Source organism: Patella vulgata, chromosome 5 (assembly GCF_932274485.2).
Source record: "Patella vulgata chromosome 5, xgPatVulg1.2, whole genome shotgun sequence".
NCBI classification, from domain to species: Eukaryota; Metazoa; Mollusca; class Gastropoda; family Patellidae; genus Patella; species Patella vulgata.
In genome coordinates this window covers 50,692,622-50,965,994 of record NC_065883.2, presented here as the reverse complement: position 1 = coordinate 50,965,994, position 273,373 = coordinate 50,692,622, and the positions used below count along the sequence as shown (strand labels likewise).

At 36.1% G+C, this 273,373-nt stretch overlaps 3 protein-coding genes and 1 long non-coding RNA gene across 9 annotated transcripts; 2 read left to right on the top strand and 2 right to left on the bottom strand.

Moving 5' to 3' along the window:
* Positions 1–7,855: 7,855 nt before the first annotated feature.
* Positions 7,856–43,231, bottom strand: LOC126821188 (malate dehydrogenase, cytoplasmic). 2 transcript variants are annotated; one of them, XM_050549596.1, is made up of 8 exons: positions 43,075–43,231; positions 37,085–37,183; positions 32,841–32,937; positions 26,173–26,348; positions 13,373–13,495; positions 12,781–12,957; positions 8,600–8,710; positions 7,856–8,226 (listed from the first exon to the last, which is right to left on the bottom strand). In XM_050549596.1, the coding sequence occupies exons 1-8, from the start codon at positions 43,075–43,077 to the stop codon at positions 8,011–8,013; spliced, it is 1,002 nt and encodes a 333-aa protein (XP_050405553.1). In that variant the 5' UTR covers positions 43,078–43,231; the 3' UTR covers positions 7,856–8,010. The 2 variants fall into 2 exon arrangements, with proteins under 2 accessions (XP_050405553.1, XP_050405554.1); XM_050549597.2 differs by lacking the exon at positions 43,075–43,231 and adding an exon at positions 42,827–42,937.
* Positions 43,232–54,892: 11,661 nt separating this feature from the next.
* Positions 54,893–216,791, top strand: LOC126821159 (WD repeat-containing and planar cell polarity effector protein fritz homolog). 4 transcript variants are annotated; one of them, XM_050549525.2, is made up of 28 exons: positions 54,893–55,047; positions 57,605–57,675; positions 58,294–58,329; positions 67,391–67,441; positions 67,566–67,636; positions 67,945–68,004; positions 68,716–68,836; positions 71,165–71,298; positions 71,958–72,026; positions 75,640–75,740; positions 82,698–82,760; positions 86,873–86,972; positions 107,915–107,951; positions 108,165–108,235; positions 108,537–108,587; positions 109,926–109,997; positions 119,488–119,579; positions 139,507–139,608; positions 142,292–142,397; positions 142,538–142,652; positions 152,115–152,238; positions 164,117–164,180; positions 164,929–165,019; positions 175,404–175,504; positions 192,992–193,104; positions 214,153–214,244; positions 216,042–216,064; positions 216,654–216,791. In XM_050549525.2, exons 2-28 carry the CDS (start codon positions 57,615–57,617, stop codon positions 216,705–216,707), a joined length of 2,175 nt encoding a protein of 724 aa, XP_050405482.1. In that variant the 5' UTR covers positions 54,893–55,047; positions 57,605–57,614; the 3' UTR covers positions 216,708–216,791. The 4 variants fall into 4 exon arrangements, with proteins under 4 accessions (XP_050405482.1, XP_050405480.1, XP_050405483.1 ...); XM_050549523.2 differs by having other exon boundaries at positions 71,949–72,026; XM_050549524.2 differs by lacking the exon at positions 54,893–55,047 and adding an exon at positions 56,548–56,718 and having other exon boundaries at positions 71,949–72,026.
* A 201-nt stretch (positions 216,792–216,992) lies between these two features.
* Positions 216,993–234,258, bottom strand: LOC126821196 (uncharacterized). Its single transcript, XM_050549603.2, has 7 exons — positions 233,990–234,258; positions 233,297–233,368; positions 230,053–230,104; positions 222,401–222,531; positions 221,758–221,860; positions 217,879–217,968; positions 216,993–217,220 (listed from the first exon to the last, which is right to left on the bottom strand). Exons 1-7 carry the CDS (start codon positions 234,058–234,060, stop codon positions 217,113–217,115), a joined length of 627 nt encoding a protein of 208 aa, XP_050405560.1. The 5' UTR covers positions 234,061–234,258; the 3' UTR covers positions 216,993–217,112.
* Positions 234,121–259,232, top strand: LOC126821205 (uncharacterized). Of its 2 annotated transcripts, none has more exons than XR_007680341.2 (4): positions 234,121–234,243; positions 254,357–254,701; positions 258,353–258,437; positions 258,794–259,232. It is a non-coding gene; the product is annotated as an uncharacterized LOC126821205 (long non-coding RNA). The 2 variants fall into 2 exon arrangements; XR_007680340.2 differs by lacking the exon at positions 234,121–234,243 and adding an exon at positions 234,258–234,424.
* Positions 259,233–273,373: the final 14,141 nt, after the last annotated feature.

Sequence of the window (273,373 nt, the reverse complement as noted above, 5' to 3'; positions counted from 1 at the left end):
CAAACAGACACTGGTGTGAGAGTGAGTGGCCAGACGATTCGGAATCGACTGCATAGGGGTCACCTTCGCGCCCGACGTCCTCGCGTGATCCCTTGTTTGAGAGATCATCACATTCAGGCAAGACGTCGTTGGTGTAGGGATCGTCAACACTGGGATAATCGACGCTGGAGCAATGTGATGTTTTCAGATGAGTCAAGGTTCACTGTTGATTTTTTGGACAGACGTAGGAGGGTGTGGCGTCGTCGAAACGAGCGCTTCCAAGACGTTAACGTCATCAGACATGATCGATTTGGGGGTGGTTCTGTTATGGTGTGGGGAGGCATCACTGTTGCTGGAAGAACGGCTTTACATGTTGTTGCAGGGCGTGTTACAGGCCAGTACTACCGGGACAACATCTTGGCAGTCCATGTTGTGCCGTTCGCACGACGTCATGGCCGCCGTTTCATCTTCCAGGATGACAACGCAAGATGTCACAGGGCCAGGATCGTTACCTCCAACAACAGAACATCACCACATTACCTTGGCCAGCACTGAGTCCCGACCTCTCCCCCATCGAGCATGTCTGGGACATGCTTGGACAGAGGTTACGTCAACGTCAACAACGTCCTGCCAATGTCCAAGAACTTGCTGCTGCGTTGCAACAGGAATGGGACAATCTGGACCAAAATGACCTTAGACGTCTCATTAGGAGTATGCCACGTCGGATCAATGCTTGTTTGGCAAACAGAGGAGGATTTACCCGTTACTGACTTGGTTGTGATGCTGTGGTAACTTTGCTGTTTGACCCCGGGTATCATTTTACCCTTATAATGGTCAGTCTGTGCCTTACTTAGTCTAACGATCATTTGGAATAAATCGATGAATGTGAACTTCATTTCATTTTGTCATTTGTTTCTTCGTCAGTTTCATTAGGTGACTTTAATAACACTTAAAAATCAAATATCCCCTACTTTTTTTGAATAGTATATATATGACGTCAATGAAGCAGACGACAAATTTAAGACGTAATTCGCATACCAAAGTTGTTTTTGTGACGTTAAAGAGCATCGTAGTCTCAGTTTATGGTAAACTTTACCAGTCACAATGTGCTTAGACTTGTACTTGACTTGTGCTTTCGTAAATATGGTCTTGAGAATTTTCTAGGGACAGTATTTTTATACGTAAGAAAAAGTGAAGCATGACTCTGTGCTTACTTTAAGAATTTTCTAGGAACCGGGCCCAGTTCTTGAGCGCCAAATCACCCATAAGCATGCTCAAAGTGCTTATATTATAAGAGCAATAACCTATATATATGTCTATTCAATTTTAGTCTACATAAGATTTTTTTTAACAAATGAGTTCTTATTTGGATTTTGCTGTCGCAAATAATTTGAAATCTTTCAAACATACTATTATGCATTGTTCTTGTTGTGACTGTTTTTCTAGAATTATCTCCCTTATGGGCTTGCTAATAAATACAAAATTAACAATATTTTTGGTCTTATTTTGTGCATTGCTTTTAGGGGATGTCAATTGCTATACTCATTTCACCTACCATTAGCATTGTTTTGACTACCAATCTTAGACACGAGCAATAACCAGTGGTTTATCGAACATTCTTAAATCTATTTATGTTGGTTTGCCATGCCCAAACTTATTTTGCAAAATGATGAGAAATTAAATTTTAGTATAGAGGCCTAATGTAATTATGGCCTGATGGAAATGATAGTTTGGGGACTCGCAGGTTCATTTGACCCCTCTCCTAGCCCATGGGCTAGCCACAAAAATTTGTTTTACTCAGCTAAGAAGAGTTTAGTCAAATTTAGTGTAGCATGAAGAAATTACTCAGTTAAGTTTTCTCCAATATTTAGATTCAAGCTAGTAAAAAGCCGTTGAAATATGAATGAAATTTAAGCTGAGTGAAAAAAAAAAGTAAAATAAATACATAGTAATGTTTTATAGCTCTGAGCCATATGTCCCCAGGCCCTCCCCAACAATTATTGAAATTTTCAATAATGTACAAACCAAATTTTATTTTTTGAGTAATTGCTTTGAAAATTGGCAGAAATAATTGCCCAAACATTAGAATTTCATAACCATTTAAATTGTGACTGTGACTAATCATGTGCCGCAATCCAACGAGTTTCATTAGTCAATTAATTACTTGACCACGTAGCAACTTTGTGTTGTGGCGAGAAAAAATATAATTCTTATTCAGATAATGTTATAAATATTATACACACTTTCGGCAACAGTTAAGGAGGAAGAACAAAGGAAAACCGAAATAGGGAAGACCATACTGAGCTATGTGTCAAATATGCCAAAAACACTAAAAATAACACCGAAAAGTACGAAAGCGAAACCTTCTCAAGCAGAGAAGGACTCGGCTCAAAATAAAAATACAATGCCCCCTCCCACCACACCAACTTCAAAAGACAGAAGTAGAAGCCGGTCAAAATCAACCTCAAAAAGAACAATAGAAAATGTTGTTTCTGAAGAGGAAGACAAATCACTGAGGCATGGAGAGAGAGAAAGAGAAATGGAGTTTAACGTCCACTCACAAAAACTAGGTCATTTCGGGACTAACATTTAGTTTAATTTTATTTCAATAATCTGTTTGCGCGTAGGGGTCTTTAGCCGTGGGAGGAAACCAGAGGACCCGGAGAAAACCCACGAGGTTGGACAGGCGACCCTAATCCTCGTCAGGTACAACCTGGGATTCGAAACCACACCAGTTGACTCAATGACAGGCCTTATGATACAGCACGCACATGCTAACCATGAGGCATGGAGTAAATCCCATGATTACTGAACAAGATATAATTAACAAATAACAACGCAGAAGGGAACAAACTATACGAGTACATAGAAGGGAACAAACTATATGAGTAGATAGAAGGTAGCAATCTTCTACTACTCAACGACAATGACAGTGAGCCAACTTTTGTTGGAAAACAAAGTAAAAAAAGGGACTCATGTCACGTCGGATTAAGCATGGTGGGGGCCCTGGAGCCTGGAACATGTGGGGGGCCCCTGATCACCGACTGCCGAGCTGTGGCCGGTGAAGCCGGCCACCGCGAGTGCCAAAGGCGGGAAGCCCCACAAGGGGGATTCGGGGACAACCCACCCCCCACCTGAAAATTTTCAGAAATTGGAGGCCGGAAATGTGATTTCCTGGCATTTCAGGCACTTATGTGGAGCCATTTAGAAGTAACTGAGATTTTTGTGGGGGGCCCTGGGGCCTGTGCCCCATGGTTAATCCGGCCCTGGACTCATGTAGACCTGACAATGGTGTCAACAAGACTGTTCCCCCAATGCAATTGGGGAATAGGGAACGAGACATTAGGCAGCGACCATGTAGCAATCCATACCACTATAGCTTGCAACACCAACACAGACAGCGTTAAATGTCAGGCTAGGTGGAAAATGGAAAAGGCAAACTGGGAACTATATAAAAACTTGTGCAACTGCTGGGATTTTGAGTTGTTAAGGCATGATAACATAGACACTTTTTCAAACAATCTCACTAAGGCAATAATCGGCTCAGCAGAGCAAGCTATCCCCCGAACAAAAGAAACAACCAGAAACTCTCCCAAACCTTGGTGGTCAGACCAGATACAAGCGCTAGTCAACATCCACAAATCGGCTCTACGAAAATACAAACGTAGGCCGAACGAAGAAACTAGATCTGAATACCTCGAGGCCAAACTTTCTGCGGAGAGAGAAATCAACCAGGCTAAGGAAGAAAACTGGCAAAACTTCTGTAGTTCACTCAATGATCGAACGAGCATGAAAACGGTATGGAACAAGATATCAGGCATCACTGGAAAAAAAGTAAGACAAAATATACCTTTACTAAATTATAAAAACCGAAACGGCCTTAAATAACACGCACAAGTGTCAAGGCAAACTTGTTAGGACAGACTTATGCCGACGTCTGTAGCAACAGCCAGCACAATGAAGCTTTTAGGGAAAATAAAAACAATTTCTTAAAAAATCAACGTAAAATAATGCACAAAGACGCAGATAACGAGACAGACCTCAATAGTCCCATTAATATAGATGAGCTAAAAAAGCATTGCAGGCTAAATCTGACAGTACAGAAGGGCTAGACTGTGTGAAATACACAATGCTAAAAAATCTACCCGAGAAAGCATTGGCGTTAGTCCTAGATATCTTTAATCTCTCATGGTCTAAAGGAAAAACACCACAAGAATGGAAGACTGCCTCAGTCATTCCCCTGCATAAGCACAATCAAGACAAAAATGAAATAACGTCGTATCGTCCAGTCAGTCTCACATCAACTCTATGCAAAACATTAGAAACAATAATTACAAACAGACTTAAAGATGGGTTCCCAGAAAAGTATTTATCGGGTGGTTATTTCCAATAAAAGTATGGCAATTTTGGTATATATGGAAAGTTGAGATATCCAATCTTACTAGAAAAATACTGGATTCCCCGAAAAAGACTCATGGAGCGTATACAGGACAAAAATTTAAGAGTTCCCCTAATCAACAGCCCGACGATTAAGAATTTCTGCAAGCGTAATGTCATAGGTCACACCCGAACATAGAGCGCTTGATGTACAAGTTGATAAACTTTATGAAGAGTTAGACGTACAACACTTTCCGAGATAAAAATGACAGAAAAACACGCGGGTAGTGGATAATCCGAGAATTTAATTAGGATTCGATATTTGTAATAAATAGTAAGCGATTAAAGACAACATCGTTTTATGTATGCAATGAATTCTCCTCTGATTTCCAAGACGTGACGTAAACATGACCTGGTTTGATCGAATTTTAATAGCAGGGCATTCCTTTGCAATTACGATGTTTGAGAAGGATTTGAAGCATAATTATGACAAATTAATTAGTTTGAATATGTTTTTAGTCCATATATACCATTAAATCACCCAGTTTGTACGCAGGAACCCATCTTTAAGTATCACTGTGAAAGCAATACTGTCTTCACAAATTGGCAAAGTGGCTACCGCTCTGACAGGTCTACTGCAGACCATATCATCAGATTGCAACATGACATCTCCAAAGCATTTACAGCCAAACAATACCTTTGTGCAATTTTCGGTGACTTAACAAAGGACTTTGACCTTGTATGGGTGGACGGTCTTTTACACAAACTCCACAACACAAAAATCAAAGACCGAATGTACAAGTGGATAGAAGACTTTCTCAATGATAGCCATATCAGAGTACGCGTAGGGAACTGTCTGAGCGAAAAATTCAAAATGGAAAACGGAACACCGCAAGGATCCGTTATCAGCCCAATACTTTTCAACATAATAATAAATGATCTTCCTAGTTATGGGGGGGAAGGACACAGAATCGGCGCTGTTTGCAGATGACAGCTCGTTCTGGAAAGCATCAAAGGATATAGGCAAAATCAAAAAATCACTGCAATACACTTTAGAACAAATTTTTAAGTGGGCAAATGACTGGGGGTTTAAAATATCAGAGGGAAAGACAGTAGCAATGCTGTTCCATCCAACCGATAGCAATAGGAAAATTGATTTAAATCTAAATGGCACGAAAATTGAATTTAAAACAGAGGCCAAATTTCTTGGCATGACATTCGACTCTAAATTATCTTGGAAGCCTCATATCGATGGCATAGTAAGTCGCACATCGAAAACACTCAACATGTAATAGTTATATACCTTGTTTTCAAGGTGTATGGGTTGATACACCGTCTCTTTTTTGAGTGGGGAGCTCCACTCAAAAAAGAGACGGTGTATCAACCCATACACCTTGAAAACAAGGTATATAACTGACTTATACTAAATACTTTTTCGAGAAATAGAGATTTTTTCTATTTTTCCCAATTTCAAAAGCATTTTTCATTTCACAAATTTATCAAAGTTTCCCATTTAGAGCCCCCCAATTATCTCATCCCAAACGTTTATTTCTAATCAGGCAAATGATGTCAGTACACCGCACGTGCATTTCACGGTTTAAATCAGGTCAGGGAAAATGTTCATAACAGGGATATTGATTGGTTGAGAAAAGCAAACGTCATCCAATCATTTTGTACAATAGCCATTTCTTGTTGTTTTGCCAACATCCTGGCTGCGTCGATTGTAGTGGATGGCAGAAATGAATGCGGGAATTCGTTGAAGAATCCTACTTTATATGTCACAGATATATTTCTAAGACCGAGAATATCAGTTCTGCAAGAGATTTCAATGATAGCGAAGATTTAGAAGCCCGATCCTTCACAGAACAAGAAATTAAAGCCATGCAGATGAGTCGAATTCTGCCAAACAAGAGGAAAAATACCAATTGCATAGGAATATGGTGACACTTCGAGATCAGTACAAAAGATTGAATTTTAACTTTTTTGATAAGCAAGGTACATTTGCTCATTTCCGCACAGATCAATTCATTAACTTCGCGAGGGACATCCACTGACAGACAAAAACAAGAACAGCCATTAAATGAAGACGAGTTGGAATTGTACAGTTCTCAAGTTTGTAGTGTAGAAAATGCCAATGGATTAATTTATACTAGTAATATATTTGGATTACGTGCTGCGGATGAGAATAAACCTCGACAAAATGTGAAAGTTTTTAGTGTTGAAAATGCGAAGAGATTAATTTATAATAGTAAAATATTTGGATTATGTGCTGCGGATGAGCATAAGCCGCGACAAAATGTGAAAGTGCGACTAGATATCAAAATGTGAGACAAATTGTAAGAATATGACTGAGAGTGATGCAATGGGCCCCAATAGTAGCTCTCTTATGTTAATATACAGATCACTCATCCGCTCGTTAATCGACTACGGATGTCTGGCTTATGCAAATGCAAGTGATATACAACTCAATAAACTAAACGCAATACAAAGTAAAGCAATACGACTAGTAAAGAGAGCAGCTATAGGAACCAAAACAGTTGCCCTATTACACGAGATGGGAGAGCTTCCACTTGATCTCAGGCACGAGGAACTGTCACTCAAGTATTGGGGTAAACTACAAATGCTAAAAGAAAGATGTCCGACAAAGAGTGCCTCAAACAATTTAAACGAATAGGCTTCAGGAAACACTCACCCCATGACATTCGGGCAAAAGAGAGAGAGAGAGAAATGGGGTTTAACGTCCACTTGACGCTTTAAGTTTCCTCTAAATTGAAAGAATAATTGTGACATCTAGATGGCCCACAACCTGGACGTTACATGCTTTCATACAAATACTATTTGCCTAAAGGGGAGTGATCATTTGACTGAAAGATTCGTTCTGTCCATTTTGTTGGACAGTTTCGGTCTGATTTTCATTGTAAGGGATTTAGAAAGGAAATAAAATTTCATGCCATTGCCGAGTAATTTGATAAGCCAGAAATCGCACAAAAAGCGTCTCTGACGATCTAGATCCCAAGGAGCTTCCGGGGCCTAGACGGCCCTAAAGTCCTAGTATGGTAGCCCCCCCCCACCACCAATCAAATGAAATGAAATGGGGTTTAACGTCCTACTGTTCTGCTCCTAACCTGGGCTAATGAGGGAAATTTTGCCCGGGCAGCGGCACTATCGCCTACTCTTATATCGAATTCCAACTGCCAAGGGATCTTTTACGTGCACGCCAATGTGTACACGGGACCTCGGTTTTTCGTCCCATCCGAACGACTAGACAGCTGTCCTTGTCAGACCCTCCATTCTGCATCACTGACAAGGGGAAACCACGCCGGAAGATCTGGATGAACTTTCTCAGCCAATGCAGGGATCAAACACCCGACCTCCAGGCTAGCGAGCCAGCGTCTTACCCACTTAGCCATGTGATCCACCAACCACCAATCAAGAATTGCTTCCGCCAGACCTGACACTCTCTTCAAGAGTGCTATATAAGTAAATAACAAGAACAGGATATTTTTAGGAATCATTATCAATATTATTTCATGATATTGTTCTAAAACCACTCCAATTTGTACCTAGAAATTTGTATAATATTAAACTGGAGACACCAGTAATGTATTGACTGTTGTAACAATCAATGCTACTAATTTATAATCGGGGGAATAGTCATCCATCACAAATAGATACAGCCATATCGCGCTCTTCAATCAGCTCATTTTGTGTCAAATCCATTTTTTCTCTAGCAAAGTCAGTGATGTTCAAACCAGATACAATCTTGTAGCTTCTATCAGTACCAATAGTCAATGGAAAACTGTACATAATACCTTCAGCAATACCATAGGGATTGCCAGTTGAAAGCACACCCATAGATACACATCGATCCTATAAAATATAAAACAGATTTAGATTAAATTGAATTGTACTGAGCGACTCTCAATACTCGACAAAAAGTGACAATGAACTTATAATCAACACATGCTTGATATAACTTACAATTTTTGCTATGACAAATAATATATGGAAATATGACACCTGTGAATTGTCAGACACATGTATGTCAGGTACAATTCCTCTGGTGCCGGACATTTTGTCGGTCACAGATACAGATGTCTTTTTCTCTGTGGTTTTATAAATATCAGTTAAAAGACATGTCAGGTGGAATATCAATAGAGCAGAAAATTTGCACAACTATATATTTACAGGCATGCATCAGAACTTTATGAAGGTGTTATTTAGTTATATTATTTCTACTCACACCAGTCCCAAACCACCAATCACGCATATGATCACAGATGGCTTTAGCTGCTGACATTGCACTAGACAATTTACGAGCTTTAATAACAGCACCACCGCGTGACTGCACAGTCTGCAAATAAAAATAACTTTGGAAATAAATATTTTAATGTTATTATTTTAAATATTTTTATCACAAGATATATTCATACTATTTTAGACAAGCCAACAGTGAGGCTGATGTCTGATGTCCCCCGCCGATATCCCAAAATAAATGGATGACACATATTAATTAATCGCACAATAATTTTTTTTCAAAAGTATCAAGCAATCAAACTATACACAAGTTTCATCACTCTCTATCAGATAGAATCAAGATTATCTTGTCCCAAAGCATCGACCAATGAAATTGATTAGCTCTGCTTAGCTTTAGCTCGAAATCTTAATCATTGATCCCAGGCAGGACATTCACCTAATGAACATCTACATCAAGTTTAAACATTCTACCTTAATTAAAAGCAGAGTTATGTTCCAAAGTCTTGACCAATCAAATTGCTTATCGCTCCTCAGCCTAAGCAGAAATTCGCACCATCGAACTTAGTCAAGGTAATGATATAATGAATCTATATTCAGAGTTTCATCGCTCTCACTTCATTATAACCAAAGTTATCGTGCCCCAAAGCATCAAATAATCAGATTGCTTATCTCTGCTTACCATAAGCAGACAATGTTCATAATCGAACTCCATCAAGACATTCACCTAATGAACACCTACACCAAGTTTGAATATTCTACCTTAATTAGAAGGAGAGTTATCGTGTTCCAAAGTCTCGACCATTCAAATTGCTTATCCCTCTGCTTACCCTCAGCAAAAAATGTTCATTATCAAACTTAGTCAAGGTAATGATATAATGAATCTATATTCGGAGTTTCATCACTCTCAGTTAATCAAAACCAAAATTATCGTGCGCCAAAGCATCAACCAATCAGATTGCTTATCTCTGCTTACCGTAAGCAGATAATGTTCATCATCGAACTACATCAAGGCATTCACCTAATGAACGCCTACACCAAGTTTGAACATTCTACCTCAATTAGAAGGAGAGTTATCATGTTTCAAAGTCTCGACCAATCAAATTGCTTATCGCTCTGCTTACCCTCAACAGGAAATGTTCATTATCAAACTTAGTCATGGTATTGATGTAATAAAGCTATAAACCAAGTGTCCTCACTCTCACTTACTTAGAACTAAAGTTATCGTCTCCCAAAGCAACAACTAATTAAATTGCTTACCCTAAGTAGAAAAGTCTCATCTTAGAACTCTTATCAAATGAAATGAAATGAGGTTTAACGTCCTACTGTTCTGCTCCTAACCTGGGCTAATGAAGACGGGCATACGCCATACAGTGTGCTATGAGGGAAATTTTGCCCGGGCAGCGGCACTACGGAATACTCTTATATCGAATTCCAACTGCCAAGGGATCTTTCACGTGCACGTCAATGTGTACACGGGACCTTAGTTTTTTCGTCCCATCCGAATGACTAGACAGCTGTCCTTGACAGGCCCTCCGTCCTGCATCACTGACAACGGGAAACCACCCCGGAAAATCTGAATGAACTTTCTCGGCCAATGCAGGGATTGAACACCCGACCTCCAGGCTAGCAAGCCAGCGTCTTACCCACTTAGCCACGCGATCCCCCCCCGAACTCTATCAAGGCATTCACCTAATAGACACCTACGCCAAGTGTGAACATTCTAACTCAATTCCAAAGTCTCGACCAATCAAATTGCTTATCGCTGCGCTTACCCAGAGCAGAACATTATCAAACTTAGTCAAGGTTTTGATGTAATGAAACTATACACTAAGTTTCATTATTCTCACTTAATTAGAACTAAAGTTATCGTGTCCCAAAGCATCAACCAATCAAGTTGGTTATCTCTGCTTACCCTAAGCAGAAAATGCTCATCTTCGAACTCCATCAAGGAATGGACCTAATAAACACCTACACCAAGTTTGAACATTCTAGCTCAATTAGAAGGGGAGTTATAACTAAAGTTATCGTGTCCCAAAGCATCAAACAATCAAATTGTTCATCTTCGAACACCATCAAGGCATTGATCTAATAAACACCTACACCAAGTTGGAATGTTCTAGCTCAATTAAAATGAGAGTTATTGTGTTCTAAAGTCTCGGCCAATCAATTTGCTTATCGCTCTGCTTACCCTGAGCAGACCAGCAGCTGCCAGGCAGGATACGCCCACATTTTCGAGACATGGATAGAGAACAAGCTAAAAAGAAAGTGATTTTTCCTACAATCAAAGGCCATAATTCAGGAAATTACAATTCGATATGCGCAAATATTGAAAGGAACCGAGATCTTTGTGTTATAAACTTACATTTCAAGTTTCAACAAAATCGGATTAAAATTGTGACCTCTATAGGGTCCACAGCCTTAATATACCATATTTTGACGCTATTTGAGAACGAAGGGCGGCCATTTTGTCTGTCAGTTTTTGGCCAATTTTCATGAAATTCGAACTCAGGTGTCCTTAGGGTGTAACGGTGATATAATAATACATTTTTTTTTAAATCGGATATAAATTATGACCTCTGTAGGGTCCATAAGCTAAAAACGTGATTTTTCGTACAATCAGGGGCCATAATTCAGGAAGTTACTGTCCGATATGCGCAAATATCGAGTTTCAACAAAATTGGATAAAAATTGTGACCTCTATAGGGTCCACACCCTTGATATACCATATTTTTACGCTATTTGAGGACGAGGGGCGGCCATTTTGTCTGTCAATTTTGGGCCGATTTTCACGAAATTCGAATTCAGCCGTCCTTAGGGTGTAATGGTGATTTAATAATACGTTTTTTTAAATCGGATAAAAATTATGACCTCTATAGGGTCCACAAGCCAAAAAACACGTTTTTGCGTACAATCAAGGGCCATAATTCATGAAGTTACGGTCCGATATGCGCGAATATCGAAAGGAACCAAGATCTTTGGGTTATAAACTTACATTTCAAGTTTCAACAAAATCGGATAAAAATTGTGACCTCTACAGTGTTCACAAGCCAAAAACGTGATTTTTGTACAATCAGGGGCCATAATCCATGAAGTTACGGTCCGATAGATGCCAATATCGAAAGGAACCGAGATCCTAGGGTGATAAACCTATATTTCAAGTTTCATTGAAATCGGATAAAAATTGTGACCTGTAGACTGTTCACAAACAATTGTGGACGGACGGACAGGGGCGACGACAATATACGTCCACATGAAAATGTGGGCGTATAAAAATGCTCATTATCAAACTTAGTCAAGGTATTGATGTAATGAAACTGTACACCAAGTTTCATTATTCTCACTTAATTAGAGCTAAAGATATCTGACCTAAAGTGTTTAAACGGTCTACATAATACATCAGAAACTGACACTATCATCATCATACTACCATATATTATATATTTACTGATAATAAATCTTGCTTATATAGGGATGATGATTTTCCGCGATCGTGGAAAAGCCGCAAAATGCGGAATTCACATTGTCAAATGGATTCGCGGAAAATCCTGGTATCGTCCGAAAATGAAATGACGGAGTGTGTCTATTTTTATCACCCAACAAAATATCCCCTTAATATTTTGAAATAGTGTGACTGAAATCATGCTTTGCATAATACTGTAAAATTCAACAGATAGATTTTACTTCAATCACAGTTTTCCAAAATTGTAGTCAATGGATATTCACACACTGCTAATCAAAACTGGACATTGCTAATCAATTTGCCTGAATTTAGCCTATCTAACTTGATTAGCAGTTCTGCTAATCAAGTTCGAAAAGTTATTGAGACCCCTGGTGAAGGATCATACTGAATCAAAGAAACATCGATCGACCATAATGGATTCAGTGATAGGCCTACCCCCATGTGTTTCTGCTGTGAAATGGAAAAAAATGGAATTGACTAAAATCTGAAATGGAATTTGCCCATATCTGAAGTGGAAAATCATCATCCCTACTTATAAAGGTCACCCATTCTAAAGGTTTGATACTACTTTGTTATGATTATGCCAGTTATTTTAGCATGTTTACCTGGTAAAGTCAACTCCTATTAGACTATCACTTTATAATTATGTACTTTGATTGCCCTATAAGATCACTGGTACTATATTTTATTCAATACAATTTAAATACCTTAATAAAGTCATTTTGAACCCAATTATCGTCTTTAATGGCTTCCAAAGCACTGGATTTCTTTCCGTTAACTGTAACTGTAGCATGAGCAAGATCAGGAAATTGTGTAGAAGAGTGATTTCCCCAGATGATGGCTCTCTCCACACTTTCACTAGATATTCCTAATTTTGCTGCAACCTGTAACAATCCGTTTATTTTTTTTATAAATGAAGCTATGTTTTCCTTACTTTACAGACCAGGACACTTATATGTCACATATAGTAAGGAGAATGCACCTAATCTAACATATAATTACTTATTTTGCAGAAAATAACTCTGAAGGAGGAAGCCTATTAAAATCCAGAGTTGCACAATAATTTTTCAAAGGGTTACTGCCCTTGTCACCAAAACTTTGTAAACTTTCTGCAGGAATGTTTTGTAATTTTTTTCTAAACTGGCTATGATTGTTTGGATAAACAGAAGGAGAAACCCCTTGAAATTCATCTTTACGCATAGTTTGTTGTTCCTGAATATTTGAGAGCCATCCTTCAAAACGGCGGTGGTGGGGTGGATGTATATTTGTTGCCTGTTAATGCAAATTTTTTTTTTTTACCTGTGCTTGAGCTCTGTTTTGATCCAGTCGTGTAAGACATGAGAAGTTCTCTACTGGGATAGTTGGTGCACACCTAGAAGCAATCAGTGCATTGGTATTAGCTGGGTTTCCTACAACTACTACCTACAAAAAGAAAGATTTATAACATAATATTGTCATCACCCACATCATAATGTGTTATCTCCATTTGATTCTCTATTAAAGCTGTGGATCGCCATTGCATTTTTCTCACAATATCTATCCACGCTAAAATGTACTCAAACTGATTATTTAACATTTAGACATTTAACGGTGGAAATCTTCCAGCAAGGATTCAATCGGATGAAATAAAGTCCAATCACAAGATATCTAGCGAAGATTAATTTATAGGTGACGCTAGCTTGTTTTGACCATATCCCATTTATATCACCTGCAGAATGATGACAAATTTTCAATTATTATATCTTTGTAAATACAAAACAAAACTAGAACTGCGATGTAGTAATGCCGGGTTTCACCGGTGCCATGTTACCCTTGAACTCATGTCACTTCCGATGCCAAGTTACCCTGGAACTCATGTCACTTTCGGTACCAATGAAACCGTTAAACAGATTTCCACATAAGCATTGCACACGTGTTATAAAATGGACGCAGAATATTCTGAATACTCTGACACTCTGTGAAATCCGACATCATTTTCATGTCCCGATTTATTTCCTTATTATTTCAGCCAAAAAATCTTTGAGTAATCCATACTCTGAATATTCCGAATTACGACATCAATCAGCCGTTTCGTCATATGATTTCCATTGAATCAACACTGTATAATCCAGCCTTCAATCGGTGGGTGTGAAGCTACAAAAGATTAACAAGCAATCACCAATCAATTATCGGTGAAATTAAAACTCGCTCGCGTAGGTCTTTATTGATTACTTTGATAATTTTATAATCTCTTGTAAGACAGTTGTGACAAATACCCACAAATTTTCCCACAAATTCACAGTTGTAAAAATATTCCTAGCACCAGTTGGAAACATTCGGTGTGCATGCCGATTGAACCTGAATACCTAAGTTTGTTCACCCTACGGATCTCTCCGAATCATGTGACGACAACCTGGACATCGAACGACAGATTATCAATGAACATGTGACAGCAAAGACAAGTGTGCAATCAACTGAAGATGATGAAGAAGATAAATTAACGACAATTTTAAAGCGAATAACTTTCTGGGGATTCGAAGCTACATTATAATAATACTTCCGGTTTTCGAAGTTACAATAGTACTTCCGGTTTTGAGAAAACTGAGTATTCCGACACTCTGCGTAATCCGACATATTGTAACGATCCTGTACGATGTCGGATTTGACAAAGTCCACTGTACATGTATCAATTCCATTTATACATTTGTTACATATGTCAAAAAAGTGATCCTGACAAAATTTGTTACTTACTTACAACTAAGTTAGCTGACTTTCTAATGGAAAATCCGGTTTCCTCCCACTGCTAAAGACCCCTTCGCGCAAGCGAATTATTGAAATAAAATTAAACCATATGTTAGTCCCGAAATGACCTAGTTTGTGTCGAGTGGATGTTAAACCCCATTTCTCTCTCTCTCTAATGGAAAATTAAAATGCAAAAAGAATCTTAAAATGTGATCCTGACAAAATTGGTTATTTCTCGACAAGGGAATATGCTAGAAGCACTTTTTGGACATCTATATTATCGTATTGATCCAATCTATATGTCTATTGGATTCAAATATGTTTAACCAATAATAAATATAACTCACTTCAAAAAAAAAATGTTATGAAGGCTAAAAATACAAATGAAATGAAATGTTTAATGGCACGTCAGCTCCAACCGGGCTATATTGCGCCAAACATATGGTGAATTTAACGAGACAAATCAAAACAATATCACAAAGATTTATTCATATATGTAAATAAAAACAAATATCACAGAAAATATAATTAAAGATAGGCTGCCAGGTAACGAAACATACGCCCACAGCGGCTAAATCGTCCGAGCAGTAGACAAGGGTTGTCGCATATTTATTCCTTTGTAGGTAATCGGGGGCCTTTACAAGACAGGCGTTCACGAGGTTAAACAGAGTGATACAAGGACCATAACTCTAGAAATAATAAACAGAAATTGCTGAAATTCGATAGGCTTCTTCGTTTCCCTAATTTAAATATTGCATATAAATTTCACAAAGATCGGATGTTAACTTTTGGCATTAGAGCTTCACAAGGTTCAATAAAGTGAAACAAGGGCCATAACTCTAGACATAATACACAGAAATTGCTGAAATTCCTTAGAATTCTTCGTTTCACTAATTTAAATAATGGATATAAATTTCAGAAAGATAGGATGATAACTTTTTGGGTTAGAGTGTTCACAAGGTTAAACAAAGTGAAACAAGGGCCATAACTCTAGAAGTAATAAACGGAAATTGCTTAAATTCGATAGGCTTCATCGTTTCCGTAATTTAAATATTGCATATAAATTTCACAAAGATCGGACGTTAACTTTTGGCATTAGAGCGTTCACAAAGTTCAACAAAGTGAAAAAAGGGCCATAACTATATAAGTAATAATTGGAAACTGATGAAATTCAATAGGCTTCTTCGTTTCGCTAATTTAAATTAAATATTGCATATAAATTTCACAAAGATCGGATGTTAACTTTTGGCATTAGAGCGTTCACGAGGTTCAATGAAGTGAAACAAGGGCCATAAATCTAGACGTAATAAACAGAAATTGCTGAAATTCAATAGCATTCTTCGTTTCACTAATCTAAATAATGCATATAAATTTCAGAAAGATACGATGATAACTTTTGGGGTTAGAGCGTTCGCGAGGTTAAACAAAGTGAAACAAGGGCCATAACTCTAGAAGTAATAAACGGAAATTGCTGAAATTCGATAACCTTCTTCGTTTCCCTAATTTAAATATTGCATATAAATTTCACAAAGATCGAATGTTAACTTTTGGCATTAGAGCGTTCACAAGTTTCGACAAACTGAAACAAGGGCCATAACTCTAGACGTTATAAACGAAAATTATTGAAATCAAATAGGATTCTTCATCTCACTAATGTAAACAACATATATCAATTTTAAAACAATTGGAGGATAACTTTTGGCGTTAGAGCGTTCACAAGAAATTGTGGACGACAGATGGACGGACGGACGGACGGGGGCGACGGCAATATATGACCCCATTTCGATGTGGGCGTATAAAAATAAATATATCAATTCCTTTACATATATAAATATTTACCAGCGGCTGCCAGGCAGGATACGCCCACATTTTCGAGAGATGGATAGAGAACAAGCTAAAAAGAAAGTGATTTTCCCTACAATCAAGGGCCATAATTCAGGAAATTACAATTCGATATGCGTGAATATCGAAAGGAACCGAGATCTTTGGGTAAAAAACTTACATTTCAACAAAATGGGATAACCAGCGGCTGCCAGGCAGGATACGCCCACATTTTCGAGAGATGGATAGAGAACAAGCTAACAAGAAAGTGATTTTTCCTACAATCAAGGGCCATAATTCAGGAAATTACAATTCGATATGCGCATATATCGAAAGGAACTGAACGAACAGCAGCCATTTTGTCTGTCAATTTTTTGCCGATTTTCACGAAATTCGAACTCAGTCGTCCTCAGGGTGTAACGGTGATATAATAATACGTTTTTTTAAATCGGATAAAAATTATGACCTCTATAGGATCCACAAGCTAAAAACGCAATTTTTCGTACAATCAGGGGCCATAATTCAGGAAGTTACTGTCCGATATGTGCAAATATCGAAAGGAACCAAGATCTTTGGGTTATAAACTTATATTTCAAGTTTCAACAAAATCGGATAAAAATTGTGACCTCTATAGGGTCCACAACCTTGATATAACATATTCTTATGCTATTCCAGAACGAACGGCGGCCATTTTGTCTGTCAATTTTGGGCCGATTTTCACAAAATTCAAACTAAGTCGTCCTTAGGGTGTAACAGTGATATAATAATACGGTTTTTAAATCGGATAAAAATTATGACCTCTATAGGGTCCACAAGCTAAAAACGCGATTTTTCGTACAATCAGGGGCCATAATTCAGGAAATTACAGTCCGATATGCGCGAATAACGAAAGGAACCGAGATCTTTGGGTTATAGACTTACATTTCAAGTTTCAACAAAATCGGATAAAAATTGTGACCTCTATAGGGTCCACAACCTTGATATACCATTTTCTTACGCCATTTGAGAACGAACGACGGCCATTTTGTCTGTCAATTTTGGGCCGATTTTCATGGAATTCGAATTCAGTCGTCCCTAGGGTGTAACGATGATATAAAAATACGTTTTTTTAAATCGGGTAAAAATTATGACTTCTATAGGGTCCACAAGCTAAAAACGCGATTTTTCGTACAATCAGGGGCCATAATTCAGGAAATTACAGTCCGATATGCGCGAATAACGAAAGGAACCGAGATCTTTGGGTTATAGACTTACATTTCAAGTTTCAACAAAATCGGATAAAAATTGTGACCTCTATAGGGTCCACAACCTTGATATACCATTTTCTTACGCCATTTGAGAACGAACGACGGCCATTTTGTCTGTCAATTTTGGGCCGATTTTCATGGAATTCGAATTCAGTCGTCCCTAGGGTGTAACGATGATATAATAATACGTTTTTTTAAATCGGGTAAAAATTATGACTTCTATAGGGTCCACAAGCTAAAAACGTGATTTTTCGTACAATCAGGGGTCATAATTCAGGAAGTTACGGTCCGATATGCACGAATATCGAAAGGAACCAAGATCTTTGGGTTATAAACTTACATTTCAAGTTTCAACAAAATCGGATATAAATTGTGACCCCTATAGGGTCCACAACCTTGATATAGAATATTCTTACGCTATTTGGGAACGAATTTTGGGCCGATTTTCATGAAATTCAAACTCAGTCATTTTTAGGGTGTAACGGTGATATAATAGAACGGTTTTTTAAATCGGATAAAAATTATGACTTCTATAGGGTCCACAAGCTAAAAATGTGATTTTTCGTACAATCAGGGGCCATAATTCAGGAAGTTACGGTCCGATATGCACGAATATCGAAAGGAACCAAGATCTTTGGGTTATAAACTTACATTTCAAGTTTCAACAAAATCGGATAAAAATTGTGACCCCTATAGGGTCCACAACCTTGATATACCATATTCTTACGCTATTTGGGAACGAACGGCGGCCATTTTGTCTGTCAATTTTAGGCCGATTTTCACAAAATTCAAACTCAGTCATCCTTAGAGTGTAACGGTGATACAATAGAACGTTTTTTTAAAAACGCGATTTTTCGTACAATCAGGGGCCATAATTCAGGAAGTTACGTTCCGATATGCACGAATATGGAAAGGAACCGAGATCTTTGGGTTATAAGCATACATTTCAAGTTTAATCCAAATCGGATGAAAATTGTGACCTCTACAGTGTTCACAAGCTGAAAACGTGATTTTTCGTACAATCAGGGGCCATTTTCAATGAAGTTACGGTCCGATACATGCCAATACCGAGAGAAACCTAGATCTTAGGGGGATAAACCTATATTTCAAGTTTCATTGAAATCGGATAAAAATTGTGACCTGCAGACTGTTCACAAACAATTGTGGACAGACGGACGGGGCGACGACAATATACGTCCTCATGAAAATGTGGGCATATAAAAATCTAAAGTACCGTAGCTATGTGCATTGTCTCCAGCTATGTCAAAATGTATCACATGTTAAAATCCGATGGTTATTGTCAATATTATGGCAATATTTAAAAAAACAACAACTTCGGTGATTTCGGCCATTTCGCATTGTCACAGAACGTTCAAAATAGCCTTAATCTCTAAGTCACACCCACTTTCCCACCAGTAAAACCGAAGAAATTGGATCAATCCGACAAGTAGTTTCTGAGATATGATCAAAATGGAAAAAAAAAGTAAGAAGAATAACTAGAACTGTTATGCAGTAATGATGGGTTTCACTGGTGCCATGTTACCATTGAACTTATGTCACTTCCAGTGCCACGTTACCCTTGAACTCATTTCACTTCCGCTACCAATGAAACCATTAAACAGATTTCCACATTAGCATTGCACATGTGTTATAAAATGGACGCGGAATCAACCAAATCCAGCAATATCAATTCCATTTATACATTTGTTGCCATGTGTTAAGATATGCCAAATAAGTGATCTTGACAAAATTTGTTACTAACTTAGCTGACTATCTAATGTAACATTAAAATGCGAAAAAATTCTTAAAAAGTGATCCTGACAAAATTGGTTAGATGTCGACAAGGGAAGACGCTAGAAGCAATTTGTGGACATCTATACAATCATATTGATCCAATCTATATGTTACTTGGAATCAAATAACATAATTTTAAACGAATAATAAATATAACGCATTTGTTATGGTTTCACCTGCTAATTAGTGTTTAATTGTTATCTATATATTACTATCTCTCATCTCGTTAATTATTAGTTTGATCTGCTAAATTCAAATAATTTCTAATTGTTATCAATACATTATGGTTTCTTTCCCCTAGTTTTCGATTTCTTGCCTGTGCGGTTAACCCTTTTCATCATATATGCAAAGGTCAAGGGTAATTGAATGGCTAGGTCACCAGATAGTAGGTCAAAAGTCTAAAAAAATTAAAAGTAAGGCTGACCTTAAAAATATCTTTGTTTCGCCTAACGCGACCGACTAACTAAAACCACCCCCGACTTAAATTATTTTATTGCACTTTTCCGCGATCTTTTTATTTTATTTTGTGTGTCAACCTGAAATATATCACGAGAGTTATTTCCCTTTACTATGGCTATGGTTTGATTCATTATTGAAACTGGTTGATCAAGACGAAAGCGTCATAGGTGTCGCTTCTCAACAAAATGGTTGCAGACGAAAGCACAGCCATTCCCACGAAATGATTCTGCCTCTATGTCTGTGGGGCGTCGTTTTAAACATGACGATGATATTTTCAATATCTGTTTTCGAGAAAAATGAAGGCACAACCCGCACGATCGTTAAAAACGTGTTGAGGGAGTTTCAAACGTGAGTTTGTGGCAATTCGTGTGCGAGTCGTGCATCACGAAAAATCCCGACGTCATTGATATGTTTGCCAATAAAAAAAGACGAATGTTTGCACCCGGAAAATTATCAAGCTATCAAATTAGCTCTTAAAAAAAAAATCTGAAAAAAAACCCGACCTACCGACCATTCTCCTCGATTGTGGGTCGGGTTTGGTGAAACAAAGATATTTTTAAGGTCAGCCTAAACGAAATCGAAATTCAAAAATCGACTCCCTAAGAATTGTTGCCATTTGGAGTAAGTTCAAAACAAACCAGCGGCTGCCAGGCAGAATACGCCCACATTTTCGAGAGATGGATAGAGAACAAGCTAAAAAGAAAGTGATTTTTCCTACAATCAAGGGCCATAATTCAGGAAATTACAATTCGATATGTGCAAATATGGAAAGGAACCGAAATCTTTGGGTTATAAACTTACATTTCAAGTTTCAACAAAATCGGATAAAAATTGTGACCTCTATAGGGTCCACAACCTTGATATACCATATTTTTAAGCTATTTGAGAACGAGGGGCAGCCATTTTGTCTGTCAATTTTGGGCCGATTTTCACGAAATTCGAACTCAGTCGTCCTTATGATGTTACGGTGATATAATTATACGGTTTTTTTAAATCGGATAAAAATTATGACCTCTATAGGGTCCACAAGCTAAAAACACGATTTTTCGAACAATCAGGTGCCATAATTCAGGAAGTTACGGTCTGATATGCGCAAATATCGAAAGGAACCGAGATCTTTGGGTTTTAACTTACATTTTAAGTTTCAACAAAATCGGATAAAAATTGTGACCTCTATAGGGTCCACAACCGTGATATACCATATCTTTACGGCGGCCATTTTGTCTGTCAATTTTGGGCCGATTTTCACGAAATTCAAACTCAGTCGTCCTTATGGTGTAACAGTGATATAATAATACAGTTTTTTTTAAATCGGATAAAAATTTTGACCTCTATAGGGTCCACAAGCTAAAAACGCGATTTTTCGTACAATCAGGGGCCATAATTCAGGAAGTTACGGTCCGATATGCGCGAATATCGAAAGGAACCAAGATCTTCGGGTTATAAACTTACATTTCAAGTTTCAACAAAATCGGATAAAAATTGTGACCTCTATAGGGTCCACAACCTTGATATACCATATTTTTACGCTATTTGAGAACGAACGGCGGCCATTTTGTCTGTCAATTTTAGGCCGATTTTCATGAAATTCGAATTCAGTTGTCCTTATGGTGTAACGGTCATATAATAATACGGTTTTTTAAATCGGATAAAAATTATGACCTCTATAGGGTCCACAAGCTAAAAACGTGATTTTTCGTACAATCGGGGCCATAATTCAGGAAGTTACGGTCCGATATGCGCGAATATCGAAAGGAACCAAGATCTTTGGGTTATAAACTTACATTTCAAGATTCAACAAAATCGGATAAAAATTGTGACCTCTATAGAGTCCACAAGCCAAAAACGTGATTTTTCGTACAAACAGGGGCCATAATCCATGAAGTTTCGATCCGATACATGCCAATATCGAAAGCAGCCGAGATCTTTTGGAGATACACCTATATTTCAAGAGTCGTTAAAATCGGATAAGAATTGTGACCTGTAGAGTGTCCACAATCAAATTGTGGACGGACGGACAGACAGACAGACGGACGGACGTCCAGACGTCCGGACGGACAGGGGCGACGGCATAATACGTCCACATGAAAATGTGGGCGTATAAAAACAGTTTTCAAAAACTGGAAGTGGAATCAAAATGTCGGCTGAATATCGATTTGAAGGTTCTTTTGTAAAATCTAATATGGCGGCCAAACGGTTGAAAATGTTATTGAACAAAGTCTGTGAAAATGAAAGATAATATCTGGGGCTAATACCACCATGAATGTCATTTTAAGCCTATTTTGAAAGTGCTTGGGGAAAATCGGAAGGACTTGGTAATTTCTGGAAGCCATCACAAAAATTTTGAAGGCCTCAATGTGTTCCTTATTTCTACTAAGTTTCAACTTAATACCTCAAATACTAACTAAGATATGCCATCTTGAATGTTGAAAAAATGCTGAAGAAAACATTCGAAAATCTTTGACGCTAAAACTAATCAGCGAACTTCCGAATTTTGAAAACTGTCAGTATGAGCCACTATGAGATTTCGTCGAAAGAATCAAAAGATAAAAACCTGATGAAGATCTATTGAGAAATAACCAAGATATGGCGACCTGAAATTTTTTTGTCCCATCCGTAAAACACATCCTGTTTGTCAAAAATGACCTATTTAATAAATAGTTCCACGGGGGCCAACAATAGGGAACTTTCGCAAACACCAAAAGCGACATATGTTCGTTTACGTTTTCGTATCCTCTAACAGGCGGTTTCAAAATCCGACGTACGATAATAGCTAGATGGCATTAATTTCCACTCCATAACTTCTCGGTCAAGGCAAAGTTTTCAATTGATTTTTTGGCAGAAGTACAACAAGTCAAGCAGAATATTGCTTTTGAGCACATTCTATGAACTCTACACAATCAACAATATACACAAAGCCTCGAAAAATGGTGGAAAATTCAATATATTAATTTCCACTCCATAACTTCTCGGTCAAGGCAAAGTTTTCAATTGATTTTTTGGCAGAAGTACAACAAGTCAAGCAGAATATTGCTTTTGAGCACATTCTATGAACTCTACACAATCAACAATATACACAAAGCCTCGAAAAATGGTGGAAAATTCAATATATGAGACAAGAAACATATTCGTTTGCATACCTACGTAAATCCAGTAGACGTGGTACAAGGGTTAATCAGCGAACTGGATGTATGAGATGTGTTGTTGACGTTTGGGAAAGTAGGACGAGGGGAAATGTGTAGGGAGTGAAGTGCTGTAAAGGGATAGTTAGATGTATTATGAATGGTTAGAGTGGCTGTGGTGTTACGGTGAAATACTATGCCGCCACCGTAACACCACAGCTTTATGATTTGTTAGACAGGAGTGATGTAATGGGTGTCAACAACTGGGTATGCTGGTACCGTCGCAACGTAGCCGTGAAATATATATTGTGGGGGGGAAGGGCGGATACGGAAAAATATACAATGTTGACAGTATGTGCCAGGCATGAGGCTGCGCAGACCGAGCGGCAGCTCGATAGGGAGTGTGTGTGAGAGTCACCCTCATAAAAAATTTTTTTTTTAAATTTCACTTTTCTGTAAGCAGTGAAAACACTATTTTGGCATTGTTTGCAGGGTTAAACCTAAAAATCACATTAATACACCTATTGCACGATATTGTGAAACTAGCTGACGAAGACAGCTCGGGCGGCGATTGTTCGACTCGGGGCTGCTCTGTCAGTATCTAACAAACGCATTTAGTTCGCGTACAACTTTTAAAAACCGAATGTCAGTATGGTATTTCTCACATAATTGGTTATCGCAAAAACAGAGTAAACTGAAAGCGAGTAATCTCGACTCAAACCTATAGTCTATAGCCTACTTACTACACTCGTCCGTTCGTTCGTTTCTGGGATTTTACGTCCACTTCCACCTAAGGTGATATCGTAGACAAGTTACTACACTCGTCACTAGGCTTCCTATATTATTGTTTGTGGACGGTTTACTACTCAGTGATAAGCCTGCGCCGCAAAAAGAGGTCTCGCCTTTTATTATTAGTATAATGACTTCCTCATGTGCGGCAGGTTAGTTTGCTTCTAAAAACACTGTTTTCCGTTCCAAAAAATACAAAAGTAATTTTCTACCAGATGACCATGGTTCTTTTCACCGAGACTAGATAATTTCTCTCGGTGTAAGGATATAGCTATGGATAAGTTCATACAAGGTCAATAAATCCGCGGTCACTTCGGGTCACACTGTTGAGAAAATAAACCGATGGGTTTGTTTAGTAGCAAATCGAGCGTGAATCAACTGAGTTTGTACTGAAAAATTTTTGAGTGATATGTATGAACTGTCTTCACACATTCGGTTTATAATTAGCGATACACAGGTACAGTGGCAAGTGTTGTACTTCACAGACTGTTTACCTCCGAACTACCTCCGCACGAAATCCCCGATTTGGGTACTTGTTAAAAGAAAAAGAAATAGTACCTGTGCGCATGCCAGTAAAAAAAAAACTAAGAGTTCGCGCATAAAAATGCCCGAACGTACCAGGCGCCAGGCCATCCAGCTCCATACGCGTAACATTTTTCACTGGCCGAACACTCAATACGGATTAAAGTCATGAGTACACGCGAATCGATGACGTTTTCGTATTCGTACACCGATGCAAAAGGTCCCTATTATCTACGTTGGCAGAATATTTGCACGCACATGCACAGTTTTGGCTGCAACTTCTGACTAAAATCCACAGGAAAAAAAAGGGATAGGTTGCCAGGCAACGAAATATACGCCCACAGCAGCTAATTCTTCCGAGCAGTCAGCAAGAGTTGTCGCATATTTTTTCTATTGTCAGTAATGAAATATTTATAACACACTAAAATCTGATTAGGAGTAACTACTCATTAAGTAATTATCAGAAAATCATTAGAATTTGTTTGGCTTTTAGTTCTGCCCCATGCTAACGTTTAGTGTATAAAACATTTAATATCATGAATTTAGCTGTTCAAGTTATCAAAATTCATTGAAAATAAATATATGTCTTCGTCTCACGACCTTTAACACTGTATAAATTTCAAGTGAATCGGATTCATAACTTTGGTATCTAGAGCATCCACAAGATTTTTCAAAGTGATCAAGGGCCATAACTCTGGTAGTAATTAACAGAAATCACTGAAAATCAATAGGATTCTTCATCTCATGACCATTAACACTGTGTATAAATTTAAAGTCAATCAGATATTAAATCGGAAATCGTGAAAATCAATAAGATTCTTCGTCTAATGACCTTAAACACTGTGTATAAATTTAAAGTCAATCAGATATTAACTGTAGCCTCTAGAGCTACCAAAACACATAATTAAACCATTATTTCATTGATTTAGTGCTATTCCTTTCAGAGATTCAACTTTCACAATATTGTAGTCTGCAAGGAATTAACCCCTCAAATGATGATCAGATATTAACATAATTTAAGTCTCACAGTTGGACAAGTTTGAAAAGAATAACGGACATAATTCTGCTTGATTCATTATTTTCGACAATATAGAGTACAAGTCAAAATGATTTTTAAGACTTAAAGATACATTATGGGAGATTAGATAACGAGTTGGCAGTTCTCACTATAACTAGATAACGTAAAGGCAACTTGCTGAAAATTTCATTCAAATTGATCCACTATGAACCGAAAACTAAGCGAATGAAATTTCTGCCTAGCCTCGGGCATCATTACTAAAGTCAGTACGATAAACAGCATAGTCTCGATTATCTATTTAATCATTTAATCGAGAAGGAAAGTTATGCAGTAAATCGGCTCATAATCCACTTAAGATCGTAGGCTAGCGATGCCATCTAGAGTTGATTATGGTCTAGATAATTTAATTAATGTCTAATTAATAATTTAGATAACATTTCAGGCCTAAAGAAAGACCTGCAATAGACAGATTTAGCTCTTGCATAATGTATGTTTAATAATCTGAATGAATTTTTAATCAAAAAATTGATGATTAAGATCTACTTGTCAAATATGAGAAACATCTTTGTAATTGTAATGCACTTTATACTGATTCTATCAACTTACTTTAACTGTCTTCTTGGCGTAAGTATTAAGGGCTATTCCCTGTGATTTGAAAATTTTAACATTGGCTGCAAGTAAATCTTTTCTTTCCATTCCTTCTCGTCGAGGCATTGCTCCAACTAATATAGCAACATCAATGTCTTTAAATGCCAAAGCTTCATCTGCAGTTGGTATCACATCTGAAAAACGTATTTTAACAAATATCATTACTCTAGATGTAATAAACGGAAATTGCTGAAATTCAATAGACTTCTTCGTTTCACTAATCTAAATAATGCATATACATTTCACAAAGATTGGGTGATAACTTTTGGTGTTGGAGCGTTCACAAGGGACAATAAAGTGAAACAAGGGCCATAACTCTAGACGTAATTAACAGAAATTGCTGAAATTCAATAGGCTTCTTCGTTTCAGTAATCTAAATAATGCAAATAAATTTCAGAAAGATCGGATGATAACTTTTCAAGTTAGAGCGTTCACAAGGATCAATAAAGTGAAACAAGGGCCATAACTCTAGACGTAATAAACGGAAATTGCTGAAATTCAATAGGCTTCTTTGTTTCAGTAATCTAAATAATGCATATAAATTTCAGAAAGATCGGATGATAACTTTTGGCGTTAGAGCGTTCGCAAGGTTCAATAACGTGAAACAAGGGCCATAACTCTAGACATAATAAACAGAAATTATTGAAATTAAATAGGCTTCTTCATCTCACTAATGTTAACAACATATATCAATTTTAAAACAATTGGATGATAACTTTTGTGGACGATGGATGGACCGACGGACCGACAGACGGACGAGGCGACGGCAATATACGTCCACATTTCAATGTGGGCGTATAAAAACAAAAATTATTTGACAATCTTTCAATTATAAAATAATACACTTGATTATGACCACACAGTGATGTTCTTAAGGCACTGATCAGTCGATCGGTTTTAAGGGCGCCCACACGCCAATGGGTTCGTTTGCCCTGATCGAAACATTCTTATATCACATACGTGGAGGCTATGGCGCCCCACCACTCTGAACTCCACCCCCACTTTTAAAATCATATATACGGCCCTGGTTCCGATCATGTTTGACTTTTACAATACATTTTGCATGACCACATCTTTTTATTCCTGTACTCCTTTATTCGGGGAAATTAGAACCACAATACTCTTCTGACGAAAATGTATCTCGAACCGTTTGGACTGCACACGATGGTAGAGGGTATTAAAATCGCTGTCGTGAGAAAAGAGAGCGACCATAGATTATGAAACAAATTATTAATTGGATCTTAAATTAGAATGAATTACAAAACAAATTATTACGTAGTCAATTGTTTTATTTATTTAGGGGGATTAAGGAATCAGTCAGGCGTTAATGAATACACACGCCGGCTGTATATACATGTAGGTAATTAAGGAATAATTACGACTTTGAGTGGAGATAGCTGAATCAATTGCAATCAGATTGATGTGAACTTGCCGTAAAGTGGATATAGTAACCATTGACTACACGTATCGAAAAGTTTTCATGTCCATCTTATGTGCACTTTAAGTATTAATTATTAAACCCTGGATGTATGCCATTTGTTGGTTAATACACTACTCAAACAAAAATAGATTACGTACAGGGGAACTCCACCTAACCACTGATGTTAACTTATGAATATTAATTAAATTGTTATTGCTGAGCTGACTATGTAATGCAGGTACAAGTATATGCTTTAGCCATATACAGCGATAGTTAGATGACCCTTCTCAATCTGTTATTCCATTTAGATGGTTACCAACAAAATTTATTTGTACTGTTAATTCTAACGTATGCAGAAAGAAAGGCGCCGTACGATGATAATGGATCGTCATTTACAAATCGCGTTTCAATCAGCGCCGAGACATTGTGCCCCTCCCCCACTGACTATGTAATGCAGGTACAAGTATATGCTTTAGCCACAATAAGACACATGTCCAGAAGCCAGAGCTTAGGTATGCAGAGTAATGTTTAAAAAGAAATTGTTAGTATAAATTAATAAACAAATAAGACTTTTACTTGATCGTAAAGTAGAAGAAAACCGGTAACTTTTCTGAATGTTGGTACCTAGTGGCGTCTGTGGGATCATACTCCTCGCAGTGTTCCGTTTGATTAGAGCTAATCCCCCTTAACACTGCTGTAATGGGAGCAAAATTCTGTTCCAAATTATGACTGGTCAATAGTCTGATTAACAACCAATAGCTAACTGCATAACAATATCATTACACTTTAAACAGAGCTCCAAATTGGACCAAATATGTTTACATAACGTTACGTCATGACCCACAATTTTATTATGCCTAATTAACCAGTGCACAGCAGAATATTGCAGAAAAACTAACTGGATGACAAACGAGGCTATCAACACGGATACAATGTAAACAATACTGTTTGGAGACGAACAATACTTTCACCGTTTTTAATAACTTACATGTAAATCACTGTCCAAAGTTTTAGGGAAGACCCCAGATTAAACAAAGGGCTATCATGTTGCTGTACTTGGGATAGATTTGATTAAGTATCAGAAACCAATCCAGCAATGGCCAGCGAGGGATTTCTCGGACCATTGCTTCAGGAATATGGGGTAGGATTAGAATCAGATTGCGAGTCTACCTTTTTAAAAAAACTATAAGCCACCTACTCGCCCCTGTCTGTCCTCATTCCATTTGAGACCCCTTCCATTTGAATCCAGTGCAACATGATATTGGGTATTGAAAATAGTCTATGCAATGAAAATGTTTACTTTTTGATATTTTGGCATCTGGTAGTCACGGCTTTTGTTTTTCCCTATGCATGCTAGCTTAAAATTTCCTGTCAAAATTGTGTCCATATGATTATTATCAAATCAGTAAAACTGAAACATAGTACATAGGTCATTTCATGGACCGAATTCTAAGAAAGTTGTCTGTATGTTATAGCACATACAAACTTATGTAAAACTGCAAAGTTATATGACTCTAGCATTAATATTGACTGAGATATGGCTTTTAAAATCCGGGTACCCATTAGCAAGTTTTGAAACTACTATTCTATGACTCGATTTTGGTGTACTGGTTTTATATCTTTTAGTTAGACAATGTTCTTCAAATTTGGGGATTTGGAAGAACTTCTTATGTAGATTAATATGGAAGCCTATCGCTGCCAATATTAAATACTCTGCTACAATGTCTTTTCCATTCATTATATGTAAAAAGTACAATGTACAAAGTCCTGATACCGGTAATGATAAAGTCAAAATACTTCTAAGGCAAGAGTTAAATGTAAAACGTCAAATGTTAAGTGTTAAATGACAAATTTCTGGGAAAATGCTTTTTTGAGGTGTCTACATTTTACATTTCTCTCATTACATTTTGTCCTTCACGCATTCTACATAGCATGTTTCGCACAGCATCAACTTTCATATGCAAATGTAGGATATCACGTGACATATTAACATATACGGATACCTGGCACACTATAAGCCAGAACAAAGATATTCACAACCCTATAACAGGAAATCAGCCTATAGCACACAATAACAATTTACTTACCATGACACTTTGGATGGTACTTTACCATGATTATGGAGGAGGGGGGGGGGGGGGGGTGCTGCTGCTGTGCAATGTCCAAAGGTATCATGTTATATATTAGTGAAAAGCACTTTCATTTCTGTTTGTAAATATGTATAGTTTTCTGGTACAATCGTATTTTCATAATTCAAATCCAATAAATATCACACTATTAAAGGGGTATTCAAGTAAAAATACTGGTCTAAACTTGAAATTCCAGATACCATGTTACGTATCACTGATTGTTCTTTTCAAATATGCAAATAATTTTCTGGCACATTCATATTAACTTTACAAAATAAGATTAAAGTGGGGTGAAGTGAAGTGAAGGAAGGTTGGGGGGGGGGGGGGCGGGACTAAACTAAACAACCAGCGGCTGCCAGGCAGGATACGCCCACATTTTGCAGGAGATGGATAGAGAACAAGCTAAAAACAAACGCGATTTTTTGTACAATCAGGGGCAATAATCCAGAAAGTTATGGTCTGAAATGCGCAAATATCAAAAGGGACTGAGATGTTTGGGATATAAAGATATGTTTTAAGTTTCATCAAAATCGGATAAAAATTGTGACCTCTAGAGGGTCCACAACCTTCGTAGCATACTTTTACACAATTTGCATACAAAGTGCGGCCATTTTGTCGGGCAGTTTCATTTCGATTTTCCTGAAATTCGAATTCAACCTTCATTATGGTGGAATGATGATATATTTAAACGGTTTTTAAAATCGGAAAACAAAAATTGTGACCTCTAGAGAATCCACATGCTAAAAATGCAATTTTCCAAACAATCAGGAGCCATAATCCTGGAAGTTACATTCGGATATACGCGATTATCAAAAGGAACCAAGATCATAGTGAGTAATGGTGATATATTCACAATTTATTTTTTAAATCGGATAAAAATTGTGACCTCTACATGGATCGCAAGCTAAAAACATGATTTGTCGTACAATCAGAGGCCATAAATTCAGGACGTCACAATTCAATATGCACAAAAATAGAAAGGAACCAAGATATTTGGGTTATAAACATGCATTTCAAATTTCATCAAAGTCTGATAAAAATTGTGACCTCCAGAGGATCCACAATCCAGATACACAATATTTTGACACTATTTGCGAACAAGGGGCGGCCATTTTGTCCGTCAGTTTCGGTCCGATTTTTACGAAATTCGAACTCAACCATCCTTAGGGTGTAACGATGATGTATTCAAATGGTTTTGTAAATCGGATAAAAGTTGTGACCTCTATGGGGTCCACAAGCTAAAAACGCGATTTTTTTTGTACAATCAGGGGCCATAATTCAGGAAGTTATTGTAATGTCCGATATGTGCGAATATCGAAAGAAACCGAGATCTGTGGGTTATAAACATACATTTAAAGTTTAAACCAAATCCGATAAAAATTGTGACTTCTACAGTGTTCATAAGCTGAAAACGTGATTTTTCGTACAATCAGGGGCCATAATCCATGAAGTTACAGTCCGATACATGCCAATATCAAAAGGAACCAAGATCTTAGGATGATAAACCTATATTTCAAGTTTCATTGAAATCTGATAAAAATTGTGACCTGTAGAGTGTTCACAAACAATTGTGGACGGACGGACAGGGGCGATGACAATATACGTCCACATGAAAATGTGGGTCTATAAAAATAAAGATACGGGGCATAATCAAAAATTCTCTATGTCCATACTAAAAAATGTATAGTCATTCCTCTCTTTAAATATATTATTTATTTGTTGGGCACAATGCTTATATATTATTTTTTTTTTAATGGATCAAAGTTAATTAGGCTGTACTCAACTCTGTTTATAGAGAGACCGGAAAGAGTGGGGGGTGTTTAAAATATCAAAATACGGGTATTAATACGACATTCCAGCTATTGTGTTATAAATTACTGAAAAGTTTGTTTCTTTGGCTGTTTGAATCTATCAATTATTTCCTAGCACATTCATGATTACGCATGGTCGTCTAGATAGTTTCTTATGGTGTGCCAGCTTGATTTACTGTTACCGTGCGGTGAATATCCTTCTAGTGAGCTGGTTAATAGTGTGCCAGGTGTCCGTATATGTTAATAAGCAGGGCTCGAAATTCGTTTTTTTGATTGAAGGCCAAAGTGCAACCTTGATCAAAGGCCAAAAATTGGAAATCCAAGGCCAAGTCATGAATTAGATATTATCAGCTTATTTAGAAGGTTTTAATATGTAATATCTAAATCTGTTTATAGTAGATCTGTTGTTACAGGCCTGACTATCACATCACGTTCAATATTTTTATTACTTTTACAAAATTATGCATCCCTACATTTAAGGGGGGGGGGGGGATAAAATTCTTATCGTATATCGTTTTTAGTACGATTTTTTATTCTAAAAAATATATAAAAAATTGGCATGTAGCCATATTGAGAGTTAAAAGTATTACTATATCATCGGTAGAGCTGGGTAAAATATTGATAGTATCGATTAGATGTGCCAAAAAGCACTATCAAGTATCGTACTCTTGTCTATTTTTCGTGCGTGCATAGGAGTTGACACGACCCACATGTATTTGGAGAGAGAGAGAGAAATGGGGTTTAACGTCCACTCGACACAAACTAGGTCATTTCGGGACTAACATATGGTTTAACTTTATTTCAACAATTCGCTTGCGCGTAGGGGTCTTTAGCAGTGGGAGGAAACTGGAGGACCCGGAGAAAACCCACGAGGTTGGACAGGTGACCCTACTCCTTGTCACGTACAACTGGGGATTCGAAACCACGCCAGTCGACTCAATGACAGACTTTATGATACAGCGCGCGCACGCTAACCATTCAGCCATCCAACCCCCCAACATGTATTTGGTATGTCATATCTTGTTGTGTTGAACTCAGTTTCTGTATTTTAGCAAAGTGACCTCCAGTTACCCCAGATATAAGCCAAAATGTGATAGAGACCATGTATTTTTCAAAATTAATCGAGTCTGGCTGAAGAGCCCCCCACCCTCGCAGAGTTGCTTACCCACGGCCCTGAGGGTGCTGTTGTGGGCCCTGATCATAAAGATATGTCCTTTTCACACATTTTCTACAGTACTTGAAAATTCAACATATAAAAACACCTACCTGATAAAAGGGGTAGTGCACAATCCTGTAATTCCATAACTACACCATTTAAAACTTCCATCATTGGTTGAATATCCAATAAAACCAAAGAAATGGGCTGCAAACAGCAATAATACAATATTATTCTGTGCATGTACAGCAACTTACCTAATTATATTTTACCAGGCCTGGAAATAACGGTTTTAGATGTACCTGACAAAATGTCAGGCAGTAATGAAATAGTACCTGACATTTTCAATTTAGTGCCGGACGTGTATTAATAATATCAATAAAAAAAAAGACCAATCAGTGGCAGTGCCGGACAAAATGACAGGCATCAGAGGTTTAGTGCCTGACAAAGCCTGAATCTGTGTCTGACATTGTCTGTGACAGGTGTCTTATTTCCAGGCTTGATTTTACGGTATACCACCATAAAGTAGTTCTATGCTACAAGCAACGGTTAGTGACAAAGTCTTTGGTATGTAAATCTTGTGAGGCATCCTTGTATCCATTCCCCAGGTCCATTCTCAGGGAAGACACAATTATTTGTTATTGATAATTGTGCTATTTTTATCAACCAATCAAAAAATATGAAAATAGAAAGGAAAGCAAGTAACTTGCATCTTGTTGCAACAAAGATCGTCGAATTGCTATTGTACACTTTGTCAAAATATTTTAAGATATCTTTTTGTGAATAGGATTCTTCGTCTCATGACCTCAAACACTGTGTATAAATTTTAAAAAATTAGATATGAACTTCAGCCTCTAGAGCATCCACAAGATTTTTTGAAGTGATCAAGGGCCATACCTCTGGCAGTAATTATCGAAAATCAATGAAAATGAATAGACTTCTTCGTCTCATGACCTTAAACACTGTGTATAAACTTAAAGTCAATCGGATATTAACTTTGACCTCCAGAGCGTCCACAAGATTTTTTGAAATGATCAAAGGCCATAACTCTGGCATTAATTATTAAAAATCGCTGAAAATGAATAGACTTCTTCGTCTCATGACCTTAAACACTGTGTATAAATTTAAAGTCAATCGGACATTAACTTTAGCCTCTAGAGCGTCCACAAGATTTTTCAAAGTGATCAAGGGTCATAACTCTGACAGTAATTATCAAAAATCGGTGAAAATGAATAGGCTTCTTCGCCTCATGACCTTAAACACTGTATAAATTTGAAGTCAATCGGATATTAACTTTGGCCTCTAGAGTGTCCACAAGATGTTTTGAAGTGATCAAGGACCATAACTCTCGCAGTAATTATCGAAAATCGCTGAAAATGAATAGACTTCTTCGTCTCATGACCTTAAACACTGTGTATAAATTTAAAGTCAATCGGATATTAACACTTTGGCCTCTAGAGCGTTCAGAAGATTTTTCAAAGTGATCAAGGGCCATAACTCTGGCAGTAATTATCTGAAATCTCTGAAAATCAATAGGCTTCTTCGTCTCATGACCTTAAACACTGTGTATAAATTTAAAGTCAATCGGATATTAACTTTGGCCTCTAGAGCGTTCACAAGATTCTTTGAAGTGATCAAGGACCATAACTCTGGCAGTAATTATTAGAAATCGCTGAAAATCAATAGGCTTCTTCATCTCATGGCCTTAAACACTGTATATAAATTTAAAGTCAACCGGATATTAACTTAAGCCTCTAGAAGCGGACGGACGGGGGCGACGACAATATACGACCACATTTCAATGTGGGTGTATTAAAAGGGCAATTGATATGAAGTACTGCTTTTTGAATCCAACCAACTATCATATTAGATAACCAGCGGCTGCCAGGCAGGATAGGCCCTCATTTTCAAGAGATGGATAGAGAACAAGCTAACAAGAAAGTGATTTTTCCTACAATCAAGGGCCATAATTCAGGAAATTACAATTCGATATGCGCAAATATCGAAAGGAACTGAGATCTTTGTGTTATAAACTTACATTTCAAGTTTCAACAAAATCGGATAAAAATTGTGACCTCTATAGGGTCCACAACCTTGATATACCATATTTTTACGCTATTTGAGAACGAAGGGCAGCCATTTTGTCTGTCATTTTTGGTCCGATTTTCACGAAATTCGAACTCAGTCGTCCTTGGGGTGTAACGGTGATATAATAATTCGATTTTTTTAATCGGATAAAAATTATGACCTCTATAGGGTCCACAAGCTAAAAACGCAATTTTTCGTACAATCAGGGGCCATAATTCAGAAAGTTACGGTCCGATATGCGTGAATATCGAAAAGAACCAAGATCTTTGGGTTATAAACTTACATTTCAAGTTTCAACAAAATCGGATAAAAATTGTGACTTCTATAGGGTCCACAACCTTGATATACCATATTTTTACGCTATTTGAGAATGAGAACGGCCATTTTGTCTGTCAATTTTAGACTGATTTTCACGAAATTCGAACTCAGTCGTCCTTATGGTGTAACGGTGATATAATAATACGTTTTTTTTAAATCGGATAAAAATTATGACCTCTATAGGGTCCACAAACTAAAAATGCGATTTTTCGTACAATCAGGGGCCATAATTCAGGAACTTACATTTCAAGATTCAACAAAATTGGATAAAAATTGTGACCTCTATAGGGTCCACAAGCCAAAAACGTGATTTTTCGTACAAACAGGGGCCATAATCCATGAAGTTTCGATCCGATACATGCCAATATTGAAAGCAGCCAAGATCTTTTGGAGATACACCTATATTTCAAGTTTCGTTAAAATCGGATAAGAATTGTGACCTGTAGAGTGTCCACAAACAAATTGTGGACGGACGGACGTCCGGACGGACAGGGGCGACGGCATAATACGTCCATATGAAAATGTGGGCGTATAAAAACAGCATAGAAATTACGTAAATCCTCAACAAAATCCTCAACAACGTACGTGTTGGGAGAAAAATGTAATATAATTTTGTTATAGTGGTATTACGGCCTTGTGGGAATTGTAGAAATAAAATCTAGAGATTAGTTAACTTGCTTACTGAACAATTAAGAAAATTACATATTCCAGTGCTATTGTGTAGCAATATTGATAATTCCATGTGTTGCAAAAATGTTGTGTATATATGGTAACTCTTATACACGACGATATTCTAGGGGGTGCTAGTGTCACTAGCTGTGAAGTTAGTTACTTGTTAGTTATTTAGTTATTCATTATTGGGATTTATGTCACAATTCTGCAGTCCGTAATACCATAAGAGATGGTCTAAAACCAATAAATGTGAGATATATGCCATCGATAATTATATATTTATCTTCATTTCGAAGTTATTGTATTACAACTCAAAATTTGAATTTCATGAAACTGCCCAACAAATATATGGCTGTTCCTTGTACGCAAACGGTGTAAAAGTATGCAATACCAAGGTTGTGGACCCTCTACATGTCAAAGTAGAAGTACCAATTTTGAACTGATTTTAATGAAACTTAAAATGTATGTTTATAATCGAAATATCTCGGTTCCTTTCAATATTTACGCATATCAGACCGTAAATTGAATTATTTTTTTAGCCTGTTCTCTGTTCATCTCTTGCAAAATGTGGCTTTATCTTGCTTGGCCACCACTTGTTTGATTAATTTGTAGCATCAACCTCTGTGGCCAAGAAATCATCCAGGGCAGATAAATTTAATAGTGACTACCACATGAATGAAATGAAATGAAATGTGGTTTAACGTCCTACTGTTCTGCTCCTATACTGGGCTAATGAAGACGGGCATACGCCATACAGTGTGCTATGAGGGAAATTTTGCCCGGGCAGCGGCACTATCGCCTACTCTTATATCGAATTCCAACTGCCAAGGGATCTTTTACGTGCATTCTAATGTATACACGGGACCTCGGTTTTTCGTCTCATCCGAGGGACTAGACAGCTGTCCCTGTCAGGCCCTCCGTCCTGACCACATGAATGAATCCAGGCCTTAGAGGGGTAGGAGCGGAATACTGGGGATGGTGGAGAGAATAGGAAATGAATGAGTTGTTGTAAATTTTGGAAATATAATATTTCAGTCCTTCATGTTTATAAAATTGTGCGGGTGCCATAAAAAGCTCTTGATACCTTGAATATATGCAATTTAAAAGTAAACAAAAACTTAAAGTAGTTTATTAATCTCAATATTTAGGAGAGCGATTTAGCTAATTTGCAGGAGTCTTTAATGACTCCTTCGAAGGAAAGCTGACGTGCGTCGAGAGGAGCAGGAGCGAAAGCTCCTCTTAAACGTGAAGGACTGATATTTCTATAAATTCTAACCTGTTTTGGTCCAAAAACATCTCCTTTGGCTATAGAGTAAAGTAAGGAATATGCTATTTGACCAGCAGCACCAGTTACCAAAACTTTGATGGGTTCTGCCTGCAAAGCAAAAAGATGACATGTTGAATTGAAAAAACTCCAAAATGTCATGTGGGTGATGCACATTTACACAATGTATGTCACATGAAAAAACGTTTGTACACTGCCAATTTTGATCTTCAGATTCTTTATTATTATAGTATTATCCTTATATAATTAAAGCATACCGTTTACAATAATATGCTTTAAAATTAGAGTGTGAGACCTCAAAAATATGGATCACATTTTTGTTCCTATCAAAAAACTACTTAACTATGAACACCAGCGGCTGCCAGGCAGGATACGCCCACATTTTCGAGAGATGGATAGAGAACAAGCTAAAAAGAAAGTGATTTTTCGTACAATCAGGGGCCATAATTCAGGAAGTTACGGTCCGATATGTGTGAATATCGTAAGGAGCTGAGATCTTTGGGTTATAAACTTACATTTCAAGTTTCAACAAAATCGGATAAAAATTGTGACCTCTATAGAGTCCACAACCTTGATATACCATATTTTGCGCTCTTTGAGAACGAAGGGCGGTCATTTTGTCTATCAGTTTTGGGCCGATTTTCACGAAATTCAAACTCAGTCGTCCTTAGGGTCTAACGTTAATATAATAATACGTTTTTTTAAATTGGATAAAAATTACGACCTCTATGGGGTCCACAAGCTAAAATCGTGATTTTTCGTACAATCAGGGGCCATAATTCAGGAAGTTACAGTCCGATATGCGCAAATATCAAAAGGAACTGAGATCTTTGGGTTATAAACTATGAACACCAGCGGCTGCCAGGCAGGATACGCCCACATTTTCGAGAGATGGATAGAGAACAAGCTAAAAAGAAAGTGATTTTTCGTACAATCAGGGGCCATAATTCAGGAAGTTACGGTCCGATATGTGTGAATATCGAAAGGAGCCGAGATCTTTGGGTTATAAACTTACATTTCAAGTTTCAACAAAATCGGATAAAAATTGTGACCTCTATAGAGTCCACAACCTTGATATACCATATTTTGCGCTCTTTGAGAACGATGGGCGGCCATTTTGTCTATCAGTTTTGGGCCGATTTTCACGAAATTCGAAATCAGTCGTCCTTAGGGTCTAACGTTAATATAATAATACGTTTTTTTAAATTGGATAAAAATTATGACCTCTATGGGGTCCACAAGCTAAAATCATGATTTTTCGTACAATCAGGGGCCATAATTCAGGAAGTTACACTCCGATATGCGCAAATATCAAAAGGAACTGAGATCTTTGGGTTATAAACTTACATTTCAGGTTTAAACAAAATCAGATAAAAATTGTGACCTCTATTGGGTCCACAACCTTGATATACCATATTTTTACGCTATTTGAGAACGAACAGCGGCCATTTTGTCTGTCAGTTTTGGGTCGATTTTCACGAAATTCGAACTCAGCCATCCTTAGGGTGTAACGGTGATATAATAATACGTTTTTTTAAATCGGATAAAAATTATGACCTCTATAGGGTCTACAAGCTAAAAACGCAATTTTCGTACAATCAGGGGCCATAATTCAGAAAGTTACAGTCCGATATGCGCGAATATTGAAAGGAACCGTGATCTTTGGATTATCAACTTACATTTCAAGTTTCAACAAAATTTGATAAAAATTGTGACCTCTATAGTGTCCACAAGCCAAAAAACGTGATTTTTCGTACAAACAGGGGCCATAATCCATGAAGTTTCGATCCGATACATGCCAATATATAAAGGAACCGAGATCTTTTGGAGATAAACCTATCTTTCAAGTTTCGTCAAAATCGGATAAGAATTGTGACCTGTAGAGTGTCCACAAACAAATTGTGGACGGACGGACGGACGTCTGGGGGCGACGACAATATACATCCACATGAAAATGTGGGCGTATAAAAATATGCATATGTGAGAGGAAACCGGTGACCGTGTCTATTAATTTAGGTGGTAATGACATCACCGCGACATCATCACCTTTGGATATATACCGTAGAATACTTAGAATTTGTTCAATAGTGACAATATTCGAAGAATCGGTGAAATTTTGACAAGAAAGAGTTTGTTTTTTTAAAGGAGTTCGGTTTGGAACCGGAATCATTTAAAAGACAAAGAAGATAAGTCATTAAAAGACAGATATAAAGAAAAATTTGTGTGCTTTCCTGACATATTATGCCCAAATGATTTTTTTAAAGGACCGCGTGCACTTGCAGACAGCGTGTTATCATATTAAAATCACCAGGATGAAGAAATAATTATAGTATAATAATAAGACTTTTGAGTAGGCCACGAGACCGTTAAATTAACATTTTTAAATCAACCTCTAAAATACTGTTTTATTTGGATGTTTGGCTGTTTATTTTATAAACTGATTTTATTTTGATGCATTTTTGAATCTTTGTTAACTTCTTTTAAAACTCTTTTAATTTTATGTTATGGTTATATATTGATATGCTTTTAACCTGTAATATTGTATGAATACACTATAGCGGAGGCATCTATAATAACCTGTTTTCCTTATTTTAACTTCGTCGTCTTGGAAACAAACTGCAAAGCCCAACAAGATGATTAATCTGAGTAGCAATCTAAAATATATTTGTCAAATGTAAAGGGAGATAACTGCGTAAATATTTCAATTTTCTGTAAATTATCGAATATTCGTTACAATTATTATACTGATGTGCTGCTAATTGACGATATTAGGTTTGTATTCTATAATATTGGGTAGTATTTAGTAGTATTTGATAAGTATTTGGTAGTATTGGGTTATTATTTGCTTGATTTGGGTGATATAGGTAGGCAAATAGAACAGCATCAGTAATCACATTTGAAGTACATTTCCCACGATACATCTCACTATTTTTGAACAAAATCAAATAATATGCTCATTTGGCAACATTATGTTGTAGAGTATTGGGTAGTATGTGGTGATATTGGAGTGGTATTATGTAGTATTGGGTAGTAATATATAATATTGGGTAAATCGTCCCGCCGTGTAGTAAGCAAGAATTTCAAAATAGCCTTACAACTACAGACCGCACCTGTTACCCGAGTTTAATGAAACTTACAGATTATGATAACATTGATAATTTCTCTGAGTAGCCAAACTTTCGACCAGTTCCGCTTTGCGGTTTCCGAGATATGGGGGTTACCACACATTTCCTGTGGCACAGCTACAGACTACAATTACCAACCTATTTCAATGAAACTTGCAGATTAAAATTACGTTAATAATATCTCAAAGTAGCCAAAGTTTCGGCTAATTTCATTGAAATCTGTTGGTAATTGCGGTCTGTAGCCGTGCCACATGAAATGTGTGGTAACCTGATATCCCGGAAACTGCTAACCGGAAATGGCCTAAACTTTGCCTACTATGAGATATTATTAATGTAATTATAATCTGCAAGTTTCATTGAAATCGGTTGGTAATTGCGGTCTGTAGCCGTGCCACATGAAATGTGTGGTAACCTGATATCCCGGAAACCGCTACCCGGAAATGGCCTAAACTTTGCCTACTATGAGATATTATTTATGTAATTATAATCTGCAAGTTTCATTGAAATCGGTTGATAATTGCGGCCTGCAGTCGTGCAACATGAAATTTGTGGTGCAATTCGATGTATTTGAAACTGTTGACCGGAAGTGGTCGAAATTTTGGCTACCGGTACTCTAAGATATTATTAATGTTATTCACTTATTGTGATCTGTAAGTTTCATTGAAATCGGTTGATAATTGCGGTACGGAGACTTGCCACATGTGGCAAATAGTCTTCGAATTGTCTCACCACATGTGGCAAATAGCCCCAACCTTTCTGAAACCCTGAACTCCGGTTGGGAATTGCATTTGCATCACCCCACCCAATGGTCAGTAAAAAGAAATGAAATGGGGTTTAACATCCTACTGTCAAGTACTGTTCTGCTAGTAAACTGGGCTAATGAAGAGGGGCATACGCCATACAGTGTGCTATGAGGGAAATTTTACCCGGGCAGCAGCGCTACGGCATACTCTTACATGTACATGTATATCAAATTCCAACTGCCAAAGGATCTTTTACGTGCACGCAAATATGTACATGGGACCTCAGTTTTTCGTCCCATCCAAACGACTAAACAGCTGTCCTTGTCAGGCCCTCCGTCCTGCATCACTGACAAGGGGAAACCACCAGGGCTGCCGACAATCAGTATCGCAGCGCAATTTGCGATACATATTTTGTCCGTTGCTAATCAAAAATTAAAATCTAACGTTTTTGATTCGCAGTAACTGCGAATCATTAACATGCCTGTCATTTTGGATATTGACACAAAGATTTATCCACATTTCTCAACGCTTTCAACGTATATAAAATACCAAATAAATTTTATAAACAAAACGGAATTCTCCGTGTGACATTTTCTTCTCGAACTACCCAGACTTAATTCATTATACTATATAACAATGCTATATAATACAGGGACATCACTCTATGAATCGGGACTATTAAACCGGAAATAGGGAATCAAGTAGTACCACTCACGTTGCGAGACATGTCAATTTCGAGTAATTATATCAATATTCAATTTGAAAAAAATTAAATTCAGTGTATCCCCCACGTATTGTAAATAAAATATAAAAAATAAATATGTGTAAACGTATTGTAAAATGAGAAATCAAAGTAAGAATTCCCGTAAACTATTATTGTTTATATCGCGTGCGTCTAGTTAATCGAGATTATTCGTAAAATACCGCGTGCTTACGATTGAACAAAAATAATAACACACGATAAAAAGCAGACGAAATTGTTTTCTAACGAAGAAATAAGAAGTCACTGCCCAGACATAAGGCCTAACCAAAAGTCTACATTCATTCGGAAATGTTCACAGCTACCTGTAGAAGTGCTAAAATTCTAACAAAATCTTAAGAATGAAATCTAATCATTTGTTATCAATTAAAATTAAAATAATCTTGTTATTTAGGTGTTTTATGTTGAAACTGAAAAACTGCTAATCAATTTTTAAATTTGCTAATCAAATTTGGCAAAATTGGACTTTTTGATTAGCAGTGCTGCTAATCATCTGTGAAAAATTACCGACAGCCCTGGAAACCACGCCGGAAAATCTGGATGAACTTCCTCGGCCAATGCAGGGATCAAACACCCGACCTCCAGGCTAGCGAGCCAGCGTCTACTCTTACTCACTTAGCCACGTGATCCCTGGTCAGTAAAAGTCCCGGATAAAGAACAGTATATTATCAAATATCGATATATATTGTGATGAGTTATTATACTGTTGAATTTTGGTAACCGCAAATCGTGCCACCCAAAGGCAAATGCATTGTGACTGTAAATTTACAGATGAAAATATTGATAAAAATTCATTTGACTTTATGCCATTCAATTGTCATTGAAGGCATGAAATGACCACAACTAAATAATACACACGTTTCACATGTTGTGAAAACAATAAAAAGGGTCTGCAGTTGGCTGTAACCTGTTGACAAAGTGTTGTACATATAATATATTGAATGATAATGATGATATCGTATTACTATTAATATTAAATAAGCCATAAGGACAACCAAGGTCAGATGAGAATACTTAATAAAATTATTTCCGTCTTGGTCTAGGCCCTATAGGCTTATTAAAGTTTGGAAAATAATATGAAATATCTCTAGAATGTAACAATAACCATGTTATTATCCTATTGACAACAGAAAACATCACATAACATGATCACAGGGTGCAAGCGTGTCTGAGCTTCGAACTAGGGCCTATATTATTACTCAATGACAATACTGCAACCAACAACGGTCATTGAAACTTTAAACAGTCAAAGTTCAGTCACGTCGTACAAGTTTAACAGCTTGGAAATGCTTTAGATTTGATTTATAGAATTTAATGTATTTATTACAAAATTTATAAACTAACATTGCTTACCATCTTTGTCGAAACTTTAGAATCCTACTATTTTCTAAAATCACAGTTCCAAGTGAATTACCGACTCCGGAAAAAAAGGTCAAGGTCGAGAAAGAATCTGAGCAGATACTGGGAATTTGATTGGTAGATGTTTTGGTAGACGGAATTGATTTCAAATTGATCCGCAGTAAATATTCACTTACATGTACCCGCTGGACTTTTGCACTGCGATATCACCCTAGGTGGAAGTGGATATTTTATAAACCCCGGGAACGAACCAACGAACCGCACAGAACAGTTTTCAATGGGTTATGATTTTGGCTGAGCACTGTCGTCGTTTTAGATAACTACGTTCGATTGTTTACTGTACTATTACTGACGGATGCATTTGTCCTACCATGGTCATGGACCTTGTGACTTGTCCTACATGATGGACCTTAATGACTTGTCCTACATGATGGACCTTAAAGGTCCATGGTCCTACTGATCCATAGTTTTTTTATATGATTATCTAAATTTGATTTTGAATTCATTGTGGTGCATTTTTATAGGGGATGCTCGATACACAGCCCATAACGTCCCGAATTGACAGAATTGCAATCGAGTGACGCGGAATTACCGAATTATCGAGCGGAATCTCTCACCCGTATTCCAGCGCCCGGATTCGAAATGAAGTTAGCACACATATTCCTACCGCCAATAAAACCCTAGACATAATTATCACGAAAATAATTGTTACCTTTATATTAGAAAATAACATTTTAAGACATATTAATGCAAAGTATATGTAATAGACAAAAAAAAAAACCCTAAACTATTACCGTAAACATACTAAAATATCGCACACTGGGCTAACTGAGCACGCAGAAAAGGGGTACGTCCAAGCTGCATCAAAACGCACCGAAACCAGCTTTGGTGGCAAAATGTTTTTTATTTCACAGAGTTAAGGAATGAATAAACTACTAGAATACAAAAATCCAGAAGCCACCTATGCTGGCTTTTCGAGATATATTACCTTGATATACTAAAAATATGGGTAGGCTCACGCAATTAACTTCTAAACTAGCTTTGGTGGTTCCAAGATCTTTATTTCACCAAATCGAAAGATGCATATAAATAAGGTATGAACATGTCAAATTTCATTAACATTCTATTTTGGCGTATCGAGTTATACCACCGAAAAGTTCCTAGCACACTGATTGGAGGCGGGGTTCGTGGGTACAATAAACAAGGTGTACACCCACGCTGCATCAAAAAACACTTAAACCAGCTTTGGTGGCAAAATGTTTTGTATTTCACAGAGTCAAGGGATGAATAAACTACTAGAATACAAAAATCCTGAAGCCTTCTATGCTGGCTTTTCGAGATGTTTTACCGTAAATGCATTAAATATGTGGTGGAATCGGGTTAGGGTAGGCTCACTGATCACGCAATAACTTCTACACTAGGTTTGGTAGCTCCGAGATCTTTATTTCATCAAATTGACAGATACATAAGGTATAAAAATGTCAAATTTCATTAACTTTCTATGTTGGCTTATCCAGTTAAACCACCGCAAAGTTCCTAGCACACGGATTCGAGGCGAGGTTCGTGGGTTCAATAAACAAGGGGTGCGCCCACGCTGCATCAAAAGCACCCAAAGAAGCTTTGGTGGCAAAATGTTTTGTATTTCACAGAGTCAAGGGATGAATAAACTACTAGAATACAAAAATCAAGAAGCCTTCTATGCTGGCTTTTCGAGATATATTACCGTATTACGTACTAAATATGTGGGGGAATCGGGTTAGGGTAGGCTCACTGCGCACGCAATTACTTCAAAACTAGCTCTGGTGGCTCCAAGATCTTTATTTCACCAAATCGACAGATGCATAAGGTATAAACATGTCAAATTTCATTAACTTTCTATGTTGGCGTATTGAGTTATACCACCGAAAAGTTCCTAGCACACTGATTCGAGGCGGGGTTCGTGGGTACAATAAACAAGGGGTACGCCCACGCTGCATCAAAAAGCACCCAAACCAGCTTTGGTGGCAAAATATTTTGTATTTCACAGAGTTAAGGGATGAATAAACTACTAGAATACAAAAATCCAGAAGCCTCCTATGCTGGATTTTCGAGATATATTAGCTTAAACATACTAAAAATATGGGGGAATCGTGTTAGGGTAGGCTGACTGCGCACGCAATAACTTTTAAACTATCTTTGGTGGCTCCAAGAACTTTATTTCACCAAATCGACAGATGCATAAGGTATGAACATGCAAAAGTTCATTAACTTTCTATGTTGGCGTATCGAGTTATACCACCGTAAAGTTCCTAGCACCCGGATTCGAGCCGGCGTTGGCGGGTTCAATAAACAAGGGGTACGCCCAAGCTGCATCAAAAAGAACCCAAACCAGCCTATCTAACCCGATTCCCCCATAGTTTTAGTATGTTTACGGTAATATATCTTGAAAAGCTAACAGAGAAGGCTTTTCGAATTTTGCAGTCTAGTAGTTTATTAATCCCTTGATTCTGTGAAAAGTGCGTTTTGATGCAGCGTGGACGTACCCCTTTTCTGCGTGCTCAGTTAGCCTAGTGTGCGATATTTTAGTATGTTTACGGTAATATTTTTTTTTTTTTGGGGGGGGGGGTTGTCTATTACATATATACTTTGCATTAATATGTCTTAAATGTTATTTTCTAATAAAAAGGTAACAATTATTTTCGTGATAATTATATCTAGGTTTTTATTGGCGCTAGGAATATGTGTGCTAACTTCTTGGGCTGAAGTCAGCGGACGTTACGCTGAGCGGACGTTTTATGACCTTGACCCTCATCGTCAAAAGCTGTGGTTAACAAAGCACAATGTTTAGTCGTTGAGAGAGAGAGAGAGAGAGAGAGAGAGAGAGAGAAATGGGGTTTAACGTCCACTCGACACAAACTAGGTCATTTCGGGACTAACATATGGTTTAATTTTAGGTCAATAATTCGCTTGCGCGTAGGGGTCTTTAGCAGTGTGAGGAAACCGGAGGACGCCAGTCGACTCAATGACAGACTTGATGATACAGCGCGCTTAGTCGTTGAAGTGAGCGTACAGAATGAATAACAAATTTCCGCGCTACTATTTAAACCATTGAAGACACACAATAATTGGAATGAAATAAAACAATCTTTATCCCCCATTTCTGTGGCACCATAGATAATTTCTGAAAGTCTCTGAAAGTCACCGCAAAACAGGTGGAATTAATTACCGGTTAAATCGCAAAACACCGGAATATACTGATCTCCTTTTTCTATCGATTTTCATTTACCAAACATAAATGTTTCTTTTTTTTCCTGAGCCAACCAATACACTTCATTGCACCATAGAATATTCCTGAAAGTCCTGGAAATAGTTTGAAATTCGTCCCGAAAAAGCACTACTCCCCCTCCACCCGCACGCTTTTTTGTCAATTGTTATTTACCAATAAACGCCCTCTGCTATTTCATTGAGCCACATAATAATTGACATTGAATGAACTAATGTTTATCCCTCTTTCAGGTGGCACCCTAGATTATTCCTTAAACACATCGAGCACTACCCCCACGTACCCCGTGTTTATTTTTTCAATTCTGTTTTACCAAAGGTCCGCTCTTATTTTATTTTCTTTGGGCCACTCAATACTTGGCATGGAATGAAAGAATGTCTTTGTTTATCAATTCTGTTTCACAAAACGTCCTTTGCTATCTTATTTTTCCTGAGCCACCCAAAAATAGACTTTGATTGAAAGAGAGTTTATCCCTCTTAAAAGTAGCACCATAAAATATTCCTGAAAGGCCTCGACTTTGTCTCAAATCCTTCCCCGAAAAGCACTTAACCCCTCACTTTTTTTTTATCAATTCTGTTATACCAAACTTCCGCCGCTATTTTATTTTTTTGAACCACTCAATACATGGCATGGAATGAAATAGTGTTTATCCCTCTTTCATGTGGCACCATAGATTATTCCTGAAAGCCCTCGACTGAGTCTTAAATCCGTCCCAGGAAAGCCGCCCCACCCCCTTCTTTCATGGCAATAACCTTATCATACGTGCGCTGCTTCATGTTCTTGTCTTGAGCCACTCAATACTTGGCATGTAATGGAACACAGTTTATCGCTCTTTCGTGTTGCAACATAGATTATTCTTTAAAATCCTTGATATAGTCTGAAATACGTCCGAAATGCCCCCCCTCACCCTTTCTTTGCAAACTGTGTTTTACCAAACGACTACTGCTATTTCGTTTTCTTGAGCCACGCAATACTTGGCATAAAATGAAAGAGTGGTTATCCCTCTATCATGTGGCACCATAGATTATTCTTGAAAGTCCTCAGCATGATCTGAAATCCGCCCCAGGAAAGCTGTAACCCCCCCCCCCTCCGTCTTGTTTGTCAATTGTGTTGCAGCAAACGTCCGCTGCTATTTTATTTTCTTGAGCCACCCAATACATGACATGGATTGAAAGAGTGTTTACTCCACTTTCACGTGGGACCAACCATTATTCCTGAAAGCCCTCGACCTGGTTTGAAATAAGTGACCGAAAAGCACTACCCCCTCTTTTATGCCAATTCTGTTTTACCAAACATCCACTGCTTTCTCATGTTCTTGAGCCACTCAATACTTGGCATTGAATGAAAGCGTGTTGACCCCTCTTTCATGTTGCAACATAGATTGTTCCTTAAAGTCCTCTGCATAGCATGAAAAGTGTCCCCGTAAAGCACTTACCCCACTTCCGTCTTTTTTGTCAATTCTATTGTACCAAACGTCCGCTGCTATTTTTTTTCCTGGACCACCTAATACATGATATGGATTTATAGAGTGCTTAATCCCCTTTCGTGTGACACCATAGATTATTCCTGAAAGTCCTTGGCATAGTCTGAAATCCGTCCCCGAAAAGCACACCCCACCCCGGCTTTTTATGTTTTACCAAACGTAAACGTGCTCTTCTATTTATTTCGTTGAGGCACCCAATACATTACATGGGAGGAAAGGGTATTTATCCCTCTTTCATGTGGCATCATAGAATATTCCTGAGAGTCATCGACATAGTCTGAAATTCGTCCCCGAAAAGCACCACCCACCCCCCAACACACACACACACAATTCTGCCTTTGTTTATCAATTTTGTCTCACAAAACGTCCTTTGCTATCTTATTTTTCCTTAGCCACCCGAAAATTGACTTTGAATGAAAGAGAGATTATCCCTCTTAAAACTGACACCATAGAATATTCCTGAAAGGCCTCGACTTATTCTGAAATCCTTCTCCGAAAAGCACTTACACCCCTCACTTTTTTTTAATCAATTCTGTTATACCAAACTTCCGCTGCTATTTTATTTTCTTGAGCCACTCAATACATGACATGAAATGAAAGAGTGTTTATCCCTCTTTCACGTGGCACCACAGATTATTCCTGAAAGCCCTCGACTGAGTCTTAAATCCGTCCCAGGAAAGCTGCCCCCCCCCCTTCTTTTATGTCAATAAGCTTACCAAACGTCAGCTGTTTCATTTCTTGAGCCACTCAATACTTGGCATCGAATGGAATACTGTTTATTCCTCTTTCATGTTGCAACATAGATTATTCTTTAAAATCACCGACATAGTCTGAAATACGTCCGAAACGCTCTCTCCAACACCCCCTCCCCTGTCTTGTTTCTCATTTCTGTTGTACCAAACTCCTGCTGCTATTTTGATTTTCTTGAGCCACCAAATACATAACGCGGATTGAAAGAATACTTATTTTGCCTTGGTATAGTCTGAAATCCGTCCCAGGAAAGCAGTACCTCCGTCCCCAGTCTTGTTTGTCAATTCTGTTGTACCAAACGTCCGCCGCTATTTTATTTTCTTGAGCCACTCAATACATGGCATGGAATGAAAGAGTGTTTATCCCTCTTTCATGTGGCACCATAGATTATTCCTGAAAGCTCTCGACTGAGTCTTAAATCCGTCCCAGGAAAGCTGCCCCCCCCCCTTTCTTTTATGTCAATAATCTTACCAAACGCCCGCTGCTTCATGTTCTTGAGCCACCTAATACTTGGCATGGAATGAAAGACTGTTGATACCTCTTTCGTGTGGTCCTGTCGATTATTCCTGAAAGGCCTCGACTTTGTCTGAAATCCTTCCCCGAAAAGCAATTACACCCCTCTCTTTTTTTTTTATCAATTCTGTTATACCAAACTTCCGCTGCTATTTTATTTTCTTGGGCCACTCAATACATGGCATGTAATGAAAGAGTGTTGATCCCTCTTTAATGTGGCACCGCAGATTATTCCTGAAAGCCCTCGACTTAGTCTGAAATCCGTCCCAGGAAAGTTGTATCCCCGCCCCCTTATGTCAACAATCTTACCAAACGTCCGCTGCTGTTTTATTTTCTTGAGCCACTCAATACTTTGCCTGGAATGGAAGACTGTTTATCCCACTTTCATGTTGCAACGTAGATTATTCTTTAAAGTCATCGACATAGACTGGAATACGTCCCCGAAGAGCCCCCCGTCCATCACTCTTTTTTTGTAAGTTGGGCTTTACCAAACTTCCGCTGCTATTTCAGTTTCTTGAGCCACGCAATACTTGTAATGGAATGAAAGGGTGTTTATCCCCCTTTCATGTGGCACCCTATATTATTCTTGAAAGTCCTCGGCATAATCTGAAATCCGTCCCAGGAAAGCTACCCCCACTCCTTTCTTTTTTGGCAATTAATTCTGTTTTACCCAACGTCCGCTTCCATTTTATTTTATTGAGCCACCCAGTACATAGCATGGCTTGAAAGTGTACCATATTTCTGCAATATTTTAGAAATGAAACTAACTTGAGACAGGTCTGTAGCTCTTAAAAAACATTAGGATCCAGTGTGGTGTTTTTAATCAAAAGTGTAACAGTAGCTTGTTTTAAAACTTTGGAAATAGTAGAAGATGATATGCAGGAATTTATTGTATTGGTAAAACATGAATAACTTCGTCTAAACAGTCATTAAGATTTAAGAACAGTAGTCGGAACATGATCTAATGAACCAGATTTAGGAGCAGACGATTTAATTAGCTTTAAAACAAAAGATTCACTAACCAAGTTAAAATTTTCTTAATAAACATAATTTTCTAACTTACCAAACTTACTAAAGTTTTATTTAAAACATCAAGTTCAGTCCTTATTTTTTTGTATTTCTATTTGAAAATAATCCGAGAATAAATAGTCCGCTCAGCATTGTGGTCCAATAATGAATTTGTCGTTTTGTCTGTCTGTTCTCACCATTTTCTATTTTATCAGAGTAAAATTTAATTTATTATTTTTTTTTTTTTTTAAAGATTTATAAATTTTTTTATGGACATACATTTGTTTTCCGCCACACATGTTAGGCCTTTTTAAACACTCTTTCATTCCATGCCATGTATTGGGTGGCTCAAGAAAATAAAATAGCAGCGGCCGTTTGGTAAAACAAAATTGACCAAAAAGACGTGTTGGGGCTAGTTCTTTACGGGGACGGTTTTCATACTATGCAGAGGACTTTCAGGAACAATCTATGTTGCAACATGAAAGAGGGATCAACACTCTTTCATTCAATGCAAAGTATTGAGTGGCTGAAGAACATGAAACAGCAGTGGATGTTTGGTAAAACCGAATTGGCATAAAAGTCGAGGGCTTTCGGGAATAATGGATGGTCCCACGTGAAAGTGGACATACATTTGTTTTCCGCCACACATGTTAGGCCTTTTTAAACACTCTTTCATTCCATGCCATGTATTGGGTGGCTCAAGAAAATAAAATAGCAGCGGCCATTTGGTGAAACAAAATTGACCAAAAAGACGTGTTGGGGCTAGTTCTTTACGGGGACGGTTTTCATACTATGCAGAGGACTTTCAGGAACAATCTATGTTGCAACATGAAAGAGGGATCAACACTCTTTCATTCAATGCAAAGTATTGAGTGGCTGAAGAACATGAAACAGCAGTGGATGTTTGGTAAAACCGAATTGGCATAAAAGTCGAGGGCTTTCGGGAATAATGGATGGTCCCACGTGAAAGTGGATTAAACACTCTTTCAATCCATGACATATATTGGGTGGCTCAAGAAAATAAAATAGCAGAGGACGTTTGGTGCAACACAATTGACAAACAAGACGGGGTGGGGGGGCTTTCCTGGGGCGGATTTCAGATTATGCTGAAGACTTTCAAGAATATTCTGTGGTGCCACATGATAGAGGGATAACCACTCTTTCATTCTATGCCAAGTATTGCGTGGCTCAAGAAAACGAAACAGCGTGATCGTTTGGTAAAGCACAGTTTGCAAAGAAATAGTGTAGGGGGTTGGGATGGGAGCTTTACGGACGTATTTCAGATTATGTCGAGGGTTTTAAAGAATATTCTATGTTGCAAAACGAAAGAGGGATAAACAGTGTTCCATTACATGCCAAGTATTGAGTGGCCCAAGAACATGACACAGCGGACGTTTGGTAAGATTATTGGCATAAAAGGGGGGGGGGGGCAGCTTTTTTGGGTCGAGGGCTTTCAGGAATAATCTATGGTGCCACATGAAAGAGGGATTAAACACTCTTTCGTTCCATACCATGTATTGAGTGGCTCAAGAAAATAAAATAGCAACGGAAGTCTGGTATAACAGAATTGATAAAAAAAAGTGAGGGGTGTAAGTGCTTTTCGGGGATGGCTGAAGGGGGGGGGGAATCGCGACCCGAGCTGTGAATTTATGAGACCAAGTTTTCCTAGACCAGTTTTTTGCGTAGATTTCGAATCTGGATGGTGATCGGGCGTTTGAGGGGGCGTTTTCGAGATATTGGGGGTCAAATGTCTACAATGGTGGGGGGGGGGGGTGCTGTGATGTCATTATGTTGACATAATATATTAATAAAACATACATTTCTAGGACTGCCCATCTATAAATAAGTGTTTATGATGCCCCTGGACAACTGTTTTGATTTGTGGGGAGGTGGGGTGGGGGCATCAGGTGTGCGCGTGTGGACGGTGGGGTGGGGATAAAATTGGAGGGGAAATGAGTTCACGTTGATTTAACTGATGATTTTCTAAGAGCTTTGTGAAACATCTCTAAATATGTTTATAAGATTCCTATTGTATGGGGGTAGACGGCGGGGTGAGTGCCAGTGGGGGGGGGGGGCGGTGCGGGTAATGGCGGATGGCAACAAGGTGGTAATAAAGAAAGGCCTGTTATCATTATCGATCAAAATTTGTATATTTGGATCATTGTTTGCGAAGAGAATGATTGGGATGCCTATTTCGCCAGAGCAAGAACGCAAAATACAATTTGTTTCAGCACCTCCATTAATTTGCAATGCGAAGAGGAGTAGGTAAGATATTTTGGTGTCCTCGTGGTTGGTTGTCAGTTTTAGGATATTCTCGACACTTTCAATACTAATCTTGATATTTTTTGATCCAATCAAGATTAGTATTGAAAGTGTCGAGAATATCTCGGCCTACGGTACATCCTTTCAGTGGTAATGACTATCTGTCTTTCTTTTTCAAGATAATCCCAAATTTCTAACAATTTTTAAAGAGCTGGGACAGACAAATGATGCTTCTGATGACGTTATTGCTGGTTTAGAAAAATTTGTTTGTACACGTACCTTGTACGGCGAAAACCGATTTACAGATCTTCTGGAGAAATTTTAATTGTGATGAAAAATAACAAAACTTTCTTTCTTTATTACCATCTTGCCCGAGTAGTCTTTTGCTGCAATAAACGCAATAATTATGTTGCAGCAATATGGAGACAGGTTGCAAAATTAATGATCGAACAAGATGACTTTGCGATACAAGGCTGGAATGAAGATTTACAATGTGAATGGGTATCTGAAGCATATCCAAAGGATATACGCAGGCTGTTGATCAGCCATCAAGAAGATATCTATCCCGCACATATTATAAGAATAAACTAATATCTAAACATGTGTTTTTATGTACATTTCAAGATCACTCGAAAAGTACCATTATAATTTAATATTTTGAATGACGATATTGGCACTGAACGAAAACTCGAGAAAACAATTTTCAGGTCAATTTTGAACCAAGTGGTTTCTGTCCCCCAAAATTAACTTACCCTCCCCCATACAATGGTAATCGTATACACATATTTAGAGATGTGCAGTGGAATTAAAAAGTAATGTTTTTACCAAGCTCTAAGAAAATCATCAACGTGAACCCCCACCCCCTTTCCATAAACGCACACCTGCTACCCCCACTCCACCTCCCTACAAATCAAAACAGCTGTCCAGGGGCATCATAAAGACTTATTTAAAGATGGGCAGTCCTAGAAATTTATGTTTTATTAATATATTATGTCAACATAATGCCCCCCCCCCCCCCACACACACATGCTATCCCTACCCCACCTCCCCACAAATCAAAACAGTTGTCCAGGGACATCATAAACACTTATTTATAGATGGGCAGTCTTAGAAATTTATGTTTTATTAATATATTACGTCAACATAATGACATCCCCCCCCCCCCCATTGTAGACATTAGACCCCCTATATCTCGAAAACGCCCCCTCAAACGCCTGATCACCACCCAGATTCGGAATCTACGCAAAAAACTGGTCTAGAAAAACTTGGTCTCATAAATTCACAGCTCGGGTGGCGACCCCCCCCCCCCCCCTTCAGCCACCGGACTAGGAAGGATTTCAGACAAAAGTCGAGGCTTTTCAGGAATATTCTATGGTGGCACTTTTAAGAGTGATAAACTCTCTTGCTTTTAAAGCCTATTTTCGGGTGGCTCAGGAAAAATAAGATAGCAAAGGACGTTTTGTGAGACAGAATTGATAAATAAAATAAAGACAGAAGTGTATGTATGTACAGTATGTGTGTTTGTTTGGGGGGGTCGGGGACGGATTTCAGGATGCCATATGAAAGAGAGGTAAATACCCTTTCTTCCCATCTAATGTATAGGTTGGCTAAACGAAATAAATAGAAGCGCACGTTTGGTAAAACAGAATTGATAAAAGGACGGGGTGGGGTGTGCTTTTCGGGGACGGATTTCAGACTAAATCGAGGGCTTTCAGGAATAAACTATGGTGCCACTCTTTCATTCTATGCCAAGTATTGAGTGGCTCAAGAAAATAAAATAGGAGCGGACGTTTGGGAAAACAGAATTAAAAAAATAAACACGGGGTGGGGGTAGTGCGTTTTGGGGACGGATTTTAAACTAAGTCGAGGTGTTTAAGGAATAATCTAGGGTGCCACCTGAAAGAGGTATAAACATTAGTTCATTCAATGTCAATTATTATGTGGCTCAATGAAATAGCAGAGGGCGTTTGGTAAATCACAATTGACAAAAAGCGTGCGGGTGGAGGGGGGGGGGGGGGTAGTGCTCTTTCGGGACGGATTTCAAACTAGCTATTTCCAGGACTTTCAGGAATATTCTATGGTGCCATGAAATGTATTGGTTGGCTCAGGAAAAAAAGAAACATTTATGTTTGGTAAATGAAAATCGATAGAAAAGGGAGATCAGTTTATATCCGGTGTTTTGCGGTTTAACCGGTAATTAATTCCACCTGTTTTGCGGTGTATCCAGTGACTTTCAGAAATTATCTATGGTGCCACAAAAATGGGGGATAAAGATTGTTTCATTTCATTCCAATTATTGTGTGTCTTCAATGGTTTAAATAGTAGCGCGGGCTTTTGTTATTCATTCCGTACGCTCACTTCAACGGCTAAACATTGTGTTTTGTTAACCGCGGCTTTCGACGATAAGGGTAAAGGTCATAAAACGTCCGCCGTCTTCAACCCACACTCGGCAAACCTCGACAGATTCCGGTACCCTACTGTACATATTAGATGCGTAGAATCTGTCGAGGTTTGCCGAATGCTTCAGCCCAACCAACTAGCTTCCGGTTCTTACATTACGAAATGTAAACAACGAGAAACAACAAAATCTCTCTAATAAATTTAATCTAGGCTATTCAGTATTATCAATTTGATTGTCCAAATTAATCATAGAGATTCTTGTCCAGTACGGCAGTAGGCCCTACCAGTGGTAATACTTTAACTCTTTCGATTTTACGTTTCTCAATTTTAGCAAAATTAAGTTGTTTAGTTCATAGTATAGTTGCATGCCCCCCCCCCCACCAACCCAAATCGAATCATTCATTAGGCTAGTAGGCTACTACTAGGCCTATTGGGCTTGTGAAAATAGGTCTATTTTTTATAGCATAAGTATTTAATTGGCAGATTGTATATGGCCATGTTATTACTAACAAATTTCAATCAATGTCATATATATAATATATGTATGTAGCCTAGCGGTAGAGCCTCAAATGTTATAAGCTTATAAATTATTATTAATTAGACATTAAACATACATTATGCAAGAGCTAAATCTGTCTATTGCAGGTCTTTTTTAGGCCTGAAATGTTATCTAAATTATTAATTAGACATTAATTAACCTATCCAGACCATAATCATAATAAACTCTAGATTGCATCGGTAGCCTGCGATCTTTAGTGGATTGTGGAGTCAATTTATTGCATAACTTTCCTTCACAATTTAACGATTAAATGGATAATCAAGACTATGCTGTTTATCGTACTGACTTTAGTAATGATGATCAAGGCTTGGTGGAAATCCAATCGCTTTGTTCTCGGTTCATAGTGGATCAATTTGAACGAAATTTTCAGCAAATTGCCTTTACATTACCTAGTTTTAAACTATTATAATGAGAACTGCCAACTCTTTATCCAATCTCCCATAATGTATCTTTAATTAACTTATCCAGACCATAATCAACTCTCGATGGCATCGGATACTCTACTTTTAACTAGATTAGAATAGTTCGCAATTTAAAAATTTAATTTAAAATTTGGAAAGCGAGGCTAAGTCTCGATTATACCAGTGGCCTGGTTACCACAATGTAGGCCCTACACATCTTGTCAAACCTACAAACAGTGATAACTTGGCTCAGAACGAAGTAATTTGAATGAAATTTTCAATATTTTCATTTTACATTATCTATTTTTGAGCTATTATGGCAAGAATGGTCAGGTCTTTATCTAAATCTTACATAATGTATCTTTAAAGGAGCTAAATATTTGGGGCCTAGAAATTGACACAAATGGGTCACAACACATATAGTAATGTAATATGAATGTATATTACCTGATTTACATTCAGTCGTGTCCGTTTTACTCTAATTTCAAATCAGTTATGTTCGGCAATCGAATGGCAATCTTTAACATCTGGTTATTCCAGTCTATATCAATAGTATTTATTGCGCATGCTTTCCAGATAAGAATATGTCAATGTTTGACATGTACCAATGGTAAAATGTTTATTTTGGCTTAAATATTGGATATCAGAAGCCCCCAATGTTGATTTAAATTAACAAATAATTCATGTTTTCAATGTCAAAGACTTTGGATGATATTGAATTAAAGACTTAGCTACTTAAATAAAACCAACTCAATAATGAACAATACAGATCTATATTTCATCTCGTTTTTTTTTATACTTTCGATGGCCTCTACTACATGAAGATCTGACCAGTTGTAGTGGGAGGTCGCATCAGGGGTCATACGTGTGACTTTTGATCTATGATGAGTATGACGTCAAACATTTGATTAACCAATCAGCGTTGATGTTTCTAGTAGTAGGATACACACAATTACCTGCATCACACGCCAAGAACTTGCTACAACAGACCGTTTCATTGGTTAGTCCCTCACATCAAATCAAAGAGAATGTGGGTTATATATCAACTCTTCCAGATCCTAGTAGTAAAGACAAGTAAAATGAAAATTTGAACTATAAAAAATGAAACGAAATAGGCTGTGTTTTAATCAGATTGTATTATGAATAGGCCTATAGGCCCAATTATGTGAATATATCAGCAATAGAATTTATGACGTAACAATTAAACTTGGCAGTTTTAAATGTAGTAGATCTTGTAATTCCACAGTATTCAACCCGCACATTTTCTTCTCAAAAGAATGCATCGTGATGCACCTGGTAAACATCTACTGAAAATATATATCAACTTTCAGATTAGATTAAAGCTGAACCTTTATAAATCTGTTTGAAATGTGGCGCTATAGATGATCTTCTCCAATTCAATTTATACTAAACAATTTATTTTGTTTCTACTAGAAACTTTAAACTGTAAATTCTAAATCTATTTCAAGCAAAATGGTCAAACCTCTTTGACTTGGGTAAAAGAAAATTGTTGATTTCACTGGATTTTGTATATTGATATGTTTTATTCGATGATAATCGTTTTTTGGTAAAAAAATTTACATCCATGATAATGCAAATGTTGAGATATGTTCCACTGTAAACCTAGGGGCTGGGTGGTCTAAGGCGTGCACTTTAGATCATAAGTTCTGTCATTGAGTCAAGTAGCGTGGTTTTGATTCCCCAGCTTGTACATGACAAAAAGTAGGTTTTGCCTGTCCAATCTCATAGGTTTGCTCTGGATTCTCTTTTCTTCTCCTACTGCTAAAGACCCATTATGACCGTTATCAAGAGATTAAGTAAAGACACTTATTGAAGTTTGTTATTTAAATCACTCGTCTTATAGATATTTTGATGTTTATTCTCAGATATAATGAAATGGTATCGTGTCTGTGTGAGCTGTATATATGGTCACTTAGAAACCTGTATGCCATTCCAGGTAAAAGAGATATGTACTTGAAACTTATATATTATGTAAATTGCAGAATCCAATTAGAATAATTATTCCTTTCAGCAAGACAATAAATGTAATTCATTTCGCATTATGTATTTAAAATAACATTTGATTTGCATATACATAAAACATTTGAAGCACTGACCTACTTGGGGTAAAGTATTTTTTAGGAACATCTGTTGAACTCCTTTAAAACTACTTTCATGTGTTTGACTCATAATGAAATTTTTAATGTCGGATAGGCTGATTTGTCTCATAATTTGCGTAATATCTAATGTGGACATTTTTAATGTAACTAAGTAATCAGATCACTTGAAACAGAATATGTTATTTTTAATGACCACCGAAGATCTCCAAAGCACTATGGTAAAACAGTGAAAACTTGAGAAGTACTTAATCTGGCAGATATCATTTTAAGTACTTTTTGTTTCATATTGGACCTTATTCAGTGAGAATTTTTTTCAGACTTTTATTAAAATAGTTGGACTTTTAGCAACTTTAGGTTAAAATAACTTTATTCCTTTTCTTCCCTCTCCCAGAATGTTAAGAACCATTTGAAACTGCTGTATATACGATATAGTTACATGTTTTTGTTTATTTCAGATAGTGTAATAGGTTGTCACAGCTACCATGATAAAGGTGAAATTTACTGTTTTATTTTCACAGTAAATAGTTTTAACTATAACACATTCAATAATAATAACACAAACTAATCACGTTAAAAAATGTCATTATGTTTGACAGGGTGACTTTCAACTGTGAACAAAGGCCATTATGTAAACAATATAACATGAACAGCTGTCTAGTCGTTCGGATGGGACGAAAAACCGAGGTCCCATATACACATGCGCGTGCACGTAAAAGATCCCTTGACAGTTGGAATTCGATATAAGAGTAGGCGGTACTGCCGCTGTGCGGGCCAAATTTCCCTCATAGCACACTGTATGCCGTATGCCCGTCTTCATTAGCCCAGTTCGGAGCAGAACAGTAGGACGTTAAACCCCATTTCATTTCATTTCGCTATTGTTTTTGTGACTTATCTATCATTCAATTATAAAATACCTACAATATTTATATCACATGAGAGTTCTTTTGGTTATCTACTACATGATAAAGATAACATGTGATGTTTGATATGTAATACAGCATGGAAGGTGTATATCGTCGGTGAGCTATCAAAATTGCGTATATCGTCAAAATTTTGTATATCCTTTTTATACACCCACATTGAAATGTGGTCGTATATTGTCATCGCACCTGTCCGTCCGGCCGGCTAAAGTTAATATCAGATTGACTTAAAATTTATATACAGTGTTTAAAGCCATGAGACGAAGACGCCTATTGATTTTCAGCGATTTCCAATAATTACTGCCAGAGTTATGGCCCTTGATCACTTAAAAAAATCTTCTGGATGCTGTAGAAGCTAAAGTTAATATCCGCTTGACTTTAAATTTATACACAGTGTTTAAGGTTATGAGACAAAGAAGGCTATTGATTTTCAGCGATTTCCGATAATTACTGCCAGAGTTATGGCCCTTGATCACTTCAAAAAATCTTATGGACGCTCTAGAGCCTAAAGTTAATATCCGATTGACTTTGAATTTATACACAGTGTTTAAGGTAATCAGCCGAAGAAGCCTATTGATTTTCAGCGATTTCCGATAATTACTGCCAGAATTATGGCCCTTGATCACTTCAAAAAATCTTGTCGATGCTCTAGAGGCCAAAGTTAATATCTGATTGATTTTAAATTTTTACATAGTGTTTAAGGTCATGAGACGAAGAAGCCTATTGATTTTCAGCGATTTCAGATAATGACTGCCAGAATTATGGCCCTTGATCATTTTGAAATATCTTGTGGACGCTCTAGAGGCTAAAGTTAATATCCAATTGACTTTAAATTTATACACAGTGTTTAAGGTCATCAGACGAAGAGGTCTATTCATTTTCAGCGATTTTCGATAATTACTACCAGAGTTATGGCCCTTGATCACCTCAAAAAATCTTGTGGATGCTCTAGAGGCCAAAGTTGATATCCGATTGACTTTAAATTTATACACAATGTTTGAGGTCATGAGACGAAGAATCCTATTGATTTTCAACGATTTCCAATTACTGCCAAAGTAATGGCCCTTGATCACTTTGAAAAATCTTGTGACGCTCTAGAGGCTAAAGTTATCATCCGATTGACTTCAGATTGACTTCAGATTGACTTCAGATTGATACAGAGTTTAAGATCTTGAGACGAACAAGTATATGGATTTTTAATGAATTTTTATGACTTGAACAGCTAAATCCTAATGGTTTTCTGATAATTACTTCATGAGTTGTTACTCTTAATCAGATTTTAGTGTATTATAAATGCTTCATTACCGAAAAAAGTAAAAATATGCGACAACACTTGTTGACTGCCCGGATGATATAGCTGGCAACCCATCTTTTTCCCATTTTCTAAATCCCCGGCGTCTGGCACGAATTTCTATCTGGGTCTCGTAACTCTAAACCAATAAGAAATACTCTTTTGGAACACGTGAAAAAAAATTATATTTTGATTGGTGATTATTTGGTATCGCAAAATTCCGTACCTCTGATGAATTTGATCGTCACCTCGTGTGGTTTTGCTTAGCTAAACAATTGGACTTGTAGGTGAGTAATTTGTTATTTTTATAACTTAATTAACGTTTATGATACTTATCAGACATGAAACTCGCTATAAGAAGCTATGAATCGGCCTGTAAATTATGATGATATTTAGAGATAGGCTTCCTATGTATGCATCGTGGGTGTTATTTATTAATAAAGTTGGTAAATGTATTTTCTACATATTCACTGCAACATTGTATTAGCTTTGTTTAAAATATAATGAATACGAAGTGCTAATAACTGTAATAATTTGAAATTAGTGATATAACATAGGAATATCTCTGACGTCTAAGCCTATTGATAATCAAGTTAAAGAGCCATATGAATATTTGATAATTTGTAATTTGTATTTGTGATATTTGATAATGCCTTGAACTGTTTATCGTAAGATTTTTGAAGATATTCTCAAATTATGTTTCAGAAATTCAACAAAATGGGTGATTTTTCAAGAGGAAAATTGTTGCTAAAAATGGCTCTAAACTCTAAAAGTAATAGGTCTTGAAATCCAGGTGAAGTGGAATCAACTTCGGCGTTTCAGAAAATTCCTAAGGAGCCTGTTCTTACATGGAATAGGAGAAGATCTCTAATATTTTAATCTGGAATTTCAGTTGCGAAAACTGACATAGGCCTATTACCATCAATGGTTGGCATCTCAGAAATTCAACAAAATGGGTGATTTTTCAAGAAGAAAATTGTTGCTAAAAATGGCTCTAAACTCTAAAAGTAATAGGTCTTCAAATCCAGGTGAAGTGGAATCAACTTCGGCGTTTCAGAAAATTCCTAAGGAGCCTGTTCTTACGTGGAATTGGAGAAGATCTCTAATATTTTCAACTGGAATTTCAGTTGCGAAAACTGACATAGGCCTATTACCATCAATGGTTGGCATTACCATCTGCATCTCGAACAATACTGTCTATACCTACACCCCACACCCCACTCCGTACTTGGCCTGCATCTACTTCCAAGTTAACGTCATCAGCTATCTACTTACCTGTAACCATGTCCTACTCACCTGCAACAGTGTCCTACTCACCTGTATCGACGACTAACTTACCGGCAACTATATACTATTGCCCCACATCAACGACATGGTTCCATTTACGGTTACCTGCATCAAAATCAACACTTTACATACCCCCCTCAAATACCTACTTACCTGCATCAGAGTTCTTCTCACCTGCATCAACAACCGGCTTATCGGTAATGACGTCCTACTCACACGCATCAACGTCATGGCCCTACTTACCTGCATCAAAATCAATTTCGTTCATAAATTCACCAAATACCTACCCACCTGTATCAACGACCAGCTTACGCCTAACAATGTGCAACCCACCCGTAGCAACATCCTGGAAAAACTTAACCAGTAATAACGTCGTCCTACATACCTGCTTACCTTCTTCCACATCCTACTTAACTGAGCGTACATCATCCACTTATTTACCTGAATCAAAGTCACATTTACCTGCATTAAACTCATATTTACCTGAAGCAACGTCTTACCTATCTGCATCAAATTGTTGTATTCATGCAGGACAAACATCAACGTCAGTTACAGATCAAAGCTGTAACAGTATACCAAGCCTCCTTAGATCAACTGATACGGAGGCCTATTTTCATACACCACGCTCTGATCAAGGAGCATCGAATTTACCTGCATCTATTCTAGATATTAGTCTACCCATTCCTTGTGACAATCCATTCATACCAGGGCAGCTGATACTACAAACTACCCCTTTAAAATCTAAAGTCAATTTGCGATGCTTCGAGTTGGGCAATTTCACTGACTCTGAGAGTGAGTTCAATGATGATGATGATAGAGATCCAGAATGGACACCAAGAAAGAAGACTTCTATGTTTGAACTTGGTGTACAGCAGGGATCTTAATCGGCTGGAGGATCACGTGGCTAAATCGGTAATATGCTGGCTCGTTAGCCTGGAGGTCGAGTGTTCGATCCCTGCATTGGCCGAGAAAGTTCATTCAGATTTTCCGGCGTGGTTTCCCCTTGTCAGTGATGCAGGAAGGAGGGCCTGACAAGGACAGCTGTCTAGTCGTTCGTATGGGATGAAAAACCGAGATCCCTTTTACACATTGGCGTGCACATAAAAGATCCCTTGGCAGTTGGAATTCAATATAAGAGTAGGCCGTAGCGCCGCTGCCCGGGCAAAATTTCCCTCATAGCACACTGTATGGCGTATGCCTGTCTTCATTAGCCCAGATTAGGAGCAGAACAGTAGGACGTTAAACCCCATTTCATTTCATTTCATTTCTTAATCAGCTGTTTTTCGTCGGCTTTAGCCGATTGATCTTTAATCTAACCGATTGGTAAAACAATGAACCGACCACTAAGGTATCACAAATTAATCTACTTTCGGACGATTTATAAAGAATTAATTATCAGGCCGATTGGTAAAACAATGAACCGGCCACTATGGTATCATAAATCAATCTACTTTAGGTCGATTACAAAGAGTTAATTATTACTCGTCGATTAAGAAACCCGTCAAAATGGCCGCCCCTCGTTCGCAAATAGTGTCAAAATATTGTGTATCAGGGTTGTGGATCCTCTGGAGGTTACAATTTTCATCTGATTTTGATGAAATTTGAAATGCATGTTTATAACCCAAATATCTTGGCTCCTTTCTATTTTCGTGCATATCAAATCGTAACTTCCTGAATTATGGCCCCTGATTGTATGCAAAATCGCGTTTTTAGCTTTTGGTCCCTCTAGAGGTCACAATTATTATCCGATTTAAAAAAAGACGTTCGAATATATCACCTTTACACCGTAATTTTGTCTGAGGTTGAGTTTCATGAAAATCGGACCGAAATTGCCAGACAAAATGGCTGTCCCTCGTACACAAATAGTGTAAACATCTGGTATATCAAAGTTGTGGACCCTCTAGAGGTCACAATTATGATCCGATTTTGATGAAAGTTGAAATGCAAGTTTATAACCCAAAGATCCTGGTTCCTTTCAATATTTGCGCATATCGAATTGTAACTTCCTGAATTATGGCCACTTGTTGTACGAAAAATCATGTTTTTAGCTTGTGGTCCCTCTAGAGGTCACAATTATTATTCGATTAAAAAAATGTTCGAATATATCACCGTTACACCATAATGTTTGTTGACGTTGAATTTCGTGAAAATCGGGCCAAAACTGCTGGACAAAATGGCCGCCCCCTGTACACAAATAGTGTAAACATCTGGTAAATCAAGGTTGAGGTCACAATTTTGATCTGATTTTGATGAAAGTTGAAATACATGTTTATAACCCAAAAGATCTTGGTTCCATTCGATATTTGCTTGTATCGGATAGTATCTTCCTGAATTATGGCCCTTGAATGTACAAAAAATCGCGTTTTTAGCTTGTGGTCCCTCTAGAGGTCACAATTATTATTTGATTTAAAAAAAGGGTTCGAATATATCACCGTTACACCGTAACTTCCTGGATTATGGCTCCTAATTGTTCGAAAAATCGCATTTTTAGCATACAGATTCTCTAGAGGTCACTTTTTTTTTTTTTTTTTTTTCCGATTTTAAAAACCGTTTAAATATATCACCATTCCACCATATTGAAGGTTGAATTCGAATTTCGGGAAAATGGAAATGAAACTGCTGGACAAAATGGTCGCAAATTGTGTAAAAGTATGCTACGAAGGTCACAATTTTTATCTGATTTTGATGAAACTTGAAACATATCTTTATATCCCAAAGATCTCAGTCCCTTTTGATATTGTTGCCCCGGATTGTACAAAAAATCCTGGGTTTTTTGTTTAGCTTGTTCTCTATCCATCTCTTGCAAAACGTGGGCATATCCTGCCTGGCAGCCGCTGGTTATACACTCACATTGATATGTGGTCATATGTTGTCGACGCCCCCATCCGTCGGTCCGTGTGGACGCTCTAGAGGCTAAAGTTATTATCCAATTGACTTTAGATTTATACACAGTCTTTACGGTCATGAAGCCTATTAATTTTCTGCGATTTATGATAATTACTTATGGCCCTTGATGACTTTGAAAAATCGTGTGGACGCTTTAGAGGTTAAAGTTAATATCTGATTGACTTTAAATTCATACACAGTGTTTAAGGTCATGAGACGAAGAATCCTATTGATTTTCAGCGATTTCTGATTATTACTGCCAGAGTTATGGCCCTTGATCACTTCAAAAGATCTTGTGCACGCTCTAGAGGCTAAAGTAAATATCCGATTGACTTTAAATTGATATGCAGTGTTTGAGGTCGTGAGACAAAGAAGCCTATCGATTTTCAATGATTTCCGATAACTACTGCCAAAGTTATGGCCCTTGATCACTTTGAAAAATCTTGTGATGCTCTAGAGGCCAAAGTTATCATCCGATATTAAAATCCATGATATTAAATGTTTCGTATACTAAACGTTAGCATGGGCCAGAACTTTATAACAACCAAACAAATTCTAATGGTTTTCTGATAATTACTTCATGAGTTGTTACTCTTAATCAGATTTTAGTGTATTATAAATGTTTCATTACCAAGAAAAAAATAAAAATATCGGACAGCTCTTGTTGACTGTTCGGACAATTTAGCTGCTGTGGGCGTATGTTGCATTGCCTGGCAACCTATCTTTTAAATTTACATGTTTTTCCTATATCGCGATATTAATCGTATTGTAGACTATGAATCGTGATGCGCATCGTATCGTGGCCTGACGTATTGTTGCAGCCCTACTTGGTATTAATGATAAGACTTGTTTAAGAATGGTTGAAAGGCAAATATCGTGCGGGTATCCCAAAGACAGCTGCAGCAACTAAAAGATGCGTTTCGGTATCCAATACAGAGAAGGTCAACTATGCACGACACTTCTTTAACAAACTTCCCAAATTACCTTCACATTACTGTAGGTTGTCTTTGAAGAAAAATTATCTGGAGCCAGTCATTACTAGTGCGTCTGAAATATATAAAATGTATGTGAAAGTTTTGTAAACACAATGACAAGCTTTTAGTTCGCAAGGAAGGCTATCATATCCGTATTCAATGATCTTAATTTGGGCATTTATCGGCTTAAGAAAGACAGATGTGACATTTATCTCTGAAGCAGACTATAACTTACACATCTGAAGATCACGTTAAGGTTGTGACATTAGATCTCCAGTCCTTGTTATGTCCTTTGCTTACTGCTAGTTCCATGTACTACAAGACGAAATTGGGATGTCATAATTACACAATTTTTGATCTTGCGAGCAAAGATGTGGTCAATTACTTTTGGAATGAAGGTATTGGGGATCTTAATGCAAACACTTTTGCCTCTTGGTTAATTGATTATCTATCGACCATGATGTCAAAGAACTTATTTTGTATAGCGATGATTGTACATACCAAAATAGAAATGTAATTTTGTCAAATATGTTACTAAAAGCTGCCACTGCAAAAATTTCTTGAAAAGGGTCAGATGGAATGTGATTCGGTTCACAGCACGATTGAGAGAAAATTATGCGGTAAACCTATTTATATTTGTGTGTAAATAGTGACCATTGAGTACATAGTACGCGCCTAGAGCATGCATTTGTGGATGGATGGGCGCTTTACAAATATACATTATTATTATTATTATTATTCCACAGAATTACGTGGACTTAATACGTACAGCAAGAGTAACCCCACTTTATAAAGTGAGATATCTTACACACGACTGTTAGGTTATTATTCCACAATTCGTCCCGGTGCACGTAGTGGTGATCCTGTAGTTACGGATATTCATGTTTTGCAGTATAAGGATGGTAATCTTCTGTACAAAACAAACTTTACTGATGAGTTTAATGATCTCCCTAGATGTAATAAAAGTGTCCTCTGTCAAAGGACGACCCTCTAGAGCTCCATTGCTTATACTACGCCCCACTTAAGATCAAGTCAAAAAAGTACACCCATTTACAAGAACTTAAAAAGGTATTACCCTCTGATTACCATCCTTTTTATGACAATTTACTTCATGAGCCGGAATAAGATGAATGTGTTAATTATGTTGATTAATTGAAGTACTCGTTTCATTAACTTTTATGAATGAATTTACTAAAATAATGTTGTTGTTTTTTCATGTTTTGTAAGGTTTAGCTAATCATAGGCCTACATTACGAAGTTTGTTTTAGTCTAGATAAATTAATAATGAACATTTTTGTTTGATATCTTTATTTTAACATTAGCTTCAAAATTTCATATATCTCCTAAAAAGACCACATTTTCCTATTACTACAATGTCAAATTTTCATACATGCGCTTACGTAAAATTATATCACGATTTTCTGTTGTGCTTATTATCAGTAAGTGTTAAACATGTAAAATAACGTTTCCCCGTTCCAAATTTCAAGATGATCGACAATATCTCACAAAGTTATTCAGTTTTTTGTTCATCCTGTAGAATTTGTATGTCTTCGTATACACCACTATACGCAATTTTGATAGCTCACCGACGATATGTGTGTTAACAATATATCCTGATCTTATGACATCATATCAAAGAAAAAATTATCGTAATATGACATTATTTGCCTTTTTTTTGGCTTGTGACTAAAGGGTTAAAATTTCGTATGAAGATGATAATAAATCAATTGACTACATATTAAAGCATGGGAGCCACAGTGGCTCAGTGTGTAAGGTGCTGACTCACTAACCTGGAATTCACAGTTTTGGTCCTGGTGATGGCTGAGAAGTTCCTCAGGATTTTCCGACATGGTTTCCACATGTCATTGATGCAGAACGGGGGGCCTGGCAAGCAACAGCATTTAGTCATATAGATGGCACAAAAAACCAGTCCCTTGGTCACCCTGGTGAGCACGTAAAAGAACCCTTGACAGTTGAAATTCAGTTCTGTTCGGGCAAAATTTCCCTCATAGCACAAGGTCGTCTTCAATAGTCCAGTTGGAGCAGAAAATTGATTCGTCTTAAGTACTGTGAGGAAACAAATTAAAGCATTTCAATAATAACTAGTACCCCATATGAAAATAAATATATAGTTCTATAAATTCTAGAGATGAGTTAAAACATAAAAACTTCATTTCTTGATTTGTTTTTATAGTTACTTCTAAAGAACAACCATATTATGAAGAAAAACAACAATATATTGAAGGTAAATGATATTATTTGCAAATTTTATGAAAAATGTTTGATTCCAATTTTGTATCTTTTAGACATACAGCTAGTTGACTTTGATACAATTTGAGATTTAGAAATATGTTCTTATAATTTTGTAGCCCGTGACATGGTATGGTCTCCAAGAAATAAAAGACCAGAAAAATTGCGTGATAACTTAAAAGAAGTTGAAGTAAGAATTGATATATTTAAATAACCTTCAAGGTTGTGCTTAATTTATTTAATGTATGATTTTATGGTTTTGATATTCAGTTTCAGTACAATTTATTTACAGATTCAATTAACAAAACAGTTGTTATTTGTGCCTGAATTTTTCATTTTGATTTCTTGAAAGACAACTCAAAAATTGTTCTGTTGAGGTTTTACTACAAATCTTTAATATGAAATTCTCCTATAAAATTATACACTCAGAATGAATTTAGTTTATTTTAAATGCATAACTGTGAAATTGGTTAGATTTAAAATATTTTACTTTTTCAGGATCTACTGAGTCAGTTTCATTGTGTTGATGTTAGATGGAAAAGTAATCAAATTCTTCAGGTAGAAATGTAACTGTTTCTATCCTGAGTCCATAGCCTAAATTAATAATGAATGATTGGAAAATGATATTCTTTGCTAAAGTATGATATCCTACGAGCTATGATTGTGAAATCCTATCAAATCATTCAGCAATAGCGTGTATCATATGGCTAAATAGTTGTCAGCAAAACTTGAGGTTGACATTTAAATGCTTCTGTCTTATCTCAACAATATAAAATATTCTAGTTGATGGGAGCTCCTGTACATACAAAACTGAATGGGATAATTTGAATGACCCCTAAAACAATCACTGCAAATTTTTTAAATAAGGATTTTTGTAGAGTGTTCTCAAGAAAAGTTCGACAGATGATGGATCAGATTTTGCTAGATTTCTATAACTTGAATTGTCATAAAACATTTTCTTCAATGTATTAACATCGAGGTATATTGTAAATACACAGACAATCATGATATATATAATGATCTTGAAATGCTCCGTTTTTTGTGAATTCTCTCCTTTGTGAGTTTATTTTGAGTGAAGCCTGTATAATTACCGGTTCGAGACTGTACAAGGAAGTTTATGCCTACGCCCATCTCACAGAACCATTCACTTGATTTTATAGTACCAGTATTGTCTTAGTTTATCATTGCCATGTCCAACTATTATGTGGAGGTTTGTTTATGTGTGGTGCAGTTCTCTATTATACTTATATTATATTATCAATTATTTAGGTTGTATTGAGTAATGGTTGTATAATATCATTTGTTGTATCAGCACACTCTGGAGATGTAGAAAAAATACTCTTAGATAAATCTGTGGTGGGAAAATTTTATTCCGATCTTATCTCTTCTGGTATGTTGGTTTTTATACGCCCACATTGAAATGTGGTCGTATATTGTCGTCGCCCCCGTCCGGTGGTCCGGCGTCCACAATTGCTTGTGGACGCTCTACAGGCTAAAGTTAATATCCGATTGACTTTAAATTTATATACAGTGTTTAAGGTCATGAGATGAAGAAGCCTATTGATTTTCAGCGATTTCCGATAATTACTGCCAGAGTTATGGCCCTTGACCACTTCAAAAAATCTTGTGGACGCTCTAGAGGCTAAAGTTAATATCCGATTGACTTTAAATTTATACACAGTGTTTAAGGCCATGAGACGAAGAAGCCTATTGATTTTCAGCGATTTCCGATAATTACTGCCAGAGTTATGGCCCTTGATCACTTCAAAAAATCTTGTGGATGCTCTAGAGGCTAAAGTTAATATCCGATTGACTTTAAATTTATACACAGTGTTTAAGGTCATGAGGCAAAGAAGCCTAATGATTTTCATCGATTTCCGATAATTACTGCCAAAGTTATAGCCCTTGATTACTTCAATAAAGCTTGTGGATGCTCTAGAGGCTAAAGTTAATATCCGATTGACTTTAAACACATTGACTTTAAATTTATACACATTGTTTAAGGTCATGAGATGAAGAAGCCTATTGATTTTCAGCGATTTCAGATAATTACTGCCAGAGTTATGGCCCTTGATCACTTCAAAAAGTCTTGTGGACGCTCTAAAGGCCAAAGTTAATATCCGATTGATTTTAAATTTATACACAGTGTTTAAGGTCATGAGACGAAGAAGCCTGTTGATTTTCAGCGATTTCAGATAATTACTACCAGAGTTATGGCAATTGATCACTTTGAAAAATCTTGTGGACGCTCTAGAGGCTAAAGTTAATATCCGATTGACTTTAAATTTATACACAGTGTTTAAGGTCATGAGACGAAGAAGTCTATTCATTTTCAGCGATTTCCGATAATTACTGCCAGAGTTATGGCCCTTGATCACTTCAAAAAGTCTTGTGGACGCACTAGAGGCCAAAGTTAATATCCGATTGACTTTAAATTTATATACAGTGCTTAAGGTCATGAGATCAAGAACCCTCTTGATTTTCTGCAATTTATGATAATTACTCCCAGAGTTATGGCCCTTGATCACTTTGGAAAATCTTGTGGACACTCTAGAAGCTAAAGTTAATATCCGATTGACTTTAAGTTTATACACTTGTTTAAGGTCATGAGACGAAGAAATCTATTCATTTTCAGTGATTTTCGATAATTACTGCGAGAGTTATGGCCCTTGATCACTTCAAAAAATCTTGTGGATGCTCTAGCGGAGAGAGAGAGAGAAATGGGGTTTAACGTCCACTCGACACAAACTAGGTCATTTCGGGACCAACATATGGTTTAATTTTATTTCAATAATTCGCTTGCGCGTAGGGGTCTTTAGCAGTGGGAGGAAACCGAAGGACCCGGAGAAAACCCACGAGGTTGGACAGGTGACCCTACTCCTTGTCACGTACAACCTGGGATTCGAAACCACGCCAGTCGACTCAATGACAGACTTTATGATACAGCGTGCGCACGCTAACCATTCAGCCATCCAACCCCCCATGCTCTAGCGGCAAAAGTTAATATCTGATTGACTTTAAATTTATACACAGTGTTTGAGGTCACGAGTCAAAAAATCCTATTGATTTTCAAAGATTTCCGATAATTACTGCCAAAGTTATGGCCCTTGAAAAATCTTGTGACGCTCTAGGGGCGAAAGTTATCATCCGATTGACTTCAGATTGATACACAGAGCTTAAGATCTTGATACGAACAAGTAAATTTTTATGACTTGAACAGCTTAATCCATGATATTAAAAGTTTTGTATAGTAAGCGTTAGCATGGGCCAGAACTTTATAAAAACCAAACAAATTCTAATGGCTTTCTGATAATTACTTCATGAGTTGTTACTCTTAATCAGATTTTAGTGTATTATAAATGTTTCATTTCCGAAAAAAGTAAAAATATGCGACAACACTTGTTGACTGCCCGGACGATTTAGCTGCTGTGGGCGTATGTTTCATTGCCTGGCAACCTATCTTTTTTCATATTCTGAATTTACAGATAATGAATATATACAATGACAATATTGGTGGGAAACAGAATTGACTAACTGTTTGGAATTGACTCAGTTTGAAGTGTTTAAAAATGTTTATCTGATTTTTGAAGCTTTTCTTCCAACAATAGGAACATTAAAACGAGGCATACCCACCTTTCTAATTATTGTAAAATAGAAAGCCCAAATAAATTTCAATTTAATTTGATTATTTCTTGAAATTTATTGGTATTTTTTCCAGCTCATTTTACAGATCAGTTTCTGATAGCTTCCTTTCCTGATTCCAATAAGTTAGATTATGTATATTTTACTAAAAGACCATCACTTGTTGAAGCTGCTAAGAGACTTGATAAGTTAGCAGCATGGGAACCCAAGGTAATCAATATACAAATCATAACCAATATAAAATAATAATAACTTTATTTTTATAAAGCCTTCTACACGTGTGTTTCAGAAGCGCTGTACACAGTTATTATATTAAAAATTAAACAAAGGTGATGCATAATATTTAATATAAAAGGTGAAGTGTAAAAACAAAAATTTAAAGAATAAAACAAGAAGATTAAATAGAAAATACATAAAAACAACTTCATGTGGTTGTTTAAAAAAATTTTTAAAACAACCACATGAAGTTGGTTTTATGTATTTAAAATATTTAACTTTCAAAACAACCACATGAAGTTGTTTTTATGTAGTTAAAACATTTAAAGATACATTATGTAAGATTTAGATAAAGAGCTAGCAATTCTTGCTATAATAGTTCGAAAATTGATAATGTAAAATGAATAATTTGAAAATTTTCAAGGTAGGACTGTTTATAGATACCATCTATTTTAAGGCTTTATTTTAATAAATTTTAAAAATATAACGTAAAAATATGAAATTGCAACTTTAAGAAAATTGTCGTAAGTTAAAAACACAATGTAATAAGTACAAGTTATGAAATCTTATAAGAATGTTTATATATTGATGTTAATGTTTTATTAAACAGTTGTTCAAACAATATAGACTGATTATTTTTGAAGATTATTCAGGTTGATATTCCTGGTCCTAAAGGTAGAAGATTGGACAGAAAGTTCTCGGCTAATATTCATCACGATCATGTTCGTATTTCTTAAATTTAATTATCTTTCATTTCTATATGCAGCGTTATGTATACATGTATAGCCTTTTATATGCAGCATTATGTATGTATATGTATGACCTTTTTATACGCCTACATGGAAGTATATTGCCGTTGCCCTTGCCCGTCCGCGGTTCTGTTGTCCGCAATTTCTTGTGAACCCTCTAACCATAAAAGTTATCATCTGATTGTTTTAAAATTGATATATGTTGCTTACATTAGTGAGATGAAGAAGCTTATTTAATTTCAGTAATTTCTGTTAATTTCTTCTAGAGTTATGTCCCTTGTTTCACTTTGTTACACCCTGTGAACGCTCTAACATCAAAAGTTATCTGCCGATCTGTATGAAATTTATATGCGTAATTTAAATCAGTAAAAAGAAGAATCCTATTGAATTTCAGCAATTTCCCTTTTTTTATGTCTAGAGTTATGGCCCTTGTTTCACTTCTAACGCCAAAAGTTATCATCTGGTCTTTGTGGAATTTATATACATTATTTGAATTGATGCAACGAAAAAGACTATTGAATTTCAGCAATTTCCGTTTATTACATCTAGAGTTGTGGCCCTTGTTTCACTTTGTTGAACCTTGTGAACGCTCTAACGCCAAAAGTTATCTTCCGATCTGTATGAAATATTTATGCATCATTTAGATTAGTGAAACGACAAAGTCTATTGAGTTATGGCCCTTGTTTCACTTTGTTTAACCTTGTCACAGCCCGACCGACAAATGTTATCATTTGATCTGTATGAAATATATATGCATCATTTAGATTAGTGAAACGAAGAAGTCTATTCATTTTCAGCAATTTCCGTCAATTATGTCTAGATTTATGGCTCTTGTTTTACTTTGTGAACCTTGTGAACATTCGAATGACAAAAGTTATAATCCGATCTGTGTGAAATTTATATGAATTATTTAAATTAGTAAAACGAAAAAGCCTGTCAAAGTTCAACAATTTTTATACACCCACATTGAAATGTGGACTTATATTGCCGTCGCCCTCGTCCGCCTGTCTGTCGGTCCATCCATCCGTCCGTCCATCGTCCACAATTTCTTGTGAACGCTCTAACGCCAAAAGTTATCATCCAATTTTTTTGAAATTGATGTATGTTGTTTACATTAGTGAGATGAAGAAGCCTATTTAATTTCAATAATTTCCGTATATTACGTCTAGAGTTATGGCCCTTGTTTCACTTTGTTGCACCTTGTGAACGCTCTAATGACAAAAGTTATCAACCGATCTGTATAAAATTTATATGCATCATTTAAATTAGTAAAACAAAGAGGCCTATTGAATTTCAGCAATTTCCATTAATTATGTCTAGAGTTATGGCCCTTGTTTCACTTTATTGAACCTTGTGAACGCTCTAACTCCAAAAGTTATCATCCGATCTTTCTGAAATTTATATGCATTATTTAAATTAGTGAAACAAAGAAGCCTATTGAATTTCAGCAATTTCTATTTACTACATCTAGAGTTATGGCCCTTGTTTCACTTTATTGAACCTTGTGAACGACGCTCTTACGTCAAAAGTTATCCGATCTTTATGATATTTATATGCATTATTTAGATTATTGAAACGAAGAATCCTATTGAATTTCCAGCAATTTCCGTTTATCGTCTAGAGTTATGGCCCTTGTTTCACTTTATTGGTCCTTGTGAACGCTCTAACGTCAAAAGTTATCATTCGATCTTTCTGAAAATTATATGCATTATTTAAATTAGTGAGACGAAGAAGCCTTTTGAATTTCAGTATTTTCCGTTTATTACGTCTAGAGTTATGGCCCTTGTTTCACTTCATTGATCCCGATCTTTGTGAAATTTATATGCATGATTTAAATTAGTGAAACGAAAAAGCCTATAGTATTTCAGCAAATTAAAATAATTAATTCTAGAGTTATTGCCTTTGTTTCACTTTGTTAAATCTTGTGAACACTCTAATGATAACAGTTATCATCCGATATGTATGAAATTTATATGCATCATTTAAATTTGTGTAACAGGTCTATTGAATTTCAGCAATTTCCGTCAATAATTTCTAGAGTTATGGCGATTGTGAATGTTTGAATGACAAAAGTGATCATGTGACCTGTATGGAATTTATATGTAAAACGAAAAAGCCTGTCAAATTTCAACAATTTCTGTAGATTACTTCCAGAGTTGAGACCCTTGTTTCAGTTTGTAGAACCTTGTAAACCCTCAAACAACATAATTTATAATCTGATCTGTATGGAACTGTCTTGTAAATGCCCCCAATTACCTAGAAAGGAATAAATATGCGACAACCCTTGTCGACCTCTTGGACGATTTAGCTGCTATGGGCGTATGTTTTGTTGCCTGGCAACCTATCTTTGTAAATTACTTCCAGAGTTAAGGCCCTTGTAGAACCTTGTGAACCCTCAAACAACGAAAATTATAATCTGATCTGTATGAAATTATCTTGTAAATGCCCTCATTTACCTATGTACAAAAGGATAAATATATGACAACCCTTGTCGACCACTCGGACGATTTAGTTTCTGTAGGCGTATGTTTCATTGCCTGACAACCTATCTTTCCGGATGTAATTGGGCATAGGTTTGAGCAAATATTTATAAATGGTGAGGTTAAAATGAAAATGATTGAAAAGTTAGAGATCGAAATAACAACTATATTATCATGCTCATCCATTTAACACAGAAAGTTGACTTAAACTAGGGGGGTTGGATGGCTGAAGGGTTAGCGTGCAAGCGCTGTATCATAAAGTCTGTCATTGAGTCGATTGGCGTGGTTTCGAATCCCTGGTTGTACGTGACAAGGAGTAGGGTTGCCTGTCCAACCTCGTGGGTTTTCTCCGAGGTCCTCCGGTTTCCTCCCATTGCTAAAGACCCCTACGCGCAAGCGAGTTATTGAAATAAAATTAAACCATATGTTAGTCCCGAAATGACCTAGTTTGTGTCGAGTGGACGTTAAACCCCATTTCTCTCTCTCTCTCTCTCTGACTTAAACTATTTGAATGTCTGGAGCCAGATACCAATCTAGTTTAACCAAACACATCAAATTGATAGGGCAGCTGAAATCTGGTTAATTGAATGCTCGTACAGTGCTTTAAAATACAGAATTAACATTAATCTTTGATGTTGACATACCATTATTTCAAATAATGGTATGAGCAACGTGCCCACCTTAGATTATTTATACTAGATGAAATGTTGGACATCATATATTACTTAATGTCTTGCTCTCGACCATTAAACGTTTATCCCTAGCCCAGTGGGTGCAGAAAAGTAGGACATTTAAAAGCATTTCATTTCATTTCCTTTAGGAGGGTTGGATGGCTGAATGGTTAGCACTTGCGCACTGTATCATAAGGACTGTCATTGTGTCAACTGGCGTGGTTTCGATTCCCCGGTTGTATGTGACAAAGAGTAGGGTCACCTGTCCAACCTCGTGGGTTTCCTCCCACTGCTAAAGACCCCTACGCGCAAGCAAATTATTGAAATATAATTGAACAATATGTTAGTTCCAAAATGATCTAGTTTGTGTCGAGTGGATGTTAAACCTCATTTCTCTCCTTTGTAATACTAATGTGTTTTTAAAATTTTATTAAGATATTGGTATGGTGGATGACAGCTAGTGATGAGGCATGGCCGTGGAGTCCAGTGTCAACTGACAAAGATAGAGCTAATTTAGTAGTGTTACATGTTAACGGGTAAATCTTTTAATTTACTTTATAGTTCTCAATAAAAATCATGATTTGATTGACTGTATGATTTATGGTAAATATATAAAACACTGTACTGCATTTTTATAAGTCCACATTCATTATGTGGACTAGATCGCTGTCACACCTGTCTGTGTGTGTATGTGTGTTGCTACAGGCAGCAATTCTGAACTGATCTTCTTGAAACTTTACATACTTATTCCTTAAACCTTAAGGATGATCCCCATTGTTTTTGGTACATGCCCAAACCCCAGGGGCATAGTCACCCTATTCTTTGTATTTCTTTGTTATCTACAGGCACTTGAAATTTTGCATACTTAATCCTTTTTCTGCATGTGGATTTGACTTCTTAACCCGAAAATAGACTGTACAAATGAAGTGCGAAAAAATATCTCAATATACGTTAGAATTAACAGTACAAATAAATTTTGTTGGTAAATGGAATAACAGATTAAGAAGGGTCATCTAACTATCTTTGTGTATTCATAAAAGTGTAGTGTCATTTATATCTGTCATTAATCTATCCGACTAAAGTTGCAGACATGGGGTCATAAATGAATTAAGAATGCTGATTAGGTAATTATATTTTTTACGACGGCCAGATCAAAGACATCACTCTAGGTGGAATGTGTGAGTAATACCCCCACGAACGAACTAATTGTACACACGTTAATTGTATAAAATAATTAAGTTTTACTCATCGGTTGTTTATAATTATTATTTACCCATTAATCAATTAGCTTTGCTCACCGATGTTTTTGTAATAAAGTAGCCTCGTATTATTTGTTGGTTTAATTGACTTGATATGAAATCTGAATATAAATTATTCCATGGATAAACATTTGTGATAAGATAAGTTTATAATGTCTAACATCGTTTAACTTTTTTTATACGCCCACATTTTCATGTGGACGTATCTTGTCATCGCCCCCGTCCGTCCGTCCACAATTTGTTTGTGGACACTGTACAGGTCACAATTCTTACCTGATTTTGACGAAACTTGAAATATAGGTTTATCTCCAAAAGATCTCGGCTGCTTTCGATATTGGCATATTTCGGATCAAGTTCCTGAATTATGGCCGCTGATTGTACGAAAAATCGCGTTATATCATCGTTACACCCTAAGGACAGCTGAGTTTGAATTTCGTGAAAATCGGCCCAAAACTGACAGACAAAATGGCCGCCCTTTGTTCTCAAATAGCGTGAAAATATGGTGTATCAAGGTTGTGGACCCTATATAATTTTAATCCTATTTTGATGAAACTTGAAATGTAAGTTTATAACCCAAAGATCTCGGCTCCTTTCGATATTTGCGCATATCGGACTGTGTAACTTCCTGAATTATGGCCCCTGTTTTTTGGCTTGTGGACCATATAGAGGTCATAATTTTTATCCGATTTTGTTGAAACATGAAATGTAAGTTTATAACCCAAAGATCTTGGTTCTTTTCGATATTTGCGCATATCGAATTATAATTTCCTGAATTAGCTTGTTCTCTATCCATCTCTCGAAAATGTGGCGTATCCTGCCTGGCAGCCGCTGCTTTTATAATAAATGTATTTTACAATTACACTGACAGTTTAATCACTCACCAAACGGCATCAGGAACTCCATGTATGATCAAGTGTGGCTAAGTGGGTAAGACGCTGGCTCGCTAGCCTGGAGGTCGGGTGTTCGATCCCTGCATTGGCCGAGAAAGTTCATCCAGATATTCCGGCGTGGTTTCGCCTTATCAGTGATGCAGGACGGAGGGCCTAACAAGGACAGCTGTCTAGTCGTTTGGATGTTACAAAAAACCAAGGTCCCGTGTACATATTGGCGTGCACGTAAAAGATCCCTTGGCAGTTGGAATTCGATATAAGAGTAGGCGATAGTGCCGCTGCCTGGGCAAAATTCCCTCATCGCACACTGTATGGCATATGCCCGTCTTCATTAGCCCAGTTTAGGAGCAGAACAATAGGACGTTAAACTCCATTTCATTTCATTTGATATTCATGTCCGTGAATCCCGTGCAATTTTCGCACCAAAGTTTAACCTCATTTACTACGCCCGTAGTGCATGGAACCGTACATGGTAATAAGATTTCCAGCGTTGATTGGCTGAGAAATGAGGGCAATCTATTGTTATGCATAGTCATCGGAAAATTCCATATTCGCTGTGAATTTCAAAAGTTGTTCTTTGTGTATAGAAATGGTTATTATTATTATATACTATTCAAAAAAAGTAGGGGATATTTGATTTTGGGGGCATAATACTAAAATATGCAAATGACTACGAAAAAAGTCACTATAGAACCTAACAGAAGAAACATTTCCAGTTACATGTGACGCCCAAACGCACCAATAGCTACCGCATGGAATGCAGGTGATGCTTGGGATCATCATGGGGGTCCAACCCAAGATTTGCACGACTCTGACTTTGAATGTTACAGTCATTGTGGCATTGAATTCCAGGGTGGAAACATCAGTTTAATTGTTTTAGTGACCAGAAAACAAATTTTGATATGCGTCGGCTTACCCAAAATGAAAGGTTACGTGCCCTTGGCATGCTACAGATCGACACAACACAGGCGGTTGTGGCGCGGACGATGAATGTTTCTCAGTCTGTCATAAGCAGGCTATGGTCCAGATACCGTGATACACAATCTGTACAGGACAGACCACGCTCAGGTCGACCAAGGGCGACAACTCAAGCCCAGGATCGATTTATCCGTACCTTGGCCTTGAGAAATCGTGTCATCACAGCAAATCAGATCAGCGCTCGTCTTCAAACAGACACTGGTGTGAGAGTGAGTGGCCAGACGATTCGGAATCGACTGCATAGGGGTCACCTTCGCGCCCGACGTCCTCGCGTGATCCCTTGTTTGAGAGACCATCACATTCAGGCAAGACGTCGTTGGTGTAGGGATCGTCAACACTGGGATAATCGACGCTGTAGCAATGTGATGTTTTCAGATGAGTCAAGGTTCACTGTTGATTTTTTGGACAGACGTAGGAGGGTGTGGCGTCGTCGAAACGAGCGCTTCCAAGACGTTAACGTCATCAGACATGATCGATTTGGGGGTGGTTCTGTTATGGTGTGGGGAGGCATCACTGTTGCTGGAAGAACGGCTTTACATGTTGTTGCAGGGCGTGTTACAGGCCAGTACTACCGGGACAAGATCTTGGCAGTCCATGTTGTGCCGTTCGCACGACGTCATGGCCGCCGTTTCATCTTCCAGGATGACAACGCAAGATGTCACAGGGCCAGGATCGTTACAGGTTACCTCCAACAACAGAACATCACCACATTACCTTGGCCAGCACTGAGTCCCGACCTCTCCCCCATCGAGCATGTCTGGGACATGCTTGGACAGAGGTTACGTCAACGTCAACAACGTCCTGCCAATGTCCAAGAACTTGCTGCTGCGTTGCAACAGGAATGGGACAATCTGGACCAAAATGACCATAGACGTCTCATTAGGAGTATGCCACGTCGGATCAATGCTTGTTTGGCAAACAGAGGAGGATTTACCCGTTACTGACTTGGTTGTGATGCTGTGGTAACTTTGCTGTTTGATCCCGGGTATCATTTTACCCTTATAATGGTCAGTCTGTGCCTTACTTAGTCTAACGATCATTTGGAATAAATCGATGAATGTGAACTTCATTTCATTTTGTCATTTGTTTCTTCGTCAGTTTCATTAGGTGACTTTAATAACACTTAAAAATCAAATATCCCCTACTTTTTTTGAATAGTATATGTAGCTAATAATGAATATATCAACAAATGACTGGCACCATTTGTATTTCTGTACTTATAGAGAATAGTTTGTGATATCAAGTATTACGGGGTTATCCAAATTACCGGTAAATGCGTTAATTGCTTGGGTCGTCTTCATTTGACATGTGGCCTATTTAAGCAAAGGCAGCTTAAATGGATCTACGGCATTGTAAATTCACTCTAAAATATTCCAATCACAAATGTCTAATCTATATATTAACAATGTAAGACAATAATTCGGTGATTATGATTAGGCCAGTCGCGTGGTAATTGGACCGTCATTAGACGCTGTTCTCCAGCTATTATCTGTTCCATAGTAACTTCTTGTAGAGCTTGGTGTTTCTTCAGGGCATCTAGAAACTTCCATATGTTGACATGGCAACAACTAACTGTGCCACCCTTCTATATTGTTGTTCATTCTTGGAAGCTGGACCATAGTTCAATTATATACATATTCCTACGGTTACGACTATCAGGTCTCCAAATGTCGGTATCATTCTGAAGTCAAGATTGGATTCATTGTCTGTTTGGTAACGTTGATGAGGTCCCTACGTTTGCAATTTACGGTATATCTCAGTTTCAGGAAAAGCTCTCTGGATAGACTTTTTTTTTAGTAATCTCAAAGTCATTAAAGTCAGACGAAAATCTGACTTCAATACTAGCAACTGGGAATACACCCGGAAATTGGTATCCCCAGTCTTGTTTTTAAGTAGAGCACCAACACGTGGAACTATGTGGTTGTCGATAGGATTTGGTATCCCCAGTCTTATTTTTAAGTAGAGCACCAACACGTGGAACTATGTGGTTGTCGATAGGAGCATGTATGGTGTAAATCTGGTAAAATATTTCAGGTGCAACTTCAGCGGTTTCATCAGCCAACCGATGATCGGTTGAGGTCTGGACCCTCAGGTTGGTCACTGTTGAAATTGAATATAGTAAAATTTCACCTGGATTGTTTGTACCACTGCCAGACAGAAGGAAAGATTCCCCATTAAAATTTTCTTTGTATTGGTCCGGTATTTTCAAGGCCTGTTGAGTTGGTGGTAGAGGTACCAGCTTTCCTGGTAGTAGTCTTGAAACATCTTATAGTACGTTGAGGTGTCTAATAGGTGGAAGCCGGGAAATGGTTCCTTCTGGTAGTTTTGAGACTGCAGCAGTGACAATTGGTTCTGCAATCTCTTGAGTTACAGTGGATTGACTCTTTATGATATTTTTCACCCCAAGAATCATTTGACGTACTGGGTCACCAGCATGAGTTTGTTCACTTTTTTCTGACTGGCTGACCTCTTCTCTCTGGATCTTTACTGTGGTTTTGCATTTACCATGTCTGCGTTTCTCGCATTCCCAGACAACAGCACCATTAGCAAGGACTCATGCAAATTTACTGTTCATTTTATTATAAACATTGTGCTCAATTTTCAATTATGCTTATTTATGTGATTAACTTTGAAATAAAATTAACAGCTATGTTATAATGTTTTGATAATGATTAATGTATAGATACATTATAGTGTGCATTCATCAATTAATAAACTATATTAAAAACAAATAAAATCACTGACAATAAGATTAACAGTTATGTTTTTATAACGATTACATATAATGGTGATGAAAAACGTCGAGGGTTTCTTAATACCTAAAGAGTTCCTGTGACTGTTCAGGTGTAACTGTTAAACTAGGTGTGGCACTGATTGGTGCACTTATAAAAAACATCGACTGGACTGCACTGACATACTTGTGGAGACTTCAAAGGACATAGCTGTAGGACCTCCGAAACCAGTTTCAGACAATTCTGATGATAAAGTTTTGATAATTTGTTTGTTTTCATCAGGGCTATGTGACCCCCCCCCCCCCCAATGACAACAGTGCTCTGGTACTAATGCAATCAGTCGAATGTTCTCCATAATGAGGTACAGATACTTCTTTGAAAGTAATAAAATGGGTGTGGGAACTTGATTTTCAGGTTATTGCAAATGCTTTAAGTCTGGACTAATACTGTATTTTTCAGTCATGGCCGAGGCATCTAATTTGCATATTCTATATTATGCAATACCACTGTGATGTTCTCCTAGTGTTTTTCGGCACCCTTGACCCTGAAATTATGAGCGTAGATACTGGTTTCATGGAGCTAATTCAAAGAGTTTCAGATTTAGGGGGAAATATAAGTTTTTCACTAATGGCGGCAGTTAATTTGCATATTGTGCATTATGTAATAAAGTGATTATATTCCAAATGTGTTTATTTGCGTCCCAGGCCACGAAAACATGGGTTTAGACACAATTTCCACCAAATTTGAACATTTAATAGCCAAGTTATAGCATTAAGTCAATTTTTGAAAACTGAAATTATGCTAATTAGCATATTACGCAATTTGACCCATTTCCACCAAAAATATTTTGGAACATTTTTGGGATGTTGTTTAGGGGACTATACTGAAATGCATCCCAGTGAAATTAATTCTGTTGCAATTTGTTTTGGGTCTAACCCCAGATTGACTGGACTATAACAGCCAATTTAATTTTAATCAGATTGGTGTGAACTTGCCGTAAAGTGGATATAGTAACCATTGGCTATACATACATGAAATTTAGATTTTTTGTCTTATGTGGTCTTTAATTTTTTGTCTTTAAATACTCTACAGGTTGCAATTATGAACAGATTTTGTTCAAATCAGCATATCAATCATTTCAATAACAGGGTTGTACCTATTTATGTTGTTCCATCTACACCCAATTTTTGTATTTATCGTTTACAGACTACAATTCTGAATGGATCATCTTGGAGTTGGAACTTGGCATATTTATTCCTTATACTGTAAAGATAGCAACTATTTATTTTGATGCATGCCCCACCCCCCTGGGGCGGTGTCACACCTACCTTTTTGTTAATAATTAGTCTGTAAATTTTGGCAAAACAAACTCAACACCTAGCCTTCTTTGCCTCTTGTCATATTACAGTCGTTGCAGCCATTTGATATTTCATTCTCTTCATTTTGAAATGTACCATATCAATCAAAGCAGGAATGTGGACGTATATTGCAGCAGTATCGTGCTCTTGTTGTAGAATCATCTTGTACAGTTATATTTCACATTTATTTTATGTCAATTTTCATTATATAATTATAATTTGTAACAAAAAATTGGCCAATCATACACAAAATGCAAGGCATGTTGTCTTTTTCAGACCTTCCGTCGACGTGCTACACTTTACTAGAACAGAGAGTGATCCGTTACATGCTAAATTTAGGTAAGATTTATTTTAGATCTCATTTTTTGTAGATAAAGTTTTATTTGAATTATTAGTCTAGTTATTAAAGATGCATTATGTAAGATTTAGATAAAGAACTTGCCATTCTTGCTATAATAGTTCAAAAATTGATAAAGTAAAATGAATATATTGAAAATTTCAGTCAGATTACCTTATTCAGAGCTAGTTTATATGAGTGTTTTGACAGTAGTCTTGATTGTCTGGTACCATTGCTACGATCATAAAATCTTGATTATCCATTTTAACGTTGAATTATTGGTTTAATCCATTCAATATCACAGCCGTCTGGTGGTCAAGAGAGTTGATTATGGGCTTATCATGTGAATAAATGCCTAATTAATTTAGGAGATAAACACTTCCTGTTTTGCATTTAGAGGGGTGTTATTGTCCAATAGACATGTCCTGAAATCATTAGGACCCAAGACGCGTTAGCGTCGCGGGTTCTAATGTAAAATCTCAGGAAATGTCTATTGGACAGTAACACCCCTCTAAATGCGAAACAGGAAGTGTTAATCGACATTGTAACATGCTATTTTAGCATTTTAAAAGAAATTACTAAAACAGGGGGGTGTTATTGTCCAATCGACAGTGTCTAATTGACCAATCAAAACGCAAGATTCACCCTTAAGCATGTTACAAAATATATATAACATTTGATGCCCAAAATAAAGACCAGTAATAGGCAGATATACCTCTTACATAATTTAACAAACCAAGGAGTTTGAAGGTAAATTTTGTTATCTTTTCAAACCTCATAGTTAACTTTGGCAACTTCAGCTGTTTTAAAATTTTATTAATGGACAATATCAACTGGTTATATTTTAAAATACATTTAGGTTTGAGAAAACCGGATTTAAAATTGCACTTGTAATTTTTTACTTACAACAACAGTTCAACTTTCACTCCTACGATACAAACCATAAATTGTCTACAGATCAATAGAAATGGTGCTACCGAATATTATAGTATGCTGTATCTGACAAAATCACATATTGTTTCATAAGAATGTAACATATTTTGGAAGATATGGCTTGTCATAAAATTAAAGTTAAATTGAGCTCTTTCAGTCACAAATTTATAACAATCTGGTTAAAATACAGATACTATTTCGTTTCGTTTTTATAGTTCAAAATTTCGTTTTACTTGTCTTTACTACACTTGGATCTGGAAGCGTTGTTATTTAACTCGTGTTCTGCTTGAAATGAGGGGTCAGCCAATCAAATGGTCTGTCGAATCGAGCGTTTGACCTTTTTTGCGCGGAACTGTGGGTAAATCCACTAGTAACATCCATGCTGATTGATTAATCAAATGTCTGACGCCATAGGGTCATAAGTCGGTCTTTTGACCCCTGATGTGACCTATGGCTATAACTTGTCAGATCTTCATGTAGTGTACATGTAGGTCATCGAAAGTATAAAAAAACGAAACGAAATATAGATCTGTATTTTAATCAGATTGAAATTTATAATGGCATTGTGTTTGTATTCGTCCACATCGGTCTGTCAATGTTTAAGGTCATGAGATGAAGAAGCATATTGAATTTCAACGATTTCCGATAATTACTGCCAGAGTTATGGCCCTTGATCATTTTGAAATATCTTGTGGACGCTCTAGAGGCTAAAGTTAATATCCGATTGACTTTAAAGTTATACGCAGTGTTTAAGTTTATGAGATAAAGAAGTCTATTGATTTTCAACATTTTTGGATGCTTATTGCCACAGTCATAGCCCTTGATCACTTTGAAAAATCTGGTGGATGCTCTACAGATCAAAGTTATGATCCGATTGATTTTAAATTTATACACAGTGTTGACGGTCATGAGACGAAGACACCTATATACTTTCAAAGATTTCCAATAATTATTGCTAGAGTTATGGCCTTAGATTACTTCGAAAAATGTCGATACACAGTTGTTAAGGTCTTGCGCCGAACAAGTATATTGATTTTCAATGATTTTTGATAACTTAAACAGCTAATTCCATGATAGTAAATGTTTTGTATACTAAACGTTAGCATTGTGCAGAACAGGAAGCCAAACAAATTCTAATGATTTTATGATAATTACTTAATGAGTTATTACTCTTAATTAGATTTTAGTGTATTATAAATGTTTCATTACTGACAAAAGAAAAAATATGCGACAATTCTTGTTGACTGTCCAGACGACTTAGCTGCTGTGGGTGAAAGATTTCGTTGCCTGGCAACCTATCTTTTGTTGGATTTAATTTTATACACCCACATTTTTATGTGGACGTATATTGTCGTCACAACCAGCCATCCGACGGTCCTAAACTTGTTTGGGGACAGTCTACAGGTCACAATTTTTATCCAATTTTGATGAAACTTGAAATATAGGTTTATCTCCCAAAGATCTCAGTTCCTTTCGATATTTGCGCATATCGGACCCTTACTTCCTGGAATATGGCCCCTGATTGTACGAAAATTCTCGTTTTTTGCTTGTGGTCCCTCCGTTACACCATAATGACGATTGAGTTCGAATTTCGTGAAAATCACATTTTTAGCTTGTGGACCCTCTAGAGGTCACAATTTTTATCTTATTTTAAAAACTATTTACATATATCACCATTACACTGTAGGGAAGGCTGAGTTCGAATTTCGGGAAAATCAAAACAAAACTGCCGGACAACTTGGCTGCTCCGTGTACGTAAATAGTGTAATACGTAGGTTGTGGACCCTCTAGAGGTCACAATTTTTGTCTGATTTTGATGAAACTGAAAATATATGTTTATATCCCAAAGATCATAGTTCCTTTCGATATTCGCGAATTTCAGACCATAACTTAATGGGTTATGGCCCCTGATTGTACGAATAATCACATTATTTTTATACGCCCACATTTTCATGTGGATGTATATTGTCGTTGCCCCTATCCGTCCGGACATCCGTCCGTCCACAATTTGTTTGTGGACTCTCTACAGGTCACAATTCTTGTCCGATTTTGACAAAACTTGAAATATAGGTTTATCCCCAAAAGATCTCGGCTGCTTTCGATATTGGCATGTATCGGATCGAAACTTCATGGATTATGGCCCCTGTTTGTATGCAAAATCATGTTTTTAGCTTGTGGACCCTATAGAGGTCACAATTTTTATCCGATTTTGTTGAAACTTGACATGTAAGTTTATAACCCAAAGATCTCAGTTCCTTTCGATATTCGTGCATATCGGACCGTAACTTCCTGAATTATGGCCCCTGATTGTACAAAAAATCGCGTTTTTAGCTTGTGGACCCTATAGAGGTCATAATTTTTATCTGATTTAAAAAACCGTATTATTATATCACCATTACACCCTAAGGAAGGTTGAGTTTGAATTTCGTGAAAATCAGACCAAAATTGCCGGACAAAATGGCCGCCATTTGTACGCGACTAGTGTAAAAATATGGTAAATCAAGGTTGTGGACCCTGTATGGGTCACAATTTTAATTCAATTTTGATGAAACTTGAAATGCATGTTTATAAACTAAAGATCTTGGTTCCTTTCGATATTGTCGCATATCGGATCGTAACTTCCTGAATTATGGCCCCTGATTATACGAAAAATCGCCTCTTTTAGCTTGTGGTCCCTCTGAAGGTCACACTTATTATCTGATTTTAAAAATCGTTTGAATATATCACTGTAACACCGTAATAAAGGTTGAGTTCAAATTTCCTGAAAATCAAACCAAAACTGCTGGACAAAGTGGCCGCCGCTTGTACGCGAAAGATGTAAAAATATGGTATATCAAGGTTGTGGACCCTGTAGAGGTTACAATTTTAATCCGATTTTGATGAAACTTGAAATGCATGTTGATCTTGGTTCCTTTCGATATTTGCGCATATCGAATTGTAACTTCATGAATTATGGCCCTTGATTGTAGGAAAAATCATTTTCTTTTTAGCTTGTTCTCTATCCATCTCTCACAAATGTGGGCGTATCCTGCCTGGCAGCCGCTGGTTTAGTTTGTTATCTATCTATCTCTTGCAAAATGTGGGTGAATCTTGCATGGCATCCGCTGGTTTGAAATTATAATGCATTTGGTTGTTTGACCAAGAAGAACATGATGTTGAAAGGGTTTATTTTTCTTTACAGTCATCTTCAATCAGAGCGACTGTTTACAGTAGAACAGTCAACAGGTTCTAGAGGTGAAATTATTCTACATAGTTGTATATATGATATAATTAAAGGAAAGGTGAGTTTATTATGCGATCCGAATCAACTTAATGAATTAAATACAAAAAAACCCCAGGAATTTGTGTAAATTATTTTGTTGCAGTCAAAACTTTGACTACTGTTAGTATTTTCTCAAACTTTATTAAACATTGCCTGTTAGCACACAAAAGGACAAATATTAAAAAGCTTAGACAGTTACATAGGAGACAGACGCATGCGTGAGCAGGTAGCAGGTCGAGCTGCTTCAGAGCTCCATGAAATTTATTCAACTTTCTGCTTTTTGAATCTTTTTAGCAATTTTTTTTTAGTACCGTATAATTTATGGTTATAAAGTTCATTATCCAGTGTGCTAACAATTCGTAAGAAATTTTAAAAAAACTTTTAACCCAAATGAGTGTCTCAAAACGTCTATGTATTGTTTGTGCGGGTGTCTACACCAGGGACGCGGTCGGCGCCATTTTATAAAATCATCAACAACACAGACCAGTGATATGTAAAGTTTCATTCCAGTGATGATTAGTGGCGATTTGAGATGAACATATGGTTATATGGTTCATAAGATGTCCAATCTGTTTAACAAACAAAACTTGTTATATTAGAGGACTTTTCCACAAGGTGATACTGACCCTTGAGTGTGTTGGCGTAGTAGGCATTCTATTTATACTGAAGAAAACAGGTTATGACTACAGGTTAAGCTGTGAAACGCGAAGACAATATGTATGTAGACTATTTAATTCCTTCTTTATTTCTTTTTTGACACACTGTCATTATTGTGTTAAACAAATAGTATAGACAATCCTTCTAGCCAAAGCTAATTAGGTAGAGAATTAGCCTTCATCAATTACAGCATTTATTCCCAATTTTCAATAAGAATTATTAAAATAAAATGGAATCAAATGATATCTGCAAATCTGAAAAAACAATTTCGCCCTGACAGTAAAGAAACAATACAGTGCCCTACCTGCGAGACAGACCTTGATGAGGGTGATTTAGCTTTACAGTGCGAAATGTGTTCTCAATATTTTTGTCTTTTATGCTCAAAAATAAGTAGGCAACCTACGATGTACTGAATCAAGACAATTTTGTTAATCTCATTTGGACATGTAGGGTTTGTAAGATAAACTTCCCTAAATTTAGTTCTATCATAAACTTTCCTAAATTTAGTTCTATCAATCAAAGTTTAAAACAAATTGATACAGATAACAAAGAGAGGCTAAGAATAGTAGAACAGAACACAAAATGGATCAACTTAAATTGGATGTTCCTAAACAGGTGAAGGCATGAGTACATGACATGAAAAATGAAGTCAAACATGAACTATCAAATGAGCACTCAAATGATCTTTCATCCATTGTAAGAGAGCAAATTGCAGAAAATAACGAAAGACGGATAATCCAGACCTGAAAAAAACTGAAGATGAAGGAAGTTTATGGGAAGTTCTCGATGTCATTAATTCACCACAGGTGGATTTTACCAATATTATTCGGATTGGAATTAGGCAACCAAATAAAACCAGACCTATGAAACTAATCCTTTTAAATCCTGCAGATAGAAAAAAGATATTTGATGCCTGGAGAGACAACAGGGACAAGCTACTCTACCATAAATTGTACAGTAATGTTATCATCGCAAGAGATTACACACCCAAACAAAGGGAAGAAAATAATATCTCGAGAGGAGGTAAGAAAAAGAAGAGAAGCTGGGGAGAAGGTAAAAATTAGAAGTGATAAAATCGTAACAGATATCAATTCAAGAGCAACTGACACAAAAAAGATTACTAACATTAGATTGTCTATACCTCCACAGTCTCAAGCACCTGATGGAAGAAGAAATCAGCATCTAGGTTCACCCAACACTAGGGATTTGATATCATTTAGAATGGGTTTTTTAGCGCTGGAAAGTATGCATAGAGTTTACTGTCAAAACATCGTTCGATAATTGATAAAAATCGTTTAAGAATTACATAAATGGGTTAGTTAGTACTATGACTTAGTTTAATGGTAACGGGTTTAGTTTCTCCGAGAGTCGTTTAAAAATGGCCGACCCGTTCACTTATCTACGACGTTTACTTATTAGACGAGCTGTCTGCTTTCCCGAGATAAGTTGAAAAATCAACACACCGTTTACTTATCTTCGGCCTTTACTTATTAGACGAGCCATTTAATTTCCCGAGATACGTTGAAAAATCAACACACAATTAATTTATGTACGCCGTTGAAAAATTAGATGAACCTTTTAATTTCCCGCAAGCCGTTTATCCGATTGGTTAATTTTGATTCAATTATTTACATATGAAGTACGAATAAAAAAGGGGAATATAAAAAATGCACACCCATAGATAATCACCTTACCGTGGTCGTGGTATTATATATTATCCATTATCCTATAAACTTAGTATTCCACCATTGACAAATAAATCAAAAATCGGTAAATCACGTCCCAGGTAATTATACAATTGGAAATCGGTAAATCACGTCCCAGGTAATGTATCTTTTTTAAATCACAAATGAATTAACCAGTCTTCCATCTGTACACGTGGTCATAAGTCAAGCTTACAATGGCAGTCCGATAATCTCGCAAGACTGTACATTAGACTGGCGCCAAAAAAAGTCACTGTCAATATATCCAAGCTGTTGGCCATTTTCAGACAGTGTAATTACTTGATTGCGGGCTTCTGCACAATTTAGTTGATTATTGGGTAATACGTAGAGTCCATGATGTATTTTGGCGAGTGATTAAGCTGTCAATATGTAATTATAAAATACCTTTTTTTATAAAGAAGGTAAATGATGTTAGACATCATAAACTAACAAACAATACGAGTATACTTTATTGCAAAAACATCAGTGAACTAATCTAAAATCATAACGACAATTATAAAAACAATATGAATATACTTTACTACAAAAACATCGGTGAACTGATCTAAGATCTAAAATCGTAACGCCAATTAACAAACAATACGAATATACAGCGGTGAACTAATCCTGGTCGTGATTGGTAATCAACAAAAATCGACGAGTAAAACTTATTTATTCCATACATTATTGTTTATGTAACAATAAGTAAGTGTTAACAGTTTATTTAACGATAAGTACAGCTCAGTTAATTATAATAACAAGGGGATGAAACAGCCCGGGATAAAACAGCCCGGTAAAATAATTTTTATTGGTAAATATCTAATTATAGAACAGAACAGAATTTTATTCACAACTCAGATCAAATACATGACATATGAGTGATAGGTTATTTACATATTTACAAGATGGAGGCTGAACATTGCTGAACAGGGTCAAAAAGCTCTCTTCTCAGTCCCAAAAGTTTGTAATGAAAATTATTTTAATATTGTAACTAAACTTTGTATTTTTTATACTTTTATCTCTTGTATTCTAAATTATGGGGTTTTCATTCGAGACATGATATAGAACAAATACATTTAAGGTACCTTAGGAAAATCTTAGATACAAGAACAACCACAAATTCCCACATGATCTATTATGAACTTGGACGTTTCCCTTTAATCATTACGAGAAAGTTACGGATATTTAAATACTGGATTAGAATACGTTCTTTGACATAACTTAATTCTTGCTACTCTAATATGTTAATAAATAATGACCCGTGGGTCCTGAATGTTAAGAAGGAACTTTTTAAAATTGGCTTGGGAGATTTATTGGAAAAACCTGCTCATCTCATAAACACAAATTGTATCCATATCATCAGACAGATTATTAGACATATTTAGACAGGAGTGTATTGAGAAATTTGAATTTTCAAGTAAATGTATCATTTATAAGCATATTGTGAATACATTTGGCTTACAATATTATTTGACTAAACCAATAGACAGAAAATACAGACGTGAAATTACAAGAATCCGTTTGTTCAGTCATAATTTAAATATTGAAAGGTTACGATATAGTACTAAATATATTGAGAGAAGTAAACAATTATGTACATTGTGTAATTTTGAAGACATTGAAGTTGAGTACCATTTTGTTTTAATTTGTTCAATTTATAAAAATCTGAGATAATAATATATAAAAAAAGTATTATTATTCGAACCCCAGTGTTTTTAAATTATTTAATCTTTTATGTACTAAAAATGTATCTGAACTTGTAAACCTTTTTTTATATTTTTCTTATAAAATAAGAGATTTTTTTTTTTTTAAAACAATATTTTATTCACAGGATACCGAAACAAGCCAGGCAGGGTAAGCTTACTCTTCCGGACACCTGTTACCACTGTTTGTCGTGTATTTTGTACACGAGGAGCAGTCCATTTGCTGATTACACTATTTTGCTTGAATACACTGTTTTGCCTATAACATTTTTTAGGACTTCGAATTCGTACTTGGTTTTATTTTATACTAGCAGGATACCCGGCTTCGCTTTGGGGGTCATAACTCCGAAACCGGAAGTGGTAGACTAACGCCACCTGGCCTATGTTACTCCCCGGTCCGAGCTACCCCTATACCCCAAATTTCAGACTTGGGGCAGACCTAGTGTAGCCGCCAACCCCGAACAGACAGACAGACAGACGACAGTCACAAATATTAGTATAGATAGATATAAATGATGTAAACATATATTATATAAATATCAATATACATGTATAGGAGTATTAATGTACATATATAATAAGATTACAGGAAGAATATAATCAAGTTTTAGCTAGCATCAGGACTAAGAAGGGGTCGATACTCGACTGCTGAGTTTAAGTTCGTTACCCGAAAATCATGAAGAGATTAAATGGAATAGTAACAATTAATATACCGTCACTCTACTCTCCATATCATGATTCTTGTTTGTAATACTGTGTTTATATATTAGTATATATGGATATTTGTATTGCTTTTTTTGTTTTGTAAATATTTTTGTTCTTCCCAATGAGTCTGTGACTCAAGGGTAATAAAAACTTGAAACAGTCCGAGGTGAAATGGTTGTGGGATGAACTGACCCGCACCCAGCTGGTAACTACAGGTGGGAATTAATAAAACAACAGCATTCGACCAATCAAATAATTAATGTTAAAGGAGCTAAATCGCTAATATTTTGGACCTAGAAATTGACACAAATGGGTCGTAACGCATATAATAATGTAATGGGAATATATATAAACTGATTTACATTCAATCGTTTCCATTTTTACTCTAATTTCAAATCAGTTACGTTCGGCGAAATATGTCTAAAGTCTCGATCGAATGAAAATTTCTAGCGTCTGGCTATTCTAGTCTACATAGTATTTATTGCGCACACTCTCCCGATATGAATATGCTGTCACCGTTTGACATGACTTGTTGAATGTCTAGCCTCGTTCTTCGAGTCCCTTGTTAGAATGGGCCTGAAATGGTAAAATGTTTATTTTGTCTTAAATATTGGATATCAGAAGCCCATCTTTTCCCGATAAGATCACAATATCAATGTTGATTTAAATTGACAAATAATTTGTGTTTTCAATGTCGAAGATTTTGGATGATATTGAGTTAGAGACTTAGCTACTTTAATAAAAAGGGACATTTATGACTCAACTGTACATTCAAAGGCATGATTTTGTATGGCACCCAGACAGGTGAGAATTAATAAAACAATAGCATTCGACCAATCGAAGAATTAATCCATACTGTACTTACGGACATGTATATTCAAAAACATGGTTTCATATGGCACCCAGGCACTTGACCACAGGTGTGAATTAATAAAACAATAGCATTCGACTAATCAATTAATTGATCTATGTAATAACGTTCATTTATGACTCCATCCTATATTCCAAAAAACAGTTGGCTGATTAAAAGATGAATAGCTCATAATACCGTGTATACACAGGCCTTTTCTGTAATTAATGTGTATGGGAATATAGATTAAGAGGAGATTAGTGACTAATATACTATTCAAAAAAAGTAGGGGATATTTGATTTTGGGGGCATAATACTAAAATATGCAAATGACTACGAAAAAAGTCACTATAAAACCTAACAGAAGAAACATTTCCAGTTACATGTGACGCCCAAACGCACCAATAGCTACCGCATGGAATGCAGGTGATGCTTGGGATCATCATGGGGGTCCAACCCAAGATTTGCACGACTCTGACTTTGAATGTTACAGTCATTGTGGCATTGAATTCCAGGGTGGAAACATCAGTTTAATTGTTTTAGTGACCAGAAAACAAATTTTGATATGCGTCGGCTTACCCAAAATGAAAGGTTACGTGCCCTTGGCATGCTACAGATCGGCACAACACAGGCGGTTGTGGCGCGGACGATGAATGTTTCTCAGTCTGTCATAAGCAGGCTATGGTCCAGATACCGTGATACACAATCTGTACAGGACAGACCACGCTCAGGTCGACCAAGGGTGACAACTCAAGCCCAGGATCGATTTATCCGTACCTTGGCCTTGAGAAATCGTGTCATCACAGCAAATCAGATCAGCGCTCGTCTTCAAACAGACACTGGTGTGAGAGTGAGTGGCCAGACGATTCGGAATCGACTGCATAGGGGTCACCTTCGCGCCCGACGTCCTCGCGTGATCCCTTGTTTGAGAGAACATCACATTCAGGCAAGACGTCGTTGGTGTAGGGATCGTCAACACTGGGATAATCGACGCTGGAGCAATGTGATGTTTTCAGATGAGTCAAGGTTCACTGTTGATTTTTTGGACAGACGTAGGAGGGTGTGGCGTCGTCGAAACGAGCGCTTCCAAGACGTTAACGTCATCAGACATGATCGATTTGGGGGTGGTTCTGTTATGGTGTGGGGAGGCATCACTGTTGCTGGAAGAACGGCTTTACATGTTGTGGCAGGGCGTGTTACAGGCCAGTACTACCGGGACAACATCTTGGCAGTCCATGTTGTGCCGTTCGCACGATGTCATGGCCGCCGTTTCATCTTCCAGGATGACAACGCAAGATGTCACAGGGCCAGGATCGTTACAGGTTACCTCCAACAACAGAACATCACCACATTACCTTGGCCAGCACTGAGTCCCGACCTCTCCCCCATCGAGCATGTCTGGGACATGCTTGGACAGAGGTTACGTCAACGTCAACAACGTCCTGCCAATGTCCAAGAACTTGCTGCTGCGTTGCAACAGGAATGGGACAATCTGGACCAAAATGACCTTAGACGTCTCATTAGGAGTATGCCACGTCGGATCAATGCTTATTTGGCAAACAGAGGAGGATTTACCCGTTACTGACTTGGTTGTGATGCTGTGGTAACTTTGCTGTTTGACCCCGGGTATCATTTTACCCTTATTATGGTCAGTCTGTGCCTTACTTAGTCTAACGATCATTTGGAATAAATCGATGAATGTGAACTTCATTTCATTTTGTCATTTGTTTCTTCGTCAGTTTCATTAGGTGACTTTAATAACACTTAAAAATCAAATATCCCCTACTTTTTTTGAATAGTATATGATAATTGTCTGCGATATCACCTCGGTGGAAGCGGGCGTTAAATAAAGCTATTTCACACATAATATGATAATCGTAGTTAAAAGACGACTTTCACAACATAAAAGTTGCGTTTATTTTGAATTCTAAAATAACTCTGGCTTAGTTTGGCTTGGCTTTGAATTTTGATTGAGCGGAAGATTTTTAAAGACACAGATTTTTATTAACAATTTTAACAGACTGTGGTATAGGATTTAAATGGTTCATTTACATTATCAATACATACAATTTGCTTTTTGTTATCAAATTATATATAAATCCGTTGATTGTTTTCCAATTTTGATTTCTTTTTGTGCATGCTGCTATTTCTTTATTTATAAACCAGTGATTGTTTTCCAGTGTTGTAGTTTTAGTATTCATGCTGTTTTTTAGCGTTTCACACTGCATAGCTTGTGTGAAACACTATTGTTTTTGTTAAGATTATTAGGGTTTCACACTGCGTAGCCAGTGTGAAACACTATTGTTTTTGTTAAGATTATTATTCTTCTTATTATTATTATTTTTTTTTTTCCACTTGAGCATATCTCAGAAACTATTTGTCGGATCGACTCGATGTCTTTGGTTTTACTGGTAAAGTGGGTGTGACTTAGAGATTAAAGCTATTTCGAACTTTCTGTGACAATGCGAAATGTCCGAAATCACCGAAGTTGTCGTTTTTTGAAATATTGCCGTAATATTAATAATAATTGTCGGATTTTAACATTTGATACATTTTGACATAGCCTGAGACACGGCAAATAGCTAAGATAGTTTAGATTTTTGATTTTCGATTAATCTTTGAAGATATTAGGCGCCAAATTTTGAAAATTTAAATTTTTACGAAAAACTTTTTTATTAATGAATATTTTTATGTGGTATTTACCCATAATTAAAGGGTCATGTGATTTGAGCAAAAATATGAAAATTTTTTGTCTCGATAATTCACCTTGGCTGCTATTGGCTAATTCAGTGCTCGATTTGTATAAAACAAAGTTCATATGCTCAATGGTGCATAGTCTCAACTTTTTTATTATCGATAAAGCTTTCTGTCAGCAGCGGAAATGACGTAATTTTGACCCAAACTACAATTTTGGCGGTTAGGAACGTCTTTTCGCAAGCAAATATTATTTTTTTAAAATAAGTAAAAAGTAAGAAGATGCGCCATGTAAAGACGCAAAAAAAGTCGGAAGCAGTTTTTTTAATTTTGATTTCTTTTTTGCGGTATTTCGATTTAAAGGTGAAAAACGGTGTAAAATTGAGCTATTTACAACCCATTCAGGCGTTTCATATTTTAAAATATTTCTTTCTGACTTTCATAAACTTGTAGCATTAATTCATACGAAGAGAATCTATCTCAAAATTAGTTTGTAATATGAGCAGTTCCCGAGAAATGGTCAATTGTGCAAGTGTCACTTTTTACGCTATTTTGCCTGTAAAAGAGTCAATTATTATTGGATTTTATTAAAGGTGATACCATTTGATGCGTAATGTCAATTGTGACTATGTCAAACCAATTTAACATTTTCAATATCATCAGAAATGACGTCATTTGGGCAAAAACTATATTTATAGCTTTCGAAACAAATAATTTATTCAGATGAGTCATATATGTTATTTGTTTAAAATTTGGATATTTGATTCCAATCAACTAATAGGATGAACCCATGGGATCATATAGATATCATTTTGGCAAAAACTGTATTTTTAGCCTTCAAAACAGATATTTTATTCAAATGAGTCTGATTTGTAATGTTTTTAAAATTATGATATTTGATTCCAATCAACAAATAGATCGAACCCACACAATACCAAAAAATGGTACGGTTGCAGAGAAATAGACGATTAACTACAAGTCACTTTTCAAGGTTTTTGGTCTATAAAAGTGGCAATTATTATTCGATTTACATAAAATTTTCACCATGTGATGCCTTATGCTATGTCTGATTTCATAAAACTAATTTAACATTTTCATTATCACCGGAAGTAATGTAATTTTGTCAGGATCACTTACATGTAGCAAATGTATACAATGAATTGATATTGCTGGATTTGGTTGATTCTGCGTACATTTTATTTGATGTGTGCAATGCTTATATGGAAACCTGTTTAATGGTTTCATCGGTACCGGAAGTGACATATGTTCAAGGGTAACGTGGCACCGGTGAAACCCGTCATTACTGCGTCGCAGTTCTAGGTAGGGTTTCACACTGCGTAGCTTGTGTGAAACACTATTGTTTTTGTTCGGATTATTATTCTTATTATTATTATTATTATTATTTTTCCACTTGAGCATATCTCAGAAACTACTTGTCGGATCGATTCGATGTCTTCGGTTTTACTGGGAAAGTGGGTTTGACTTAAATTTTAAAGCTATTTCTAACGTTCTGCGACAATGCAAAATGTTCGAAATCACCAAAGTTGTCGTTTTTCGAAATTTTGCCATAATGTTATCAATAATTGTTGGATTGTAATATTTGATACATTTTGACATAGCCGGAGACAAGGCACATAGCTACAGTTCTTTACATTTTTTATTTTCAACGAATCTTCGGATATATCAGGCGCTAAATTTTGAAATTTTAAATTTTTACGAAAAACTTTTTTATTAATGAATATTTTTATGTGGTATTTTACCTAGGGTTAAAGAGTCATCTGATTTGACCGAAAATGGAAACATTTTTTGTCACCGTATTTTTCCTTGGCCCCCATTGGCTAATTCAGTTTTTCCGTCATGGATTAATTATTTATTGTTCGATTTGTATAAAACAAAGTTCATATGCTCCGTGGTCCAAAATGTCATTTTTTTTGTTACCGGTACATTTTCCTTTCGATAGCGGAAGTGACGTAAATTTAGCAAAAACTGCAAATTTGACAGTTCGGTACCACTTTTGGAAAGCAAATATTATTTTTTTCAAATCTGGTATGACTGAAAGGGTGTGCCCTGTTAATGCGCAAAAATCATCGCGCTCAGTTTTTTAATTTTTATTTCGTTTTCGGATCATTTCGATTTAAAGGCGAAAAAAGGTGAAAAAATGAGCTATTCACAACCCATTCAGGCTTTTCATATTTCAATATATTTTTTCGAAACTTTCATAAACTAGTAGCAATAATCCACACGAAGAGAATGTATGTGAAAATTAGCTTGTAATATGAGCAGTTGCCGAGAAATGGGCAATTTTGCATGAGTCACCCTTTACGCTAGTTTGCCTGTAAAAGAGTCAATTATTAATCGATTTTCATAAAAGTGACACCATTTGATGCGTAATGTCAATTTTAACAAGGTCAAACCAATTTAACATTTCCAATGTCCCCGGAAATGACGTAATTTGGGCAAAAATTGTATTTATAGCCTTCAAAACCAGTATTTTATTCAAATGAGTTGTATTTGTTATTTGTTTAAAATTTTGATATTTGATCCCAATCAACCAATAGAATGAACCCATACGATCATATAGGTATCACAAAATCCTTTCTAACTTGTTCAGTTGCGGAGAAATAGACGATTTTCAACAGGTAACTTTTCATGGTTTTTGGTCCATAAAAGTGTCAATTATTATTCATAAAATTTTCACCGTGTGATACCTAATGCCATTTACGATTTCATACAAGTAATTTAACACTTTTACTGTCACCGGAAGTAATGTCATTTTGGCAAAAACTGTATTTTTAGCATTCAAAACAGATATTTTATTCAAACGAGTCTAATTTGTAATGTTTTAAAAATTATGATATTTGATTCCAATCAACAAATAGATTGAACCCATACAATCATACAGATACCAAAAAATGGTTTCTAACTTGTACGGTTGCAGAGAAATAGACGATTTTCTACAAGTCCCTTTTCAAGGTTTTTGGTCTATAAAAGTGGCAATTATTCGATTTGCATAAAATTTTCTCCATGTGATGCCTTATGCCATTTCTGATTTCATAAAACTAATTTAACATTTTCATTATCACCGGAAGTAATGTAATTTTGTCAGTATCACTTACATGTAACAAATGTATACAATGAATTGATATTGCTGGATTATGTTGATTCTGCGTACATTTAATTTGATGTGTGCAATGCTTATATGGAAACCTGTTTAATGGTTTCATCGGTACCGGAAGTGACATATGTTCAAGGGTAACGGGGCACCGGTGAAACCCGTCATTACTGCGTCGCAGTTCTAGTGATGATTGTTTTTACCCCCAAAAAAACAATCATCCAACACGTTGACAGTTTTATTTTCCACTTGAGCATATCTCAGAAACTACTTGGCGGATCTGTACGTTAGCTTTGGTTTTTCAGGAAAGTCAGCATGACTTAGAGATTAAACCTATTTCGAACATTGTGTGACAATGCGAAATGTCCAAAATCGCCAAAGTTGTCGGTTTTTTAAATGTCGCCGTAATATTTACAATAATCGACGGATTTTAACATTTGGTACATTTTGACATAGCCGGAGACAGGGCAAATAGCTACGGTACTTCTGATTTTTGATTTTCGACGAATCTTCGCTTATATTAGGCGCAAAATTTTGAAAATATAAATTTTTACAAAAAACTTTTTTATTAATGAAGATTTTTTGATGGTATTTTACACAGGATTAAATGGTCATCTGACTTGAGCAAAAATGTGAACAATTCTTGTCTCAGTAATTCGGGTAAGTCGCCATTGACTAATTCAGTTTTCGATCCTAGATTAATTATTTATTGTTCAATATGTATAATAGAAACTTCATAAGGTCTGTTTTCCGAAATGTCATTTTTTTTGTTACCGGTAAAGTTTCCTGTCGGCAACGGGAGTGACATAATTTTACCAAAAACTACAATTTTGACAGTTCGGTACCACTTTTTGAAAGCTAATATTAATTTTTAAAAATTTGATATTACCAAAAGTATACGCCATGCAAAGGCGCACAAATCATCAGACTCAGTTTTTTAAATTTCGCTTTCGTTTTCGGGCTATTTCGATTAAAAGGCGAAAAAAGGTGTAAAATTAAGCTATTTACAACCCATTCAGCGTCTTCATTTTTTAGAATATTTCTTCTTAACTTTCTTAATCTCGTAGCAATAATCCATACGAAGAGAATGTATGTGAAAATTAATTTGTAATATGCGCAGTTGCCGAGAAATAGGCAAGTTTGCATGCGTCATTTTTCACATTATTTTGCCTGTAAAAGTGTCAATTATTATTCGATTTTCAATTTGGTTTTACCATTTGATACCTAATGCCAATTTGGACTAGGACAAGCCAAATTAACATTTATACTATCACCGGAAATGACGTCATTTGGTCAAAAACTGTATTTTTAGCCTTCAAAACAGATATTTTATTCAAATGAGTCTGATCTGTAATGTTTTTAACATTATGATATTTGATTCCAATCAACAAATAGAATTAACCCATACGATCATACAGATACCACAAAAACATTTCTAACTTGTACGGTTGCAGAGAAATAGACGATTTTCTTCAAGTCACTTTTCAAGGTTTTTGGTCTATAAAAGTGCAAATTAATATTCGATTTTTATAAAATTTTCACTGTGGGATGCCTTATGCCATTTATGATTTCATAGAACTAATTTAACAATTTCATTATCACTTGAAGTAATGTCATGTGGGCAAAAACTGTATTTTTAGCTTTCAAAACAAATATTTTTTTGAAGTGAGTTATATTTATTATTCGTTTAACAATTTTGATATTTGATTCCAATGGACATATCGATCGGATCAGTACGATCATATAGATGTCCAAAAATGGCTTCTAGTATCTTCCCTCGTCAAGAAATAACCAATTTTGTCAGGATGACTTTTATAGATTTTTTTCCCATTTTAATTTGCCATTAGAAAGTTAGCTAACTTATCGTTAAGTTAGTAATAAATTTTGTCAGGATCACTTTTTTGACATATGTAACACATGGTAACAAATGTATAGATGCAATTGATATTGCTAGATTTGGTTGATTCTGCGTCTATTTGTGCAATGCTTATGTGGAAATTTGTTTAACAGTTTCATTGATACCAGAAGTGACATAAGTCCACTGATAACGTGGCACCAGAAGTGACAAAAGTTCAAGGGTAACGTGGCACCAGCGAAATCCATCATTACTGCTTCGCAGTTCTAGTTCTTATTATTATTATTATTTTTTCCACTTGAGCATATCTCAGAAACTACTTGTCGGATCAATTTGATGTCTTCGGTTTTACAGGGAAAGTGGGTGTGACTTAGAGATTAAAGCTATTTCGAACGTTCTGCGACAATGCGAAATGTCCGAAACGCCAAAGTTGTTGTTTTTTGAAATATTGCAGTAATATTAACAATAATCGTCGGATTTTAACATTGGATACATTTTGACATAGCATGAGACAGGGCACATAGCTACGGTAGTTTAGATTTTTGATTTTCGACGAATCTTCGGAGATATTAGGCGTTAAATTTTGACAAAAAACTTTTTTTATTAATGAATAATTTTTTATGGCATTTTACCCAGGGTTAAGAGGTCGTCTGATTTGAGCAAAAATGTGAACATTTTTTGTCTCGATAATTTTTCTTGGCCGCTATTGGCTAATTCAGTTTATCGGTTCTAGGTTAATTATTTATTGCCCGATTTTTATAAAACAAAGTTCATATGCTCCATGGTGCAAATTCTCAATTTTTTTTATTACCGGTAAAGTTTTCTTTCGGCACCGGATGTGACGCAATTTTGCTAAAAACACCAATTTTGTCGAGTCGGAACGTCTTTTCACTAGTAAATGTTAATTTTTGCCCATCTGATAGATCAAGATAAATGCCCCTACAAAAGGTGTAAAATATCTCGGACTCGCTTTTTTTAATTTTGGTTTTGTATTTGCACCATTTCGATTTAAAGGTGTAAAAATGAGCTATTTACAACCCATTCAGGCTTTTCATATTTTAAAATTAGGCTATTTTGCCTGTAAAAGAGCCAATTATTATTGGATTTTCATAAAAGTGACACCATTTGATACGTAATGTCAACTTTGACTAGTTCAAACCAATTTAACATTTTCAATGTCAGCGGAAATGGCGCAATTTAGGCAAAAAAAGGATTTATAGCCTTCAAAACAGATATTTTATTCAAATGAGTCTGATTTGTAATGTTTTTAAAATTATGATATTTGATTCCAATCAACTAATAGAATGAACCCATACGATCATATAGATATCACAAAATGGTTTCTAAATTGTTCAATTGCGGAGAAATATACGATTTTCTACAAGTCACTTTTCAAGGTTTTGGGTCTATAAAAGTGGCAATTATTATTCGATTTTCATCAAATTTTAACCATGTGATGCCTTATGCCTTTTATGATTTCATAGAACTTATTTAACATTTTCATTATCCCCGGAAGCAATGTCATTTTTGCTAAAACTGTATTTTTAGCCTTCAAAACGAACATTTTTTTGAAGTAAGTTATATTTATTATTTATTATATTTATTTAACATTATGATATTTGACTCCACTGGACATATAGATTGAATCAATAAGATCATATAGATTTCCAAAAATAACTTGTCGAGAAATAACAATTTTGTCAGGATCACTTTTTTGACATATGTAACACATGGTAACAAATGTATGAATGAAATTGATATTGCTGGGTTTGATTGATTCTGCGTCCATTTTATAACACATATGCAATGTTTATGTCGAAATCTGTTTATCGGTTACATTGGTACTGGAAGTGATATGAGTTCAATGGTAACGTGGCACCGAAAATGACATATGTTCAAGGATAACGTGGCACCATTGAAACCCATCATTACAGCTTCACAGTTCTAGTGATGATTGTTTTTACCAAAAAAATCATCCAACACGTTGACCGTTTTATTTTCCACTTGAGCATATCTCAGAAACTACTTGGCGGATCTGTATGATATCTTTGGTTTTTCAGGAAAGTCAGCATGACTATTTTGAAAATTCTGTGACAATGCGAAATGTCCAAAATCGCCAAAGTTGTCGTTTTTTTAAATGTCGCTGTAATATTTACAATAATCGACGGATTTTAACATTTGGTACATTTTGACATAGCTGGAGACAGGGCAAATAGCTACGGTACTTCAGATTTTTGATTTTCAACGAATCTTCGCTTATAGGCGCGGAATTTTGAAAATTTAAATTTTTAATGTCATTTTGGCAAAAACTGTATTTTTAGCTTCCAAAACAAACATTTTTTTTGAAGTGAGTTATATTTATTATTCGTTTAACATTGTGATATTTGACTCCAATGGACATATAGATTGAATCAATACGATCATATGGACGTCCAAAAATTGCTTTTAGCATCTTCCCTTGTCGATAAATAACCAATTTTGTCAGGATCACTTTTTAAGATTTGTTCCGCATTTTAATTTCCCATTAGAAAGTGAACTAACTTAGCGGTAGGTGAGTAACAATTTTGTCAGGATCACTTTTTTGACATATGTATAAAATATGGTAACAGATCTAAAATGGAATTGATATGGCTGGATTTGGTTGATTCTGTGTCCATTTTATTTGATGTGTACAATGCTTATGTCTAAACCTGTTTAATGGTTTCATTGGTACCGAAAGTGACATAAGTTCAAGGGTAAAATGGCACTGGAAGTGACATTAGTTCAAGGGTACCGTGGCACCGGTGAAACCCTCATTACTGCTTTGCAGTTCTAGTTGTGATTGTTTTTAGTATTTAGTGTACATACATATAAATACATACAATTGGTTTTTGTTATTAGATTATCATAGCTAAATATATGTTCTGTTTTATTATATAAACCCTTTTCTTTTTCGGGAATGTTGATTTTGAATCAGTACCAAAATTTAACACCTGTACCCAATAATCAACTAAATTGCACAGAAGCCCCCAATCAAGTAATTACGCTGTCTGAAAATGGGCGACAGCTTGTCTATAGAGATTGACAGTGACTTTTTTGGGCGCCAGTCTAATGTACAGTCTCGCGAGATTATCGGACTGCCATTGTAAACTTGACTTATGACCACGTGTACAGATGGAAGACAAGTTAATTCATTTGTGATTTAAAAAAGATACATTACCTAGGACGTGATTTACCGATTTCCAATTGTAGAATTACATGGGACGTGATTTACCGATTTCTTATTTATTTGTCAATGGTGGAATACTAAGTTTATAGGATAATGGATAATATATAATACCATGACCACAGTAAGGTGATTATCTATGGGTGTGCATTTTTTATATTTCCCTTTTTTATTTGTACTTCATATGTAAATAATCGTAATCAAAATTAACCGATCGGGTAAACGGCTCGCGGGAAATTAAAAGGTTCATCTAATTTTTCAACGCCGTACATAAATTAATCGTGTGTTGATTTTTCAACGTACAGTAGAATCTGTATGAGCGTTCACTCCTATTCAGCGACATCTCCTTGTAAGCGGTCACGATAAATTCCCCCCGTAAAAATTCTATTGTTTCATCTCTTTATTCAATGGTCACTCCTCTAACGCGGCCAGCGGTCACTATTTTATTAATAAATTTAACAAAACATCGGCCATTGTTGAATGATAACATCTTGTCGTTCTTCGAAACACCACCGCTAATTCCGTGAGTAGTAGTTAATTAACTGGACCCCCACTGATCAGGTAAAAAGAAATGTTAAAATAACAAACCCGGAATTATCTGTTAGTTAATCTTTTGTTTTATTAAACGACTAACCTGATCATTGTTTTCATGCGTAACGACACATTATTTGATACTGATTGAATAGAATAAAAGTACCGAGTTTTGTCACGATCATTTAGTATCTCTTTTCCATTGCCACTTTATTGTTAAACAGATGTTTTAGTGCCTCCTATAATATTACATACAGAGTTACACCCCCTGTAAATCGGTGACAAAATCAGCGATGTTTTTTTGTCCATGTGCTTTTTTTGATAAAATAAAATTAATTCATCGATTTTCTTCACAAAAATGGATAAATATTATCGAATGCATCACAATGCTAGACAGTAGTATCGAAGGTTGGTACAAAATGACAAATTTACAGAAGTTATGTCTGAGACTTGAGTAAAGAATTTTCATTCGGCGCAAGATTCAGCGACGGTCAAATTTACCGATGCAAGTATTGATGTTTGCTCCAATGCACCCAAGCGTAATATTTAATTGATGTCAGCACAAAAGCACCTAGATTTTATTAAGAGGCCACTCCCGTTAAGCGGTCAGTCGTGAAAATTCCCTTGGGTGGCTGTTTAATACATATTCTACTGTATCTCGGGAAATTAAACGGCTCGTCTAATAAGTAAAAGCCGTAGATAAGTAAACGGTGTGTTGATTTTTCAACGTATCTCGGGAAAGCAGACTCGTCTAATAAGTAAACGTCGTAGATAAGTGAACGGGTCGGCCATTTTTAAACGACTCTCGGAGAAACTAAACCCGTTACCATTAAACTAAGCCATAGTACTAACTAACCCATTTATATAATTCTTAAACGATTTTTATCAATTATCGAACGATGTTTTGAAAGTAAACTCTATGCATACTTTCCAGCGCTAAAAACCCCGTTCTAAACGATACCAAATCCCTAGTGCAAACCACCCAGTTCCACTCCAAAACCTTCGTCTCCCTTTGTCAACATTAGAACCACTAAGAAGCGTACCAGTTTTCCTATCAGTACACCTAGAAGAACTATTTCATACAGAACCAGACATGAAATTCTAAGTGACTCCATGACCACTGACGATAAGACGATAATTTATTCTCAAGAAGACGACAGAGATGAAAATGAGATGACGCACCCATAGGGGTTTAGTTTTAACAAGCACAATTTCACTGTAAATACCAACACTGAAGAAATTACAGCAATGTTGATAGTTTGTTAAATAAAAGAAAAGAATTGGAGCTACTTATAGGGAATCATAACCCTTCCATTATTGTACTATGCGAATTCCTGCCGAAGAACAATCCAAAAGACTTAAGTGAGTGTGAGTTCGCTATAAAAAACTATGATATATGTTTTATAATAAACTAGATTAAGGTAAAGGAGTTATTATCTACATGCATACAAACCTGCATGCTGAAGTAGAAAACACTAATACAGGAAGCTATGGTGTAAATTATCGATAAAACAGGGAATGGAAATGTTAGTAGGTTGTATCTATCGTAGTCCATCTAGTAGTTTTGACAACTCATCAAATCTTAACCATGTTTTGAGAGAAATCACTTTGAGATACCCCCAAGTTTTGATAGTTGGCGATTTCAATTATATGGACATAGATTGGAAAAAAGAATCTACCAACATACAGCCAGGTTCACCATGTTACAAGTTTTTAGAAAGTGTCAAAGATTGCTATCTTATCCAACATGTGACAGACTACACTCGCTACCGTCATCATGAAACTCCATCTACATTAGATCTTGTGTTCACAAAAAATGAAGAAGATATTAATGATATATTATTTATGGAACCTTTAGGGAAAAGCAATCATGTCCGCTTAAAGATTTCGTTGAACCTTAATATATCCAAGAATTTGACCACAGAAACAATCAAGTATAGATACTACAGAGGTAATTATGAAGATATGAAACAGGAAATTACTAGGAAGTTGGATGATTTGAAAGAACCAGATACAATACATACTTGGGAATTGATCTTAGATATGTTAAATATCAGTATTAAACGCCATATTCCAGTCTATAAACCAAGGCAGAAATCCAGAAAATTATGGTACACAGCTACTGGGATGAAAGCATTTAAGAAGAAAAGAAAAGTGGCAACTACGAAGAATATAGAATAGCCAGAAACCATGCAACTAGTCTTCAAAAAACAGCCCATAAAGAATTCGAAAAGAGTGTTGCTGCAGACGTGAAAGATAACTCAAAAAGCTTCTGGAATATGTCAGATTAAAGACTAAAAAAAGAGTGGGAATTAGCAACATAAAGAATGAAGATGGAACAATACTTTACAGTAACTTGGAGAAGGCTGTAGAACTGAACGATTTCTTTTCTGGGTTTTATTTCCAAAGGAAATACTATGAATTTACCGATTGTACAAATCACATCATCACCCATCCTAGATGACATAGAAATATCACCAGATGTAGTTCATAGTAAATTAGAAAAAACTTAATACAACCAAATCCCCAGGACTAGATAATTTGCATCTGAAAGTCCTAAAGGAACTGGCCGATGTCTTGAAACTACCAATATCCAAGTTATACAGGAAATCGGTTGATGAAGGAGTTTTACCAGACCACTGGAAAGCAGCAAACATCACACCATTATACAAGAAAGGTAACAAGAAGAAAGCCTGCACCTATCAACCAATAAACCTCACAAGTATCATTGTCAAAATATTAGAATCAATATTGAGATAATATATGCCATCACGAATCACTTAGATTCCTATAACATTTTATGTAGAGAACAGTATGGGTTCAGAGCGGGTAGAACAACAACCTTATAACTCCTTGAGGTACTGGACTACATCACAGAAGCAGTCGACCTTAATAATCCTATTGACATCATCTATTTTGATTTCCAAAAGGATTTTGACAAAGTCCCACATAAGCGTCTTCTAATTAACCTAGAATCAATCGGAATTGGCAGCAAAATCCTTAGATGGATAGAATCCTTTCTTAGCCAAGGAAGCGCACTAGGAACGGTCCTGTTTCTGATTTACATTAACAATATACCGGAAGCTGTTGAATTCGTGGTTAAACTATTTGCCGACGACACAAAGTTATACGGTCATAGCGGATCCTTACAAGAATCTAACACCATTCAAAGAGATGTCAACCAACTTGTCTAGTGGGCTAATACATGGCAACTCCATTTCAACCTTGAAAAATGTAGGTCATTGCATTTTGGCCACAATAACATAAAGGGAAACATAAGATGGAAGTAAACAACCAATCTATAGAAATCAGTCAAGTTAATACCGAGAAAGATCAAGGAGTAATTTTTCAAAATAACTTTAACCGCCTTTTGGGATTGATTTGACGGACTAAAAAAACCTTGATTACCAACAACGCTTGTTAAGTCTCAGTTTGCCCTCGTTGGAGTACAGAAGGAAACGTTACGATGTCATCCAAGTCTACAGGATTCTTCAAGGAAAATATATTGTTGTTAATGAAGAAATGCTAAAAGTAACTACAGAGAAGTGAACAAGAGGGCACAACTTTAAACTAGAAAAGCATCATTCTAGATAAGACGTACGGAAAAACAATTTCTCAATCAGAGTCATAAACAATTGGAAAGCATTACCATACTACAGTACATTGTCAATGCTGTAACCTGAATCAATTTTGGAAAAATGAAGAAATAAAGTTTAACCCAAATACTTTGAGAAAAAATTTATTTATGACAAGATCCAGCTCAAAACATGTGCAAACCTATCAATGCTAGAAGTAATCAAGGTGGTCAACAAGCCATAGAGGCTTAATGGTAGACCGAAGAAAAGGTATAAAGGTATAAAAGGTATATCATAAATTTAACTCAATTCAAAAGGCTGTGCTCTTTTGTATGAAGATGTTAATCTAAAGATAAATGTATATTTTGCAGATACAACGAACATCTATTATATCCATAACCCTTAAAAGTAAGTAAACTTATGTTTTAAGTGCAATTATTTATGTACTACAATTGGTGTACTGGTAATTCTATGAACTCTAATGTCATCTAAGACAATAACTTTATTTATGTTCTAATTGAAATAAATTAATAATTTAAATGTACTGATTTTTTGTTGATGGATGTGTTTTTGATTTTCATCAGATAAAAATTCGATAAATTTTACTCATGTTTATTTTAGGCAATATTGTTTGTGAAAGTAGGAATCCTGCTGAAGATAAATTATTACTTGGTTGTGTTGATGCATCATTGGTAAATTATATTACTGTATTTTGGCTTACGTAGTTTGTGTTTTGTCCCCCACCTTTTGAAGATCAAATGGGATTTTTAAAAAGGGTTCATCCGTCTATCTGTCCTACTGTCTGGCCATCTGCCTGTCTGTTAATCTGTCCTTCAAAAAGAACTGGTACAGTTACTACATAAGAGACAAGATTATAGATGTAACTGAAGTTCTATAATATAGATGTACTGTCTCTCACAACAGGGCCCAATTAGAGCAAAACAGTAGGACGTTAAACCCCATTTCATTTCATTTCATTTATTCTCTCAACAGGTGATGCATGATGATCAGAAAAAAATAACACAAATAACTCGATGTGCCTTGGTAAATATATTTATGAATATAAAATTTGAGCTGGTTTTGAAGATCTTGAAATTGTCTTTTGGCTTGTAACCTTTAAATTCACTTATATTGTTTCACCTCTAAAGAACATGATCTTTTCCCCATTACTTTATTTGTAGTGAGAATATAAAAGGGGTTAACTGAAACATAAAAGGTTAATCCATTATACATTTAGTCCACTAAAGTCAGTGGGGGTGGATTGCCGATTGGTTTAGTGTATGCTCTTCAGATGCATACTATGCTTTAACCAATTCTTTAATTAATTAGGAATTTACTGTTAATTAATTCCAAATTTCTTTGATTATAAATATTGCTGCTATATATTATCTAGAAGCATATAAGTATTCGCCCACATTTTCATGTGGACGTATATTGCCGTCGCCCTGTCCGTCCGTACACAATTGTTTGTGAACACTCTATACAGGTCACAATTTTTATCCGATTTCAATGGAAGTTGAAATATAGGTTTATCACCCTAAGATCTCAGTTCCTTTCGATATTGGCATGTATCGGACTGTAACTTTATGGATTATAGCTCCTGATTGTACGAAAAATCACATTTTTAGCTTGTGAACACTGTTTAAACTTGAAATGTATGTTTATAACCAACAGATCTCGGTTCCTGTCAATATTCACGCATATTGGACCATAACTTCCTAAATTATGGCTCCTGATTGTACGAAAAATTGCGTTTTTAGCTTGTGGACCCCATAGAGGTACATATCGAATTGTAACTTCCTGAATTATGGCCCCTGATTGTACGAAAAATCACGTTTTTAGTTTGTGGCCCTTCTAGAGGTCACAATTATTATCCAATTTAAAAAAAAACCTTCGAATATATCACCGTTACACTGTAATTTTGTCTGAGTTTGAATTTCATGAAAATTGGACCAAATCTGTCGGACAAAATGGCCGCCCCTCGTACGCAAATAGTGTAAACATCTGGTATATCAAAGTTGTGGAACCTCTAGAGGCCACAATTTTGATCCGACTTTGATGAAACCTGAAATGCAAGTTTATAACCCATAGATCTCGGTTCCTGTCAATATTCGTACATATCAAATCGTAACTTCCTGAATTATGGCCTCTGATTGTACGAAAAATCAGCTTGTGGAGCCTCTAGAGTTCACAATTATTAATCGATTTAAAAAAACATTTGAATATATCACCGTTACAGCGTAATGTTTGTTTTTAGCTTGTTCTCTATCCATCTCTTGCAAAATGTGGGCGTATCCTGCCTGGCAGCCGCTGGTTTCTTACAGTGTGTAGTTTGGATATTTTAATCTAATGTATTGTGATGATTTATTTTATACTTTGTAGAAACCAGCATGTATGGCATGGCATCCAACTGGTACTATAGTATTTGTTGCTAGTGGACGTGGTGATATTCAGGTTAGTCAACTAAATATGCTTTTTATATGCCCACATTTTCATTGTTGTCGCCCCTGTCCGTCCACAATTGTTTGTGGACACTCTACAGGTCACAATTTTTATCCAATTTCAACAAAACTTGAAATATAAGTTTATCTCCCTAAGATCTCGGTTCCTCTCAATATTGGCATGTATCGGACCATAACATCATGGATTATGGCCCCTGATTGTACGAAAAATCACGTTAATATCTGATTGACTTTAAATTTATACACAGTGTTTAAGGTCATGAGACGAAAAAGCTTATTGTTTTTCAGCGATTCCCAATAATTACTGCCAGAGTTACACCTGAAAAACCTTGTGGACGCTCTAGAGGCTAAAGTTAATATACGATTGACTTTAGATTTATACACAGTGTTTAATGTCATGAGACAAAGAAACCTATTGATTTTCAACGATATCCGATAATTACTGCCAGTGTTATGGCCCTTTGATCAATTTGAAATCTCCTGTGGACCGCTCTAGAGGTTAAAGTTAATATCCGATTGACTTTAGATTTATACACAGTGTTTAACACTGTAACATTGGTACTGTTTAATCTGGGGTAAATGGGGTAAATTTCTACTCTGTGTCCAATTATTCATAAATATTGTTGAATTTCGGCGAATAGTACTCAATTTGTACTTCTATCGAATTTCAATCTCACTGTTTAATTTTGATTACCAAGCGTCTAATTAACTAGTGTTTAGTTTCTCGACACTTGTTAAATTATAAGCGTCCCGTCTAATTAGCACGACTGTTCAATAATTAGTTGGACCGTTCAATTTCCCAAGCCATGATTAAAATCAGTCAAGGTGTCCAATTACGCAAGGTGTTCAATTTTATTGTCAAACATCTAATTTCACGTGCGATGCTCAGATATTACGATGTGTTTAGTTGTGGGTCATCGTTCGGTTTTGCCGTCGAATGTCTATTTTGCCGCACGATGTTGAAATACTGTAATAAGTGTTAGTTTTAGTACTGACCTGTTGCGATACGGTAAAATATTATTTTTCAGGATTCATACGACGGCAGGTATCAGTACAAATGTCGCGAAGGTTTGACGAAACACGATTATCGTGCCGGTTTTTGTTGAAAATTGCCACGATATATAACGTGGTGTAGCAGTTGCTATCGTGTGACACAATGGGCCTCGGTGTAATTTTACATGCAAAATTAACAGTATTTATTTGTCATACTGCCACGATGTTATGAATGTTGAATATTTTCGTTAATAATACGGACGCGTTAGTCCACGTTGTATAGTGAAAACACTGGTGTTCACATATTCTGCACGATATATATGCGGTTATATTTCCAACCAGTCATGTAAAGCTGCATGTCTAGAACATTTTAAAGGACACGTATGCATAAGACTATACATGTATTACGCTGTGTTCAAATTGTATTGCATATTTACTGTATTAAGAGTGTATATAGTTAAGAATTACGGCAAAGATAGACTTTTAAATTGCAAACTATAAAGATATTTTGGTTATCGGTCTTATAAACAGAAATCAGACATAAATAGAACTTGCAACGGGATTCGAAAGCGCTTTCAAGTCAGACGTAAGCTTGTACTTACGCAACACAAGTCTCCGATGTAAGAGAATATTGGTTAATTATAACCGCTATCAAATCCACACAAAAATCCAAGGCACTCATTTTATTTTAGAAAAGAATAACTGTATTTCGACCGAAGAATCTATTCCACATGAACCCCAAATCAATGATGAACTGTCAACTTGTTATGTAGTAATTCATGTGCAGATTGGTTTGAATAACAGATATGTCCCGTATATAAAAGATCAAAGAATAAAATTGCACGTAGCCACTTTGTTTATCTAAAAGGGGCTCCAGCACACTTTAAGGATTTATTTTGGACCCAATATTAACCATCGCCAATTTTTTTAAATCATGGGATAAAGTCAATCAACAAACAATACGGGTCTACTTTATTACAAAAAAAATTGGTGAACTTATCATTTTTTCTAAAATCATAATGCTAATCAACAAACAATACTATTGTTCTTTATTACAAAAACATCGGTCGTAATGGCGAGCCAAGCTAGTTGATTATTAGGTAAATAAAACAATATAAACAACCAAGGAGTAAAACTGATTTATTCCAATCAATTTATATACGTGTCAAGAGTATTACCTTAACCGTGTACGAGTTTGCTTCTGAACGGGTTAACTGACACTCAATCAACTTGTAAATTCCAAATAGAAACTGCTTGCCGTTTTCATGCCATAGACACTAATATCCTAATTAAAAAAACCGTTCCGTTTCCAATAATTATCACAGACACAAATATTAATTTTGATTGTTTTATCCATCAACACACAGAGTAAACACATCTAACAACCAGAGGCATTTTTATGAGAAAACAAATCGGTTTCGATTACCTATCTCGTTTTGTACAAAGACATAGGTCTCGAGTTGGTATTCGAATCGGTTCTCGTGAACGCGATGAGTTGCCTCGCAAGATGGCTGAAGACTGAAGAATTGAGGAAAAATGTTAAAAAAATTCACTTTTCTTTATTATGTACTTGGCGACACCGTCCAAAAATAAAAACGAAAAGTTATACCAGTTGACTGTCCCCAAATGCCCCGTATTTTTATTAGGAATGTCCATAATATTCATATTTTAACATGAAATTCAAAAGAAAATGATCTAATGTTGGCCACGTCGTGTCCCTTGTTGGGGACGCCATCTTGGAAATCGAATCGTCAATCCGGCAGGCGAGCAAGTTGGAAGATTTGCATAATCGATTTGGCAAATCGTTGTGGTAAATACGACAATTAGGTGAAACCGATTAGGCTAATTTTTGCCGTAAATGTGTTTGGAAAGGAAATGCAAATCGATTAGCCCTAATCGGTTTCTTGTAAAAACGCCTCTTATCTTATGAATTCGAGCCTCTTCAATAGTTATAAAGCACATCAAAAAGTGTAGAATAAATTGCCTAACAGAAAAATCATGCTTTATAAGTTCTTAAAGGGGCGTGGGGCTATTTAAGGAATGACATTTGTGCACAATACAAAGAAATAATCACCACCGGTGTAAGGAGTATTTTTGACAGAATATGTCAACTGCAAATATGACTAAACATCAGTTTGTTCAGAAGATGCTCTGCATGCGCGAACTTTCAAGTCTGTACCGATTTAAAAAAATAGATAATCCCACATATCCACATTCCTAAAAAACAGGAGTTTTACCGTAACAAAGTAATCACAATTACTTGTTACAAATTGGTATTACATGTAATGGGTGGAGTGGGGGTCCGGCCAAATCGCGACGAATAACTTCTTAGTTAGTCATATTGTAAGTGTAACTGTATTTTCTTTATTTTGACATTCTGCTAATTGAGAAACCATTTGAGTAATAAATACAGGTTATTGAATGGACTGAAGCTACATGTAAAATCACAAATACATCGACATCTCTTTTCAAAATTTGTAATTATTACTACTGACAATTAACAATAAAAGTCATGTTGTTAAAGGGGCGTCGTCAATCGGTTTCTTTTGATGTTACGTGTCAATTCTCATTATGGAACTTTGATTGACAGTATGCATCCACCAGACTCTTTGGTGCCGAAATGAAAAAGTCAGCAAGGTATTATCGGACTAATACGTGTCCATGGTATTCAGCAATCGTTCAATCAAAAATGAACCAAGAATGTTTTACAATCAACAATGCTGATTGTTAGCCATTTTCTAACATTTCTTCCAAGTTGAAACTATATGCTTCACGATTTTTCGTCAAAGCTTAAATTATTGTCACAGGTAAATGCCAAAATTACTAACAAAGACATTAATTCCAAAGAGCTATTTCTGCCTAGAAAGTATGGCCGCACGAACTCAGTAAAATTTTATGATTGCCGTCGCAATTCAGTCTGAAGAACAGTTCCGTTCGACTTTTTAATTCCACCTTACTTGTTGTTCTGTAACCCCTAATCTAAAATGCTCTTTTGATCTCATCTAATATAGTACATGCCACAAAAACATCGAATTAACTTATTTATGATATCCCCATTCTTTATTAAAAATTAAACTTAAATATATGATACAATTCCTTTTTAAATTGGCTTTCTCTGAAATAAAGTTTGGCAAAGTTATGCGTTACATATAAGCATGGAATGTATTTAGTAGGTTTTATTTGATCTTCGATCAGCGAAAAAGGGTCGTCGTTCTATAATAATAAAAAGAAATAAAAAGTTTGAATTAGTAGTTTATTTTCACGTTTTGTCTTACACAACAGACATATTGTTAGCTTCTGACACATGTGTATTAATTCTACAAGCCTTTTGTGTTTATTGCCACAGATAATTGCACTACCCTTCAACCCAAAATCCCATACTATGTAATATATGATTGGTGCAATACCCATGCTGTTATTCTTAATTGCGAAGACATTTAAACAAAAGGATTTAATCAGGGTAGGGAGTCGACATGTACACACGTAAATCAGATGCATGAGATTTATCATTCGTGGATGTCTGGTCAGTGTGGGAAATACTGTTTTAAATGGATATATAAATACACATTTTATGATTGTGGACGAAACGGTAAGCTTTGCTTCGGAACCGTCCCGTCGCCATTAAAAATCCAACATCTGTTTCACCGTAGTGATCTTGAAAAATAATCGCCGGATAATGACAGGCATTACAGATACCTGTCGTCGTATGAATCCTGAAAAATAATATTTCACCGTATCGCACCGTACTAAAACTAACACTTATTACAGTATTTCAACATTGTGCGGAAAAATAGACATTCAGCGGCAAAACTGAACGATGACCAACAACTAAACAAATCGTAATATCTGAACATCGCACGTGAAATTAGATGTTTGACAATAAAATTGAACACTTGCGTAATTGGAGACATTGACTGATTTTAATCACGGCTCGGGAAATTGAATGGTCCAACTAATTATTGAACAGTCGTGCTAATTAGATGGGATGCTTATAATTCAACACGTGTCTAGAAACTAAACACTAGTTAATTAGACGCTTGGTAATCAAAATTAAACAGTGAGATTGAAATTCGATAGAAGTATAAATTGAGCACTATTCGCCGAAATTCAACAATATTTATGAATAATTGGACACAGAGTAGAAATTAACGCTATTTACGCCAGATTAAATGGTACCAATGTTACAGTGTAAGGTCATAGACAAAGATGCCTATTGATTTTCAACGATTTCCGATAATTACTGCCAGAGTTATGGCCCTTGATCACTTTGAAATATGTTGTGCATGCTCTAGAGACTAAAATAAATATCTAATTGACTTTTAATTTATACATGGTATTTACGGTCGTGAGACGAAAAAGCCAAGTGATTTTCAATGATTTCCGATAATTACTACCAGAGTTATGGCCCTAGATCACTTTGAAAAATCTTGTGGACGCTCTGGAGGCTAAAGTTAACATCCGATTGACTTCAGATTTATACACAATGTTTAAGGCCATGAGACGGAAAAGCCCAGTGATTTTCAATGATTTCCGATATTTACTACCAGAGTTATGGCCCTTGATCAATTTGAAATATCTTGTGGACGCTGCAGAGGCTAAAGTTAATATACGATTGACTTTAAATATATATTAACAGAACACAGTTTTTATGGGATACAATCACTAGTTTTATTCTAAAAGCACAACGTTTCGACAAGTATCCTCTTATCGTTATCAAGCACAATGACATTTAGTAAACTTGAGGTCAATACAAAATTCATAGTGAAACCATCAACATTGATTAAAATAACTGTAACAAAAAGAATCTAAGAGGTAAAGGATATTTAACAAAAACAACAAGCACAACAAGGTAATTTAGCTTTCTGAAAAAACTCTAATACATCCCCAGGGCATAATATAATTTAGCTATGGTTATTCAGCACCCATGGTTGTATTAAAATCTCCCCTTTTTGATTGTTAAGTTTTTGCTATTATAGATTCTCCCAAACCTGTCCATTATTTGTGTATTGTTATATTTGTATTTATAAATACATATCATATAAAATTTCATGCATATGGCCTCACTATCTGTGCCTCATCAGCTTTACCCTTGTTTATTCATGACACCCTTTGAAGGGCCTCATACTAGTTAATAACCCTCTACTCATGTATTAGAGTTTATTTAGTAAGCTAATTTCCTTGTTGAGCTTGTTGTTTTTGTTAAATATCCTTTACCTCTTAGATCCACGGGGGGGTTGGATGGCTGAATGGTTAGCGTCCGCGCGCTGTATCATAAAGTCTGTCATTGAGTCGACTGGCGTGGTTTTGAATCCCCGGTTGTACGTGGCAAGGAGTAGGGTCGCCTGTCCAACCTCGTGGGTTTTCTCCGAGGCCTCCGGTTTCCTCCCACTGCTAAAGACCCCTACGCGCAAGCGAATTATGTAAATAAAATTAAACCATATGTTATTCCCGAAATGACCTAGTTTGTGTCGAGTGGACGTTAAACCCCATTTCTTTCTCTCTCTCTCTCTTAGATCCACCTTGGTGGAAGTGGACGTAAAATACAACTAACTCACACACACACACACTAAATGTCATTGTGCTTGAGACCAAAGTTATCATTTGATTGACTTTAGGTTGATAAACAGAGTTTAAGGTCTTGAGACGAACAAGTATATAGATTTTCAATGAATTTTGATAACTTGAACAGCTAAATTCATGATATTAAATGATTCGTATACTAAACATTATCATGGGGAAGAACTAAAAGCCAAACATAATTTTCTGATAATTACTTAATGAGTTGTTACTCTTAATCAGATTTTAGTGTATTATAAATGTTTCATTACCGACAATAGAAAAAATATGCGACAACTCTTGTTGACTGCTCAGAAGACTAAGCTGCTGTGGGCGTATGTTTCATTGCCTGGCAGCCTACCTTTACCTAGTTTTGTTGAAATTTGAAATGTAAGTTTATAAACCAAAGATCTTGGTTCCTTTCGATATTCGCGCATATCAGACCGTAACTCCCTAAATTATGGCCCCTGATTGTACGAAAAATCACGTTTTTTAGCTTGTGGACCCTATGGAGGTCACAATTTTTATCCGATTTAAAAAAACATTTTAGTATATCACCGTTACACCCTAATGATGGTCGAGTTAAAAATCGGACCAAAACTGCCGGACAAAATGGACGCCCCTTGTACGCAAATAGTGTAAAATACGGTACATCGCTCAAAATGTTAGCCTGTCTACTTGTCGCCGACAGGTGATTTTTGCGCCTGACAGGTAGGGTTTACATTTCACTCTCTTGTAGGATACAGTTACTCACACAGTTTGGAAGTAGCCAAATTTATAATGATTAACAATGAATTTCACACCATCTACGCTGGTTTTCATCTGCTTGACACTAGTTTATAGCATTATGAAGTATTATATCTAAATAAATTAAAACGCATCTGAAATAATTCTACCGTATCCACACCCCAGTAAATACAGTGGTGGCTAGAATGGAAATGCACACGGCTCGTTGCCTGATGAATTTAATCATTTAAAAGTTTAAAACAATTTCCATAAAGGATATGAATAATTTATAAGAAAATAATTAGGTCGGAAAAATATTTTATATATAAATATAATTTGTAGCGTAAGCATAGACATGATATGTGAGAAAGGAATTCCAAGGGGGCGTTACCTGTCCTCCGCATGCGGTACATGTAAATATGGTGCCATGCACAGGTGTAATTCGTGTTTTGATAATCAATTTATTACGGATATTTTAGAATCTGAATTCTATACCTCAACGGCGAAGTATTCAAGTTAGCATGCAAGTTTGGTACCATGATACTTGGCGCAATTCACGTGGATACGGATGATAGAATTGCACGAATCTTCGAGTCGCGAGTCAAAGCAGAATGGCATTCTGTGTAGTTACTGAAGCGACGGGTATGAAGAAAAGCTATATTGTCGCCGCCCCTGTCCGTCCGTCTGGATGTCCACAATTTGTTTGTGGACTCTCTACAGGTCACAATTCTTATCCGATTTTAACGAAACTTGAAATATAGGTTTATCTCCAAAAGATCTCGGCTGCTTTCGATATTGGCATGTATCGGATCGAAACTTCGTGGATTATGGCCCCTGTTTGTACGAAAAATGACGTTTTAGCTTGTGGACCCTATAGAGGTCACAATTTTGATCCGATTTTGTTGAAACTTGAAATGTAAGTTTATAACCTAAAGATCTTGGTTACTTTCGATATTCGCGCATATCGGACCGTAACTTCCTGAATTATGGCCCCTGATTGTACGAAAAATCGCATTTTTAGCTTGTGAACCCTATAGAGGTCATAATTTTTATCTGATTTAAAAAAACGTATTATTATGTCACCGTAACACCCTAAGGACGGCTGAGTTCGAATTTCATGAAAAGCGGCCCAAAACTGACAGACAAAATGGCCGCCCTTCATTCTCAAATAGCGTAAAAATATGGTATATCAAGGTTGTGGACCCTATAGAGGTCAGAACTTTTATCCGATTTTGTTGAAACAAACTTGAAATATAAGTTTATAACCCAAAGATCTCGGTTCCTGTCAATATTTGTGCATATCGGACGGTTACTTCCTGAATTATGGCCCCTGATTGTACGAAAAATGGCGTTTTTAGCTTGTGGACTCTATAGAGGTCATAATTTTTATCCAATTGAAAAAAAACGTATTATTATATCACCGTTACACCCTAAGGACGGCTGAGTTCGAATTTCGTGAAAATCAGGCCAAAACTGCCAGACAAAAATGGCCACCCGTCGTTGGATGAAACTTTAAATATATGTTTTTATCATGAAGATCTTTTTCCGATTTTAAAAAACGGTTAGATATATCACCATTCCACCATAATGAAGGTTAAATTGGAATTTTGGGAAAATCGAAATGAAACTGCCCGACGAAATGGCCGCTCTTTGTACGCAAATTGTGTATAAGTATGTAATGCAAAGGTTATGGATCCCCTAGAGGTCACAATTTTTATCCGGTTTTGATGAAACTTAAAAGTTAAAAAATATCTTTATATTCCAAAAATCTCAGTCGCTTTTGATATTTGCGCATTTTAGACCATGGATTATGGCCCCTGATCTTACAAAAAATCCTTTTTGTTTTTAGCTTGTTCTGTATGGCTGCTCTTTTTATCCAAATTGTGTAGAAGTGTTTAATAATACGAAGGCTGTGGATCCTCTAGAAGTCACAATTTTTATCCGATTTTGATGAAACTTAAAACATATCTTTATATCCCAAAGATCTCAGTCCCTTTTGATATTTGCATATTTCACGCCATAACTTTCTGGATAATTTCCCCTGATTGTAAAAAAAATCACGTTTTTTTTTTTTTAGCTTGTTCTCTATCCATCTTTTGCAATATGTGTTCGTATCCTGCCTGGCAGCTGCTGGTTCTTTTTATCTTTACATATTGACATGAAATGTTAGTTTATCCATTTGCTATCAATATTTAATTTTATTGCAGATTTTTGACATGGCTTTGTCTCCACTAAGAATCCAACTTGTTGAAGAGGATCCAAATTCAGAAAGACTTCTAAAAATCAGTCGATTTTTCAGGTACGTTTATATTTTTTAGTAAAGAATGTACCCATTTATAACTTACTTTTGGAAATTTAATTTTTTAATTCCAAGAACAGTGACAACTAAAACTCCACTGGAGTACTGAAGGTTTTCACAACACCGAAACTTCACGGTGTGCAGCTCAAGCATTCTTGACGACAATTTGTAATCGAGTGAAAATGTTCCATATTGATGGTTTTAAACTGTCCCCGGTTATCGAAAAATGTAACTCTATAAGACTTTGATTGAAAATTACCAGAATTATAGCTGATTTTCAATTTTCGTGCACGTTAAAGATTTACATCACTTCCGGCCTGCTCACACCTTTCGCAGTACTTATAACTGTTGACAAGTTTCATTAGGGAAGATCAGTATTCAGAACACTATCGCTTCTTACAATTTCTGGGATCTATGCGAAATGGAAAAAGAAGAACAGTTTTGCAGAAGGGACGAAAAGCAGTATAAATTTACGATTGTCTATAGCATTCTGAACAACATCTGTTTATTCATTGTTAACTAGGTAAAGCGTTTTGTTTATAAATAGCTGCAGCGGAGCACTTTTTATACGCCAACATTGAAATGTGGTTGTATATTGTCGTCGCCCCCGTCCGTCGGTCGGTCCGGCTCTAGAGGCCAAAGTTTATATCAGATTGACTTTAAATTTATACATAGTGTTTAAGGTCATGAGACGAAAAAGTCTATTGATTTTCAGCAATTTTTGATAATTACTGCCAGAGGCTATAGTTATCATTCGATTGACTTCAGATTGATACGCAGAGTTTAAGGTCTTGAGACGAACAAGTATATTGAATTTCAATGAATTTTTGTGACTTTAAATTTATACATAGTGTTTAAGGTCATGAGACGAAGAAGTCTATTGATTTTCAGCAATTTTTGATAATTACTGCCAGAGGCTATAGTTATCATTCGATTGACTTCAGATTGATACGCAGAGTTTAAGGTCTTGAGACGAACAAGTATATTGAATTTCAATGAATTTTTGTGACTTGAACAGCTAAATCCATGATGCTAAAAGTTTTGTATACTAAACGTTAGCATGGGGCTGCGTTAGCTGCTGTCGGCGAATGTTTCGTTGCCTGGCAACTTATCTTTATTCACTGGTATTAAGTGATGACGTTGTTTAGACAAAAAAACTGAGACTTTAATCACTTACTAAAATGACATATTTTCACTCTAGAAGAACCAATCCCATATTTTGGTTAACAGTAAAACACTTGTAGTTCAAATATTGGCGCTGTGAAAGAAAAAGCTCGCTATATAAATATGCTGTATATGTTAGCAATGCGTACCTATTTTATCCACTCTTACGGCACGTTTCGCTTAACATACTAGTACTAATACTACCGGGATTTTGCCTGTTTCCATCAGGTAACATTTTAGTCGAATTTAAGCCCAGGGCCCGGTTGCTAGAAAATTCTTAAAGTAAGCACAAAGTCATGCTTCACTTTTTCTTACGTAAGAAACTTATAAAAATACCGTCCCTAGAAAATTCTCAAGACCATTCTTACGTAAGCACAAGTCAAGTATAAGTCTAAGCACATTGTGACTGGTAAAGTTTACCATAAACTGAAACTACGATGCTCTTTAACGTCACAAAAACAACTTTGGTATGCGAATTACGTCATAAATTTGTCGTCTGCTTCATTGACGTCATATATATATATGGTTGATTTAGATGCATTTGACATGTCCCCTATTCACATGTAAAATGTGCCACAAGATAAAAAACGCAGACACATACAAACTAACTGAATAATTGTGAGAGCGCCTGATCTTAAGTAGCTCGTGTGTTTGTAGCCTATTGTTTACTAATTGGCAAATAAATAAAATGGTTTCAGGGTAGGCCTAGAAGCGAAATTTTCTATAGCATTCTTAATTTGAAATTTCTTCTGGAGAAGGATTTTCTCTCTCTTGTAATTGTCTCTTTGGTATCAAAAGGTGTCGGAAATGCCGTCGAATAACTCTACCGTCAGCCATCTTTTTGAAGCATAAACAGACTTAAGGTTGGTAAGCAAGCTGTATACCTTGCTTGGGACTTGTGCTTAGATTGACTATGTTTAAGAACGAAGTTGTGCTTAAGTTTTTTCTTGGAACGCATAATAACGTTCTTGTGCTTAGAATGAAGTCTACTTAAAATCTAAGCACAAGAACGTTCTTAAGAATTTTCTGGGAACACAAAATAAGGTAAGTTTACTTAAATGCAAAGTCTACTTAAATCTAAGCACAAGAATGTGCTTAAGAATTTTCTAGGAATCGGGCCCTGGGCTTAAAAACGAAAAACTAGCAAAAACAATCAAAACAAGTAGAATATTCAAAGTTTAATGATCTAAAAAAAAATGAAAATTGTCAAGTTTGGTTTTAACAATTAACTTGGCGTCATTAAGTTCTCAAAAATGTTATCTTATCCACGCAAACGGAATGCATGTGCACCACATCAAACATATCAACAGAACACAACATTATATGTCGGCGGTCTACAAGTCAGATGTAATTGAGAGCTTAATCTTCTTCATCGTCCAAAGTGAGCGACTCAAATGGATCAAGTTCAATGTTCTCCTCAGAGTCAATCAAGCCTTCAGCTGACCGTAGGAGGTCTCTCAGTCGGGAGTTGAGCTGTTCTGTTGCCACTTGTTTACCCAACTCGGCTACACCACAGAGCTGAAATGAAGTGGAGATGGTAGACGAGGAAACGGACGCCACTGAATCCAACACCATCTGTAGAAGTACATCATATGAGGGTCGTCTCCTGTTGCCCGCTGGAGTGAACTCCTTCTCTCCGTTTATCAGCCAGTCCTGCCACGCTCGTCTCATGGCCGCCTTGAATGGAGCGTTTAAACCACCGGACACGTCAAGAGGTTGAAGGTAACATGTCGTCTTTGGAGGAATCAGCTTTGTGACGACATTCAAGGACTTTAGTGCCTTCACCACAGGATCTGTGTAGTGACTCTTGTGGCTGTCCAACAGAAGTGATGCTTCGTTTGCGAAGTAGGAACCATGGCCTTCAAAATTCGCCCATCCAAACAAATGTAAAGTGCAACAGTAAAGCGATTTTTATCATGTCGAGTGGTTAAACCATCAACATTTTTACAACCAACAATGTCTAAAGTTTTTTCTCCAGCCATGTCAATGTAACATGGTGTTTTGTCCATATTAAAGATCCTTGATTTCTCTAGTCCTGTTGTCAACTGCTGCACACCGCGAAGATGGTCGTAGCTGATCATTCTTTGAATAGTCAGGTCCCGTTTGTCTTGTTGGCCATGATGCGTGATTTTCCGGGAAGAAATACTGTGACGTTTGCGAAGCAATTAATCGCTGATCTTAAGCGTGTCCTCACCAATTCCCATCTCCGCCTTTAGTGCTAAGGCGCGATCTCTCATATTGATGTAGTTTACAACATGTTTTTGAGCTCTCTGTTCTTTGAACCGATGAAAAAGTGCTTCTTCGAGCTCTGGTTCCTGTGGTTTACGGCCTGGATTCCCCATACAGCGCTTGTATCTCCTGCCCTCATTGTTTGACATTATCTGTTCTTCGGAAAGCCATCTTCTAAGGTTCTTTCTGTTAATACCCAATGCTTAAATTGCCCTCAAATTCACTTTTTAAACTCCGGATAGCGTCTAACTTCTGATCAATTGTGAATGATTTTCTAGAAGACATATCTAAAAGTCAACATGTATTTCCTCTAAAAGTTTTGGTATTTTATTTATGTCTTTTTCACTCCCAATGAAAATTAAGAGAGCTGGAATTTCTAGTCCTCCTTTGGGTAAATATGAATGTGTTGGTTGATTTGACACAATTTCCACTTGAATAGTACCTCCACGTTGTAGAAAGAAGTTACACAACTTACTCTGTTGCACAGGAACGTGACCTACAATGACGTTGTTGTCTAAGACTGACACAGCGTGTTTGTCATAAGCGTTAAGATGATCACACTGGGCGTCCAAAATGTCTCCTAAAGTAGGTGTCCAATGTGTTTTGTAAATATGAAATCCCCTAACAGCACTTAGCATATAATACTGACTGAGATTTTCCATGGATAGCACGTTTCAGCAAACATCCGTTAAGGCATGGATAGCACGTTTCAGCAAACATCCGTTAAGGGAGACCACTCTAATTCAATAATCTAATTTACGCCCATGGGCTTTAAAACGGTTTTTTTTGCCCGTTATTAAGCCCATGGGCTAAATAACGGGTGGGCTTAAATACGTGCAGTCCCGGTAATACAGTTTTCAATTCTCGATCCCCCTGATATTTCTGTCTGCTGTTCAAGATTTCATACACAAGAAAACCGATTAGATTCTACACAAGAAGTTTTCGTTCACATTAAAGATTTACATCATTTCCGATCTGCTCACAACTTTCGCAATACATACAAGTGTTGACAGTTAACAACTTACATCGGTAAACATCAGTATTCAGAACTCTATCACTTCTTACAGTTTCTGAGATGTACACCAAATGGAAGAAAGAAAAAAAAATAACTGTTTCGCGAATGGGATGAAAGGCATTTCATATTTACCCAAAGCCTACAGTAATCTTATCAACATCTGTTTTTAAGAAGGGCATTTTACTATTAAACAGCTTCTTCAGAGAGCTTTTTATTCACTGGTATTAAAGTGATGACGTCATACAGACAATAAGACTGGCACGTTAATTTCAGGGCAAACTCTTTCTAAAATGACGTATTTTCACTGTAGAAGAACCAATTCCATACTTTGGTAAAAAGAAAAACACTCTTAGTTCAAATATCGTCAAGGTGTAAGAAAAAGCACTCTTAAGATAAATATATTTTCCTGCGGTTGAGGGAACCGAATTAGGAGGAAAATAATTTCTCTCCATATGCGTAGTAATATAAGGGGTATGAAGTACTATTTGCAAGTAAATAGTCTTACGAAGTCATTCAGGTCGAAGTCGCCAGATGCAACAGACGTTTTTACAACTTAACACTGATTTGTTTTCACTACGTGTACGTCCGACAGATAGGTGTTTATCTACGACAACATAATGGATCAACACGAAAACATTCAGTCTGCTGTATCTTTAGCTGACATTTTGAATGAAGTAAAACATCAGAGAATTGAAACAGAAAAGAAGTTCGATTTGTTACGAGCAGAATTACATGGGACTGTGCAGAAGTTTTCATCTGACGTGAAGAAGATCAAGACAGATCAAGATCATGATTGGAAATTTAAAGGCAATAAGATTCAGTTTGGTTTCAACGTAGAACTGGGAGATAAGATCCAACATATAAGATATGCAGTTCATAATGATGACAGAGAGGGTTTAGATGGCTTAATAGATGATGTTATGACCAAACTAACTGAAAGAAATAAATTGATTAAAATAGCAGATTCATCGGCAGGTGGCTGGGAGACTGTCAACCAGTATGTATCTAATCCCTTGGCCAGTGATTCTGAAGATGAAAAGAGAATTATCAGAGCTGAACAGAGAGCATTGAAGAAAAGGAAGGAGTCTAAAGGTAGATCTTCCGTTTCTAAGAGAAGAAGATTATATGATAGTAATGGCAGTTCGGTGACAGCAAGTTCGTCTAATTTGGTTTCCTGTGTTCCTGCAAGCAGTGGCGGGGGCAGGAACTATTCATTTCGTCCCCAACAAAACAGAGGTTCCTGCTACAACTGTGGAGAGTTCAGTCATTACAGAAGAGATTGTCCCCACACCAACTCTTACAACAACACAACAACCGTTAAATCAACATAGTGACGAGATTTCAACCTGTATAAAAGATGAGTATTTTCATGATTTTAATGATTGTAATGTAGATCAGTCGGCCGTAGAGAGGTTCACGCATGATTATTTCGAATATGAGGAAGGTCAAGCTAACATTTTAGTTAAAGGTCGATTACGCAAAAATGTAAAATTCTGGAAAGAAATTAACTGTAATTCGTATATATTAGATGTTATTGAAAATGGTTACAAGATTCCTTTTAATGATGTTCCAGATTCTAAGTTTTTAAGAAATAATAGATCTGCTTTAGATAATTCAGAATTTGTAGAAGGGGCTATTAAAGATTTAGAGGTAAGGGGCTTGGTGAGTAGATGTCAAGTTCCTCCAAGAGTTGTTAATCCGCTCTCAGTATCTATTCAGAGTAGTGGTAAGAAAAGGTTAATTTTAGATTTGAGAGAAGTTAATAAATTTGTCGGTAAGCAGACGGTTAAATATGAGGATATTCGTACAGCATTGTTATATGTAAAGGAAAAGTCCTGGATGTTCAAGTATGATATACATGCTGCTTATCATCATGTCGAGATTTGTGATGCACACACACAGTTTCTAGGTTTTTCATGGGTCACGAATGGAGTCGCAACCTATTATAAGTTCTTGGTGCTACCATTTGGTCTAAGTACAGCACCTTTTTTATTTACTAAATTATGCAGAGTTTTGGTCAAAAAATGGAGAAGTGAAGGTAAATATATTGTTATGTACATCGATGATGGTTTTGGTGTTCATGATGATTATAATATGGCACATAAGCTTAGTCAAGATGTTAAGAAAGATCTTTTAGCTAGTGGGTTTGTTCCTAAAAATGAGAAGTCAACTTGGGAGCCTGTACAAGAGTTAATATGGTTAGGAGTGGTGATAAATTCTGAAAATGCAAATTTGAGAATTCCACAGAGACGATTAGATAAAGTCTTACGATCTATAGTTCAAATTCAGCGTGATTGTATATCGAATAAGGCAGTAGCTGTGAAAAAGGTAGCGAGTGTTGTCGGCCAGATTATATCTATGTCTATTGTTGTCGGAAGTATTTCCCAAATCATGACACGATCATTGTCTATTGATATTTTAAATGGGTTTAGTTGGGATTCTAAAGTACGTATTTCTGAACAGAGTATTCAACAGTTATTTTTTTGGAAGGAAAATATAAGTAAAATTAATTCTAAAGTTTTAAATTTTCAGCCTGGCTGTGAACGAATAGTGTATTCAGATGCTAGTAATGAAGGGTATGGGGGGTATTGTGTACAAGCCTATCGTGATGTTGTTCATGGTTTTTGGAGTGCTGAGGAAGCGATCAAGAGTTCTACTTGGAGAGAACTTGAAGCTGTTCGTTGTATTCTTAAATCTATAGTACATATTTTAAAAAATAAAAGGTTGAAATGGTTTTCAGATAATCAGAGTGTGATTTCTATTGTTCAGAAAGGTAGTATGAAGGCAGAATTGCAATGTATTGCATTTGAGATATTTAGCATTTGCTTAGAAAATGGAATTATTCTAGAGATAGAATGGATACCTAGAGCTGGGAATGTTAGAGCAGATTGTTTAAGCAGAATTGTTGATTATGATGATTGGGCAGTTGGAGATGGAATTTTTAAATATATTAGTAATATATGGGGACCATACGAAATTGATATATTTGCATCAGAACATAATCATAAGTGTGATGTATTTTATTCCAGATATTGGAGTCCAAATTCTTCAGGAATAGATGCCTTTTCTTTACCATGGCAGGGTAGAAACTGTTTTATTGTACCACCTGTGTGTCTGATATCACGTGTCATGAAATATGTGGTTGAATGTAAAGCTTATGGCACAGTAATTATTCCGTTATGGAAGTCAGCAAGTTTTTGGCCGTTGATTTGTCCGAATGGTTACAAGTTTATATCTGTTATTAAAGATTGGGTTGATTTACCACGTGGAAAGGAGTTTTATAAGTCCTCGTTGCATTATGAGAGTATATTTGGCACGAAAGATTTAACGTTTAGGATGTTGGCATTAAGAATTGATTGCCGTAGTTAGATACGACAATTTGAGCTTGAGAAGGCTGGTGATAAGTCGAGGTGACTTCGGATTAGTTGAGATAACTAATGATTGATTAAATGATGTGATGTTTGTAGTATAACTGAGAGATTTTTGTTTATCGGTGTGGTCTATAATGTAATTTTAATGTCAATCATATATAATAATATGGTAATTTGTGTTTCGTTATTATCTTGTTATAACTATTTTTTAATGTTGTCTTCTAAATATTTTTAGAACTGCTTATGGGACAGAGTTAGACGAGTTACCAGTAAGTTTATCATCATCTGTGAATGTATTACCCGAGTTATTAACCGATGTTAAGGCGAAATCTACAACTGTGAAATATTATCGGGGTTATTTAGCCTGGAAGAAATGGTTTCGATGTAATAATGTGCAAGGGAATGTGTTACCTGCTAATCCTTTACATGTTGCGTTATATTTAACATCTCTGATACAAGAAAAGAACAGTATAAGTCCGGTGATTCATGCTTTCTACAGTTTGAAGTGGGTTCATTCGTTAGCTAATTTGGCTTGTCCTACATATTCTCAATTGGTGATTAATGTGTTACAGGCTGGAAAACGACGTTTAGCGAAACCTGTAAATAAAAAGCTTCCTGTTACCGCAGAACATTTAGAATGTATGTATGATAAAACGTTTGTTAACAGATGTGCTTATAAACAAAGAATAATTTGTGCTTGTTTGTTGGCGTACAGTGGCTTTCTTAGAAGTGCCGAATTATTAAATATATCTACTTCGGATTTAAGTTTTGACGACACCCATTTGTCTATTTTTCTTGAGAAAAGTAAGACTGATATCTATAGAGACGGTGCATGGGTTGTAATAGCACGAACGGGCAACAAATTGTGTCCTGTTAAGAATTTAGAGCATTATTTGGATTGGGCTGGGCTAAATAAAGATGAAGATATGTTTTTATTTCAGGCTTTGAGTAAGTGTTCAACGGGATATTGTATTAAGGGTATTAACAAAGCACTTAGTTATACTAGATTAGTAGAATTGTTTAAAGAAGCGTTTCAAGGTATAATAGATTGTTCAAAATATGGGTTACATAGTTTGCGTGCGGGAGGTGCGACAGCGTGTGCAAATAGGGGTATCCCTGATCGTTTGTTTAAGCGCCATGGGAGATGGAAATCAGAAAATGCCAAAGATGGTTATGTCAAGGACGATTTGAAACAACGTCTTAGCGTGTCTTTGAGTTTGGGTCTATAAGGCGAATCTAATTTAAATGGTGATTTATGATACTAGTTCTTTCTTTGATATTCAGGCGGTTCGACGCTGCATACCACTAGAAGTGTTATGGGTTTTGATATGGAGCAGGGGAGGAAGAGAATATACTATGGGTTCTATGTCGGCCGTTTATGCCGGTTGAGACCAAGGGCTCTGGAAAATGACCAAAACTGGATCAGACCTGTAGGTCATTTAGCACTCCGGTAAAATAGCATATTTTGTGCTAAATCATAAAATCATGTGATACGAAGAAACTCTGTACGTGTCATGATGTAAACTGTCAGGTATAATAAATTTAACAGTGTTCAGTAGTCCACGAATGGAAACCATTGCCAATTAATTATCCTTGTGTATATTGCTCTAATCACAATCAATGGAGGATTAACATATAACAGATTAAAAGCTTAATTAGCTGAGTTTTGTTCTTTAATTAGTACTGTGTGATCATTCTTAAAACCGAGTTGTTGTTACAGCATATTTGCCAACTTTCATCGCTCGTGCAGCCATATTTACTGTATCAACATCAAACAAATTAAAAACTTTACTTTGTTGTCTTCACTTGATAACCAGAGTTAATCATGCGAATGATATATATATCAGAAATGTTAGCACGCTTTACATCATTTCAAAATGTTGAAAATTCAAAGAAAACGAGATGAGAACATTGTCGTCAATGAATCCAACCTCCCTTATTTGGCATATGGGGACTACAGCATGTATATCTTGGCATTACTCTATACATTTAATGAAACATTAAAATGTTGAATACTAAAGTGAATGACTGGTTTTTACAATCCTCCATTCCAAACATGTTTGACATGGCTGAATGTCCAATACATGGGAATTGATGTATTGTGAAAACCCCATCCTTGATAGATGACTGAATTGGGAGACAGCTTAAGACTGTTGCTCTAAGTGTGAGTGAATGAAGTGAGCGTGTTAGTACTGATAAAGGAGCGAAGCTCCTAATCACAGTGAAGTGAGCGAAGCTCGAGTGTTAGTACTGATGGATGAGCGAGCTCGGATTGTAAGATTGAGGAGCGAAGCTCCCAGACCAATCTTGAACTGTACCTGAAATAGATTCCATTTAATACATAAACATATATACATGTATATGAATTTAACAATAATATTCAATACTGACTTCAAACCAAATAGGTAACCCCATACTTTGGGGTAGAATAGCTAGTTTATGGTTAAACTAGCTGTGAAAATGCCAAGGTGAGCAGATGCAAAGCATCTGTGTAGCCCCCAAAGTGTGTCAGTAATAGAAGTGTGTGAATGAATTTATGGACCAGCTACCCTCCTGTCTGCCAGCAAGATTGATTTAAACAAGCAAAATTGATTTAACTACATTTGATTAAAATTCAATAAACCAATAATCACTGATAACATGTTCTTTCTAGTATGACAGAGTGTTTGAACAGTATTGAACACCTGTATAAATTCTTCAGTTATAACACTGTTAACACATGACACCGTAAGTTTATTCATGGCAAATGAAATTAGGAGTGTGCAGAGTGTAGGCTTGATCCCAAATTGACACATATTCGCACTTGAATTCTGATTCCACATGTTGAATTCTAAAATATACACAACTTCGATGTATATTCTCACTATTACAGTACCCAGAATAATATTAAATTTTACACTTGAATTCTGATGTTTTGCATAACTTCTGTTGTATACTTGATATTTCTCACTTGAATTATATATTATATATTTCACACTGAATTTATATTCACACTGAATTTATATTCACACTGAATTTATATTCACACTGAATTTATATTCACACTGAATTTATATTCACACTTGAACTATATATTTCACACTGAATTTATATTCACATAAATGTAATTTCACACTTGAAATATATGTTCACACTTAAATTTATTTGAATTTTAATATTTTCACACTTGATTATGATATTCCACAGTTGATTCGCTCGAACGATTTGGACACAATAATAGTGGAAATATTTATTAATAACCCACAACTGACACGTATCTAGTATGTATAATAACAATAATATCTTGCTTTCAAACTAACTCAGTAAACTATTTGTGCATCTCGTAGAGTGTCATTTGGGGTCCTAATGTATCGAGTATAACAATCTGATGACCACCTTCCCATACTCCTAATTAGATGGTCTTCAATTCTGGCCTTGGCAGCCGAAGTTGCTGCACCTATTCTAAATGAATGGCCATTATATGACTGTTCATTAACACCTATTTTACTCAAGACATGTTTAAGACATTTAATAAAAAAGTTTCGAGATACAGATTTCGTGTCTTCAGTCATGAAAAAGGGCATGTTTTTTTTAGAGAACTTACAATTCCTTAAGTGTCTATACTGGGAAAGCACTGCAACAGGACATAGTCTATGACCGTTTTTAAAAAAAAAGGTAATTGAAACCCCTTTAGAGTAAGGATCAGTTTTTGACTTTTTCAACTTTAAGACAGCTTTATCGCCAAAAATTTAGATGTCCTCGTATGTAATGTCTACTTGAGGATTGAACTGGCCTGAAGTCGTGATTTCTCCACATCTCAAGAAACCAAAAAATGTGGTGATATACAAAGCCTCCGACAGACAATCTGTGTATTTGCTAAAAACACCCAATCTTAAAGCATTACATATTTGTTTCAAGATATCACTAGTTATTGGAAGTCTTGTTTTGTTGTTAGTTGGTTGTAGTCGTCTTACTGCGTTGAGGATAGCGTACACTCAAATGTTCCTATCAGGGTTTTCGAAATACTCTGAGTGGCCATACTTCATATATATGAACCTAACACCACTCAAGTAAAGTTTAATTGTGGAGTAACTTAATTTTAAAATGCTCTGACAATATGAAATGAAATATAGAATTAACGTCTGAGAAACTGGTGGAAGTATTGCTACCCATCTATAATTATATTGGGCAAGGAATCGTTGATATGCATTGAATCCAGTTTGATATACCTTAAATGCTTTCGACGAAACACTGTGATTCCATAAATGCTCTGAAGTTCCATTCAGTTCTGCCAAACAATCATGCTCACATGTGGAACAACCACAGGCTGCTCTTGTGCTTGTGGTGCCGCCTGCTGAAATCGTTGTAGCTGAAATCACGAAAGTGCATCAGCTATAACATTTGAATTGCCTGGCACAAACCTACTATATATACTATTCAAAAAAAGTAGGGGATATTTGATTTTGGGGGCATAATACTAAAATATGCAAATGACTACGAAAAAAGTCACTATAGAACCTAACAGAAAAAACATTTCCAGTTACATGTGACGCCCAAACGCACCAATAGCTACCGCATGGAATGCAGGTGATGCTTGGGATCATCATGGGGGTCCAACCCAAGATTTGCACGACTCGGACTTTGAATGTTACAGTCATTGTGGCATTGAATTCCAGGGTGGAAACATCAGTTTAATTGTTTTAGTGACCAGAAAACAAATTTTGATATGCGTTGGCTTACCCAAAATGAAAGGTTACGTGCCCTTGGCATGCTACAGATCGGCACAACACAGGCGGTTGTGGCGCGGACGATGAATGTTTCTCAGTCTGTCATAAGCAGGCTATGGTCCAGATACCGTGATACACAATCTGTACAGGACAGACCACGCTCAGGTCGACCAAGGGCGACAACTCAAGCCCAGGATCGATTTATCCGTACCTTGGCCTTGAGAAATCGTGTCATCACAGCAAATCAGATCAGCGCTCATCTTCAAACAGACACTGGTGTGAGAGTGAGTGGCCAGACGATTCGGAATCGACTGCATAGGGGTCACCTTCGCGCCCGACGTCCTCGCGTGATCCCTTGTTTGAGAGATCATCACATTCAGGCAAGACGTCGTTGGTGTAGGGATCGTCAACACTGGGATATCGATGCTGGAGCAATGTGATGTTTTCAGATGAGTCAAGGTTCACTGTTGATTTTTTGGACAGACGTAGGAGGGTGTGGCGTCGTCGAAACGAGCGCTTCCAAGACGTTAACGTCATCAGACATGATCGATTTGGGGGTGGTTCTGTTATGGTGTGGGGAGGCATCACTGTTGCTGGAAGAACGGCTTTACATGTTGTTGCAGGGCGTGTTACAGGCCAGTACTACCGGGACAAGATCTTGGCAGTCCATGTTGTGCCGTTCGCACGACGTCATGGCCGCCGTTTCATCTTCCAGGATGACAACGCAAGATGTCACAGGGCCAGGATCGTTACAGGTTACCTCCAACAACAGAACATCACCACATTACCTTGGCCAGCACTGAGTCCCGACCTCTCCCCCATCGAGCATGTCTGGGACATGCTTGGACAGAGGTTACGTCAACGTCAACAACGTCCTGCCAATGTCCAAGAACTTGCTGCTGCGTTGCAACAGGAATGGGACAATCTGGACCAAAATGACCATAGACGTCTCATTAGGAGTATGCCACGTCGGATCAATGCTTGTTTGGCAAACAGAGGAGGATTTACCCGTTACTGACTTGGTTGTGATGCTGTGGTAACTTTGCTGTTTGATCCCGGGTATCATTTTACCCTTATAATGGTCAGTCTGTGCCTTACTTAGTCTAACGATCATTTGGAATAAATCGATGAATGTGAACTTCATTTCATTTTGTCATTTGTTTCTTCGTCAGTTTCATTAGGTGACTTTAATAACACTTCAAAATCAAATATCCCCTACTTTTTTTGAATAGTATATCATAAAACTATTTTGGGCTGCTTTGAAAGCAAATGTTCTCATCAATTTAGAACTGGCGGGATCAGATGATCTCCCTTTATTTAGAATATTTACCACATATCAAACTTGCGACTACGATAGGATACAACTCCCTGAAGGTCATTGTGACAATTTTGTTACTTTTAAACAAGTTTGTGTCCGAAGGCCAAGATTCTGAGAACCATTCGCCTTGAAAATACACACCAAAGTCGAAGTTAGACGAAGCATCCGAAATAATTCAATATCTGCACTTGAAATAAGTGTTTTATTATGAAACAGAAATTCTGTTCCAATTGCATAAAAATTTGTACCACATTACGAGATCTTCCCTTGCTTCATGATTTAGCCTAATATGGTGGTGTAGTTTAGATACTTTGGTGGTAATACCAATTAGGAAGGATGTAAAAGCCCTAGCAGGGAGAATTACCCTTGATGCAAAATTAAAGTGTCCTAATAGTTGCAGAACTTCTCTTTTGGTTAATGATCTCTTGTGCAGAAATTATAAATTCTTTAATCCGTTCAATTTTGTCAATAGAGAGTCTACATTCCATATTGACAGTATCTAAAATGATTCCCAAATATTGAAGAACAAATGACGGACCCTCAGTCTTTTTCTGAGAGATGGGGATATTCAGTCTGTGAAATAAAGTTAGCAATGATGCCAATGTTTCTTCTCCCTTAGACTTCGGAGGGTCAATAGTCAGGAAATCATCTAACAAATGAAAAATTGTGCTTATTCCGTACTTGTTTCTAGCTATCCACTCTACAGCCTGTGAGAGATGATCAAAAATTTTGGGGCTAGACCTACTTCCAAAAGGGAGACGAACGAAAATATAATATTGATTTCTCCACTTAGCACAGTACAGGTGCCACTGATTAGGAATAATAGGAACCTGTTTGAATGCTTCAGACATATCAGTTTTACATAAAATAGTATTCTTCCTGAATAGTCTAATTTTTTTCAATAGGGTCATCTAATTTCACATACCGGTACTTCAAAGAGCACAATTCTTTCTCTATTAAGTCATTTATGCTATCAACATTGCTTCCTTTGTGAGGTGAAGACAAATCAAGAATCAAACGTTTCTTTCCTGAATATTTCCCGGTTACTAAGCCTAAGGGACTGACCCTATAATGATCAAAAGGTAAGTGGGGAAAAAGGACCTTTAATAAAACCCTTTTCAACTTCTGATTTAATAAGCTCATCAACTATTTGAGGATTATCTCTAGCTGACTTTAAATTTTTACATTCAAATGTATCTGAAACAGAGTCTTTAACTAATGTATCGAACCGTTCCTTAATCCTGAACATAAATATTTAACAAATTATCTATCAGGATGATTTCCATATTCAAATTCAAGGTTAATGTTCTCACCCCTGACAATCTTTCGTTGTATTTCTGGTGAAACCCAATCTGATTAAAATACAGATCTATATTTCGTTTTGTTTTTTTATACTTACGATGGCCTACACTACATGAATATCTGACAAGTTATAGCGATAGGTCACGTCAGGGGTCAAAAGACTGACTAATGACCCTATGACGTCAGACATTTGATTAACCAATCAGCATTGATGTTACTAGTGGATTACCCACAGTTCCGTGCAAAACACGCCTAAAGCTCTTCCGGTGCTAGCGCGTGACCTTGAACTGATTCCAGGTGACCAACAGCAAACTAGATAAAAAAGACGCCGCCGACATCTCTTGAATGCAATTCCACCCGAACCGGTTGGAGCTAGGTGCTATTGATAGTAAAGGCACGTAAGCTTGAAATATTTCTTGCTGAATACATATAGCATGACTTAGTCTATGCGCTGTATTCTAGAAAGAGGCAGATTCGAAAAAGAGGCAGATGAGGTCACATGGCATAGGTCATGACATGTGGACGAGTTTGTGTCAGTGCATAAACCAGACTTATTTACATAAGCCCCCATTAATCATTCGGAACTACTTTTCACAGTGTATAGAGAAATAGTCAACAGTCTTAACTCGTCACGTATGCAGTACGCACTGGTTAATTAAAAGATCGTTGTCAGAAACATAACACCAAGAATAGTTTTGTGACTGGTTCCCAGAATTTTAGAAAGTCGGCTCTGGTAGAGCACACTGCCTCCAGTGACCATAAAACGTTACTTGAACACGAAGATCGACTATTTAAAGATATGATATATACGGGTGATGTTGTAAATAAAGTAAGAAAATAGTGTACTTGCGATGAATGAATGTTTCTTGTTATTGTTATATTTTATTTATGGATAAATAAATAAATGATAATTGATTACACATGTTCCTTTATTGCGGGGGGTGGGTGGGTATAAATGCCGACGTGAGATTAAATTTCTGTGTGACTGTCCTTGATCCAATTAAACCCATTGGTATTTCAATATCATGTTGTTTTGTGGCTACTTATTGTGTGCTAAAAATAGCACCACTTTCTCCGCTTGAAAAATGACCGTCTGGGAAAATTTTGAAGTGGAAGCCCTGGAATATACTCTTTACGTTTGCAATACGTACAGATTTTATCCACCGTTACTGCATGTTTCACTTAACAATGAAATGCACCGTTTTCAATTTTTGATCCCTGTGTTCTCCTACTCCTGATATATCGGACTGTTGTACAATGGTTTCATACGTAAGACTACAGATTAGACTCTCTGTAGAAGAAGTTCCCCAAAAATGTTAGGTTGACTTTTCCAGAAAAAGACCTAAACTTGTTCCAAATCGTAAAAATACGCCGTTTTTAATTTTCAATCTCTTTTTTTCTGCTACTCCTGATGTTTTAGACTATTATACAAAGGTTTCATATACAAGAATATCGATTGCACTCTCTAGAGAAGAAGTTAAAAAAAAAATTAGGTGGACTTGTCGAGAAAGTGATGTCTAAACTTGCTCGACATCGTAAAAAACCTTACTTTCTAAAGTCACATAACTTTTATAATTTTTAATAGAAACTTGTAGCTTTAGTATCATCTGATAGACAATTCAATTGGCTATTAATATTAAAGGATATCAAACTTTAACTACTTGGTAAACAACCAATTGATGCATCGTATTTTTCGCACAGACACCCATTCTTATACGCCCACATTTTCATGTGGACGTATATTGCTGTCGCCTCTGTCCACAATTGTTTGTGGACACTCTACAGGTCACAATTCTGATCCGATTTTGACGAAACTTGAAATATAGGTTTATCTCCCAAAAGATCTCGGTTGCTTTCGATATTGGCATGTATCGGACTGACACTTCATGGATTATGGCCCCTGATTGTACGAAAAATCACGTTTTTAGCTTGTGGACCCTATAGAGGTCACAATTTTTATCTGATTTTGTTGAAACTTGAAATGTAAGTTTATAACCCAAAACTCTCGGTTCCTTTTGATATTCGCACATATTGGATCATAACTTCCTGAATTATGGCCCCTGATTGTATAGAGGTCATAATTTTTATCCGATTTAAAAAAAAGTTTTAGTATATGACCGTTACACCCTAAGGATGGCTGAGTTCGAATTTCGTGAAAATCGGCCCAAAACTAACAGACAAAATGGACGTCCCTCGTTCTCAAATAGCGTAAAAATATGGTATATCAAGGTTGTGGACCCTCTAGAGGTCACAATTTTCTTCTGATTTTGATGAAACTTAAAATGTAAGTTTATTACCCACAGATCTTGGTTCCTTTCAGTATTCGTGCATATCGGACTGTAACTTCCTGAATTATGTCCCCTGATTGTACAAAAAATCATGTTTTTAGCTTCTGGACCCTATAGCAGTCATAATTTTTATGCGATTTAAAAAAAATGTTATTATATATCACGAAATCACCATGAGAAATTCTATGTTCAAAAGTGATATTTTAAAAAAGCCATTATTAATGGCCACGTGCTTGTTTTCATTTTTCAAAATATTCTCAATAGGTTCATACCGTCCTTGCTTTCCTGCACATTTAAAATGCTCGAGTCTCAAGTTGCTGGTAAATAAATTATGAAAGAAAATGTTATTCGGATATCGACAAAAAAAATATTTTTAACGTTGGAAGATTTTTAAAAGAACAGGAAATTAGTCTTATTGTGGTATTTAGAGATGAGTGTCAGCTATGATTGAAATAATTCTGGCCTGCTATCCAAGGCAAAAAGGAGGAGTAACTATTGGCAACAAAGATGACTTCGCTTCTGGAGTTTCATGTAAGTTTTCCGCCTTTATTATTTTATTTGCAAACTGTTATCACAATGTTGTAGCTAGTTCTTGTTCAAACAATTGCAGTTTGTACTTACATCCTCAAAAATACCCTATAAAACTATGATGACAGTGATGTCTAGCCTAAGATTCTAGTAGTTGCTATGTATACTGTTCTGACGTGTTGTCAACAAATGTTAATTTTGGCATAATGATTAGGCCTATATTTCAGCTGCTATCTTTGACTCCCTCATTGTATTTTCAAGCGATTTCTTGTGACTAATGACTTATTATTAGGTAGATCATGCTAGTCAGACTTTGGTCAAAGCGTGATTTAAAAACAAATTCCACCTGATTAAGTAAAAATTGGTGAGTGAAGCTAGCCTACCAAAAAAGAAAACAAATTTGTCCATACTGTCACTGCCTAGTTAAGAATATATTTGGATACCTGAAAACGGTTTTAATTAATCTATGACTGATTTGTGTTTCAGAAATGTATTTTCATAAAAGATAATGTTGTGATAGTCATGTGTGCAGAATTTCTTGAAGATGTTAACCAATAAAGATTTGAGTTGAGGAAGATCATTGAGCACAAAAATGAACAAATAAATGTACACTGTAATATTTATACGCAGTAATTCGCCTTGATAATTAAGAGAGGGTTTATTGTCCATTTGACCACACTTTTCGACCAATCAGAATCGAGGAAGTTTCTAATTTGTGCTACAATACATATTATACATTGTTAGAATCGTCATTAGATCAGCTATCTAAATATAAAAACCTTTTCTGAAAATCTGTAAAAATAAAAAAATAATGGAGCATTTTCCAAAATTTAACGATTTTTCGTCTTTTTTCGATTTTTAGTCCCTTATTTTTCCTATTACAGTTATTTCAAAGTCGTATTGAATGTATTCGTTCACAACACTTCCGAAGGGACTCTCGATTGAGAAAGTTTAAGAAATATCGCTGGAGCAGCTATCGAGATACAGGCGTCCAAAAAGACCCCAAATCGGAAAATACTTGATTTTCGGTGTGCCATATTTTGCTTTCTGATCATGGTATCTGTATGAATTGGGTATCATATGATAGTCCATGCATCGGGCCACTCAATGATACCTTAATTCGTTTAATCTGTTGATAGCGGACGGAGAAATCACGCTTTTTTTCCCAAAAGTATCCATTATTTGCATTTTTTCAGAATATTGAACATTATTTCGCCTGCTTCCGGTTTACGAATTGTTGTTGGAATTGCTTTACCAAAAAGTTCGACCATATGGCTTTATTATGGTCCAGGAGTTTCATAATCATTGATTAATCCTTATAAAAAAATTATAAGGGTTAGAAAATGAGCCGAAAATTCGAAACTTAAATTACAGGTATCAAAAAATGTAGGTCAAATTTACAAAGTTTGAAAAATAACAAAAATCGTCTCAAAAACAATGTGTTTCCAATTTTCGAACGATGGAAGTCATAGACGAATATTCAAAATTGAAAAATGTGAGATAGTCATTGTCTCCGAAAGGATTCAGGGTTTACGAAAATGTCATATATTTGAAAATAGGTAAAGAATTGACGAAACTATGGCCGATTTTCAATTTCAGGACAACGTACAAATTTCGGCCACTTCTGGTATGCGCTTAAGTGTCAAAAATAGTTTAAAAGTCACCACCACATGATTTCTAAATAGAAAATTTGGTCCCTGATCAATATCAGTTTTCCATCATGCAGAAATAAGCTCCTGTGGCAAATAATAATAATAATTTTAGTAAAAAACAATAGTCTTTCAGACGAAAGTCTGAAAGCCTAATTATCTGTGGATGGGATTAGTGGGTGAAAAACAATAAACCATGGCTATTATGATCTGAAATCAACAAAGATGAAACATATTTTATGTGGTTGATTAAGCCTCTTTTTTCCCCCACCTAAATCTGTTATCGCAACTATGAGTCAATCATTTATTATTCTGTCAATTGATTTAAAATGTTTTAGACTGATTTATCTTTTACAGATTTCCGCCTGTTCTTAATAAAATGGAGTGGTGTCCCTTTGATCCCCAGTCTGTTGATAGTACAACTGATTATGTGGATTCTCTCTATTTTGTTTTTGATAAGTAAGTAATCACATTTTACATACTGTTCAGACCATTGTCCAATAAGGTTTTTATACGCCCACATTTTCATGTGGATGTATATTGTCGTCGCCCCTGTCCGTCCGGACATCTGTCCGTCCACAATTGTTTGTGGACACTCTACAGGTCACATATAGGTTTATCTCCCTGAGATCTCGGTTCCTGTCGATATTGGCATGAATTGGACCGTAACTTCATGGATTATCGCATTTTTAGCTTGTGGACCCTATAGAGGTCGCAATTTTTACACGCCCACATTTTCATGTGGACGTATATTGTCGTCGCCCCTGTCCGTCCATCCACAATTGTTTGTGGACACTCTACAGGTCACAATTCTCATCCAATTTTGACGAAACTTGAAATATAGGTTTATCTCCAAAAGATCACGGCTGCTTTCGATATTGGCATGTATCGGATCGAAACTTCATGGATTATGGCCCCTGTTTGTACGAAAAATCACGTTTTTAGCTTGTGGACCCTATAGAGGTCACAATTTTTATCCGATTTTGTTGAAACTTGAAATGTAAGTTTATAACCCAAAGATCTCGGTTCCTTTTGATATTCGCACATATCGGACCATAACTTCCTGAATTATAGCCCCTGACTGTAGGAAAAATCACTTTTTTGTTAGCTTGTTCTCTATCCATCTCTCGAAAATGTTGGCGTATCCTGCCTGGCAGCCGCTGGTTATCTTATTTTGTTGAAATTTGAAATGTAAGTTTATAACCCAAAGATCTTGGTTCCTTTTAATATTTGCGCATATCGGACCATAACTTCCTGAATTATGGCCCCTGATTGTACGAAAAATCACGTTTTTTAGCTTGTGGACCCTATTGAAGTCACAATTTTATTCCTATTTAAAAAAACGTTTGAACATATCACCGTTACACCTTAATGACGGTTGAGTTTGAATTTCGTGAAAATCGAACCAAAACTGCAGGACAAAATGGCCGCCCCTCGAATGCAATGTAAAAATATGGTATATCAAGATTGTGGATCCTCTATAGCTCAGAATTTTGATCTGATTTTGATGAAACTTGAAATACATGTTTATAACCCAAAGATCTTGGTTCCTTTTGATATTTCCGCATATCGAATTGTAACTTCCTGAATTATGGCCCTTGACTGTACGAAAAATCACATTTTTAGCTTGTGGTCCCTCTAGAGATCACAATTATTATCCGATTTAAAAAAACGTGTGAATATATCACCGTTACACCGTAATGATGGTTGAGTTCTAATTATGTGAAAATCGGACCAAAACCGACAGACAAAATGGCCGCCCCTCGTATAACGCAAATGGTGTAAATATGTGGTATATCAAGGTTGTAGACCCTCTAGAGGCCACAATTTTTTTCTGATTTTGATGCAACCTTAAATTTATGCTTATATCACAAAGGTCTTGGTTCCTTTCTATATTCACGCATATCGGATCGTAACGTCCTGATTTATGGCCCTTGATCGTATGAAAAATTGCATTTTAAGCTTGTGGCCCCTCTAGAGGTCACAATTTTTATCCAATTTAAAAAAAAAACATTTTAGTATATCACCGTTAAACCCTTTTGATGGTTAAGTTCGATTTTCGTGAAAATCGGACCAAAACTGTCGGACAAAATGGCCACCCCTTGTACACAAATAGTGTAAAAATATGATATATCAAGGTTGTGGACCCTCTAGAGGTCACGATTTTCATCCAATTTTGATGAAACTTGGAATGCATGATTATGTCCCAAAGATTTTGGTTCCTTATGATATTCGTGCATATCGGGTTGTACCTTCCTGAATTATGGCCCCTCTAGAGGTCACAATTTTTATTTGATTTAAAAAAAAACTTTTAGTAGATCACTTTTACACCCTAATGATGGTTAAGTTTGAATTTTGTGAAAATCGGACCAAAATTGTCGGACAAAATGGTCACCCCTTGTACGCGAATAGTGTAAACATCTTGTATATCAAGGTTGTGGACCTCCTAGAGATCACAATTTTGATCCGATTATGATGAAACTTGAAATGCATGTTTATATAACCCAAAGATCTTGGTTCCTTTCGATATATATCACAGTTATACACCAATGATGTTTGGGTTCAAATTTCGTGAAAATCGGACTAAAACTGACGGACATAATAACCGTCCCTTGTACGCAAATAGTGTAAAGATATGGTATATCAAGGTTGTTGACTCTCTAGAGGCCACAGTTTTTATCCGATTTGGATGAAACTGTAAATACATGTTTTTATCATAAAGATCTTGGTTCCTTTTGATAATCACACATATCCGAATGTAACTTCCTGGATTATGGCCCCTGATTGGTCGAAAAATCACATTTTTAGCTTGTGGATTCTCTAGAGGTCACATTTTTTTTTCCAATTTTAAAAACCGTTTAGATATATCACCATTCCACCATCATGAAGGTTGAATTTGAATTTCGAAAAAATCGAAATGAAACTGCCCGACAAAATGGCCGCTCTTTGTACGCAAATTGTGTATAAGTATGTAATACAAAGGTTATGGACCCTCTAGAGGTCACAATTTTTATGCGATTTTGATGAAACTTAAAACATATCTTTACATTCCAAAAATCTCTGTCTCTTATGATATTTCAGACCATGTGGTAATGTAGTATGGTCAGTTTACATTACTTAATCATTTATTTTATTTCTTTAGGGGGCCTCCACTTCTGTTACAGTTTCATTTGGGTGTTGTGAGTCGAGAACGGTTTTCTTCATCAGAATTAGTTAAAGAATATATTAAGTTTAAGCAGTTAGATGAGGTAGGTATTATTTTTGATATTGAAGTTACCCTGGGAACTAACTGTAGTGTGGATCAGCACAAGTCAGGGGTTGACATGGTTCCCAGGTTTCAACAGTGTTATAGTGAAGCCCTTCTGTAAAACTGTTATTATATTTTCAGGCTGTTAGTCTATTATCGTGTTTAAACTGGGATTCAGATGGTCCAACATGTTATTATTGTTTATCAACTATAGCCAATCATCTCTTACGTCTGCCACTGAATGCTGAGAGAGAAGGTATACCCATTTGATTAATGGAATAATTGTTTAGTAAATGACTGATTAAATATTATTTCTGTCTAATTTACTAATGTTTAAATTAATTTTGATATGTCCACATAGCAATGTGCGCATACACCATTCCATCAATTATTGGCTTGTTAATGCGTTAGAGGCTTCAGTATTTATATACCCACATTTAAAGATAGGTTCCCAGAAACCGGGTGGTTATTTCCAATAAAAGTATGTCAATTTTGGTATATATGGCAAGTACGCGGGAATGTATCTTTAAATGTGAATCCAAATAAAAATAAAGAAAGAGGAATCTTAAAACCATTTGAATAACATAAACTTTGATGGGATCCAAGTCATAATAAACATGATATGGTGACACCAGTAGGAGTGGTTCAAAACAAAGTCATGGGTATCACAAAACCACGATTTGGTTTTAACCACATAGAAATATGGTGGTATATTGTTGTCACCCTGTCCATCTGGCGTCCACAATTGCTTGTGGATGCTCTGGAGGCTTAAGTAATTAAAACATTATCATCTGATTGACTTTATATTTATTCATATTGTTCAATAATAATACCTAGATCTGCACCTGTTCCAGGCAGATATGAACGCTCTCCTATTCATCGTCATGTGTCATGGGTTATATCAAGACTCTTAAAAGCAGATTGACTTCAGCTGTTCGAATATTTAGGTCAAATTTGTAAATTTTAAAAAATTAAGGAAATAAAATGTCCTGTAAACAACTAAAAATTTGACCCAGATCCCGACTATACAGAAATGTAATACTGTATTGATTTTGGAAATAGGAGACAAATTCTCCAAACTACGGCCTATTGTGTTCATTTTCACGCCCGTTAGCGTTGATTTTTCACTTTTTTTCATATTCAATTCAAAATGATGGCGAAATCAAAATTCTTCTCTGAATGTTTTTTAGGCATTCCTTCAAGGATTCGGTAAATGTAACTCCCATGTATGTATGTAAGTAAAATATCGCAAAAACCTTAGGTATTTTTAACATTTCAAAATGGTGGCACTTCCGGTTCGATCGACAAACTCCATATTGTGTGTACGCATCAGTAATTTCTTATCTAGTACAAAAACAAAATTTGAAGGCAATCTGACCTACTTTTTGTCGAATATTTTTATACGTCCAAATTCGTTGCCCCTGCCTGTGTGTTTGTGTGTTGCCTACAGGCCATAATTCTTAAGTGATCATTTTACATACTTATTCCTTATACCCTAAGGATGATCCCTATTGTTTTTCGTGCATGCCCGACCCCCAGAGGCAGAGCCACGCCCATTTCTTGTATTTGTTTGTTTGTCATCTACAGGTCGCATTTCTTAACTTATCATCTTGAAACTTTGCACACCTATTCTTTGTACCGTAAGGAACATCCCAATCGTTTGGGGTACATGCCCTCAAGGGCAGAGCCACGCCCATTTTCTTTTTGTGTGTCTGTGTGTCGCCAACAGGCCACAATTCTTAATCAGTTGTCTTGAAAAATTTTGAAATTCCCTAAGGATGATCCGTATTGTTTTGGTGCATGCCCGACCCCAGTGGTAGAGCCACGCCCATTTCTTGTATTTATTTGTTTGTCATCTACAGACTGCATTTCTTAACGTATCACCTCGAAACTTTGCATACTTCTTCCTTCTATCCGAAGCAACATCCCTATTGTGGTGAATGCCCTACCCCCAGGGGCAGAGCCACGCCCATTTTGTGTGTCTTGAAAACTTTTTTATACTTATTCCTTATACCCTAAGGCTGACCTCTATTATTTTTGGTGCATGCCCAACCCCCTGGGACTGAGTCACGCCCAATGAATGTGTGTTTCGCCTACAGGCAGCAATTCTTAACAGATCCTTTTGAAACTTTGCATGCCGATTCCTTATACCCTAAGGATGACCTCTATTGTTTTTATACGCCCACATTTTCATGTGGACGTATATTGTCGTCGTCCCTGTCCATCCGGAGGTCCGTCCGTCCACAATTTGTTTGTGGACACTCTACAGGTCACAATTCTTATTCGATTTTGACGAAACTTGAAATATTGGTTTATCTCCAAAAGATCTTGGCTGCTTTCAAAATTGGCATGTATCGGATCAAAACTTCATGAATTATGGCCCCTGTTTGTACGAAAAATCACGTTTTTAGCTTGTGGACCCTATAGAGGTCACAATTTTTATCCGATTTTGTTGAAACTTGAAATGTAAGTTTATAACCCAAAGATCTCGGTTCCTTTCCATATTAGCGCATATAGGACTGTAACTTCCTGAATTATGGCCCCTGATTGTACGAAAAATCGCGTTTTTAGCTTGTGTACCCTATTGAGGTCATAATTTTTATCCGATTTAAAAAACTGTATTATTATATCACCGTTACACCGTAAGGACAGTTGAGTTCGAATTTTGTGAAAATCGGCCCAAAACTGACAGACAAAATGGACGTCCTTCGTTCTCAAATAGCCTAAAAATATGGTATATCAAGTTTGTGGACCCTATAGAGGTCACAATTTTTATCCGATTTTGTTGAAACTTGAAATGTAACTTTATAACACAAAGATCTCGGTTCCTTTCGATATTTGTGCATATCGAATTGTAATTTCCTGAATTATGACCCTTGATTGTAGGAAAAATCACTTTCTTTTTAGCTTGTTCTCTATCCATCTCTCGAAAATGTGGGCATATCCTGCCTGGCAGCCGCTGGTTCTTTGTGTCTCTGTGTGTTGCTTACAGGCCAAGATTCTTAATGGATCGTCTTTGAACTTGGGATATGTATGCCTTATAGCCTAGGGACGACAACTGCATGTCCCGACCCCCAGTTGCAGAGCCACGCCCAATTTTTGTGTTTATCGTTTACAGGCTGCAATTCTGAATGGATCAAATAGGTAATCGCCATATGTATTCCTTATAGCCTAAGGGCATAAACTATTGATTTTGGTGAATGCCCCAACCCTCAGAGGCAGAGCCACACCTAATTTTTGCCTTTAGCGTCCGAATGTCACAATTCTGAATGGAATATCTTGGAACTTGGTTAGCACGTTTGCGCTGTATCATAAAGCCTGTCATTGAGTCAGCTGGCGTGGTTTCAAATCCCCGGTTGTATGTGACAAGGAGTAGGGTCACCTGTCCAAACTCGTGGGTTTTCTCCGGGTCCTCCGGTTTCCTCCCACTGCTAAAGACCCCATATGTTAGTCCCGAAATGACCTAGTTTGTGTCGAGTGGACGTTAAACCCCCATCTCTCTCTCTCTCTCTGTTAGTGCAGATATAGGAGACGAATTCAACAAACTACGGTACATTGTGTTTATTTACAAGCCCATTAATGTAGGTTTTTCACAATTTTTATACGCCCACATTGAAATGTGGTAGTATATTGTCATCACCCCTGTCCATCCATCAGGCCGGCCGGTGTCCACAATTGCTTGTGGACACTCTAGAGGCTAAAGTTAATATCTGATTGACTTTAAATTTATATGAGACGAAGAAGCCTATTGATTTTCAATGATTTCGGATAATTACTGCCAGAGGTATGGCCCATGATCACTTTTGTGGATGCTTTAGAGACCATAGTTATCATCTGATTGATTTTATATTTATACACTGTGTTTACGCCGATATATAATCGTTTTGATTGACTTTAGATTGACACACAGAGTTTAAGGTCTCGAGACGAACAAGTATATTGATTTTCAATGATTTTGGTAGCTAAATCCATGATATTAGATGTTTTATATACTAAACGTTAGCATGGGCCAAACAAATTCTAATGATTTTCTGATAATTACTTAATTAGTTGTTTCTCTTAATCATATTTTAGTGTATTATAAATGTTTCATTACCAACGAAAGTAAGAATGTGACCGGCCACAGCTAAATGAGTCGAAAAGCGCACGAATCAATAATGAGAAAAAGACAAAATAAGTGAAAATATTGATTTTGATGGAAATTGAGATTTTCACCAAAATGAGTCGATAAATATACTATCTATTGACACAAAAGATCAAAATAGCAATAAAACATTTTAAAACACCTGTATTTGAACGTTTTGTAAGAGTACTGTATTCTTAAATCTGTCCAATTTCTTAAAATTCTCGGCGAAATTAGTTATTTTTCTTCGCTCGCAGCGGGACAACCGGTCATTCCTCTTGCATAATAATTGGCATTGGTGTAAAGCGGAGCGTCTCTAGTTTACAAATATGATCAAAATATTGTCGATGAATTGATTTTTAAAACCCCTAAAAAATATAAATAGACTCTGCCTGTTGCCATACTGTCTACACAACTCGTTTGCTGATTGGCCCAGACACCGCGTGCACGGCATTATCGATAAATATTTGTTTTTGGCAATAATGTTTTTGGGTACCTACATGCGATTCACTTTGATGAGTGGCAGAAAAAAAATTAATTCTGATTGTATATAGATTGCCGTTGAGTGTTAATCGAAACCATGTGGCTGATTATGTAAATTAATCGACATTCGAGTGTGTGTCATTGAGTAATACTATTACTAATCAATTGTTCGGGTCAATGATAAAGCCATCGCCAATTCATTATTTACTCTGAATAATTAATCCAAATGGTGATTATTTGATATCTCATATCATCTTTAAAAAAATAATCTATAGGCCTTAAATGGAAATAAACAAAATGGCCAATAATTTTCTTTTCGAAGAGAATTTTATTGATAGCTGAATTCTGTTTACTGTCGCTTTTTCATACGGCATGCAAAGTAATTAATGCATCTTGGATATTATTGTTTAAAATTCTCTTATCACCATGGGTCGAAAAAATGAGAACGACCAAAGGGCGGAAATGCGACGATTCTCGAGTCTGCCATTGAGTATCCTCTGAATAATGTTGATATTTACATCAAAGCCAAAATGCACGAAGCATTTTTTAACTATGAAATTGACATTTCTATAGGGACTCATATTTTGATAACGTCACGGTACCTGAAAATGATAATTATATCGTACACACAAAATCTTATTTTAATTCACGTGTTAAATGAACACTCGTACAGCAGTGGCGGCTTCTTTGATGATTATCCAATCAACAATCTTAATCTCCTTACCACTAGCTGGCACTTATATAAGGTGCTAATTAATTGATGAGATTAACTGAGTTAATCTAACCGAAGTTACAATATACACAACAGACTACTAATATATAGATTGTTCTTCAGTATAACACTATCATGTGAATATTATGCCGTATGTGTTGTGGATGTTTCGTTACGAAAGGAGTGCATTTATTACGATTTTTGTCGTCAGCACCCTTGAAATCCTAAATAAAAAACATATTAAATGACAAAATAGCAAATAAATTGCGGAAATAGTCGGATCAAATTTTTATTACGATTTTCGTCTTCAGCACCCCTGAGAACCCATGGAAAGATATATTCAACGACAAAACAGCAAATAACTGGCCTGGTTGCTATGGGATTTTGTTTTGGAACATACCAAATCTTTGACTTGCTTTTTCTCAAAAATTACTTTTGTGAGTTAGGTAGCTTCTAATGGACACAGCTCAGTCAATTTTGCCCAATTCAAACAAACTATACATCAAATTGAAGGTAATGAGTTGGAGAATGTGAGAATAACAATAACTCAATTTTCAAAATTTCCTCATTGTGACTCAGCAGTATGCTATGAGGGGTCACAAATATGCGACAACTCATGTCAACTGCCCAAACGATTTAGCTGCTGTGGGCGTATGTTTCTTTGCCTGACAACCTGTCTTTCATATTCAATTCAAAATGGTGACTGTGAGTTGACCTAAATCAAAATTCTGCTCTTAACGTTTTTAGGCATTCCTTCAAGGATTCAGAAAATGCAACTCTCATATTTTGTCGATTTTTTTTAAAACTTTGATCCTTAATTTCTTCAAGGGGAGATAAGTTACAGGACTCATATTTTTCAATATTTCTAATTGTCCCCTGGTTCGTCTGTCTCTGTTTGTCCGTCCGTCCCTCTGTCCGTCACACTTTTTGGGACACAATAATTCTTTAATTGAGCTAGAATGTTCAAACTTGGTGCAGGTGTTTATTAGGTCAATTCCTTGATGGTGGGGGTTGGATGGCTGAATGGTTATTGAGTCGGTTGTACGTGGCAAGGAGTAGGGTCGCCTGTCTAACCTCGTGGGTTTTCTCCGGGTCCTCCGGTTTCCTCCCACTGCTAAAGACCCCTACGCCCAAGCGAATTATGTAAATAAAATCAAACCATATGTTAGTCCCAAAATGACCTAGTTTGTGTCGAGTGGACGTTAAACCCCATTTCTCTCTCTCTCTATTTTCTGCTTAGGGTAAGCAGTAGTGCTCCTACGGTTAGGACTTTTTGTTATTCGAATAGCTGTAGCTATTAACCGGTTAGTAACCGTTAACCGTATGGTATCAATTTTAAACATAAAACAGAGCTTGTCAGGAGGTGCGAGTCATTACTCGTGCGCATGCTATACTCGCCTGAAAGGCATTACACGCGCAAAAATTTCAGGAATTTTTTCAGACATGTACAATTCTCTAATGAAAATTTAAACTATCTAAGGCCATAGTTATTTATTTACCTGGATAACTTGGTTCATTTGAAACATTTTTTAATTCAATATAACGATAATATACAAAACAATACTCTATTTCCCTTCGTACGTGACAGACGGCGATAATATTACGATTACACAATGTTACTAAGAATAGAATAAAGTAAATTGGAAGGCGTCTATTGATTGGACAATAAAGAAATAATTCCTCACTTGCAAGTAGAATTTTAATGATTGGTTAATTTAACTAAAAACCAAAGTAGAATTCTTGCGAGAAATTACGAGATATGAAACTTGTTGAATGTCGTAACGAATCTAGTATAATGTCATTTTCTAGCCTTTATGATTATATTTTGAATGGTGGTTACGTTTTGAAGTAAATAATAAACAAGGTAGAATATAGTTAGAAATGCCGAGAAGTATTTAGATTGGATTAACAGTAGCAAAAGTCAGAACAAGGTCCGTTGACTTTCCGTATGACTACGACGAGTGCTATTAATAGTATTATTTTTTAGCAGTCAACATCGTAGGACGACTGTTACATTCTAAGATTTTCAAACATCAAATACAAAATGACGAGCAAGTTTTGTTATAAAGAGGAATATAATCAGACGCAACTCTATGTAATGGGGGACATCTCCGAATAACCGTACTGTTGAATTCGAACCATTTAACCGTCGAGTTCTAACCGTTTACGGCTATCCGACTAGTCGTAAGAGCACTAGTAAGCAGAGATAAGCAATTTGATTGGTTGATGCTTTGGGACACGATAACTTTAGTTCTTATTAAGTGAGAGTGATGAAACTTGGTGTATAGTTTCATTACATCAATACCTTGACTAAATTCGATGATGAGCATTTTCTGCGCAGGGTAAGCAGAGCGATAAGCAATTTGATTGGCTGAAACTTTGGTAATTGAGGTAGAATGTTCACACTTGGCGTAGATGTTCATTAGGTGAATGCCTTGATGGAGTTCGATGATGAATATTGTTTGCTTAAGGTAAGCAGAGATAAGCAATCTGATTGGTTGATGCTTTGGGGCACGATAACTTTGGTTATAATGAAATGAGAGTGAAGAAACTCCGAATATAGATTCATTATATCATTACCTTGACTAAGTTCGATGGTGAGAATTTTCTGCTTAGGCTAAGAAGCGATAAGAAATTTGATTGCTCATGACTTTGGAACATAACAACTCTGCTTGAGGTAGAATGTTTAAACTTGATGTAGATGTTCATTAGGTGAATGTCTTGACTAAGTTCAATGATTACCATTTTGAGCTGAAGCTGAGCAGAGCTAATCAGTTTCATTGGTCGATGCTTTGGACAAGATAATCTTGATTCTATCTGATAGAGAGTGATGAAATTTAGTGTATAGTTTGATTGCGCGATACTTTTGAAAAAAATAAATGTGCGATTAATTAATATCTATTTTGGGATTTCGGCAGGGGACATCAGCCTCACTGTTGGGTTGTTGTAACAGGTAATTCATTCCAAGCCTTCGGTGCACTGTACAGAAATGCTCATCCCCATATGTTTTGTTGGACTTCATAGTTGGCAAGTTGAGTCTGACAGCTTCTGATGTTCTTGTTAAACGTTTCTGTGTTTGGATACAAATGAGTTCTTTTAAATACACAGGAGCTGAGGGATCTTAAATTAATTTAAAGGTTAAACATAAAATTTTAAAGCGACATCTTTGTACAGCGGGAAGCCAATGTAGGTCTCGAAGAACAGGGCTGATATGTTCATGGAGACGTGTCCGTGTCACAAGATGTGTCATAGAACAACAAATCCTATTGATATTACATGTTTTGCATACTAAATGTTAGCATGGGGCAAAACTAGAAGCCAAATAAATTCTAATGATTTCTGATAATTACTTAGTGTGTGGTAAATGTTTTCATTACCGACAAAAGAAAAAGTATGTGACAACCCCTGTTGACTGCCCGAACGACTTAACTGCTGTGGACATATGTTTCATTGCCTGGCAACCTATCTTTAACAGATTTTGATTGATGTTGATCGAGTTTGAATTTTGTATAAATTGAACCGAAACTGCCCAACAAACGGCCTCTCCTTGAACGCAAATAGTGTAAAAGTATGTAATACCAAGGTTGTGAACCCTCTAGCGCTCAGAATTTTTATCTGATTTTGATGAAACTTAAAATACAGTGGACTCTGTCACATCTGACCTCTGAATACTCCGGCACTCTGTGAAATCCGACATCATTTTCATGTCCCGATTTATTTCCTTATTATGTCAGCCAAAAAATCTTTTAGTAATCCGTACTCTGAATATTCCGAATTACGACATCAATCAGCCGTCCCGTCACATGATTTCCATTGAATCAACACTGTATAATCCGGCCTTCAATCTGTGGGTGTGAAGCCACAAAAGATTAACAAGCAATCACCAATCAATTATCGGTGAGATTAAAACTCGCTCGCGTAGGTCTTTGTTGATTACTTTGATAATTTTATAATCTCTTGTAAGACAGTTGTGACAAATACTCAAGAATACCCACAAATTTTCCCACGAATTATTCACAGTCGTAAAAATATTCCTAGCACCTATCCGATCTGTGTGACGACGACCTGGACATAGAACAACAGATTTGACCTATTCAAAATTCCTACGCATGTTAAATGAAATAAAAATTAATGTAATAAAATTTTGAATGTACAGAAAGGTTTATCATTTTTAACTTTGGGGATTCGAAGCTACATTATAATAATACTTCCGGTTTTCGAAGTTACAATAATACTTTTGGTTTTGAGAAAACTGAGTATTCCGACTCCCTGCGTAATCCGACATATTGTAACGATCCCATTCGATGTCGGAAATGACAGAGTCCACTGTAAATGTTTCAGTAATTCCATAAGGGTGTTTACACAAAAAATCAATCTTTCTCAAATGTTTTCCTTTTCAGCCCAACTAGAGGCAACCCTAGCTACATTCTATACTCCTACACCACCTATATCAGAAGCTATTATATTTGAATATAGAGATCCTATCAGTCGACTAGCTCGCAGGTTCTTTCACCATCTTTTACGGTGAGTAGATTACATTACTTGTGGTACAATCAAATAATGCTCTATGAAGGTGGTTTTATTATACGCCCACATTTTCATGTTGATGTATGTAGTCGCCGTCCCTATTTCTCAGTCCGTCTACAGGTCCCAATTTTTATCTGATTTTGACGAAACTTGAAATATAGGTCTATCAACCAAAGATCTTGGTTCCTTTCGATATTGGCATGTATCGGACCATAACTTCATGGATTATGGCCCCTAAATGTACAAAAAATCACTTTTTTAGCTTGTGGACACTCTAAAGGTCACAATTTTGATCCGATTTTGATGAAACTTGAAATACATGTTTATAACCCAAAGATATTGGTTCCTTTCGATATTCGCACACATCTAATCGTAACTTCCTGAATTATGGCCCCTGATTGTACGTAAAATCGTGTTTATAGCTTGTGGTCCCTCTAGAGGTCACAATTCTGGTCCAGTACTATTTAGTCTAATAGTATATATCACCGTTACACCCTAATGATGGTTGAGTTCGAATTTCGTGAAAATGGGACCAAAATGGCCGACACTTGTACGCAAAAGTGTAAAATATGGTATATCAAGGTTGTGGTCCCTCTAGAGGTAACAATTTTTATCCGATTTAAAAAAACATTTTAGTATATCACCGTTGCACCCTAATGATGCTGGAGTTCTAATTTCATGAAAATCGGACCAAAACTGTCTGACAAAATGGCCGCCTCTTGAACATCTGGTATATCAAGGTTGTAGAGGTCACAATTTTGATCCGATTTTGTTGGAACTTGAAATGCATGTTTATAACCCAAAGATATTGGTGCATTTCGATATTCGCACATATCGGATCGTAACTTGCTGAATTATGGTCCTTTACTGTACGAAAAATTGCGTTTTGAGCTTGTGGTCCCTAAATAGGTCACAATTTTTATCCAATTTAAAAAACGTGTGAATATATCACAGTTATAAAATAACAATGGTTGATTTCGAATTTCATGAAAATCGGACAAAAACTGATGGACATAATGGCCGCCCCTTCTACGCAAATAGTGTAAAAATATGGTATATCAAGGTTGTGGACCCTCTAGAGGCCACAGTTTTTATCTGATTTGAATAAAACTTTAAATATATGTTTTTATCATAAAGATCTTGGTTCTTTTTGATAATCACACATATCCGAATATAACTTCCTGGATTATTATCCCTGATTGGTCGAAAAATTGCATTACTAGCTTGTGTATTCTCTAGAGGTCACAATTTTTTTTCCGATTTTAAAACTGTTTAGATATATCACCATTTCACCATAATGAAGGTTGAATTGGAATTTCGGGAAAATCGAAATGAAACTTCCCGACAACATGGCCTCTCTTTGTACGCAAATTGTGTATAAGTATGTAATACAAAGGTTATGGACCCTCTAGAGGTCACAATTTTTATCCAAAAATCTCAGTCCCTTTTGATATTTGCGCATTTCAGACCATAACTTTCTGGATTATTACCCCTGATTGTACAAAAAATCGTTTTTGTTTTTAGCTTGTTCTCTATCTATCTCTTGCAAAATGTGGGCGTATCCTGCCTGGCAGCTGCTGGTTGATCTTAATAATAAATTTCACCAGCGATGGGAATTCGCCTGTATATTCCGGACATGTCTAATGTTATTTTCCAAGCGTCCTAAATTGTCCGACCAGGAATATGCCCAATCGGACATCAAGGTATGGTGAATAATATTCAAAATTCTAAAATAGATATAGTGTACTGAGTGTATATCTACCACTCAACCCGATTATAGTAGATAATAGGATGGATTGATTAGGTAATTAAGTGAATAACTTACTTATCGTGTTATACCGCCTATACCCCTACCTTGATTAACTAGTTAATCTGCCTTAATCCTTTATCGGACATTTGTATTAATATTGCTAGAATTTTTGCTCTTTTAATTAATGATAGCATTCTATTGTATTAATTAATATCTCTGGCAAGTTAGTAGATTCACATATTTGTACTTAAATCAAGTTAGCGAATGAGTGACAGATGGTGACATAAAAAAGAGTTATAATGTGGTAAACATTCAATTCTAGGTTGATAACAGATATGTCATTGGAAGTTTCTCCAGTAAATTTCCATTTCCATATAAGGGTGGGTTTCAACGTTATTAGCCTAAATTGACCAATCTCTTTGATTATTTACAACATATTTGACCGATTAGATAATTGAAGGTCCAAAACCCAAAGCTACAAAACTATCATACTTGGGAGAATTCGCTAGACAATAGACAGATTCTGGAAGGGAAAAGATGTAGCAGTTTCTATCAGCAGACTCACCCGGCGAGTCTGGCAAGGCTCTACATGGCGACTAAAACACTCGCCATGGCGACCAAATATATTTTCTGGCTAGTTAAAATTTTCACTGTAAGTTTTTTTTCTCGTTTTAAAATAATTACAAAGTTTTTTTTTACAAAATTGAATTTGTAACAGGTATTGCCTGAGTAGAGCGAAGCTGATTATTGTCAAATATACAACCCTTATAGTCCATGTGACAGACCTGGGATTTTGGAACATCATTACCAATTTGATGAATAAATTCAACCATGATTTTCAGTTAGCCTGGTGGCTGAAGTGTTGAAATTTGGTTGATGGACTTCCGGGTTACTTTGCTAAATTGCATTTTGGCGGCCACCTTTAAAGATGGCCGCCGTTATTTCATTGAAATTGAGCGCATCGGGGAAACCTTCATAACTCCTGAAAAGATCGACCTATGGATATGGAATGTGGCTCACAATGTTCACAAGAAAATGCTTCTTCTGGTGATATATGATACTTGTTGTTGAATGAATCATATATTTTCCAAATCAACAGATTATTCTGGAAAAAGCAACCTTTTGGCATTTTTATTTTCCCAGGTTTTCATGATTTATTTTATAAGTTTACTACCAAATCCTGTTCAGAGTAATTTTAGCCAAATTATGTGTGTGGTCTTCTTAAGTTATTCAATTAGCATAAATAAATACGCCCAGTGGTCCTCCCTATACAGCTGCGGTGGCCGCAAACTCAACAAAAGTCGTAAGTAGACTGTCAAATTTAAAATGTTGAATGTCGGCGAGGCAGGGCACAAACTTAGTGAACTTTTAGCTAGTGTGTCACAATCGAAACTATATTTGGGGACGGGTTGTTTCTGTGCCAAAATTTGTCCCTAAAGACAATTTTGAGATTATGTCACTTCTGTGACGTCATTTTCGCTTGGGGTTTTGTCCGATGTCCAAAATGACCGCAAGGGAGCTAAAGATGATCCGAACAATTATAGGCCAATCTCAATTCTCCCCACAATTTCAAAGATATTCGAAAGGCACTTGAGCACTCAAATTCAAACTTATTTGGAAACCTTCAATGTTCTTTATGCTTACCAATCTGGATTTAGATCAAATCATTCATGTGCTACTGCACCGATCCGAATGACAGATAATTGGCTTGATGCTATCGATAATGGTGCGATGAGTGGTATAGTGTATCTTGATTTTAGCAAAGCATTTGATCTCATTGATCATAAGCTTATTGTTGAAAAACTACATCTTTATCGATTTGATAATAATTCACAAATTTTGATTGAATCATATCTTGACTCACGGAAGCAAAAAATATGTTTAGGATCAATTACCTCCTCAATTACTACAGTCAAATGCGGGGTTCCACAAGGGTCGATCGTGGGTTCTCTCCTATTCCTTATTTTTATAAATGATTTCCCACTCAATATTGAATCAAGTCAGATAGATTTGTTTGCTGATGACAGTACCCTGCATTGTTCACACAAAGATATTTAATCCATCGCCAATAATCTCCAAAATTATCTCTATTTGGTTGCTAAATGGTGTGAAAACAATGGGATGGTAATCAATCCTTCGAAAACAAAATCAATGCTGATTTCATCAAAACACAAAAGAAATCAGAAAAACCTAACTTTATCACTCCATGGTGAGAAAATTGAGACGGTTACTACCGCAAAATTACTTGGAATTCAAATTGACCAAGACCTTAATTGGGAAGCACAGATAGCAGATATGTCTAAAAAACTTGCATCAAAAATATTTCTCCTAAATAAGATAAAAGATCATTTACCTTACGAGACAGGAATTTTGTTTTATAACAGTTACATACTACCAATATTTGATTATTGCTCTATTATTTGGGGAAATGCTACCAAAAGTAGATTAGACATTCTTTTAAAATTACAAAAGAGGGCAACAAGAACTATTCTTGATGCACCGATTGAAACTCCGTCCACCTCTTTATTTACTAAACTCGGTTGGCTTACCCTTACACAGAGGATTCTTTACAATAAAATTGTCTTAGCATTCAAAATTATTACATTTAATACTCCACTTTATCTAAATTTCTATATTATTGAAAAATCTCTTGTTTCCAAAACGGATATCTTGCTCCGTTCACAGACCAGTAAATCTCTTTTTCTTCAAAATTGCAAAACGGAATCCATGAAACGTACTTTTCATTATTCTGCATGTCTTTTATGGAACAATCTGCCTTTTGATATAAAGATGTGTAAAAATGTTGAAAATTTTAAGATTAAACTGAAAAGTCATTTATTTTGCACACTGAAGGAACCATAATATTCAACTGATGACATACTTATTATTTTTAACTTGCAACTGCATTCTATTTTATTTGGTGTGTAATTATAGTGTTCTTCCTATTTTCTACTTGTATAATGTATATGTTTTGAAGTTTGGGAGTGACTTATCAAACTTCCCACTTTAAAATGCTATTGCATTTCTAATGATTTTAAATTTATCCCGATATTACATGTATATATGTCTTTGTAGCTTAGGAGGGACCTATGGAAGATTAGTTTTTTTGCAAACTAAATACGTTGCCTCATTAAATAAAGTTTTTATTATTATTATTATTATTATTATTATTATTATAGTATCATGCAAGGTAAGGCTTGTGATATATCATGTATAGGGTTTTCGTAGCCACTGAATTTAAAATTGAATTATTTATTGGAATTTTCGATGAAACGGAAAGGTTTGTTCCGCACAGGTATTAGCTTAGAAGGGACAAATACAATTTGTAGAACCAGATATTTGATGTTAGTGAACCCATTTTTTCTAGGACACCTGTTTCACACGAAATCTTATTTTCTATCCAGACGAACCTTCAGTATAATAATCTATATGCATACAAAGTTTATGAAAATACACATTCAAGCAGCATTTAATATGGTCTACCACCTGTAGGACACTCCCTTCAACTTAAAAATAAATTGTTTATTGGAATTTTCGATTAAACGTAAACTTTCTGTAAAATGTAAAATACTCGACTAATATACCAGTTGTAACATGTTTAATATCATATCTTTCCACGCGAATTAACAATAAATTGTTCATTCGATAAAACGGAAACATTTTTTATACTTGTAAAATAAATACCTATTGTGTATATGATACGTTGAAGTCTACCATGTAATACGGAAATTTGCAACACGTTTATAAGTGTTTTTAGCTTATGCATATATCTTAATAATTCATCAAAAACGACATAAATTCATAACTACGCGAGAACATTGACTAGTTTAGGGACCCCCGAAACTACCATACTCCTTTTGAGTGTCCATCCCTGAAAAGGGAGGCAAAAGATATGATGTTAAAATGATAATTCATATATTATTTTACATTTATATATATAAAAAAAATGTCTCCTTTTTATCCAATGGACAATTTATTGTTAGTTCATGTAGAAAGATATGGTGCTTATATATGGAAGGGGATCGACGCCACATTAAAAGACATGTAAACACGAGTAGAAGTTACTATGTCAGCATATGAAAGTGTTGTTTTGATGATTTTTCCATGTTCGATTTTACAAAATAGAAAAGTATTGTCCACTAACGAAAAAACACATGTACAAATGCGCCTTGTAACGTTTGTATTTTCTACATCTGATCTTTCAACTGTTGTAATTTCTACTAGTGCATAATCGACATATGTAACTTCGACATCGGTATTTTCTTCCAATGTAATTTCTCCACATGTCACATCCATCAAGGCGTGGTTCCGATTTTAGCCGAAGCTTGCGTCATAAAAACAAAACCTCCCTTCAAGTAGTCTCAGTCATCCAGACAATATGGCTCCTCCGCGATAGCTCCCTCGACTAACAGGCTTGGATGACCGAGGCTACCCTTCGAGGAAAGTCATTCAGTCGTTATAGTTACTACACTACAGTTCTACACTCGTTACTGATAGTACTAGTAGTAGTAACTATAACGACTCAACGACTGAACGAGTGTAGAACTGTAGTGTAGATAGTGCTACCATCTGACAACCAAAAAAAGAAGAAAGACCTGTGTCACTTATGTAGTATATTTGTACGCTTATGTGCTCTAAGAACAAGTTTTTTGTGGAAGATATTCAAACATAAATATACCTGATTATTATTGTCCATGGCTACGATTGAACGATGTCACCAATGTGGAGCAGACGACAGGGCCGACAGGGGCGGTTCTTTATTCGAAACTATAACTATGCATTCAAAATTATGTTAACGACATGAACACCAGAAATGGTGAATTCAAGACACATGAAAATAACAAAGAAAGCAAACTATTAAAAGTTGTATTAAAATTTAGCATAAAACAATATGTTAGTGTTAACTTCCGTTAAAAATTATTGATGCTCCCCATGCAACTTTCTGGTAGTAGGAATGACTTTCCTCGAAGGGTAGCCTCGGTCATCCAAGCCTGTTAGTCGAGGGAGCTATCGCGGAGGAGCCATATTGTCTGGATGACTGAGACTACTTGAAGGGAGGTTTTGTTTTTATGACGCAAGCTTCGGCTAAAATCGGAACCACGCCTTGATGGATGTGACATGTGGAGAAATTACATTGGAAGAAAATACCGATGTCGAAGTTACATATGTCGATTATGCACTAGTAGAAATTACAACAGTTGAAAGATCAGATGTAGAAAATACAAACGTTACAAGGCGCATTTGTACATGTGTTTTTTCGTTAGTGGACAATACTTTTCTATTTTGTAAAATCGAACATGGAAAAATCATCAAAACAACACTTTCATATGCTGACATAGTAACTTCTACTCGTGTTTACATGTCTTTTAATGTGGCGTCGATCCCCTTCCATATATAAGCACCATATCTTTCTACATGAACTAACAATAAATTGTCCATTGGATAAAAAGGAGACATTTTTTTTATATATATAAATGTAAAATAATATATGAATTATCATTTTAACATCATATCTTTTGCCTCCCTTTTCAGGGATGGACACTCAAAAGGAGTATGGTAGTTTCGGGGGTCCCTAAACTAGTCAATGTTCTCGCGTAGTTATGAATTTATGTCGTTTTTGATGAATTATTAAGATATATGCATAAGCTAAAAACACCAGGATATACTCTAGAAAGTACCATTTAAATTACAGTCAGTTTTTTCAAAAGAAATTTCGAGTCTGGTTGTAGAGAACCCTGTCGTTCACCTCACGGAGCAAAGATAAGCCTGTCCTATCCTAGGTATCATATGTGTAATTTTATGTCAACTTCACAATTGTTAGTATAAATACAACATTTACTTGACAATTATCACAATTTTCATCTGGCCTTAAAATATTTTAATTGGATTTGTGTTCCTGGTGTTATAAGCTTTCCAAATATGTATTTTTTGTTTAATAGGGAGGACCTTGTAGCGGAACTGTGTTTCTAAGCAAGCTAAAAATTTTGGTTGCAGGCCTACTAGACTATACGACAAAAGTTGCCGGGCATAGAGGCGTTAATGTAAAAACGGACCACATTACCATTTCTGAACGAATAAGAGATCTTAAATTCTTAACAACTGGATATATACTATTCAAAAAAAGTAGGGGATATTTGATTTTTAAGTGTTATTAAAGTCACCTAATGAAACTGACGAAGAAACAAATGACAAAATGAAATGAAGTTCACATTCATCGATTTATTCCAAATGATCGTTAGACTAAGTAAGGCACAGACTGACCATTATAAGGGTAAAATGATACCCGGGGTCAAACAGCAAAGTTACCACAGCATCACAACCAAGTCAGTAACGGGTAAATCCTCCTCTGTTTGCCAAACAAGCATTGATCCGACGTGGCATACTCCTAATGAGACGTCTAAGGTCATTTTGGTCCAGATTGTCCCATTCCTGTTGCAACGCAGCAGCAAGTTCTTGGACATTGGCAGGACGTTGTTGACGTTGACGTAACCTCTGTCCAAGCATGTCCCAGACATGCTCGATGGGGGAGAGGTCGGGACTCAGTGCTGGCCAAGGTAATGTGGTGATGTTCTGTTGTTGGAGGTAACCTGTAACGATCCTGGCCCTGTGACATCCTGGAAGATGAAACGGCGGCCATGACGTCGTGCGAACGGCACAACATGGACTGCCAAGATGTTGTCCCGGTAGTACTGGCCTGTAACACGCCCTGCAACAACATGTAAAGCCGTTCTTCCAGCAACAGTGATGCCTCCCCACACCATAACAGAACCACCCCCAAATCGATCATGTCTGATGACGTTAACGTCTTGGAAGCGCTCGTTTCGACGACGCCACACCCTCCTACGTCTGTCCAAAAAATCAACCGTCTGGCCACTCACTCTCACACCAGTGTCTGTTTGAAGACGAGCGCTGATCTGATTTGCTGTGATGACACGATTTCTCAAGGCCAAGGTACGGATAAATCGATCCTGGGCTTGAGTTGTCGCCCTTGGTCGACCTGAACGTGGTCTGTCCTGTACAGATTGTGTATCACGGTATCTGGACCATAGCCTGCTTATGACAGACTGAGAAACATTCATCGTCCGCGCCACAACCGCCTGTGTTGTGCCGATCTGTAGCATGCCAAGGGCACGTAACCTTTCATTTTGGGTAAGCCGACGCATATCAAAATTTGTTTTCTGGTCACTAAAACAATTAAACTGATGTTTCCACCCTGGAATTCAATGCCACAATGACTGTAACATTCAAAGTCCGAGTCGTGCAAATCTTGGGTTGGACCCCCATGATGATCCCAAGCATCACCTGCATTCCATGCGGTAGCTATTGGTGCGTTTGGGCGTCACATGTAACTGGAAATGTTTCTTCTGTTAGGTTCTATAGTGACTTTTTTCGTAGTCATTTGCATATTTTAGTATTATGCCCCCAAAATCAAATATCCCCTACTTTTTTTGAATAGTATATCATAAATAATTCTCAATACGGCTTAAAATGGTGCAAAGGCATAGTAGATGAAATTAAAATGACTCACTATTTTGGTGAAATGTCTTGTGATCTGTGAGATCCAAAATAATCAATTCCATATTATGCCCCATTGTATTGTTTATGGTGTGTGTGTGTGTGTGTGTGTGGGGGGGGGGGGGTCGCATAGGATGTGTCATTTTTAGCAGTATCATTAACATCATTTTCAGCATTATTTTTGAGTTTTTATTCATGTTCAGTGACTCTGAAAACCTTATAAAAGAGACATTATAAGCTATATAAAACAGTCATTCATGTTATGAAAATTCTGACCGCCATTTTGAATTTTCCCCATCTTGGATTTTTAAAACTCTTTGTTTAGATTAAACAAACATTGTGAAAGAGCTAAATCTGCCTATTGCAGGTCTTTCTTTAGGCCTGAAATGTTTTCTAAATTATTATTTAGACATTAATTAACTGACCCAGGCCATAATCAACTCTCGATGGCATCGGATTTCTCCGATATTAAATAAATTAGAACGTATCAGTCATATTTTGATTTAATCTAAAAATGGAGGAGCAAGACTTAGCTTCGAGCAACCAGTACAGTTGTTGAAATTATTGCACGTGTCTTGTCAAACCTTCAAAGGCTAATATCTTCGCTTGCAATAGAGTAATTTGAATGAAATTGTCAAATTATTCATTTTACATTATCTATTTTCGAACTATTGTAGCAAGAATGGCTAGCTCTTTATCTAAATCTTACGTAATGAATCTTTAATTGAAGCTCATTGGATAGTACATGTCATATCAAACAATGAAATGACTATTATCTGACATATTGGCCATTTTAGGAAATATTGTCGCCATTTAGAATTTCCGCCATCTTGGATCTGGGACACTCATATTTGAGATTATTTTTTATGATCAATGTTTCTGATATCTATTCAATCACTTAAGTTGACCAAACAGATAATTTGGCTTATATGGGTCTGAACATACGAACAGACATGAAAAAAAAAAATCGAAAATGTTGCTTTTTTCAGATTAATCTTTTATTTTAAAACTGATAGTATTGATTAAACAACATATATCATATACCAGCAGATGCGGAATTATATTATGAACATTTTGAGATATATTACATATCCATATAGGTGAAACTGTTGAGGAGTTATGAAGGCTTCCCCGACTCGCACTATTTCAAATAAGAAAAAAAAACGGCGGCCATTTTTTTTTAAAGATAGCCGCCAAACTGACATTTGGCAAAGTGACCCGGAAGTCCATCAACCTATTTTGGACACTTTAGACCTAAGGCTAACTGAAAATCATAGTTAAACCAATTCATCAAATTGGTAATGAATATCTGCCTGTCACATGGACTATTATAATTAATTTTCTCAATTGATACAAAAAATGTTAAATAATTTAGTTTTTTCAAAATTGATTTTGATTTAGATCTGAATTCTAACATTAATTTTGTTTTTAAAAAAAGAACAAAAACGTGTGAGAATTATTTTCATTGACGTAAAAAATATGTGACGTCAGTGATTAGACGCGTCATAGAAATAGTTCTATGAGGCGCGTAATCTCGCTTGGGCGAGATTTGGTGTGTAGAATTATTTTTGTTAGTTATGTGATCTCGTTTGGCCGAGATTTGGTAAGTTGACATGCGCATTGCCTGTTTTACCCAGTGTATCCGGTTCTGGTCTGAATTTTTTTTTAATCAACAGTCTGTGGGTGACATTTTCAATTACGCTCCTGTGTTACCGGAAAAGAGCTTTGCTCAAGCACCGCGCTTTGCGTGGTGCTTTAGAGCTTTGCTCTATATTAATAAAATGAATAAAAAACAAAATCTTTTAAGCTCTTTCTGAAGAAAAGAATTTTTTACAGCTAAACCAAAGTTTAATGATGATATTCATTTTGTACATTAATTAATTGTTTTCTTTAAACTGTTCAGTATGTTGTGTTTCATTCATGATAAATGTCATTGTAATTTTTAATATTGTTAAAATTAAAATTTATTTAAATCAAAACTGGTGTTCTTTTTTCTGCATTGTTTTATATTTAGCATTATGATAAAGATTAAAAAAAACAACGCGTAATATCTAGTAGTGATTTACGTTACAGACTACAGTTAATAGCATTGTAATTTCTGGCTACTAAAATTTTGGTGCTGGCTAGTAAATTTTTAGCATTTAGTAGCCAGTGAAGACTAAATTTTCCATGCCCATATTGACCCTTGGAGTCTGGCTGAATGAGGTTTGAGAGAATGACTTTATTCTATTATGCGTTGTGCCATATGTAAGCAGCTATGATATATAAAATGTAAAAACGAATTGTTGCATTGTTATTCCTGGTAAGACAACCGTCTTAAGAAAACAGTAAGAAGTAAGTACACAATGTGAAGCAGAAGCAAAGACAGCTAGAGACAAATTCTAGACGATCACAAGGCTACTAAGATATGTATTAAGAAAAGATGCATGGGTCATACGTAGGATGTGGCGACCGGTTTTCTCGCGTCCGGTCTCCACGTCAGAAAATAAAATACTATAATAGTTTGATGCGTGTACAAAGTTTCAAAAAGATTTCTTTAATGAATACCTCATGAAGTTTGCAGCATTTTATCATTCCCTTTTCTATAGTTATATAGTATTTATATTCCAGATACGCTAGATTTGATAAAGCATTTTTACTAGCAGTTGATATTGGTGCTAGAGATCTCTATATGGTAAATGTTTTTTCTCCTAGTAATAGTATTCAATTATCACTAAAAAGTTTTTTATTAACAAGTTTACCTTAAATATTTTTATTTTTTTTTTTACATTCACAACAGATGATTTTCAATGATTATTTTCCTTCTTTCATGAAATTTCTTGTCACTTATTAAGGCAAATTAATACTGGTATATAGAAATAATTGTGGGGGGTCACGGTGGCTAAGTGGGTAAGACGCTGGCTCGCTAGCCTGAAGGTCGGGTGTTCGATCCCTGCATTGGCCGAGAAAGTTCATCCAGATTTTCTGGTGTGGTTCCACCTTGTCAGTGATGCAGGAGGGAGGGTCTGACAAGGACAGCTGTCTAGTCGTTCGGATGGGATAAAAAATCGAGGTCCCATGTAGGTCCCTTGTACACATTGGCTCGCACGTAAAAGATCCCTTGATAGTTGGAATTTGATATAAGAGTAGGCCGTAGTGTCGCTGTCCGGGCAAAATTTCCCTCTTAGCACACTGTATGCCGTATGCCCTTCTTCATTAGCCCAATTCGGAGCAGAACAGTAGGACGTTAAAGTTAAACCCCATTTCATTTCATTTAGAAATAATTGTTACTGATACGGTCTAAACTTGTATTTAAGGATATTTATTATATGCCCTTCTTCATTAGCCCAATTCGGAGCAGAACAGTAGGACGTTAAAGTTAAACCCCATTTCATTTCATTTAGAAATAATTGTTACCGATACGGTCTAAACTTGTATTTAAGGATATTTATTATATGGCCCTGGATAAAGGTGAAACTGCCTTAGCAGATGTAGCAAAGAGAAAGGCACAACAAGTTGATTCTGAATCACTGGGTAGGAAAGTATTATATTAAATTTTTATACGCCCACATTTTCATGTGGACAGATATTGTCGTCGCCCCTGTCTGTCCGTCCACAATTGTTTGTGGACTCTCTATAATAGGTCACAATTCTTATCCAATTTTGATGAAACATGAAATATAGGTCTATCTCCAAAAGATCTTACCTGCTTTCGATATTGGCATGTATCAGATCGAAACATCATGGATTATGGCCCCTATTTGTACGAAAAATCATGTTTTTAGCTTGTGGACACTCTAGAGGTCACAATTTTCATCTGATTTTGGAGAAACTTGAAATGCATGTTTATAACCCAAAGACCTTGATTCCTTTCAATATGTGCGTATATTGTATCGTAAAATCCTGAATTATGGCCCCTGATCGTATGAAAAATCGCGTTTTTAGCTTGTGGTCCCTCTAGAGGTCACAATTATTATGCAATAGACCGTATTATAAATGTAAACAAACCCGTTTCTGCTACTGTCAAAATGGCAAATTGTTGCGTGATCAACTGCTTCTTGGTGATATTTTTGGAATTAGCCAAAGTCTATGTTCACAAATTATAACAACTTGGTTAAAGATCTTATCCAGATTATTGCAGAATTTAATAAATAGGCCATCAAAAGAAGAAATTAAATTCTGTCTTCCCAAGTCTTTCCTGGGCCCGGGTCCTAGAAAATTCTTAAAGTAAGCACAAAGTCATGCTTCACTTTTTCTTACGTAAGAAACTTATAAAAATACCGTCCCTAGAAAAATTCTCAAGACCATTCTTACGATAGCACAAGTCAAGTATAAGTCTAAGCACATTGTGACTGGTCAAGTTTACCATAAACTGAGACTACGATGCTCTTTAACGTCATAAAAACAACTTTGGTGTGCGAATTACGTCTTAAATTTGTCGTCTGCTTCATTGACGTCATATATAATGTTCATTTCGATGCATTTGACATGTCCCCTATTCCATATAAAATGTGCCACAAGATAAAAAACGCAGACACATACAAACTAACAGAATAATTGTGAGAGCGCCTGATCTTAAAGTAGCCTGTGTGTTTGTAGCCTATTGTTTACTAATTGGCAAATAAATAAAATGGTTTCAGGGTAGGCCTAGAAGCGAAATTTTCTATAGCATTCTTAATTTGAAATTTCTTATGGAGAATGATTTTCTCTGTCTTGTAATTGTCTCTTTGGTATCAAAAGGTGTCAGAAATGCCGTTGAATAACTCTATGGTCAGCCATCTTTTTGAAGCAGAACAGACTTAAGGTTGGTAAGCAAGCCGTATACCTTGCTTGGGACTTGTGCTTAGATTGACTATGTTTAAGAACGAAGTTGTGCTTAAGTTTTTTCTTGGAACGCATAATAACGTTCTTGTGCTTACAACGAAGTCTACTAAAATCTAAGCACAAGAACGTTCTTAAGAATTTTCTGGGAACACAAAATAAGGTAAGTTTACTTAAATGCAAAGTCTACTTAAATCTAAGCACAAGAACGTGCTTAGTGCTTAAGAATTTTCTAGGAATCGGGCCCAGGAGTTAGTTCCAACAGCCTGATCTATTATTGACTGTTCAGAGTTCTAACATTGAAACATCGAATAGCCTAGATATCCAGGCAGCTACATGATCTGACTACAAACAGCACAATACTGTCAAGTGTCTTGTTGACATAATCCCAAATGGATGTATCCAGTTTGTATCTAGATCTTGGGGAAGGAGAACTAGTGACAGGTACATTGTTTTGAATTCAGGGTGGCTTGATTCTCTTGAAGTGGGAGATACTGTGTTGGCAGATCGAGGGTTTCCGATTGCGGAAGATTTATTATTACAGCGTGTTCGTATAATTATATCCCCCCAGGTGCAAGGGGCACAGAACAGATGAGTCGTGAAAATGTTCTAAAAACAAAAACTATTGCTAATCTTGGAATACATGTAGAGCGGGCTATAAATAGACTCAAATGGTTCAAAGTACTGTCAAGTACTATTCCTATTTCTTTAGTACCCTTGACGGATGACATACTGATTATCTGTGCTGCCATGTCAAATTTGTTCCCACCCTTTGTGAAATAAAGAAAACTATAAAACTGAATGTGTGATAGTAAACAGTGTTTTATTACTGTTATAATAGTTTATTGATTTTATTACATCTAATATATCATCTGTTTATGAAGACCTTGGTGATGATGCAAATAAAATATAAGCTTATTCAAGACAGTTCATAATAAAATGTATTAACATACTAAAAATAACAATGTATCATTGATGTAAGTTAACCAATTTTGAATTGGTGTGGTGATTAGAATGGCATGTTGCACATTTTATCCATTTATTTATAATTATCTTCATATTCATTTATTTCCATTATTTATTTTGAATTTTCTCATGAAACACTTGCCTTTACTATTATTATGTAGATTCTTGAAATATCACAAAGTAAATACATGTATATATACTCTTCAAAAAAAGTAGGAGATATTGAAATGCTAATACCTATGCAGGTTGTGATATGATAAATAGTCATGGACACTTGACATGCTTTGAGAGTATGTTCACACATGAAAAACTTATCGCCCCAACAGAACCATTGAGTTGCATGTGCGACACACAATAGCGCCATATACGTGGGAGGGGTTCATTGTCAAATTTGACACTTCAAGGAAGGGTTGATGAAAACTGCCGCTTGCTGGTTTATCCTATCCATATTTCCTATCGGTTCTTGCATAAGATTTACTGTTTAGCATATCTTTGCTTTAGTGTGTTACGTTTAATTTGATTGGGAGACGTGTTTGTCGACGTCAACGTCAACCGACAACACTGCAAGAATTGGCTGTGGCACTGCAAGAGGAGTGGGTCAGATTGCCCCAAATCATGATTGGACGGTTGATTAGGAGCATGCCACATCGAATTGCTGAATGTCTGAGGATTGGTGCAGCAATTACTCATTATTAAGACAAAAATCAAAAATGTCCATTTTCACTTTTGAAAGTATATCTGTTTGCAAGTGAAATGGGGCTGTCAGATAAGCCACCCATATGAACTGTTTATGTTCATGTGTAGGCAATTGGCCTGTTATTAACATACACTGGTTACCTCTAATAAAAACAGCAGTGCATTTCCACAGTTTTGTATTGTTTCTGAATATCCCCAACTTTTTTTTGAAGAGTATATATATGAAGCAAAATTATATAAGCTTTTAGCTTGTTTTGTAATCATATCATTATAATTGTCATGGTAGCCTATATTTGATATTAAATTTTATGAATAAATATTGTTTAAATATAACCAGGCATATGTTACTTCATTATAAATGAAACAGATTACATCTAGACAAATTGTCTTGTTGTTATTTACTATATTCAACACAATAACTACCGAGCTCGGCACTTTAAAAAATTGCTCAGAGAGGGAGTCCTTATTACAGTAAAACTTAACCCCAATAATCATTTTATACAAAAATTTATGCATTCTAAGTTTGAACACATGACTGACAAAACCATGTGTCGTTATTGTCAGAATCATATGAGACACAGGAAAAATGAAACCATATACCGCATTATCGGAAGCTGTATCATGCAAGTTGTTTGTGGCTTACTATTGGATTGGATCTTCTCTTATAATAGTAAGTGCAGGGGGACTGCACCACACAAAATTTACACAAAAACAAATACACAGACAAGACATCATACTCAGAAAAACACAAACAAGCAAACAATTCAAAAAGGGTGAATGGATCCGGGGGCTAGCCGTAAGCGTCCACTGCGCTGTACAGTCCCGGGTCTGTAGTGACACAGACTTCACTCAAATTTGAAAACAACCAGGAATACAACCCAAAGAAACCATTGTGTAATGCCAGCATGATCTGCTATATGCTACAAGAGATAAGAATTATGAATTGTGGCCCCTGATTGTATGCAAAAACGCGTTTTTAGCTTGTGGACACTATAGAGGTCATAATTTTTAACTGATTTAAAAAGCCGTATTATTATATTACCGTTAAACCCTAAGGACGACTGAGTTTGAATTTCGTGAAAATCGGCCCAAAACTGACAGACAAAATGGCCGTCGTTCGTTATCAAATAGCGTAAAAATATGGTATATTAAGGTTGTGGACCCTATAGCGATCACAATTTTTATCCGATTTTGTTGAAACTTGAAATGTAAGTTTATAACCCAATGATCTCGGTTCCTTTCGATATTCGCACATATCAGATCGTAACTTCCTAAATTATAGCCCCTGATTGTACGAAAAATCGCGTTTTTAGATTGTGGACCCTATAGAGGTCATAACTTTTATCCGATTTAAACAATCACCGATACACCTGAAGGATGGTTGAGTTCGAATTTCGTGAAAATCGGCCCAAAACTGACAGACAAAATGGCTGCCCCTCGTACGCAAGTAGCGTAAAAATATGGTATATCAAGGTTGTGGACACTATAGAGGTCACAATTTTTATCCGATTTTGTTGAAACTTGAAATGTAAGTTTATAACCCAAAGATCTTGGTTCCTTTTGATATTCGCGCATATCAGACGGTAGCTTCCTGAATTATGGCCCCTGATTGTACGAAAAATCGCGTTTTTAGCTTGTGGACCCTATAGAGGTCATAATTTTTATCCGATTTAAAAAAACGTATTATTATTTCACCGTTACACCCTAAGGACAGCTAAGTTTGAATTTCGTGAAAATCGGCCCAAAACTGACAGACAAAATGGACGCCCCTCGTTCTGAAATAGCGTAAAAATATGGTATATCAAGGTTGTGGACCCTATAGGGGTCACAATTTTAATCCTGTTTTGTTGAAACTTGAAATGTAAGTTTATAACCCAAAGATCTCGGTTCCTTTCGATATTCGCGCATATCGGAACGTAACTTCCTGATTGTACGAAAAATAGCGTTTTTAGCTTGTGGACCCTATAGAGGCCATAATTTTTATCCGATTTAAAAAAAAATTATTGTTATATCACCGTTACACCCTAAGGGCGACTGAGTTCGAATTGCGTGAAAATCGGCCCAAAACTGACAGACAAAATGGCCGCCCCTCGTACTCAAGTAGCGTAAAAATATGGTATATCAAGGTTGTGGACCCTATAGAGGTCACAATTTTATCCGATTTTGTTGAAACTTGAAATGTAAGTTTATAACCCAAAGATCTTGGTTCATTTCGATATTTGCACATATCGAATTGTAATTTCCTGAATTATGGCCCTTGATTGTAGGACAAATCACTATCTTTTTAGCTTGTTCTCTATCCATCTCTCGAAAATGTGGGCGTATCCTGCCTGGCAGCCGCTGGTTTAATAAGAGGATTGGGATCTTGACTTCTCTTCTTAGTTGCTAGGGATTGCATTTTTGTGTACACTTCGTGAGCAATAGATGCTGTAATTCTGTATTTGAGATTTAATATCCAAGTATCATTATCAGCCTGTCCCAGGGTTGCCCTTTCTAATGCACAGATTTCTTCCTGTGAAAACATGTGATCTAAAATAGCTTTAATATTTTCTAAATTATTGCTATTTTGAATGAGTTCATGCTAACAGAAACTTCATAAGCGATATTATGAGGGCAACAATCCTGTAATGCATCAAATAATTCCTTAATTAAAAAAGGTTTATCAACATGAGAATTTATAGATGCAAGCGCTTTCTTTTTTTGGAGTGGTTCATTAGCAACTTGGAACATTCCAAACCCTGGCTTTCTAAAATTAAGACCAGAAACTAAAACTGGTTTAAAAATCTGTCTTTTCATCTCCATATCGATTCCAGCTACATGGCTTGTCAGTACATGCTTTATTGGTGATACCTTCTCTCCAATAAAAATCCATTTTAAAAAGTATTGCAGCTACATGATTACTTGCTGACCCCAATCTGAAAGAGTAAAAGAAGAGTGTTTAAGAATACTGCAATTTTATCACCTGAATGAATAAGCTTAAGATATTCTAGTTAAAAATAGTAGAATTTGCACCCAACTATCATTCCCTAGACATGTTTGCTTTGCCATACTCCTGGCCATTATAGGTACGATTTATGTGGGCCCCAATGATGGCATGGGTTCATGGGGTATAGATTATAGATCAGGAGAAAAACTGTCTCCAATTCCGAAACCTGTATAATGAGTTTTGGTTAGTCGGTCCGGTGTCCACAATTGCTTGTGGACGCTCTATAGGCTAAAGTTAATATCCGATTGACTTTAAATTTATACACAGTGTTTAAAGTCATGGGACGAAGAAGACTATTGATTTTCAGCGATTTTCGATAATTACTGCCAGAGTTATGGCCCTTGATCACTTTAAAAAATCTTGTGGATGCTCTAGAGGTCAAAGTTAATATCCGATTGACTTTAAATTTATACACAGTGTTTAAGGTCAAGAGATTAAGAAGCCTATTAATTTTCAATGATTTTCGATAATTACTGCCAGAGTTATAGTCCTTGATCACTTAAAAAAAAGCTTGTGGATGCTCTAGAGGCTAAAGTTAATATCCGATTGACTTTAAATTTATACACAGTGTTTAAGGTCATGAGACGAAGAAACCTATTGATTTTCAGCGATTTCCAATAATTACTGCCAGAGTTATGGCCCTTGATCACTTTGAAAAAATCTTGTGGACGCACTAGAGGCAAAAGTTAATATCTGATTGACTTTAAATTGATACACAGTGTTTAAGGTCATGAGACGAAGAAGCCTATAGATTTTCAGCGATTTCCAATAATTACTGCCAGAGTTATGGCCCTTGATCACTTTGAAAAAATCTTGTGGACGCTCTAGAGGCTTAAGTTAATATCCGATTGACTTTAAATTGATACACAGTGTTTAAGGTCTTGAGACAAACAAGTATATTGATTTTCAATGAATCTTTATGACTTGAACAGCTAAATCCATGATGTTAAAAGTTTTGTATACTAAATGTTAGCGTGGGGCAGAACTTTATAAAAACCAAACAAATTCTAATGGTTTTCTGATAACTACTTAATGAGTTGTTACTCTTAATCAGATTTTAATGTATAATGTTTCATTACCGAAAAAAGTAAAAATATGTGACAACTCTTGTTGACTGCCCGGACGATATAGCTGCTGTGGGCTTGTGTTTCCTTGCCTGGCAACCTATCTTTCAGTTTATGATCAATTTATATCAAGTTCTTTAGACTCCGTTAAAAATGAAAACTCTATAAAACAATTAAATATTGATCAGAACCAAAACACTTACCAAACAGGTTACATGCAAAGAAATTCTGTCAACTTTTTAATCCAACACACAACAATACAGTTTAACAAGTCTAACAACTGTAACAAAAACAAATAACAGTTATAAGCCTACATAACAAATAATGTTGGGCATGAACATGAACATAAACACTAAAATTCTATGTGAACACACAAGTTTTAAAAATGAAATAAAAATAAAATTTTAACATGAAACAGAATTATTTTTTAAATACAAAAATACAACTCACCCAGCAGTTAGCTGATTCAATCTCACCGCTTGATTTGCGCACCATTACCCAAGCTTGATGTGGAATGTGAGATATTTTCTGTGATGGTGTACACATGGCTTTTAGGTAGCAAAATGGACTGTCATTATTAATCTGGTGACAGAAAGCCTCATTTAACCAATTGCTGTCAAAATAACTGTATGCTTTTCCTTCCTTGTAATTATTCATAGCTCTCTTGGTTCTGCCTGAAAAATAGAGTAGGCCTATAAAAGTAAGATCATTCCTATATCATCAACAATATTCAAGTCATTCGATTACATAGCAATTTCCATCAAAAAATGTTACCGTACCTTATTATCTAGAAATAACACAACATTTATTATTACTAATTAGGCTATTAATAATCAAAAATTTGTAGTCAGTGAGATACTATGGCTTAGTAGCCCAGTTAGGCCTAACTGAAAACTGTAGGCCTACATTTAATTATTTGATAATGACCCTTTTAAGGGATTTTTATTACTGAAGAAAATATTACTTCACCTCTTTTCTGAGGTTCATTTAAAGTAGCTAAGTCTCTAAAACAATATCATCCAAATTCTTCAACATTGAAAACACAAATTATTTGTCAATTTAAATCAACATTGATGTTGTGATCTTACCGGGAAAATATGGGCTTCTGATATCCAATATTCAAGACAAAATAAATATTTTACCATTGGTACACCAATCATGTGCCATATTGCTTTTCAGCGTCATTTGTAACAAGGGACTCGAAAAACAAGGCTAGGTATATTCCACAAGTCATGTCAAATGGTGACGTCATATTCTTATCTGGAGAGCATGCGCAATAAATACCATCGGTGTAGAATGGAATAACTAGATGCTAGAGATTGCCATTCGCTCAAGACTTCTGGCGTATTTCGCTGAATATAACTGATTAGAAATTACAGTAAAACAGAAACGATAGAATGTAAATCAGTTTATATACATTCATATTACATTATTATATGTGTTGCAACCCATTTGTGTCAATTTCTAGATCTCAAATCTCAAAGAACCGTAAAATAGTCGGCGGTAACAAGGAATCATTAAGCATTTGGTCGGCGGTAAAAAGTATTTGGTCCGCGGTCATTACACGACGGTTGGGGGTAAAAAGCATTTGGTCGGCGGTAGTCGGTGGTGGTCGGCGGTAAAAAGTAAAATATATATATGAATGTTTTTCGACAGTTGTACATGATTACACCTCAAATAAAAAATAACATTCTTGTTGTATTCTTTTTTATAAAAAAAAAACAACCGTAAAATAGTTGGCGGTAACAAGGAATCATTAAGCATTTGGTCGGCGGTAACAAGTATTTGGTCGGCGGTAATTATATTACGGTAAAATGTATTTGGTCGGCGGTAAAAAGTATTTGGTCGGCTGTAAAAAGCATTTGGTCGGCGGTAGTCGGTGGTAAAAAGTACCACCGGTTCGAAAGTAGACGATGTAAAATGAATAATTTGAAAATTTCATTCAAATTACTCTATTGCAAGCGAAGATACCCTTCTTACAAAAAGACTAATGATTTTGCATTCCATAATTTTATATTTGGCTAAGAGTAAGACTGAAGTGATCGTCTGCTCGAGATATCAGTTTGGTTGTTTACATTTGTGCCTTACCAGAATTCCAAGCGCGGTGGAAAGGGTAATACGGTCTATTATAAAAAACGTGCGAATATATTGCTGTTACACCCCAATGACAGTTGAGTTCGAATTTCGTGAAAATCGGGCCAAAACTGTTGGACAAAATGGCCGCCCCTCATATGCTAATAGTGTAATAGTATGGTATATCAAGGTTGTGGACCCTGTAGAGGTCACAATTTTAATCTGATTTTGATGAAACTTGAAATACATGTTTATAACCCAAAGATCTTGCTTCCTTTTGATATTCGCGCATATCGGATCGTAACTTCCTGAATTATGGCCCTTGATTGTATGAAAAATCATGTTTTAAGCTTGTGGTCCCTCTAAAGGTAACAATTTTTATCCAATTTAAAAATACGTTTGAATATCACCGTTACCGGTACACTTTAATAATGACGGTTGAGTTCGAATATGGTATATCAAAGTTATGGACCCTCTAGAGGTCACAATTTTGATCCGATTTTGATGAAACTTTAAATTTAGGTTAAAATCACAAAGACCTTGGTTCCTTGCGATAATTGTGCATATATATCTGAACATCACTTCCTGGATTATGGCCCCTGATTGTTTGAAAAATCACATTTTTGGCTTGTGAACCTGCTAGAAGTCACAATTTGTATTCAATTTTAAAAATCGTTTAAATATATCACTGTTACACATCAATGAAGGTTGAGTTTGAATTTCATAAAAATCTAACCGAAACTGCCAAACAATATGGTCGCTTCTTGTACACAAATTGTATAAAAGTATGTAATAGCAAGGTTGTGGACACTTTTTTTAGCAGATTTTGATGAAACTTGAAATGTATGTTTATAATCCACACATCTTGGTTCCTTTTGATATTTGCGCAGATCATGCAGACCATAACTTCCTGAATTATGGCCTCAATTTTTATCCAATTTTAAAAAAATGTTTAAATGTATCACCGTTACACCTTATGTATATAATATGAAGATTGTGGACCCTATAGAGGTCACAATTTTTGTCCCATTTTGATGAAACTTAAAATGTATCTTTATATCCCAAAGATTTCAATCCCTTTCGATATTCTCACATTTTAGACCATAACTTCTTGGATTATGGCCCCTGTTTGTACGAAAAATCAAGGTTTTTTTTTTTAGCTTGTTCTCTGTCCATCTCTTGCAAAATGTGGGCATATCTTGCCTGGCTGCCGCTAGTTGGAAATATTTTTAAAAATTGTTTTAGTTAAATGTGTGAGGTACAGGATGATGTTCATTGAATATTATAATAATGAGTGTAATAATAATTGCAGATGGTATAAATGGTATAGACAGTGAGTTAACATTAGATGATGTTTATATACAAGAATTACCAATACCTACATCACAATATCAACAGTCAACAACAGATAGAGTAAGTTGTTATACGTTCACATTTAAAATATGTATGCTCGTCATCCCTTATTATCCATCTGTCCATACATGCGATGTTAATGAAACATGGTAAGAAACATGGTATGTGACTTTATATGCATGAGAATATAACACTATAGGGTTATTTTAGGTCTAAGAAAAGTGTTCTGTTTAATATAGAAATCTTTACCGACATGATGTGTGACAAAAACTAGGGTAATGAAGTAGCTTGCATTACCCTGCTTCTATCTTAGTCTAACTCACAGACACTTATGTCAGTACCCATTTCTGGAAAGTAGGGTACTATTAGTCCAATTAAATAGAATAATGTTGACGTTAAACGGTGCCTATATGAAACACTTACCCAAATATGGTAATTGTCCCGCCCTAATAGATGACGCATTACATTTTCTATATAGGAAAGAGCGGGTTTGATTTACCCTCAGACAATCATTCGGAGCTCAAGGGGAACATACCTATAGCCTCCTCGGCTTAGAGGTTAGGGTGAACACATCATCCTAGCGTGTACGGTATGTAGAACTATCAAGAAGTATGTAGCTCTTGCCACGTTTAAGCCGTTAGGTCTGAGTTAGAAAGGATATTCAACTCAGACCCTGGATAATTTAATAACTCAAAAAGTAACGATCATAGATATTGTAGTTTCGTGTATGTAACCTTTGTAGTTTGCTGTATTCGTTAGATAAACTTAGTAACAACATAACCGGTGTTCCAGAGTCAATTAATTGATGATTGAAATAAGTCATCCAACAACGTGATGTCCATGCAGGTCCTAGACGATCATCTGTCCCCATAGTGTCACATCTAATTCCTTTTTGGTTGCCGAGACACAGGATTATAGTGTCACAGCTAATTCCTTTTTTGTTGCCGAGACGCAGGATAGTGTCACAGCTAATTCCTTTTTGGTTGCTGAGACATAGGATAGTGTCACATCTACTTCCTTTTTGGTGCCGATGACTTAAGGATATCGACCCTGAAGGAAATCCTTGCAAAAAGAAGTTTACAGTCATTTTTAGGTAGGTACATATTTCCTAATAAACTGACCATGGAAAGCCAAAAAGACCAAGGGGTAGATTTAATGGAATTTTAGAGGTTAGGGATTTGTTAAAAATAATGGCTAAAAAGGACGATAAAACGTTAAAATAATTAAATTAAGAAAATCTAAGTAAATGGGAAAAGAAGTAAGGTTTAGGTTTAATCATGGGTAATTTTCTATAAACGTAGGAAATAAATAATGAAAGTAAGGAAACGAAAGATCCTAAAATTGAAACGGTAAAGCTATGTAAAAGAAAATAAATGATGTCTCAGGTCTAGGCGTGAAGAAAGTTCGGAAATGGAGGGTTTGTGCGTTTGACGCAAAACTCCATAAGAATTATTCGGATGCATAGATCGTAATAACATTTCGGAAGGGTTGTTTTAGACTTGAATTTTGTAAATGAATGTAATGTACTGTTCTGTTCAAGTAATGTGTATATATGTGTTTAACTGGGTAAGGTTAAGGTATAAACCGGTGTAATTTGCGGTAAGCACGTTTCGGTTCAAGGTAAAGGAAAATGTCCAAGGTAAATTTAGAACTGAATGGCCTTTTTAAATTCGCGGGATAGCATGTGGGTCGGTATAAGGTTCTAATGAAGGTTTTAAAGGAAACACAGGGTCCTGCAATATAAGCAATGTACCGGTTTCCAGATTTTCGTGTTGTTTTGTAAAAACCTGTGTAAATCGCAAGAAAGCGTGTAGGTTTAGGGCAAAGGTTTGCCCCAGGAAAATTTAAAACTGAATGGTCCTTTGTAAATTCGCGAGTTGCGTGTGGCTCGGTATTGGGTTTTAAATAAATGGTTTAAAATGAAACAGTGCACCTTCCAATATAGCAATTAGCTTAGTTTATGCATTGGTTTAAACTGTTTCTGGATTTTTCGTGTTGGGTTATTGTTAAAATGTAAACAGGAGATAATAAGTTCAAAGTATGTGTTAAAAGCGGGAAAACATACCAAGGTAAAATGGGTAATTTAAATTTGGATTCAAATGTGCTGTTAGCTGTCAAATAAATTTTGAGTTCTCAGAAATGCCATGTGTTGTGTATATGTAAAACCATACTTAATGACAACGAAAACGTCAGGAAATTATTAATAAATTGTCATATGTTATGGGTGTTGAAAGTAGGGAATATAATAACCTACGGTTGTGTTATATTGGCTATTAGAGCCATGAGTAGCGAACAATTTGGTCTTGAGATAAATATTGATCACATCTATTTCAAGATGCTGTTTTGTTTGATTTTAGAGAAGAAATAAATTTAGAAATCAAAAACATTTAAGATGTTTACTTGGTGTATCTATATCGTATTTAGAAAAGGGGCATATTTGTCAATTAATATTGATTTATGGAGCAGGTCGAAAGAGACGATAGTGCTCTATAGTTTCTATACATTGAAGGTACACATCTCCATCCTATATACTCAATGTTAACAGTGGTTTTACAGCACAGGAGGGAATGTCTTAAACAATAACCAGATACCGTCATGGTAATTAATTGGTTTGCTAATGAGGTAAAATGTTCAGTGTTCACAAGTAATACTAGTAGATAAAGAACGTTAGTAAAGTAATGAATTTTTGATTTATTAATTACTGTAGGTGATAAGTACTAATTAATACTGCTAATTTTTATTAATGGGGCTCATAGTTTATTCAGTTAAAAGTAAATAGAAGTAAGGATTAATACAGGTGTATTCCCAATGAAGTAAATACAAGTTTAATTTTAAATAAACTTAAGTGTAAGAATATGATTAAGATATAATCACCTCCAATTAAAATACATGTTATAAATTAAGGGTAATGTAATTGAATTGTTAGTGGTCAGATTAAGCAAGTACACTGGTCATTTATGGGATTTATTGTACCCTATCTTAATGTACAGCAACGCTGAACCAGACAGAGGAATTCCAGTATGCAAGAAGATATGGTTCTGAAGCGGAGTTTGCAGAAGTGTTAACTTAAAGGATCACCAAATTTACAGTGCAAGAAACAGAACAATAGAATCAGGACATGAAATTATTTAGTGTTAGAAACAGTTAACTTATTGACATTGAAACAGTGTTTTTTTATTGTGTTGGAACCCTATAACCGCATATTTATATTGACATTGAAGCAGTGAAATTATATTATTGTAGCATGTTTATCGGTGTAATGATATTTTAGAATTAGGACTTGTAATGGACATATTCAGAGCTTTAAAGTATTGATATTGTATTGTATTTAATGCCTGTTAGATAACAGCGTTAATTAAGCAACATTGCTTATTTAATGCATTGCAAAGGGGCGCATTATAACACTATAGGGTTATTTTAGGCCTAAGAAAAGTGTTCTGTTTAATATAGAAATCTTTACCTACATGATGTGTGACAAAAACTAGGGTAATGAAGTAGCTTGCATTACTTTGCTACTATCTTAGTCTAACTCACAGACACTTATGTCAGTACCCATTTCTGGAAAGTAGGGTACTATTAGTCCAATTAAATAGAATAATGTTGACGTTAAACGGTGCCTATATGAAACACTTACCCAAATATGGTAATTGTCCCGCCCTAATAGATGACGCATTACATTTTCTATATAGGAAAGAGCGGGTTTGATTTACCCTCAGACAATCATTCAGAGTTCAAGGGGAACATACCTATAGCCTCCTCGGCTTAGAGGTTAGGGTGAACACATCATCCTAGCGTGTATGTTATGTAGAACTATCAAGAAGTATGTGGCTCTTGCCACGTTTAAGCCGTTAGGTCTGAGTTAGAAAGGATATTAAACTCAGACCCTGGATAATTTAATAACTCAAAAAGTAACTATCATAGATATTGTAGTTTCGTGTATGTAACCTTTGTAGTTTGCTGTATTCGTTAGATAAACTTAGTAACAACATAACCGGTGTTCCAGAGTCAATTAATTGATGATTGAAATAAGTCATCCAACAACGTGATATCCATGCAGGTCCTAGACGCTCATCTGTCCCGATAGTGTCACATCTAATTCCTTTTTGGTTGCCGAGACACAGGATAGTGTCACAGCTAATTCCTTTTTGGTTGGCGAGACACAGGATAGTGTCACAAGAATAGCTACTGAATTGAATATAGTTTTCATCCAATTTAAATGAAACTTGCTATGTAGCTATAATATATATATATATATTAAAAGGGTGCTTACCGTAAAAGGATATCATACATTCTAAAAGATTAAATAGAAAATACCATTAAAGAAATTTTATTTAAATGCCTACATGTTTCGCCGTTAGGTTTTCAAGGCAATAATAGATAATGGCGTTACGTCATTATGTAGCGTCATTATGGAGAGATAATTACAATAATTTTTCATAAAAATTAAAACGAAATAATATCACTGGTTAAGTTTGGGTTTGAATTTGTTTATAAAATACTCTTCTTTAACTCTTAATTTTGTGATATTATTATCAGACAGTTTATAAAAGGGGAAAATGTGGCGATTTATTTTTAGCACACTCCGCGATATGCTCACTTAATGGGATTTTGCGGTATATTTCCTCTTTTATATGCTGTTTATGTACTGTCACACGCTTCCGTAATTCATTTGTGGATCCAATGTATAATTCATTACACCCAAGGGATGTAATTACATATACTACATATGTGACAGAGCATGTCATACTACTATTTATTTTTAATGAAAAATTATTCAAGTTAAAAGAATTGCCTTCAATCAAGTAATCGCACATTCCACAGTTTCCTCGTCCACATTTTGTTACCGCATACTCTGTTTCGAGACTATCATATTTTGCTCTTGTTAGCATCTTTTTTAGGCTTGGTGGTTGGCACTTTGAAGGAATGAACTTTGTTTCACTAATGATTTTGTTCATTCGTTCACTACGTCTCAGTAGAGCAAAGTTATCTCGGAGTACATTGGTCAAATTTGGGTTTCGAGGATTGTACGTGGAGATGTATGGTATGCACTTTTCTTTTTTTATTTTTGGTCTCACTGTTCTAAGTTCTAAAATATAAAATGCCTTCGCCCGCTTTATGCCGTCATTGATTTAAGTTAATGGGTATTTTCATTCATGTAGAAAGGTTCGTAATTCAGATAATCTGAGGTCTAAAGTTAAAGGATTTGAGACGAGTGTACAGATTTTCCTTGCAAGATTGTAAGGCAATGCTTTTTTGGTATGACTCCGATGACAAGAGTCAAAATATAAATATTGTTTAGTGTCCGTATTTTTATAAAAAATATTTGTTTCTATTTTATTATCATTAGTTTTTAGCACCATAATATCCAAAAATGATATTTTCTTGTCACTTGTTTCAACGGTAAATTGTATTTTTGGGTGAATGCTATTTAGAATTTCAGTGAAGATGGATAGTTGATCTAGATTTTTGAGCCAAATAAAAAAACAATCATCTAGGAATCTTTTCCATTGTTCCTCAAAGTATATTCTTGTTTCATTGTCAAATGCTATCTCGACTTTATCCGCAATATCAAATTCTAAATAGCCCAGAACTAATGTTGCGTAACATGGGGCGCATTTAGTTCCCATAGCAGTGCCAACTAGCTGTTTATAGAATTTTGCATCGAAATAGAAGCAGTTATTTTCAAGTACGAACTTCAAACTACATAATATAAAACCTTTTGTGAAACGTTCATGGAGATCTTGTGGGTATTTATCTACCCAGAATTCGATAGCTGTTAATCCTAAATCAAAAGTAATATTTGAGTAGAGGTTTGTGACATCGTAAGTAACTAGCGTAGCATTTTCTGCGACCGATGGCGGAAGCTGGTTCAGAAAATCAATACTATCTCTAATATTACTTTTTACCCTAAGTACATATGGACGTAACAGTATATCTAAAAGTTGACTTAGACGATGGGTCTCGCAGGAAGGCCCGGCAATAATGGGGCATGATTTCGGGTCTTTTGGCCTTTCTATCGTAATGTAATCACTTTTCTGTTTTTCGCATGCTTCAGTTATCTCTTTGCTCTTGTGGACTTTGGGTAGTCCATAAAAACTGCTTGGTTTCACATCAAATATGGTAAGAAATGATATTTCATCATCTTCAAGGATTCTTGAAAATGAATTGACAAGTTTTCAGAGTCTTTTAATATTGTCCTCCATTGTGCTTCTTGGCAATTCTAGGTAATACTCCTTGTTCGATATTATCGATAATACCATTTTTGTATAGTGATCTGCATCCATAAGAACTGTTGCTCCACCTTTGTCCGCCTGTTTTGTAACTATGGATTTATCCTTTGATAGCTGGATGATTATTTGGAGTTATTTCAACTTTGTTTATGAATGATACATAATCATCGAGTTCTGGGATTCGCCCGAGAGGAGCACATCCGCCAGTCTTGTTCCTTACTATGGATTCAGGTGGTAAATTATCATTATCATAAAAATATTCTAGATTTCTTAATTTTCTAGTAAATTCTTTGACATTCTTGTGTGTTGCTTTTGGATGGGGTGGGAGTAAATTTTTGTCCTTTCTTCAACACACTAAGCTGATTTTCACTTAATGTCTTCGCTGAGATATTGACCACTTTTGGGTCTGCCCCCCCTCGTCTCTTTTTGGAGGAGGGGGGTTCCGCTAAAAAATTCCAGTTTAGTGTTATGGCTATTATTTTTCATGTTGGAATATCGTTTACCTCTATCCGTGTTCTTGTTCACCATGTTCGAGTCCTGATTTGTATTTCCATTCCGTTTTCTTGGTTTAACAGTTTGCCAGTTATGGTCACGTGATTGACTTCCCATTCGTACCTTTGAATTTGGGTTGTTTTTTCGTTTTGGCTTGGTGACTGTTGTAACTTTTTCAGCATATGTTAGTTTATCCTTTTCTTCCCGTTTTTGTTTTTCCTTCTTTTCCTTGACGAAGGTCATATTAGTTTCCGGGTTGAATGAATTTTCATAGGATTGATACCATTCCTTGCTTTTAAACCACCTGGATTCAGATTTTTCTTCAATTCAAACCCAAACTTAACCAGTGATATTATTTCGTTTTAATTTTTATGAAAAAATATTGTAATTATCTCTCCATAATGACGCTACATAATGACGTAACGCCATTATCTATTATTGCCTTGAAAACCTAACGGCGAAACATGTAGGCATTTAAATAAAATTTCTCTAATGGTATTTTCTACTTAATCTTTTAGAATATATATATTCTAAAAGATTAAGTATATATATATATATATATATCCAGAAATATTAGCACAAGTGTAAAGCTTCACTACTGTGTATCACGGTAAACAATGAAAAGATAAAAGGTATGCCGACAGAAACTGATTTTAACATTTTTATACACCCACATTTTCATGTGGACGTATATTGTCGTCGCCCCTGTCCGTCCATCCAGACGTCCGTCCACAATTGTTTGTGAACAGTCTACAGGTCACAATTTTTATCCGATTTCAATGAAACTTGAAATATAGGTTTATAACCCTAAGATCTCTGTTCCTTTCGATATTGGCATGTATCGGACTGTAACTTCATGGATTATGGCCCCTGATTGTACGAAAAATCATGTTTTTAGCTTGTGAACACTGTAGAGGTCACAATTTTTATCCGATTTATTTTAAGCTTGAAATGTATGATTATAACCCGCAGATCTCGGTTCCTTTCAATAGTTGCGCTTATCAGACCGTAACTTCCTGAATAATGGCCCATGATTGTACGATAAATCGCGTTTTTAGCTTGTGGACCCCTTAGAGGTCATAATTTTTATCCGATTTAAAAAAAACGTATTATTATATCACCGTTACACCCTAAGGACGGTTGAGTTCGAATTTTGTGAGAATCGGTCCAAAACTGTCCGACAAAATGGCCATCCTTCGTTCTCAAATAGCGTAAAAATATGGTATATCAAGGTTGTGGACCCTATAGAGGTCAAAATTTTATTCCTATTTTGATGAAACTTGAAATGTAAGTTTATAACCCAAAGATCGTGGTTTCTTTCGATATTCGCGCATATTGGACTGTAACTTCCTGAATTATGGCCCCTGATTGTACGAAAAATCACTTTCTCTATCCATCTCTCAAAAATGTGGGCGTATCCTGCCTGGCAGCCGCTGGTAAAATACTTTTCTTCACTTTGGGACTATTCATAAATAAACTAATGTCCATAAGAAAGTATACACTGTGCATTTTGCGCTGCATCAACCCAAGTCGTTTTTCTATTGCATGCAGTATTTAAGTGCAATGTTAATTTGTTTCCCTTTTGTATACGACCACATTTTCATGTGGACGTATATTGTCGTCACCCCTGTCCGGACATCTGTCCGTCCACAGTTTGTTTGTGGACACTCTACAGGTCACAATTTTTATCCGGTTTTAACGAAACTTGAAATATAGGTCTGTCTCCCAAAGTTCTCGATATTGGCATGTATCGGACCATAACTTCATGGATTATGGCCCTTGATTGTACAAAAAATCATGTTTTTAGCTTGTGGACACTCTAGAGGTCACAACTTTGATCCGATTTTGATGAGGGGGGTTGGATGGCTGAATGGTTAGCGTGCGCGCGCTGTATCATAAAGTCTGTCATTGAGTCGACTAGCGTGGTTTCGAATCCCCAGTTGTAGGTGACAAGGAATAGGGTCGCCTGTCCAACCTCGTGGGTTTTCTCCGGGTTGTCCGGTTTCCTCCCACTGCTAAAGACCCCTATGTACGAAAAATCGCGTTTTTAGCTTGTGGTTCCTGTAGAGGTCATAATTTTTATCCAATTTAAGAAAACGTTTTAGTATATAACCGTTACACCCTAATGATGGATGAGTTTGAATTTCGTGAAAATCAAACTAAAACTGCCGAACAAAATGGCTGCCCTGTGTACGCAAATAGTGTAAAAATATGGTATATCAAGGTTGTGTTCAAAAGATCTTGGTTCCTTTCGATATTTGCGCATATCGGATCGTAACTTCCTGAATTATGGCCCCTGATTGTACGAACAATCACGTTTTTAGCTTGTGGACCCTATAGAGGTCATAATTTTTATCCGATTTAAAAAAAACATATTATTATATCACTGTTACACCCTAAGGACGGCTGAGTTCAAATTTCGTGAAAATCAACCCAAAACTGATAGACAAAATGGCTGCCCTTCGTCCTCAAATAGCGTAAAAATATGGTATATCAAGGTTGTGGACCCTATAGAGGTCACAATTTTTATCCGATTTTGTTGAAACTTGAAATGTAAGTTTATAAACCAAAGATCTCGGTTCCTTTTGATATTCGTACATATCGGAATGTAACTTCCTGAATTATGGCCCCTGATTGTACGAAAAATCGTGTTTTTAGCTTGTGGACCCTATAGAGGTGATAATTTTTATCCGATTTAAAAAGTTGTATTATTATATCACCGGTACACCCTCAGGATGGCTGAGTTTGAATTTCGTGTAAATCGGCCCAAAATTGACAGACAAAATGGCCGCTGTTGTTCTCAAATAGTGTAAAAAATATGGTATATCAAGGTTGTGGACCCTATAGAGGTCACAATTTTTATCCGATTTTGTTGAAACTTGAAATGTAAGTTTAAAACACAAAGATCTCAGTTCCTTTCGATATTTGCGTATATCGAATTGTAATTTCCTGAATTATGGCCCTTGATTGTAGGAAAAATCACTTTCTTTTTAGCTTGTTCTCTATCCATCTCTCGAAAATGTGGGCGTATCCTGCCTGGCAGCCGCTGGTTGATTATTGTATTATAACCACACGTGTGTGCGTGTGTAAAATAGCTTTATTTAACGTCCGCTTCTACTGAAGTGATATCCATGGAGCCGAATTGTTACCATATTAAGAGAAAATATCATGGTTAAAATTGCAAAATTATCATAGTCAAAATGGTAAAAATAGGCTACACATATATTTCAAACAATAAGCATGTCAAATCAAGTGAATGGATCCGGCGTAGGCCTACTGGATTTTGACTTATAAAAACACCTGGTGATTAATTAATTATATAAAACAATATTTAACGTAATATGTTATTTGTAGGTAATTGTTTAATTGTAGGTTCCATAAAGGTGTACTTTATTTGAAGTAGTACTTGTACGCCAACATCAAAAGATGCCGTCACATTTGTATTTTTATTGAAGACCACATAAAACTTATTAGGCCTACATACTGGTGACCGAATATTTGTTTTAAAAAAAAAATTCCGCTTTGCAAAAGTATAAAATGCTAATGATTAAAATTAAATAACTATTACTAACATGTTACCACCTGACCGTCAATAATATAGCAGTGCCAACTAGCTGTTTATAGAATTTTGCATCGAAATAGAAGCAGTTATTTTCAAGTACGAACTTCAAACTACATAATATAAAACCTTTTGTGAAACGTTCATGGAGATCTTGTGGGTATTTATCTACCCAGAATTCGATAGCTGTTAATCCTAAATCAAAAGTAATATTTGAGTAGAGGTTTGTGACATCGTAAGTAACTAGCGTAGCATTTTCTGCGACCGATGGCGGAAGCTGGTTCAGAAAATCAATACTATCTCTAATATTACTTTTTACCCTAAGTACATATGGACGTAACAGTATATCTAAAAGTTGACTTAGACGATGGGTCTCGCAGGAAGGCCCGGCAATAATGGGGCATGATTTCGGGTCTTTTGGCCTTTCTATCGTAATGTAATCACTTTTCTGTTTTTCGCATGCTTCAGTTATCTCTTTGCTCTTGTGGACTTTGGGTAGTCCATAAAAACTGCTTGGTTTCACATCAAATATGGTAAGAAATGATATTTCATCATCTTCAAGGATTCTTGAAAATGAATTGACAAGTTTTCAGAGTCTTTTAATATTGTCCTCCATTGTGCTTCTTGGCAATTCTAGGTAATACTCCTTGTTCGATATTATCGATAATACCATTTTTGTATAGTGATCTGCATCCATAAGAACTGTTGCTCCACCTTTGTCCGCCTGTTTTGTAACTATGGATTTATCCTTTGATAGCTGGATGATTATTTGGAGTTATTTCAACTTTGTTTATGAATGATACATAATCATCGAGTTCTGGGATTCGCCCGAGAGGAGCACATCCGCCAGTCTTGTTCCTTACTATGGATTCAGGTGGTAAATTATCATTATCATAAAAATATTCTAGATTTCTTAATTTTCTAGTAAATTCTTTGACATTCTTGTGTGTTGCTTTTGGATGGGGTGGGAGTAAATTTTTGTCCTTTCTTCAACACACTAAGCTGATTTTCACTTAATGTCTTCGCTGAGATATTGACCACTTTTGGGTCTGCCCCCCCTCGTCTCTTTTTGGAGGAGGGGGGTTCCGCTAAAAAATTCCAGTTTAGTGTTATGGCTATTATTTTTCATGTTGGAATATCGTTTACCTCTATCCGTGTTCTTGTTCACCATGTTCGAGTCCTGATTTGTATTTCCATTCCGTTTTCTTGGTTTAACAGTTTGCCAGTTATGGTCACGTGATTGACTTCCCATTCGTACCTTTGAATTTGGGTTGTTTTTTCGTTTTGGCTTGGTGACTGTTGTAACTTTTTCAGCATATGTTAGTTTATCCTTTTCTTCCCGTTTTTGTTTTTCCTTCTTTTCCTTGACGAAGGTCATATTAGTTTCCGGGTTGAATGAATTTTCATAGGATTGATACCATTCCTTGCTTTTAAACCACCTGGATTCAGATTTTTCTTCAATTCAAACCCAAACTTAACCAGTGATATTATTTCGTTTTAATTTTTATGAAAAAATATTGTAATTATCTCTCCATAATGACGCTACATAATGACGTAACGCCATTATCTATTATTGCCTTGAAAACCTAACGGCGAAACATGTAGGCATTTAAATAAAATTTCTCTAATGGTATTTTCTACTTAATCTTTTAGAATATATATATTCTAAAAGATTAAGTATATATATATATATATATATCCAGAAATATTAGCACAAGTGTAAAGCTTCACTACTGTGTATCACGGTAAACAATGAAAAGATAAAAGGTATGCCGACAGAAACTGATTTTAACATTTTTATACACCCACATTTTCATGTGGACGTATATTGTCGTCGCCCCTGTCCGTCCATCCAGACGTCCGTCCACAATTGTTTGTGAACAGTCTACAGGTCACAATTTTTATCCGATTTCAATGAAACTTGAAATATAGGTTTATAACCCTAAGATCTCTGTTCCTTTCGATATTGGCATGTATCGGACTGTAACTTCATGGATTATGGCCCCTGATTGTACGAAAAATCATGTTTTTAGCTTGTGAACACTGTAGAGGTCACAATTTTTATCCGATTTATTTTAAGCTTGAAATGTATGATTATAACCCGCAGATCTCGGTTCCTTTCAATAGTTGCGCTTATCAGACCGTAACTTCCTGAATAATGGCCCATGATTGTACGATAAATCGCGTTTTTAGCTTGTGGACCCCTTAGAGGTCATAATTTTTATCCGATTTAAAAAAAACGTATTATTATATCACCGTTACACCCTAAGGACGGTTGAGTTCGAATTTTGTGAGAATCGGTCCAAAACTGTCCGACAAAATGGCCATCCTTCGTTCTCAAATAGCGTAAAAATATGGTATATCAAGGTTGTGGACCCTATAGAGGTCAAAATTTTATTCCTATTTTGATGAAACTTGAAATGTAAGTTTATAACCCAAAGATCGTGGTTTCTTTCGATATTCGCGCATATTGGACTGTAACTTCCTGAATTATGGCCCCTGATTGTACGAAAAATCACTTTCTCTATCCATCTCTCAAAAATGTGGGCGTATCCTGCCTGGCAGCCGCTGGTAAAATACTTTTCTTCACTTTGGGACTATTCATAAATAAACTAATGTCCATAAGAAAGTATACACTGTGCATTTTGCGCTGCATCAACCCAAGTCGTTTTTCTATTGCATGCAGTATTTAAGTGCAATGTTAATTTGTTTCCCTTTTGTATACGACCACATTTTCATGTGGACGTATATTGTCGTCACCCCTGTCCGGACATCTGTCCGTCCACAGTTTGTTTGTGGACACTCTACAGGTCACAATTTTTATCCGGTTTTAACGAAACTTGAAATATAGGTCTGTCTCCCAAAGTTCTCGATATTGGCATGTATCGGACCATAACTTCATGGATTATGGCCCTTGATTGTACAAAAAATCATGTTTTTAGCTTGTGGACACTCTAGAGGTCACAACTTTGATCCGATTTTGATGAGGGGGGTTGGATGGCTGAATGGTTAGCGTGCGCGCGCTGTATCATAAAGTCTGTCATTGAGTCGACTAGCGTGGTTTCGAATCCCCAGTTGTAGGTGACAAGGAATAGGGTCGCCTGTCCAACCTCGTGGGTTTTCTCCGGGTTGTCCGGTTTCCTCCCACTGCTAAAGACCCCTATGTACGAAAAATCGCGTTTTTAGCTTGTGGTTCCTGTAGAGGTCATAATTTTTATCCAATTTAAGAAAACGTTTTAGTATATAACCGTTACACCCTAATGATGGATGAGTTTGAATTTCGTGAAAATCAAACTAAAACTGCCGAACAAAATGGCTGCCCTGTGTACGCAAATAGTGTAAAAATATGGTATATCAAGGTTGTGTTCAAAAGATCTTGGTTCCTTTCGATATTTGCGCATATCGGATCGTAACTTCCTGAATTATGGCCCCTGATTGTACGAACAATCACGTTTTTAGCTTGTGGACCCTATAGAGGTCATAATTTTTATCCGATTTAAAAAAAACATATTATTATATCACTGTTACACCCTAAGGACGGCTGAGTTCAAATTTCGTGAAAATCAACCCAAAACTGATAGACAAAATGGCTGCCCTTCGTCCTCAAATAGCGTAAAAATATGGTATATCAAGGTTGTGGACCCTATAGAGGTCACAATTTTTATCCGATTTTGTTGAAACTTGAAATGTAAGTTTATAAACCAAAGATCTCGGTTCCTTTTGATATTCGTACATATCGGAATGTAACTTCCTGAATTATGGCCCCTGATTGTACGAAAAATCGTGTTTTTAGCTTGTGGACCCTATAGAGGTGATAATTTTTATCCGATTTAAAAAGTTGTATTATTATATCACCGGTACACCCTCAGGATGGCTGAGTTTGAATTTCGTGTAAATCGGCCCAAAATTGACAGACAAAATGGCCGCTGTTGTTCTCAAATAGTGTAAAAAATATGGTATATCAAGGTTGTGGACCCTATAGAGGTCACAATTTTTATCCGATTTTGTTGAAACTTGAAATGTAAGTTTAAAACACAAAGATCTCAGTTCCTTTCGATATTTGCGTATATCGAATTGTAATTTCCTGAATTATGGCCCTTGATTGTAGGAAAAATCACTTTCTTTTTAGCTTGTTCTCTATCCATCTCTCGAAAATGTGGGCGTATCCTGCCTGGCAGCCGCTGGTTGATTATTGTATTATAACCACACGTGTGTGCGTGTGTAAAATAGCTTTATTTAACGTCCGCTTCTACTGAAGTGATATCCATGGAGCCGAATTGTTACCATATTAAGAGAAAATATCATGGTTAAAATTGCAAAATTATCATAGTCAAAATGGTAAAAATAGGCTACACATATATTTCAAACAATAAGCATGTCAAATCAAGTGAATGGATCCGGCGTAGGCCTACTGGATTTTGACTTATAAAAACACCTGGTGATTAATTAATTATATAAAACAATATTTAACGTAATATGTTATTTGTAGGTAATTGTTTAATTGTAGGTTCCATAAAGGTGTACTTTATTTGAAGTAGTACTTGTACGCCAACATCAAAAGATGCCGTCACATTTGTATTTTTATTGAAGACCACATAAAACTTATTAGGCCTACATACTGGTGACCGAATATTTGTTTTAAAAAAAAAATTCCGCTTTGCAAAAGTATAAAATGCTAATGATTAAAATTAAATAACTATTACTAACATGTTACCACCTGACCGTCAATAATATAGGTTTTTTTTTTTTAACTCTTGAGTCTTGTCGGAGAGTTACATATAGGCCTAATTAGGCCTGCCTTGTATTTTAATTAATACAACTTTTGTTTCTAGTTGTATTTTAATTAATACAACTTTTGTTTCTAGTTGTATTTTAATTAATATAACTTTTGTTTCTAGTTTTGCATTATTTAACTCCCACATTACAGATCTTTATTAACTAAATATTGTAACTGTTCTTGTGGAATAAAAAACTTTGGCGGATTAACTCTTCCTGGCGAAAGATGATACTCTCTACCATGCCCTATTTATCTTGTTTGCAATTTATTACATCGTCTAAGAACTGTAAAGCTTTTTTTTAAATTGATTAAGTCAGCCATTCACCTCTTTTGTAGTTTCACCTTTTTTCAGATATAACGCCAGAAATTTGCTCACATCCATGTCGATGTGCTGTCAAAGATTCATCCGCTCTATTAAGACAATGGAGCCAACCTCAAGGTTCGATGATGTAACTCATTAAACAAAAAGTGGTTCGACATGACAATGAATTTATTTCATTTCTCCCCAAAAAAAATAAAAAAAATAATAAAATCGGACATTTCTTAAGAATAACCCAATGGAGTAGTAATTTTAGCTGAGACAATAAATACTGATGTCTTATGACGTCAACTTCGGCTGTACCCGGAACCACACCCTCTGTCCGTTCGATTGGAGAAATTTTAGTGGTGGAAATTACAATGGAGAAATTCTGATAGTTGAAAAATGCAAAGATGAAAAAGTTAGAATGAATTTGCAAAGGTGAAAAGTAGAAAGTGAAATAACATAACTAGATCTTTTTGGTTTGTTTTGATACTAATATAGTGATTTTGTGTTATGTGATATTTAAAAGTGAAAAATCTCGAAAATGACCATTTTTAACATTTTGACTATGATAATTTGTCAATTTTAACTACTATATTTTCTCTTAATATGGCAACGATTCGGCTCCATAGATATCGCAGACAAATTAACGGATATATTGATTTACAAGTTAACGTGATAATTGTCACGTTTACATCTCTTGTAAATTTTCGCGTCTCGCGAGATTTCTATTTCAGTTTTTGATTATTGTATTTTAACCACTTGTGGGTATTTGTGTAAAATAGCTTTATTTAACGTCCGCTTCCACCGAAGTGATATCGCAGACAAATTAACGGATATATTAATTTACAAGTTAACAGATAATATATTGATTTGGGGTGTTATATACTCTTACAATATGTGACATCTATGATTAGTTTATACATATTGTCGGCTCACATCAATGTGATTAAAATGTCCGACAATGGAGAAACCACGAGGTAAACATGTAGATTAAAATGATAATCACTCTTATTGGATTGATGAATAGTCCGACAAAGGAGAAGCAATGACTTCTGTTTAAGATTGATGAACTGTCCGACAAAGGATTAAGTCCGTCAATCAAGGCAGATTAAGTAGTTAAAGATACATAATGGGAGATTTGATAACAAGTTGGCAGTTCTCACTATAATAGTTAAAAACTAGATAATGTAAAGGCAATTTGCTGAAAATTTCATTCAAATTAATCCATTATGAACTGAGAACGAAGCGATTGAAATTTCCGCCTAGCCTCAATCATCATTACTAAAGTCAGTACGATAAACAGCATAGTCTCGATTATCCATTTAATCGTTAAATCGTTAAAGATCGCAGGCTAGCGATGCCATCTAGAGTTGATTATGGTCTGGATAGGTTAATTAATGTCTAATTAATAATTTAGATAACATTTCAGGCCTAAAGTAAGACCTGCAATAGACCTGCTTTGAAATGTTTGGACGTAATTACAAACTCAGTAATGTTTTATCAAACCTTTTAATTTAAACAAATTTTAATCATATTTTTAGTGTGTATACTTTCTTTTGGACATAAAGTTTTTAGAAAGAAAAAACTAATTTCATCTTAGCTAGCGCTTTCACCCACTACGGGGATTTAATGCCTGATGATCCCCGTAGTGGGTGAAAGCGCTAGCTAAGATGAAATTATTTTTTTCTTTCTAAAAACCTAATATTTCTATATACGTTTACCTGAGAGTAGAATCTTTTATTTATTTATATATATATATACCCCCATAAGAGTATAATCTTTTATTTATTTTATATATATATACCCCCATAAGATGTCAATTATTTGTGATATGATAGCCCTTCACTTGATTCAATTCACTCTCCTTACAGATTCTAATAGTTGCTTCTACAGTTGCTTTAATTTGGCTTAGCTGTCATGACAGCCGCTTGTGGTACACTGTAATACTGCATTCAGTGCAGTGACATATTTAAAATATAAATTCATTAAAAATAATTGAAATAGTTTAATTTCTACTTGAAATCATATTGACCTGGAATCTGGATTCATTTTCAATTCAGCCCCTGCAAATATTATTTCTTGTTGCATTTTAAATCAAATCTAAAGGGAAGTCAATTACATGATTTGAGAATAACCCCATAAAGGACATTAATAATAAGTTTTCTATATTTATTTTGTTTATTAGTTACCTAGATCAAGACAACATCCATGGCAACATGATAGAGATTACTGTCCACCATCATTATCTAATCAAAATATAGCACATAATCAAAATAATCATCACAATTCATTTCCAGGGTAAGTATATATAATAACTAAGGCCTTACAAAAAAAAGAAAAATTTGGGTTCTCAGACAATCCTTACCAAAAATCTAATATGGGTGGGAGGTTTTTATACGCCCACATTTTCATGCGGACGTATATTGCTTTCGACCCTGTCCGTCCAGACAATTGTTTGTGGACACTCTATAGGTCAAAATTCTTATCTGATTTTGACGAAACTTGAAAAATATAGGTTTATCTCCAAAAGAACTTGGTTACTTTCGATATTGGCATGTATCGGACCGAAACTTCATGGATTATGGCCCTTGATTGTACGAAAAATCACGTTTTTAGCTTGTGGACCCTATAGAGGTCACAATTTTTATCCGATTTTGCTGAAACTTGAAATGTAAGTTTATAACCCAAACATATCGGATCGTAACTTCCTGAATTATGGCCCCTGATTGTATGAAAAATCACGTTTTTAGCTTGTGGACTCTATAGAGGTCATAATTTTTATCCGATTTAAAAAAACATTTTAGTATATCATCGTTACACCCTAAGAGTGGTTGAGTACAAATTTCGTAAAATCGGACCATAACTGACAGACAAAATGGCTGCCCCTTGTACTCAAATAGCGTAAAAATAAGGTATATGAATGTTGTGGGCCCTCTAGAGGTCACAATTTCACGTTTTTAGCTTGTGGACCCTATAGAGGTCACAATTTTTATCCGATTTTGCTGAAACTTGAAATGTAAGTTTATAACCCAAACATATCGGATCGTAACTTCCTGAATTATGGCCCCTGATTGTATGAAAAATCACGTTTTTAGCTTGTGGACTCTATAGAGGTCATAATTTTTATCCGATTTAAAAAAACATTTTAGTATATCACCGTTACACCCTAAGGATGACTGAGTTCGAATTTCGTGAAAATCGGCCCAAAATTGACAGACAAAATGGCCGCCATTCGTTCCCAAATAGCGTAAGAATATGGTATATCAAGGTTGTGGACCCTATAGGGGTCACAATTTTTATCCGATTTTGTTGAAACTTGAAATGTAAGTTTATAACCCAAAGATCTTGGTTCCTTTCGATATTCGCGCATATTGGATTGTAACTTCCTGAATTATGGCCCCAGATTGTACAAAAAATCACGTTTTTAGCTTGTGGACCCTATAGAAGTCATAATTTTTACCCGATTTAAAAAAACGTATTATTATATCACCGTTACACCCTAGGGACAACTGATCGAATTTCGTGAAAATCGGCCCAAAATTGACAGACAAAATGGCCGCCGTTCGTTCTCAAATAGCGTAAGAAAATGGTATATCAAGGTTGTGGACCCTATAGAGGTCACAATTTTTATCCGATTTTGTTGAAACTTAAAATGTAAGTCTATAACCCAAAGATCTCGGTTCCTTTCGATATTCGCGCATATCGGACCATAATTTCCTGAATTATGGCCCCTGATTATACGAAAAATCGCGTTTTTAGCTTGTGGACCCTAAAGAGGTCATAATTTTTATCCGATTTAAAAAAACGTATTATTATATCACCGTTACACCATAAGGACGACTGAGTTCGAATTTTGTGAAAAACGGCCCAAAACTGACAGACAAAATGGCCGCCCCTCTTTCTCAAATAGCTTAAAAATATGGTATATCAAGGTTGTGGACCCTATAGAGGTCACAATTTTTATCCGATTTTGTTGAAACTTGAAATGTAAGTTTATAACCCAAAGATTTCAGTTCCTTTCAATATTTGCGCATATCGAATTGTAATTTCCTGAATTATGGCCGTTGATTGTAGGAAAAATCACTTTCTTTTTAGCTTGTTCTCTATCCATCTCTCGAAAATGTGGGCGTATTCTGCCTGGCAGCCGCTGGTTATCCGATTTTGTTGAAACTTGAAATATAAGTTTATAACCCAAAGATCTCGGTTCCTTTCAATATTTGCCCATATCGGACCGTAACTTCCTGAATTATGGTCCCTGATTGTACGAAAAATCATGTTTTTAGCTTGTGGACCCATTAGAGGTCATAATTTTTATCCGATTTAAAAAACCGTATTATTATATTACCGTTCCACCCTAAGGACAGTTGAGTTTGAATTTTGTGAAAATCGCCCCAAAATTGACAGACAAAATGGCCGCCGTTCGTTCTCAAATAGCATAAAAATATGGTATATCAAGGTTGTGGACCCTATAGAGGTCACAATTTTTATCCGATTTTGTTGAAACTTGAAATGTAAGTTTATAACACAAAGATCTCAGTTCCTTTCGATATATGCGCATATCGAATTGTAATTTCCTGAATTATGGCCCTTGATTGTAGGAAAAATCACTTTCTTGTTAGCTTGTTCTCTATCCATCTCTTGAAAATGTGGGCGTATCCTGCCTGGTAGCCACCTAATTTTGTTTTGTTAAAGGATCTATACTGCCATACTGGGCTAAATGACTTATCATAAATATCACATTTCAAGGCACTACATTTATTTCATCATGTTGTTTGTAGCAATGTATGATTACAGTATTCATAAAAAAAAAATTATAGAGCTACTTCCTGTAACCAGGTTTGAAACATTTACTTGCAGTAACTGATGTGACTGTTTTTATTTTTGGAAATAAAAACGGGTCATGCAACATTCATAATGTGGACGTATATTGTAGTCGCCCCTGTGTGTGTATGTGTGTGTTTGTATATGGTGTATATCAAGGACACACATCTGAATACACACCTTCTTATCGTGGATCTACCATACACGTCATGTATAGTCAAGTGGAAGAAATAAGTTATTATTTCTGCCATATCTATAAACTTAATAACCATTTTTAACCTGTATGATATCAAGCCATCTGGTCATTATATTACTTCTGACTGAAATTTCGAAATTTTTACCTGGCGTAACATATAAGATTTAGTGATGGTCCGATAATCTGTTTGAACATCGGTAATTGGCCGATAAGTGGCCTATCGGGAGAAATCGGTATCGACCAATACACGGCCATTTTGCAGATACTTGAGTTGCTGATATCTGTTCAAAAGACTCGGTAATTACCTTTAAAGTATTATCTGAGTTGTGAACAAATCATTATTTTGCGTTGCTATTTAGACATACCGGTAATACAAGACTCTTATAGGGGCTGTAAAAAGGACAGAATAAACAGTACAAAATCCTTACCGGTCTTCAAATGTGCAGACAGACATTAACGTACAACAGTCCACCCTATAAACCTTTTGATTGGAATAGGGAATAAGCCAATTGCATGATGATAAAAATCATAGAATTGGAGAACACAATCAGTACATCGCGGGGATCCCTCTTTGATCTGTTTTCACTGCTGGTATTATCTAGTTCACTGCTGGTATTATCTAGTTCACTGCTGGTATTATCTGGACACTATCATAATGAGTAGAAGTTTTGGAAAAGGCAGGAAAATATCACATGGTTTATGCGTGATTGGAATGAAAGATGAAAGGGGGTATATCCCTTTGATGTCCCGTGAGGTCACAATTTTTATCCGATTTAAAAAAACGTTTGAATATATCACCGTTACACCCTAAGCATGATTGAGTTTGAATTTCGTAAAAATCAGACTGAAACTGACGGACAAAATGGCCGGCCCTCGTTCGAATATAATAGTGTCACAATATTGTGTATCAGGGTTGTGGACGCTCTAGAGGTCACAATTTTCATCAGATTTTGATGAAACTTGAAATGCATGTTTATAACCCAGAGATCTCGGTCTCTTGCAATATTCCCGAATATTGGATCGTAACTTCTTGAATTATGGCCTCTGATTGTAGGCAAAATCGCGTTTTTAGCTTGTGGTACCTCTAGAGGTCACAATTATTATCCGATTTAAAAAAAACGTTTGAATATATCACCGTTATTTCATGAGAATGAGACCAAAACTGCCGGACAATATGGCCGCCCCTCGTATGCAAATAGTGTAAACATCTGGTAAATCAATGTTGTGGACCCTCTAGCGGTCACAATTTTGATCTGATTTCGATGAAACTTGAAATAATGTTTATAACCCAAAGATATTGATTCCTTTCGATATTCGCGCATATCGGATCGTAACTTCCTGAATTATGGCCCTTGATTGAACAAAAAATCAGGTTTTTAGCTTGTTGTCCCTGTAGAGGTCACAATTTTTATCTGATTTAAAAAAAACGTGTGAATATATCACCATTACACATTAAGATCTTGGTTGCTTTTGATAATCGCGGATATCTGAACTTAACTTCCTGGATTATGGCCCTGATTGTTAAAAAAATCGCATTTTTAGCTTGCAGATTCTCTAGAGGTCACAATTTTTTTCCGATTTTAAAAATCATTTTAAATACATCACCATTCCACCATAATGAAGGTTGAATTCATATTTCGGGAAAATCAAAATGAAACTGCCCGACAAAGTGGCCGCTCTTTGTACGCAAATTGTGTAGAAGTGTGTAATACGATGGTTGTGGAATCTCTAGAGGTCACAATTTTTATCCGATTTTGATGAAACTTAAAACATATCTTTATATCCCAAAGATTTCTGTCCCTTTTGATCTTTGCACATTTCAGGCCATAACATTCTGGATTATTGCCTCCGATTGTACAAAAAGTCAGGTTTGTTTTTAGCTTGTTCTCTATCCATCTTTTGCAAAATGTGGGCGTATCCTGCCTGGCAGCCACTGGTTTTTAACTATAGTTCTAGAAATGGCAGGAGAATGTCACGTGATTACCACTGTTGACAGGCATGGTCAGGAAGCTATCGCTTTGATGTTTCATTCATTACCGCATGAACCATTCCAACATCTATTATTGACATACAGGTGCCGATCACTCTAGGGAATTATATTGTAATCAACACTTAAAATATGATAATCTCGACTTTATTCATTAATGATACAGCAAATAATTAAATTCGTAATAGATGGACTGTATTTGTGATTGCGTAGGAAGCATGACCCAATTTTATTACTTCAAAAACACAGCGTTCGTGTTTGATTCCCGAGGTAAAATAGTACCATGCGTTTCCCGACTAACAATGACATATATCTACATAGATTATCATGCCATTCGAGGCATTTTAATGTGTAATAGTTTTATATCCACCACTATCGGTAATTGTATCTGTATCGGCTGATATATACTATTCAAAAAAAGTAGGGGATATTTGATTTTTAAGTGTTATTAAAGTCACCTAATGAAACTGACGAAGAAACAAATGACAAAATGAAATGAAGTTCACATTCATCGATTTATTCCAAATGATCGTTAGACTAAGTAAGGCACAGACTGTCCATTATAAGGGTAAAATGATACCAGGGGTCAAACAGCAAAGTTACCACAGCATCACAACCAAGTCAGTAACGGGTAAATCCTCCTCTGTTTGCCAAACAAGCATTGATCCGACGTGGCATACTCCTAATGAGACGTCTAAGGTCATTTTGGTCCAGATTGTCCCATTCCTGTTGCAACGCAGCAGCAAGTTCTTGGACATTGGCAGGACGTTGTTGACGTTGACGTAACCTCTGTCCAAGCATGTCCCAGACATGCTCGATGGGGGAGAGGTCGGGACTCAGTGCTGGCCAAGGTAATGTGGTGATGTTCTGTTGTTGGAGGTAACCTGTAACGATCCTGGCCCTGTGACATCTTGTGTTGTCATCCTGGAAGATGAAACGGCGGCCATGACGTCGTGCGAACGGCACAACATGGACTGCGAAGATGTTGTCCCGGTAGTACTGGCCTGTAACACGCCCTGCAACAACATGTAAAGCCGTTCTTCCAGCAACAGTGATGCCTCCCCACACCATAACAGAACCACCCCCAAATCGATCATGTCTGATGACGTTAACGTCTTGGAAGCGCTCGTTTCGACGACGCCACACCCTCCTACGTCTGTCCAAAAAATCAACAGTGAACCTTGACTCATCTGAAAACATCACGTTGCTCCAGCGTCGATTATCCCAGTGTTGACGATCCTTACACCAATGACGTCTTGCCTGAATGTGATGATCTCTCAAACAAGGGATCACGCGAGGACGTCGGGCGCGAAGGTGACCCCTATGCAGTCGATTCCGAATCGTCTGGCCACTCACTCTCACACCAGTGTCTGTTTGAAGACGAGCGCTGATCTGATTTGCTGTGATGACACGATTTCTCAAGGCCAAGGTACGGATAAATCGATCCTGGGCTTGAGTTGTCGCCCATGGTCGACCTGAGCGTGGTCTGTCCTGTACAGATTGTGTATCACGGTATCTGGACCATAGCCTGCTTATGACAGACTGAGAAACATTCATCGTCCGCGCCTCAACCGCCTGTGTTGTGCCGATCTGTAGCATGCCAAGGGCACGTAACCTTTCATTTTGGGTAAGCCGACGCATATCAAAATTTGTTTTCTGGTCACTAAAACAATTAAACTGATGTTTCCACCCTGGAATTCAATGCCACAATGACTGTAACATTCAAAGTCCGAGTCGTGCAAATCTTGGGTTGGACCCCCATGATGATCCCAAGCATCACCTGCATTCCATGCGGTAGCTATTGGTGCGTTTGGGCGTCACATGTAACTGGAAATGTTTCTTCTGTTAGGTTCTATAGTGACTTTTTTCGTAGTCATTTGCATATTTTAGTATTATGCCCCCAAAATCAAATATCCCCTACTTTTTTTGAATAGTATATTTCACAGTCAATATCTGATATCGGTAAAACCGATAGGTGCCATATCAGACCATCACTAATAAGATTATTGCCGAAATAATAAGGATAAAATAATAAATAATCTAAAATTGAAATATTAATAAGTCGTGCAATTTCCAGTAGTGACACTTGTTAGGGCGTTTTAAGCCAGTTACAATTGTCTTATATAATGCGTAGGTACCACTGGGCAATTTTTGCCTTGCGGATGTACTACAGATAGAAATTAACGAGTCTCGGGAGGCTTCAGGAACAGGTTTCCCGGTGGCCCAGGGGAGCTACTTGGGCATCACGAGCCATGTGGACCCATCGGCAGGCCACGGGAGAACTGCTAAAAGTTTCAATGTTTGCATTGTCTCGAAAACAAGCCGTGAGGCATCCCCGGAGGTTCCAGATCCGCAAGGAAACTCCGGGGATGTCTCACTATAAACCTCACAATGCCTCGTTGGGCATTTTTGTCCAAACTTGGCAAATATGTGTTAAAATTGTCTGGAATTCCAAAATGTAGTTTTTTTTTAAATTGCCATGTTTTTGGAACAAGGTATTTTGTCCAGAACGAGGGTGTTCACAAAGGTGGATACATGATCTTTCAAAAGGGGTGGGGGTGGGTTTCAGCCAAACCAAAGCCTCGTCGAGCGTATTGAGGACAGCATATTTGGTGACACTTTGAAGTGATTATGTAGAGAGAATAAACACAAAGAAAGTCGACTAGAAATGACATTTGTTGCATTAAAAGAGTTTATTACATTCTTTGTTCCAGTTTCATATGTTCACACAATATTTCCAACAAAGAGATGTGGGAAATGAAAAACAGCCAAGTTCAAAGCGGAGTGAACTCAATAACTGTATTTTAGATCTTTGAAGCTTGATAATTACAAATATACTGTTCCTGTTTTTATATAATAAACAATATTATATTTAATATATCACATGAAACTTTATGTAATTGGCACTCAGTTTTACATATAACCAGCGTCTGCCAGGCAGGATACGCCCACATTTTCGAGAGATGGATAGAAAACAAGCTAAAAAGAAAGTGATTTTTCCTACAATCAAGGACCATAATTCAGGAAATTACAATTTGATATGTGCAAATATCGAAAGGAACCGAGATCTTTGGGTTATAAACTTACATTTCAAGTTTCAACAAAATTGGATAAATATTGTGACCTCTATAAGGTCCACAACCTTGATATACCATATTTTTACGCTATTTGAGAACGAACAGCTGCCATTTTGTCTGTCAATTTTGGGCCGATTTTCACGAAATTGAACTCAGCCATACTTAGGGTGTAACGGTGACATAATAATACGTTTTTTTAAATCGGATAAAAATTATGACCTCTATAGGGTCCACAAGCTAAAAACGCGATTTTTCGTACAATCAGGGTCCATAATTCAGGAAGTTAAGGTCCGATATGTGCGAATATCGAAAGGAACCAAGATCCTTGGGTTATCAACTTGCATTTTAAGTTTCAACAAAATCGGATAAAAATTGTGACCTCTAAAAACGTGATTTTTCGTACAAACAGGGGCTATAATCCATGAAGTTTCGATCCGATACATGCCAATATCAAAAGCATCCGAGATATTTTGAGATAAACCTATATTTCAAGTTTCGTCAAAATCGGATAAGAATTGGGACCTGTAGAGTGTACACAAAAAAATTGTCGACGTACAGTGGCGACGACAATATATGTCCACATGAAAATGTGGGCGTATAAAAATTGCAAAAGCAGTATCTAAATGACCAATTAAAATCCATCGAAACATGAAATAGACACAATTTATGTATAGGATATTAACCTACCCAAGATTAATGGGCTCTTCTATTAAAAGGCCACAATGATTGGATAATTGCTTGATAGTTTCCGCCAAATAGCGAAAAATTACCAAAGTAATCACGTGAATGTACGTGCATGTTTTTGTTTATATGTCTTGGAGTAATTGAATTGAAAGCAAAAACAAAATGGATAGTAATACGAAGTTAGATGAATAATCAATCCTTTTTAGCCAACAGAATAGATGTGAATGCAAATATCGATGAGGATCTATCCAAAGCCTGTAGAAAATTTGGCTCAAAAGGCAATCTTTTCTGATAATTCTGACAGTGAACTGTGATTGAAGGTTTACGGTATGTTTAGAGAAGGATTTGACCGACTGTTTTAAGTGGACTGTACCCAAAAATACTTTACAAAGTAACTCTTGGGCGATAAATACTTTCAAGTCTTGGAGTGTGTGGAGAAATAATCGAAATGTGGACGGAAAGAAAATTCTGAAAGATATCTTAGACATGGAGTATGGATAACCGATTTAGATATGCGGATAAGTACACCATCTATTTTGGTCCTGAATGCTACAAACTGTACCATAACAATTTTTAATTGTCCAAAGAATTCAAATTTATTTCTGTGTTCTTTGTATTACAGTAGAATCTGTATGAGCAGCCACTCCTATTCAGCGACATCTCCTTGTAAGCGGTCACGATAAATTCCCCCCGTAGAAATTCTGTTGTTTCATCTCTTTATTCAACGGTCACTCCTCTAACGCGGCCAGCGGTCACTATTTTACTAATAAATTCAACAAAACATCGCCCAATCAACGGCCATTGTTGAATGATACCATCTTGTCGTTCTTTGTAACACCCCCGCTAATCCCGTGAGTAGTAGTTAATTAACTGGACCCCCACTGAATAGGTAAAAAGAAATGTAAACATAACAATCAACCCGGGATTATCTGTTAATTAATCTTTTGTTTTATTAAACGACTAACTTGATCATTGTTTTCACGCGTAACGACACATTATTTGATACTGATTGAATAAAATAAAAGTACCGAGTTTTGTCACGATCATCTAGTTTCTCTCTTAGCGCCTCCTATAATATTACATACAGAGTTACACCCCCTGTAAATAGGAGATAAAATTAGCGATGTTTTTTGTTGATGTGTTTTTTTGATAAAATAAAATGAATTCATCGATTTTCTTCACAAAAATGGATAAATATTATCGAATGCATCACAATGGTAGACAGTAGTATTGAAGGTTGGTACAAAATGACAAGTTTACAGAAGTTATGTCCGAGATTTGAGTAAAGAATTTTCGTCCGGCGCAAGATTCAGCGACGGCCAAATTTACCGCTTCCAATGCATCCAAGCGTAATATTTAATTTATGTCGGAACAAAAAGCAACGAGATTTTATTAAGAGGCCAATCCCGTTAAGTTATGTCCGAGATTTGAGTAAAGAATTTTCGTTCAGCGCAAGATTCAGCGACGGCCAAATTTACCGCTTCCAATGCATCCAAGCGTAATATTTAATTTATGTCGGCATAAAAAGCAACGAGATTTTATTAAGAGGCCACTCCCGTTAAGCGGTCAGTTGTGAAAATTCCCTTGGGTGGCTGCTTAATGCAGATTCTACTGTATTTCGATCATCTATGTCATTATAGGTTGATATATTCGGTTCATATCAACCGCTGATGACATCATTAACGCTTGATATGAAGGCGGTTGATATGAAATATCAACCGTCATGACGTCATCAGCGGTTGTTATGAACTGAATATCAACCTATGATGACATCATGACAGGTTGTTATGACAAATAACTGCTATGGACATCAAAGAAAAAAATACCGCCAGTTGTATATTTTTATACACCCACATTGAAATGTGGTCGTATATTGTTGTCGCCCCCGTCCGTCCGTCGATCCGGCGTCTACAATTGCTTGTGGACGCTCTATAGGCTAAAGTTATATCCGATTGACTTTAAATTGATACACAGTGTTTAAGGTCATGAGACGAACAAGTATATTGATTTTCAAGATTTTAAGTGATTTTCGATAATTACTGCCAGAGTTATGGCCCTTGATCACTTTGAAAAATCTTGTGGACGCTCTAGAGGCTAAAGTTAATAACTGATTGACTTCAGATTGATACACAGAGTTTAAGGTCTTGAGACGAACAAGTATATTGATTTTCAATGAATCTTTATGACTTGAACAGCTAAAGTTTGGTATACTAAACGTTAGCATGGGGCAGAACAAATTCTAATGAGTTGTTACTCTTAATTAGATTTTAATATATTATAAATGTTTCATTACCGAAAAAAGTAAAAATATGCGACAACTCTTGTTGACTGCCCGGACGATATAGCTGCTGTGGGCGTATGTTTTATTGCCTGGCAACCTATCTTTATATAATGACATCGTAAGCGGGCTGATGCAAACAACTTTATTAAAAATGATAATTACATTTTCATCTTCCAGGTGACCGGCCTACGTCTAGATTCTTATTTAAAGGGTCGATCTCGACTTTATTTTGGAGAATAAAACTGCTTAATTTTATGTTAAAGGCCCTTAAAATCTTCTACCTTTGGGCCGAACAATTAACTTAATATACGTGATACGTTTTCATCTTAAACCTGTCAGTCTTCATCTTGAAACAGAGACAGGTGTCCCAAGCAGTATTATATGGTGTCTGGATAAAACCTGACTTCTATTTTATAAAATAACGTGTAGGTGAAATGTACCTTTCATTATCAAGTACAGCATGTGGGTCATGCACTGTATAGATCTCTAAAGGAACGAAAAAAATTGAATCGAACCCATAAAAGGGTTACTTATCCGGATAAGCGGTTTTGACGTTGACGTCAAAATGACTCAATATGTCGAACTTAAATTTTGAGACCAGGTAAATCCACCATTCTTCTATATTCTGGCGCTTAAATTTCATACGTATACTTGTGTTTTTGAGACTCTGTTAAAATCCGGGATGTTCCCTTTAAATAGAAATATTGCAAGTTTATACAAAATTGACAAATAATGATAAATTCGGATGTTAATCCAAGAGAATTTTCTATTGTAGTTAAGACAATTACACCTCAGCACCTCCCCCATTGTGAACTCTACTAGGTCGCTTGTGGGAAATGTGACGGATAACAACTACTGAAATTCACTGTCCCAATACTAAAAAATTCTACAATACAAAACATTTCATACTCTAATTTACTTTGTGAACTCAACTAGGTCGCTTCTGGGAAATGTGACGGATAACAAGTACCGAAATTCACTGTCCCCGATACTAAAATTTTTTACAATGCCAAAAATTGAATACTCTAATTTACTTGGATGTCTTATTCTCCCTGCTTACACCCTACTGATCCCTTTGAGTGCCAGGTTGGGAAACACGGTTCTCAAACACAATGTCATGTTTTTGTAATCTACTTCCTGTAACTGGTCCCTTTCGTCAATGATAAACAAAAGCTCGTTAATCAATGATTATATGAAATCAGTGATTTAAATGTTTGATTTACAATCAAATTTTAAAACTTAATTTTAATTGTTGACGAAGAGAAATACTAGTCTAAGATTAGCTAATCTGTCTTTTGAGAAGGCCAAACTTAGTCAACTACTAATTAATTAGCTAGTTATTGATTAGACCTAAACACAGATTATTTTAGACACTGTTCGAAAATATGGGCCTTTATCAATGTAGGACTAACTTGATTAATATTCCAAGTTTTGGTCTTGGTTTATTTGAACTAGTTTTTATTTCAATATATCTGCTAAATATAAGACAATGCAGAGAGAGAGAAATGGGGGTTTAACTTCCACTCGACACAGACTAGGTCATTTCGGGACTAACATATGGTTTAATTTTATTTCAATAATTCGCTTCCACGTAGGGGTTTTAGCAGTGGGAGGAAACTGGAGGACCCGAAGAAAACCCACGAGGTTGGACAGGCAACCCTACTCCTTGTCACGTACAACTGGGGATTTGTAACCACGCCAGTTGGCTCAGTGACAGGCCTTATGATACAACGCGCAAATGCTAACCATTCGGCCATCCAACCCTCCAAGACAATGCAGGCTCTGTTTGTAATCACACATGTTTATAAAGTACGTTACTAAAAAAATAATACAACAACGCAGTATAGTATGATTGGTCAGTTTAACTGAAAACTAAAAGCAGAAATCTCGCTAGACACATGAAAACATGCTAATTTTGATGAATGTCTAAGAAAGGATTCTATTTTGATGGCATATTCGCAGGTTGATAATAATATTTTGAAGAAGGGGGGGGTGGGTATGGTATTTTTTATACGCCCACATTTTCATGTGGACGTATATTGTCGTCGCCCCTGTCCGTCCGTCCGTCCACAATTGTTTGTGGACTCTCTACAGGTCACAATTCTTATCCGATTTTGACGAAACTTGAAATATAGGTTTATCCCCAAAAGATCATGGCTGCTTTCGATATTGGCATGTATCGGATCGAAACTTCATGTATTATGGTCCCTGATTGTACGAAAAATCACGTTTTTAGCTTGTGGACCCTATAGAGATCACAATTGTAATTCGATTTTGATGAAACTTAAAATGTAAGTTTATAACCCAAAGATCTTGGTTCCTTTTGATATTCGCGCGTAATTTCCTGAATTATGGCCCTTGATTGTAGGAAAAATCGCATTTTTAGCTTGTGGAACCTATAGAGGTCATAATTTTAATCCGATTTAAAAAAATGTTTTGGTATATCACCGTTACACCCTAAGGACGGCTGAGTTCGAATTTCCTGAAAATCGGCTCAAAACAGACAGACAAAATGGCTGCCCCTCGTTCTCAAATATCGTAAAAATATGGTATATCAAGTTTGTGGACCCTATAGAGGTGACAATTTTTATCTGATTTTGTTGAAACTTGAAATGTAGGTTTATCACCCTTACACAAAGATCTTGGTTCCTTTCGATATTTGCGCATATTGAATTGTAATTTCCTGAATTATGGCCCTTGATTGTAGGAAAAATTACTTTCTTTTTAGCTTGTTCTCTAGCCATCTCTTGAAAATGTGGGCGTATCTTGCCTGGCAGCCGCTGGTTTTACCTTCATCCGTATTTAAGTTGAAGCGGAGTATAAGACGAAGGCCGGACTTCAGAGGAAAATCCGAGTATATCAAAAGTTAAAGACATATAACCAGTTTTAATTGTCAGTTTAGTAAAATTGAGCCATTCAGATATGAAGTATCAGTGGACTTTTGAGGATATTTAAATCGGGGATGCCCAACCCCCACCCCTGTGAAAATATTCTGTGAAATAATTGTCGACCATAAAGATATTCGCCCCCTGTGAAACAAATCATCGTATTTCATATTGGATTCTCAGTATTTCCACTTGTATGAATTTTATCCAGATTTCTGGATTTTTCACCTTTTTCAGATCTTCAAATTAGGGGTATTTTGAGGTTTGTTGGTCAAATCAAATTTTCTTCAAATGAGGGGTCTTTTGAGTTGAGCTTTTTTTCGAAAATTTTGGAATCTGGAAGTGGAAACACTGTTATCAGATGCTGGCGAAGGGGACTCACGAGATCACGCCATCTGAGCTAGCAAGTGCATCATCGTCCTCGATTGATGAGGCTGCCCAGAGAGCAGTAAATAGCGTTTCTGGCAGTCCTATTTTGAAAAATTTTCTCGAAGACGATGAGTTATACAAGATCATGCTGTATACCCTTTACATACTACAGGAAATGGCTGCTGGTTAAACAGTGTATTCCATACAAGTAGTATGTTGAATAACATACATAGTAGTTAAACTCGTCTTGTTATGAAAAACTTTTTAACATTTAGATTGATGGATTGTTGTTAAGAGATTTGATATCAATGTGTCATGAACAAATGTTCCATAAACAGGAATTTTAGTCAAAAAATATCTCGTTTTTATATGAAAGACTACAGGAGTCTTTCGTGTCAAGTAAATATCTTGAAAAAGTAAATTAGTATCTTGAAAATTGAAGTTAATATCTAGAAAAATCAGGTAAGTAGTTTAAAAGTTTAAGTTAGTATCTTAAAGTTTTTAAACTTTTAAGATACTAACTTAAACTTTTAAAGTTAATATCTTAAAAGTTTAAGTTTGTTTATGTTAACATCTTAAAAGATAAAATCTTAAATAATTAAGTTAGAGATGCCTTCCCATGTACAAACTGTATGATGTGATGATATATTTGGGCTAAAAACATATTCTAACTAATTAATCTATCAAACATTTGCTTCAAATCCCTCTCCACACATTGTATTCGAGAGGAAGTACCCCAAGATTTAAAAATCTATTTTTAGAAGCCATGTTTGGCACGTTACTTGATTGAGAAAGGTTCTATTTCAAAATGTATTTGTCGGTACTTACTGTCCATTTACTGTACATTTTGAAGCCTAAGTAAATTCTTTGATTATCCTCTGCCAAATTATATTTCGGTTGTTTGATTGCAGGGTCAGTTGTACGTTTATACCCCTCAATGTTCCCCAAACCACTTAACTATTCGATTAAGAAATAATAACCCCTTCCTAAGTCAATCTGGCAGACAATATGCCGTCAGGCTGACAGTAAGTAATACCCTATCATCTTTGCCCAGTTCCTGCCCCATCCAGTATTTTTCTAGTAAGATTGGGCGTCTCTACTTTCCATATATATACCAAATTTACCATACTTTTATTGGAAATAACTACCCTCAAAATACCTTTGTGAGAATGTATCTTAAATATCTTAAAATAGTAGTTTAAAAGCTCAAGTTAAAACGGTTTTATTTCAAGATGTCAACTTGACTTTTCAAGATCAAGATGTCAACTTGACTTTTCAAGTTAGTGTCTTTAAAAGTTAGTAACAGCTTGTAAATAATTAAATCAGGTTCCATTTTGGGAGCATTAGGGAATTTGTACACCCCCCCCCCCCATTTATTTTTTCCTACTATCTCCCCCACCTACACTTCCTGCACTCTACCATCTTCCCTCCATTTCAATCCACTGTCCCTCTGGTAGAGTGACCCACAGCCTGTACTGAATAAACTGACCTGTTTTAACAGAATGTTGTCCCTCGGATCAAAACAGCGAATATGAGAAAAGTTCAGTCACGTGTTCGCTTGTGCACTGCAGGCAGCCCAAAGTAGACATTCACGTGACAATATTCATTCACTTATTTATCAGTGAAGCCATGAAAAAATTGTCTTCTTTACGCATTAGACTTTTAAAAATATGTAGTTACGAACGCTATTAAAACTTTGGCTAAAAGTAAAACTCAGCGATTTAATTTCTAATCTAGTCGATTGTAACCAATGACGTATATATTGTAACGGTTCTCGGTTCAGAGTCACCTCGTGTAGTTTCGTTCTTTTTCTATCTTTTAAACTCACTCTCACGGCAACTTAGCGACATCGCAAGACTGTGAAATTTACTTTTATTTAACCGTAAAACCTTGTGGTTAGTTCCCGCCTTGATGGGTTTAGAAGTTACGTTGTTGCTAGCTCTAAATATGCACAAAAAAAATTGAGACTGGAAATTAACTGAATGAAATGTATTTCCGTAGTCTTGATTAACCAGACTTGTCTGATTAAAATAAAATTACGGTACTGGTCATAACACTTGAATTCTAATCCTTTTAGGGCGTGTAACGTGTGCTCTGTTTTGGATGTGTATTTTTTTATATTTGTCTGTGATAATTATTGGAAACATAAAAGGATTATTACAAGGATATTTAACTTTTACAATATGAGTACGGTAATTGGTAATTACTTCATGTGTATTGTGCTTATACTCAACTGCCAATTTCTCCGTTATTAGAATGTTTTAACTAGGGTCTATAAAAATCAGCCAAAAATGTAACTGATAAATGTAAATGATAGTTGGAGTTGTTTAGTTTCATCTCTCTCTCTCCCTCTCGCTCTCATGTTCAAAAACTAAGGACTGCACATGCGTACAAGCGTTAAATTCAATCGTTACTTGAATATATGTTAAAAACCGAAGAATTCCGAATTAAATATTCGTTTCAGAGCAAAGTTTCAAACTTTTATGTAACCAAGAACCATAACTTGTTTTGTCACTAAGAGTTAACTCCCTTGAGAATGGGAGCCGATCACTTTTTTTCAGCAAAAGTCCAGATGGTAATATCTTCAAAAGTCAAACATGGCTAGACTTTCAATGTTGATGAATGAGGTTTTTATGGTAAGCCTCATCATATAATGTTAAGATAAACCCCAAATATTGTCTGTAGAATGAAATTTCTTCTGACCCTGAACCATTCTACCTCTGGTTTCATTTACCAAATAATTCCCTGTAGTAGAAAAGAGTTAACTGCCTAGAGTTTAACATTTTCTCGTGTACCCTCACCCCCGCCCTTTTTTCTACTTTTACGATCGTTTTCAGTCCATTACAAAATCATGATGACGATGTTAATGATGATGCTGATGATGAATTATGTTGCTGCTGCAACATGTTGATAGGATCGCTTGTTGGAGATCTGAATTTCCAGAAATAATTTTTCCCCTTTACTCGATTGTTTGCGAGTCATCGATTGTTCATATACAGACTGTAAAACCTCACTTAGATTGGTTTTGAAAATTAGAAGTTTAAGTGGCTTAATCAATAAAAAAAAAGAAAATTCTTTCAACAGGCTACTCTTGTGGTCAAAGGGGGTCTGCAGTCGGATATAGAATGTTGAAGAACCCACCCAATTTATATTATTGATATACACTTATATAACGTCATCGGATGTGAGTGCGTGTGTACCTGGTTGTTGGTGTTCACCATATACAACACAAAGTCCCCATTTGTCGGTATTAAAACATAATGTGCGTCCTCGGTTGGTCACATTAACAAATAACTGTTCTATGGCGATATTGCACCGCACATCGATTATAAATGGTTATATTGTCTTTTTTCCCCTGTGTTGTCAAAGAGGGTACAAAAACGTTGTTATTAAGAGGTTAAAGACCACAGTGAGTGTCAAGTCCACAAGTCCGCGATTGTTAACATACAATTTGTAAGACCTCACTCAGATTGGTTTAGAAAATTAAAAGTTTTAAGTGGCTGAATCAATATAAAGATGTTCTGTCAGTGGCCTGCTCCTGTGATCAAAGGTGGCCTGTTCTTGGATATAGAGTGTTGAACTCACTCAATTTATATTATTGATATACACTTTGAACGTCCTCGGATGTAAGTGTGTGTGTACTCGGTTGTTGGTGTTCACCATACACAAAGTCTCCATTTGTCGGTATTAAAACAAAATATGTGTCATACATCAATTTTAAAACAGTTATGTTGTATTTTCCCATGTGTGGTCAAAAGGGGGACAAAAATGTGGTAATTTACAGGTTAAAGACCACAATAAATATTGAGTCCACAGTATGGTAGTATAGTTTGGCGGCGTTCGCAACTTACACCATGGGTGTCCTCATATGGGCATAACTAGCATAGGTTTCCCCAATTATTTGCAAACTCCTGTGTGTCTGCATTTCCTCCGTAAAAAGTCAAATGCATAAAATATATAAATTGAGGTATAATTTATATCTTTTCATAATCGTTTGATGTAATAGAGTTCAAATATAACGTGATTTTCAGTTACATGCAATATTTATCAAGACCTAGATTAGGAGGATCCAGTACATAAGTCTGTGTGTCGCCTACAGGCCATAATTCTTAAGTGATCATCTTGAAACTTTACATACTTATTCCTTATACCCTAAGGATGGTCCCTATTGTTTTTGGTGCATGCCCGACCCCCAGGGGCAGAGCCACGTCCATTTCTTGCATTTGTTTGTCGTCTATATGCCGCATTTCTTAATTGTCACCTCCATAGTGTCCACAAGCTAAAAAACACGATTTTTCGTACAATTAGGGGTGACGACAATATACGTCCACATAGAGGTCACAATTATAATCAAATTTGAAAAACCGTGTGAATATATCACCGTTACACCGTAATGATGGTTGAGTTCGAATTTCGTAAAAATTGGACCAAAACTGATGGACAAAATGGCTGCCCCTCGTATAACGCAAATGGTGTAAATATGTGGTATATCAAGGTTGTAGACCCTCTAGAGGCCACAAATTTTGTCCGATTTTGATGCAACCTTAAATTTATGCTTATATCACAAAGATCTTGATTCCTTTCGATATAAATATACATTTCAAGTTTAAACCAAATCCGATAAAAATCAGGGGCCATAATCTTTGAAGTTACAGTCCGATACATGCCAATATCGAAAGGAACCAAGATCTTAGGGTGATAAACCTATATTTCAAGTTTCATTGAAATCGGATAAAAATTGTGACCTGTAGAGTGTGCACAAACAATTGTGGACGGACGGACAGGGGCGACGACAATATACGTCCACATCAAAATTTGGGCTTATAAAAACCATTTGAATATATCACCGTTACACCCTAAGGATGGTTAAATTCGAATTTCGTAAAAATCGGACCGAAACCAACCGACAAAATGGCCATCACTCGTTCGCAAATACAAATAGTGTCAAAATATTGTGTATCAGGGTTGGGGACCCTCTGGAGGTCACAATTTTCTTCTGATTTTGATGGAACTTGAAATGCATGTTTATAACCCAAATATCTTGGTTCCTTTCGATTTTTGTACATATCAAATCGTAACTTCCTGAATTATGGCCCCTGATTGTATGAAAAATCACATTTTTAGCTTGTGGTCCCTCTAGAGATCACAATTATTATCGGATTTAAAAAACCATTTGAATATATCACCGTTACGCCGTAATGTTAGTTCGAATTTTGTGAAAATCGGGCCAAAACTGCCGGACAAAATGACCACCCCCTTGTACGCAAATAGTGTAAACATCTGCTAAATCAAGGTTGTGGAACATCTAGAGGTCACAATTTTGATCCGATTTCGATGAAACTTGAAATGCATGTTTATAACCCAAAGATATTGGTTCCTTTCGATATTCGCACATATCGGATCGTAACTTCCTGAATTAAGGCCCTTGATTGAACAAAAAATCACGTTTTTAGCTTGTGGCCCCTGTAGAGGTCACAATTGTTATCCGATTTAAAAAAAAAATGTTTGAATATATCACCATTACACACTAAGATCATGGTTCCTTTTGATAATCACGGATACATGAACTTAACTTCCTGGATTATGGCCCCCGATTATTCGAAAAATCACATTTTTAGCTTGCGGATTCTCTAGAGGTCATAATTTTTGTCCGATTTTAAAAAAACGTCTGTCTGTGTGTCGCGTACAGGCCACAAATTTTAATCGATCGTCTTGAAAAAATTTCATATGAATTTCTTTATACCCTAAGGATGATCCCTATTGTTTTTGGTGCATGCCCGACTCCTTTTGGCCCAGCCACGGCCATTTCTTGTATTTATTTGTTTGTCATCTACAGACCACCACGTACCACCTTGAAACTTTGCATACTTATACCTTCTATCCTAAGGAACATCCCTATTGTTTGTGGTGAATGCCCAACCCCCAGGGGCAGAGCCACGCCCATTTTCTTTTTGTATCTCTGTGTGTCACTTACAGCCTGCAGTTCTTAATTGATTGTCTTGAAATACTTATTCCTTATACCCTAAGGCTGACCTCTATTATTTTTGGTGGATGTCCGACCCCCTGGGACAGAGCCACGCCTAATGTTTGTATGTCTTGTGTTTCGCCTACAGGCCGCAATTCTTAACTGATTTTTATGAAACTTTGCATGCCTATTCCTTATACCCTAAGGATGACCCCTATTGTTTTTTGGTGATTGCCCAACCCCCAGGGGCAGAGCCACATACATTTTTTCTTTGTGTCTCTGTGTGTTACCTACAGGCCGTGATTCTTAATGGATCGTCTTTGAACATGTGATATGTATTCCTTATAGCATAAGGACGACAACTGCATGTCCCAACCACCAGGGGCAAAGCCACGCCCAATTTTTGTGTTTATCGTTTACAGGCCACAATTCTGAATGGGTTATCTTAGAACTTGGTATACTTATTCCTTATACCCTAAGGACAGCAACTATTGATATTGGTGCACGACCCCCTCCTCCACCCCACGTATATTTGAGCGTTAGCAATGCTCTTGTTAAGTGATGCAGGATTATCTGAGATCCAAAATAATTTTTTATATGGCCTAATTCATTTAGAGTATATCAATCAGTTTAGGAAGTTTGTCACCTTGTGATAGCATCAAATGGGTGTATTTATTTTATATTTTAAAGTTCTAACACTTAACAGTCTAGGGGAGTGAAAAGAATGATCAAGAATAGTAGTTTAGTGAGAGTATGACTATGAGTAGAACTGGTGTTAAGTTTATCTGTAATGCAAATGATAAAAAAATATATCCTGATCACCATTAACAAAAACATTCAAATGTTATTGACCAATTACTGGAGGTTCCAAATTATTGACCAGTCAACAGTATTGTTATTAAATTTCAGCACATAGAGTAGCCAGTCTTGTGTTAGACCATGTTTGAGTGTAACAAATCCCAATCTTCTGTTTATTGTCTTTCTGGTAAAGTCCAGACCCAGATGCGGCACCATATCAAAATAAAATGTTTGAAATACAACTCCTTTAATTTCAAAGTTTGTATTAATTCTTTTATTGTAGAGATTTATCAGAATTTGATCAACTTGGAATATCTAGTGATCTAGTTAGTGATTATACAAATGCTTTATTGGCACCAAGTTTTGGTCAACATGGTGAGTATTTAAAAAAATAACATAATGTCATACAGTTCCACAAATTTTAAGTTTTTAGTTTAAAACTTTAATTTTTAACAAGCACAATTCTTTTTATATGCCCACATGGAAATGTGGTCGTATATTGCCGTCGCCCTCAATTTCTTGTGAACACTCTACAAACTACACTTATCATCCGATCTGTATTAAATTTATATGTATTATTTAGATTGGTAAAATAAAGAAGCCTATTGAATTTCATCAATTTATGTTAATTACTTCTAGAGTTATGGTCCGTATTTCACTTTGTTGCACCTTTTGAATGTTACCATCCTATCTGTATAAAATTTTTATGCATCATTTAAATTAGTGCAACGAAGATGCCTATTGAATTTCAGCAATTTCCGTTAATTGCACTGTGAGTTATGGCCCTTCTTTCACTTTGTTGTACCTTGTGAATGCTTTAACGACAAAAGTTATTATCCAATCTGTATGAAATTTATAGGTATCGTTTAAATTAGTAAAACGAACAAGCCTATTGAGTTACAGCAAATTTCCGTTAATTACATCTAGAGTTATGGCCCTTGTTTCACATTGTTAAATCTTGTGAATGCTTGAACGACAAAAGTTATCACCCAATCTGTATGAAATTCATATGCATCATTTAAATTAGTGAAATGAAGAAGCCTATTAAATGTCAGCAATTTCCGTTAATTACACCGTGAGTTAAGGCCCTTGTTTCACTTTGTTGTACCTTATGAATGCTTTAACGACAAAAGTTATTATCCGATCTGTATGAAATTTATAGATATCGTTTAAATTAGTAAAACGAACAAGCCTATTAAGTTTCAGCAAATTTCCGTAAATTACATCTAGAGTTATCCCCCTTGTTTCACATTGTTGAATCTTGTGAACACTTGAACGACAAAAATTATCACCCAATCTGTATGAAATTCATATGCATCATTTAAATTAGTGAAATGAAGAAGCCTATTGAATGTCAGCAATTTCTGTCAATTACTTCTAGAGTTATGGCCCTTGTTTTACATTTTGAACCTTTTGAACGTTCGAACGACAAAAGTTATCATCTGTTCTGTAATGAAATTGATATGCATTATTTGAATTAGTAAAAACGAAAAAGCCTGTCGAATTTCAACAATTTCTGTAGATTACTTCCAGAGTTACAGCCCTTGTTTTAGTTTTTAGAACCTTGTGAACCCTCAAACGACGAAAATTATAATTTGATCTGTATGAAATTGTCTTGTAAATGCCCCCAATTACCTATAAAAGAATAAATATGCGACAACCCTTGTCAATGGCTCAAACAATTTAGCTGCTGTGGGTGTATGTTTCGTTGCCCGGCAACCTATCTTTTAATTCATTTATTGATTTCTTAGGGGTTTTTTACATTTCATTTTACTTATCTTATCTTTCTTCATGATGGTTTGTAGAAACATTAAAAAAAAATACTTGTATACATATTGGATAAAACATACTTTTATTGGGTATTTTTTCTTGGACAGATAATGCTTCTTGAAGTCTTACACTAACATGTCCTGACTTTGCTAAACATTCTAATCTGAGCCACTTTACTACAAATACTTAAACTAAAATGTTGATCTACAAAATCATAGTGAACTTACAGATTAGGGCTTCAAAATTCAATCAAACATTCTATCTAAGATCCATATTATAGAAAAAACATAATCCTTAGACTTTTTCTCAAATTAGCAGTATTATTTTCTTTTGTTTGGAACTATGCTCTATTTCTTTTTCTTTTATTACTATTATGATTCTTCTTTTTTTACATGACTTTAGGTCAGACACATGAAACTGATCAGGTAACTTTGAGTTATTATTAGCCTGCTTGTTACTAATCATTGTTACAAACTAAAAATAAAGATCACATCTTCCATTGCTAAAATAATTATTGACATGATTTGACTGTACAGTTGCATTGGGCATATTCAAATTCAAATTTATCAAAATTTGAAAAAAATATTCAAAGCCATGGCCAAAATATATTTTAGTGGTCTTCAAGGAGCTGAACGAACAATATGATTCAATTTTCTTGCGGAGAGTGATAATTCCTGTTTAACATGGTTAAACTTTTGTTCTCTACGCCTTTCATTTTTGAGGATTAATTATATGGATGTGTTGGGTATGGATACTTGATGGTTTAAGACTTAAATGCAGGCCCTTACAATTTTACAATAAGGAACATTCACCCTTTTGTGATAATGTGAGTTATCTTCAGTAAATCTTTTGAAATTATTGTTTGCTTAGTGGCACCTTAGGTTACAGGTACTCCATTTTAATTCCAGTGAATGAGATGAAAACTTTACCGCACCTAAAATAACACTTAAATCAAGAGCAAAAAATGTTGGTGAGATTGATTTTATTTTATTAATATTTTTTTTTTCATTTCAGGTAGAAGATGATAATGGCCACTCTGTTAAGGTTATTCATTTTGGAATTGTATAAACATCATTTTAATTGAAACTACTAAAATAATTTATATTTATATCATTATCCATATACAGAGTAGAAAATATATTTAATATAATTGATGTTTTGTTATTAAAGTGATGGGATATTTCTGTCAAAAATATTCCTTGAGCCACAGTAACTTGTTGAGTAAGAGAAGGTTGCTCTGGATTTTGTTGCCGTTGGGATAGGCCAAAAAACCCAGGTCCCATATACACTTTCCCTCATAGCACAGATGGAGCCAGAACTGCTTGTGGATGCTCAAGTAGACTATTATACAAGTTGAGATAGAGATTGTCTTTTATTAACACAAACACTGCTTTTACTACAAATGGATTATAATTTCTATCTCAACTTTTCATTTCCTCCTAATAATTTACAAAAAAATATGATTGTGTAAATTTATTTGCGTCTGTCTGCTCTAGCTTGTTCTATAGCTTCTATTTGTGACTTTAATTCTTTCTTTTCTAATTCTGGTATGTAGCGAAATTCTTCATCCTCCTCATCAGGCTGTAATAGATAAAAGTTACAGATACATTAAACATACATTATGCAAGAGCTAAATCTGCCTATTGTAGGTCTTTCTTTAGGCCTGAAATGTTATATAAACTATTAATTAGACATTAATTAACGTATCCAGACCAAAATCAACTTTCAATGTCAAAGCTAGCCTGTGATAATTTTTGGATTATGATCGGATTTGCTGCATAACTTTCCTTCTCGATTTAACGATTAAATGGATAATCCAGACTATGATTTTTGTCCTACCGACTTTAATAATGATGACCGAGGCTATGCAGAACTTTCGATCGCTTATTTCTCGGTTCATAGTGGATCAATTTGACTGAAATTTTCAGCAAATTGCTGTTACATTATATAGTTTTTAACTATTATAGTGAGAACTGCCAACTCGTTATCTAATCTCCCATAATGTATCTTTAATAAACTAGTATCAGACAATATACGACCACATTGTTGAAAATTAATAGGCATCTTTGTTTCTAGACCTTAAAACACTGTGTATAAATTTAGAGACAACCGACAGGGGTGACATTAATATATGACCCCAGTTCAATTTGGGCATATAAAAATGGCTATATTTTTCCAGCCACACAGTTTCAATGTGAGTTTATTTCACATGTATACTCAAGTACAGAAATAGATTTACCTTTTTAACAACAATATTTGCCCCCTCTGGTGCATGTGTAGATATCAATTCAACTAAGATTGGAAGAGTTGGAGAAGGGACATCATCTAACTAAATAAAAAATAATAAATTTAGCATGATTGCATAAGCATTAAAGTGATAGTCAAAACATAATTACCAGTATTTCTATATGCATTGCTTAATAGGCTGTCAAATCACTATCATACAATCATAGTAATCATTCTAGCACTTAAATATAATAAGATCAAAAATAATACCAAAATTGTCTCGCTTGTTTTCTATATGCTTTACAGGATTAATCGGATTATTGTTTCATAATGTAAGACTGTGTATAGATTCCATGTGTTTTAAGGCTTCATTTAACACACATGTATACTCTTCCAAAAAAGAAACGCCATAAATCTTACTTGTTTTTAATGTCATTATGTAAGGATAAAAGAAATTCATTATTGGTTTTAAATGTAGGGTCACTAATTGAGACTGGTCATGCTTTTTGCTAAAATTTGTTTCCGCTTGCTTGCACCAAGACACATGAGTTTAACAACTTCAAAAGCTTTTCGCATGAAACCCAAATGATGCCACATCTGAACGAAGACCAAAGCTATCGGTCTGTTACAAGCAGGTGAATCCCAGACAGATGTAGCCAGGCTTCTAAATGTTAACCAGGGTACCATTTCTCGCCTTTGGGATAGGTACTGACAGTGAAGTTCAACACGTGACCGCTCAGGCCAAACAAGAGTGACCCAACCTGCCCTGGATCGTCACACCCGGTTACGTCATTTGCGGAAACGGTTCACAACAGCGACCTTTATTGCAGCAGAAATTCCTGGAAGGCACAGGATCTCAGACCAGACAGTCCAAAAACACCTATGTGAAACTGGATTACGAGTCAGAGCTCTCCAGTTAGAGCTGTTGTTTTGAAATACGCTGACACCGTCAAATCCAACTGGGTTCAGACACACACACTGTAACCCAGGTATCATTTAATCTTGTGTATCTAGCACTAATTTTTTTCACATTCGTTTAATATCAAATCTTTGTTTAACCAGCGGCTGCCAGGCAGGATACGCCCACATTTTCGAGAGATGGATAGAAAACAAGCTAAAACAAAAGTGATTTTTCCTACAATCAAGGGCCATAATTCAGGAAATTACAATTCGATATGCGCAAATATCGAAAGGAACCAAGATCTTTGAGTTATAAACTTACATTTCAAGTTTCAACAAAATCGGATAAAAATTGTGACCTCTATAGGGTCCACAACCTTGATATACCATATTTTTACACAATTTGAGAACGAGGGGCGACCATTTTGTCTGTCAGTTTTGGGCCGATTTTCACGAAATTCGAACTCAGTCGTCCTTAGGGTGTAATGGTAATATAATAATACGTTTTTTTAAATCGGATAAAAATTATGACCTCTATAGGGTCCACAAGCTAAAAATGCGTATTTTCATACAATCAGGGGCCATAATTCAGGATGTTACGGTCCGACATGCGCAAATATAAAGATAGGTTGCCAGGCAACGAAACATACGCCCACAGCAGCTATATCGTCTGGGCAGTCAACAAGAGTTGTCGCATTTTTTTACTTTTTTTCGGTAATGAAACATTTATAATACATTAAAATCTGATTAAGAGCAACAACTCATTAAGTAATTATCAGAAAACCATTAGAATTTGTTTGGTTTTTATAAAGTTCTGCCCCATGCTAACGTTTGGTATACAAAACTTTTAACATCATGCATTTAGCTGTTCAAGTCATAAAGATTCATTGAAAATCAATATACGTGTTTGTCTCAAGACCTTAAACTCTGTGTATCAATCTGAAGTCAATCAGATGATAACTTTAGTCTCTAAAGCGTCACAAGATTTTTCAAAGTGATCAAGGGCCATAACTTTGGCAAAAATTATCGGAAATCGCTGAAAATTAATAGGATTCTTTGTCTCATGACCTTAAACACTGTGTATAAATTTAAAGTCAATCGGATATTAACTTTGGCCTCTAGAGCGTCCACAAGATTTTCCAAAGTGATCAAGGGCCATAACTATGGCAAAAATGATCGGAAATCGCTGAAAATCAATAGGATTTTTCGTCTCATGACCTTTAACACTGTGTATAAATTTAAAGTCAATCGGATATTAACTTTGGCCTATAGAGCATCCACAAGATTTTTTGAAGTGATCAAGGGCCATAACTTTGGCAGTAATTATCGGAAATCGCTGAAAATTAATAGGATTCTTCGTCTTATGGCCTTAAACACTGTGTATAAATTTAAAGTCAATCGGATATTAACTGTGGCCTCTAGAGCGTCCACAAGATTTTTTGAAGTGATCAAGGGCCATAACTCTGGCAGTAATTATCGGAAATCGCTGAAAATCAATAGGCTTCTTCGTCTCATGGCCTTAAACACTGTACATAAATTTAAAGTCAATCGGATATTAACTTTAGCCTCTAGAGCGTCCACAAGCAATTGTGGACGCCGGACCGACGGACGGACGGGGGCGACAACAATATACGACCACATTTCAATGTGGGCGTATAAAAAGGAACCAAGATCTTTAGGTTATAAACTTACATTTCAAGTTTCAACAAAATCGGATAAAAATTGTGACCTCTATAGGGTCCACAACCTTGATATACCATATACCATATTTTTACGCTATTTGAGAACGAACGGCGGCCATTTTGTCTGTCAATTTTGTGCTGATTTGCACGAAATTTGAACTCAGCCGTCCTTAAGGTGTAACGGTGATATAATAATACGTTTTTTTAAATCGGATAAAAATTATGACCTCTATAGGGTCCACAAGCTGAAAATGCGATTTTTCGTACAATCAAGGGCCATAATTCAGGAAGTTACAGTCTGATATGCACGAATATCGAAAGGAACCGAGATCTTTGGGTTATAAACTTACATTTCAATTTTCAACAAAATCGGATAAAAATTGTGACCTCTATAGGGTCCACAACCTTAATATACCATATTTTTACGCTATTTGAGAACGAACGGCGGCCATTTTGTCTGTCAATTTTGGGCCGATTTTCACGAAATTCAAAATCAGCCATCCTTCGGGTGTAATGGTGATATAATAATACGGTTTTTTAAGTCGGATAAAAATTATGACCTCTATAGGGTCCACAAGCTAAAAACGCGATTTTTCGTACAATCAGGGGCCATAATTCAGGACGTTACGGTACGATATGCGCGAATATCGAAAGGAACCAAGATCTTCGGATTATAAACATGTATTTCAAGTTTCATCAAAATTGGATCAAAATTGTGACCTTTTTCCTACAATCAAGGGTCATAATCCATGAAGTTATGGTCCGATACATGCCAATATCGAAAGGAACCAAGATCTTTGGCAGATAGACCTATATTTCAAGTTTCGTCAAAATCGGATAAAAATTGTGACCTGTAGAGTGTCCACAAACAAATTGTGGACGGACGGACAAGGGCAACGACAATATACGTGCACATGAAAATGTGAGCATATAAAAATAGTTCCTTCTATCTGGGTTGATTGCTATGTGTATGTATGCATAAACAAAAGAGCATCTTTAATAAAACATGCAGTTGCCATGCAAGATATGCCCACCTTTTGCAATAGATCAACAGAGAACAAACTAAAAATGGCAGTTTTTGACCAATAAGGGGCCATAATCCAGGATGTTATGGTCCGACATGCGTCAATATCAAAAGGAACTATAAACAAGATGTGAACAGACGGACAAAAACTGTGACCTGTAGAGTTTCGACAAACAAAATGTGAGCAGACAGACGGACGGACAAGGGCGACGACAATACACTTCCACATGAAAATGTGAGCGTATAAAAATGTCTGGTATTTGAAAATAACTATATAAAAACTTACCTGAACAGTTCTGCTGTATTCTTTTAAATCAAAAGCATTCTCAACAACAGTTGAATTTGGTTTAAAGGTCTTTATTGTAAAAACTTGAGGTGGTGATGCCCAACTATAAAATACGAAGAAAGACAGGTTACAGCAAAACAAAACTTAAACATACATTATGCAAGAACTAAATCTGCCTATTGCAGGTCTTTCTTTAGGCCTGAAATGTTATCTAAATTATTAATTAACTTATCCAGACCATAATCATCTCTCAATGGCATCGCTAGCCTGTGATGTTTATTGGATTAGGTTCCGATTTGCTGTTCGGCTTCCATTCATAATTTAAGCAGTGGGAGGAAATCGGAGGACCCGGAGAAAACACATGAGGTTGGACAGGCAACCCTACTCCTTGTCACATACAACCGGGGAATCAAAACCACGCCAGTTGGCTCAATGAGAAACCTTCTGATACAACGCACACGCGCGACTCATTTGGCCATCCAAGAAAGAATGGGAATTTTAACTCTTTCGTATTCTAACAAGATCAATTTTTTTAGTGTGCTTGAATAAGTTGTTTTTATAACCATTGTACACCAAAATGGCCTCCAGCTTGTTTTCTGTGAAGTAATCTGAAAACAATCTATTATACTATTAATAAACTTACGTGTCCGATTCTAATTGCATTTCTCTAGCTATAGAATGCACATATTTAGAAAATGATTCTAATACAACAAAATCATATCCTTTCAACTGGATCTGAACTTCTTCATATTCTGGGATATCAGGGGGTAAATTCTGTAGAAAATTGTAAAAGTAAAAGGATAACAAAAAGTAAATACCAGCGGCTGCCAGGCAGGATACACCCACATTTTGCAAGAGATGGATAGAAAACAAGCTAAACAAAAAGCGACGAAACATACGCCCACAGCAGCTATATCGTCCGGGCAGTCAACAAGAGTTGTCGCATATTTTTACTTTTTTCGGTAATGAAACATTTATAATACATTAAAATCTGATTAAGAGTAACAACTCATTAAGTAATTATCAGAAAACCATTAGAATTTGTTTGGTTTTTATAAAGTTCTGCCCCATGCTAACGCTTAGTATACAAAACTTTTAATATCATGGATTTAGCTGTTCAAGTCATAAAGATTCATTGATAATCAATATACTTGTTCGTCTCAAGACCTTAAACTCTGTGTATCAATCTGAAGTCAATCGGATGATAACTTTGGCTTCTAGAGCGTCCACAAGATTTTTAAAAGTGATCAAGGGCCATAACTCTGGAAGTAATTATCGGAAATCGCTGAAAATCAAAAGGCTTCTTCGTCTCATGACCTTAAACACTGTGTATAATTTTAAAGTCAATCGGATATTAACTTTAGCCTCTTGAGCGTCCACAAGATTTTTTTGAAGTGATCAAGGGCCATAACTCTGGCAGTAATTATCGGAAATCGCTGAAAATCAATAGGCGTCTTCGTCTCATGATCTTAAACACTGTGTATAAATTTAAAGTCAATCGGATATTAACCTTGACCTCTAGAGCGTCCACAAGATTTTTCAAAGTGATCAAGGCATTCAAGGGCCATAACTCTTGACAGTAATTATCGGAAATCGCTGAAAATCAAAAGGCTTCTTCGTCTCATGAGCTTAAACACTGTGTATAAATTTAAAGTCAATCGGATATTAACTTTAGCCTATGGAGCTTGTGGACGCCAGACTGACAAACCGACGGACTGACGGACGGGGGCGACAACAATATACGTCGACATTATAATGTGGGCATGTAAAAAGGCGATTTTTCGTATAATCTTGAGGCCATAAATCAGGAAGTTACGATCCGATATGAACAACTATCAAAAGGATTCAAGATCTTGGGGTTATAAACATGCATTACAAGTTTCATCAAAATCGGATTAAAATTGTGACCTCTACAGGGTCCACAACCTTGATATACCATATTATTACACAATTCGCAAACAAGTGGCGGCCATTTTGTCCAGCAGTTTTGGTCAGATTTTCACGAAATTCTAACTCAACCTTCATTACTGTGTAACGGTGATATACTAAAACGTTTTTTTTTTAAATCGGATAAAAAGTGTGACCTCTGGAGGGACCACAAGCCAAAAACGCCATTTTTCGTACAATCAGGGACCATAATTCAGGACGTTACGATCCGATATGTGCGGATATCGAAAGGAACCAAGATCTTTGGGTTATAAACATACATTTCACATTTCATCAAAATCGGATCAAAATTGTGACCTTTAGAGTGTCCACAAGTTAAAAACGTGATTTTCGCCATAATCCATGAAGTTACGGATGGTCCGATACATGCCAATATCGAAAGGAACCAAGATTTTAGGGAGATAAACCTATATTTGAAGTTTTGTTGAAATCCGATAAAAATTGTGACCTGTAGAGTGTCTACTAACAAGTTGTGGACGGACAGGGGCGACGGCATAATATGTCTACATGAAAATGTGGGCGTATAAAAATTGTGACCTGTAGAGTGTCCACAAACAACTGTGGACGACCTGACGGACAGGGGCGACGACAATATACGTCCATATGAAAATGTGGGCATATAAAATTGACTGAGATACGGGCATTTGAGTTTGAGATGCCGATAAGTTTTCGAAACAAAATATGTATCAATAATTTACTTGAGTTTCAGATATCTTGTTTTTACCTTTCTAGTAAAGATATACAGCCAAAATTTGGTAGCATTAGAGAACTTTGTGTGTAGATTGTGAATCTGCAAATTGCAGATGAGAGGTGAGTGGTAGGGTTCGCATGCTACTTAGCCATGAATACCGAAAACAATTTGGTGTAATTGTATATCTTTTTGCTTTTGTAGTGCTCCAGGAGCTACAAGGTAATAGATATAGACCCATATTTTGGCCTATATAGAGATTGCCGGTAGTACTACATAAGAAACTTATGAGAACGCATCAGTCTTCACTAGATTCTCAAAAAATTGGCCTTAAATATGGTTTACGACAAAAAAATTTGAAAATTGCCTTGTATTTTCAAGCGAAAAGAGCCTGGTAGATGAGCACCTACAATTCTGAAACTTGGTGTAATTATAGTTTGTACTAATGTCTCCAACATTATGATACAAAAATAAAAATGGTTGGAGTGCCCAAGTTTAGATTTGTCGTGGATTCCGTGAAGTAGTTAGGTTTTAGAACATGAAATACTGTGTGATTCAACATGGCGCCCGAGGGGTTTAATATGAAATAGGTACGAAATAGTACCAAATGGTTTATAGGTATGAGAGTCAAGGTTTAGACTATAATGCCTTGGAAAGCGGAAGTTGGAGGCGACTAATATGTGTCTCTCTTTTGTGGACCGATGTGAGATTGTCTGTTGTGTTAACTGGACGAGTAGGCCTATTTACCTTCGGTTATATGTCAATGTCAAATAAGAAGATTCTTATCAACACGATCGGCTGTGGACCGGTTTGATTCTACGTATCTCTCGTAGCTGAGAGAAAAAGAAGATTTTTTAGCCGAGAGAATATCTTCCGTCAAAATAGTGGTTGATTCCGAGGCAAGAGAAGGAATCGCGACCGACTGATTTGGTCAACATAATTTGCCATAACGAGATCGTAAGCAGAGAGTGAGATAATATAAGAGAGATAAGGTGGCTATGAAGACCTGGTTATCCCGAGTGTCAGTGACTAGTTTCGTTCGTATTAAACTCTTCAGACTGATTGGACTCACGTGTTGGGCGTTTTTATTTATACTATTCCGAAACCCCAGTGGGGTTTCTATGGTTACTAATTGGCGGGGTTACCGGGGTTGGCCCCTTGGCGGGGTTTGCGAATTTGTCACCGGGGTCGGTAGCTCGCTTACCGGGGTTGTACAGAGGTTTGACAAATTGGCGGGGTGCCGAATTTGTTACCGGGGTCGCTAGCTCGCTTACCGGGATTGTACTGATCGTTTAGTTTGAAGTTCTAGTTTCCATAATTTTGCTAACTAGGGTGCCTTTGGTTGGTGTGTAACATTGTTACTTGTCATAACAGTGAAGGGATAGTATACAGACAAGGGTGTTGATGTAACACCCGTGAGAGGGGTATAAGGCTAAATATAAATCCAAAGTTGGAACACTCAGGGGTAGAGCATTGTGATACAAAAATAAAAATGGTTGGAGTGCCCAAGTTTAGATTTGTCGTGGATTCCGTGAAGTAGTTGGGTTTTAGAACGTGAAATACTGTGTGATTCAACATGGCGCCCGAGGGGTTTAATATGAAATAGGTACGAAATAGTACCAAATGGTTTATAGGTATGAGAGTCAAGTTTTAGACTATAATGCCTTGGAAATCGGAAGTTGGAGGCGACTAATATGTGTCTCTCTTTTGTGGACCGATTTGAGATTGTCCGTTGTGTTAACTGGACGAGTAGGCCTATTCACCTTCGGTTATATGTCAATGTCAAATAAGAAGATTCTTATCCACACGATCGGCTGTGGACCGGTTTGATTCTACGTATCTCTCGTAGCTGAGAGAAAAAGAAGATTTTTTAGCCGAGAGAATATCTTCCGTCAAAATAGTGGTTGATTCTCTTCACTGTTATGACAAGTAACAATGTTACACACCAACCCAAGGCACCCTAGTTAGCAAAATTATGGACACTAGAACTTCAATCTAAACGATCAGTACAATCCCGGTAAGCGAGATAGTGACCCCGGTAACAAATTCGGCAACCCGCAAATTTGTCAAACCTCTGTACAACCCCGGTAAGCGTGCTACGCCCAACACGTGAGTCCAATCAGGCTGAAGAGTTCAATACGAACGAAACTAGTCACTGACACTCGGGATCTCCAACATTATGTTAAAGCCATTCTTGTCCTATGCCATTTTGATATTTTTTCGATTTTTTCAAAATGTGTGGTTTGGGTCATTCCATGTCAATTATCACCCAATGAGTTAAACCGTACCCACTTCAATTTTAATGAAATATGGTTTATATGTTTATTAGACCTGAAAAAGCTGATATTCCAAATTTTAGCTTGATTCAACTAATGGTTCCTGAGATACGGTCCACCCAATTTTGTGGATTTCGGCCAAAATGGACGTGGCCGCTATTATTCAAAAGACCATAACCCAGTCACTGATAGGTCAAAATTGCTGGAATATGTATTTCTGGAATGGGAAAGAGGATGTCTTGCAGTTTGAATCATAGTTATCTATCTTTAGGAAAGTGGCAGATTACTATGTATCATCAGAGCTTATCCATGAACATAATCCTGCTTTAAGTGCAAAGACACTGATTTTCAGCCTCAAGTGTGAATAATACAATATATCAGTTGATTTTGAATGTTTGCAAAAGACATTGTACCTCTGTTTGTGATCCTAAAGTACAAGTCTATATTTTAGACAGTTAATAATTGTGTTTATTTAGAGAGACTGGGTAATCTAAGCTTGAGATCAAGTGTTTAGGAGAAGAGATCGGGGCGCGACAGCACAGGCGCTCGTCTAAACTCTAATTGTAATATTACGGAATTAAATCTGGAATTTTGAACCATGTTTTTAAATGTGTTTTACCTGGAAGCCATCCAAAGTCTTCATTACAACAAATTTACAACCTCCAATTGTTTGATATTGTGTAAAAAACATGTTGAGCTAAATTTTTCATGAAAGTTCATCTCAGGATCCCATGGTCTACAAAGTCAAATTCAAAGTCAAAAGGTCTTCACTCTTTAAAACATGCCTGGATGTCAAATATATAAGTGTAGATTTAGAATCCTTGTATGGAATTTCCATTCCAGAACTACTTATTCCAGCAATTTTGACTTATCGGTTACTGGGTTATAGTCATTTGAGTAATGGAGGCCACATCCATTTTGGCTGAAATCCCCAAAATTGGGTGGACCGTAACTCAGGAATTGTTAGTCGGATCAAGTTAAAATTAGAAATATCAGCTTTTTAAGCCATAATAAACATATAAACCAAATTTCAGCAAAATCGAAGGGGCTACTCATTGGGTGATAAATGACCCAAAACACAGATTTTGAAATAATCGAAAAAATATTGAGATGGAATCAGACAAGAATGGTTTTAACATATAATGGAGACATTAGTACAAACTATAATTCCACCAACTTTCAGATTTTCAGATGCTCATCTACCGGGTTCAATCGGCTCGAAAATATAATTGACATAGATTGACCCAAAACACAGATTTTGAAAAAAAATGGAAAAAATATCTAGACGGCATGGGACAAGAATGGCTTTAACATATGTTAGAGACATTAGTACAAACTATAATCAAACAAAGTTTCAGGTTTTTAAGTGCTCATATACTGGGTTTTATCGGCTCGAGAATACAAGGCAATTTTCAAAAATTGGTGTCTAAAACCATATTCTAGGCCAATTGTCTGAGAATCTAGTGAAGACTGGTGCGTTTTCATATGTTTCTTATGTAGAACTACCAGTAATCTCTGAATAGGCGAAGATTTTGTTCTATATCTATTACTTTGTAGCTCCTTGAGCACTATAAAATCCAGAAAATATACAATCACACCAAATTTTTTTCTGTTTTTTATGACCAGTAGCATGCGAACCCTACCACTCACCTGTAATCTGATTGCAGATTTGTAATCTACACAAAAAGTTCTTTAAGACAACCAAATGTGAGCTGTATATTGTTTATTAAGGATTTAGGTCAAAGACCCATAGATCCAAATCATAATACAATAAAGTGTGAGCCTTATAACTTTACTAGAAAGGTAAAGATAGGTTGCCAGGCAACGAAACATACGCCCACAGCGGCTAAATCGTCCAAGCGGTCGACAAGGGTTGTCGCATATTTATTCCTTTGTAGGTAATCGGGGGCCTTTACAAGACAGTTCCATACAGATCAGATTATAATTTTTGCCGTTTGAGGGTTCACAAGGTTCTACAAATTGATACAAGGGTCTCAACTCTGGAAGTAATCTACAGAAATTGTTGAAATTTGACAGGCCTTTTCGTTTCACTAATTTAAATAATGCATATAAATTTCAGAAAGATAGAATGATAACTTTTGGGGTTAGAGCATTCACAAGGTTAAACAAAGTGAAACAAGGGCCATAACTCTAGAAGTAATAAACGGAAATTGCTGAAATTCAATAGGCTTCTTCGTTTCGCTAATTCAAATATTGCATATAAATTCCACAAAGATCGGATGTTAACTTTTGGCATTGGAGCGTTCACAAGGTTCAATAAAGTGAAACATGGGCCATAACTCTAGACATAATACACAGAAATTGTTGAAATTCAATAGGATTCTTCATTTCACTAATTTAAATAATGCATATAAATTTCAGAAAGATAGGATGATAACTTTTGGGGTGAGAGCCTTCACAAGGTTAAACAAAGTGAAACAAGGGCCATAACTCTAGAAATTCGATAGGCTTCTTCGTTTCCCTAATTTAAATATTGCATATAAATTTCACAAAGATTGGATGTTAACTTTTGGCATTAGAGCCTTCACAAGGTTCAATAAAGTGAAACAAGGGCCATAACTCTAGACGTAATACACAGACATTGTTGAAATTTGACAGGCCTTTTCATTTCACTAATTTAAATAATGCATAAAAATTTCAGAAAGATAGGATGATAACTTTTGGGGTTAGAGCGTTAACAAGGTTAAACAAAGTGAAACAAGGGCCATAACTCTAGAAGTAATAAACGGAAATTGCTGAAATTTGATAGGCTTCTTCTTTTCCCTAATTTAAATATTGCATATAAATTTCACAAAGATTGGATGTTAACTTTTGGAATTAGGGCGTTCACAAGTTTCGACAAAGTGAAACAAGGGCCATAACTCTAGACGTTATAAACAAAAATTATTAAAATTAAATAGGCTTCTTCATCTCACTAATGTAAACAACATATATCGATTTTAAAACAATTGGATAATAACTAGGAACGATGGACGGACCGACGGACGGGGGCGACAGCAATATACGACCACATTTCCATGTGGGCGTATAAAAATAAGATATCTGAAACATAAGTAAATTATTGATACATAATTTGTTTTGAAAACTTATTGGTAACTCATGAAACTCAAATGCCAGTATCTCAGTCAATTTTTAAGCTACAGAACACAAATTTTGCAGTTTCTAGTTTTCTCATGTACAGTAACATATATTATTTCTTGATTTTTTCGAGGTTGTTAATTCCCCACCCGTGGCCCACTTGACATGGAATGGCCCATATACAGGTGCTGTAGTAAAATAATTTTATGGTTCTGAGGGTTCCACAACGCATTCTCAATTCATTTCTCTGAAATTTATTATCATCTGACGTAATATTAAGCTTACCAAATTATCTGGTTCAAAACTTCCAAACACTTTAGATCTGCCACTGACAAGCCTGGATAACAAAATGAAAATACATCTTAAAAGTACCATAATATTTAATATCCTTGTATAAGTATTGGATTTTTATGGTGGACAGGCCTTAAAATAACAATTAAGTTGTACCTGACAAAATGTGTGCCAGAAAATAAGAGATGAAGTGTGCCTGACGGAACGGTGGTATAATAGAATCCGAGACTAAGATAACCCTATTACTTCCGCCTTACTGCTTCTATACAACTGAAACGTGGTGTACTCGTGTGGTACAAGACCCTATACGTGGTATATTGGACTATTGACTAGATATGAACAAAACGTGACAGGTAAAAACGTGGTATAATAAAATATGAGGATGATGCGAAAGTACAATGAGTTGATAAGTAAAAAAAACGTGGTAGGCTACAATAGTATCCGAGGCTGAGATAACGATACCACGCCCGCCTTACTACTTCTATGCAAACGAAACGTGGTACGCGACATCAGCTTATTTTGCAAATTATGTTGATTATTTAATCCATTTTGATGTCTTTTAGCCTTTACATGCCACACACTGTACCACATTTTAAAAGGTCCTACGTGGTATATTTGGTAGATATGAAACAAAACGTGGCAGGTGAAAAGGGGGTATGATAAAATATGTGGATAATACGAGAGTACCATGAGTTAAAAGTTGAAAAAAAGGTGGTACAATAGAATCCGGGGGTGAGATAATCATACCATGCTCGCCTTACTGGTTCTATATAAATGGGGGGGTTGGATGGCTGAATGGTTAGCGTGCGTGTGCTGTATCATAAAGTCTGTCATTGAGTCGACTGGTGTGGTTTCGAATCCCCGGTTGTACGTGACAAGGAGTAGGGTCGCCTGTCCAACCTCGTGGGTTTTCTCCGGGTCCTCCGGTTTCCTCCCACTGCTAAAAGACCCCTACGCGCAAGCGAATTATTGAAATAAAATTAAACCATGTGTTAGTCCCGAAATGACCTGGTTTGTGTCGAGTGGACGTTAAACCCCATTTCTCTCTCTCTATATATATAAATGGAACGTGGTACGCGACATCGGTACAAAAACCATAATAATATAGAATTCGATACTGATCGAGATAACCGTACCACACCCGCCTTACTGCTTCTATACAACTGAAACGTGGTATACTCGCGGTTACCACGTTTTTTGTACCGAAGTCGCGTACCACGTTCCGTTTGTATAGAACCAGTAAGACGGGCGTCCTACGATTATCTCAGCCCCTTATTGTATTATAAATTATACCACTTTTTTTTTAATTATCAACTCATGGTAGATTTGGTTTATATGAAACAAAACGTGGCAGGTAAAAACGGGGTATAAAAATATGTGTTAATAGTTTAAAAAAGTGGTATAATACAATCCGGGGCTGAGATAACCCTACCACACTCGCCTTACTGCTTGTATACAATATAAACGTGGTACGCGGCTTTGGTACCACGTGCCTTTTAATTCGAGGCTGAGATAACTGTAGCCTACAACTTGTGACCTGTAAAACAATTTGATCCTATTATGGTCATGACACTTTGACATGAATTTCGACTGAAAAGGGGCTTAAAATTCAGTAGGAAACTGGTTGTTGAATGCCGCCTTTTTCCTAATGGCACTCTTCCGAAGTTGCTTAACCATTTCAACCCGCCAGTTTGTTGTGTGTTTGTGAAATAGCTTTATTTAACGTCCGATTGTTGTAATCCTTATATTGTTTTATACCACGTTTACCCTTTTTTTAAATGGAGTACAGTACATGGCCTATAAAAACATCAAAATGGGTTAAATAATCAACATAGTCTGCAAAATAAGCCAAAGTCGCGTACCACGTTTCGTTTGTAAAGAAGCAGTAGGGCGAGCGTGGTACTCTTATCTCAGCTTCGGATTCTATTGTACCACGTTTTTTTTACTTATCGACTCATTGCACTTTCGTATCATCTTCATATTTTATTATACCACGTTTTTACCTGCCACGTTTTGTTTCATATCAAGCCAATAGTCTGTTTAAGTAGGGTATAGTACAATAACTTTTACACAGTACAAGTATTATTAACCGTATGATTATTAAACGAACAATCAACTATCTGTCATGTAATTTATTAAAACATAAAGTGTAAATATGGCCTATAAAAACATCAAAATGGATTAAATAATCAACACAATTTGCAAAATCTTCTTCAAATAATGCAAAATCTCTATAATTAAAAGCATGTGGTACCAAAGCCGCGTACCACGTTTCATTTGTATTGGAGCAGTAAGGCGAGTATACCACTTTTCAGTTTATAGAAGCAGTAAGGCGGGCGTGGTACGGTTATCTGGATCAGTATTGCAAAATCTCTATAATTAAAAGCATGTGGTACCAAAGCCGCGTACCACGTTTCATTTGTATTGGAGCAGTAAGGCGAGTATACCACGTTTTAGTTTATAGAAGCAGTAAGGCGGGCGTGGTACGGTTATCTGGATCAGTATTGAATTCTAGTATACCACGTTTTTTGTACCGAAGTCGTGTACCACGTTCACTTTGTATAGAACCAGTAAGGCGAGCGTGGTACGATTATCATTATCTCAGTCTCGTATTCTTTTATACCACGTTTTTTGTACCGAAGTCGCGTACCACGTTCCGTTTGTATAAAACCAGTAAGGCGAGCGTGGTACGGTTATCTCAGCTCTGAATTCTATTATACTAGTAAGGTGAGCATACCACATTTCCGTTGCACAGAAGTAAGGCGAGCGTGGTACGATTATCTCAGTCTCGTATTCTATTACACCAGTAAGGCGAGCATACCACGTTTCCGTTGTATAGAAGTAAGGCGAGCGTGGTACGGTTATCTCAATCTAGGATTCTATTATACCACGTTTTTTGTACCAAAGTCGCGTGCCACGTTCCGTTTGTATATAACCAGTAAGGCGAGCGTAGTACGGTTATCTCAGCTCTGGATTCTATTATACCAGTAAGGCGAGCATACCACGTTTTCGTTGCATAGAAGTAAGGTGGGCGTGGTACGGTTATCTCAATCTAGGATTCTATTATACCAAATTTTTTGGACCAAAGTCGCGTACCACGTTCCGTTTGCATAGAACCAGTAAGGCGAGCGTAGTACGGTTATTTCAGCCCCGGGTTCTATTATACCATTTTTTTTATTAACTATTAACTCACGGTACTCTCGTATCATCCACATATTTTATTATACACCTTTTTTACCTGCCATATTTTGTTTCATATCTACCCAATATTCCACGTATGGTCTTTTTAAATTGGGTGCAGTATAATAGCCTATAAAAACATCAAAATGGATTAAATAATCAACATAATTTGCTAAAGAAGTCGTGTACCACGTTTCGTTTGTATAGAAGCAGTAAGCGAACGTGGTACTGTTATCTCAGCCTTGGATTCTACTGTACCGGTACCACGTTTTTTTTTACTTATCAACTCGTTGCACTTTCGTATCATCCTATTTTATTGTATCACATTGGGTACAATTGTGGGTATAAACATTGACAGATATTACCCAGATCGGTCAAGATCCAGTAGCGTGCTGCAGTCTGAATTAGATTACCGGTATATTAAACATTAAGTGTAAATATCATCTATCAATAGGCCTAGTATAAAACATCGAAATTCATTAAATAATTAATGTAATTTGCAAAATTAGCTTTAATACGGTAAAATCACCAAAATTATAAAGTACGTGGTACCAAAATCTCGTACCACGTTACATTTGTATAATAGAAGTAGCCTAATAATAGGGACGAGCGTGGTTTAGCCACTTTTAAGTTATCTTATCTTATCTTAATCTTACCTTAATCAGGTGAAAAGGGTCGTTCTAACAATGCGTTTTCGTTGCCAGAGAAGTTAAGATGTTAGCTGTTAACGAATCAACCCTCCTTTACTTACCTGCATTGGCATATTCGAGAAATGTTGTGTAATTTGGCTTGTTTTAACAGAGGTCTAAATATCTTCAACATTTTTCTTGAATCAAACACCAAAAGACTTGAAAAGTCATTAGAGTAATTTCCCCTGGACAAATTTAGACAATATTTTTATTTAGTTTGGTTGCCGATGACTCGATAGTTCAGCTCTGAACGTGGATCTGTAATGAGACCTATAGCCTAGTTGACACAATAGAAACATAACCCAGTAGATAATAGGTAATGGACTATATTTGGCGAGAAGTATCCAGATAATGGGCACAGAGTAAAAATACTACTCTGTGTAATCATGGATCGTATATTTTATACGAAAATAAATTTAAGATATTTCATTAAATAAAGTGGAAGTAGCATACATCACAGAGAAGAAGATTCTTGTTGTGGAAATAATTCGCTTGAGGTAATAATACAAACGCCTTATTAAGGTGATACGAAACACGTGTTTTGTGATTAAAGTAGCAAAGTCTCTAACTCAATGTCATCCAAAGCCTTCGACATTGAAAACACAAATTAGGCCTAATTACCATAAAAGAAATTTGAAATTAAATTAAATTACGCGCTAAGTTACTATTATACTAAAGTCTCTACTGTATGAACCTTCCTATTTTATAAACGGATTTCCTCGATTATGAACAAACTATTTAACTTTGGTTATTATAAACTTACCTGTGTGTTTGAAATCAACTCCCGTTAAATAAAATCCATTGCACAACTGAATATCCCAGCGAATAAAAAAGTTCTCTCTTGTAAAATTGAACTCATCACACACTTGGACATCGAGAAATACAAACATGGAAGCTAATTACGTCACTTATCGGGATAGATCATTTCGTACAAGGGGGTCGCAGCAAGACTTGTTTATATCGTAACGGTATTTGGCTCTCTTCCGCCAATTCAAATTTGTGTATGAATACACTATTGCTCTCGGACCCATGAGTTTGGGCGTTTACAACCATAAATACGCCTGTAGTCCGTTATTTTGTTTTCGTCTTGTATTAATTATTTGGTTAGAGAGTTAGGTGGGATTATTTCTTTTGAACACAGGTGCAGTAAAAAAAAGAACGACATTCGTTTTACGGGTCTTGAATCTCACCCTTAAATATCTTTACTATTTCCTGATGGCATTTTGTAGATTGCGATCATGCCTCAGCCAATCAACGATTTGAATTCTATTATCGTAAAAGGTACCGTGCCATATGAGTTATTGTATGCTACACGATGCAGTGAAAACGGTTAAATTTGGCACGAAACTTTCACGAGTTTTACCCACGGTCTGCATAATTAATACACGCAATCTGCGATGCCTCTTTTGACGAGTGATTTTTTTTTTTTTAAATACATTCTTATAAAGACGAAAAACGATATTTAGACACCCCGAACTGTTCTTTTCAAGGATGTTTCGATTTCAGTATTTGTCGAATAAAGAAAAAAGAGTAATTTAATCAGGAATATTATTGACATGAACATTCGGAACGTGAATTAAATATGGAAATTATTAACAAGCGGTGACCTTTTTTGTTTTTGTTTTTGTTTTATTTTACTGGGTAATCATAAAATTTTGTAAATGGACTAATAACCACAGAGCATTGGGATTAGACCCTGTTATGAAATATGATCAATTAAAATTATGAAATAAAGTGTGTTTATTTGTAAATGTTAGCTACAAAGTTGCCTATAATAATTGGCATGCAGGGATTTAATATAGTTTATGAAAATATATATGATACAGGGTATTTACAATTATGGGTCGATGATTATGTGAAAGCAATATTTACGAGTATATGTGTAATCAGTGATATATTCATTGTGAATAAAATTTAGTAGACTGACAATCAATTAATTGTTTCCGAATTAATATTATTGTCTTTAGTTCCTAATCTTGTTGCCCAAACTCAAACGATCGAAAAGGACATGTGCTGTTTTGATAGCAGCACACGTGATTGTTAAAATTTGTCAATCTTTAGCCCCTTCTAAATATTACGATGGATTAACTCACCATGTGACAAATGCAATGTTGTGATGGAGACTGTCGAAAATACAAGCAAAAAATTTGACTTTTCAAGAGAGAACTATTTTTTTCGTTGGGAAATTTAATTGTGCCATGGATTTTATTCTACAGGAAGTGATTTCAAACACATAGGCAAGTTTTTAATAACATTTATTCAGTAGTTTGTTCACAATCAAAGAAATCCGTTTATAATTTACAATGGTTCATACAGTAAGTACGGTAATTCAATATCATCCAACTTCGACATTGAAAACACAAATTATTGGTCAATTTAAATCAACATTGTTGTTGTGATCTAACCGGGAAAAGATGGACTTCTGATATCTAATATTTAAGACAAAATAAACATTTTACCATTGTTATACGAATCGAATCGTGTATCATCATAATGTGTTTCAGTCCCCATTTGTAACAAGGGACTTGAAGAATGAGGCTAGACATATCCAATAGTCATGTCAAACGGCGACCCATATTCTTATCTGGAGAGCATGTGCAAAAAAATACTCTGTAGACTGGAATAACCAGATGCTAGAGACTGCCATTCGATTGAAACTTCCGGCATATTTCGCCGAACATAACTGATTTGAAATTACTGTCTGTTCCAGGAGGTAGGCTACTCCGACTCTAAAATTCCTCGCCTAACCACTTGCACATACATGCTAACCATTCGGCCATCCCCCCCCCCCCCCCCCCTAGTGATTTTGAAAAAAAAAGAATAATATTTTCAACCCTTAAAAAGCAAACATATTTTTTTTTTTTAATAAGTGTGTTATTCTATACCTTTTGATAATAATGTTTACTAATTTCTTTTGATATTGTGTAGATATACGATCAAGCATTGGTCACTTTGTAAGGGTTTCACACGTCAACATGCTATCATAAATGGCATTTCATGTAAATTTTTTACACGCATCATGCTCATGGGAATATGTTAAGTGACTCCTGTTAAAGGATAACGGGCACCAGCATTATACTTTTCTATAATTTTCTGAGCTGTTTCTAAACCTTTTTGTTTATTTGTAAAATAAATGCTGGTATTTTAATATTCCTCACAGTTCACGGAATCATAGATGTTCTTAGTATTGCATTACAATAAGTTAGAAAAGATAAAAAAAAGCCAATCTTAGAAAATATAACCCATTGAATAAGTGATTATTGTTTAGTCTACAATTTATTATTTCAAGATGAAAATTATGCGAGATGTCAAGGGATATACATGTACTAAAGTATTATGCAGACTTTATTTCGAGAAACAGAATTATATACAATACATGTATACAAGTTCAAAAAATGAGATTGCCTATGCATTAATTACATCCGTAAAATCTGTTTTAAAGGAGGGCCCATCTACAAAACCGGAAAAGGACAAAATTATATAATAAGCGAGACCATCCACAGCCAAATATGCTGTGTCCTGCAATGCATAACCTTGATTGAAGAAATGAAATGATGTAATTGATGTTTAATGGCACGCCAGCATCAACTGGGCGTTAATGTGTCAGACATAATTATTATATAAAAATTGTTTTTGCTTTTGTTGCAGACTTCATGAGAAATTAGGTTATGTATACAATTAGTTTGACCATCACCCCAGCCAAAATTCAACTTTAAAATTTCCGAGGGTTCTCAAGTTTTAAGCAAAGGAATAACTATACAACCCGCGGTTATTATTATTGACTGAATTATTATTGTGTACACCTATAGCCTCCTTTCAAATTTCCATCACGTATCAGTTTAGGATACAATTTGTATGTAGTTTATATCAATATCAAAACGCTGCAGCCCTCGGGGCCAATTAAATATTCAAGTCAGTTGGACAAACAACTGTGGTCTTAAATCCCATAAAAATGCAAGATTCTACTGGGTCGAAACAACTTCATTAATATCCAAGTAGGCCGAAACGACTCAAAGTCAAACTAGCGCCCCCGCCCAAATCGACTATTCCAGGTAACTAAGTCAAACATGGTTGATAATCAGTAGCGTGATGTAAACAAACCACGATTTTTCAAGAAAGAGAGGTTATATAGCTTGATCTGAAATTGGTTCCCTCGTGTAAGAAAGTAATGGGTATGTCAATAAGTTTTAGTTGTTTTAATTAAAAATTGAAGAAATGGCAAGCAATTTTCGTGTCGTAGTGTCACCTGGAACAGACAGTAGTGTAAAAACGGAAACACTATTGTTTTTGTTCGGATTATTATTCTTATTATTAGGGTTTCACACATGTTCCTGAAGCAACGACTGCGAGTTTTACAACATCTGGCCGTTCCTTGTTTACTTCACAATTCCCGAACTTATAGCTATGTTATCTACAGACACGGTGAGCAGTAGCGTCCAATCAGAGGTTGGGACATCGCGACCTCCACGGAAACCTTGACATTGAATGAACCTTGAACTTTGCAACTCGATTATCACAGGTAGACATTTTAGCTTGAAAGCGCGAGACTTGGTATTTCGATCGAGGAATCTGATTTGCTCACAAGTTGGGCTTGTACCCAATCGAAATTAGTGCCGCAATATGCAGGGTATTACGTGAAGGCCTTGATAAGATGTACGTAGTTAAAGCGAGATCAAGCCTTCTATTGAAGATAGTTTTCACACTGCATAGCTTGTGTGAAACACTATTGTTTTTGTTCGGATTATTATTCTTATTATTACTATTAGGGTTTCACACTGCGTAGCTTGTGTGAAACACTATTGTTTTTGTTCGGATTATTAGGGTTTCACACTGCGTCGCTTGCGTGAAACACTATTGTTTTTGTTAAGATTATTATTCTTATTATTAAAGGACAGTATTGGTGTCAGTCATTATCACATATGTGATAGAACTAATTAAACACGTTCCAAATATAATTTTAACACAGAGATCATTGCTACGATAGCTGAGTAATACAGGTTTCCTGAATCGGAAGTGACGAACGCCAAAGGAAAACACGAGTCATACCTCTATATAACTGACTGATGTGACGAGTGATAACAGATACACGGCCGAATTTCTGCTCACTAATAATTCCTTCCAAGACCAAAAGTTGTTGTGTGAGACTGTGAGAGGATATCTGACAATTCATAAAAAGAATTGACTGCCACTAGATAAGAGAACACGAAAGAAAAACAGAAAAAGTCTGTGCATTACCATGTTTTTATAAGGTATAGAATGAATATAAACAAGGCAATGTACGGACTATTTCTATTTTTCTTGTGTTCTCTTATCTAATGACACGCAATTACTTTATTGAATTGTCAGGTATCCTCTTACAGTCCCATATAACAACTTTTGGTCTTGGAAGGAATTATTAGTGAGCAGAATTTTTATCCGATTTTGTTGAAACTTGAAATTTAAGTTTATAACCCAAAGATCTGGGTTCCTTTCGATATTCGCGCATATCGGACCATAACTTCCTGAATTATGGCCCCTAATTGTACGAAAAATCATGTTTTTAGCTTGTGGACCCTATAGAAGTCATAATTTTTATCCGATTTAAAAACCCGTATAATTATATCACCGTTACACCCTAAGAACGACTGAGTTCGAATTTTGTGAAAATCGGCCCAAAATTGACAGACAAAATGTCCGCCGTTCATTCTCAAATAGCGTAAGAATATGGTATATCAAGGTTGTGGACCCTTTAGAGGTCACAATTTTTATCCGATTTTGTTGAAACTTGAAATGTAAGTTTATAACCCAAAGATCTGGGTTCCTTTTGATATTCGCGCATATCGGACCATAACTTCCTGAATTATGGCCCCTGATTGTACGAAAAATTTAGCTTGGGGACCCTATAGAGATCGAATTTCATGAAAATCAACCCAAAAATGACAGACAAAATGGTCGCCGTTCTTTCTCAAATAGCATAAAAATATGGTATATCAAGGTTGTTGACCCTATAAAGGTCACAATTTTTATCCGATTTTGTTGAAACTTGAAATGTAAGTGTATAACCCAAAGATATTGGACCGTAACTTCCTGAATTATGGCCCTTGATAGTAGGAAAAATCACTTTCTTGTTAGCTTGTTCTCTATCCATCTCTCGAAAATGTGGGCGCATCCTGCCTGGCAGCCGCTGGTTGTTAAAGTTATTATTAAGCTTTCATATTACATATGAAAGCTTATTGTTTTTGTTAAGATTATTATTGTTATTATTATTTTTTTTTTGTGTGTTTTATCCACAAATTGGATTTCTCAGAATCTAACCATAGGATCTTTCTGAAACTTTTACCTATCCCCCCAAAAATGGGTGGTGGCTGTTGATTAAATATATTTTCAAAACGTTTTACGCATCCGAAATCACAGAATTTTACGATCGAATGCATTTGATCTACAATGCTGTAATTTTGTGACTATTTGACCTATTTTACTAAATCTTTTTTCTTTGAGTACCTTGAGACAATTACTTCAAATCTGTAGATTCAGATTTTCGAATTTCGAAAATTCGTCGCAGTGATTTCGAACCTGTATTTATGACCAATTTGACCAGTTCTTTAATAGTTGTACGATTTTCATGAAATTTAGCATGTAAGTAGACCTTACCGATGCGACTTCAAAAATATGATTAGAAATTTGCTAAATTATCTCCCCTTAATGAAATTAAGGATCAAAATTTTCAAAAAAATCATCGAAATATAGGTCAGAATGACCTAATTTTTTTTTTCGATACTAGACAAGTAATTACTGATTCATATACAAAATATGGAGTTTGTCGATCGAACCGGAAATGCCACCATCTTGAAACGTGAAAAGTCTTAATAACTTTTGCGATATTGCACTTACAGACATGGGAGTTATATTTTCTGAATCCCTGAAGGAATCCCTAAAAAACGTTCAGAGCAGAATTTTGATTTAGGTCAACTGATGGCTGCCATTTTGAAGTGAATATGAAAAATAGCGAAAAATCGACATTTACGGTCTTCTAAACAAACACAATAGGGCATAGTATGTTCAATACATCTCCTATTTCTGAAATTAATACATTTCAGGATAGCCGGGATACGGGTCGAATGTTTGGTATTTGAATATTTCAAAAATTCGAATTTCGCCTTTGATGTTTTCCGTGCCGACAAGGTTGTTTTCGAAAGTAGACATGCGCGTCACAACCCTACTATCGTGCACACCAACTTGAAACTCACCGGGTATCTGGCTTATGGTCCCAAGCACAATTCCAAACAAGAAATTTTAGGGCCCGACCCATGGGGGGGGCGAGCGGTGGCCATTTTCCCGGGGGTACATAAAGTAAAACAAGAAAATAGAGATGGAACTAGGTATTCGATTTTAAACTGGAGATAATTTTTGTATGTGCCGAGGTCGGAAATGGGGGGTTAGCCGAAGTTTCGAAGAGATAGGTACATTTTGTAAAAAAATCCCTTAATAACAAACATAGTTAGATGCTTTTGACTTCGCGCATGCGCAACGCTGTAACCAAAGGTACCATGTCTACCAAATTCCGGCGAGGAACTTTTCACGTTGGTACCTAGGTGCCCTGAAAATTTCAAGGCGATACCTGCATTCCTTCAAGTCGTTTGTTCTTGGCACGGCTCCAGGTCGTTTTTTTTTCTAAGTCAATTTACGGCTTCCGGAAGGGGAAAAAGGGGGAATTTCGCCGCGACACCGATTGTCCGAAAACCATGAAATTTGGACACACTACGCCCATTACCACCCCGGACTCTGTGCTTCACCCCCAGTTTGATCTCATTAAAATAAAAAGAGTTTTAGCAAAAAAACGATTTTCGGAATTTAATATTGGTTTTAATTTATTTTGAAATTGCAAATGCAAAGAGATTTTATCGTCTCTTCCGTATGTGATAGGTATTAGTACTATACACATTATCCTTAAAAGTTAAAAGACAATTTTTTAAAATGACCGCAACGATGTATCGACACTAGAAACCGAAATCGTCTATTTTGACTGCTGAGGCATCCTTCCGGTGGTCGAAATCTCTGGAATTTTTAGCGGTTGGCTGCGCCGCGATGATATTTATCACATATTAAAAGGAGAAAGTGCTCAGATATCAAGAACAATAAAATACGGCAATTTTTTAAGCAAAAAAACCATTGATGGGTGGGGGTGGGTTTCGAATTTATTTTCAACGTTCTCTGAATTCCACACTCTTCTATTTTTAATATGTAATAGCTAGAATCCCAAGGTACATTCCGTGCAAATTTGAAGGCAATCGGACAAAGGGAACGTTGCCTGGGCAGAGCAAATCAATCCCGGTTGCGAAATTTTCTCATTCTTCAACATTATTATAATATTGTAATATTAGATCCATCCGGGTCCCCGATCTACCGTCACTTACGAAACCACTCCGAAATATACCCAAAATCCCAAAATCGACCTTAATTTTTTTGGGACTTCGCGCATGCGCCACGCTGGAACCAAAGGTACCATGACTAAAAAATTCCGGCTAGGAACTTTTCACGTTTCGTTCAGGTTGTTTGTTCTTCACGCAGTTCCTGTTGTTCGGCTTTTTCCGCCATTTACGGCTTCAGTAAGTGCGAAAAAAGGGGAATTTCGCCACAACACCGACACCGATTGTCCGAAAACCATGAAATTTGGACACAATACTCCCATTACCATCCCGGACTTTGTGCCTTACTCCCATTTTGATCCGATTATAAAAAAAATTAGTTTTAGCAAAAATAAAAGATTTTCGGTCAACTGATGGTCTCCATTTGGAATTGAATATGAAGAACAGTGAAAAATCCACATGAACAGACGTGAAAATAAACACAATAGGCTGTAATATGTTCAATGCGCTCTTATTTCTGAAATTAATGCATTTCAGGATAGCTCGAGATCAAGATCGATTTTTTGGTGTTTGAAAATTTTCAAAATATTGTATTTCGCCTATGACCTTTTACGTACCGACAAAGTTGTTTGCAGGACAATTTATGCCTTTAATTTTCAAAATTTACAAATTTAACCTAAATATTCGAACAGCTAAGGTCAATCTGATTCAAAAAATATTAGTTCCGTCCAAAGTTATTCCATTTATTTTTTTTGATATTTTCCTGCCACTTTTTAGTTCTTACCCGCATTTTCATTTCATGTTCTCATCTGTCCCGTTTTTAAACGTTTTGATCCATTTTTCTGAAACTTCTGGAACGGAAAGTCATTCCGATTACAGCAATCCAAGTCTCGGTTATTTCTCTTTAGTTTTCAGATTATTTGTTTGCCCGGGTGCAATGTTTCTCACTATATTTAGACTTGTAACTTTTTCACCGATTTTGATAATTATTTTTTGTTGTTCTTTTTTCTTTTAAGATACTTGATATAATCCATGTCACGTGACGATGAATATGAAAGCTTTCATATCTGCATGGGACAGTAGCAGACCTAGTTATTATTTTTTTATTTTTTTTTGTGTTTTGTCCACAAATCGGATTTCTCAGAATCTAACCATAGGATCTTTCTGAAAATTTTACCCATCCACCCCAAAATGGGTGGTGGCTGTTGATTAAATATATTTTCAAAACGTTTTTCGAATCCGAAATCACCGAATTTTACGCACAAATGCATTTGACCTACATTGCTGTAACTTTAAGACTGTTTGACCTATTTTACTAATTCTTTTTTTCTTTGAGTACCTTGAAACATTTACTTCAAATCTGCAATTTCGGATTTTCGAATTTCGAAAATTCGTCGCTGTGATTTCGAACCGGAAGTTGAGACCAACTTGACAACTTCTTTAATAGTTGCGCAATTTTCATGAAATTTAGTATGTAAGTAGATCTTACAGATGCGACTTAAAAGATGTCATTAGAATTTTTCTAAATTATCTCCCCTTGATGAAATTATGGATCAAAGTTTTAAAAAAAATGGACGAAATACAGGTCAGAGTGCCTTGATTTTTTTTTTCTGTACTAGCTAAGAAAGGACTGATGTGTACACAAAATATGAAGTCTGCCGATTGAACCTGAAGTGCAACCATCTTGAAAGGTGAAAAATCCATAAGGCTTTTGCAGTATTTTACTTACAGACATGGGAGTTTTATTTTCTGAATCCTTGAAGGAATGCCTAAAAATCTATCTAATCAGAATTTTGATATCGGTCAACTGATGGTCACAATTTTGAACTGAATATTAGAAAAAGTGAAAAATCGACAATAACGGACATGAAAATGAAAACAATAGGCCGTAGTTTGAAGAATATGTCTCCTATTTCCAAAATGAATACATTTCTGGATAGCCGGGATCAGGGTCGAATTTATAGTATTTGAAAATGTCACAATTTCAAGTTTTGCCTTTGAGGTTTTTGTTGCTGACAAAGTTGTTTACGAGTGAAAAATCGCATTAACTTCGCGAGTTTCTGACCCATTTTAATGATTTTTTTTTATCCTGTTCACATTCTTTATATGGCTCATGACATGTGACAGGAAGTGATTGTGAATATGAAAGCTTTAATATCTGCTTAGCAGATCTAGTTATTATTATTATTATTATTCAAATTCCATTTTGATTAGATCTCGGTAACTGCTTGTCACATCGTTTTGATTTCTTCAGTTTTACTGGGAAAGTGGGTGTGACTTAGAGGATAAAGCTATTTTGAACGTTCTGCGACAATGCGAAATGTCTGAAATCACCGAAGCTATCGTTTTTAAAAATATTGCAGTAATTTTAACAATAATTGTTGGATTTTAACTTTTGATACATTTTGGCATAGCTGGAGACAGGGCTCATAGCTACGCTATTTTAGATTTTCGGCAAATCATGGCAGATATTAGGCGCCAAATTTAGAAAATATAAATTTTTACAAAACTTTTTTATTTATGAATATTTTTTAGTCATGTTTTACACAGAATTAAAGAGTCATCTAACTTGAGCAAAAATGTGAATTTTTTTTTCTCAGTAATTTTCCTTGGCCGCCATTGGTTAATTCAGTTTTTCAGGCCTAGATTAATTATTTATTGTTCGATTTGTATAAAACAAAGTTCATATGCTCTGTTGTCTCAATTGTCATTTTTATACGCCCCTGTCCGTCCGTCCACAATTGTTTGTGAACAATCTACAGGTCACAGTTTTTATCCGATTTCAATTATACTTGAAATATGGGTTTATCTCCAAAAGATCTTGGCTGCTTTCGATATTGGCATGTATCGGATCGAAACTTCATGGATTATGGCCCCTGTTTGTACGAAAAATCACGTTTTTAGCTTGTGGACACTATAGAGGTCACAATTTTTATCCAATTTTGTTGAAACTTCAAATATAAGTTGATAACCCAAAGATCTCGGTTCCTTTCGATATTCGCGCATATCGGACCGTAACTTCCTGAATTATGGCCCCTGATTGTACAAAAAATCACGTTTTTAGCTTGTGGACCCTATAGAGGTCATAATTTTTATCCGATTTAAAAAACCGTTTTATTATATCACCGTTACACCCTAAGGATGGCCGAGTTCGAATTTTGTGAAAATTGACAGACAAAATGGCCGCCGTTCGTTCTCAAATAGCGTAAAAATATGGTAAATCAAGGTTGTGGACCCTATAGAGGTCACAATTTTTATCTGATTTTGTTGAAACTTGAAATGTAAGTTTATAACCCAAAGATCTCGGTTCCTTTCGATATTCGCGCATATCGGACCTTAACTTCCTGAATTATGGTCCCTGATTGTACGAAAAATCACGTTTTTAGCTTGTGGACCCTATATAAGTCATAATTTTTATCAGATTTAAAAAAACGTATTATTATGTCACCGTTACACCCTAAGGACGACGGAGTTCGAATTTCGTGAAAATTGGCCCAAAATTGACAGACAAAATGGCCGCCGTTCGTTCTCAAATAGCGTAAAAATATGGTATATCAACGTTGTGGACCCTATAGAGGTCACAATTTTGATCCGATTTTGATGAAACTTGAAATACATATTTATAACCCAAAGATCTTGGTTCCTTTCGATATTCGCACATATTGGATCATAACTTCCTGAATTATGGCCCTTGATTGTACGAAAAAATCACTTCTTTTTTGGAGCTTGTTCTCTGTCCATCTCTTGCAAAATGTGGGCGTATCTTGCATGGCAACCGCTTGTTTGCTAATTTTGTGAAAAGAGCCATATTTCGCCGTGGACACGTGCATAATTTGCGACATTAACCTAAATAATGGTGGGGATGTTGTCAAGCTCACCACCAAGGGATGGAATGTAGTCAATCAGGCTGCTCAGCTTCACCAGTTGGACATTTCGGTCACTCCTAATGCTCATGTGCATGTACAGTTCAGGCCCCGAGTTCGCAAAGCATTCTCAGACTTAAGTTGAGAATTTACTCAAACTTGTTCACCTTATTTTAACTAATATATAGCCCTTTATAAAACTTTTGTTGTTTTAATGTATCAGATACATCAATAAGAAACGGTGCAAAGTTTTGTGTTTCTGCATCAAAGATATTTCTCATAAACAGTGGTTGAAAGTTGAGCAAATTCTCAACATAAGTCTGAGAATGCTTTGTGAACTCGGGGCCTGATAGAATTTCACTCACCAGATTGGATTCCAGTCCAGTCAGTCAGTGTTACAAAACAAACTAGTTCTTAGCCCGCTTATTCTTAGTTCTTAAAGACACCAGAACTCGTGTCAAACCCGCTTATTCGGTATCAAAGCAGTTAGTCTGGTCGTCAAAACTCAATATTTCGAGTGAATCTGGAAATTGTCTATCAATGTTTTTTTAGGATTGATTTTAGTAGCCTATGGCGTCCTCTTTCAGAATCTGTCGGGTGAACTCCGGTCACCCTTGAGCGTTTTGCGAAATTCAAGATGGCGTCCAAGACGGCCGCCATTTCAAATAATCCCCCATAACTCCCATAGTATTTATTCTAGGACGATAATTTTTGGGTCTAAACATATGTTACTCGGGTCAAGGAATACACTGAAATCATTCATTATGTAGTGGGGTGATTGGATGATAGTAAAATCTAAAATGCCAGACAATATGGTCCTTTAACTCGTTGGCGGCGGCTGAGACAAACAACATATTTCAGGATAAAGGAGCATATGAGTGATGTGATAACATTACATACATGCCTATTTGGGGCTTCAGGGATACATGGGCTGGCCCCGAAAGGGAGACACAAGTTGTATTGTGAACATTTAAACAAACAAATTCTACCCACAAAACACGAAAATAACCCCCACAAAACTAGGCAATATTCAGTTTAATCCTTTGGTCTTATTTCTGGCTGCAACCTAAGACAGTACAAGCACAAAATACTGTACATTCTAAATCATCCGTAGTGCATCTACAAGCAAGCGTACTGCATGGGGTGTCATTCTTGTATCCCCATCTGATGAGACACATGACAGATGAATGATTTCGGTGTATTCCTTGGCCCCAAAACCATACGGTTAGACATCAAAATTATCATCCTAGAATAAAATAGTATGGGGGTTATAGGTGATTATTTGAAATGACGGCCGTCTTGGACGCTATCTGGAATTTCTCAAAACGCTCAAGGGTGACCCAGGTTCAACCGGCAGATTTTTAAAGAGGGCACCGTAGGCTACTAAAATCAATCATTAAAAAATCTTTGTGTACAACTTCCAGTTCAGCTATAGTTCTGCCAGACTAAGTGTTTTGACGTCAAAATAACGTCAGTGTGACGTCATTATGTCACAATTCCGTCATGATGTCACACCATGACCTGCTGGCGTCGTGATAACCTTTTTTTCCGATTTGTTGGTATCACTTTTGTATCTAATGATAATACATTTATATGCTCTAAAACGAGCCGTTTCCAAGATATGGAGGACAGAAACTCCAATTGGCAGCCATCTTGGATTTATGCTAATTATGAAAAACGCTACAGGGTTTCAGCGGACAATTTTGAGTTGGGAGTCCTTTAGACATCCCTTTACCATATTTCAGTGAAAGAAATTCTTTTGCAATTTGTTCTCGGTACTTGACAAACAGAAATTATATCTCTCCGTCTACTATAGAGGTCACAATTTTTATCCGATTTTGTTAAAACTTGAAATGTTAGTTTATAACCCAAAGATCTCGGTTCCTTTTGATATTCGCGCATATCAGACCGTAACTTCCTGAATTATGGCCCCTGATTGTACGAAAAATCCCGTTTTTAGGTCATAATTTTTATCCGATTTTAAAAAACATATTATTATATCACCATTACACCATAAGGACGGCTGAGTTCGAATTTCGTGAAAATCGGCCCAAAACTGACAGACAAAATGGCCGCCCTTTGTTCTCAATAGTGACCCTATAGAGGTCATAATTTTTATCCGATTTAAAAAACCGTATAATTATATCACCGTTACACCCTAAGGACGACTGAGTTCGAATTTCGTGAAAATCGGCCCAATATTGACAGACAAAATGGCTGCCCTTGTTCTCAAATAGCGTAAAAATATGGTATATCAAGGTTGTGGACCCTATAGAGGTCACAATTTTTATCCGATTTTGTTGAAACTTGAAATGTAAGTTTATAACAAAAAAATCTCGGTTCCTTTCAATATTCGCGCATATCGGACCGTAACTTACTGAATTATGGCCCCTGATTGTACAAAAAATCACGTTTTTAGCTTGTGGACCCTATAGAGGTCATAATTTTTATCTGATTTAAAAAAACGTATTATTATATCACCCTTACACCCTAAGGATAGCTGAGTTCGAATTTTGTGAAAATCGCCCCAAAATTGACAGACAAAATGGCTGCCGTTCGTTCTCAAATAGCGTAAAAATATGGTATATCAAGGTTGTGGACCCTATAGAGGTCACAACTTTTATCCGATTTTGGTGAAACTTGAAATGTAAGTTTATAACCCAAAGATCTCGGTTCCTTTCGATATTCGCGCATATCGGACCGTAACTTCCTGAATTATGGCCCTTGATTGTAGGAAAAATCACTTTCTTGCTAACGTGTTCTCTATCCATCTCTCGAAAATGTGGGCGTATCCTTCCTGGCAGCCGCTGGTTAGCTTGTGGACCCTATAGAGGTCATAATTTTTATCCGATTTAAAAAAACGTATTATTATATCACCGTTACACCCTAAGGACGACTGAGTTTGAATTTCGTGAAAATCTGCCCAAAATTTACAGACAAAATGGCTGCCCTTCGTTCTCAAATAGCATAAAAATTTGGTATTTCAAGGTTGTGGACCCTATATAGGTCACAATTTTTATCCGATTTTGTTGAAACTTAAAATGTAAGTTTATAACCCAAAGATCTCGGTTCCTTTCGATATTCGCGCATATCGGACCGTAACTTCTCGAATTATGGCCCGTGATTGTACGAAAAATCGCGTTTTTAGCTTGTGGACCCTATAGAGGTCATAATTTTTATCCGATTTAAAAAAACGTATTATTATATCACTGTTACACCCCAAGGACAGCTGAGTTCTGAAATAGCGTAAAAATATGGTATATCAAGGTTGTGGACCCTCTAGAGGTCACAATTTTTATACGCCCACATTTTCATGTGGACGTATTATGCCATCGCCCCTGTCCGTCCGGACGTCTGGGCGTCCATCCGTCCACAATTGTTTGTGGACTCTCTACAGGTCACAATTCTTATCCGATTTCGACGAAACTTGAAATATAGGTTTATCCCCAAAAGATCTCGGCTGCTTTCGATATTGGCATGTATCGGATCGAAACTTCATGGATTATGGCCCCTGTTTGTACGAAAAATCACGTTTTTAGCTTGTGGACCCTATAGAGGTCACAATTTTGATCCGATTTTCTTGAAACTTGAATTGTAAGTTTATAACCCAAAGATCTCAGTTCCTTTCGATATTCGCGCATATCGGACAGTAACTTCCTGAATTATGGCCCAAAATTGACAGACAAAATGGCCGCCGTTCGTCACAATTTTTATCCGATTTTGGTGAAACTTGAAATGTAAGTTTATAACCCAAAGATCTCGGTTCCTTTCGATATTCGCGCATATCGGACCGTAACTTCCTGAATTATGGCCCCTGATTGTACGAAAAATCACGTTTTTAGCTTGTGGACCATATAGGTCATAATTTTTATCCGATTTAAAAAAACGTATTGACAGACAAAATGGCTGCCGTTCGTTCAGTTCCTTTCGATATTTGCGCATATCGAATTGTAATTGTCCCCCGCCTTTCGAAGAAAGCAGGGGACTATTAAAATGGGTCTGTCTGTCTGTCTGTCCGTCTGTCCGTCCGTCCGTCCGTCCGTCCGTCACACTTTTTGGGACACAATAACTCTCTTCCTAATTGAGCTAGAATGTTCAAACTTGGTGTATGTGTTTATTAGGTCAATGCCTTGATGGAGTTCGAAGATGAGCATTTTCCGCTTAGGGTAAGCAGAGATAAGCAATTTGATTGGTTGATGCTTTGGGACACGATAACTCTCTTCCTAATTGGGCTAGAATGTTCAAACTTGGTGTATGTGTTGATTAGGTCAATGCCTTGATGGAGTTCGAAGATGAGCATTTTCCGCTTAGGGTAAGCAGAGATAAGCAATTTGATTGGTTGATGCTTTGGGACACGATAACTTTTAATTGAGCTAGAATGTTCAAACTTAGTGTATGTGTTTATTAGGTCAATGCCTTGATGGAGTTCGAAGATGAGCATTTTCCACTTAGGGTAAGCAGAGATAAGCAATTTGATTGGTTGATACTTTGGGGCACGATAACTCTCTTCCTAATTGAGCTAGAATGTTCAAACTTGATGTATGTGTTGATTAGGTCAATGCCTTGATGTAGTTCGAAGATGAGCATTTTCCGCTTAGGGTAAGCAGAGATAAGCAATTTGATTGGTTGATGCTTTGGGACACGATAACTTTAGTTCTAATTAAGTGAGATTGATGAAACTTGGTGTATAGATTTATTATATGAATACCTTAACTAAGTTCGATAATGAACATTTTTTGCTGAGGGTAAGCAGAGTGATAAGCAATTTGATTGGTAGAAACTTTGGAACACAATAACTCTCCTTCTAATTGAGGTAGAATGTTCAAACTTGGCATAGGTGTCTATTAGGTGAATGTTTAAACTTGATGTGTATGTAGATGTTCATTAGGTGAATGTCTTGACTGAGTTCAATAATTAACATTTCGAGCTGAAGCTAAGCAGAGCTAATCGATTTCATTTGTCGATGGTTTGGGACAAGATAATCTTGATTCTATCTGATAGAGAGTGATGAAACTTAGTGAAAAAAATAAATGTGCGATTAATTAATATGTGTCATCTATTTATTTTGCAATTTCGGCGGGGGACATCAGCCTCACTGTTGGCTTGTTTCCTGAATTATGGCCCTTGATTGTAGGAAAAATCACTTTCTTGTTAGCTTGTTCTCTATCCATCTCTCGAAAATGTAGGCGTAACCTGCCTGGCAGCCGCTGGTTATCCAATTTTGTTGAAACTTGAAATGTAAGTTTATAACACAAAGATATCAGTTCCTTTCGACATTCGCGCATATCGGACCATAACTTCCTGAATTATGCCCCCTGATTGTAGGAAAAATCACTTTCTTTTTAGCTTGTTCTCTATCCATCTCTCGAAAATGTGGGCGTATTCTGCTTGGCAGCCGCTGGTTTAAATTGATATTTGTCAAGTTCAATTTTTCGGCACATTTCGCTTGCATAACCACTCTGGGTTTGAGGAATTTAAAAAGAAATTATTTATCCTCCCACCACTGAAAGACACTCAGTACGCTATATCGCTCTCCGATAATTCCTGAAGAACACGCCAAATTTAATTCTGTTAATCGTGTCATTTTGCCTTGGCCGATTTTAAGTATGATTTTGTCTGACATATTTACCATTGAACCAAACTGCATTGGTTTCTTTTGGAATTTGTTTAGGACCCGCAAAGCGTTATACCAAGAAAAAATAAAATGTTTTGTTAAGTAAACTATATGACGCCATGACGTCATAGTTTTTATGGCATCATAGTTTGGACCCAAAATGGCGCCTGTAAATGAGTTGTCGTAACTTTCCCTATACAGGGCTTTGCGGCCGTCCATCGCCCACAATTTCTTGTGAACGCTCTAACACCAAAAGTTAACATCCAATTGTTTTAAAATTGATATATGTTGTTTACATTAGTGAGATGAAGAAGCCTATTTAATTTTAATAATTTCCGTTCATAAAGTCTAGAGTTATGGCCCCTGTTTCACTTTGTTGAACCTTGTGAACGCTCTAATGCCAAAAGTTAACATCCAATCTTTGTGAAATTTATATGCAATATTTAGATTAGGGAAACGAAGAAGCCTATTGAATTTCAGCAATTTCAATTTATTACTTCTAGAGTTATGGCCCTTGTTTCACTTTGTTTAACCCTGTGAACTCTCTAACCCCAAAAGTTATCATCCTATCTTTCTGAAATTGATATGCATTATTTAAATTAGTGAAACGAAGAAGCCTATTTAATTTCAATAATTTCCGTTTATAATGTCTAGAGTTATGGCCCTTGTTTCACTTTGTTGAACCTTGTGAACGCTCTAATGCCAAAAGTTAACATCCGATTTTTGTGAAATTTATATGCAATATTTAAATTAGGGAAACGAAGAAGCCTATTGAATTTCAACAAATTCCGCTTATTATTTCTAGAGTTATGGCCCATGTTTCACTTTATTGAACTTTGTGAATGCTCTAACATCAAAAGTTATTTTCCGATCTGTATGAAATTTACATGTGTCATTTAAATTAGTAAAGAGAAGAATCCTATTGAATTTCAGGAATTTCCATTTACTACTTCTAGAGTTACGGCCCTTGTTTCACTTTGTTCAACCTTGTTAATGCTCGATTGATGAAATTTATCATATGTATGAAATTTATATGCATCATTTAAATTTGTGAAACGAAAAAGCCTGTCAAATTTCAACAATTTCTGTAGATTACTTCCAGAGTTGAGACCCTTGTTTCAATTTGTAGAACCTTGTGAACCCTCAAACGGCAAAAATTATAATCTGATCTGTATAGAACTGTCTTGTAAAGGCCCCCCAATTACCTATAAACAAATAAATATGTGACAACTCTTGTCGACCGATCGGACGATTTAGCCGATATGGGCGTATGTTTCGTTGCCTGGCAACCTATCTTTTAAATTTTGATTTCATTTTCGAGCTAATTCGATTAAGAGGTGAAAAAAGGTGTAAAATTGACCTATTTACAACCCATTCAGGATTTTCATATTTTAAAATATTTCTAGGTAACTTTTATAAACTTGTAGCTATAATCCATACAAAGAAAATGTATGTTAAAATTAGTTTGTAATATAAGCAGTTACCTAGAAATGGGCAATTTTGCATAAGTCACTGTTTTCGTTATTTTATCTGTAAAATAGTCGATTGTTATTGGTTGATGCTTTGGGACACGATAACTTTAGTTCTAATTAAGTGAGAGTGATGACACTTAGGATAAGCAGAGTGATAAGCAATTTGATTGGTTGAGACTTTGAAACACAATAATTCTCCTTCTAGCTGAGGTAGAATGTTCAAACTTGGTGTAGGTGTTCATTAGGTGAATGCCTTGATGGAGTTTGATGATAAACATTGTCTGCTTACGGTAAGCAGAGATAAGCAATCTGATTGGTTGATGCTTTGGGGCCAATAACTTTGGTTTTAATTAAGCGAGAGTGATGAAGCTCTGAGTATAGATTCATTCTATCATTACCTTGACTAAGTTTGATGATGATACTTTTCTGCTTAGGCTTAGGATCGATAAGCAATTTGATTGGGCAAGACTTTAGAACATAACAACATTGCTTTTAATTGAGGTAGAATGTTTAAACTTGATGTAGATGTTGATTAGGTGAATGTCTTGACTGAGCTCAACGATTAGCATTTCGAGCTAAAGCTAAACAGAGTTAAGCAATTTCATTGGTCGATGCTTTGGAACAAGATAACCTTGATTCTATCTGATAGAGAGTGATGAAACTTAGTGTATAGTTGATAATCAGTTTGATTGCTTGATACTTTTGAAAAAAAAAAATGTGCTATTAATTAATATGTGTCATCTATTTATTTTGGGATTTCGGCGGGGGACATCAGTCTCATAGTTGGCTTTTTCAACCATATTTTCTACAAACTGACTTGCTCGGATCAGTTCGTCATAAGAATCATTTCACAACATTGCACAAAATGAATGCCAGTTTGTGAACACGTGGTTACTAAAATGTAATGCACGTGCAACTTATGACTTGTTTTTTTAATTTTGTCATATCAGTCGCACTGCCGATATTGGCTAAACCATTGTCTTATAGGCGAAATCAATTAGGGTAGATTTAACATTGATGTAAGACAAATATTACCCTAATACCCTTGGTTAGGGTAAATATTTATCGTTTAGTGTCAAGTGAACCAATACAAGCAAGCAGTATTTGTGGTAATATGATGAACAATTGTTTGCAGGGTTCGAAGTCAGTGAATTAATCAACCATGTCACCTGTACCAGAAGATGATATTAAGGATCCTACTCATGATGATATAGATACAGTTGAAAATATGGAATTTCCAGAGGTCATACTACCCCATGGAACCTCTGATAGTGATGATGATGATGATGGTGGGGAAGACTTGGGAAGTTATCAGTTGCTACCACAAGATCCAAATGATGCTACAGTAGGGCTTGACTATAGTTTATCAAATGATGAAGAAACAGAAAATGAACAGACCTGGAGAACAAGTGAACCTGCTGACAGTCAACAACCACATTTATCACAGTATCCAGACGGAACAGCACCTTCATATCTTCAGGTAAAAAATACACAAATAATATATAGATAGATACATTTCCCTGTGTAACGAGTCATCATAACTAATCATTGAAGTAGTACTACTTGTTGAAGTATCTACACTGGAAGCCGCTCATGAAATTATTTTGACGGAAATTTATATTTAGATTAGAAATGCTCAACGAAGGCATTTTTTTTTAAAGGTTTTTTATTATTTTTTTTTGCTGATTTTAGTCAGAATAAGGAACACATCGATGCCTTCAAAATGGCATAATAAAAATTTTTTGTGACGGCTTCTGGAAATTACAGAAGCCTTCCGATTTTTCCCGAACATGAATAGTTCTCTCCATTTTAAAAATAGACTAAAAATGACATATGGTGGTGTTACCCCCAGATATTATCTTTCATTTTCAGAGACCTTGCTCATTAACATTTACAACCGTTTGGCCGCCATATTGGATTTTACAATAAACCTTCAAATCGATATTCAGTCACCATTTTGATTTTGATTTTCGCAAAAAAAAATTTTTCTTTTGAACTTATTCCAAATGGCAACAATTCTCGGGGAGCCGATGATTGAATTTCAATTTGTTTACTTCCGGTTTCACTTTGAAATTTTTTCGACTTTTGAAGAACTTACTGACCTCACCTATCAATGACCCTTGAACTTTGCATATGATGACCCTGACGTCTACTAACAACTGATATCAAAAAGGTTGGCCTTGAAGTATAACTTTGGTTTTGTTAAGAGTATTGGATGCTACTATACTCAGTAATTCATGGTGTAACTTGAATGTTGACGTGACAAGACGTGACATGATATGACATTATGGATAGCGTATAATATACAGTAGCGCTACTGTCTGCTACAGAATGAAGTATTCTCAAACAAAATTTACAAGGATTCAATAAGACCAAAAGGGAGGAAAAAATATTTGGATTTATCATACGTTACTTTCTGCGTAACGCTACAGTCCGCAGTGGTACTACATGGCACAATTCACCTGTTAGCGAAAGCCATCAGCTATCAATAGAGGTCAATGATATACATAGAATGACATACCGTTTACCTAAGATACCCTCAAATATTGATATGATATGATAGTTCTACATTCGTAAGTAAAAATACTAGATTTAATACTGATCAATATCTGGTAATAATAATATATATAGAGAGAGAAAGAGAGAGAGAGAGAAAAAATTGAGTTTGTGCTGTGTCCAAGGGAATCAAACCACTGACCTATGCACCAAAAGTGTTGCCAACACCAGTCGAGCACTTTGTCGACTGAGCTTTACATGTGCCTTATATCTGATAACCTGGAACTGTACAATTACTCACATAGCGACTAATAGTAATTGAAGGTTTCAACCTATGTAAAGAAACTGGTTCAATAGTTTTTGTGTAGCGGAAGTATAAGCACTTTCTCATCAGTATCGGGAAAATAAATAAGTTAAGAATCATTAATGGTTTTGTTATCATACATAAGCAATCCTTGCTACAAAGTCTGATGTGAAGGTAGATGAAGACATCTGCAGAAACCAGATTATGAGCCACCTGCACAAGATGCAGATAAACAATTTGTCCTTGATGGTGGAGCTTTTTTTTACAACGTCTAACTTTGCCACAGGGTGCAACATACATTGCAATTATACAGCTGTATGCCATCTATGTGTCAATGAAGTTTGGGTCAGCCACTATTGTATCTGATGGTTATGATCCATCAACCAAAGATGCAGGGGTGGGGGGGGTGAGGTGGCTGACCAAATGGTTAGCGTGTGTGAGCTGTATCATAAGGTTTGTCATTGAGTCAACTGCCGTGGTTTCGATTATCTGGTTGTATGTGACAAGAAGTAGGCTCGTCTGTCCAACCTTGTGTGTTTTCTACGGGTCCTCCGGTTTCCTCCCACTGCTAAAGACCCCTACGCGCAAGTGAATGGTTGAAATAAAGTTAAATCATATGTTAGTCCCGAAGTGGCCTAGTTTGTGTCGAGTGGACGTTAAACCCTATTTCTCTCTCTCTCCCAAAGATGAAACTCATCGCAGAAGAAAAAGTACTGTTGGAGGTGACATTACTTTCACAGACAACATGGTGTTGTGTTCCCGAAAGGAGGACTTCCTTGCTAATGAGAATAACAAGCAATGCTTTATACCTTCTGGCCAAATATGAATACCAGCTGTATTATGATTCACTAAGAGAAACATTTGTGAATTGTCAACTTTTAGGAGATGGTAAAAAAGCTTTGAAAACCTTTGTTATTGTATGGAAATGCAAATTTTCAAAATTTTTGGTATTGGGATTTCTAACCATATTAGACAATAAATGAAATTGGGTTTATTGTCCTACTTTTCTAATGAAGACAAGCATATGCAATGCAGTGTGATATGAGAGAAATTTTGCCTGGATCATTGTGCTACGGCCTATACTTATTTCAAATTCAAACTGTTAAGGGTTATTTTACGTGCACGATAATGTGTACACAGTACCTCAGTTTTTCGTGTCATCTGAATGACTATATGTTGTCCCTTGCCAGGCCCTCCATCCTGCACCACTGACAAGGGGGAAACCATGCCAGAAAATCCTGATGGACACAGGACCTCCAGATTAGCAAGCCAACATCTTAGTCACTGAGTCACCGCAGCTTCCCAAGACTAAACAACACTTACTCTTCCTGTGCTTATATGGTCCAAATTAAAATGATTAATAAACCTCAAATTGTGTTTTATTATGCTCAATAGCTAAATGCCACTTAAAGCAATAATTTCATATTTTCTAAGTCAAAACATAATTATTTCTATGTCTTTTGCTCAATAGGTTGTCAACTCACTATTATACCATCATAGGTATTATTCTCCCATTTAAAAATCCTTTGACCCCGGAAATAATAACACAATTACCTCCCTTGTTTTTCTATTCCGCCCATGGAATAGCTATCTTCAAATGTTTGAATTTGAAGTTGAAAATGATATTTTTGCCAATTTCTCAACTGGCAATAGTGAATTAAAGGATTAATAGGATTATTCTTTAACAAGGTAGGTCTGTTTATAGATACCATCTATTTTAAGGCTTTATTTTAATACATTTTAAAAATATAACTTAAAAATATGAAATTGCAACTTTAAGGATTATAGTGTTTATGTTCAAAAGACAAAGAAGCCTCTTGATTTTTAGCAATTTCCAATAATTAGTTCTAGAATCATTGCCCTTAACCACTTTGAAAATATTTGAATAACCACTTTGAAAATATTTGTGGCTTTATATATATACATTTATTTAAGAGATGAAGAAGCCAAGAAATACTTTCCACGTCATTGCCCATGATCACTTTTTAAAATCTTGGTTTTTTTTTCTGATTGATTTGAAATTGATACAGCATCTTTGTTCAATGAGTCTAATAAGCTTATTTCTGTTAATTAATTAATGTGTTTTTAATCTTGATCAGTTATATTAGTGCCTTATAAATGCTCCCATTACCTATAAAAGTTTAAATATCAACTTTTGGATGACTTAACTGCTGTTGGTGTAGGTTTTGTTATTTGGCAAACTATCTTATGAATTCTTCAATTTCCTACAGCAAAAAAAAACAAATATGTAGCAAACCTTTGTGGACAGCTCAGACAACTTAGCTGGTTTGGGCACATGATTCGTTGACTGGCAGTCAATCTTTTTTTCAGGTGCCAGATTTGCCAAGAGCTGATAAAAAAGATCTTCTATGGAATCAGACCAAGAAAGCTTCTGATTCAATAATAATGGATGATGGTGGGTATTTTATAGACTTTTCAGTTTGTCACTCCATCAACAACTGGCTCATAGATGCTTCAGTATTGGTGTCATGAGGGATAAACCCTATCGATTTTCAGCGCTCCACGGTCAAGAGTTACTCCACTGTGTCAAGACAAATGACCAAGTTATTTTAAGTGGAAATTAAATACTCATTTCTTTCATGTTTTGATTTCTACAGTATGGTTTAAGATGATATACTGAATTGTATACAATCACCCATTGAACACAACTTTTGTGCCAGATAAATTTTCTGAACTGAAAATGTTTACCTTCATTAATTACTTACACAATTATAAGAATTTAATTATCTTTATTTCTAAAATATATTTCAGAACATGCAGCTGAAATTAAAGCAGCAATGGCAGGTTTCCAGCTACCTGTCTCTCATGTACCGGAGTGGGCAAAAAATGTTTCTGATGATCAGTGGAAAGACAAAGTGGTTTCACAAATGTTATCTCCCCTTGCATCTTCTACTAGTAAAGATCATACATCAGCATGTTCTACTAGTAAAGATCATAAATCAGCATGTTCTACTAGTAAAGATCATACATCATCATGTTCTACTAGTAAAGATCATACATCATCATGTTCTACTAGTAAAGATCATACATCGTCATGTGGATGAAATGAAGATAAATTACAGACAGCTGTGAATGTGATAAAAACTTTCCATATTTGTTTGGGTTTTTTAATGGGGCAGTGCAAGTTTGATTGAAATGTATATTTCAATGCTGCTTTCAGACTTTACAATAAAATACGGAAAATAATATGTACATCTTGCCCTGTAATTTGTTAACAAAATTTTACTGTTTTCAACTCTTGGGCAAAAGAATTGATTTGTCCGTACATAACACTTTCTAAGCTGCTCGATAATCACATCTTAATGTTGTCACACTTCATGAACTGTCTAATTTTATTGTGCTACATAGTTGGAACTAAAACAGTCTGCAGTGAATGATAATACTGGTAGTAAATAAGTTTCAAAGTATGCTTCACGTAAAGATCTAATAAAAATTTAGCCTTTAACACAATATTGTCTTTTGGGAGTCAAAAGGCTGTATCTGGCATATTTTAAGAAGTTCACACTTGCTTATTCAGAATGAGAATTTTCTGTATAAAATTGCAAATTACAAGCTTTCACTCCTTATTTCTGCACTAGATGTTTAGCCCGAAAAATCTTTAGAAATACTTCATTTATACATATTTGAGAAAATCTTTAGAAATACTTCATTTATACATACGTTTCTATACGACATGCGATTTTTATACACCCACATTTTTATGTGCACGTATTTTGTCGTCACCCCTGTCCGTCACAGTTTTTATCTGATTTTGATGAAATTTGAAATATAGGTTTATCTCCCAAAGATCTTGGTTCTTAACACAAGGTACAATTTTATGGATACACAATGACTGAGTTTGATACTAAGCGACGTTTCGACGAGGATACTCTCGTCTTTATCAAGCAAATGATACAAATATGTGAATTGTGGGCAAATATATATACAGGATATGCAACAAAGATAATAATCAAATGCAATTAAGCTTAACACCTTTGATTAGGGGGCCATTAGAAACTAAACACACACAACAGAAATCTCTTACAGGGATTAAAAGGAGGTGAATGCTATATTTATAAAGATCAGTGAATTAACACCGTTAATGGAAAACCAATTAACCTGAGCTATAGATAAACAATAATATAAATAGAAGTGTGTATGTATAAGTGAACAAGAGTGATCGCTGATGCAGGTGTAAAGAAAAATAATAATAAATTAAAAATTAAATATAAAAATATAAATATTGTAGGCCTATATTAATTCAATGAGCAGAAAATCATGGAAGATATATAAAGCTTGTTGTTAGACTGTAAAAAATGGACGGGGGAAACCGTAATTATATTGTTTCAATAAACTGAAAATAAAGGATAGTGAAACATATCTCCAGGCTATAAAAAAACTGGTTAAGTACTGAAAACGAAGATATGTAGAATGTATAATTAGACTATGAAAAACTGGATAAGCACTGAAAAAGAGACAATAGTATGGGGACCAATCAACTGGAAGTCCTGAGGGATAAAACCTATTATTAGAGTATAAACCTGGAAGAAAGAAACCGTAAATATTTCTATGTATTAAAGGTCAATAATAATTATTGTGAACTGTATTTTTTCACTGTAAAACTGGGTAAGTACTGCAAACCAAGATATGTAAAGTTTATAACTAGACTGTGAAACTGAATAAGCACTGGATTGTGTTAATTCTGAAAGCTAGAAAAGGTATTATTACACTTAAATCTGGACGAGGGACACAGTAAATATATTCCTCTAATAAACTGAACCCAATAAATGGGAAATATATCCTCAGACTGTAAAGTTGGGTAAGTGCTGAAAGTCAAGATATGTATGATGTGTAATTAGACTGTGAAAACCTGATAAGCGCTGAAATAGAAATAAAGTATTAGAATCAATGTATAAGTTGGTCATAAGCCCTTGGTATAAATAGTCCGACATCACGGTTTAACTTGGGCTTGATGCGTTTTATATTGATGGCCTCAAGAAGTTTCCTGGTTTTCTTCTGGTAATGATGTACTGCAAGGGTTCTTGTTTGGTCCCACAGGATTGTATGATGTTCGTTGTTAATAATGTGCTCTGCCACGGCTGAGGGATTGGTGGAAGCTAGTGACTTGTGCTCTTTTATTCGTACATCAAGTGGGCGCTTCGTTTCCCCTACATACTTTTCGCAGCAGGAGCATGTTATCTATTAGATACATCCTTTGGGCTGTGGGGGGTTGGTTTGTGTTGATCTACCATTAGCTTGCAGTAAATTCGGTATGGTTCTGCCACTAGAGAAGGTAACGTCTATGCCCACTTCTTGTTTCATCAACCTTTTGATCTGGTAAGAGATTTTGTTGTGAAACGGGATGGTTATTCTGATTCCGGAATGGTCAGTATATGGCGTTCTTGGCTTGTGTTCGTTCTCTATGGTGGTGGAAATAACGTCATTGACTAGTTGGGTGGGGTAATTGTTAAAATTTATAAAGACGTTCCTTAAATGCTCTAATTCCTCAGGTAAACTTTCTTCATCACATATCTTGGTGGCGCGTCTGGTTAGAGTGGTGATGATAGATTTTTTTATTTGATGTGAATGATTTGAATTGTAGTGAATGTATTGATCAGTGTGAGTTGGTTTCCTATAAACAGCAGTGGAGAATTTGTTGTCAGATTTAGTCACTAAGACATCAAGAAATGGGAGAGGACCACAAATACATCATCGACTTTACGATACCAAGAAAGGGGATGGGGAAAGTCTGTAATGCATCAGTTTCAAACCTGGTCATGAATACTTCAGACAGTAGTGGTGAAAGTGGGTTACCCATAGGCAGGCCATGTGTTAGTTGATAATATTCATCACCCCATCTAAGTGATGTGGCAGTTATACAGTGACGTAAAAGTTGAATGATATTATCAGTGGTTAGGTTGGTGTCCAGTGGGGTCTCTAATTCATTGATTTTCTTTTTAATTATTAGGAGTGTCTGAGCTGTGGGGATATTAGTGAACAGGTCTACTACATCATAGGAAAGAATGGTGCCGGTTAATGGGACGGATGCCAGTTTATGGCAAAAGTCGCTGGAGTCGGCAATGAAGGACTCTGCTGATTTTCCAAGTAGTGCCAAAAGACGGGTTAAGAATTTTTCTGTATTGTAATACACTGAATCTCGGGAACAAACCAATAAGCGAGCCTTAACCGGGTTCTTGTGAACCTTGATGGTGGCTCGTGCATATGGTGGTCTGGGGTGAGAGGGATTCAGATTATAGTAAAGTGCTGGTGTGATCTGCTTTTTGTCTTTCAATGATATGAGAAATTTTCGCAGCTTGGTTTCATGGGTGGCTGTGGGATCTTTCCTGATTCTTTGGTAGGTTTTGGTGTCTTGAAGTAGGTTGTTCACAGTATCCACATCGTCACTGGTGTCCATAATCACAGTAGCTTTACCTTTGTCAGCAGGAATGATGGTGATATTGGAGTCTGCTTTCAATTCTTTTAGTGCTAGCTGCTGGGATTTGGATAGGTTATTGGTTTGAGGTGTGGTTTTCAAAAGTTTATTCGAGATTTGATGCCTGAGATAATCCACCTTGCCACCTGGTGCTAGTTGACGTAACCCCTTTTCTATATTTGTGATGTAATCGTCATGATTCTTCAGTCTAGATACAGGGATGAATTTTAGGCCTTTGGATAATAGAGTGATTTGGTCATCGGTGAGATTAGTTGAACTTAGGTTAACAGCTGTCTTTGTGAGGTACTCATCAGAAGCAGACTTGTTGCTTTTGGTGAGTGTAGGTTGTTGTTTTGATTTCAAATTATTGTATTTTTTAATGTGCCTGGTTTTCACTTGGTCATCTAGTACGGAGTTAGCTTTGATTTATAATCTTCAGGGGACAGTAAGGATTCAAGTTCTCCATGTTGTTCACTGATTAATTTTAACAGTTTTAGTTTCTCATTTCTAAAGTGCTGAATTCGTTCTTTGACAAGACAGTTACCGGCTTTCCGTAGAATATGTGTTAATATGTTCAATTACTAAATGCCAATCAAAGAAGATCTCGGCTCTTGTCAATATTGTCATGTATCGGATAGTAACTTCATGGATTGAAATGTGGTCGTATATTGTTGTCGGTCACTCAGTCCGTCTGTCCATCGGTCCGGCGTCCCCAAGCTAAAGGCTAAAGTTAATATCCAATTGTCTTTAAATTTATACACAGTGTTTAAGGTCATGAGACGAAGAAGCCTATTGATTTTCAGCGATTTTCGATAATTACTGCCAGAGTTATGGCCGTTGATCACTTCAAAAAATCTTGTAGACACTCTAGGTGCTAAAGTTAATATCCGATTGACACAGTGTTTAAAGGTCACCGGAAAAGCATCAATTTTTTTTTTAAATAATGCAAGTAATTATGTCAACATATCCTTTCCATAAGTATAACCCGAGCCCGAACGTCAATAATACCTGCAACAGGTAAATTTCAACATTAGTAATTTCCGCCGTTCTCCGTCGGTAGTCGGAACTTTCCGTCAATAAGCAATCCGTGACGTCATTTTAGTCTTTCTGCACATAGAAATATAGACTAGAATATGAGCAGAAGGACTAAAATGACGTCAAATTTACGGAAAGTTACGAATACCCACGGAGAATGGCGGAATTTGCTAACGTTGAAATTTACCTGTTGCAGGTAATATTGACATTCGGGTTCGTGTTTTACTTATGGAAAGGATATATTGACATAATTACTTGCATTATTTAAAAAATTTATGAACCTTTTCCGGTGACCTTTAAGGTCATGAGACGAAGAAGCCTATTGATTTTCAACGATTTCTGATAAATACTGCCAGGGTTATGGCCCTTGATCACTTCAAAAAATCTGGTGGACGCTCTAGAGGCTAAAGTTAATATCCAATTGACTTTGAATTTATACACAGTGTTTAAGGTCATGAGACGAAGAAGCCTATTGATTTTCAGTGATTTCCGATAATTACTGCCAGAGTTATGGCCCTTGATCACTTTGAAAAATCTTGTGGACGCTCTAAAGGCCAAAGTTAATATCCGATTAACTTTACATTTATACACAGTGTTTAAGGTCATGAGTTGAAGAAGCCTATTGATTTTCAGCGATTTCCGATATTTACTGTCAGAGTTATGGCCCTTGATCACTTTTAAAAATCTTATATAGACACTCTAGAGGCTAAAGTTAATATCCGATTGACTTTACATTTATACACAGTGTTTAAGGTCATGAGACGAAGAAGCCTATTGATTTTCAATGATTTCCGATAATTACTGCCAGGGTTATGGCCCTTGCTCACTTCAAAAAATCTTGTGGACACTCTAGAGGCTAAAGTTAATATCCAATTGACTTTGAATTTATACACAGTGTTTAAGGTCATGACTCATGAGACGAAGGAGCCTATTGATTTTCAGTGATTTCCGATAATTACTGCCAGAGTTATGGCCCTTGATCACTTTGAAAAATCTTGTGGACACTCTAGAGGTCAAAGTTAATATCCGATTGACTTTAAATTTATACACAGTGTTTAAGGTCATGAGTTGAAGAAGTCTATTGATTTTCAACGATTTCTGATAAATACTGCCAGGGTTATGGCCCTTGATCACTTCAAAAAATCTGGTGGACGCTCTAGAGGCTAAAGTTAATATCCAATTGACTTTGAATTTATACACAGTGTTTAAGGTCATGAGACGAAGAAGCCTATTGATTTTCAGCGATTTCCGATATTTACTGTCAGAGTCATGGCCCTTGATCACTTTGAAAAATCTTGTGGACGCTCTAAAGGCCAAAGTTAATATCCGATTAACTTTACATTTATACACAGTGTTTAAGGTCATGAGACGAAGAAACCTATTTATTTTCAGCGATTTCCAATAGTTACTGCCAGAGTTATGGCCCTTGATCAATTTGTAAAATCTTGTGGACGCTCTATAGGCCAAAGTTAATATCCGATTGACTTTAAATTTATACAGTGTTTAATGGTCATGAGACGAAGAAGCCTATTGATTTTCAGCGATTTCCGATAATTACTGCCAGAGTTATGGCCCTTGATCACTTTGAAAAATCTTGTGGGCGCTCTAGAGGCTAAAGTTAATATCCGATTGACTTTAAATTTATACACAGTGTTTGAGCCCCTTGAGGCCATGAAATGAAGAATCATATTGATTTTCAATGATTTCGGATAATTACTGCCAAAGTTATGGCCCTTGATCACTTTGAAAAATCTTGTGATGCTTTAGAGGCTAAAGTTATCATCCGATTGACTTCAGATTGATACACAGAGTTTAAGGTCTGGAGACGAACAAGTATATTGATTTTCAATGAATCTTTATGACTTGAACAGCTAAATCCATGATGTTAAAAGTTTCGTATACTAAACATTAGCATTCTGATTATTACTTGATGAGTTGTTACTCTAATCAGATTTTAATGTATTAATATTATAATAAATGTTTCATTAACGAAAAAAAGTAAAAATATGCGACAACTCTTGTTGAGTGCCCGGACGATATAGCTGCTGTGGGCGTATGTTTCGTTGCCTGGCAACCTATCTTTATCTGATTTTGATGAAACTTCCAATGTATGTGTATAGGCAATGATTTTGGTTCCTTTTGATATTCGCGCATATCAGACCATTACTTCCTGAATTATGGCCCCTGAAAATCGTGTTTTTAGTGTGTGGTCCCTCTAGAGGTCACAATTATTATCCAATTTAAAAACCATTCAAATACATCACCGTTACACCATAGTGATGGTTGAGTTCGAATTTCGTGAAAATCGGACAGAAACTGCCGGACAAAATGGGTGCTGCCTGTACATAAATAAGTTATATTTATAGCATGGGTTTCATTTATAGTACAATTAATACAACAATTATTGGTTCAATGCTTAATAGTAAATAAGCTCCAATGTGGATATGGGAATTGACTTAAACTTATGTCTCCAAATATCCAAATACAGGTAAATAAGCATTGAACCAATAATTGTTATATTAATTGTCTGCTGTGATTTATGTTGATTACTGTTTACCAAAATAATATAGAGAAATATTAACAGCCATCAACAGTCTTGTCTTCTTTTAATCAACAACGAAGATTCCAGAAAATACACAAGAATTGCACTTGTACAAATGGTGGAGATGCCGGGTAATTAAGGTGGATTAGGATCCATTAAAATATAGTTTGCTGAATTGAGTAATATTGTGCGGATTAGCACGACGTATTAAACATTTACTATTGAGTCCAAATTCACCCTACTATACATACATTCACACTTAGACATAGTCATATACATTTAATAATACATGTACATATTACATAGACAACTCAATACATTCAGACAGACAGTATACTACATGTATATCAAAGGGGTTTCAGTTACATGTAGTTGCCACCAAATTTGATTTAGCTCTCTTATCAAAAGCCAAAAACACATATAAAGTTACTGCCTTGGCAATCAATTTTGGTGGTGTAAAGAGATTAAAAAAATTGTAGGAAATCTTAGGATTTGCCGAGAAGGCTGGATATAAATGGGCTTGGCGTATTTCTTCATACTTGCTACAGTATAGCAAAAAATGTTGCTCGTTTTCGTTCGAGTTTAAATCGCAAAATTTGCATAGACGCTGATCAACAGGATTTTTTTTTGTATCGGCCCCTCTCTATTTCTAAGTGATTCGTACTGAGTCTAAGTGTGGTCAATAGCTTTCTTATGGTCTCTATTTTTAACCGAATATAAATAGTCTGGAGAGTTGGTAACAGTAGGTTTTTAGATGAAATATGTACGTAATATTGGAGTTAGAGGATATGTGGTTTAAGGAGTTTTAACTTTTGATTCGAGGGATTTCTTTATATTCTCTTTATTTAGCAAATGAAAACGATTTATTTGGAGTTCCTAAGTTAGATTATTGATTGCAGCTGACCAAGATAATTTTTATACGCCTACATTAAAATGTGGACGTATATTGCCGTCGCCCCCGTTCATCGTCCACAAAAGTTATCATCCAATTTTTTTAAAATTGATGTATGTTGTTTAAATTAGTGAGATGAAGAATCCTATTTAATTTCAATAATTTCCGTTTAGAGTTATGGCCCTTGTTTCACTCTGTTGGGCTTGTGAACACTCTAATGCTAAAAGTTAAAATCCGATCTTTGTGAAATTTATATGCAAGAATTAAGCCTATTGAATTTCAGCAATTTCCGTTTATTACGTATTGAACCTTTGTGAACGCTCTAAGGCCAAAAGTTTTCACCCGATCTTTTTGAAATGTATTTGCATGATTTTAATTAGTGAAACGAAGAAGCCTATTGAATTTAAGCAATTTCCGTTAATTATGTCTAGAGTTATGGCCCTTGTTTCACTTTATTGAACCTTGTGAATGCTCTAACGCCAAAAGTTACCACCCGATGTTTGTCAAATTTATATGCCTGATTTAAATTAGTGAAACGAAGAAGTCTATTGAATTTCCGTCGATTACTTCTAGAGTTATGGCCCTTGTTTCATTTTGTTGCACCATGGTAACGCTCTGCCGATTTGTATGAAATTTACATGTGTCATTTAAATTAGTCAAGAGAAGAATCCTATTGAATTTCATCAATTTCCGGTTATTAATTCTAGAGTTATTGGCCCTTGTTTCAGTTCGTTGCACTTTGTGAACGCTCTAACTTCTAAAGTTAACTGCTGATCTGTATGAAATTTATATGTGCCATTTAAATTAGTCAAGAGAAGAATCCTATTGAATTTCAGCAATTTCTGTCAATTATTTCTACAGTTATGACCCTTGTTTCACTTTGTTGCACCATGGGAACGCTCTAATGCTCTGCCGATCTGTATGAAATTTACATATTTCATTAAAATTAGTCAAGAGAAGAATCCTATTGAATTTCAGCAATTTCCGTTTATTACTTCTAGAGTTATCATCCGATATGTATGAAATTTATATGCATCATTTAAATTTGTGAAACAGAGGTCTATTGAATTTCAGCCAATAATTTCTAGAGTTATGATGATTGTGAACGTTTGAATGACAAAAGTGGTCATGTGATCTGTATGAAATTTATTATTTAAATTAGTAAAACGAAAAAGCCTGTCAAATTTCAATAATTTCTGTAGATTACTTCCAGAGTTGAAACCCTTGTTTCGGTTTGTAGAACCTTGTGAACCCTCAAACGACAAAATTTATAATCTGATCTGTATGGAACTGTTTTGTAAAGGCCCCCATTTACCTACAAAGGAATAAATATACGACAACCCTTGTCGACCGCTTGGACGATTTAGCTGCGAGTGGGTGTATGTTTCGTTGCCTGGCAACCTATCTTTCATTTTTAGAGGATATAGTTTATCTTTCATTTTTAGAGGATATAGTTTTATCTTCAGTATAAGCTGCTGAAAGTAGAGGAAATATTTGTTTCATCCTGACATCGTTTATCCTTTTATGATACATAAGCATGCGGGTTAAGTGTCTAGCGTTAGTGGGAAAATTCCTAGTTCCGCAATACATCCAAGGTTGGTCGACATAAGTGGTTGATTCAAAATGGATTTGCATATTTTTTTATAGTTAGTTGGTTTAGATTAATTTTGTCCCATTTTTCAACTGCGAATTTTTTGCTGTGCACCAATTCAGCTCCCCATATATCAGAGGCGTAAGTTGCTATTTGTTTGATAATGGCCTGGTACAGTTTGATCAAGACGTTGGTAGGAATATATTCAGATGTGCAAATTTTATTTCTGATACTATACCAGGCTCTTTTCGCTTTTTTCCCCAAGTCTGACATGGCCTGTTTAAAGCTAGAATTGTTGGATATACATACACCAAGATACACATACGTATTTACATTTTCCATGTTATGAATTCCAATATGGAACCTTTTATTTTTTTTTTTCTTATTATTAGAGAAGAGCATTATTTTTGATTTATCTGTGTTTACATCTAATTTCCAGTCTGAACAGAACTGTCCCAAGGAGTTAAGACTCTTTTGCAGACCAATATCTGTAGAGGAAATCTGAACTAAATCATCAGCAAAGAGAAGGTGTGAAACTTTGGTATTATCTAGAGTGGGTGCATCGTTATCAGATATTGAAGAGGGTAGGACTTAGAACACAGCCTTGTTTTACACCCATATTTGAAATTATTGAGTTAGAAAGCCCATCGGTAGTTTTGACTCTGTACGAGGTGTTTTCATACATTGAGTACATGAGGCTATATGATTTCTACTAAAACTAGTGTAAACCAGCACAAGTGTGCAATAACATTGAACATGTCTAGTTATTGCACGGTTAAGCTCCACCCAATCTACTAGAGTGAAACACCTTAATTGCTTATTCAACGAAAAGAACAAAGGAAGATTTCCCATCCATGTTACAAGTCTAGTTATTGCACGGTTAAGATCCACCCAATCTACTAGAGGGAAAACAATCTGCTTATTCAATGAAAAGAACAAAGGAAGATTTCCCATCCATGTTACAAATACAGTAGTGTTAAAGTATGTACAACAGGTGTAGTTTCCTGCAGTTTTCAAAGTGAAGTTACAATTAAATTTGATGCCGTCACAATCAGAACAACGTACTGACGTTACCAATCTGATTAAAACACAGATCCAATTTCGTTTTGTTTTTATAGTTCAAAATTTTGATTTTACTTGTCGTCTTTACTACACTTGGATCGCGTTAATGCGGTAGACAACCGCGATGATGGCCCGTGGAGGACACACGCGCTACTGACATCTGTGTCGTACTTTTGGTTTTTGTACCCTTGATTACAGATTAAACATCCATAAGCGTACAAATGTGTTGTTACTGATGTGTTCCCATTTGAATATTGTTCACAGGATCATTTTGTTATACGAAAAACTAAGTGATGCGTTTTCCATGGCGCTCAGTATATCTACCCCCCCCCCCCCAACTGAAAATACTGCAAAATATCACAGCTACAGAGTGTACCACCAGGTTCAAGTCTGGACTAACGTTGCCACAGAACTAAATCCAGAACATTGTGAAGACGATGGACAGCCCAACTGCGCCTGAATCACTACTGAAAATCATACGTTGTAGCTGCAAAGGGGACTGTAATTCCAAGCGATGTAGCTGCCGTAAGCATGGTTTGGCTTGTGCTGCTAGGTGTGGAGAATGTCGGGGTATATTCGGATCAAATGTCGCTTGCTGGGTACCTGACGCCATAGAATGTGAACTCCCACTATTACAGAGAGTAAAAAATTTTACTCTGACTATAGCTTGTTAGATCTACATGTAGTGTAGGCCATCGAAAGTATAAAAAACGAAACGAAATATAGATCTATATTTTAATTAGATTGTGACGTTACGACGCCACAGTAAGGTGGGCAAAAAATGTCTGCATTTATTGCCGTCGCCCCACGTCCACAATTTCTTGTGAACGCTCTAACGCCAAAAGTTATGATCCGATTGTTTTAAAATTGATCATATGTTGTCGAGATTAGTGAGATGAAGAATCCTATTTAATTTCAATAATTTCCGTTTATTACGTCTAGAGTTACTTTGTTGGACCTTGTGAACACTCTTATGCCAAAAGTTATCATCCGATTGTTGTGTAATTTATATGCATTATTTAAGAAGCCTATTGAATTTCAGCAATTTCCGTTTATTACGTCAAGAGTTATGGAACTTGTTTTACTTTATTGAATCTTGTGAACACTCTAACATCGAAAGTTACCATCCGATCTGTGTGAAATTTGTATGCATTATTTGAATTAGTGAAACGAAGAAGTCTATTAATTTCAGCAATTTCCCTTAATTACTTCTAGAGTTATGGCCCTTGTGAACGCTCTAACATCTAAAGTTATCTGCCGATCTGTATGAAATTTATACGTGTCATTTAAATTAGTAAAAAAAAACAGCCAGGCAGGATACGCCCACATTTTCGAGAGATGGATAGAGAACAAGCTAAAAATGCAATTTTTCGTACAATCAGGGGCCATAATTCTGTAAGTTACGGTCCGAAATGCGCGAATATCGAAAGGAACCAAGATCTTTGGGTTATAAACTTACATTTCAAGTTTCAACAAAATCAGATAAAAATTGTGACTTCTATAGGGTCCACAACCTTGATGAACCATATTTTTACGCTATTTGAGAACGAGGGCGTCCATTTTGTTTGTCAGTTTTGGGCCGATTTTCACGAAATTCGAACTCAGCCGTCCTTAGGGTGTAACGGTGATATAATAATACGTTTTTTTTTTAAATCGGATAAAAATTATGACCTCTATAGGGTCCACAAGCTAAAAACGCGATTTTTCGTACAATCGGGGGCCATAATTCAGGAAGTTACGGTCTGATATGCGCGAATATCGAAATGAACCACGATCTTTGGGTTATAAACTTACATTTCAAGTTTCAACAAAATCGGATAAAAATTGTGACCTCTATAGGGTCCACAACCTTGATATGCCATATTTTTTTTTTACGCTATTTGAGAACGAGGGGCGGCCATTTTGTCTGTCAGTTTTGGGCCGATTTTCACGAAATTCGATCTCTATAGGGTCCACAAGCTTAAAACGCAATTTTCGTACAATTAGGGGCCATAATTCAGGAAGTTACGGTCCGATATGCAAGAATATCAAAAGGAACCAAGATCTTTGGATTATAAACTTACATTTCAAGTTTCGACAAAATCGGATAAAAATTGAGACCTCTACAGTGTTCACAAGCTAAAAATGTGATTTTTCGTACAATCAGGGGCCACAATTCATGAAGTTACAGTCTGATACATGCCAATATCGAAAGGAACCGAGATCTTAGGGTGATAAACCTATATTTCAAGTTTCATTGAAATCGGATAAAAATTGTAACCTGTAGACTGTTCACCAACAGTTGTGGACGGACGGACAGGGGAGACGACAATATACGTCCACATGAAAATATGGGCGTATAAAAAAAGAATCCTATTGAATTTCAGCAATTTTCGTTTATTACTTCTAGAGTTATAGCCCTTGTTCCACCTTATGAACGCTCTAAAATCAAAAGTTATCTGCCGATCTGTATGGAATTTATATGCGTCATTTAAATTAGTAAAAAGAAGAATCCTATTGAATTTCAGCAATTTCTGTTTATTATGTCTAGAGTTATGGCCCTTGTTTCACTTTGTTGAACCTTGTGAACGCCCCAAAGCCAAAAGTTATCTGATTTGTATGAAATTTATATGCATCATTTAGATTAGTGAAACCACAAAGCCTATTGAATTTCAGCAATTTACAATAATTACTTCTCGAGTTATGGCCCTTGTTTCACTTTGTTCAACCTTGTTAATGCTCGATTGATGAAAGTTATCAACCGATATGTATCAAATTTATATGTATCATTTAAATTTGTGAAATGGAGGCCAAATGAATTTAAGCAATTTCCATCAATTAGCTCTAGAGGTTTATGGCCCTCGTTTTACTTTGTGAACCTTGTGAACGTTCGAAAGACAAAAGTTATCATCCGATCTGTATGAAATTTATATGCATTATTTAAATTAGTAAAACGAAAAAGCCTGTCAAATTTAAAAAATGTCTGCAAATTATTCCAGGGTTAAGTCCCACGTTTCAGTTTGTAGAACCTTGTGAACCCTCAAACGACAAAAATTATAATCTGATCTGTATGAATTTGTCTTGTAAATGACCCTAATTACCTACAAAAGAATAAATATGCAGCAACCCTTGTCGGCCGTCGAACGATTTAGCTGCCGTGGGCGCATGTTTCGTTGCCTAGCAACCTATCTTTGTGAACTCGTGGGTATCGATTTCTATAGGTCGGTAATACATTTATTTCCTTTAAAGTCAACCGTTTCGGAGATTTCCTGGTTAACTAGCGGCCATCTTGAAGTTACGTTAATTATGCAAATTTCCCCCAAGACCGATAATGGCCACTTTCGTTATGGGAGTACTAGAGACCATACCTGAACAGTTCCCAAAGAAATGATTTCTGTTGTAGTTTGTTCTAGGTCCCCCATCTCATATTGTTATCTCTACCCACCTAGCCAATATCTAATTATACATTTTTATCATCCAATAATACATTCTACAGTAGATATCGCTTGTGTGATATATTTCATAATCTACTGCGATATAATCTGTACGAAAAATCACGTTTTTAGCTCGTGGACACTCTATAGAGGTCACAATTATTATCCGATTTAAAAAAAAAACGTTTGAATATATCACCGTCACCCCGTAATGTTGTTGGAATTCGAATTTCGTGAAAATCGGGCCAAAACTGCCAGATAAAATGGCCGCCCCTGATTGTACGAAAAATCACGTTTTTTAGCTTGTGGTCCCTCTAGTGGTCACAATTATTAGCCGATTTAAAAAAAACCAAAAAAAAACCCTTCGAATATATCACCGTTACA

Coding starts and splice junctions, on each gene's coding strand:
- LOC126821196 (XM_050549603.2), bottom strand. CDS start 234,060: ATGTTGAAGATATTTAGACCTCTGTTAAAACAAGCCAAATTACACAAC. Junction 233,369..233,989: donor TCTCGAATATGCCAATGCAG/GTAAGTAAAGGA, acceptor ATGTTTTTATAG/GCTATTATACTGCACCCAAT. Junction 221,861..222,400: donor ATGCAATTAGAATCGGACAC/GTAAGTTTATTA, acceptor CGTATTTTATAG/TTGGGCATCACCACCTCAAG.
- LOC126821159 (XM_050549523.2), top strand. CDS start 57,615: ATGGTATCGTGTCTGTGTGAGCTGTATATATGGTCACTTAGAAACCTG. Junction 75,741..82,697: donor GTAGTGTTACATGTTAACGG/GTAAATCTTTTA, acceptor TGTCTTTTTCAG/ACCTTCCGTCGACGTGCTAC. Junction 119,580..139,506: donor AAAATCAGTCGATTTTTCAG/GTACGTTTATAT, acceptor TATCTTTTACAG/ATTTCCGCCTGTTCTTAATA.
- LOC126821188 (XM_050549596.1), bottom strand. Junction 8,711..12,780: donor TTCAAAATGACTTTATTAAG/GTATTTAAATTG, acceptor TTTTATTTGCAG/ACTGTGCAGTCACGCGGTGG. Junction 8,227..8,599: donor ATTGGTGGTTTGGGACTGGT/GTGAGTAGAAAT, acceptor TATATTTTATAG/GATCGATGTGTATCTATGGG.